We start from the raw sequence: 288,358 nt of genomic DNA, 5'->3' as shown, positions 1-288,358 counted from the left end.
GTAAACTCAATTCATTTTTAGATAATGATTAAAAAAATGAAAAAAAATTGACTGGATTTGTATTCAGCAAAGTATAAAAAAACTGGCAACACCGCGTTTATGTATAACGTTCGACCTGTGAAACAGCTGATTAAATCTGAACGATTTATCTCCCCGCTCCATGTTGCCGTATATTTTATTCGAATTGAGTAAACGTGTATTTTCAATTTTATTATTGATAATAATATTTCAGGTGAAAATAATTCATTTATATTAAATAACCTTCATATACATTTAATTATTTTCATATAAAACCGGTTCAATGACCTCTAATTTTTTATATCGACTGATACCTGACGAATATATATTTTTGCACATATTAATATTTTCCATTTATATGTAAATTTGAAATATGTAAAATATTTAATAAATTATTTATTCAAATCTAATTTCATCCACATTTTTTCATATTTTCATCCATTATACCTGTTTTCGGACTTCTATCTTAACATGAGAAATTTTCGTGGGGCATTGGCAACATCGCGTTTAGCGAAACGTCAAGTGAAGTGGCCTATTTAAGAATAAATGAATTTATGAAATGGAAATAAAATTAGTAAAATGGAATCAAACATCGAAATGAAACGGATACGTTGTAAAAATATTTTTATTGTTACCAAAGTTTACAAAAAAACGTTTCAAAATTTTACCCACTACCATAATCGAGTGAAACAATCAAAAAGTAATTAAATTCACTTTAAATATACATTTTAAAATTCACCCGGAAGTAGCAGTAGTTCAAAATTTTATTTAATACGTACAGGGTTTCCCAAAACTATCGAGACGAAATCAAAGCTACAAAAGGCGTACCTTGAGGAATACGAAAACTTAATTTCACTTAATTTACACTACGAGGTTTTTTAGAGGTAGGATAACCTCAAAAATTTCAAACCCCTTCAGAAACCACGAAAAAATCGAGTTGTATAAAATCAGGAGATCGTGGTGGCTACCAAGGCAGTGAACGTGTTGAAATATTAAAATTTATCAAAAATAACTTCCCATGATGTAGTTTTTATCCCCCTTTACCATCCGTAATTATTTTCATATTCCCCTGTACGAAATTTTTTTTTTAGAAAGCCCTGTACATATTTTCTTTTTCAAAATAATCTTAAATGTGGATAATGATAAGCGTAGTCCTGGAAGTAAGGATGATAATAAGGATATTCCAATAAAATATTATTCGCTGGGATTAATCTGTAACCAGAAATTATTTCGTATTTGTTTTCATGTTTCAAATTCGATTCTTTCAAATCATCGGTGATTTTATTCGATTTCAACTTCTCCTCATCTATTTTGGACTGATCCGGTTCCATCAATTTCGTATTTTCTTTATCTAAAAATTATCGTGAACCTTAAATTTCATTTCCCCTGTATATTTCTATCGATTGACGTAATATCGATTCTACAAGCGCGTTTTTTTTCCGATACATAGATAAATGAATAACATAGAATTCCATATTTATAACATTGTCAAAAATAGTTCACTGATTCGATAGTTATAGTTCTATGACAGCTGTCAATTTATACACATACAAACCTTGAATTATTTCGTTTTTTTCTTGGATATCTTCCTTTTTAAGCGCGGTTATAAGTATTGGCTGTCCAGGTTTGCCGTTTAAATCTACAGATTCTATTATTGGGATGATATGCAGTGGCTCGAGACCAAGTGCTTTACCATCTTTTATTGTATAAGAATATTCGTTGCCATTTTGATTAACTTTTACCGAAGATAAAGAAGAATTGTCATCGAGCGGAATAGAGGCGGATAATACTACTACTAGCGAAGAAAAGAAAACAAAAATTTGCTGGAAAAATAAATGATATTTATTATATATAACAATTTACGAGAATTCTTTAAACGTTGTATTAGTTTTAAAGTTTGGCAACATTGCTAGAATATGATCTCATACTTGTTTCTAACCAGTTAGTAATAAACGATAGACGTACAACATTGTTGCCAAATGTAAATGTTAACCATCTAATATAACTATAATACTTACTATTAAATATTGACGTATCATAAAACGTAGAAAATCGAGTAAACTTATTTTATTTTCTGGTTATTTGATAACGATCAGATTGAATTCAATAATATGAATATAATTATATTTTAAACGTATACGCTAGTTGTATACATAGGCAACGCTGTAAAGTAACACGAATAGCTTGAACATCGACTAAATGACATTTAAATAGGTGAATAGCCCTGGCAGCCGAGGCCTTTTCTAACCGTAATTAGAAGAAATCTGAATAACTAGAAAAACAAAAGGCCATATTGTTTTTAATACAAGTAAACAAAAGTTTATTAATTGAAGATGTTGTGAAAAAAATAGTTTTTAGTGTACAAGGGGCGTAGAAAAACTTTAATAAACTATTATATTAAAAACTTACCGTTTTCATTGTACGTTTCGTGGTAATTGCAAACTGATATTTGCTCAAGCGAGTTTATACTTTTATAGAAGGTGAAAACAAAAAATAAAACTTCTCAAGACTTCAATGCGCATCTCGAACTACGTCTAGAGTATATAAAAATTACCGTAGACATTTTCCTTTTAAACGAATCTTGTACTTTAGCTACATAAAAACAAATCGATGTAAAACTGCATGTATCCAAAGAATATTTGTTAATTCCACCGCGGTAGCGTCTGTATACCACAAAACCACGTACGTAAAATTATCATTATCAATTTTTTTAATGATTTAATGAAAATTTTTTGATGCAAGTTTAATTGAATCGATAGATATAAATAAAATATATGTGTAGAAATAAATATTTTCTTGTTTTCTTTTTGTTTTTGGTGGAAAGAACGGTCGAAGAAACAGGTTATTGTATTTTTATATGGAAAACTAGTAGAACCAGACTACTGTGAGGAATTCTTGTGATATTTCGAAAAAAAAAAAAAACTATTGATGTACAAAATTTTAATTTCATATATATACAGATTCTAATCTGTTTCAATTTTAATTTTATTTGGGTGATTTCTTGAACGTTTATCTCGATCTTCCGGTCGTTGACTCGGAATGTCAAGGTCTCTTGCATACGGCTATTCTTCTAGTCGTTTATCTGCACTTACTGCTGATACAGTGACGTACACGAAATTATCCACAGCAGAAATATATACAGATATATAATTATTACATATAATATTGCACAAATATGTCATTTATATGAAATTTATACAAAAAATAGCAATGAATTATTATCATAACCTAATTTCGTCAACTACAAGTAATAGTTACAGTTAAATGGATAAAAAAGAAGATTTTGACGTAGTCGTATATCAAATCACATTCGAACAACGTTGCCAAACATTTCAAATAATACAGAAATCGAAGAAAATTGTGAAAGGAATACAAATTAATTTAAATAATTTTGTAAACGTCTGCTTCCTATATATTCTCATCACGGTTTTAAACGAAAGTGATATTTTACGAAATTAGGTTGACGCTTTTGATCCTCGTAATTTTTTAGTGTCTACTCATTATTCATATTAGGTAAATGTTTTTATGTGGCAATAATTGTTATTTCGTAAAATTAGTTTAAAAAAAGAAACGAAATATGCCCTGATTATTTAAAAAACGTACTCAAAGTAAACGATATTTATTAGATGTATAAAGCAAGCTATGGACAATCCGACAAACGCGCTAAATCGAGTCGTGGCTACTGTTACTTTACCGTGTACATAAATAATCACGGTTTTTTTGATAAATCGTCGTTTTATTAGGAAATTAGTTTAAAAAACTTGACGTTTTGATTTATTTCCATGTATACTAATGAAAAAATGAAAATTGTCAACGTCAAAATATATTTTGATGAAGATCGAAATGCGTCAATTCTTTTGAAAATAATTTTCTATCAAAATAAACCTAAAATGAAGTCAATTTAACGAGAAAAATTTTAAAAAGTTAGCTATTGATTCAATTTCATTTTTTTTTTAATAAAATGAAGAGTTTTGTTAAGTTACAGTAATTCTAATATTTATTAAATTTAATTTTGTATCTGCTGTTAATTAAAAATCATAAATATCTTGCCATTTTCCAAAAAAAACAAAAAAATTCAAAATTTGTTTGTAGAATAAATAATATTCCCGTTGTTTGGAATCTTAGACACACCCAATATGAACGTAAACAAACTAAGGTTATATCGGCAACATTTCATATTTTATAAACACGATAAATAAGAAATAATACGTAAAAATAGTAGATTGGAGATTTTAAAAAACTATTATATCGAATATTCCCGAAAAAAAGTGATGAAACATTTTAAAAACTATTCGATTGTTATAAATGTCAACTGTCGAAATATGTGCTGATTATTTAAAAAACGTACTCAAAGTAAACGATATTTATTAGATGTATAAAGTAAGCTATGGAAATGACGTCATATCCGACAAACGCGGTAAATCGAGTCGTGGCTACTGTTACTTTACCGTGTACATAAATAATCACGTTTTTTTTTGATAAATCGTCGTTTTATTAGGAAATTAGTTTAAAAAACTTGACGTTTTGATTTATTTCCATGTATACTAATGAAAAAATGAAAATTGTCAACGTCAAAATATATTTTGATGAAGATCGAAATGCGTCAATTCTTTTGAAAATAATTTTCTATCAAAATAAACCTAAAATGAAGTCAATTTAACGAGAAAAATTTTAAAAAGTTAGCTATTGATTCAATTTCATTTTTTTTTTAATAAAATGAAGAGTTTTGTTAAGTTACAGTAATTCTAATATTTATTAAATTTAATTTTGTATCTGCTGTTAATTAAAAATCATAAATATCTTGCCATTTTCCAAAAAAAACAAAAAAATTCAAAATTTGTTTGTAGAATAAATAATATTCCCGTTGTTTGGAATCTTAGACACACCCAATATGAACGTAAACAAACTAAGGTTATATCGGCAACATTTCATATTTTATAAACACGATAAATAAGAAATAATACGTAAAAATAGTAGATTGGAGATTTTAAAAAACTATTATATCGAATATTCCCGAAAAAAAGTGATGAAACATTTTAAAAACTATTCGATTGTTATAAATGTCAACTGTCGAAATATGTGCTGATTATTTAAAAAACGTACTCAAAGTAAACGATATTTATTAGATGTATAAAGTAAGCTATGGAAATGACGTCATATCCGACAAACGCGGTAAATCGAGTCGTGGCTACTGTTACTTTACCGTGTACATAAATAATCACGTTTTTTTTTGATAAATCGTCGTTTTATTAGGAAATTAATTTAAAAAACTTGACGATTTGATTTATTTCCATGTATACTAATGAAAAAATGAAAATTGTCAAGGTCAAAATATATTTTGATGAAGATCGAAATGCGTCAATTCTTTTGAAAATAATTTTCTATCAAAATAAACCTAAAATGAAGTCAATTTAACGAGAAAAATTTTAAAAAGTTAGCTATTGATTCAATTTCATTTTTTTTTTAATAAAATGAAGAGTTTTGTTAAGTTACAGTAATTCTAATATTTATTAAATTTAATTTTGTATCTGCTGTTAATTAAAAATCATAAATATCTTGCCATTTTCCAAAAAAAACAAAAAAATTCAAAATTTGTTTGTAGAATAAATAATATTCCCGTTGTTTGGAATCTTAGACACACCCAATATGAACGTAAACAAACTAAGGTTATATCGGCAACATTTCATATTTTATAAACACGATAAATAAGAAATAATACGTAAAAATAGTGGATTGGAGATTTTAAAAAACTATTATATCGAATATTCCCGAAAAAAAGTGATGAAACATTTTAAAAACTATTCGATTGTTATAAATGTCAACTGTCGAAATATGTGCTGATTATTTAAAAAACGTACTCAAAGTAAACGATATTTATTAGATGTATAAAGTAAGCTATGGAAATGACGTCATATCCGACAAACGCGGTAAATCGAGTCGTGGCTACTGTTACTTTACCGTGTACATAAATAATCACGTTTTTTTTGATAAATCGTCGTTTTATTAGGAAATTAATTTAAAAAACTTGACGATTTGATTTATTTCCATGTATACTAATGAAAAAATGAAAATTGTCAAGGTCAAAATATATTTTGATGAAGATCGAAATACGTCAATTCTTTTGAAAATAATTTTCTATCAAAATAAACCTAAAATGAAGTCAATTTAACGAGAAAAATTTTAAAAAGTTAGCTATTGATTCAATTTCATTTTTTTTTTTTAATAAAATGAAGAGTTTTGTTAAGTTACAGTAATTCTAATATTTATTAAATTCAATTTTGTATCTGTTGTTAATTAAAAATCATAAATATCCTGCCATTTTCCAAAAAAAAAAAAACAAAAAAATTCAAAATTTGTTTGTAGAATAAATAATATTCCCGTTGTTTGGAATCTTAGACACAACCAATATGAACGTAAACAAACTAAGGTTATATCGGCAACATTTCATATTTTATAAACACGATAAATAAGAAATAATACGTAAAAATAGTAGATTGGAGATTTTAAAAAACTATTATATCGAATATTCCCGAAAAAAAGTGATGAAACATTTTAAAAACTATTCGATTGTTATAAATGTCAACTGTCGAAATATGTGCTGATTATTTAAAAAACGTACTCAAAGTAAACGATATTTATTAGATGTATAAAGTAAGCTATGGAAATGACGTCATATCCGACAAACGCGGTAAATCGAGTCGTGGCTACTGTTACTTTACCGTGTACATAAATAATCACGTTTTTTTTGATAAATCGTCGTTTTATTAGGAAATTAATTTAAAAAACTTGACGATTTGATTTATTTCCATGTATACTAATGAAAAAATGAAAATTGTCAAGGTCAAAATATATTTTGATGAAGATCGAAATACGTCAATTCTTTTGAAAATAATTTTCTATCAAAATAAACCTAAAATGAAGTCAATTTAACGAGAAAAATTTTAAAAAGTTAGCTATTGATTCAATTTCATTTTTTTTTTTTAATAAAATGAAGAGTTTTGTTAAGTTACAGTAATTCTAATATTTATTAAATTCAATTTTGTATCTGCTGTTAATTAAAAATCATAAATATCCTGCCATTTTCCAAAAAAAAAAACAAAAAAATTCAAAATTTGTTTGTAGAATAAATAATATTCCCGTTGTTTGGAATCTTAGACACAACCAATATGAACGTAAACAAACTAAGGTTATATCGGCAACATTTCATATTTTATAAACACGATAAATAAGAAATAATACGTAAAAATAGTAGATTGGAGATTTTAAAAAACTATTATATCGAATATTCCCGAAAAAAAGTGATGAAACATTTTAAAAACTATTCGATTGTTATAAATGTCAACTGTCGAAATATGTGCTGATTATTTAAAAAACGTACTCAAAGTAAACGATATTTATTAGATGTATAAAGCAAGCTATGGAAATGACGTCATATCCGACAAACGCGCTAAATCGAGTCGTGGCTACTGTTACTTTACCGTGTACATAAATAATCACGTTTTTTTTGATAAATCGTCGTTTTATTAGGAAATTAATTTAAAAAACTTGACGATTTGATTTATTTCCATGTATACTAATGAAAAAATGAAAATTGTCAAGGTCAAAATATATTTTGATGAAGATCGAAATACGTCAATTCTTTTGAAAATAATTTTCTATCAAAATAAACCTAAAATGAAGTCAATTTAACGAGAAAAATTTTAAAAAGTTAGCTATTGATTCAATTTCATTTTTTTTTTTTAATAAAATGAAGAGTTTTGTTAAGTTACAGTAATTCTAATATTTATTAAATTCAATTTTGTATCTGCTGTTAATTAAAAATCATAAATATCCTGCCATTTTCCAAAAAAAAAAACAAAAAAATTCAAAATTTGTTTGTAGAATAAATAATATTCCCGTTGTTTGGAATCTTAGACACAACCAATATGAACGTAAACAAACTAAGGTTATATCGGCAACATTTCATATTTTATAAACACGATAAATAAGAAATAATACGTAAAAATAGTAGATTGGAGATTTTAAAAAACTATTATATCGAATATTCCCGAAAAAAAGTGATGAAACATTTTAAAAACTATTCGATTGTTATAAATGTCAACTGTCGAAATATGTGCTGATTATTTAAAAAACGTACTCAAAGTAAACGATATTTATTAGATGTATAAAGTAAGCTATGGAAATGACGTCATATCCGACAAACGCGGTAAATCGAGTCGTGGCTACTGTTACTTTACCGTGTACATAAATAATCACGTTTTTTTTGATAAATCGTCGTTTTATTAGGAAATTAGTTTAAAAAACTTGACGTTTTGATTTATTTCCATGTATACTAATGAAAAAATGAAAATTGTCAATGTCAAAATATATTTTGATGAAGATCGAAATACGTCAATTCTTTTGAAAATAATTTTCTATCAAAATAAACCTAAAATGAAGTCAATTTAACGAGAAAAATTTTAAAAAGTTAGCTATTGATTCAATTTCATTTTTTTTTTTTAATAAAATGAAGAGTTTTGTTAAGTTACAGTAATTCTAATATTTATTAAATTTAATTTTGTATCTGCTGTTAATTAAAAATCATAAATATCCTGCCATTTTCCAAAAAAAACAAAAAAATTCAAAATTTGTTTGTAGAATAAATAATATTCCCGTTCTTTGGAATCTTAGACACAACCAATATGAACGTAAACAAACTAAGGTTATATCGGCAACATTTCATATTTTATAAACACGATAAATAAGAAATAATACGTAAAAATAGTAGATTGGAGATTTTAAAAAACTATTACATCGAATATTCCTGAAAAAAAGTGATGAAACATTTTAAAAACTATTCGATTGTTATAAATGTCAACTGTCGGATTAAAACCTTATGTCTAATGCTTTATATAGCTATCTCTTTTCAACATAACGAAGTAATAATAAGACATGAATATAACGTATGTCTTTACTTAAGTTCACGTAACGTAAATCTCAGTAGATATATTAGGGCACAAATAAATTTTATTTTTGTTTATATTTAGTAGATTTTATGTATAAAATCTGGTTAATTTCGTTTCTGAATGTACCTAACGGCGTTCGACGCCTCGTATTTCCGTATCGTGGTCTTTGACACTTCCCACAACAAACGGACCGTTGACCACCGCCGGAGAAGGTCCGAAATCGTCTTCTCCGAAGGATGAAGAGTTAAAAAGGCAGCACGGACGTCGCCGTTACACACAGTCACCTCGGCGTAATCGGCAGCTACTTCAGCGATTAATGTAGTCGGTGAATTGGTCGACAGAAGTCAATTCATCAACTTGCTACGATGGTTTTCGACGGAAAGTGTTTTTTTATTTTGGTAAGACTATTTTTTCGACTAACACTGTATTAAAAATTGTTTTTGTTTTCATAATTTATACGAATCGAGTGAAAATTGCGAAATTTTTAATAATTTAATGCTTTAATTCGTTTTTATTTAACGATATTTCAATTTTTTTCCAGTTTTGAAAAAAAATCTGAAGAATAACAGAATTTTCTAATCGTTTTTAATAAAATTATTGTTATAATAATTGAATAATGGAAAAATTTTAACGATATTTCGAAATTTTCGATTTACGTTATCACATATTTTTTAATAGTCCCTGTATACTAAATATTATGAGTGCTTCCTTATAAATTTGTAGGTGAATCTATTCGGAAGTCAGTTTTGGTTCATATAAAAATTGAACATCATTTTTTCAAGGTCAAGATAGTACAGTTACATTACGAAAATATTAAAACGGGTTACTTGTTTTCTAACTGTCTTTTCATTATCGTTTTTACTTATTTACGAAGGAATTCATAGTAATTTGTTATATTTTCTCTCAAAAAAATATTTAGAAACACTTATTTTTATATTTGTTTGCAATTGGACATTCCCATCTCTACAGTATTAAATAGTATACAATTTCGTATTATTATTTCTGAAATGTTATTTAAAACTTGAAAAAAAACGACAAAATTTGGAAAATTTCGTGTTTCTTTACAGTTATAACCGTTATTTTTTAATTGGGACAGCCGAAATTAGACTTTCCCATCTCTACATCAGTAAATATTACATAAATACGTAAAATCTTTTTTAAAACGTTATTAAAAACAAATATTTTACGCATTTAGGTATTCCCATCTCTACTGTATTAAATATTATACAATTTCGTATTATTATTTCTGAAATGTTATTTAAAACTTGAAAAAAAACGACAAAATTTGGAAAATTTCTTGTTTGTTTACAGTTATAACCGTTATTTTTTAATTGGGACAGCCGAAATTAGACTTTCCCATCTCTACATCAGTAAATATTACATAAATACGTAAAATCTTTTTTAAAACGTTATTAAAAACAAATATTTTACGCATTTAGGTATTCCCATCTCTACAGTGTTAAATATTATACAATTTCGTATTATTATTTCTGAAATGTTATTTAAAACTTGAAAAAAAACGACAAAATTTTGAAAATTTCGTGTTTGTTTACAGTTATAACTGTTATTTTTTAATTGGGACAGCCGAAATTAGACTTTCCCATCTCTACATCAGTAAATATTACATAAATACGTAAAATCTTTTTTAAAACGTTATTAAAAACAAATATTTTACGCATTTAGGTATTCCCATCTCTACAGTGTTAAATATTATACAATTTCGTATTATTATTTCTGAAATGTTATTTAAAACTTGAAAAAAAACGACAAAATTTGGAAAATTTCGTGTTTGTTTACAGATATAACCGTTATTTTTTAATTGGGACAGCCGAAATTAGACTTTCCCATCTCTACATCATTAAATATTACATAAATACGTAAAATCTTCTTTAAAACGTTATTAAAAACAAATATTTTACGCATTTAGGTATTCCCATCTCTACAATATTAAATAGTATACAATTTCGTATTATTATTTCTGAAATGTTATTTAAAACTTGAAAAAAAACGACAAAATTTTGAAAATTTCGTGTTTGTTTACAGATATAACCGTTATTTTTTAATTGGGACAGCCGAAATTAGACTTTCCCATCTCTACATCAGTAAATATTACATAAATACGTAAAATCTTCTTTAAAACGTTATTAAAAACAAATATTACTCGCAAATGGGTATTCCCATCTCTACAATATTAAATAGTATACAATTTCGTATTATTATTTCTGAAATGTTATTTAAAACTTGAAAAAAATCGACAAAATTTGGAAAATTTCGTGTTTGTTTACAGATATAACCGTTATTTTTTAATTGGGACAGCCGAAATTAGACTTTCCCATCTCTACATCAGTAAATATTACATAAATACGTAAAATCTTTTTTAAAACGTTATTAAAAACAAATATTTTACGCATTTAGGTATTCCCATCTCTACAGTGTTAAATATTATACAATTTCGTATTATTATTTCTGAAATGTTATTTAAAACTTGAAAAAAAACGACAAAATTTTGAAAATTTCGTGTTTGTTTACAGATATAACCGTTATTTTTTAATTGGGACAGCCGAAATTAGACTTTCCCATCTCTACATCAGTAAATATTACATAAATACGTAAAATCTTCTTTAAAACGTTATTAAAAACAAATATTACTCGCAAATGGGTATTCCCATCTCTACAATATTAAATAGTATACAATTTCGTATTATTATTTCTGAAATGTTATTTAAAACTTGAAAAAAATCGACAAAATTTGGAAAATTTCGTGTTTGTTTACAGATATAACCGTTATTTTTTAATTGGGACAGCCGAAATTAGACTTTCCCATCTCTACATCAGTAAATATTACATAAATACGTAAAATCTTTTTTAAAACGTTATTAAAAACAAATATTTTACGCATTTAGGTATTCCCATCTCTACTGTATTAAATATTATACAATTTCGTATTATTATTTCTGAAATGTTATTTAAAACTTGAAAAAAAACGACAAAATTTGGAAAATTTCGTGTTTGTTTACAGATATAACCGTTATTTTTTAATTGGGACAGCCGAAATTAGACTTTCCCATCTCTACATCAGTAAATATTACATAAATACGTAAAATCTTTTTTAAAACGTTATTAAAAACAAATATTTTACGCATTTAGGTATTCCCATCTCTACAGTATTAAATATTATACAATTTCGTATTATTATTTCTGAAATGTTATTTAAAACTTGAAAAAAATCGACAAAATTTTGAAAATTTCGTGTTTGTTTACAGATATAACCGTTATTTTTTAATTGGGACAGCCGAAATTAGACTTTCCCATCTCTACATCAGTAAATATTACATAAATACGTAAAATCTTCTTTAAAACGTTATTAAAAACAAATATTACTCGCAAATGGGTATTCCCATCTCTACAATATTAAATAGTATACAATTTCGTATTATTATTTCTGAAATGTTATTTAAAACTTGAAAAAAATCGACAAAATTTGGAAAATTTCGTGTTTGTTTACAGATATAACCGTTATTTTTTAATTGGGACAGCCGAAATTAGACTTTCCCATCTCTACATCAGTAAATATTACATAAATACGTAAAATCTTTTTTAAAACGTTATTAAAAACAAATATTTTACGCATTTAGGTATTCCCATCTCTACAGTATTAAATATTATACAATTTCGTATTATTATTTCTGAAATGTTATTTAAAACTTGAAAAAAATCGACAAAATTTGGAAAATTTCGTGTTTGTTTACAGATATAACCGTTATTTTTTAATTGGGACAGCCGAAATTAGACTTTCCCATCTCTACAGCATTAAATATTACGCAAATACATAAAATCTTTTTTAAAACGTTATTAAAAAGTCAAAATTTCAAAAACGAAACCCCGTAAATGAAATTAATACTTTCCTTCATTATTAAGCACTAAATTTTGTGTTAATTTATGTTACTGTTATTTTTTAATCGGGACACCCCTAAGTGAACATTCCCATCTCTACAGCACTTAATATTTCGCAGTTTACTACGATACGATAATTTCGAAGTTTGTAATTACAAAACGAGATGGCTCAACTATCGATTTTATAACTCGATCTAGTTTCATCTTTCTCTATGAGTAAACAGAAAATCTTTAAAGATCAAATAACTGTTTAGTCAGTTATATAAGTGCCGTTTTAATCTTTCGTATTTTTTTTTTTTTTATAAATTCTTGTACCTCCCATTTATGTAAATACTTAACGGTAAACCGGTAGATGTAGTAAATTTTTTACTGTTTGCATTTTCAACAAATTCGCGTGGTAAATATTTAATTTTATGCTAACCATTCGTCGGAAGAATGACTGTACATAATTATGATTCCGTGAAAATAAATGACATTCGTATTTGTTCTATGCAATAAGTCGAAACAAATGATTGACAGATTATTCTAACCTAACTTTAATTAGGTATTATAAATCATCGATATCCAAACTTTGTTTTATTTTTCCAGTTATTTCTTTCCGCTTCAGTAATCTGCAGGCCACAAAATGTCGATAAACCTGATGAATCTAAAGAGTGAGTATTTTCAAAAGTTCGTATTGCTTGCTATAGTCCTATAGTGTTAATGTTTACTAATATTATAACTATTCGTGTTTATAGAAAAAAAATTCCCGACGAAGTGTTAATTTATTTTAAAAACAGAATTACCGGAATCGCTCGGGAATATAAAACGTTAAATAAACCGCCATTGAAGTTTGAATAAAATCCGATTACGCGTAATATGTTATGTATACGAGGGTTGTATTAAAAATTTTTCAAACTGAACCTAATGCAGAATTTAGGCGTATGGTAGCGTATTTATTGAAATAATATCATTAAATATTTGTTTACTGAAGGTAATACATACATGGGTATCATGAAAATGATATACCTGTAAAGGCAAATAAAAATTTGAAGTTTGTAAATTCGAAAAAACTCAAAATTTCCGTAGTTTTGACCGAAATTGTTTAGAAATAAACACATTTAGAAACGTTAGATACAGTGTATTTGAGGTTTAAATGAATTTTGGATAATTAAAATATATATATATATATATACGAGGGTTGTCTTAAAATTTTTCGATTTAAACGTAACAAGGCGGAATTAAGGAAAATGTTGGCTTATTTTGAAAAAATTATCATTAAATATTAGGAATTATATCCATTGAGATCTAAAATGAATTTCGCAAAGGTCAATATGAATCGTAAGGTATAAAAATCATAAAATTTTGATAATTTTTGTAAATATCTCGAAAACGAAGCCCAGTACAGGAAATTTTATACTTTTGTGTTTTGAAGAGCATTAAATTCTACGTTAATTGAACTTTATAATGTTAAAATCGGTTTAGGTGTTTACCAGGTATGTTAAAAATAACAAGTCATCTAAATACTGAAGACGTAACTGATAAGGTAGAAACAGAAATTGTGAAAAATAAAACAAAAAAAAACGTGTCCGTTTACTTTTTATTCATTTATCACCATAATATCACGAATTTTATTTTGAATTTGTATATATTGGAGTTGCTACTTAAATTTTGAGATATGGCAACACTGTCGAGAAATATAATCACGAATCACCGCGTTTCGCTGATTTTCCGAATTAAATCCTCGTCGTATTTCGCCAAAGGACGAATTTCGTCAAGGTCCTTCGAAATCCAAAAAACATCGATACTGCGTTGCCAAAAATTTTCGAAAAAATCACAAAAATATCGAATTGAACGGTACAGGTTTTGTTTGGTTAGGTTAAAATTTCTTCTCATTCAAAAATAAATTACGAGGTTAACGTTTTTCCATTTGTCTATCTCGAAATTTATGTAGCGACCCTCGTATCATCCGGATATGATCCATTGTGATTTTTTTGTGAAATAACTCGAGTAGATCGATATTTAGTAGGGAATTAATAACAGATTTCATTTTTGGGACGAATTATTTAGTTTAATCGTTTTGAATAGAATTTTTTCGACAACCCTCGTATAAGTGATAAAATTTTTATAATTTTTTTTGTGTTTGCGTTTACCGTAGGTACCAAATCGACGTTTTTTTTTTCGCTAAAGGACGAATTTCGTCAAGGTCCTTCGAAATCCAAAAAACATCGATACTGTACGTTGTCAAAAATTTTCGAAAAAATCACAAAAATATCGAATTGAACGGTACAGGTTTTGTTTGGTTAGGTTAAAATTTCTTCTTATTCAAAAATAAATTACGAGGTTAACGTTTTTTCATTTATCTATTTCGAAATTTATGTAGCGACCCTCGTATCATCCGGATATGATCCATTGTAATTTTTTTGTGAAATAACTCGAGTAGATCGATATTTAGTAGGGAATTAATAATAGATTTTATTTTTGGGACGAATTATTTAGTTTAATCGTTTTGAATAGAATTTTGTCGACATCCCTCGTATAAGTGATAAAATTTTCATAATTTTTTTTGTGTTTGCGTTTACCGTAGGTACCAAATCGACGGTTTTTTTTCGCTAAAGGACGAATTTCGTCAAGGTCCTTCGAAATCCAAAAAACATCGATACTGCTTTGTCAAAAATTTTCGAAAAAATCACAAAAATATCGAATTGAACGGTACAGGTTTTGTTTGGTTAGGTTAAAATTTCTTCTTATTCAAAAATAAATTACGAGGTTAACGTTTTTTCATTTATCTATTTCGAAATTTATGTAGCGACCCTCGTATCATCCGGATAAGATCCATTGTGATTTTTTTGTGAAATAACTCGAGTAGATCGATATTTAGTAGGGAATTAATAATAGATTTCATTTTTGGGACGAATTATTTAGTTTAATCGTTTTGAATAGAATTTTGTCGACATCCCTCGTATAAGTGATAAAATTTTCATAATTTTTTTTGTGTTTGCGTTTACCGTAGGTACCAAATCGACGGTTTTTTTTCGCTAAAGGACGAATTTCGTCAAGGTCCTTCGAAATCCAAAAAACATCGATACTGTACGTTGTCAAAAATTTTCGAAAAAATCACAAAAATATCGAATTGAACGGTACAGGTTTTGTTTGGTTAGGTTAAAATTTCTTCTTATTCAAAAATAAATTACGAGGTTAACGTTTTTTCATTTATCTATTTCGAAATTTATGTAGCGACCCTCGTATCATCCGGATAAGATCCATTGTGATTTTTTTGTGAAATAACTCGAGTAGATCGATATTTAGTAGGGAATTAATAATAGATTTCATTTTTGGGACGAATTATTTAGTTTAATCGTTTTGAATGGAATTTTTTCGACAACCCTCGTATAAGTGATAAAATTTTTATAATTTTTTTTGTGTTTGCGTTTACCGTAGGTACCAAATCGACGGTTTTTCTTCTAAAAATAGTTTTTTCTTTTCTAATTTTCCATATTAGATTAGTTGGAATGGATCGGTTCTTTTTTTTTGTTTTCGGTTTCTTCTTCTTGGTTTAAAGTAGTGACAATAGTAACGATAGTGTAGTTAGAGAAGATTTAGACACTTTTTTTTTTGGTAAGTTCTACTAATATAATTAATATTATTAACAAATCGATTTTTTTGAAAAAAAAAAAAATTGCGATGTACGAAATTACATAAAATATTTTTGTAGGTCGTTTAAACTCGACGAAAATAAGAAAATACAAGAAAAAACGACAGATATTTTAGAAAAAATAGCCGAAGTTAATAAAAAATTAGATAGTAGATTACAAAAATCCGAAGTGTCCGTCAAATCGCATCCACGATATTGGCAAGACGCGGCACGCAGCGATTTCAAATTCCCCTTCCCGAACCCGATACTAGAACTATTAGAAAAAGAAAAAGTTTCGCAAAATTCCTTAATAAAAACAAAACAAACTTCTACCATCGAAGGTTACGAGGTCCATACGACAAATAACAACGCAGAAATAACCGAAGAAGATAAAATACCAGGACAAGTCGTAAAACGAAAAATCATCCATCAACAAACAATTTTCGTACCCAACTACGGCATACAAAACCCCACCCCCTACCAATATCCAGCTCAATACCCCGTTGGCACGGGGGACGAAAAATATTTGGAAAAACAAACGATTTCCAACATCAAAAATATAATCGGCAATTCCCAAACTTACCCGTACTACCCCCCGGAAACGAACCAACGAATTTACGGCCCCGGCGATTACGGTTTATTCGAAACAGGTAGACAAAACTGGAATTGGCCGGGAGCCCCCTTTTTCCCCGTTTATATAAGAGATCCCTTCCTCCAAATGTACAACGCGATCACTACGATGATAGAATACGGTCCGAACGCCGGTAATCAGAATCCCTGCAAATCATCGAACGCCAAAACCGAAACTAGAGAAGCGAAAACGTCGACGGACGACACGAAAATAACAGTGAAACTCGATACGTCCCCTCAAATATCGATAAACGGCGATAATTACAACAACACTTACTTGGATATCGAAAATATCGATGTCGGAGCCAGCGGCGATAGCAGTTTGAAGTTTACGTTGAATTTGCGTCAAGAAGAAAGGGACGTCAAGGCGGACGATGACGTTGGTACCGGCAGAAAGGTTTGGGATAAAATAAAATCCGACGGAAAATCGAATACTTTGATATTGAACGGTAATTCGTCTAACGCTAGATACAGCAGTAAATTCCCGTCGAATTTTCAACAAGATTCCAAACCGTTGACGGTTGTAAGGAACCCGTTACCTAAATCCACCACGTCACCTCCCGCCCACGAAAGCGACGAATTAGTCGACGAAAGCGAAGAGGATAAAAGCGAAGAAATAATATCGAACGATAATAATAAAAAGTTGTTTAGTAGGGATAATACCGGTAGCGGTGTTTTTATACATAAACTCAAAGTGAGGAAAGGGGGGGTGGCTATAGCGGGACCTGGTGGTATCGCGACGGCCGGAAGTGGTGGAACCGCCATCGTTGGACCGGGTGGTGTAGCTTATACTCAACCGGATAGTCTCGCTATCGCGGGATCTGGAACTAAAGTCATTGCGGTTGATCCTAAAGTTAATTTGGGGGATTTGGTTAATAATTCCACTAATAAAACCGGTTTTCCAAACTCCAGGATCGGGAAAGTCGTAGCTGTAGGACCTGTAGTTTATTATAACAAAGGTTGATTCTTATACTTATTTTCGAGACATCCCGTATATACTACACTATATTCAATAAACATTCACTCTGACGTCATAATCGAAAAACGTACAAAGTTAATTCGTATGCTTATTTTCGAGACATCCCGTATATACTACACTATATTCAATAAACATTCACTCTGACGTCATAATCGAAAAACGTACAAAATTGATTCGTATACTTATTTTCGAGACATCCCGTATATACTACAGTATATTCAATAAACATTCACTCTGACGTCATAATCGAAAAACGTACAGAGTTGATTCGTATGCTTATTTTCGAGACATCCGGTATATACTACACTATATTCAATAAACATTCACTCTGACGTCATAATCGAAAAACGTACAAAGTTAATTCGTATGCTTATTTTCGAGACATCCCGTATATACTACACTATATTCAATAAACATTCACTCTGACGTCATAATCGAAAAACGTACAGAGTTGATTCGTATGCTTATTTTCGAGACATCCCGTATATACTACACTATATTCAATAAACATTCACTCTGACGTCATAATCGAAAAACGTACAAAGTTAATTCGTATGCTTATTTTCGAGACATCCCGTATATACTACACTATATTCAATAAACATTCACTCTGACGTCATAATCGAAAAACGTACAAAATTGATTCGTATACTTATTTTCGAGACATCCCGTATATACTACACTATATTCAATAAACATTCACTCTGACGTCATAATCGAAAAACGTACAAAGTTAATTCGTATGCTTATTTTCGAGACATCCCGTATATACTACACTATATTCAATAAACATTCACTCTGACGTCATAATCGAAAAACGTACAAAATTGATTCGTATACTTATTTTCGAGACATCCCGTATATACTACAGTATATTCAATAAACATTCACTCTGACGTCATAATCGAAAAACGTACAGAGTTGATTCGTATGCTTATTTTCGAGACATCCGGTATATACTACACTATATTCAATAAACATTCACTCTGACGTCATAATCGAAAAACGTACAAAGTTAATTCGTATGCTTATTTTCGAGACATCCCGTATATACTACACTATATTCAATAAACATTCACTCTGACGTCATAATCGAAAAACGTACAGAGTTGATTCGTATGCTTATTTTCGAGACATCCCGTATATACTACACTATATTCAATAAACATTCACTCTGACGTCATAATCGAAAAACGTACAAAGTTGATTCGTATGCTTATTTTCGAGACATCCCGTATATACTACACTATATTCAATAAACATTCACTCTGACGTCATAATCGAAAAACGTACAAAGTTGATTCGTATGCTTATTTTCGAGACATCCCGTATATACTACAGTATATTCAATAAACATTCACTCTGACGTCATAATCGAAAAACGTACAGAGTTGATTCGTATGCTTATTTTCGAGACATCCGGTATATACTACACTATATTCAATAAACATTCACTCTGACGTCATAATCGAAAAACGTACAAAGTTAATTCGTATGCTTATTTTCGAGACATCCCGTATATACTACACTATATTCAATAAACATTCACTCTGACGTCATAATCGAAAAACGTACAGAGTTGATTCGTATGCTTATTTTCGAGACATCCCGTATATACTACACTATATTCAATAAACATTCACTCTGACGTCATAATCGAAAAACGTACAAAGTTAATTCGTATGCTTATTTTCGAGACATCCCGTATATACTACACTATATTCAATAAACATTCACTCTGACGTCATAATCGAAAAACGTACAAAATTGATTCGTATACTTATTTTCGAGACATCCCGTATATACTACACTATATTCAATAAACATTCACTCTGACGTCATAATCGAAAAACGTACAAAGTTAATTCGTATGCTTATTTTCGAGACATCCCGTATATACTACACTATATTCAATAAACATTCACTCTGACGTCATAATCGAAAAACGTACAAAATTGATTCGTATACTTATTTTCGAGACATCCCGTATATACTACAGTATATTCAATAAACATTCACTCTGACGTCATAATCGAAAAACGTACAGAGTTGATTCGTATGCTTATTTTCGAGACATCCGGTATATACTACACTATATTCAATAAACATTCACTCTGACGTCATAATCGAAAAACGTACAAAGTTAATTCGTATGCTTATTTTCGAGACATCCCGTATATACTACACTATATTCAATCGACCTTCACTCTGACGTCATAATCGAGAAACGTACAAAAAATCAAATGAACCAATATGTTCAGTAAATGTCAACAAATTCCATATTTCGTGTCCTAATTTTATTTCAATAGCAAAATATTGAAAAATGTCTTTTTTTGATCCCAAAATTAATTTGGGAAATTTAGTTGATTCCATTCTTGCTAATAAAACTGGTTTTCCATCGTTGATTCGTATGCTTATTTTCGAGACATGCGGTATATACTGCACTATATTGAATTGACATTTACCCTGACGTCATATTCGAGAAACGTACAAAAAAACTTTTTTTTTTAATAATTTGTTTTGTTATCATAATTTTACTTTATTTGAACGTCCCGTTTCGAATATAATAATTATCTTTTGACTTTTTTTAGTAATTTCAGCAATTAATCATCATTTTTGTTTTACATAATTTCACTTTTAATATAATGAAAAAATTAGCAAACATTTGTCGATAAATCCGTCAATTTAAAAGTAAAAACTCACCTTTAATATTCACAAAAAGTTTTGAACAAATCACTAAGCTATGAAACTAGTTTTAAATAACAAAAAACTCGTGAAACACAGAAAAAGCCGTCGAAATAACAACAACGAACTTAAAGTAATGCACTTATTCTGTTGAAAATATAACTTTCCGTATATATTGCACATTTTTGTTAATTAATTCTTATAATACTTAAGGTTTTTTTAAATATAATATTCCTCACTGTGAAATAACAAACCGATTTTATCGAATAAATTTAAATTATAAATAACTTCGTAACACAGCGTACAAAATGGTTGAAACTGACAGTATTAAGATTTATTCTCGCTATCTCTTTTTTATCAACAAATATAGAAAAAGATAGACTATAAAGTGTGTTAGTTAGTGACGTCAGGGTAAATCATTGATTGTATGTTATTTGTAAAATGTATTTAATGATCTTAATACAATATTTCTATAACACATTTTAATTTAAACGAAAAAAAAAAAAAATAAATATGTATTATAACACGTGATCATGTTAGAGTATTATGAAAAATTTCATTAGACGATTTAATGATGTAGAGGTGGAAGGTACAAGTTACAGGAACGACACATTTTACAAATAACACATTGTATAATAATTTAACAGGGTTTTGACTTTTTAAGGATACACTAAATCATTTTTAGTAAATATTTATATAAACAAAATGTAAAGTCTTCTTATTAAGTCAATGTTAATGGTTTTTGGGTAAATATCGTAAATAATGTATTTTTTTATTAAATAAAACAGTTTAAATCACTCTATATTTTTTTTTAAATACCTTTTGTAACTAATCCATATTAACATTCTTTAAATCTCGAGTTTATTTTTAACTAATACGTCCTTATTTCTCTAGATATTCAATTTTTCCAGTACAACTACTTCTCCCAAGATGGTTACCTCATCCAATTGGATTTAATCAGATATATCCTCCAAACGACATCCTCCACCCATTTCCAAACGATATAAAGGATAAAATATCGAAACAAACAAATAACACCCAATCGTTACAACAAATTAAATCAAATATACAAAAACCTCCATCTTTAGCGCCTTATAGATTCCATCCGCTTTTAAATTACGTCAAAACCGGAAATACCATCCGAACTGATAGAATCGTACGTCTTCGTGATATCGATAAAATGAACGATGACGTCACCACTTTAATTTTGAAACCAGTAGCGAGATCAGTAGCGGGAGTTGGGGGTAGGGCAATGGCCACACCTGTCTCCAAAGCTATATTACGTAAAGGACTTAACGTGGATATACTATTTGAACCAGACGCTATTGCTATAGCTGGGCCGGGTGGTGTCGCGCATGCTCAAAGTGATTTAGAAATTAGTTACGAAGATTTTTGACCATCCTCGTTAATTTGACAGATAGGTACAAGATTTTATTGTACAACATCCTTTTGAAAGCAGTTATTCACTAAATTAGCGGTTTTTGTTGAAATAAATTATCGACACTAACTTATATACCTGTATATTTCAGTATTAAACTCTGATATGTGTATAAATATTTTGTAGATATCATATATTTACAATATAAATATTTTTTTAAAATATTTTGTTTTATTTCTCGATTTTTTACAGTGTACTTACGCCAGATTATTACATAAGTTCGTCTAAAAAAGAAGATTCAACCTGATTTTAATGTACGTTTTATTATTTGATGTGTTATAGTTATGACATTAGTTCTATAAAAAAGAAGAAATACTCTAAACTGTCACGGAATAGAATTGAATATATGCAACGCAAAATACTATACATTCTTCACACGTTTCAATACCTACCTATTTAATAAAAGCACCATTACGCATATTAATAGTTTCTATATTATTTTCGTGAAATATTTTCTAGACATGTATGAAAATGAAAACAGGGTTAAATCGTATTCTATAACAAAACAATTTGACATAATAATATCGATAAAGTAGGTAGCTGTATTATCAACAAAAAAAACACGTAGCACGTAAAGCTTCTTAAACTTTTTTATCTCGTAGTAGACAGGGCCGCAATCAGGATCACTCGTAATAAAAATTTAAATAATTATTTATAAACCGAATTTAATATTATTTTTGTTTATAGTCAAAAGAATAAGATAACCATACTTCCTTTTTATGGAGGTGGAAAAGGACAGTCACTACAAATAATCGAAAAACCCGATGGTTCAGTAGAAACGACGATAATAAAAACCCTCGAAATCCAAAACGAAGAAAATGAAGATTTAGAAAACGCAATTAATCCAACTGATCTCGAAAACCCTCCGCTTCCTACAAAATCCGATTTGGAAGAATTCAGCGAGAACATAAAAAAAATTCAAAATTTAGCCGAAAAAGTGATAACGTTGCAAGAGATACTGAAACATCCGGGAAAAGCGAAACCATCAGATGAAATCGCTTATAAGGAAACCATGGAAGCTCTAAACGAATCAGCTTCGAAATTGGCCGATATACAAGAGAAAACGAATCCCGCTAACCTAGAAAATAGAGAAGGTATAAGCGCCTGGTTCGAAAATAAGAAGAATCCCCACAACAAACCTAAATCTAAAAAAAAAGAAGAAGAACAAAAAAGAAAAGAAGAAGAAAAGAAACGGAAAACGGAAGAAGATAAAAGAAAACAAGAGAAAATCGAATTAGAAAAAATTAAACAAGATGGCGATGGGGATACCGTAGATATCGGCCTGCCTCCAGATGACGCTTCTGTTGCTGAAGCTAAACCGGTTGGATTAGCAGTTGCAGGTTATTTATAACAATTAATATTTATTGTTTAATGAAATTTATGCGTTCTTAGGTGAAGGAGGAGTAGCGGCTAGTAAACCTATAGCTACGGCCGTAGTAGGTCCTGGAGGTCTAGCTATAGCTCGACCCATAGGCACCGCTATAGCTGGTGTAGATCCTTCACAAGCTCTAATACCTTTATACGGCGAAAATTCCATAATGGGATCTAAACCCCCTAAGTCCGGACGTCCAGAAACGGCCAACGAATATCTAAATAGATTAATTTCCAAATTTCATCAAACTTAATTTGATCGGTGGCCATTTTCGTCGAATTTTTGCTTAAACGTTCGCCATATTTAATAATATTTATTGTTAATTTATTTTTGTATAATTTATGTTGAATAAAATTTTTCGCTTTTCTATTTTTCTATGTTTATTCATATTTTCACTGACCAAAACCAACTAAGCAGCAGCTGATAAGCATTAAAATGGATATTTCAGAAAAATAAATACAACATAACCTCAAACAATACTACAAAAATAAAAAATTTTAAGAACTTTATATAGTAACATTTAACAGACCCCCTGTATAACAAAACGTCATTGCTTGTGCAAAGATGGCGGGTTCTAACTCTGTGCATAAATCTACTTTAAAATAATTTTTTTTATTTTCGTGACGTACTACGAGATATTTTTAACGATACCTGTATATTTTATTTAAAACCTGATTCAATATTATTATTAAACAAGGGGAAAACGAGAAATCTCCACATACATGGAGGACTCACATTACATTCAAATTAAACGCAATTACGTTTAATCCATAGAGAAAATAGTAAAGATAGAGGGATTGGCATATGAGTGGAATTGCACTATTAGACGATTAAAAAAAAGCATCCGTCCACCACTATCTATCTATCTCTACTCGTCAATAAATTCAAAATTTGTTATTCTCCTCTTTTGTCATTTCTATCACATAAAAATTCTCTTTTCTCCAACCGTTCGGACTTCCATACTACGATCTCTCTATCTTTTATACTTTCTCTATGGTTTAATCATAATACATTTTAACTGTGCACGGCAACACACAATACACGCAAGACATGTTGGTTCTATAATAATAGTTATTATATTAAATTCATTCATTGACACTACAGTTGTTGTAATTAAATATAGAACTAACGATTTACGACATCATAAAAATAAAAACCGAAAATAATAATATGAAGAGTTCGATGTAAAAAAACAACACTTTGATCTGATAAATAATGAAACTGAAGGAAAGAAAAAGAAAAAAATTAGGTCACGTTCGAATATGTATCATTTGGTTTTTCCACGTATAAAAATTTAGCGTCTGTTACATTTTAAATAAAAATAATGAATCACGAAACCGGTATATTAAGTAATACTCGACGGAGTACCACGAAATTGAAACATCAAAGAAACTCCATAATATTTTGTTTTCTCAGAATTGTTTTTTTTTTATAATTTATGCGTTTTACGAATGAAGAAATTGGAATTTTTTTAGTACATTCCAGTTTTATTACAAAAAAAATTAGGGTACCGGATATTTTTTATTGAGCCGTATCTGTACTCCTATTCTAGACAAATCTATACCCCATGATTGTTATTGACCAATCTGATCAGAAGCGGGTGTTGTCATGACAACGCAGTGAAATAGGTCCGAAATGAAAAAAGATAGAAAGTGTTAGTAAAAAGTAGCTGGTTATAGCTTTATTTGAATGATTATTATAATTGTATTAATTGTTTTAAAGTGAATTAATTATTAAAATTTTTCATCGAAATTGCGAGTGAAAGGAATAACATATTTAAGTGAAAGATAACTAGATATGTAAGTAATTATTTATTTCAATTCTCTCGTTTATTTGAACCAAAATGGCCGACAATCAGAAACGAATTATTAATAAATCTAGTTGTATAAATATCACTCTGTATAACTAAAATATTCACATTTACATTTCCTCTATGAAAACTTTATGAATGCAAAACGGATCAGTTTCATTTCTATTTCTTCTTTTTTTTAATTTAGGGATTAGATGGTTGTGACTTACGAACCAATTTGTAATCCGCTTATTGTATACATTAAAGAATTTCCACGCCTTGAATACCACAAAAAAAGTTTGTCGTAACAGCCAAAGTATTTGAGAATTAAAATTTTTACATGTTTTTGTACTCTGAGTATGCACAAACAAAATTTATTCGGACGAGTCCATTATTAATTAAGGGTTATCTGTTTTCGATGGACGAGACCACTTGAAATGTCAAATTCTTCTTGTAAATTCCATTATTATTCATTCTTAAGGGTTTCCAAAGTGTATTTAAAAAATTAGTCGTTTATTAACTTTTGCTCATTGACCTTGTAAAAAATGTTAACAGAATTATAATTGGATGGATCGATTTAATATTCTACTAATGTACTTTATTCAAAGTAAACATTTACTTCATTTTGTTTTTATAAGTAAAAAATACGTTTAAAAAAATTTTATATACAAGATCAATGAGAGTTTGTGAATTATTATGAAAATCATCCAAACATCGTCAAAACAAAGATCTCTATATACAGGGTGTGTGTATATTAATGCTCGTCTCTGTTCCACGTGTGTTTTTACTTTTCATTTTAGTTTTTGTAGTTTTTTCTTTTTGTAGTAATCAACGGTATTTAAAAACGCCTATTCTTAAGGGATACAATGAATTTACCGCTTTCATTATGAGGTTATTCCTCTTGAATGAAATAAAAAAATTTCGACCGCATGCTGTTGGATTTTTTTTCCAATTGAATATTTAAATATCAAACAACAAAAGTGCACTGTCAATATTAACCCGAATATTATGATTCGTCAAATTTTTTATAACTCCTCCCCTCCTTTTGAACATTTATAAGAGGTCGATGGTACGATGCGGTCCTTCAGTACATCGAAGAACTCGGTTAGGTTCCATTTTATTATTACGGTGTTCTTATTTTTGACCAGTGGTAATATACCGGTAAAAAATAATTGATTAGTAAGTATGTCGATTAATTTTTTTATCAATTTAACGATTTAAAAACGAAAATTATAAATCAAATCAGTTGTATTTTTCACATAACCTCAAAATTTAAAAAAAATCATCGATTTCTATAAAATAAGTGGATATATAGTTTCAATTTTGAAAAATACTGATTCGTTTCCGTACATATACTCCTTACAACCGTTTTTAATATACAGGGTGGTTCGTAAGTTCATACTACAAATTTATAAAGTAAAAATTCTGATGAATTGTTTTCGTAAAGCCTTACAGTCGTTTTTTTTTCTTAAAATTCCTGTTATTGTACAAGGGGGTGTAATTAGCAACCCTTATCTTATTTATCGTGAATTTTGACATCTATTTTCATAAAAACAGTCTCAAAATGAAATTAATCGAATGGAACTAAATGCCACATCATCTGTTACAAATAATTTACTAATTCTCATTGTGAAAATTCGTAATTATATGGATTTCAGACTAGTTACGATATTTGTTATGATTGCTAAACAAATTTCTCTATCGTCACCGAATAGTCAAACCTTATATATATACAGTATGTCCGAAAAAAATCAAGTCACAGAGAAAAATAAACAGTTTTTCGCAATTATCTTTGTTAATATTCTTCCAATGAAGTTAATGCCTATTAGGAAAAATTTAGAGCATGAAATTTACTACTAATTTTATTTGAAAATATTTTTCATGCCATCAACCGTTTTCGAGATAAAAGACGGTAAATTCGCAATGTTCAGATATACGTATTATACAATTTATTAAAATATTCAAGAGGGTGGATATCAAAAAAAAAACAAGCGATAAATGATGCTATTATCTAAAAAAAGTGTCCAAACGAAACATTTATAAGATTTATACGAGGGTTGCTACTCAAGTTTTGAGATATGGCAACGTTGAAGTGAATCTAACAGTGACATCATAAATATTATATATTATGAAGTTCAGAAATCGTCAGGGTAGGACTTAGGACTCTAGAAATAAATTTGTTTACTCCCAAGGGAGTTACAAATACCGATATCCCCACAGCGTATCATTATTTATCAAATTTATCGTAACGTATAATAATTTATACCATGTAGTTCGAAAATTACGACATAATTAGTAAATTTTGATATTTTTTATACGGTAATTAGTAATCGTAAGTTGGCTTATACAGGATGTTTATAATTTACAGTTAGACAAATATATGAACCTCTAGAATGATTTACGTGAAACCGAGTTTGAATTATAGGTTTATCTATATATAAACACATCAATTATACATTTTTTTCGAACAACACGTTATCAATGACGAAAAAAAGGAAATAAACATAAGAGACACTCTTATTGTTTGTCGTGTAATTGGATAATTTGATCGGGTATGTTCTTGAAAGTAATGTCACAGGATATGGGTGACTAACGATGGGAAAAATGAAAGTTGTCAATGCAAATTACCATATGTGGATATAATAATTGAAAAATCATCGTGGAAAATTAAGGTTCCGGTCAATAATTTGAAAAATTCTACATTGTTTTATTCGATACTTGAATAAATTATAAATAAATCGCGTTTTCTACGATTTCCCCGTATTATTTTAAAAAAATTCGATACGAAACTTAGCCTAGTAAACCACATTCGAATCACTGGGTTTAAAACCGAAGCCCTACGGCTCCTAGAAAATGCAATCCAATATAAACAGTCCTTCATTTCATATCTACCAAAAAAACCCAAACAACCAAACCAAAGAATCAGTTGGTAAACTTTCTGAAGTTATCTGAATTAATTATCTACAACTCGCCTTAGTCCGGCCCTGTCTGTTCCTGGATTCTATGGTAATATTGTGACGATGTGTCTGTAGCAAGTTTCTAACCTAAATTATTTCGAAAACCGTTTTTACTTTAATCAAATTATGATTTTCGAAGTCTAGTCGTGTCGAGAGTCGATATTTATCGTTGTTTATAACCTATTTTTAATTGTCGTGTTAATAAATATACGTCTTTTTATTTTTCGGCGCAACCCAAATCTACAATTCATTTAAGAAATCAAAGGAATTTATTTTTTTATTTTTCGACGCCCCCTGCACCTTATTCCGACCCTGTTTGTGTCAAATATCTGTGGTAATATTGTGACGATGTGTCTGTAGCAAGTTTCTAACCTCAGTTATTTCGAAAACCGTTTTTACTTTAATCAAATTATGATTTTCGAAGTCTAGTCGTGTCGTGAGTCGATATTTATCGTTGTTTATAACCTATTTTTAATTGTCGTGTTAATAAATATACGTCTTTTTATTTTTCGGCGCAACCCAAATCTACAATTCATTTAAGAAATCAAAGGAATTTATTTTTTTATTTTTCGACGCCCCCTGCACCTTATTCCGACCCTGTTTGTGTCAAATATCTGTGGTAATATTGTGACGATGTGTCTGTAGCAAGTTTCTAACCTCAGTTATTTCGAAAACCGTTTTTACTTTAATCAAATTATGATTTTCGAAGTCTAGTCGTGTCGTGAGTCGATATTTATCGTTGTTTATAACCTATTTTTAATTGTCGTGTTAATCAATATACGTCTTTTTATTTTTCGGCGCCACCAAAATCTACAATTCATTTAAGAAAACAAAAAAATTTATTTTTTTATTTTTCGACGCCCCCTGCACCTTATTCCGACCCTGTTTGTGTCAAATATCTGTGGTAATATTGTGACGATGTGTCTGTAGCAAGTTTCTAACCTCAGTTATTTCGAAAACCGTTTTTACTTTAATCAAATTATGATTTTCGAAGCCTAGTCGTGTCGAGAGTCGATATTTATCGTTGTTTATAACCTATTTTTAATTGTCGTGTTAATAAATATACGTCTTTTTATTTTTCGGCGCCACCCAAATCTACAATTCATTTAAGAAAACAAAAAAATTTATTTTTTCATTTTTCGACGTTCTCTACACCTTATTCCGACCCTGTGTGTCAAATATCTATGGTAATATTGTGACGATGTGTCTGTAGCAAGTTTCTAACCTCAGTTATTTCGAAAACCGTTTTTACTTTAATGAAATTATGAGTTTTGAAGTCTAGTCGTGTCGAGAGTCGATATTTATCGTTGTTTATAACCTATTTTTAATTGTCGTGTTAATAAATATACGTCTTTTTATTTTTCGGCGCCACCAAAATCTACAATTCATTTAAGAAAACAAAGGAATTTATTTTTTTATTTTTCGACGCCCCCTGCACCTTATTCCGACCCTGTTTGTGTCAAATATCTATGGTAATATTGTGACGATGTGTCTGTAGCAAGTTTCTAACCTCAGTTATTTCGAAAACCGTTTTTACTTTAATCAAATTATGGGTTTTAAAGTCTAGTCTGTATTAAAATGATATATACATTGTTGTCAGATCTTATATTTTAATTTAACTGCTTTGTTATTTCAATAAAATCATTCCGATTTCTGTTTTTTTCTAAAATAAAACAATATATTCAATGAGATGGGCTTCCAGGTCACAAAACGCGTTTCGTGAGTGTAACATAACCTAAAAACATTTGACACGTAAAACAGTATTCAGTTTAGGAAAAAATCTCCTAAAACATAAAATATTCCTTTCAGCGAAATGTTGTTCAAAATCATTCTCCTATTTTTCTCGGCGCCGTTCGTAGCGGCGTATCCAAGGGACACGAGTCAGCTCAATAACCTAGATTTCGATCAGCGACCTCTATTGTTTTATTTAGAACAACAATCACAGGAGAAAACGAATTTACCACGACGAGATCCGCAATCAGAACAGCCACAATCGCAGCAGCAACAAGTTTACCAACCTGGTGGTTACCAATACGTCAATCCGCAATATCAGTATACAGGGTATAATCAACAAACTTTCCCTAGGTACGTTGTTTGAAATATTAGATAATATTGAGTGTCTGTATTTATTTACATATAAATTCGTTTTATGATTACTAAAGTCGTAAAAATATATGGAATTTTAAGGAATTTGGTGTTGGGAAATTTAATTTATTCATTATGTGTATCCACGTGCTATTAGTAACTTGGTCAATGACAAAAACAATGCGAAGAACGTTTCGTGTATTTTAATAATTTCCAGCATTCGTATTTTAACGAAAACCGGCAACGCTGTAATTTATTCCAACGATTTGAAGGAAGTCGTGATCGCAGCGTCGGCGGTTAACTGAATGCTGTGTTGCCACGTGTAAATCTACTTTTAAATAAGAAAGTATAAATACGTTTTTCATATTTTAGACTTATATGGGAAAATAATTAATTACACGGTTTCATAGATATTTTAATATATTTACAAATTACGTAAAACGTTTACAATTTGATTAAATAACGTTTTAAAGTGAATGTGAACTTTTTATACCTTAAACAAGTAAATATATTTATTAAATTCATTTTTTTTTTCAATAATAATCTGTATAATTTATTTTATTCGATTTCTATGTAATTTTTTGTTGACAAATATTAACAGCTGACGAGTTAAACATCGATTTGCTGTAACATATGTTTTTGAATTGATACAAAATTGTGAAATATCTTCATAAATCTCAATGTCAACTGTCAAATGTTCGATTTGACTTAATAACAAACAATTTATAGTCCATTCGTTCAGCACTTCTTCTTTTTTTATAACTTAGCCTTGTTTCTTCTACTCCCCAGCCACCTGAGCAGTAGGTGTACATTTTTCGTGCTGTCTCTTTAGAATTCTACCGGGAGGTTTCCTTAAAGTTAGTTTTTCACCCTTTGCCCATTTAGTCCATCGATTTTCCATCATCCTGTCTTCAAATAAGATGTAAGGGACCTTGTTATGAAAAAATATCTTGAGTCCGGTTCTGTATCATTGAATTTTATATTGATTTATTGTCCACCCGGTACATTTTTGGTTATAAGCGACGGAAAATTTTCAAATTTTCATTCAACATGTTATTTATTTTTGAAAAAATCATTTTTTATGGAAGAAATATTAATTTCTCATAGAATCCAACCTTCTATATTAATTTACGGAGCCGGAGGTCAAGGTCAGCCTATTCTTATCAATCCAGGATCACCACCGGGAAACTTTTTGATTCCCCAACAACCCGGCGTTATTTATGGGAACAATCCCCAAAATCCGGTTTTCGTAGGTGGATATCCGAACCCGAAACCGGCGCATATTCCTCCAATAGAAAAAGACGCCGAAGAAATCCCGACGAATCCGGCGAATATTCCACCTTTTCCCACCAAATCCACCGGTAAGTTGAAATTTTTTTTTTCTTACTTAAATTTACTTAAAACATAATGCATTTGGCAACCCCGCTTTTATAGGTTAATATTTCCAATTGAGCAATTAGTTTTTACTCACACGTGGATATTTACTGTGTGTGTGTATATTATACTGTGATTTTTTTCGAAAACGTAACAAAAAATAAACATTTTTTTTAATCACACAATATTTGCGAGGTTATTTGATTATTTATAAACAAATTTAAATCAATTATGACGTGGCGTAGCGTCCATCTTGTACAATCGAATACAGGCCAACATCGTTGCCGCGTTTAATAGAATAAATAAAAGTTTAAGACACGTACATTCACGATAAAAATGTTTGTGTGCCCTTCAATAACATCATACACATTTAGACTATTATTTTTTTTTTATAAATCAATGTTACACTACTTTTTATACCATGTTTTAACCTTGTAAATTGTTCGAACGAACAGTATTCTGAAATAACACATTTCGACAACACTGTACGTGCATATTTCGTATTGGTATTTCGATTTAAACTTATATTTGATAGAATCAAATCTACTTTGTACGAATTATCGTATTTCTATCAATTTTCTATGAAAAATGCAATTGAATCGAATAAAATAATTGAATGCAATTCACATATTTGTAGTACAACGCCACCTAGCGAAGTATTTATACAACATATCGCCATTACCCACATTTCATGGATAGTGTGATTATCAATGTACATTCACGTGATTAATGACGCTTTCTATTCCAAATTGCAATATGCAATGTATGCAATAATTTTTTTATTGTTTTCGGCCTTATTTGAAGGCGATTAAACTTAAAATGATTGATTTACCGCAATTAATAGACCATTTTAATACGTAATCATAATATATATTGTTTGATATTTTATTTCGAGACTTTATACAGGGTGTAACGATAAGATAGATTATTTTATATTGAAAAAAATCGCATAGTCACGACGTTTCGCAATTGAAGTGGGGAAATAAAAATTATTATATCGAATTTATAATTATTTTGTGCGGAAAAATTTTGAAAAATAATTATTTACGTTCAAAATAAAAAATGGACGATTCGAAAGTGGATTTTTGTGTATTGAACGCGGAATAATATTTTTCGTTGTCATTTAAATTTCAATCTACATTCTAAAAGCAATCAATTGTGAATATTAAGTCGTTCTAGGAACGTATACGGGGGCAGTAATTTAACCTTCCAAAATTAGTCACGACGTGAACGACACATGCCAAATGAAAAAAAATAAAAACAAGTTTTTATTTTAAAAGTCACGGCCTACTTCTTATTTGTAATTCCGTATGGATTGTTTAGGAATGTGAAATATGAACCCTGATATGATAAGAAACTTTAATTAAAAATAGGCCGGTTCGTCGTGTTTTAATTGTTTTTTAATTAAATGTTTTTTTTTTCATTTTGAGTTTTTTAATTTATTTTGACATTAGTTAGAATCGATTGACAGCAAATTTGACGTCGATTTCTTTTGACATGGAATTTGACATTGATTTTAATATCAGTTGACATCGATTGACATCAGTTAGAATCGATTGACAGCAAATTTGACGTCGATTTCTGTTGACATTTATTTTGACATCGTTTGACATCAGTTAGAATCGATTGACAGCAAATTTGACGTCGATTTCTGTTGACATGTATTTTGACATCGTTTGACATTAGTTAGAATCGATTGACAGCAAATTTGACGTCGATTTCTTTTGACATGGAATTTGACATTGATTTTAATATCAGTTGACATCGATTGACATCAGTTGAAATCTATTGACAGCAAATTTGACGTCAATTTATTTTGACATTTATTTTGACATCGTTTGACATCAGTTAGAATCGATTGACAGCAAATTTGACGTCGATTTCTGTTGACATTTATTTTGACATCGTTTGACATTAGTTAGAATCGATTGACAGCAAATTTGACGTCGATTTATTTTGACATCGAGTTTTTTCATTCGTTTTGACATCAGTTGACATCGATTGACATCAGTTAGAATCGATTGACAGCAAATTTGACGTCGATTTCTGTTGACATTTATTTTCACATCGTTTGACATTAGTTAGAATCGATTGACAGCAAATTTGACGTCGATTTCTGTTGACATTGATTTTGACATTAGTTAGAATCGATTGACAGCAAATTTGACGTCGATTTCTGTTGACATGTATTTTGACATCGTTTGACATCAGTTAGAATCGATTGACAGCAAATTTGACGTCAATTTCTGTTGACATTGATTTTGACATCAGTTAGAATCGATTGACAGCAAATTTGACGTCGATTTCTGTTGACATGTATTTTGACATCGTTTGACATTAGTTAGAATCGATTGACAGCAAATTTGACGTCGATTTCTGTTGACATTTATTTTGACATCGTTTGACATTAGTTAGAATCGATTGACAGCAAATTTGACGTCGATTTCTGTTGACATTGATTTTGACATTAGTTAGAATCGATTGACAGCAAATTTGACGTCGATTTCTGTTGACATGTATTTTGACATCGTTTGACATCAGTTAGAATCGATTGACAGCAAATTTGACGTCAATTTCTGTTGACATTGATTTTGACATCAGTTAGAATCGATTGACAGCAAATTTGACGTCGATTTCTGTTGACATGTATTTTGACATCGTTTGACATTAGTTAGAATCGATTGACAGCAAATTTGACGTCGATTTCTGTTGACATTTATTTTGACATCGTTTGACATTAGTTAGAATCGATTGACAGCAAATTTGACGTCGATTTCTGTTGACATGTATTTTGACATCGTTTGACATTAGTTAGAATCGATTGACAGCAAATTTGACGTCGATTTCTGTTGACATGTATTTTGACATCGTTTGACATTAGTTAGAATCGATTGACAGCAAATTTGACGTCGATTTCTGTTGACATGTATTTTGACATCGTTTGACATTAGTTAGAATCGATTGACAGCAAATTTGACGTCGATTTCTGTTGACATGGAATTTGACATTGTTTTGATATCAGTTGACATCGATTGACATCAGTTGAAGTCTATTGACAGCAAATTTGACTTCAATCTATTTTGACATAGAATTCGATATGAATTTCGACACAAATTATGAAATGAATGTTGACATTAACTTGAACATCAAATTTGACATCGAATTTAACATAAATTTCGACATTAATTTTAACATTGATGTTGACATCTGTTAAAATCGAGAGACAGCAAATTTGACATCGAATTTAACAAAAAAAAAACTGACATCGATTGATATCAGGTTGAATCGATTGATATCGATTTATTTTGACATAAACTCGAACATCGATTACTACATCGATTTTCGACGCAAATTTTGTGTGTATACGAATCAAAATTTCAATTTCAATTTACAAAAATGATAAAAGCGATTGAAAATGTCGAAAAACTGCCCTAACAAGTCGTCAAACGATAAAAAACGAAATTTTTGTCCCAGAAAACAAACCTGAAAAATTGGAAACTTTCAATGAAGACAGATTCGACCCGATACCAAAATCAGCAGGCGGGGAAGGGGAGGTTTTCGAACAATCAGACAGAAAACCGTATCCACAATCGCCCAACAGGGATAACTTGAAACCGGGTCAGAGATTTTTCATCCTCAACGGACAACCCCTTTACCAAAACTACCCCCCCAATTACCCCGAACTACCGGCGTTCGCTTACCAACAACTTCAAGATAAACCCCAAGAATTCGGTTACAATTTTCCGGTCCAAACTGTTTTGCTAAAAACCGCGGGAGATTTAAATCAACAACCGAAAGCTGGTAAGTACCGAGTACGATCGGTTGCCTAACTAACTTTCAATGTACTACTGGTTGTCTATAATCGTTTTTTAGCCGAAACTGCGTTCGCCGATCAATTTCCCCACAACTTTATATCCTTAAATCAACCGATTATCCCCCAAGGAGCATCCCTGTTTACGACAGGCGTCGACTTAGATAATCGCAATGTTGGGCCTATAGGGCAATTTAGGTTCACCCCTCCCAACAATGCCTTTTTTCCCGGTCAAGAAGACATCGAAAACGATTCCGTTGTCGTGAACGCGAACTTCGAAGACGACAAAGACAATACAGGATCGTCCTCGTTGACAAAAGGTGAAAAATAGTGTGTAACGTTAATTTGCACTCATCCTGTATGATTTTAGATGCGTCGCAATCGACGGAAAAAACAACCGAGCCCGGTACTGCGCAAGCGGCTCCTAGTGCAGTGGCTTTGGCGGGGACTGGAGGTGTTGCGGGGGCCGCTCCACGAGCAACAGCGTTGGTGGGTAAGGGTGGTTTGGCTGTATCGAGTCCGCAAGCCACGGCTATTTCCGGTACCAAAAAAGACGACAACGATAATAAAGATAAGCAAGAAAAGAAACCTGGCGATCAATCTCGAAATTAATTTTTTTCCTAATGTGTCGAATGTCGATCGTAAATTTTCAGAGGTGGTCTTAAAAGTTAATCTGCACTGTAGCCAGGGACGAGTACAAAACTAAAACGCATATATTTATTTTTTAAAATTGTTTTTATATAAAAAAAATATTTTAAAGGTGAAATTTCGAAAAATTCAAAGTAGATGAAACAATAAATGTAAATATAGACGTAGATTTTACTTAAATAAAAATATAAAAACTATTCTGTCTTTTTAATCTTTTCCTTCGCACCCCGTATAATATAAAACTATTCTGTCATAATTGTTTCCCATCGCACCCCGTATAATATGGGAATTACTCTTTCTTATGATTTTTTTCCTTCGCACCCCGTATAATATCAAAATTATTCTGTCTTTTTATTTCTTCCTTCGTACCCCGTATAATATAAAAACTATTCTGTCTTATGATTCTTTTCCTTCGCACCCTGTATAATATAAAAATTATTCTGTATTTCTATTTCTTTCCTTCGTACCCCGTATAAAAAAGTTATTCTGTCTTTTCTTTTTATTTTTTCCTTCGCACCCCGTATAATATAAAAACTATTCTGTCTTGTGGTTATTTTCCTTCGTACCCCGTATAATATAAAAATTATTCTGTATTTCTATTCCTTTCCTTCGCACCCCGTATAAAAAAGTTATTCTGTCTTTTTATTCTTTTCCTTCGCACCCCGTATAATATAAAAACTATTCTGTCTTATGATTGTTTTCCATCGCACCACGTATAATATTGGAAATAATCCGGCTTATGATTTTTTTCCTTCGCACCCCGTATAATATAAAAACTATTCTGTCTTATGATTGATTTCCATCACACCCCGTATAATATGGGAATTATTCTGTCTTATGATTTTTTACCTTCGCACCCCGTATAATATAAAAACTATTCTGTCTTATGATTGATTTCCATCACACCCCGTATAATATGGGAATTATTCTGTCTTATGATTTTTTTCCTTCGCACCCCGTATAATATAAAAACTATTCTGTCTTATGATTGTTTTCCATCGCACCCCGTATAATATGGGAATTATTCTGTCTTATGATTTTTTTCCTTCGCACTCTGTATAACATATATTGTTGATGTATGCACATACTTTTAAATTTTAAAAACATCTTACTATATAAACTAAATGTTTAAAATTTTTTCCAATTATTAAAAATAATAATAAATATAATTTGAATAAACCCATTACATTGATCGATAAAAAATTCTGCCAAACGCGCGTCTAGTTATCACGAAACTAAAATTTTAAATTTGGAATTTGTAGTGGTAACGGAATCTAATCAGAAGTGTGAAATCAATACGCGTGTATTACGGGAAATAACATTTCTAATAGTTGGCAGCCTTGTGAGATTTATTGCTGTCAAAATCAGACGCTGTACTTTATATTTAGAAGTTTGTTATATTGTTTTTAAATGCATTTTATAAGAAATTAATTAATTCAAAAGATATAATTTGAAATTTAGTATTAAATAATATATCTTAATGTTTAATAACTTCAGATATAACGAGATTAAAATGAACCTCAAATTCCAATTACGTTTGTGAAAAAATGTAAGTAGTACTATTTAAAATATATAATTATAATGTTATGTATTCAAAATTTTAATTTTTTCCCATTAATTTTCTCTCGTTAAATGTAAAACTACTTCAAATCGATCCATTTACATAATAACAGATATTGTACATCGTTGCCACGTTGTATTTTTTTTCTGTACATGAAAATAAAGTTTTAGTATTTAGTAGTCAATTAGAATGAGTAAACTTTGGTCAAATATATTATTTGGGATATTACTACTTGATAAACCTTTAAAAATAGTAACTCTAAAGTTTAATATTCTTGATAAATGTCTTTGAAATTTATCCAATTTGACATTATACTATAGTGGTTTACAATGATAAATCTCACAACACTGTAAATTGATACGACACAGCTGCCAACCGTTAGATTTTAATTTTCCCTATCGAAATTACTAACCAAAAGGTATTGATTCGGAATGAGTAGGTTATTGATGATTGTAAGTAATAAATTTTATGTTATAAATAAAAGATAATTGTAGAAAAATGTAAATTTATTTCAACAAATTCTTAACAACGTAAATTTATTATTAGGATCAAGTTCGACTTCGTTATCAGATTCAATATTTAAATGTTCCATTTCCTCGCATATTTCCTTGACAGTTTTCTTTTTTCTTCTCTTTCTACCCATTGGTTGCATAGCCACTTCCGTTATCGTAAATTCCTTCACTTTATTAATAATTAAACAAAAACTATCTAAAATACTTGGCGAGTCTTTGAGTAATAATTCAACGTACTCATCCAAATTACTCCTCTTGTTCAAATTTTTCGTAAAATTATAAACAAACGTACAATTAAGACACTCCGCTATAGAAATACTTCGTAACGGAAAACCTAACAACGTATTCAGATAATCTACGTGTAGTAAGCAACTTTGGAACTCGGAAATTGAATGTACTAACGCCCTATCGAAAATCTTAGGATTTCTAATCATTTTATCATCCATCTCGAAGTAATAAATCAATTTTTTTAAACAATTAACGCAATCATCTTTGTTGATATATTCCAAAGCGGATTTAACGTTATCGGGTTTATGGTAAGTTAATTTTGAGGTTATGCGAGACTGCGAGTGTTTTTTTAAAAAAATTTTACTAGATCGATAAAAAAACCCAATTTTTTCATCGACGTAGCTCAAAATTAACTTCGATAATATTATAGAATATACAATACACCAATTAGTATTAGATTTATTTAAATAATAGTTAATCGTTATTAATAATAAATGCCACGATTCCGGGAAGTTATTTAAACATTTTTTATAATTTTTATCGATTTTTAACACGTTTTCAAAGTATTCGTATTTATTTTCTTTATTTAAAGTTTTAATTTCTTCGTATTTCGGTAAATTCACTTCACAGGGTGGTATTTTTACTTTACCTACTTGATATGCGGTTATTCTACAGATACATATCAAACTATTGGTTTTCCCTGTAAGAATTTTGTATATTGCGCTTAATATATCGAAACTAATGTTATGGGAGTGATTTGATGTGTTATTTTCAACTTGGGGTATACAATAATATTGATTATATACGAGGATATCCATAAAACAGGGAGGGTAAATACAAGTTCGAAAATTTTGTAAAAATTCCATTGGTAGATTTAAGTCCGGTTCGTTTGGTGTTATAAATATTTCTTCTTCTGAAGACGAATCTTCTTCATATGGAATTTCTTCGTCTTCATCGTCAATTTCAATGCTATTATTAACTTTATCTAAATCAATTTCTATTTTAACCTTATTTTTTATATTCAAATCAATCCCTAAATACTTCATATATTTACTATTAAAACAATTATATCCTTTTATCGCCTTTTCTATTTTATACAAAATTATCGTCCTTTTTGTTTTTTTGTACCTACTAAGGACTTTTTGTAAAGCACTTTCTATTGTTTCATTTTGAAGCCAAATTAACAGCGATTTTATCCTTTTTTGTTGGTCGCTTTGGTTCCCATGGCATTTTTGGATTTTTAAATTCTTATAAAACATTGTAAACACCCCTCTTTTTACATAATCGTTCCCTACAAATCATTATAAATAGCAAAAAAATCGTATCAAAACTAAATTAACTCACCTAAAAGAACAGCAAGTATTGGTAAACTCGTTTTTTGTAAACCCTCAAACGATTTAAGAAAATTCTCAACTTTATAAATCTTACAACAAATATATTTATAGACGTTTTTATTCGCAGTTTTCCCTCTTTTGATTGTCATATCGAAAGTTGAAAAAGGTATATATAAAGTATCAAAAATGAAATAATCCGAATCGAAACTGAGAACGGGACAGTTTAAAGCTGAAGCTATATTAGCAATATCGGTATCCCCTTCGAAATCGCATCGAACTTTATTTACCTTTCTTTCCCTCGTAACATCCTCGAAAACGATTCTTATGAATAGAGGAAATACTGATATGGAAGTTTCCGTGACGCTGTTTAGTAGATTGGAAGATTTGATTTTGTTTTTCATTCTACTAATAACTGTGTTTACTTTCCTTTTTTCATAACCACCGTCGAAAATAACGTGAGGAGTTATATTGCACTGTGCTAGTAGGTCGTAAAAATCGTTCACTGTTTTAGAAAATTTATCGTAATCGCCTCCAAAACAATCGTGTGTCGATGTATGCCATTTATATAATTGGCAAGCAATCGAATTTCCATCTACAACTAGATTTGTATCGTGTAATTCGTAATTTTCTAAATATAAATGAGATCTGTTTTGTATAAACGTTGTCAGACCCCTGATACCCATTTTAATACGTAAAACTTTGAAATTTTAGTCACGTTGACATTTTGATAACATTGTGGTTATGTTTGACATTTTTACATAGACAAAATATAAATTTAGAGTATACTTTTGGCTTTCGGTAACTATGATTCCGGATCAAATAGATCACTAGTCAGTTGATTGCTGATACTAATCAAAAACGAGATCATAGTTTTTGAAAGTCGAGTGGCAATTTCGTTATTACTTCCTTCCATGATATTTATTCAAATTCATAATAGATTGTTAACGTTTAATATTAGTTAGCGGTTATTAACAATTTTCCCTTCACTTGGAACTTACAACAGTGAACATGATTCGATTACCGATCCGTATATTTAGATCGTGATCTGGTTAACCCGATTTTCCGAAAGTCCTTTATGTCTGTGATGACAATAAAACTTCAAATTTCCAATATATATTATTATGTCAAGTGTAAATTTTTAGCTGATTTTGTATGTATAAAAAATTCATATCGTATATCGTATATAACATTTTACAAATTTCATGTACAATACACGCAAATTTTTATCGCTAAAAAGTGCCTAGCATCTTCATATGAAGTTGACAGTTGACATAACCTATATAAATAAAAAACTGTTTTGATTAGCCAAATTATTGAGTTTAAAAATGTTTTTGAATAAATGATTTCCAGTTATAGACGTATATTATGTAACGATACATATTTATATTCGAATAAATAAAATTCGAAATCGTAAAATTCGTCAAAATGGGTATAAAAGGTTTAACAACTTTCGTAAGAAACAAATCTGAACTTTGTATGGATTCTTACGAATTACACGACACAAACGTTGTAATAGATGGAGATGCGGTACTATGTCAGTTATACTTGAACCATACCATCCCAAGAAACGGCTGTTTCGGCGGCGATTATGATAAATACGGTAATACAATATACAAGTTCTTCCATATGTTATTCCAGTGTAAAATAACTCCTTATATTATCCTCGACGGAGGATACGAGAGCCGTAAAATGGATCGAATATTAGAAAGGTTTAAAGGGAGGATAGATCAAGTGGAAAATCTGAATTCCAGAACCCAATCGAGGAATGATACAACACCTCTGTTAATGAGAGAAGCATTCGAAGATATCGTATTAAAACTCGGAATTAAACTGATAAGATGCGATTTTGAGGGTGATAGAGAAACTGCCAACATCGCAAAATCATTAAAATGTCCTGTAATTAGTAATGATTCTGATTTTTATATATTTGATGTTCCTTATATACCATTTCCAACCGTTAGAATGACAGTTAGAACTGGATCTTCATTAAATCCAGATACCAAACAAACTGTTAGTTATAGATACATCCCGTGTCAAGTTTATAGAATCGATAAATTTTTACAGTGTACAGGGGGTTTGAGTAAAGATAAACTACCCCTTTTAGCAGCTTTAGTTGGAAATGATTTCGTAGACGGAATCGATGTTACGAAACTCGGTATTAGAGTAGCTAATAAACATTTTTTAATCAGAATCGAGGCTATAATAGATTGGTTAATATCAGAAACCAAAGAAACTGCGTTAAGTAAAGTATTAGATTTATATGAAGGGAAAGAACGGGAAGAAATGATTAAAAAACTTGATGACGCGATGAACGGTTATGATTTCAAAGAAAGTAAATATTTGAAGTATTTAATCGACAATTATGATGAAAGTACAAAATCCGATTTCAATATGGATCAGTATAATAGTTATGAAAAACTAGTGGAAACTTTTCCTAAATTATTCATCGATAATTTTCGGAAATCCTTGTACCCGACTCGATTTATGGATATTTTGACGCAAAATAAATATTACAATTTCAAACCGCAAGTTGAGGTTATGGACGACGAACACGCTCATACGATTAGCAACGACATTATGGCCGCTATACACAAAATATTAACTGGTTCTTCTGAAAATCTAGTTTGTCTTATAAGATTAAAAAATGAAGTAAGCGAGGACGCTTTACCTTTATGCGACATGGATCTACCTACGTTCAACGAGATTCAAACAATGGATATCGAAGATAGAAGAAGAGTTATTTTAAAAATATTAAATATCAATGAACGTTTTGTAATGAAATCGTTAACATGTTTTCCCGATAATTGGTATTTGCTGATACTAACTTTGAAATATATGATTGATAAATTCGTGATACCTTGGCCTGTAGTTTATTCGATTCTCTTTTGTAAATTAGTAATCGACGTTATAGATCCTAAAATAGGTTTCTTTCGATCGGGGGAATCTTTTAATAAACAATTTCACAATAAAATCAAAGAGATCACTGCAAATAGGAAGCAAATTATCGCGAATACTAAAACTTTAAAAAGTTCTTTAGACAGCATTACTTTTGAAGATACTCTAATCGGCATGAGTCGAGTGATTCTTTACTTTGAATTCGATAGGAGGTTGAAAAAAAACGTTGGTTTATACGACAGGAAATTGATGCATTCGTTGTCGCAATTTCAAAGTTGTCTTTTACACATTAAAAGTCTTAATCAATTACTTAACATGCCATATCACGATTTTTTTATAACCGAATGTTTTAATGGCACTTTTGTTTATAATTTTACTTGTAGTTTAAGAAAAAGGGATGAATTGGATGGTTACGTTACGTATTTATTTCACAGGGCTCCTTTAGTATTGAATAGCTTCGAAATTATCATTAAATTGATTAAAGGAATTGATAATGACGAAGATAAACACACTGTAAACAGCAAATAACTTTTATAAATATGTATTATTTGTATATGTTTTTATATTGATTTTAGTACCAAATATATATTATTTTTTTATAAATAATTTTATTTTTTCCTATTATTATCACAATAAAACTGAATTATGGTGTTTTTACGTACCCTTATTCTATTTGCTACTTAGTTAAAGAGTGAATCCGCAATCACGCTACATATTTTTTGATAATTAAATACCTTAAATTATTTTCAAACTTAAAACACTCACTGAAATATATTCTGTTTTGATAAAAAAAAAATTAAATTGATAATAATTAATTAAACCAAACACTATAATTTCCACGTAAAAATTGCATACTTTCAATACAATATATATGTTTACTTTTGAAGCGAATATATTTCACTCACGTATTAAAAGAAAATTAAAATTTTCATTTTTATATAGTTTTTTTTAATATACCTAGTTGTTAGGTTAACCGTCGTATTCATGTGAAGTTTTAAATTATGGCGAACATATGAATGCCAATATGGCTACCGCGAAATTTCGAATTTGACGAATGAGGATTATTTTAAAAATCACGGACTGTATGGAAACCAACCAAAGTTCCTGTCTGATATACACATGATCTTAAAAACTCTTTTCATTGGTCAGGTGTGAAAGTCTACAATCTATGAACATATGAATATCGTCGAATGCTTTAGTATTAGTCGAACTATTATAAGTTGTTGTTCGGTTTTATATAATTAATATTTTCAGACATTCAGTGAAATGTGAAATAAATCACCGATGGTAGAGAATCACTTTTTTTTATAAAATTCTCGGTAATAAAATTTACGTTTAATTATGTGACAAATAGCTTTAGAATTTATAAATAATGCAATGTGATGGTTTCTTCTATATGGTCTTCTGGAAAATGGGTAATTTGTGAGTGAATAAAGTGTTTATTGAATTTTGTTGTGTGTTTTGTGAAATCGACGATGTTTATGGAAAAAACCAAAACCGGTTCGAACCTGTTTGATGCTGGTTTTTCATTTGAGAATTCGGAAGGTAAGGAAATAAATTTTATATGTTATAAAATCTTTATTCATATAAATATGTTAGAGAACAACGTTATATTAAAAAAAAATTAATATAAATATAATATTGGCAAGACAATAAAAAAAAAACACAACCAGTAAATATTACACAAGAAATGTTGGTCAAGATCGAAAATCGTTTAATATATTGTTGCCAGATTTGTAATAATAGTGGGAAAAATATGATTATTGCAGATTATAAAAATTGCAAAATACAGGGGGCGATCGGAATGTTGGAAACTATATAAGGAATAAGTTATTTTAAAAATTTTAGATTTAGGTTTAAAAAAAAACTCAAATTTCATTCTGAAAGCTATAAATACTTATTTTTAATAAAAATTAACGTGATATTTCAACTTTTTTGTTTTTATTAGTCCCCCAGTAACATTCGCAAGATATTTGATATTCGAGATTGTGGTATTAAACATAATTTTATGATTTTTTAAAACGCCCCTTTTAGAAAAATGTAAAAACTGGCCTCGATAAATTGACTTAACCTTATCACAACTAATAATATGTATGTGGTTCGATTCGAAAAGGCATCATTATCATGTTCGTGATTCAATTTACGAAAGTTGTACTTAATGTGGAATTAAATACGATGTAAAATCGAAAAAAAAAATTTTTTTGGTCCTTCCAGCAGGTTTTTCGATCTATATTTCTATATAAGTAACGAAAGCTCACTCCTTAATATGTAAATGATTCCGAAAGTCTCTTCTTGTATCACCGCGGAAAATTTTGTGTGTCGTGAATATTTTAGACCAAAAAGTTGATAGATCAGGGTAGAAACTTTTCAAAACGATAAACAATGAAAAAAAAAAAATAATAGTAGGATGAATTGGGGTGAAAATTTATTTATTTTGTCAATGTATTTTAGCTTGATATCGAAGAAGCACCCCAATTTCCAATCGAAAATTCTCCCGTTAAAAAATCAGATTTTTTTGGAAAATTTGGCACCGCTTCTTCGAACGAGCGATTTAAGGTGGAGGGGGAACGGGGTGAGTTTTTAAGGGTAAAAAACGGTTTATTTCGATTTCCGGTGAAACTACAAGTCCTATGGAAAAAAGTGGATTAGAAAAATTGTGGGTAATAAAAAGATCTACAACTTTTGTTTTCACACTTTTTTCACATAACCTCAAAATTTATGTGAAAAATTGAAATAATTAAAATTTTGTTTTTTTTTCACGAATTTTTCATGTCCCAAATATACTGTGATTTATTTCATTTGAAATATTTATTTTTTGACCGTATTTTGGCATTATATCGAATTTTCAATCGAAAATTCTTAAAAAAACGGTTTTTTTTTTGAAAAAAACCCGTGATATTTTTGATATCTCTACTTAACGACCCCCACCCCCCCAAGAAGTTAGAAACATTTTGACGGTTGTTCTAGGTTTGTCCTAAAACGGCATCAAGCTGAGACCAAAACTCGAAAAAAATCCTATTTTTCAACTGATATCGCGATTTCGAAATCTGTTCTGTATTGTACTAGGTTTGTTCTACGCTACCCCTAAAAATGAAGTTCGAGAAAAATAAAATTTTCGGAAAATGATTCTTTTTATTGGTTGTTCTAAAATGTTTCGAAGAATTGCATTCGATTATCAGTTTTTTCCCATTTTTTTGAGGCCTTATCAATCAAATACGGATTCCTTTTAATGATACTAAGATTCCAGAAAAGTAAACTGTCATTAGAACAACTCGACGATAGCTCGAAATTCGGTACCTGCCAAAAAACTATTTCCCGCATATTTCGCGAAAAATTATTTTTTTCTCGAACTTCATTTTTAGTGGTAGCGTAGAACAAACCTAGTACAATACAGAACAAATTTCGAAATTGCCGTATCAGCTGAAAAATAGGATTTTTTTCGAGTTTTAATCTCATCTTTATGCCGTTTTAGGACAAACCTAGAATAACCGTCAAAATGTTTCTAAATTGAAATGGCGGTGCCAACTTTTTGGGGGGGCGGGGGTCGGAAAGTAGAGGTATCAAAAATATCACAGGGTTTTTGAAAAAAACCGATTTTTTGAGAATTTTCGATTGAAAATGTCAAAATACGGTGAAAAAAATAAATATTTCAAATCAAATAAATCGCAGTATATTTGGGACATGAAAAATTCGTGAAAAAAATTGTTTTTTGTAAAAAATAAAAAACCAAAATTTTAATTTTCTCATACATTTTGAGGTTACGTAAAAAAAGTGCAAAAACAAAAGTTGTAGATCTTTTCATTATCTACAATTTCGCAATTCAACTTTTTTCTCTAGGACTTGTAGTTTCACTGGAAATCGACTCAGATCGTCCGTAAATAATTTTTCCTTTCATTTTTATAATATTTTCCTCCTTTTCAAATGGGTTTCATCCTGCTATTACCATTTTTTTTTATTTTTGATCAAAAATTATCCAATTCGGTCGGTAATATCTCGTATACAGTGTGAGTTATCTACATTCCAGGCCCGAGAGTTGCAAATAACTAAACTTGAGTCACTTCTCCGTCTTGTTGTAGAATCCATTGCGCGGCTTTTGTTATATCCCACGAAGAATGTTCCAAACCGTCGAAACACGTCGTTAAATCGGCGTTAACGACGTTTTGTAATTTGAGAATTTTAATGGCTTTCATAACGTCCCAATCCGATTGATCGAGAGCCTGTAGACACTTTTCAGTCGTAACCTATCGATAAAAAACATTTTTTTTTCCCGAAAACTTGTGTTTAATTGTATCAGGTACTTACGTCTTTGCCTAAAACTTTCGACATGATCCTAACTTCGTCCGAATCGTTCCCCCTGGTTCTCGACTGTGGTTTCGAATTGGCGAACTTCAATAAATCCTCGCAGCTAACGTGGTGGCTGTGGATTTTTTCTTTATCGTTTTTCGCATCTCCTGCAATCTCTTCGCCGTCCACGACGTCTTGTTCGGCCGGTATTTCGTCCAAAGCGTTCAAATTCGATTCGATTTGTTCTTCGAAATGTTGAGATTCCGTATTTTTTCCAACGATTACCGAATTATTCGTGTAAACCGGTTCGGTTTTGTGGAAGGGGTTGGCGGCGTCGGAGGTCGGTGGCGGTGAAACGGTGTTGACTTTGTCGAGGGTACGTTGTAAACTAGTCGGCGGTATGATGAGGGGATGTTTGCGCGTGTGACGAGGTTTCGCTGCTAATAGAGCTTTACTTTTATCTCTCGGCGGCAGGGGGATTGGGTTTTCGTCTTTTTGGTAAACTGGTTTCGATCGGGGTGCCGCTGAATGGGTAGGTTGCGTTTGTCGCGGCAAAGTTGCGTGGGAAAATTCTGAAAATTTTGATAATTCGACAAATTTCGATTGATTAATAGGTACGTTCGGCGGTTTACCTTGTTGTCCGTTGAGGTTATCTGGAATTGAACTTACGGTTCTACCCATTTTCGGAGGGAGAGTGCTCGCTAGACTGCTCGATCTAGTTCTGGTGTTAATAACCGGATGTCCGGATCTCAAAATACGCAATGGATTCGTTACCATCAACTTGAAAAAAAATAATCGACAGTTTTAAATAATGTGGGTCGTGTGGTCTACATTCCAGGCCCAAAAGTTGTTAATAATTTGAAGCGTGTGGTCTATATTCCAGGCCCAGGAGTGGTTAATAATTTATGCCGTCTAAATTCTATTTCTGATAGTTGTAAATCATTTATGTCGATAACAATCTAGGCCCAAGATTTGTTAATATTAATTTGGATCGTGTGGTTTACATTCCAGGCTCGAGGGTTGTAAATAATGTGAGTCGAGTGGTCTACATTCCAGGCCCAAAAGTTGTTAATCATTTGAATCGTGTTGCCTACATTCCAGGCCCGAGAGTTGTAAATAATGTGGGTCGAGTGGTCTACATTCCAGGCCCAAAAGTTGTTAATAATTTGAAGCGTGTGGTCTATATTCCAGGCCCAGGTGTGGTTAATAATTTATGCCGTCTAAATTCCATTTCTGATAGTTGTAAATCATTTATGTCGATAACAATCCAGGCCCAAGATTTGTTAATATTAATTTGGATCGTGTGGTTTACATTCCAGGCTCGAGGGTTGTAAATAATGTGAGTCGAGTGGTCAACATTCCAGGCCCAAAAGTTGTTAATCATTTGAATCGTGTTGCCTACATTCCAGGCCCGAGAGTTGTAAATAATGTGGGTCGTGTGGTCTACATTCCAGGCCCAAAAGTTGTTAATCATTTGAATCGTGTTGCCTACATTCCAGGCCCGAGAGTTGTAAATAATGTGGGTCGTGTGGTCTACATTCCAGGCCCAAAAGTTGTTAATCATTTGAATCGTGTTGCCTACATTCCAGGCCCGAGAGTTGTAAATAATGTGGGTCGAGTGGTCTACATTCCAGGCCCAAAAGTTGTTAATCATTTGAATCGTGTTGCCTACATTCCAGGCCCGAGAGTTGTAAATAATGTGGGTCGTGTGGTCTACATTCCAGGCCCAAAAGTTGTTAATCATTTGAATCGTGTTGCCTACATTCCAGGCCCGAGAGTTGTAAATAATGTGGGTCGTGTGGTCTACATTCCAGGCCCAAAAGTTGTTAATCATTTGAATCGTGTTGCCTACATTCCAGGCCCGAGAGTTGTAAATAATGTGGGTCGTGTGGTCTACATTCCAGGCCCAAAAGTTGTTAATCATTTGAATCGTGTTGCCTACATTCCAGGCCCGAGAGTTGTAAATAATGTGGGTCGTGTGGTCTACATTCCAGGCCCAAGATTTGTTTGAATTTGGATCGTGTGGTCGACATTCCAGGCCCAGGAGTTGTTTGTAAAGCGTGCCACGTGTATTTCAGGATTTTGAGTAATGAAAAAAAAGTATATATATATATATGCCTACCTGGGTTACGTCACTCGATGGACTCTCGACCAATCCCTGATACGCCATTTGCGCCTCTTGCGTAACTTTAGACTAAAGGGAAAAACAACCAATAAAGAAAAACTAAACGGAAAGAACGAAAAAGTAAAAAAAAATGAAGGCGAAAGTAAAAAAAACAGGATACGGTGTATGGACTGAATGATTGGTTGTTTAATCTACTATCTACCGAGTATAGGAGGGAATTGCGATTATTTTTTATTAAATTAATGTTTTTTTTTTGTATAAATTCTAATTTTTATCTAACGTAATTAGGAATGAAGTTCGAAGCTCGCGTTTTTTGTAGTTTTTTTTTCCATTAGAACATCGATTAGGCAAAAAAATCGTTTACAGAATGATCAAATAAAACAAATCGATAAAAATGTATCAGCTTCGAAAGTTCGCGTCGAATTTTATTTAAAGACTAGAGTCCGAACTGCTGGAATTTGACGTTCGTTGACATCTAGCGACCGAAGTCGGCGACAAACCGCTTAATACGCTATTACTAGGAGGCGGCGATCGTCCCGTCATCTTAATATTGAAACCCGGTTTTAAAAACGGGTTCGTAGATCTTTTGGGTATTTCCGATCTTATACTGGCGTTAGATCCGGTTAATTTAGACAATCTCCTACGTCTGCGCCAATCGAAATCGGCCGATCCGACGCTGATGCAATCGCTACCGCTCGAACTCGATTCGTACGCTTTCGGATTATACGATTGTCGTCTGCGATTGCGATCTTTGATGCTGCGGCCGTTTCGTTTTTTAATCGGTTCTTGGCAATCGCTGAAACTCAACGTACGCGGCCGTTGTTGGTATTCCTTGTCGTTTTCCAAATTTTCAGTCTTGTAATAAACGTAAGAAGTTTCGTAATATCGGGAAGTGGGTTCTTGGTAAAAGTTCCGGTTGGTTTCCAATCGGTATACGGGGTCGTTATAAGTTTTTCTAGTCATGCTTTCCGATTTGGTTAGAGTGCGATCTCTGTATTGGGCGTTTGGACGGTAATAAGTGTCTTCGAACGAAGCGTTTTGACATCTGTCGCCGAAACCGAATTCTCGTATCGAATAACTGGCGTTCAAGTTACGACACGAGTTGTGCGGCGGTCTGGCCGACGGAAACGGCCGAGTGAGTAGTTCGCGCGATTTCGCGAAATAAAATTCCGCCGAAGCTTTGTCCCACAACGGGAGGCGGAGCGTTTGATTGGCGATTTCGTCGAGGGATGAAGGGGAACTCGTGAATTTCTGGATGAGCGAATAAAATTGTTTGAAAAAAAAAAGTGGGGATACGGGGAGGAGGGGAAGGAGAAAAAAAACATTTGTTAGTGTTAGTGATATTTTTGTGTAGATTGAGATTAAAATCAATGTATTCATTTTTTTTAGAAAATTTCGTTAAAAAAATAAAAATATGAATAAATTTGATATTTTTTTATATATATTATGAAGACTGTCATTATTAGGTGTCATTAAAACTATCTTAGTGAATTGGCAATTTGATGTTTACGAAAAAAAAATTTATGTTCGTTCCAAATTTTCGACTTCCCACTGTATTTTCAGTTCCAAAATTTGAGAACAATTTGATGTAATCTTCATTCCAGGCCCGAGAGTTTATGAATAAAGTTCGTAAATTTCCATTACAGTCTCTAGTATTAAAAATAATATAGTGAGAGCTTCGTTCCAGGCCCGAGTGTTGTAAATATTGTTAGAAAATTTTGTAAAAGTTCCAAAATTCGATGTAATCTTCATTCCAGGCCCGAGAGTTTATGAATAAAGTTCGTAATTTCCATTACAGTCTCTAGTATTAAAAATAATATAGTGAGAGCTTCGTTCCAAGTCCGAGTGTTGTAAATATTGTTAGAAAATTTTGTAAAAGTTCCAAAATTTGAGAACAATTCGATGTAATCTTCGTTCCAGGCCCGAGAGTTTATGAATAAAGTTCGTAATTTCCATTACAGTCTCTAGTATTGAAAATAATATGGCGTGAGCTTCGTTCCAGGCCCGAGTGTTGTAAATATTGTTGGAAAATTTTATAAAAGTTCCAAAATTTGAGAACAATTCGATGTAATCTTCGTTCCAGGCCCGAGAGTTTATGAATAAAGTTCGTAATTTTCATTACAGTCTCTAGTATTGAGAATAATATGGCGTGAGCTTCGTTCCAGGCCCGAGTGTTGTGAATATTGTTAGAAAATTTTGTAAAAGTTCCAAAATTTGAGAACAATTCGATGTAATCTTCGTTCCAGGCCCGAGAGTTTATAAATAAAGTTCGTAATTTTCATTACAGTCTCTAGTATTGAGAATAATATGGCGTGAGCTTCGTTCCAGGCCCGAGTGTTGTAAATATTGTTGAAAAATTTTATAAAAGTTCCAAAATTTGAGATCAATTCGATGTAATCTTCATTCCAGGCCCGAGAGTTTATGAATAAAGTTCGTAATTTTCATTACAGTCTCTAGTATTGAGAATAATATGGCGTGAGCTTCGTTCCAGGCCCGAGTGTTGTAAATATTGTTAGAAAATTTTGTAAAAGTTCCAAAATTTGAGAACAATTCGATGTAATCTTCGTTCCAGGCCCGAGAGTTTATAAATAAAGTTCGTAATTTTCATTACAGTCTCTAGTATTGAGAATAATATGGCGTGAGCTTCGTTCCAGGCCCGAGTGTTGTGAATATTGTTAGAAAATTTTGTAAAAGTTACAAAATTCGATGTAATCATCATTCCAGGACCGAGAGTTTATGAATAAAGTTCGTAATTTCCATTACAGTCTCTAGTATTAAAAATAATATAGTGAGAGCTTCGTTCCAGGCCCGAGTGTTGTAAATATTGTTAGAAAATTTTATAAAAGTTCCAAAATTTGAGAACAATTCGATGTAATCTTCATTCCAGGCCCGAGAGTTTATGAATAAAGTTCGTAATTTTCATTACAGTCTCTAGTATTGAGAATAATATGGCGTGAGCTTCGTTCCAGGCCCGAGTGTTGTAAATATTGTTAGAAAATTTTGTAAAAGTTCCAAAATTTGAGAACAATTCGATGTAATCTTCGTTCCAGGCCCGAGAGTTTATAAATAAAGTTCGTAATTTTCATTACAGTCTCTAGTATTGAGAATAATATGGCGTGAGCTTCGTTCCAGGCCCGAGTGTTGTAAATATTGTTGAAAAATTTTATAAAAGTTCCAAAATTTGAGATCAATTCGATGTAATCTTCATTCCAGGCCCGAGAGTTTATGAATAAAGTTCGTAATTTTCATTACAGTCTCTAGTATTGAGAATAATATGGCGTGAGCTTCGTTCCAGGCCCGAGTGTTGTAAATATTGTTAGAAAATTTTGTAAAAGTTCCAAAATTTGAGAACAATTCGATGTAATCTTCGTTCCAGGCCCGAGAGTTTATAAATAAAGTTCGTAATTTTCATTACAGTCTCTAGTATTGAGAATAATATGGCGTGAGCTTCGTTCCAGGCCCGAGTGTTGTAAATATTGTTGAAAAATTTTATAAAAGTTCCAAAATTTGAGATCAATTCGATGTAATCTTCATTCCAGGCCCGAGAGTTTATGAATAAAGTTCGTAATTTTCATTACAGTCTCTAGTATTGAGAATAATATGGCGTGAGCTTCGTTCCAGGCCCGAGTGTTGTAAATATTGTTAGAAAATTTTGTAAAAGTTCCAAAATTTGAGAACAATTCGATGTAATCTTCGTTCCAGGCCCGAGAGTTTATAAATAAAGTTCGTAATTTTCATTACAGTCTCTAGTATTGAGAATAATATGGCGTGAGCTTCGTTCCAGGCCCGAGTGTTGTAAATATTGTTGAAAAATTTTATAAAAGTTCCAAAATTTGAGATCAATTCGATGTAATCTTCATTCCAGGCCCGAGAGTTTATGAATAAAGTTCGTAATTTTCATTACAGTCTCTAGTATTGAGAATAATATGGCGTGAGCTTCGTTCCAGGCCCGAGTGTTGTAAATATTGTTGGAAAATTTTATAAAAGTTCCAAAATTTGAGAACAATTCGATGTAATCTTCATTCCAGGCCCGAGAGTTTATGAATAAAGTTCGTAATTTTCATTACAGTCTCTAGTATTGAGAATAATATGGCGTGAGCTTCGTTCCAGGCCCGAGTGTTGTGAATATTGTTAGAAAATTTTGTAAAAGTTCCAAAATTTGAGAACAATTCGATGTAATCTTCGTTCCAGGCCCGAGAGTTTATGAATAAAGTTCGTAATTTCCATTACAGTCTCTAGTATTGAAAATAATATGGCGTGAGCTTCGTTCCAGGCCCGAGTGTTGTAAATATTGTTGGAAAATTTTATAAAAGTTCCAAAATTTGAGAACAATTCGATGTAATCTTCGTTCCAGGCCCGAGAGTTTATGAATAAAGTTCGTAATTTTCATTACAGTCTCTAGTATTGAGAATAATATGGCGTGAGCTTCGTTCCAGGCCCGAGTGTTGTGAATATTGTTAGAAAATTTTGTAAAAGTTACAAAATTCGATGTAATCATCATTCCAGGACCGAGAGTTTATGAATAAAGTTCGTAATTTCCATTACAGTCTCTAGTATTGAGAATAATATGGCGTGAGCTTCGTTCCAGGCCCGAGTGTTGTAAATATTGTTAGAAAATTTTGTAAAAGTTCCAAAATTTGAGAACAATTCGATGTAATCTTCGTTCCAGGCCCGAGAGTTTATAAATAAAGTTCGTAATTTTCATTACAGTCTCTAGTATTGAGAATAATATGGCGTGAGCTTCGTTCCAGGCCCGAGTGTTGTAAATATTGTTAGAAAATTTTGTAAAAGTTCTATCATAAATAATTTCTTACTACATTTGAACGACGTTGCCAAACTTTGAAAATAGTATAAGAAATGGGGAAACATAAAAAAATGTGATATTCAAAATCGAAATTATTAATTTGCGTATTAAAAAGACAGTCTTCTCGGTGTATATTATCAATTTTTCGAAAAATTTCGACATGAATGATTTACTCACTTGTAAATCTGAAGTGGAAAGCGCTTCTTCCGAAAAGTTTCTTCTTTCATTATGTTTATCGTGATCGTGAACCGAAGGAAATTTGAAACTAAATTTCTTTTTATTCGGCGAAGCCGGCGTAGTGGGCGCGGGAGCAGACATCGATCTTAAATAATTGATAAATCACGTGATATACTTCAACGAAAAAAAAAATTTTTTTTCTAATTATAATGAACTTGAATACAGTGTTGCCAGTGTTTTACTGTAATTTGCAATCAAAACCATTTTCGCCCTGTAAATACTACGACACTTTAGGGCAATGAAAAAATAGTTTTTCGAATTTTCTTCCGAAATTTTGAGGTTACGTCAAAAAATAAATTATGGAAATTGAAGATTTTTGAATTGTCTACAACTTTTATTCGCGACATTTTTTATTAAAAAATCTCGTTTCGCTGTAATACAAAAAAATCAAAATTTTTGTTTCTCCGTACAATTTATCCCTCCAATTCAAAAATTTTCTTCCCAAATCGATCTTTTTATGTCCAACGAACACCCCCAAAAACCACAAATATCTTTCGAAAAATAAAAAAAATCAAAACACTTTAGGGCAATGAAAAAATGAAAAAAAAAATAGTTTTTCGAATTTTTTTCCAAAATTTAGATGTTACGTTAAAAAATAAATTATGGAAATTGAAGATTTTTGAATTGTCTACAACTTTTATTCGCGACATTTTTTATTAAAAAATCTCGTTTCGCTGTAATACAAAAAAAATCAAAATTTTTGTTTCTCCTTACAATTTATCCCTCCAATTCAAAAATTTTCTTCCCAAATCGATCTTTTTATGTCCAACGAACACCCCCAAAAACCACAAATATCTTTCGAAAAATAAAAAAAATCAAAACACTTTAGGGCAATGAAAAAATGAAAAAAAAAATAGTTTTTCGAATTTTTTTCCAAAATTTAGAGGTTACGTCAAAAAATAAATTATGGAAATTGAAGATTTTTGAATTGTCTACAACTTTTATTCGCGACATTTTTTATTAAAAAATCTCGTTTCGCTGTAATACAAAAAAAATCAAAATTTTTGTTTCTCCTTACAATTTATCCCTCCAATTCAAAAATTTTCTTCCCAAATCGATCTTTTTATGTCCAACGAACACCCCCAAAAACCACAAATATCTTTCGAAAAATAAAAAAAATCAAAACACTTTAGGGCAATGAAAAAATGAAAAAAAAAATAGTTTTTCGAATTTTTTTCCAAAATTTAGAGGTTACGTCAAAAAATAAATTATGGAAATTGAAGATTTTTGAATTGTCTACAACTTTTATTCGCGACATTTTTTATTAAAAAATCTCGTTTCGCTGTAATACAAAAAAAATCAAAATTTTTGTTTCTCCGTACAATTTATCCCTCCAATTCAAAAATTTTCTTCCCAAATCGATCTTTTTATGTCCAACGAACACCCCCAAAAACCACAAATATCTTTCGAAAAATAAAAAAAATCAAAACACTTTAGGGCAATGAAAAAATGAAAAAAAAAATAGTTTTTCGAATTTTTTTCCAAAATTTAGAGGTTACGTCAAAAAATAAATTATGGAAATTGAAGATTTTTGAATTGTCTACAACTTTTATTCGCGACATTTTTTATTAAAAAATCTCGTTTCGCTGTAATACAAAAAAATCAAAATTTTTGTTTCTCCGTACAATTTATCCCTCCAATTCAAAAATTTTCTTCCCAAATCGATCTTTTTATGTCCAACGAACACCCCCAAAAACCACAAATATCTTTCGAAAAATAAAAAAAATCAAAACACTTTAGGGCAATGAAAAAATGAAAAAAAAAATAGTTTTTCGAATTTTTTTCCAAAATTTAGATGTTACGTTAAAAAATAAATTATGGAAATTGAAGATTTTTGAATTGTCTACAACTTTTATTCGCGACATTTTTTATTAAAAAATCTCGTTTCGCTGTAATAAAAAACCAAAAATTTTTCCGCCCTTAACGATCTTTTCCTATCCAACGAACACCTCCAAAAAATCGCTAGAAAATCACAATAAAAACAAAATAAAACAAAAAATACCAACCTCGAAGTAATTTCATTAGCTATAGCTATAGCTGTATCCAAAGTTTTCTGATCGTGCGCCGAAATAGGTTTAACTGTCGCCTGTTTTCTCGTTTTCGCGTTCAATTTCTCCCTCAATTCGTTACTGCGATTAGAACCTTCGTGATCGATCGAAGAATTACTCCTCGTACCCAAAGAACTGAACATCATCTCCATTTCGGCCATCAGAGACGGGCCCAAATCCAAATTTGGACTCGGCGTATTCTCCTCGTCGCTTATCTCGTGGTATTCGTGATCTTGAAGCAGATCCGCCGGTACCGGAACCGAATCGCTTTCGAGCAACGGCGCCGCTTCCAGATCCTTGTGCGGCCGATAGGGGGCTACCACTTGAGTCGGAACGGTGCCGTACTAAACAAAAAAACCAAAAAAAAATTAATTATATTCGATTTAAATTTGTCGATAAAGTCGAATTTACGTTTCCTTTCGATCCGTCCATCCAACTGAGATCGCCGAAATAGGCGCCGTCCAATCCGACGTGTCCCGTATGTTTGAAATCGCCTTGCGGCGCGCTGATCATTTCGCTGCGCAATTTCCTGCGCGCCGACGATCTCGTACTATCCGATCTTAAAAAAGACGAACCGGGGAGATCGCTACCGAGGTAAGCCACAACGTTTACTGGATCGAATAAACCGGTTTTACCACTAGCCGATGCTCCTTTCCACAAAGGGTGATTGCTCCTAATCAAAAAATTAGAATGAAAACAAAAAAAATATTCGCGCGAAATCGTTTTTAATGAATTACTTTTTATCTAATACCGTTATCACGTCTCCTACCCTGTATGTCAACATGTGGGGTCCTTCGTTCGATGAAATTTTCGCTTGGACTTGTTCGGGTCGAGAATCGGCCAAAATCGGGCCGATGTCCGCGAAACGCGGTCTACCAGCCGCTTCGTGCCTCCAACAATCCAACATCAGATTATAATGATCCAAAGGGCAACAATCCGGTTGTTCTAATCTGCAGTAGGAAAATTTTAAAAAATTAAAAACTAATTTTCCATATACCCTCGTAGGTATACCTTTGAAAATTCGGTTCGTCTATCGCCTCCAGGATCTGTTGGCCGGTTAAAGCGGCCCACGGTTGGAATCCGTACGAAAACATCTCCCATAACGTCACGCCGAACGCCCAAACGTCGCTGGCGGTGGTGAATCTCAAATAACTTATGGATTCGGGGGCGCACCACGCTATGGGTAATTTTAAATTCACGTTGAAATTGGTTTGGTAGTAGTCTTTACCTTGTCCCAATGCCCGACTCAGACCGAAATCGGATATTTTCACTTTGTTTTTGGAAAAAACGAGAATATTACGCGCCGCCAAATCTCTAAAAAAAAATGTCACTTCGATACGACCAGGACGAATATAGACAACAATCGTATGATACACAAATCTCAAAACTTAAGTAACGACCCTCGTATTATCCGATTTTTCTATTATTACGAATTCGTCCACGACGCGGACCGTCAAGCCGGTCCTATTCGATACAATTGAATATTCGGTGGACGCGACGAATATCAATTTCTTAAAAATAAAACGTAAAACTTTGATTTTGTTTATTTACAATAAACATTCACATTCTAAAACGGAATTATCGAGAAATTCATTTTGTATAAATAGTCGTGTGTTTAAATAAAACACGAAAATATCAAAAACATAACCTCCAAATGCAAACGCAAACATTTAAGTTGATTATACTCTTGTTATCGGAAATATAACCTCAAATTTTTCGATTTAACCCATTCCCTAAATAAAATAATCAAAAAATCGATTCATAAAATGATTCACAATTATATGATAAACGTAATTTATAAATTGCATTCTTCTCCGATAAATAAAATACATGATTCGATATATTTATTTTTAAAACCGCATTCCGAGGAAATAATCGATGAAAAACAATTTTATCGATATTAAATTGAAAATGTTTGGACTTACCTGTGAATCAACCTGTTTGCTTCCAAATACTGCATCCCGTCGCAAATTTGATAAGCAAAATCGCACAGAGTTAGAACCGGGAAACTAGATCTCAACGACGGTTCTTTCAGACACTCCAACAACGACCTCAAAGGCGCTAGTTCGGTAACTAACATTAAACTACCCTCGATATTCGGTAGAACCACCCCGAAGAAACGAACTATATTGGGATGATCGATATTGTGCATTATGGAAGCCTCTTTTAAAAATTCGACCATGTTACTTTGCATTCGGTCCCTTGATAAACACTTTATTGCAACCTAAGATAAATTCAATATATATATAGTGGGAACGCGAAAAATAAAAGCGTATTCGTGCTTAAAATTGAATTAATTCTAATTTATACGTCAATTTGAATATTTACATGACCTTCACGGTTCGATACACCCTTTCGCCATGGAGATATAGATTTCGACGACGACTTTCTTCACAAATCTCGTCGAAACGGCTCTAATTTTTTGTTATATTATCATAAATATTTTGTGCCACCTGTTCACATCTCCAAAGACCACCAGAAAGAAACGTGCACTAATCTAAGCGTCCTGTCAATCCTGGAAAGATTCAACGAGGATATCCTCCACAAACTTAGTCGTAACGGCTCTAATGTACTTTTGGCGATCTCTTCAAAGAATCCTTGATCTCCAACTGACACATTTGATTCATTATTTTAATCTTGAACGTAAACGTGACTGTTCGACTGAGATTTTAAGATACAATCATCTCCAAAGACCACCAGAAAGAAACCTGGACTAATCCGAGCGTCCTATCCTTTGAGGGTATGATCCTGATCCCGATTTTTGTTAAATAGACAGTCAAGTGGTGTAACTTCCAAGAATCCGTGATATCCGAGTTGACGTGATTGATCCATTCTTTCAATCTTGGGTTGTCTGAGATTTTGCGAAATAATAAACCCCAAAGATCTAGTGAAACCTCGCGAGATTCTCTGCTGTCTGCTGCATTGCAAAGTATTCCCTCGATCTAACTGTATATCCGAACATGTACTATGACTTAAAATCGCTTGGGAAAAAAATATTTTTTGGATATACCCCGTAGTATTATTACAATAGAAGAAATTGAATTTATTCTTCTCCAATTTAGGAGAAATCTTAATTTAAATATGCATAAATAATTAAACAGTTTAAACAAAAAAGAAAGCGAAATATTTTTATGCAAATATCACTTTCTAAATAATATTCTGAATCATCAGCTTACTGATATAATTTATTTAAAGGGTCATTGAACTTTCCTATGTTATCGAATATAGGATATAATACTAAATAAATGATAATAAAAAAAACTTACTTGTATTCTTTCTCCTTCATTGCACCAAACTCCTTGTTGCACTACTCCAAATTCCCCCATCCCCAATTCTTTATTAATAGTTATACTAGACGAGGGTATAATATGTTTACTAGAAACCCTGGGTGCTTTAGATAATGTTAAAGAATCGTGACTACCCAAAAGGGAGGCGTCGTTAATAGCATTTTCCTGTTTTCTATGGCTTAACAATTTTTTAAATTTAGATAAATAATTATGGGGATAATGTTTTTCGTAGTATTTTCTAAGCCTACGCATTTCCGGTTTGGACATACCAATTTCGATGAGATCACTTTCTGTAGTAAATTTCAGTTGAGAAGGATGAGTTATTTTGAGATTATTCCTAACAAAAAAATGACCGAATACTAAATTAAACATCTCAAAATGAACATTTTTACTTACTTAAAACTATTGAAATATTGTTGTAATTCGGCTTCAATAAGAAATTCGTAAAGACCAGGGCCTTTTTTAAACGAGGCATTAACCCCTTCTGTAAATAAATTATCCATATTTAAACTATTCTAACTAATTATCTAACATATCTAACTGTAAATTAAATTAATAAATAATATATTATTACCCATTTTTCCTATTCTAAAAGTAAGTACAATCAACAGTTAAGGAAGAGGGGTTTGAATAATACATCGAAACGTGCAGTTTCTCACACACAAATCAAATAATACCTGGGAGAATATCCATCGTAACTGTGTTATTTACATTAACTTACTAATAAAATTAAACAAATAAATTCCTAACGATTGCTCAATATTTATTACATTCCCATTTTGGTTGACACAGCGGTGACATTTCGCAAATGTCATGTGTCTTTTTATAGGCAATTTTTAACGACTATTTTATATAATATCGTTTACATTAATACATACGTTTACTATGTTTATGATCCAATACAAATAATTTAGAACAAATTGTATTGATATTTATGAAGGAATGATTTAAAAGTTGATGCATATTAAAAATAAATTGTTATGCCTGAAAAGTTGCGTTTAGTAATGTTCGCGAAATACAGCAAGTGATTCGCATCATTTGATCATAGATTGTACAAATCGAACAATGAAGTTTTAAATTTATTTTCAATTATATTTTAAACAAATTTACTAATTGTTAGCTTGGTGAGAAATCATTTAACTTCGAATGTCTAGATTGAATGGACTAATAACCGAATGCGAAACGAGCTGTAACATCGATATAAAGTGTATTACCGAACGATACTGAACAATCAGAATCATGGGATTTAGATAATCGAACGCAGTAATAATTTGTGGTTGTCATATGTCAAAAGTCAAACTAAATGATAATCAGTTTCTTGTAAGGTTACGTGCCTTGGTGTTCTTTGTAGAGTTTGTAGCTGAAAAAAAAAAACAATAATTTTGTTTCTTCCTATCTAAATTTTTAATCATGACCGTGATTAATAAGGTATTACTATTACGTATTAGAATTATACGTGTTAAATGTTACTTAGTCTTTTGTTATTTTCAAATGTCATATTTTTTTCAACAAATTTTCGGTAAATAATGGGTCAAGCTGCATCTTTTCCAAAAATTCACTTGAAAAAGAAGAAAGCTCTTTTCATTTCACCAAAAGCGTATGTGGAATGTATTTCAGATACGAAGGAACCGGCCGATACCCATGACTATTATAATGTTGTTGTACTAACTTATGAAATACGTCAGTATCGTATAATTTATTTATTTTAGATGGAAGTAGATGGTGGTCCGAAAGGGGAAGGTTTTCGATCGTATTATATCACGAAAATAGAGGAATTACAACTCATTGTAGCGGAAAAGAGTCAAAATCTCAGACGACTGCAAGCTCAGAGAAACGAACTAAACGCAAAAGGTAAATTATTCTATAATATCTACCGATTATTAGTGAACGTTTTGTATGTTTTATTAGTTCGCATGCTCAGAGAAGAGCTCATGTTACTACAAGAACAAGGAAGTTATGTGGGAGAAGTCGTAAAACCCATGGATAAAAAAAAAGTTTTAGTAAAAGTGCACCCAGAAGGAAAATTCGTCGTCGATATTGATAAGAATATTGATATTAACGATGTTACACCAAACTGTCGCGTGGCTTTAAGAAACGAATCCTACACCTTACACAAAATTCTCCCCAATAAAGTTGATCCTTTAGTTTCACTTATGATGGTTGAAAAAGTACCGGATTCGACCTACGAAATGGTTGGAGGTTTGGATAAGCAAATCAAAGAGATAAAAGAAGTCATAGAACTTCCTGTGAAACATCCGGAGTTATTTGACGCTCTAGGTATAGCTCAACCTAAAGGAGTGCTACTTTACGGCCCCCCAGGTACCGGGAAGACCCTATTAGCCCGCGCAGTAGCTCATCACACGGAATGTACGTTTATAAGAGTATCCGGATCAGAATTAGTGCAAAAGTTCATCGGCGAAGGATCCCGTATGGTTAGAGAACTTTTTGTAATGGCCAGAGAACACGCTCCTTCCATTATATTTATGGACGAAATCGATTCTATTGGATCTTCCCGTATCGAATCGGGTTCGGGCGGCGATTCCGAGGTGCAAAGAACCATGTTGGAACTGTTGAATCAATTGGACGGTTTCGAAGCAACTAAAAACATTAAAGTTATAATGGCCACGAATAGAATTGATATTTTAGATCCGGCTCTACTCAGACCCGGTAGAATCGACAGGAAAATCGAGTTTCCGCCACCGAACGAAGAAGCCAGATTGGATATCCTGAAGATCCATTCCAGGAAAATGAACCTTACCAGGGGCATCAACCTCAGGAAAATCGCCGAATTGATGCCGGGTGCTAGCGGAGCTGAAGTTAAGGTAACTTGTATCATTGTTTGTTAGTTTCCATTGGTATGTTTTTGATTTTTTTTTGTCAGGGAGTTTGTACCGAAGCCGGAATGTACGCTTTGAGGGAGAGGAGAGTCCACGTTACGCAGGAAGATTTCGAAATGGCCGTGGCTAAAGTTATGCAAAAAGACTCCGAGAAGAATATGTCCATCAAAAAATTATGGAAATGAGTTTTTTATTTTTTTTTTTTCTATTTGTAATTGTATAATTTAAGTAATTAAACTTATCTAGTAACTTGTTTTTATTTATTTTTATTTACAGTGTGATCCATTTGGAAGAGATAATTAGAATGAATAAAGTACGATATTTGTGTTAATGATATTTACTTAGAATTAAGACAAGTTCAAAATTTGGCAACGTTGTTTTTATGTTATTACGTTCGCGAGAAAACGCCTAATCTTTTTTGATATCAAAACTTGTACGTATTTCAAACCTAACAAGAACTCTAAATTGAATTACAATAGAAAGTTTCTCTAATTCTTGGAAATTACAATTTTTTATTTTCCATAGATAAATATCGTGTTGAATTTTTACTAATATCGAAATAAATTCAAATATCTTGAGTGTTAGTCAAATGAATACTCGTGTATCAGTGGCCACGTGGACCTGTCATCGCTAGTTATTCGTTATTAAAAACAGGTAATTATGTTTCATAGAATTACACTTTATTAACTATAATTTCTATTAAAAAATATTAATTATTCATTTAGAATGTGCAATTTGACTGAATTTTCTGAAAAAAATTGATTTACGTTCAAAAAACATCGGATAACAACACTCGTAACTCGTTATGTTCGCGTGAAAACGCCTAATCTTTTTTTGACATTAAAACGTGTACGTTATTTCAAATCTAACAAGAACTGTCAACCATTATATGTAAATTATAATATAATGACTATTTCAAAATTAATTTATAAAAATTATGAATTTTCAATCTTTGAAAATGAACAGATAAATGTTACATAAAGTGTTATAATTAGTAGTACTATCATATTAAATTTACATATATAAAGTGTAAGTGAAATCAATATTCACAACACTCGTAACTCGTTATGTTCGCGTGAAAACGCCTCATCTTTTTACATTAAAACGTGTACGTTATTTCAAATCTAACAAGAACTGTCAATCATTATATATAAATTATAATAAATATTTATATGAAGTATAGGATCCATAATTTAAATATTGAAGATTAACAATTTTTTTTTATATATTCAGATATATAAACCCGAATTTATAAAACTTTTCTATATTTTGTTCACGCCGTATCAATAGATAAATTAATTTCAGCTATTATTTCCAAATACAAACTTCATCGGTCACTAAAAAATAAATAAAACACAAATTATAGTGTTTATAAAGTAAATTTAGAATCTACTAATTTATTTTCATTATATTTGTAATTTAATAATGAATTAAATCGAAAAATTACTCATATTTTTAAATTTCGTTCGTTATGTAACTTTCGATAAACACTGTATATCAAATTTCATTATTTCTTCTTCTTTTTTATTATTATATATCAGAACTACCAAATTTTATCCCGACAACTTTCAGACTATTTACCCATGTTTGGTTACGCGACTCATTAGTCTACTAGCGAAATTTTCTTCTTTTCTTTTTAGCTTTGGCGCGTAAATTTAAATTTAACGAATTTCTATGTAATCGTTTGATACTTTATTCGATTATTACGATGAAAAAACCTTTTTGTAGTTACAGGGTGATAAATAAAACACGTTTTTAGCAAGAATAACTCTAATCAACAAAATTATAAATATGTAAAAATTTCTTAAATGCCCAGTTAATGTAAAATACTGCAAAATTCAATTTTTTTTACTAAAATACATCTGTCGTATATTAAATAACAAAAAAAAACATTTTACTACAATCAACAATAAAAACATTCGTTAAATTGGCAATTGAAAACTTCACATCACACCTACAGGGTGTCCAAAACAATTGGATTGATAATTAGTTGTTTATTCTCGATATACACGGTGATTCATAAAAAAAATGTAAAAGTTTAATGATGTATCAATCACAATAATCGTTTTTTTTTATTCTCAATTGCCAATTTATTACGTCTTATATAAATTGAACACTATTTCGAGAACGCTTTAGGTACACTTTCCTTTGTCTTGGACATAGTACTAGTGCCGAGGAGGAGCGGACAGTACTTTCGACCGAACTGAATGTCTTTGATATTCTTCAAAAGATCGAAGTTTATTAATTCAGTTACTACGGAATCCTGCCTGTCAAATAAATAGAAAAAACGAAATTTCAACGATTTGATTTTGATCGAAATGAAGTTGATCAAATCAGAATACTAATTGTACGATTTTTTTAACTAAATTAACGTAAAAAGCGAATTAAATCAACAAATAATGAGAAAAATGCGAATTATTTAAGAAGAAAAACGACTCACTTGTAATCCGGATGTTCTGTGACAAATTTTCTAATCCACGACGCTGTCGTCAGTATTTCACCCGAAGCCCGCCTCTGTATGAACTTCATATATTGTTGAATAGTACAATGAGTATCGGCATCGACGTCCATACTACTCAAATATTTATTTATCAAAGGTATGAGCCCGGGAAATTCCCCTTCCTGAAAGAGATTAACCTTTTCTCACACCCTTAACGAAAAAAAAAACAACTTATTACGTCCCTGTTCAAAAAGAACCAATAACGCAACTAAGGATCCTTTTTTGCAGCGCTAGGAACGAATTATAGAAGAAGATGAAGAAATTCCATAAAAGAAATGTTTAATTTAATAAAAAACATGAAGAAATATCAAAATTATGTTAAATGTTAAAATTTGAGGTTATAATAAAAAAAATAGGAGAATCAATACTAAAAAAAGAAGATTTATTGACAGTTGACGCCCGAGAAATTCCCTTTTCTGGAAGAATTCAAATTTTTTATGCACCCTTTAGGATGGATACGTCCCTGTTTAAAAAATATTAAATTTTACAATTTACGGTCCATTTCCGCAACTCGAGGAATTAATTTTAAAAGAGAACAAAAAAATTTCATGAAAGAAACGTACAATTTAATACAAAACATGGAAAAATATGAAAAATCTCAAAAATATGTTAAAAATTGAGGTTATGATGAAAAAAATCGATACTGAAAAAATTTTATTGACAGTTGACGCCCGAGAAATTGCCTTTTCTGGAAGAAATCAAATTTTTTATACACCCATTTAGGTAAAAACAAAATGGATACGGCCCTGTGCAAAAACCCGAAGAATTAATTGTAAAAGAAAAAGAAGAAACTCTACAAAAGAAACGTGAAATTTGGAAAAAAAATAAAAAATATGAAAAATATATTAAAAAGTGAGGTTATGATAAAAAAATTGATAAATCGATTCTAAAAAAAGAAGATTTATGACAGTTGAAGTCCGGGAAATTCCCCTCTTTGAAAAAGATCAAATTTTTTATGCAACCCTTTAGGTAAAAACAAAATGGATACGGCCCTGTGCAAAAACCCGAAGAATTCATTGTAAAAGAAAAAGAAGAAACTCTACAAAAGAAACGTGAAATTTGGAAAAAAAATAAAAAATATGAAAAATATATTAAAAAGTGAGGTTATGATAAAAAAATTGATAAATCGATTCTAAAAAAAGAAGATTTATGACAAGTTGAAGTCCGGGAAATTCCCCTCTTTGAAAAAGATCAAATTTTTTATGCAACCCTTTAGGTAAAAACAAAATGGATACGGCCCTGTGCAAAAACCCGAAGAATTCATTGTAAAAGAAAAAGAAGAAACTCTACAAAAGAAACGTGAAATTTGGAAAAAAAATAAAAAATATGAAAAATATATTAAAAAGTGAGGTTATGATAAAAAAATTGATAAATCGATTCTAAAAAAAGAAGATTTATGACAGTTGAAGTCCGGGAAATTCCCCTCTTTGAAAAAGATCAAATTTTTTATGCAACCCTTTAGGTAAAAACAAAATGGATACGGCCCTGTGCAAAAACCCGAAGAATTCATTGTAAAAGAAAAAGAAGAAACTCTACAAAAGAAACGTGAAATTTGGAAAAAAAATAAAAAATATGAAAAATATATTAAAAAGTGAGGTTATGATAAAAAAATTGATAAATCGATTCTAAAAAAAGAAGATTTATGACAGTTGAAGTCCGGGAAATTCCCCTCTTTGAAAAAGATCAAATTTTTTATGCAACCCTTTAGGTAAAAACAAAATGGATACGGCCCTGTGCAAAAACCCGAAGAATTCATTGTAAAAGAAAAAGAAGAAACTCTACAAAATAAACGTAAAATTTGAAAAAAAAACAAAAAATATGAAAAATATATTAAAAAGTGAGGTTATGATAAAAAAATTGACAAATCGATACTAAAAAAAGAAGATTTATTACAGTTGAAGTCCGGGAAATTCCCCTCTTTGAAAAAGATCAAATTTTTTATGCATCCTTTAGATAAAAACAAAATGGATACGTCCCTGTTCAAAAACAACAAATTTCACAACTTATTTTTTTAACCCAAGGAATTAATTGTTAAAGAAAAAGAAGAAATTCCACAAAAGAAATGTAAAATTTGAAATAAAATATGAAAAATATATTAAAAAGTGAGGTTATGATAAAAAAATTGATAAATCGATTCTAAAAAAAGAAGATTTATGACAGTTGAAGTCCGGGAAATTCCCCTCTTTGAAAAAGATCAAATTTTTTATGCAACCCTTTAGGTAAAAACAAAATGGATACGGCCCTGTGCAAAAACCCGAAGAATTCATTGTAAAAGAAAAAGAAGAAACTCTACAAAATAAACGTAAAATTTGAAAAAAAAACAAAAAATATGAAAAATATATTAAAAAGTGAGGTTATGATAAAAAAATTGATAAATCGATTCTAAAAAAAGAAGATTTATGACAGTTGAAGTCCGGGAAATTCCCCTCTTTGAAAAAGATCAAATTTTTTATGCAACCCTTTAGGTAAAAACAAAATGGATACGGCCCTGTGCAAAAACCCGAAGAATTCATTGTAAAAGAAAAAGAAGAAACTCTACAAAATAAACGTAAAATTTGAAAAAAAAACAAAAAATATGAAAAATATATTAAAAAGTGAGGTTATGATAAAAAAATTGATAAATCGATTCTAAAAAAAGAAGATTTATGACAGTTGAAGTCCGGGAAATTCCCCTCTTTGAAAAAGATCAAATTTTTTATGCAACCCTTTAGGTAAAAACAAAATGGATACGGCCCTGTGCAAAAACCCGAAGAATTCATTGTAAAAGAAAAAGAAGAAACTCTACAAAATAAACGTAAAATTTGAAAAAAAAACAAAAAATATGAAAAATATATTAAAAAGTGAGGTTATGATAAAAAAATTGATAAATCGATTCTAAAAAAAGAAGATTTATGACAGTTGAAGTCCGGGAAATTCCCCTCTTTGAAAAAGATCAAATTTTTTATGCAACCCTTTAGGTAAAAACAAAATGGATACGGCCCTGTGCAAAAACCCGAAGAATTCATTGTAAAAGAAAAAGAAGAAACTCTACAAAATAAACGTAAAATTTGAAAAAAAAACAAAAAATATGAAAAATATATTAAAAAGTGAGGTTATGATAAAAAAATTGATAAATCGATTCTAAAAAAAGAAGATTTATGACAGTTGAAGTCCGGGAAATTCCCCTCTTTGAAAAAGATCAAATTTTTTATGCAACCCTTTAGGTAAAAACAAAATGGATACGGCCCTGTGCAAAAACCCGAAGAATTCATTGTAAAAGAAAAAGAAGAAACTCTACAAAATAAACGTGAAATTTGGAAAAAAAATAAAAAATATGAAAAATATATTAAAAAGTGAGGTTATGATAAAAAAATTGATAAATCGATTCTAAAAAAAGAAGATTTATGACAGTTGAAGTCCGGGAAATTCCCCTCTTTGAAAAAGATCAAATTTTTTATGCAACCCTTTAGGTAAAAACAAAATGGATACGGCCCTGTGCAAAAACCCGAAGAATTAATTGTAAAAGAAAAAGAAGAAACTCTACAAAAGAAACGTGAAATTTGGAAAAAAAATAAAAAATATGAAAAATATATTAAAAAGTGAGGTTATGATAAAAAAATTGATAAATCGATTCTAAAAAAAGAAGATTTATGACAGTTGAAGTCCGGGAAATTCCCCTCTTTGAAAAAGATCAAATTTTTTATGCAACCCTTTAGGTAAAAACAAAATGGATACGGCCCTGTGCAAAAACCCGAAGAATTCATTGTAAAAGAAAAAGAAGAAACTCTACAAAAGAAACGTGAAATTTGGAAAAAAAATAAAAAATATGAAAAATATATTAAAAAGTGAGGTTATGATAAAAAAATTGATAAATCGATTCTAAAAAAAGAAGATTTATGACAAGTTGAAGTCCGGGAAATTCCCCTCTTTGAAAAAGATCAAATTTTTTATGCAACCCTTTAGGTAAAAACAAAATGGATACGGCCCTGTGCAAAAACCCGAAGAATTCATTGTAAAAGAAAAAGAAGAAACTCTACAAAAGAAACGTGAAATTTGGAAAAAAAATAAAAAATATGAAAAATATATTAAAAAGTGAGGTTATGATAAAAAAATTGATAAATCGATTCTAAAAAAAGAAGATTTATGACAGTTGAAGTCCGGGAAATTCCCCTCTTTGAAAAAGATCAAATTTTTTATGCAACCCTTTAGGTAAAAACAAAATGGATACGGCCCTGTGCAAAAACCCGAAGAATTCATTGTAAAAGAAAAAGAAGAAACTCTACAAAAGAAACGTGAAATTTGGAAAAAAAATAAAAAATATGAAAAATATATTAAAAAGTGAGGTTATGATAAAAAAATTGATAAATCGATTCTAAAAAAAGAAGATTTATGACAGTTGAAGTCCGGGAAATTCCCCTCTTTGAAAAAGATCAAATTTTTTATGCAACCCTTTAGGTAAAAACAAAATGGATACGGCCCTGTGCAAAAACCCGAAGAATTCATTGTAAAAGAAAAAGAAGAAACTCTACAAAATAAACGTAAAATTTGAAAAAAAAACAAAAAATATGAAAAATATATTAAAAAGTGAGGTTATGATAAAAAAATTGACAAATCGATACTAAAAAAAGAAGATTTATTACAGTTGAAGTCCGGGAAATTCCCCTCTTTGAAAAAGATCAAATTTTTTATGCATCCTTTAGATAAAAACAAAATGGATACGTCCCTGTTCAAAAACAACAAATTTCACAACTTATTTTTTTAACCCAAGGAATTAATTGTTAAAGAAAAAGAAGAAATTCCACAAAAGAAATGTAAAATTTGAAATAAAATATGAAAAATATATTAAAAAGTGAGGTTATGATAAAAAAATTGATAAATCGATTCTAAAAAAAGAAGATTTATGACAGTTGAAGTCCGGGAAATTCCCCTCTTTGAAAAAGATCAAATTTTTTATGCAACCCTTTAGGTAAAAACAAAATGGATACGGCCCTGTGCAAAAACCCGAAGAATTCATTGTAAAAGAAAAAGAAGAAACTCTACAAAATAAACGTAAAATTTGAAAAAAAAACAAAAAATATGAAAAATATATTAAAAAGTGAGGTTATGATAAAAAAATTGATAAATCGATTCTAAAAAAAGAAGATTTATGACAGTTGAAGTCCGGGAAATTCCCCTCTTTGAAAAAGATCAAATTTTTTATGCAACCCTTTAGGTAAAAACAAAATGGATACGGCCCTGTGCAAAAACCCGAAGAATTCATTGTAAAAGAAAAAGAAGAAACTCTACAAAATAAACGTAAAATTTGAAAAAAAAACAAAAAATATGAAAAATATATTAAAAAGTGAGGTTATGATAAAAAAATTGATAAATCGATTCTAAAAAAAGAAGATTTATGACAGTTGAAGTCCGGGAAATTCCCCTCTTTGAAAAAGATCAAATTTTTTATGCAACCCTTTAGGTAAAAACAAAATGGATACGGCCCTGTGCAAAAACCCGAAGAATTCATTGTAAAAGAAAAAGAAGAAACTCTACAAAATAAACGTAAAATTTGAAAAAAAAACAAAAAATATGAAAAATATATTAAAAAGTGAGGTTATGATAAAAAAATTGATAAATCGATTCTAAAAAAAGAAGATTTATGACAGTTGAAGTCCGGGAAATTCCCCTCTTTGAAAAAGATCAAATTTTTTATGCAACCCTTTAGGTAAAAACAAAATGGATACGGCCCTGTGCAAAAACCCGAAGAATTCATTGTAAAAGAAAAAGAAGAAACTCTACAAAATAAACGTAAAATTTGAAAAAAAAACAAAAAATATGAAAAATATATTAAAAAGTGAGGTTATGATAAAAAAATTGATAAATCGATTCTAAAAAAAGAAGATTTATGACAGTTGAAGTCCGGGAAATTCCCCTCTTTGAAAAAGATCAAATTTTTTATGCAACCCTTTAGGTAAAAACAAAATGGATACGGCCCTGTGCAAAAACCCGAAGAATTCATTGTAAAAGAAAAAGAAGAAACTCTACAAAATAAACGTAAAATTTGAAAAAAAAACAAAAAATATGAAAAATATATTAAAAAGTGAGGTTATGATAAAAAAATTGATAAATCGATTCTAAAAAAAGAAGATTTATGACAGTTGAAGTCCGGGAAATTCCCCTCTTTGAAAAAGATCAAATTTTTTATGCAACCCTTTAGGTAAAAACAAAATGGATACGGCCCTGTGCAAAAACCCGAAGAATTCATTGTAAAAGAAAAAGAAGAAACTCTACAAAATAAACGTAAAATTTGAAAAAAAAACAAAAAATATGAAAAATATATTAAAAAGTGAGGTTATGATAAAAAAATTGATAAATCGATTCTAAAAAAAGAAGATTTATGACAGTTGAAGTCCGGGAAATTCCCCTCTTTGAAAAAGATCAAATTTTTTATGCAACCCTTTAGGTAAAAACAAAATGGATACGGCCCTGTGCAAAAACCCGAAGAATTCATTGTAAAAGAAAAAGAAGAAACTCTACAAAATAAACGTAAAATTTGAAAAAAAAACAAAAAATATGAAAAATATATTAAAAAGTGAGGTTATGATAAAAAAATTGATAAATCGATTCTAAAAAAAGAAGATTTATGACAGTTGAAGTCCGGGAAATTCCCCTCTTTGAAAAAGATCAAATTTTTTATGCAACCCTTTAGGTAAAAACAAAATGGATACGGCCCTGTGCAAAAACCCGAAGAATTCATTGTAAAAGAAAAAGAAGAAACTCTACAAAATAAACGTAAAATTTGAAAAAAAAACAAAAAATATGAAAAATATATTAAAAAGTGAGGTTATGATAAAAAAATTGATAAATCGATTCTAAAAAAAGAAGATTTATGACAGTTGAAGTCCGGGAAATTCCCCTCTTTGAAAAAGATCAAATTTTTTATGCAACCCTTTAGGTAAAAACAAAATGGATACGGCCCTGTGCAAAAACCCGAAGAATTCATTGTAAAAGAAAAAGAAGAAACTCTACAAAATAAACGTAAAATTTGAAAAAAAAACAAAAAATATGAAAAATATATTAAAAAGTGAGGTTATGATAAAAAAATTGATAAATCGATTCTAAAAAAAGAAGATTTATGACAGTTGAAGTCCGGGAAATTCCCCTCTTTGAAAAAGATCAAATTTTTTATGCAACCCTTTAGGTAAAAACAAAATGGATACGGCCCTGTGCAAAAACCCGAAGAATTCATTGTAAAAGAAAAAGAAGAAACTCTACAAAAGAAACGTGAAATTTGGAAAAAAATAAAAAATATGAAAAATATATTAAAAAGTGAGGTTATGATAAAAAAATTGATAAATCGATACTAAAAAAAGAAGATTTATGACAGTTGAAGTCCGGGAAATTCCCCTCTTTGAAAAAGATCAAATTTTTTATGCAACCCTTTAGGTAAAAACAAAATGGATACGGCCCTGTGCAAAAACCCGAAGAATTCATTGTAAAAGAAAAAGAAGAAACTCTACAAAAGAAACGTGAAATTTGGAAAAAAAATAAAAAATATGAAAAATATATTAAAAAGTGAGGTTATGATAAAAAAATTGATAAATCGATTCTAAAAAAAGAAGATTTATGACAAGTTGAAGTCCGGGAAATTCCCCTCTTTGAAAAAGATCAAATTTTTTATGCAACCCTTTAGGTAAAAACAAAATGGATACGGCCCTGTGCAAAAACCCAAAGAATTAATTTTAAAAGAAAAAGAAGAAACTCTACAAAAGAAACGTGAAATTTGGAAAAAAAATAAAAAATATGAAAAATATATTAAAAAGTGAGGTTATGATAAAAAAATTGATATATCGATACTAAAAAAAGAAGATTTATGACAGTTGAAGTCCGGGAAATTCCCCTCTTTGAAAAAGATCAAATTTTTTATGCAACCCTTTAGGTAAAAACAAAATGGATACGGCCCTGTGCAAAAACCCGAAGAATTCATTGTAAAAGAAAAAGAAGAAACTCTACAAAAGAAACGTAAAACTTGAAAAAAAAAAACAAAAAATATGAAAAATATATTAAAAAGTGAGGTTATGATAAAAAAATTGACAAATCGATACTAAAAAAAGAAGATTTATTACAGTTGAAGTCCGGGAAATTCCCCTCTTTGAAAAAGATCAAATTTTTTATGCATCCTTTAGATAAAAACAAAATGGATACGTCCCTGTTCAAAAACAACAAATTTCACAACTTATTTTTTTAACCCAAGGAATTAATTGTTAAAGAAAAAGAAGAAATTCCACAAAAGAAATGTAAAATTTGAAATAAAATATGAAAAATATATTAAAAAGTGAGGTTATAATGGAAAAATTGATAAACCGATACTAAAAAAAGAAGATTTATTGACAGTTGACGTCCGAGAAATTCCCTTTTTTTGGAGAAATCAAATATTTTATGCACCCATTTAGGAAGAAACAAAATGGATACGGACCTGTTCAAAAACCCGAAAAACGTAACATTTGAAAAAAAAACTTGAAAAAAAATCAAAAATATGTTAAAAAGTGAAGTTAAAACAAAAAAAATTAAATAATCGATATAAAAAAATGAAAATTTATGATTAGGGTCTATTTTTGAATAATTTTCTGGTGAAAACTCGACAAAATACAAAATTACGACACTAAAAAAACTTAAAAAGTGTTAAAATAGTTTGTCAAAATCCAAAAACATGAAAAAAATCAATTTAACCATCAATAACTTTTCTATAACACCAATTTATATATATATATAAAAAAAATCACTCACTTTTCCATTAAAAATTTCATTAATAGTCATCTGAACAAACATATCACAGTCAGTATTCGTTCCCGATTTACAACACTCGTTCGCCTCCGGTGGACTCACGTGCGTCGTAATATCTCTCCTAAACCAAAATTTTTCTTCCCTAGCAGCGTTCCTCTTCTGAGCATTTTGCATATTTTCATCCACCTAAATACGTAACATCTCAATAACAACACCTGCCGTTCCCGAAATAAACACTTACCTTGCTAATAGGTATCAAGAAATTCAATTGATACGATAAAATAACTCTTGTTAGCAACACGACGAAACACACGATCGCCGCATTTTCAAAATCGGTAATTTGAGCTTCACACGGCCTAAATTCGACCCTCCATCCGATCGTTGAATTCGGTGGTGGCGGTTTAAATCTCATCGTTTGCCAATTCGTAGATTGAATATTCTAACAAAAAGAATATTAACCTCCAAAAAAATCCACTTCATTTCAACGAACAAAAACGAACAAAAACACTAATCACGATTTACAACAAGTATAAAAATATAAACAAAAACCAAACTAACCTCAAAATGATCAGTATCTTCGTCATCGTTCTGATAAATCTTCTCGGAGAATAACGATACCGTATCTCTAATAAAGAGATGGGCGATATGACCAGCCAATAACGGATCTATACCGTTATCGATTAACTTTTTATAATCATCCTCATTGTACAAAAGCGGTATGTCGTTGTATTTTTCACCTTGAGGTGATAAATAACTATCGATCGAATCGTATCGAGATTTTTTTATAACGAATTTATTTTCTTTCAACGGTTTCAATCCCCTTTCTTCTTCCGTTCGACAATCGACCGAGCCCGATATAACGTTCCAACGACAATCGATGTCTGTTATGAAACCTCGATGTAACGGCGACGCCGCCGTGAAAGCCAACTGGAAATTCGAAATTTATTTCGAATAAATTGATTATTTTTCGAAATACAGGGTATAAAAAATATATTAAATTCGTTTAAACTGATTAAACACACTATTTACACTAGATCAACACTTAAATAATTAAAACGTCAAATTGGTTATCGATACACGCGTTCTATAGTGTAAACAATGCGTTCGTTATGATTACCACAAGCAGTTTTATTTTAATCCAATAAACCACGGGAGTGCTGACGTCACTCACCGCCATTGTTAGCTTGTATAAAACAATATGGCGGCCGTAACGTCACGCTCCGGTTGTCTATTCAATATTGTATACAAGGTGATTTGACAATGATTTTAAAAATTCAAATCAATTACCATAATGGGACATAACGGTGTTAACTGGTCGTATAAAGTTCTGGCTTCGGTGATATTACAAGCTTGGAAAGTTAATTGTAAACAACAGCATCCCATTCCGAATCCCATAGCGTCTAAATAGACGTGATCCGGCAAAGCCGCTTTACTACGTTTGTAAGAATCGTCTATTGGAATTTTTGTATTTTTATCTCTGTAAACTGAAAGAACTAACCTCAGTCAGCAGTTAACAACGTTATAATCAGCCAGAGAAAAAAAATATTTTTTAATGTGTGATGATTCATAATATTTCCAATAGGATCAATATGTTGAGAGGAATTTATGTATACGCCACGTTGCCAAGCTTAATGTCACTTCCGAAATATATTGGAAATGAATTAAACGAAATTTGTTGTAATGTTAATTAGTATTTTTAATAAATTTCCAGATTAATATTATTTATCAAAAACGTGTTATAATCGATCAGAATTTCCTTCGTTATCAACATTTTATACTGATAACTGATTTAGAAAAAAAAAATCATTTCTCGTAGATTAGAAACTTTTGTTGCAATTAATTATGATGATAAATCAACTTTATACTGTACATTAATCATTTAAAATAATATAGTTTCATTAAATTCCACAAAAAATAATAATAAACACTTTGTGTATACAAAATAAATCTGGCAACAACGCAAACAGTTAAAATGATAGACGGTAAAATCAGCTGGTTACTCTTAATCGAATTTAACGAAGGAAAAAGGTTGCGCATTATTAAACTAACAAGTGACAGGAAGATGTTGTCATATTTCTTTTTTTTACGGCTGTAAACTATAAAATTTCAAATCATATCATATTTTCTATAAAAATTTTCACATAAAATAATTAAATGATATTTCTAATATAAATTATTCATACATTAAATCAACAATTACATTTAGATATACTTACTTGGTAGATTTATCGCTACATTTTCCCCCCTTCTCATCCTTATATTTCTGGATAAATTTATAAACCTCGGATGACCGGGATAAATGGCTTCGTCTGGGAAAAATAGCGATCTAGTGGCTCCCCTATCGGGAGTCGGTGTTGTGGAGGGATAAGTAAAATCATCGCAACCTAATCTGGGAAAAATGCAGTTACATTTCAAAAAATAAAAATTTGATTATGACATGATATAACTACAACAAATCCCATAGAATTAAATGAATTCGAAATAGTTAGAGAGAGAGAGAGAGAGCGTTCACTTAATCGCCATGGTCATAAACTTTCGATTAACTCAACAACGTTGTCAGATTTTCTTGGAAAAAATCCGTAAAGATAATTTATAAATAACTTCTAATATTTTCGATTCGTGTCGGAAAAATGATTAGAAAAAAATGAAAGAAGTTTCTGGAAGTAGAAATTTATTATTAGTGGAATTATTTACAAAAAAAATTTCTTGCGTGGACTCTACAGGTTCAAATGACACTAATATAACCTAACCTACAAATACTCAAAGATAAATATTTATTACGTATTACAGTTATCTATTTGTTGCAATATAAACTCGCACGAACCGTAATTATTCGAATTTTTCACAAAACTACAAATTAAAAATCCATGTTGTCATGTTTGCAAATATTCAAAATTGATTGATTGAAAATCGCAAATAAACTCTCATTTTCATAATATTGGCAACGTTGCGATAATCGCGTTCCCAAGCTGTGTTCCGAGGGTCACAAATATCTCATAGCAACGATGCTTATACGACATATAATGAGATTGTAACGTTGCCATGTTTATAAATTCAATATTGATATATTAGAAAATTTTAACTTTCTTTGCATACGTAAAAAAATGTTTCGATTAAAAAAAAATTCATATTTACATAATAAGAAATAACTATCATTGTGGAATTTAAAGTATAACTGTGGAATTTAGATATCCAAATCAGATAGTAGAACTGGCAATGACGCTTTAATCTAAATAGGCGGGAATCTTTAGTAATGGAACTGAATATCTGGTATAAACCAATTTTTTATAACTAAACCGCGATCAATATTATTACGTAAAGGACATATTATTAAATTGTATTGTAATAAAGTTTTTTTTTTTAATGAAGATGATTCAGCATTTCCTCCAAACTTTGTACATTGTAAATAATTGTTGGTTACGTGAACAACTAACCTATAAAAGTGTCTAGTCATGATGTTAATCTGTGATAACTAACGTTTATACAGGGATTAGTTTTAAAATTATTTCACTTTCACGGTAAGTAAAAATAAGAAATTATCTCAACAGATTCCTATTGGAGGTATTATATTTAGATTTCTTGACGTAATTACTTTTTAATTATTTCAAAATGAATATAAAAGAATTTATATATATATTTTTGTAGCCTAATTACTAATCTATAACTGGAACCTATTAAAAAACATGTAGTTTACGATAATAATGATTTGCTTATTCTCGATACAGACTAGCGTTGTTTTTAATTCGTTTATCTGACTTCTATTATGTTTGATATTGATTTAATTTTATATTATTACCACGAATTCATGATCAAATTATCTATTTTTATCAATATTAATGATTATATATATATAAAAAAAAAGATTAATGGAATATATTTATACTTGAAAATTATGCAACTATATTCAAATTTTCCCGCTTCAAATCAGTCTTACAAAGACAGTTCTAATTGAAAATGCATTATATCGAATTTAGTGGTTGAATAATTTGTAAGCTGAGGCCATTAAAAATACAATATGGTTTCGAGTGAATTGTCAATAATAAAGGTTTTAAGAAATTATTATCGGGTTAATAGAAAAACTATATAGGTATAATGAATTTAAAATAATGATAATAGTTTTTACATGTACAATTTTTAACAAAAAAAAAAAACGGAGTTGTTAAGAGAATCTGACAAAATCATCAGTAACGATCAGCTGATAAGTGATTTATCTGATCTGATTATCTTTCAGACATATAAGAGCTACAATCTTGAATTCGATCATGAAAAACGCATGTCTTTGCTTGATTCGGTTTCAAATATTTTGACGTGATTTCACTAAGGCTGATGATAAAATGGTTTATTTATTTTCTAATTAAAAAAAATATATCTTAATACTAATTGGTAAACAAATATTATTAAATTTAAATTACACAGTGTATGATTATTTATTAATATGAAAGCAAATATTTCAAGTGAATCAAGCTAAGACATGCAGTTGGTTATGGTGATAATCAAAATGGTGGCAGGCATGCTTGAATCATAAAAATTGCATAAATCGACTTTCCCTGTATCGATTTAAAAAGTGGAGCAGTTGTAAACATGTATATATAGCATACATAGATGAAATACATATATACAAGGTGTTTTTTAACTATGTTAATTTATTATAGAAATAGCAAATTTTGTTTCCATTTTAAATAAAAATTTACACACAATTGAAGCCAAAGAACAAGTCAAGGTAAATCGAATTTTGATTTTAACTTTTCCAAAGATATAATTAAATATTATACGCCATAGATTAAAACCAAGATGGCGATAAAACACAATTTGAATGAAAAATAAAGTCCTATTACCATATTTGTTGATCTAATTAGGGTATTTGATACGGTTGATAACAATTTTAATAATAATTATCAATAATATCGACTGAGAGTCAGTTTTATAAGATATATCACAAGATAACCAACAATGATCGAAATTCATGATAAATATAATGATTTAATTAGAAAGGTTATCACTAATAATATTTTCAAAACACGATTTAATTTAATTTTAGACGATCATTTTATTATTAAAAAAATTTTGTCATTGACTCATTGACACCAGATAAGTTCTCGCTGGAGATCGTGATCATGTTCTGTCATTAGATTCATACTCAGTTTGAAATCATGCTTCGGGATTAAAAATTCTTCGTTCTTGGAGTACACTTTCTAATTCTGAACTCATTCTGAATGTATCATCGTGCGTGTGCGGGAATTTTCATTATACAAAACATTTTTATGATGTTTACTTTGAACTAACCTCCAATCAATGGGGTTTTTTATGTACTCGTAATTGAAATGGCATTATGTAGGGCACAGAACATAAGAATGTCAAACTGGTGATTCATAAAACGTTCGAACATATTCGAACAAAACTTTTTTCCCTAGCGTTTTGAAACTTGACGATTTAAGATGGCGCTCCCGTCGAAATTATACCACGTGACTCCATTTGACGCTGAACAAAACATGCGCATTTGAAACATTCAAAATATATTCAGAATTATTAGAATATCCAATAGACAAATTACTTAACAAATTTTACATGGTTATACATTTAAATTTGCTTGTTTTTTTTTTATATCAGAGTAGATTTATTGGGTTTTGACATTTCATAATGATATTTTGTACAAAAACATGTTTTATCGAGTGATAAATTACTGTTAGAATGCGTAAATTTTTGTAATCCAACAGTCGGATTAAAAGTTTTTTATTATTAGATCCTTAATACAGGAAAATTGTAATACAAAGAAATATTACAGGGAAAACCAATTTTTTTGAAGCATATGTACGATTTTTTCAATTAAATATTTTTGAGCATAGGTGTAACTTACTTTGTTGTATAAAATCACTAAAACTTGCATTTAATAGCTTAAAAACGTAATAAAAAAATTAATATTAAGTACTAATTAAATAATATCTACAAGAATTTAAACATATGCAATATTATATAATTTATCAAAAAATACTTCTACTATTATTATTTATTAAAAAAATATAAAGTACTAACCTTGGAAAGCTTGTTATACTCATAATAGTTTCATCAGGATTTAGTAATTCTGTAACTTCCTTTCTTCTATTTCTCATATTGGCTTCTACAATGTTAAAATGTGCTAATAGACCCCCATAAGGTTGTCCTGGAGTACCTTCTATCATGTAAGCACCGAATTCAGGCCTCCATAGGGATTTAACACCAGTAGGATCATCAATTTCTTTTTGATTAAGTATTGTAAGTAATTCAGTACTTCGTAAACAAACTTTCGCCTGTTTTTTATCGTCGAAAAATTTAACTATAATATATTCTACTTCATCGCCCCATTTAAGTACGTCACCTTCGCGATCTCTCAAACGTTTATATAAATTTATAAATTGAATTATACCATGTTCGCGTACGTGTTGAGCATATTTTTTTGTTTCTTCCCATGAAAGCGGACTACCTTCAGTCAAAAGACCCATGTTTTATTTACGCGAACACAACCACGACACTCGACTATAACTGTTACACGAATGTGTTTTTTAAACGAGATAATCTTTGATTTTGCGCAAATTAAATGATTATTCAACTAATGTCCAGTACATTGATATTTTCCAAACTGAAGGTCAGGTTATGAGTTGAATGGAATGTTTTGAAAGCATTGAACCGTCGGCTACATCATCAAATATTTAAGAAACTTAACATATATTCACGAGAATTATTCAATCAATCAAAAACTTAACCTTAATTAAAAGCTGCGTTAACGTGCCATTGCCGACTGTCAAATAAGAACAGTGCCGGAGGTAGGAAATATTTCCCAAGCTACACAAATAAAGATTTTTATAAATTTTTTTATCAAATAGGCAGTCACATAATACGGAAAATTATTTGATATTTACAAGTGATTTTCAATATACTTTGTATTTCAAGTTTCAACAACCATCATCGGCTATTTTTTCATTATATATATATATATATATATATATATATATATATATATATATATATATATATTTTGTCTATGGCACTAACCTTCTAGGTAGGCAATATTTTATTGTAATAAGTGTTGCATACCTCGAGATAAATTTCTTAACTTATCACTTCTTATACCTTTTTAGGCATCTTCTAATTTTTTTTAAGAATTTGTGAAATATAATCTAAATATCATAACAGTAGTGATTGTTGCCCGAATTGTACATATTTATATATTTATTTTATTTGTTGTATATACGAGGGGTTATAGATATATTGGAAAGGTAATATGAAATGAAACAAAATGAAATTTTTTTTGTATAATTGAAATTTTCCTCATCGTAAGTCCATACATACGCACATTTATGTTGATTTTACATACATACAGACATACAGGAATTTCTTATATCTAAAAACTTGGAACTTAGAAAACTTATCGTGATGTGAACGAAAATCAAGTATGGTTAGATAATTTCCACAATATTCACATAAATTCGTCAAAATCTATTACTTATTCCAAAATGTAAACAATAGAAATTATTTATATAAAAATATTTCAACAAAATATTAATAAAAAAGGAAAAAAAAACCGAAAAAGTATATGAAAAATTGGAATTTGTTGAATACATTCAATCTAATAACCTAACCATACTGAATTTCGTATACTAATTTGCAATAATAATTTTTTATACCAAAATATGCACTATATTGTTGAAAAAATTCGAACTTAATTACTAATTATAAGTAATCGATACAACGTAAGTGAGTCTAAAACGAAATTTACAACTGACAAGGTCACCATTGTTAACGTGTTTATTACCCTTTCATATTCTAAATTGAAAAAAAAACGAAAAGAGAAAATAATAACCAGAATATGTTTTTCTGGTTGCCGAACTGTAAGGATACAATGAAATACAAACAACGAAACATATTTTACCGATAACCAAATAGTAAAAGGCCAAACGGTTAATAAAGAAGATTTATGCAGGTCAGGGATAACAATATGGTAGAAAACATTAACGTAGTTCTAATAATTATAAGGAATGTGATTTAAATGATTAATATTTTGTGACAATGGTGATACAAAGACGAAACACACGAGACAATAGGAAATATACTTAAAAATATATATATATATATAAACAACTAGGATATATTGAGCAACTTGGCATATTAAAATAGAAATTCGCCAAGTCAAAATAAAATCGTGTCAGATTTTTAAAACTGAATTGTGCGATGTAATAATATCCATTTTTTTTCTCTCCTTGGATTCGGATATTATTTTTGTTTTGTAAAATATCTATATTTTATAAACGATTGATAAAATATGTTAATTGTTTTTTTAACAAATCTATTAAACGTGTACCGGGTGAAACATTGGTTTCCACCTTCACTACAAGATGGCGTACTATCAAAACTTTCCATTTTGGCTTAAAATATTTATCTTCAAACTTTTCTCAAATAAAACAACAAAGAAATTTATTATGAATAACATCTCATTTAAATAAATTATAATTATAACATCTTATTTAAATAAATATTCAATTTAAATCAATAGCTTTTAAAGAATTAGATGCAGATTCCATGTACAATAGATTTATTAAGTTTTGGTTCTCGTTGCTAGATGGCGCTGATTAAATATGAAATTATTTCTACTTGACATTTTATATATTTATAAATATGAAATTACGTAAGATGATTTGTAAATTAAATAGGTATTAGAAATATCTCCAATTTTGATACATTTTCGAAATAATGATGTTATAGGGAAACATATTTAAAGAAACAATGCTTAGTAAACGACTGTGTTATTATAAAGGTTAGTATTTATTAATTTTGACAGAATCATTATATTGGTATATCAAATTATAATACCGGGTGAATCAAAATTATGTTATAAGTAATTTTGGTAAATAAATATATTAAATAAAGTATGATAATCAATTAATATATTTTATCAATTATAAATACAGTTTCTATGACATAATTATTTTATTATTAAACTATCAAGTATTTTTTTTTCTTATCTATTTCATTAAAACTACTTACCGTTCAACTATTACTAAATTTTATATATTCAATAATAATATAATAAGTATAACGTTTACAAAAGAAATAAAAGTATTTTATTTTTATACTCTAGCAATTTTTCTGTCCTTTTTCGATTAATATTTAGATTTGAAATGATGGAATTTGAAAAGAAACTGTCTTTAAACATTCTAAGGTCTAAAATAAGATTCAAAACACCATCAGACATAACCTAACCTAACCTAACTTAACCATCAGAGGGCTACTATCCATATAGAGATGGAAATCAATTGATTTGTAATATTTTTAATAACGAAATACATCGAGGAAAGTTATTTATACGTTTATTCCAGTAAAATTTATAGTTTTAGAACCAGGGAATATAAAAAACCTAATTTTGAAAAAGAAAATGTGAAAATCGAATATTTGACGAAAAACAATCATTTTGTAGGGCGAATTTAATTTTTTTTATATATATAATGAAAAATTGATGAGTATTGCTTCGAAAAAAAAAAAGAAGAAAAAATCGTCTTACCTCTTTTGTAAACATTTTTTTAACTACTGATTCGTTTGATTGCATCAATAGGGTTTTGTAAAAGTTAAACGTTTCGAATGGCAAATAAATTATTTTCAAATATCAACAGATCGGGTGTCCCAATAAAAATGCACGATTCGAATCATTTTCTTTTCCATAAACGGAATTTTCGTTATTTACCTCGTAAAATAAATCGTACAACTCATATTAGGACACCCTGTATCATAGGAATATGTAGTTGAGTTATAAAATGAAAAAATACCGATTCAAGAGAAATTTTTATTTCAAATTCAACATGAAACGTATTTTCATAATAGAATTTTGTTTTATATTGCTTTAAAAATGATAAATGATTTTTTAACTACGTAAATTTTGATTCTCTTTAGTATTCGTAGCATATTACATCTCCTAGCGCAGCTCATCTCGATAAACTCAGAAACTCATTCAAATCTTACTTTTTGAATAGCCCTCGTATTACCAATACCCGCGATATGGGTAAATCATGTGATAAAAATTTATGTACGTCATCAGTAAACGACGATGCCTGCCAACAGGTTACAGTTTTCTCCCACAAATATATTTAAATATACCAACGTAAACGATACATCTCTGAAGGATAAAAAATTGATGAAATTTATGAAATTTTGATTTTTGATAATATAAAATCTATAAATAATTATCTATTACTTTTTGTACGACTTTAAATATCTTTGTTATAAGCTACGTTTCTCGAAACTCCATATTACTTTCGAAGTTTGGCAACGTTGTCGAAATCCTAGTTTCCACTCGATCGATGACTTACATAAATGTTATTAAAGTTAAAGGTTTCTACAGAATATTTTATACAAAAATTGTATTTATATAATTTCTCTTGAAGGTTTTTTATTTATAAACTTTTATCAATTATCAACAAAATTGTATCTATGTACGCAATAAAAATTGTCCTATTAAAGTTTGCATATATTATATCTAAATCCCCTGTATTTACTGTGTATTTTTTGGTTCAACAACTTCAGTTGGAATAGATTTGGAATATTAAAAAGACGAAAAAAGTTGCTTAAAACCCTTACATTATATAAAAAACGTAAATGAAAATACGTCAATATTAAAAAAAAATTATGTTTTGTCAAATTTCAGTCGGAGAGACACATATATTTAACAATTAGTTAACCGTGTAGGTACATATTTAACAATTCGTTAATTCTTACTTTTAAACAGTCCTTTTTCTTAAGTTTTAAGCACATTAGGGATTTTTACAACAACATATATCAAGTATTGTGGGTACTATACTCAGTAAATGTATAAAATAATTTTTAAAATAACGACTTTTTGCTTTTTTTTCATCACAATTTTACCACAAAATTATAAAATAAATTCTGGCAACCAACATTACATCAATGTATTGAGGTTAGTAGTATTACAAATTTGTAGTAAAAGAGATCAAAACAGTAATACAATATATAATTTATGAATTTATTTATATATTTTGAATTTGCTTTAATAATTAATTTCATTATAAGTAATTGCGTTTTTATGTTCGTTTATATTCGAGTCCTAGAAGTGATTTGAGCTGGCAATTCTGTAGATTTCTGATTGGTTAGATCACAGCCAGTTCTACGTCACCACTTTTGACATATGATTGTGTAAATTATAAACAAACTATGTAAAGTTTGCATTCGTTGTATATTAATGTTTTATTTAAATATAAAAGCAGTTTTAATTAATTTTTGTTTATTATTAAATCAATATTTGGTGTGTGGTTCTTATTTTGTGTATATTAAAACATAGTGTCTTTGTTAGTGGCTTCTACCTAGTTTAAGAGATCATACATAATTTCTTGTGCATAACTTCTTTCTAAATTAACAATATGTGATAATAAAAAGTAAGTGATTTTAGTATAAGTACCCTAATACTCAATTATGCTATACATAGCACTAGATTTTTGAAGAAACACAGTTTCCTACAAACAGACCAGTTTATTTTTTGGAAATGGGCATTTACCGCTAGCCCTTTTGCTCCGCTTAAAAAAATTTATAGATATGGTGTTGTCTATTTGAGGATATTTCTAAAAAAACTCCAATTTTTGGTCATTTCAAATTCATAACTTGATAAAAAAATATACTCTTGTTATTTTTTCATTGAATTAATTTTTTGTGTGAGGAAAATGTGACGCGAGATGACGGAAAAAAGTAAACGCGGTTATTTATTTAAAGCTACATCAAATCCATAAATTTTCTTCGAAATATAAACGGGGTTTTTTAAAAAATTTTTCGGCCTTATTGCTGATTGTAAGTATTGTGTATTTCCAAGCCAGTGCTTGTATCTATCAAAGACTTACGGGAAGCACTTAGGGTCGTCATATTGTGATCTCTGGCCTTGCGCGGGAGAGTGGTAGAGGTCGCCTCTATACTACTGTCTCTTGGCTTCCATACGGGCGACCCTACAAAATAATAATAAAATTTGGTCAATTTTTTGAGGTTATTATGCTCAGGTATCGTACATTTGCTTTGCTTAACGATTTTTTAACGAAATGAACAAAAAAGGGATCATTCATTTTCAAATTTTAACGAAATTTAAGAAGACAAATACCAAAACACCTCAGAGATTCAATTATTTTTACAAGAAATCGAGGTTTATAAATTTATATTTCTCAATACTGCACTGTTTTTATAGCTAAATCACAGCTCTTTAAGAGCAGTTTCAAAACACCAGAACTATAACTTTGTAATCGTATAGACAAAGGCCAAGTAACGGGTGAAAGAAGAATAGCTCGCAATGTCAGTTATTTGTTGACAATTGACAGAACTTTGAAGGATTTAAATTGAGTAATAGGAAATTTTAGCTAAAAGAAAAGTTTTTAATGTATTTCAGAAGGAAAAAACCGATATATTCAAGACTCAAGATATTCGAAATATGTGATAGTGATTTAAAATTTGTCTATATTACGAGGTACATGGTTTTATTTCTAACTTATATTGATATTTAAATATATAACAATAATTGAGGTAGTTATAAGTTAATTTTTTCTATTAATTGCCAATTGAAACAAAAAGTATTGCGTTCTGATATCTATTTTTATAATATAATTATTTTCTAATCAAATTTTGTGGAAATAGCAAAGCAATGTACTCATATACCCTTGTGAATTTAGAAATAAAAAAATAGGGTCGTTCGAAGTCCAATAGACATTAAGCTACTACTGGTACCACTTTCTTTTTATGCCAAAAGTCACTTATCAAACCATCAATATTTCAAATTTGAAAAAAAAACGATACAAAATTTAAAAATTTTCGTATTTTGAAGCAAATTAGATTAGCATTTTCATTAAACTTGATGGAAAGTTTGTTGGTTTCAATAAATCGACTTTTAAAAATTTATGAGATATTGTTCACTCAATAATAGGCCAGTCATTGATCGTATTATTAATATATGACACAAAGTTGACCTTTCCAATACATGAGAGTGAATTTTCATCAAATAATTTAATTTAATTTAATTATTTACGGTAAAATAAGTTACAGGGTTGTCGAGTTTCATAAAATATATTTAAATTATTGTAATTTAGAAAGTTTCCGATAACTTAGAACTTATCATCGTTAGTATTTTCTAATTAATTGATTAATTTCGGTTTCTAGTGAACAATATTTTTAAAATTTTTGTCAAGACATCAGGAAGTGGTATTTGAACTACAGTAAAGCGGGGTTTGCTACGAAAATCAAGATAAAAATAAACAAAAACGTTTTTATCTTAAAGCTCCGTTCAGCACTTGATTTCTTCTTTACTATCGTTAGTGAATCGGGTGAAAACGAAACTGTTGCTTCTCTTAGGTATCGCGTTGTGAGCGTGCTATCCGGATTTTTCCGATTTTCCCGATAAATAACACTCGACGCACGTCGGGGTCTCGATACTTAAAGATTTAGTAGGCTGTTTTAAGGAAGATTTTATTTTCTTAGGGCTGTTATCCTTCGATTTTCTAGGAGTTTTAGGACTCGCGACGTCCGATCTTTTAGCCAACCGATTCGGACTACACTTTCTAGATTGATTAGGACTCGATTTTCGGGATTGATTGGGAGTAGTTTTACGGGAATGATTAGGACTCGGATCTTTTTTCATAATCCCGCTTTTGTTGATATCCCTGATATCGTTTTTGTTCGTTTGCATATTTTTCTTACCTAAATCTTCTGTTTGCATGGGTTGGAAGTTTTCCGGCGCGTGTGAGGATTGTATCAGACGCGCCTGACTACCGGTACTACCAGCAGATAGCGTCGATGTAGTACTGAAATACAAAATATACAATTGTGAGAAAAAAATCGCTCGATCGCCATCAAAAGTCTCTAGCAAAAAATCTGTAGCTTCCTTCTTGTTTTTGAAGTTAAATTTCTTTTATATCCATCGCCAATTTCAATAAAAATCAACTCGGTTTCTCCAGGTCTTTCTCTGCTTTCTTCTGAGAAGACAACGGAGCCCCATGATTCGTTTTGGGGGCAGTACGTACAGTTAAGTACAGTAACGATGGTAAATTCTGACTGATTCATGGATATTTCTTTGATTTTGTCTCAATAGGGTGACGGATGGACACTTTTCGGGTAGAATTCTTATTCGTGGTGTGTATCGGTTGACGTTTGATGGCTAATTGAAAGTGGTGGATCGTTTTGAAGCTCAGTTTTTTTGCCAGTGACTTGCGATTGTAGTATGAACTTTTTTTGATACCTTAGAGTTAAATGATTCGGAGTTTTTCCTAGAGAAGCTTTCGGTTTGACGGTACCCGTTTGGGAATCTTCTTCCCCTTCCGATTTCGCTCCGGATTCTAATCTGTCTTGCGGAAGAAGATCGGGTCGTTTCGAAGTTCCTATATTTGAAAAAAAATATTTTATATATATTATATCGATACGGTAGAATGATTTATAGTTGTGTTAATATTAATGAAACGTTACCTGCTTGATCCCCGACTGTTTTACTTCTACCTCTGAAGTTAGGTCCCGAAGTGTCGCCCGTTTCCGTACCGATATTATCGTAATCTATATTACCGGCCGAATGTCGCTGCGATTGTTTAACTTTTTTCACTTTTCCCAACGTATGCGAGCCTTGAACTATAATTGTTCGTACTCTATCGGGTCGTTCCAACGTTTGACTATTTACGTGACTGCTGCCTTTATGTCCAGTGACTAATATCATTCCGGGACCTCCGCCGGGCTTAGTTTGTGGTATCGACATGTTTCTAACCGATTCTCTGATGATTTGTCGTATGGTTCTTAGGAACGCGTTACGAAACTCGGCGGTGCTGTTATGGAAATGAAAATTTCAATATATAATAGAGAAAAAAATTGATTTTTGATTTACCTATTGGATAAAACGTAAACTTTTTCCGCCCTCCTTTGTAATTGACTTCTCAAATGTATTAATTCCCAAAGGAAATGGGAATCCATGTCCCTGGCGGATGATGCTCGTACTTGAACTTCTTCTACCGGAATTAGAACTTGATATCTGATTATTTCTACTTCGGGGGCTAAATTTCTAGTTGACACCCCCTAGAAATAGAAAATAATTATTGAGATATTGGAGGGGACGGAATTTTTATATTACCATCAGTCTTTTCTTTTGTCTTAATCGTTCTTTACAAAGGAAGACGACGGCGGTTTTGAAAACGAAACACATCGCGTGTAGTTCGAGTCCTTTTTTAATTTTCCCCAGAAAATCGGATATATTCAGCCATTCCACTCCCCCGTAGTATAAAAGATCCCCTGGACCTAAATCTATGGTCTGAAAGCAAAAATTTCATTTGGAATTGATTATAAATGATAGATCTAGTAGAAAATACTTTTGGAAGCGATAAAAACACGTTAAAGTTCAGGAAAACGTTTATTTGGACATGACAACGTAGAAAATACTTTTGGAAGCGATAAAAACACGTTAAAGTTCAGGAAAACGTTTATTTGGATATGAAAACGTAGAAAATACTTTTGGAAGCGATAAAAACACGTTAAAGTTCAGGAAAACGTTTATTTGGACATGACAACGTAGAAAATACTTTTGGAAGCGATAAAAACACGTTAAAGTTCGGGAAAACGTTTATTTGGATATGAAAACGTAGAAAATACTTTTGGAAGCGATAAAAACACGTTAAAGTTCGGGAAAACGTTTATTTGGATATGACAACGTAGAAAATACTTTTGGAAGCGATAAAAACACGTTAAAGTTCAGGAAAACGTTTATTTGGACATGACAACGTAGAAAATACTTTTGGAAGCGATAAAAACACGTTAAAGTTCGGGAAAACGTTTATTTGGATATGAAAACGTAGAAAATACTTTTGGAAGCGATAAAAACACGTTAAAGTTCAGGAAAACGTTTATTTGGACATGACAACGTAGAAAATACTTTTGGAAGCGATAAAAACACGTTAAAGTTCGGGAAAACGTTTATTTGGATATGACAACGTAGAAAATACTTTTGGAAGCGATAAAAACACGTTAAAGTTCAGGAAAACGTTTATTTGGACACGACAACGTAGAAAATACTTTTGGAAGCGATAAAAACACGTTAAAGTTCGGGAAAACGTTTATTTGGATATGACAACGTAGAAAATACTTTTGGAAGCGATAAAAACACGTTAAAGTTCAGGAAAACGTTTATTTGGACATGACAACGTAGAAAATACTTTTGGAAGCGATAAAAACACGTTAAAGTTCGGGAAAACGTTTATTTGGATATGAAAACGTAGAAAATACTTTTGGAAGCGATAAAAACACGTTAAAGTTCGGGAAAACGTTTATTTGGACATGAAAACGTAGAAAATACTTTTGAAAGCGATAAAAACACGTTAAAGTTCAGGAAAACGTTTATTTGGACATGACAACGTAGAAAATACTTTTGGAAGCGATAAAAACACGTTAAAGTTCGGGAAAACGTTTATTTGGACATGAAAACGTAGAAAATACTTTTGGAGGCGATAAAAACACGTTAAAGTTCGGGAAAACGTTTATTTGGACATGACAACGTAGAAAATACTTTTGGAAGCGATAAAAACACGTTAAAGTTCGGGAAAACGTTTATTTGGATATGAAAACGTAGAAAATACTTTTGGAAGCGATAAAAACACGTTAAAGTTCAGGAAAACGTTTATTTGGACATGACAACGTAGAAAATACTTTTGGAAGCGATAAAAACACGTTAAAGTTCGGGAAAACGTTTATTTGGATATGAAAACGTAGAAAATACTTTTGGAAGCGATAAAAACACGTTAAAGTTCAGGAAAACGTTTATTTGGACATGACAACGTAGAAAATACTTTTGGAAGCGATAAAAACACGTTAAAGTTCGGGAAAACGTTTATTTGGATATGACAACGTAGAAAATACTTTTGGAAGCGATAAAAACACGTTAAAGTTCAGGAAAACGTTTATTTGGACATGACAACGTAGAAAATACTTTTGGAAGCGATAAAAACACGTTAAAGTTCGGGAAAACGTTTATTTGGATATGACAACGTAGAAAATACTTTTGGAAGCGATAAAAACACGTTAAAGTTCAGGAAAACGTTTATTTGGACATGACAACGTAGAAAATACTTTTGGAAGCGATAAAAACACGTTAAAGTTCGGGAAAACGTTTATTTGGATATGAAAACGTAGAAAATACTTTTGGAAGCGATAAAAACACGTTAAAGTTCGGGAAAACGTTTATTTGGACATGAAAACGTAGAAAATACTTTTGAAAGCGATAAAAACACGTTAAAGTTCAGGAAAACGTTTATTTGGACATGACAACGTAGAAAATACTTTTGGAAGCGATAAAAACACGTTAAAGTTCGGGAAAACGTTTATTTGGACATGAAAACGTAGAAAATACTTTTGGAGGCGATAAAAACACGTTAAAGTTCGGGAAAACGTTTATTTGGACATGACAACGTAGAAAATACTTTTGGAAGCGATAAAAACACGTTAAAGTTCAGGAAAACGTTTATTTGGACATGACAACGTAGAAAATACTTTTGGAAGCGATAAAAACACGTTAAAGTTCGGGAAAACGTTTATTTGGACAAGAAAACGTAGAAAATACTTTTGGAAGCGATAAAAACACGTTAAAGTTCAGGAAAACGTTTATTTGGACATGACAACGTAGAAAATACTTTTGGAAGCGATAAAAACACGTTAAAGTTCAGGAAAACGTTTATTTGGACATGACAACGTAGAAAATACTTTTGGAAGCGATAAAAACACGTTAAAGTTCGGGAAAACGTTTATTTGGATATGAAAACGTAGAAAATACTTTTGGAAGCGATAAAAACACGTTAAAGTTCGGGAAAACGTTTATTTGGACATGAAAACGTAGAAAATACTTTTGGAGGCGATAAAAACACGTTAAAGTTCAGGAAAACGTTTATTTGGACATGACAACGTAGAAAATACTTTTGGAAGCGATAAAAACACGTTAAAGTTCGGGAAAACGTTTATTTGGACATGAAAACGTAGAAAATACTTTTGGAGGCGATAAAAACACGTTAAAGTTCGGGAAAACGTTTATTTGGACATGAAAACGTAGAAAATACTTTTGGAGGCGATAAAAACACGTTAAAGTTCGGGAAAACGTTTATTTGGACATGAAAACGTAGAAAATACTTTTGAAAGCGATAAAAACACGTTAAAGTTCAGGAAAACGTTTATTTGGACATGACAACGTAGAAAATACTTTTGGAAGCGATAAAAACACGTTAAAGTTCGGGAAAACGTTTATTTGGACATGACAACGTAGAAAATACTTTTGGAAGCGATAAAAACACGTTAAAGTTCAGGAAAACGTTTATTTGGACATGACAACGTAGAAAATACTTTTGGAAGCGATAAAAACACGTTAAAGTTCGGGAAAACGTTTATTTGGATATGAAAACGTAGAAAATACTTTTGGAAGCGATAAAAACACGTTAAAGTTCGGGAAAACGTTTATTTGGACATGAAAACGTAGAAAATACTTTTGGAGGCGATAAAAACACGTTAAAGTTCGGGAAAACGTTTATTTGGACATGAAAACGTAGAAAATACTTTTGAAAGCGATAAAAACACGTTAAAGTTCAGGAAAACGTTTATTTGGACATGACAACGTAGAAAATACTTTTGGAAGCGATAAAAACACGTTAAAGTTCGGGAAAACGTTTATTTGGACATGAAAACGTAGAAAATACTTTTGGAGGCGATAAAAACACGTTAAAGTTCGGGAAAACGTTTATTTGGACATGACAACGTAGAAAATACTTTTGGAAGCGATAAAAACACGTTAAAGTTCAGGAAAACGTTTATTTGGACATGACAACGTAGAAAATACTTTTGGAAGCGATAAAAACACGTTAAAGTTCGGGAAAACGTTTATTTGGACATGAAAACGTAGAAAATACTTTTGGAAGCGATAAAAACACGTTAAAGTTCGGGAAAACGTTTATTTGGACATGAAAACGTAGAAAATACTTTTGGAGGCGATAAAAACACGTTAAAGTTCAGGAAAACGTTTATTTGGACATGACAACGTAGAAAATACTTTTGGAAGCGATAAAAACACGTTAAAGTTCGGGAAAACGTTTATTTGGATATGACAACGTAGAAAATACTTTTGGAAGCGATAAAAACACGTTAAAGTTCAGGAAAACGTTTATTTGGACATGACAACGTAGAAAATACTTTTGGAAGCGATAAAAACACGTTAAAGTTCGGGAAAACGTTTATTTGGATATGAAAACGTAGAAAATACTTTTGGAAGCGATAAAAACACGTTAAAGTTCAGGAAAACGTTTATTTGGACATGACAACGTAGAAAATACTTTTGGAAGCGATAAAAACACGTTAAAGTTCGGGAAAACGTTTATTTGGACAAGAAAACGTAGAAAATACTTTTGGAAGCGATAAAAACACGTTAATGTTTTGGAAAACGTTTATTTGGACATGAAAACGTAGAAAATACTTTTGGAGGCGATAAAAACACGTTAAAGTTCGGGAAAACGTTTATTTGGACAAGAAAACGTAGAAAATACTTTTGGAAGCGATAAAAACACGTTAATGTTTTGGAAAACGTTTATTTGGACATGAAAACGTAGAAAATACTTTTGGAGGCGATAAAAACACGTTAAAGTTCGGGAAAACGTTTATTTGGACAAGAAAACGTAGAAAATACTTTTGGAAGCGATAAAAACACGTTAATGTTTTGGAAAACGTTTATTTGGACATGAAAACGTAGAAAATACTTTTGGAAGCGATAAAAACACGTTAAAGTTCGGGAAAATGTTGTGTACTTACTTGTTTCCACGACTTTTGATGTTGTCTAAAGAGGTGATCGAATATAGCGCCGTATTCCTCATGGATCCTTTGCATTTCGTTAATGTGCTCTGCTACTTTTTCCATTCCGGTTAGAGCCTCTAAAAATCATAATAAAAACGTTCATAACATTACATTACATCTAAAAAATAGAAATTTCGACCCTCAGAAACTCAGAATGTGAAAGAGAAAACTAAAGCGAGAATGGCAACAATGTAGAGCCCTTATTGCCAACACAATTTCAAATTACGCTTAAAAATAGAAACCAAAAGACAATTTCCTTAGAAATCGACGAAGAAAGGACATAACAAAAGGCGGGGATTCAGCTCACATATGAAGACATTAAAAAAGAGATTAAAGAAAATAAAAAAGCCCCTGGATTTGATTTCAATGCTGGTTACGTACTAAGAGCAGATGTAATCAATAAAATTGCTGTTTAAATGGATAAAACCCATTAAAAAGAAAGCAACCATTTTATCCATCGAATCAGAAATATCATGGAAAGGTCACTAGAAGAAAAATAAAGTAAATAACAAGCTTAATGCATCTGGCTGCAAGGTAATCAATTATTACACACTTGTAGTCAAATCTGTAGTCAAATTTGTCAATATTGTTGATATAATCCAGCTCCTTGACCGTCCAGGAATAACGAGAAGACTTGAAATGATTAAACCTTTTGAGTTTGTGATCTGAATTCGTTAAAATCATAGTTGGAGCGTAGAAAATCTGATAGAAAATTAAGAAGGAGCTTTTGATCAGCATTAAGCTCAACACCTAACTTACACTAGCAAATGTGAAGATCAATTGACAAACGAGTATTTTCAGAATAATATTTACGTAACTTTTCCCGTTTTCACTCACCTAATAAATGTTGATGTTCATCGCTATCAGGATCCGTCAAATTCCTGAGTTGTTGTAAAAGCAAAGGATATTTTAATATCCTTTGAATCGGTTTGATTAAGTACGATTCTAATGTTGAAGAATGTTGTTGTTTCGGGTTCCTGGCTATCAAAAATTCCTGAAGAGCTTGATTACCTTCATCTGGAAAAGAAAAACTTTGACTATTTTACGATTTTTACGAACTAATTACCGTACGTACTAGGATGTAGAACTTTTTGCGCTTTGCTGTGACTCGCGCAGAACGAACTGTATAGTTTGAAGTGGTTCACGTAGTAGAGGAAGGAACTGGCAATCGAAAATAAAACATTCTGTACATAGAAAAAAACTGGATTAGCGTTAAATTTAGGAAAAAAAAAACCATCGATAAAGTTACCTTGAATTGGCTACTCTGTTCGAATCGATGAAAGTCGTTTTCCAGCGCGACGGCTTCTTCCAGATTATTCAAAAATTGTCTTTGGAACGTGACGATTTCCTGTATATTTCCAAAAAGGGCGTTAATTTCTGCGTTAGAAAGGAACGTCTCCTTTTTCAACGGTTCCAAATAGTATTCTAAAAGGTTATTGAGATGCTGGAAATAAAAAAAAATGCAACTTCACCATCCTTATTCACATCTTTTAGTTCGACACGAATATTATTCAAAAGAAATCCCCTCTTCAAGCAGCTATTGGACTTTGACGAGGTCCAGCAACAGGGAAAGGTTCATTTTTATTGTCTCAATCCCATGCGGGATGCTGTAAGGGCAAGGATCATGGCATATAATCCTTTTCCCTCCGAAGGTTCAGGAACCACAGAACCCACTACCCTAAAAACATCACTTTTGGCTCAAACGCAACATGAGGAGTGCGGAGAAAATAAAGAAGGATGGCCAAAGCTACTGAGTAGATTCAGAATTCAACAAATCCGAATCCTAAGATTGCCTCGACCTCCAATCCTCCTTCACCCATGGCTTTAAACCCGTAGGTCCAGGTAAAGCCTTCCTAGGGGTTAAAACCCCCTGGTTCTACGTCCAGTGAACAACGTTTTGGCACGTAGGTCCCGGTGGACGGAGGAACGATCAAATCTGCAGCTGGTCATAGATGGAGCGCGACAACGGCTATTGGGACGCAGTTTCCATGCAGCAGCACAACCAAGCTTTGGTATTTTATCTCTTGGCTGGTTAGGAATCATATACCAGTTCGTTAAAAGGTTCAAGCCCGAGCGTCTGATCGCGCCCTATCAGAAATCCTTTGTGCTCAACAGCCCTTGATCTCCCACTATTCCATGAGCGTTTCGTTCGTCTTATCCTTGTGTCCTTTAATCAACAAGTTGCTTAAAACGACGTAATCATACCATGATGGAAGGACCAGTTTCCTGCGTACCGCAAACTTGGCATGAACTAAGCTCTTGGTTGGAGTTACGATGACTTTAATTATGCAGATCACTTCGAAGCTGTTCTTTCAGAGGAAGACATGTTTAAATTCGATTTTCTCCAAGAAAAAACTTCGCAGCGACCATTTTGATCCCCGAAATTGTCTCCGATATAACCTAATGTTATTATTGGAAGCCAAGGAGAAAAGTTCGATTAGGTATTTACCTTTACGTAAGCCTTTTCGGTATCCACCAACTCCAAAATAACTTTCCTCATTTTTTCCGCATCAGAAAGTTGTCGAGAAGGCGTCAGACCCGCCAGCGACGTATTACTGACTATGCTTCCCGTAGGACTATTAGTTTTCCTAGATTCTACGGGAGATCGACAGAATCCCGTGACTTGTTCGGCGCTCTTTAATAAGTTTTCAATTTCGAAAGAATTCGTTCTCGATGTGACTTTCATCCCCGATTCCGTTAAAGACGAAGCCGGGTTCTCGGAATCGGTCAAGTATCTGTCTTTACCTGAAAAATATAAGACAAACTCGATAAAGTTCGTGTTTACGAACGCGCGCACATCATAAACGAAACTATCTAGACTCACTCCGACCTGGTGCTGGTACGATGAGTCCGGAAATCATTTCCTCGCTGATAACGGGCGGTTCAGAAGGCGGCGGCGGACATACTAAACTGTCGATTATATCATCCGTAGCACGAAGGATGCCGGCGAGATCTGGCGGTTCGGTTCTCGACGACCTCATCATCATACATAAAGATAATTCTTCTTGTAGGACACTTTCTAGATACATCATGTCTAAATCGGAAACTATGGCCCCGTTGATTACCATTATCTCGTCACTTTTAATGATACCTGGAATAATGATAATAATTTTTTTTGTATCTGTGATATTTTTGATGGTACTTACCGTTTTGCATGGCGACGCTTTTGTCTTCGACTCTGCTTACGTAACAACAAAGTTCATCTTGTCGATCTGCGTTTTCGACCAGCTCGGCTTCGACGCTGAAGCCCCACATTTGTTCCAAGGTGTTTCTGGATAGCTCCACTTGGTATAGTATCTTGGCGCAGACCTCGACTACTTCATGAGTTTGCAACTAGAAAAAAAGCCAAAAAGTGAACCTGAGATACACGTGGACGTCGAACACTACCAAGATGCTCTGAGATTTAACCAACAGCCGTTGTTAATTGCCTACCGGATACAGTTGATGCAACGTCAGCCGTTTTGGAATACAAAACAATGATTTTCAAAACCCTTACGTAATCACGACATAATTAAAAAAAAAACGTCCTTATTATAATCTGTTCCTGATCAAACTTATCCTTTCCGTATCCTATATTGAGAAACAAATCCGGCTTTAAGTCACATCGTCCTTATAGAGCGTATTATATGATTACACTGACTTCCCGTAGGAATTTCCCAAGTTCCCATTTAGTGAAACCGTTTGAAAATAATCTCAAATCCCCGAAAAGTTAGAGGCTGACAGTCGCTCGTGTTCAGCTTCAAACGAGACATTTTCAAAAGGTCGATGTTGAAACTTTTCAGGATTTGTATTTGGTTTTCAATTCAACGTTTTCGTAGAATAACGTAGAGGTTAATTAATAGCGACGTACGAGAGTTGCCGGACAAATTATCCTGATTGAAAGTGAAAAAACCATCAACGCAGATCGTTATTATTATAGAAGCTATCGACTTGAATAGATGTATATGTTGAACGGGAAGGTTTCTTCCTTTTACTCGACGATGTTTACTGTTGAAGCAACACTTCAAGTATTAACTTGAAAAAACTGGAGTTGCGCAGTTCAAATTGAGCAATCAGTAACAACATACAATCTAATAGGGTTTCTGTATATTATACTGCTTCATATTCGAAATTCAATCACTTGGAAGGGATAAAATCATTATCGTTTCGACTGAAAGGATGTGCTCTAGACTTGTGCTGTAGTGCTACAAGATCTGGTGATCGGACAAAGTCATATAAGTTGCTATAATCACATTATAAGCAACTGCTCCACTTAAATATTCGATTGGTGACTGAACAAGGTCATATAAGTTGCTATAATCACGTTATAAGCAACTGCTCCACTTTAATATTCGATTGGTGACTGAACAAGGTCATATAAGTTGTTATAATCACGTTATAAGCAACTGCTCCACTTTAATATTCGATTGGTGACTGAACAAGGTCATATAAGTAGCTATAATCACATTATAAGCAACTGCTTCACTTAAATATTCGATTGGTGACTGAACAAGGTCATATAAGTAGCTATAATCACATTATAAGCAACTGCTCCACTTAAATATTCGATTGGTGACTGAACAAGGTCATATAAGTTGCTATAATCACGTTATAAGCAACTGCTCCACTTTAATATTCGATTGGTGACTGAACAAGGTCATATAAGTGGCTATAATCACATTATAAGCAACTGCTCCACTTAAATATTCGATTGGTGACTGAACAAGGTCATATAAGTGGCTATAATCACATTATAAGCAACTGCTCCACTTAAATATTCGATTGGTGACTGAACAAGGTCATATAAGTTGCTATAATCACGTTATAAGCAACTGCTCCACTTATATATTCGATTGGTGACTGAACAAGGTCATATAAGTAGCTATAATCACATTATAAGCAACTACTCCACTTAAATATTCGATTGGTGACTGAACAAGGTCATATAAGTGGCTATAATCACATTATAAGCAACTGCTCCACTTAAATATTCGATTGGTGACTGAACAAGGTCATATAAGTTGCTATAATCACGTTATAAGCAACTGCTCCACTTATATATTCGATTGGTGACTGAACAAGGTCATATAAGTAGCTATAATCACATTATAAGCAACTACTCCACTTAAATATTCGATTGGTGACTGAACAAGGTCATATAAGTGGCTATAATCACATTATAAGCAACTGCTCCACTTAAATATTCGATTGGTGACTGAACAAGGTCATATAAGTTGCTATAATCACGTTATAAGCAACTGCTCTACTTAAATATTCGATTGGTGACTGAATAAGGTCATATAAGTTGCTATAATCACGTTATAAGCAACTGCTCCACTTAAATATTCGATTGGTGACTGAACAAGGTCATATAAGTTGCTATAATCACGTTATAAGCAACTGCTCCACTTAAATATTCGATTGGTGACTGAACAAGGTCATATAAGTAGCTATAATCACGTTATAAGCAACTGCTCCACTTAAATATTCGATTGGTGACTGAACAAGGTCATATAAGTTGCTATAATCACGTTATAAGCAACTGCTCCACTTAAATATTCGATTGGTGACTGAACAAGGTCATATAAGTAGCTATAATCACGTTATAAGCAACTGCTCCACTTAAATATTCGATTGGTGACTGAACAAGGTCATATAAGTTGCTATAATCACGTTATAAGCAACTGCTCCACTTAAATATTCGATTGGTGACTGAACAAGGTCATATAAGTAGCTATAATCACGTTATAAGCAACTGCTCCACTTAAATATTCGATTGGTGACTGAACAAGGTCATATAAGTTGCTATAATCACGTTATAAGCAACTGCTCCACTTAAATATTCGATTGGTGACTGAACAAGGTCATATAAGTTGCTATAATCACGTTATAAGCAACTGCTCCACTTAAATATTCGATTGGTGACTGAACAAGGTCATATAAGTAGCTATAATCACGTTATAAGCAACTGCTCCACTTAAATATTCGATTGGTGACTGAACAAGGTCATATAAGTTGCTATAATCACGTTATAAGCAACTGCTCCACTTAAATATTCGATTGGTGACTGAACAAGGTCATATAAGTTGCTATAATCACGTTATAAGCAACTGCTCCACTTAAATATTCGATTGGTGACTGAACAAGGTCATATAAGTAGCTATAATCACATTATAAGCAACTGCTCCACTTAAATATTCGATTGGTGACTGAACAAGGTCATATAAGTTGCTATAATCACGTTATAAGCAACTGCTCCACTTAAATATTCGATTGGTGACTGAACAAGGTCATATAAGTAGCTATAATCACGTTATAAGCAACTGCTCCACTTAAATATTCGATTGGTGACTGAACAAGGTCATATAAGTTGCTATAATCACGTTATAAGCAACTGCTCCACTTTAATATTCGATTGGTGACTGAACAAGGTCATATAAGTTGCTATAATCACGTTATAAGCAACTGCTCCACTTAAATATTCGATTGGTGACTGAACAAGGTCATATAAGTTGCTATAATCACGTTATAAGCAACTGCTCCACTTAAATATTCGATTGGTGACTGAACAAGGTCATATAAGTTGCTATAATCACGTTATAAGCAACTGCTCCACTTAAATATTCGATTGGTGACTGAACAATGTCATATAAGTTGCTATAATCACGTTATAAGCAACTGCTCCACTTAAATATTCGATTGGTGACTGAACAAGGTCATATAAGTTGCTATAATCACGTTATAAGCAACTGCTCCACTTTAATATTCGATTGGTGACTGAACAAGGTCATATAAGTTGTTATAATCACGTTATAAGCAACTGCTTCACTTTAATATTCGATTGGTGACTGAACAAGGTCATATAAGTAGCTATAATCACATTATAAGCAACTGCTCCACTTAAATATTCGATTGGTGACTGAACAAGGTCATATAAGTAGCTATAATCACATTATAAGCAACTACTCCACTTAAATATTCGATTGGTGACTGAACAAGGTCATATAAGTTGTTATAATCACGTTATAAGCAACTGCTTCACTTTAATATTCGATTGGTGACTGAACAAGGTCATATAAGTAGCTATAATCACATTATAAGCAACTGCTCCACTTAAATATTCGATTGGTGACTGAACAAGGTCATATAAGTAGCTATAATCACATTATAAGCAACTGCTCCACTTAAATATTCGATTGGTGACTGAACAAGGTCATATAAGTTGCTATAATCACGTTATAAGCAACTGCTCCACTTAAATATTCGATTGGTGACTGAACAAGGTCATATAAGTTGCTATAATCACGTTATAAGCAACTGCTCCACTTAAATATTCGATTGGTGACTGAACAAGGTCATATAAGTTGCTATAATCACGTTATAAGCAACTGCTCCACTTAAATATTCGATTGGTGACTGAACAAGGTCATATAAGTAGCTATAATCACATTATAAGCAACTGCTCCACTTAAATATTCGATTGGTGACTGAACAAGGTCATATAAGTAGCTATAATCACATTATAAGCAACTGCTCCACTTAAATATTCGATTGGTGACTGAACAAGGTCATATAAGTTGCTATAATCACGTTATAAGCAACTGCTCCACTTAAATATTCGATTGGTGACTGAACAAGGTCATATAAGTAGCTATAATCACATTATAAGCAACTGCTCCACTTAAATATTCGATTGGTGACTGAACAAGGTCATATAAGTAGCTATAATCACATTATAAGCAACTGCTCCACTTAAATATTCGATTGGTGACTGAACAAGGTCATATAAGTTGCTATAATCACATTATAAGCAACTGCTCCACTTAAATATTCGATTGGTGACTGAACAAGGTCATATAAGTAGCTATAATCACATTATAAGCAACTGCTCCACTTAAATATTCGATTGGTGACTGAACAAGGTCATATACGTTGCTATAATCACGTTATAAGCAACTGCTCCACTTAAATATTCGATTGGTGACTGAACAAGGTCATATAAGTAGCTATAATCACATTATAAGCAACTGCTCCACTTAAATATTCGATTGGTGACTGAACAAGGTCATATAAGTTGCTATAATCACGTTATAAGCAACTGCTCCACTTAAATATTCGATTGGTGACTGAACAAGGTCATATAAGTAGCTATAATCACATTATAAGCAACTGCTCCACTTAAATATTCGATTGGTGACTGAACAAGGTCATATAAGTAGCTATAATCACATTATAAGCAACTGCTCCACTTAAATATTCGATTGGTGACTGAACAAGGTCATATAAGTTGCTATAATCACGTTATAAGCAACTGCTCCACTTAAATATTCGATTGGTGACTGAACAAGGTCATATAAGTAGCTATAATCACATTATAAGCAACTGCTCCACTTAAATATTCGATTGGTGACTGAACAAGGTCATATAAGTAGCTATAATCACATTATAAGCAACTACTCCACTTAAATATTCGATTGGTGACTGAACGTTTAATTTTATCTTATTTTGAATTTTATTTTCTTTAGAAACGATTCACGATCGGTATAATTTTGAGAAACGCCAAAATATTTGATTGTAGATGTTGTCAATAAACTTTTTTTTCATGTAATTTTGTTTTATTTCCAATTCCTAATTGTACCTTAATTACCGAAAAACAGTTTTAACTAACGAAAACATCAAAAAACGAAAGTGAAATTGTGATTAAGAATTTTGTATTTTGTGACAAAAAAACCGTAGCCAGACAAACAATTGACGATAAATGTCGGCGTGTTGAAACAGGTTTTTCGATGAAAAGAACAGAGTACTTTTGGTTGAAGCGATTCCAGGAAAACTGGGAATTAGTTTGCTCAAATTGGACAGTAAATCGGCACCCAAATAATCTGATAAGCAACAAAATATATGGAAACGAACGTGTTAGATCCAGTTCAGTGTTTTCTCTAGACTTCTCATTATGAAAAAAACGTTGTGGGAGCTTCCGCCTCCTAATGTGCCTCTGCTGAAACCAATCGAACGTTTTTTGGTGGAATTTGAATCGAAACTGAAGGATGGAAAGCAATTAAACACGAAAAATTCAAAAAGAAAATTCGGAACAAACAAATTACTTATTTAAACGTTGAAAAGTCGCCTCGAATCATACACAGACAAACTGAAAATCGCAATTTCCTCAAACACGCGTTTCCGATAACTTGGAAAACTACTTATTTCCAAACCACAAAGCAATTACACCAATAGTCGATCGTCAAACAAGAAATTTTTCATTTCCAAATCGAGCGTAACGAGAAACATCGAAATCGAAATCGAAAAGTTTTTCAAATAACTTATAATGGAACGGAAGTGAGTGCAGTGGGAAGTGAGTTTTTGTTTCCGATGGAAAATCGAATTGCGTCGAGGAAATTGATTTCAACGCAAGTTTTACGACATTTTATAAAAGAAAAATATTTAACTGTAACTTGTGTTCACTATATACTTATAATGATAAGTCATTCACTCGCCAAGTGACAGAAAAATGGTTTTTCACCCTAATTAATCGTACTATAAACCACTCCTATCCGAATTATCCACCTCCCCGTTCAGTCGCTACAGTCTATTAGCGATTCGATCCAATCCAAAAGTCCCATATTAAATTTCACCTGCGTTACATCGCGGACACGTCCACCAAACGCCGCCCTAAATTAACCATCCCAATACCAAGAAAAATCACCCCAAACCTTCACAGGAAAATGCACTGCGTGGTCCTGTTGCAAAAACGCGGTCCTTAAGAAGACCCCACGCGAAGAAATCAAAGAGTAACATCTGTTTATCCATACTCTCGCATACAAAACCCGTAGTGCGGCGACGCACCATCATACTGAATGATATAACGGATTTTCGCGAAAGATATGTCTTGATTCTCAAAAAAGGACCTACGAGATCTCTCGCACGAATACCTGCGACGCGGACGGTATATATGAAGTTTCCCCTGCAAGTTTATTCGACTAGTTCCATATTTTCACATATACCGTTCGTCCAGAATGCAGCGCGTCGGCAACAGAGCCCGATTTTGAGAATTTCTGGTACCACTTCCGTACTGTTGAACAAATTAGTAGCTACAAGTTTGAAAATTCGGTAAACAATTTCATTGTATCGGTTATTAATTCAGAAAACACATCCGTTCGATTAGTACGTGTTGTAGACAGCGTTGCCGGACTTATACCCGATCTTTTTTCATCTAACCTACCGACTGTTCTATTTTAAACTAAACTAGAGACCTACTTTCTGTGAAGAATCGCCTTGTATAAAGTTAAGATTAGACTGTTTGGATTCGTAAAACCAGAAGTTTAATTTCCGTTTTCTGGCGTAGACATAAGATAAAACTGTTCAAGATGTTTGCTATAATTATACTTGGAATAATAGCTTGAAGGCTATAAATATGAACAAACATCTGTTGTTAGACATTAATGTACAATCTAGTTTTTCAATATGATAATAATTTGGTTGCGAGAGACATCTGTCGATTTTTCGGTGAAACAAACATCTAATGGACTTGAAAAGTCGAGATTTATTTCTAAACAAGTAGCGGTTAATCACGACACGACAAAACCAGCCTCAGAACACCGTCCAAAGTACTGAGGGACAGTTTGATCATCGAATACCTTCAATTGGTTCGAGGTTAAGTACCTTACGACGTTGGGCTTCGCGCAAGATGCTCTCTGTCCAATTTACAAAGATAAAGAGGAAACTACGCTAAGGATTACTGAGGAATCGCGTCTTTTGATTGGTAGATAGGTTTCACAGTGATTTTTTACGAGGTTATGTCTCAAAACACGCTACAAAACACCTTTTCCGAGCTTTTGATCAGCATTAAACGATGCCGCAAGTGAATCATAGTGAATACCGACTTAATAAACGACTCTTACATACATTTATCTATCTTTAGAACCGGTATATTCGTAATGAATCACCCTATATAGAGAGAAAAGTTGGTTTTACTTTCTTAGAAACACGTTCTACGGACGAAATTCATTCTTTCGATTGTATTTTTACTTTTGGTGTGCCTATATTTCATTTACCGAGACGTATCGACTCGGATTACGATATTAATTGAATTTTTTGGGCGACCGAGCTTTTGATCAGCATTAAACGATGCCGCAAGTGAATCATAGTGAATATCGACTTAATAAACGACTCTTATATACATTTATCTATCTTTAGAACTGGTATATTCGTAATGAATCACCCTATATAGAGAGAAAAGTTGGTTTTACTTTCTTAGAAACACGTTTCTACCGACGAAATTCATTCTTTCGATTGTATTTTTACTTTTAGTGTGTCTATATTTCATTTACCGAGACGTATCGACTTGAATTACGATATTAATTGAATTTTTTGGGCGACCGAGCTTTTGATCAGCATTAAACGATGCCGCAAGTGAATCATAGTGAATACCGACTTAATAAACGACTCTTACATACATTTATCTATCTTTAGAACCGGTATATTCGTAATGAATCCCCCTATATAGAGAGAAAAGTTGGTTTTACTTTCTTAGAAACACGTTCTACGGACGAAATTCATTCTTTCGATTGTATTTTTACTTTTAGTGTGCCTATATTTCATTTACTGAGACGTATCAACTTGGACGACGATGTTAATTGAATTTTTTGGGCAACCGAGCTTTTGATCAGCATTAAACGATGCCGCAAGTGAATCATAGTGAATACCGACTTAATAAACGACTCTTACATACATTTATCTATCTTTAGAACCGGTATATTCGTAATGAATCACCCTATATAGAGAGAAAAGTTGGTTTTACTTTCTTAGAAACACGTTCTACGGACGAAATTCATTCTTTCGATTGTATTTTTACTTTTAGTGTGTCTATATTTCATTTACCGAGACGTATCGACTTGGATGACGATATTAATTGAATTTTTTGGGCAACCGAGCTTTTGATCAGCATTAAACGATGCCGCAAGTGAATCATAGTGAATACCGACTTAATAAACGACTCTTACATACATTTATCTATCTTTAGAACCGGTATATTCGTAATGAATCACCCTATATAGAGAGAAAAGTTGGTTTTACTTTCTTAGAAACACGTTCTACGGACGAAATTCATTCTTTCGATTGTATTTTTACTTTTAGTGTGTCTATATTTCATTTACCGAGACGTATCGACTTGGATGACGATATTAATTGAATTTTTTGGGCAACCGAGCTTTTGATCAGCATTAAACGATGCCGCAAGTGAATCATAGTGAATACCGACTTAATAAACGACTCTTACATACATTTATCTATCTTTAGAACCGGTATATTCGTAATGAATCACCCTATATAGAGAGAAAAGTTGGTTTTACTTTCTTAGAAACATGTTCTACGGACGAAATTCATTCTTTCGATTGTATTTTTATTGTTGGTATGTCTATATTTCATTTACTGAGACGTATCGACTTGAATTACGATATTAATTGAATTTTTTGGGCGACCGAGCTTTTGATCAGCATTAAACGATGCCGCAAGTGAATCATAGTGAATACCGACTTAATAAACGACTCTTACATACATTTATCTATCTTTAGAATCGGTATATTCGTAATGAATCACCCTATATAGAGAGAAAAGTTGGTTTTACTTTCTTAGAAACACGTTCTACGGACGAAATTCATTCTTCCGATTGTATTTTTACTTTTGGTGTGCCTATATTTCATTTACCGAGACGTATCGACTCGGATTACGATATTAATTGAATTTTTTGGGCGACCGAGCTTTTGATCAGCATTAAACGATGCCGCAAGTGAATCATAGTGAATACCGACTTAATAAACGACTCTTACATACATTTATCTATCTTTAGAACCGGTATATTCGTAATGAATCACCCTATATAGAGAGAAAAGTTGGTTTTACTTTCTTAGAAACACGTTCTACGGACGAAATTCATTCTTCCGATTGTATTTTTACTTTTGGTGTGCCTATATTTCATTTACCGAGACGTATCGACTCGGATTACGATATTAATTGAATTTTTTGGGCGACCGAGCTTTTGATCAGCATTAAACGATGCCGCAAGTGAATCATAGTGAATACCGACTTAATAAACGACTCTTACATACATTTATCTATCTTTAGAACCGGTATATTCGTAATGAATCACCCTATATAGAGAGAAAAGTTGGTTTTACTTTCTTAGAAACACGTTCTACGGACGAAATTCATTCTTCCGATTGTATTTTTACTTTTGGTGTGCCTATATTTCATTTACCGAGACGTATCGACTCGGATTACGATATTAATTGAATTTTTTGGGCGACCGAGCTTTTGATCAGCATTAAACGATGCCGCAATTGAATCATAGTGAATACCGACTTAATAAACGACTCTTACATACATTTATCTATCTTTAGAACCGGTATATTCGTAATGAATCACCCTAAATAGAGAGAAAAGTTGGTTTTACTTTCTTAGAAACACGTTCTACGGACGAAATTCATTCTTCCGATTGTATTTTTACTTTTGGTGTGCCTATATTTCATTTACCGAGACGTATCGACTCGGATTACGATATTAATTGAATTTTTTGGGCGACCGAGCTTTTGATCAGCATTAAACGATGCCGCAAGTGAATCATAGTGAATACCGACTTAATAAACGACTCTTACATACATTTATCTATCTTTAGAACCGGTATATTCGTAATGAATCACCCTATATAGAGAGAAAAGTTGGTTTTACTTTCTTAGAAACACGTTCTACGGACGAAATTCATTCTTTCGATTGTATTTTTACTTTTAGTGTGTCTATATTTCATTTACTGAGACGTATCGACTCGGATTACGATATTAATTGAATTTTTTGGGCAACCGAGCTTTTGATCAGCATTAAACGATGCCGCAAGTGAATCATAGTGAATACCGACTTAATAAACGACTCTTACATACATTTATCTATCTTTAGAACCGGTATATTCGTAATGAATCACCCTATATAGAGAGAAAAGTTGGTTTTACTTTCTTAGAAACACGTTCTACGGACGAAATTCATTCTTTCGATTGTATTTTTACTTTTAGTGTGTCTATATTTCATTTACCGAGACGTATCGACTTGGATGACGATATTAATTGAATTTTTTGGGCAACCGAGCTTTTGATCAGCATTAAACGATGCCGCAAGTGAATCATAGTGAATACCGACTTAATAAACGACTCTTACATACATTTATCTATCTTTAGAACCGGTATATTCGTAATGAATCACCCTATATAGAGAGAAAAGTTGGTTTTACTTTCTTAGAAACATGTTCTACGGACGAAATTCATTCTTTCGATTGTATTTTTATTGTTGGTATGTCTATATTTCATTTACTGAGACGTATCGACTTGAATTACGATATTAATTGAATTTTTTGGGCGACCGAGCTTTTGATCAGCATTAAACGATGCCGCAAGTGAATCATAGTGAATACCGACTTAATAAACGACTCTTACATACATTTATCTATCTTTAGAACCGGTATATTCGTAATGAATCACCCTATATAGAGAGAAAAGTTGGTTTTACTTTCTTAGAAACACGTTCTACGGACGAAATTCATTCTTCCGATTGTATTTTTACTTTTGGTGTGCCTATATTTCATTTACCGAGACGTATCGACTCGGATTACGATATTAATTGAATTTTTTGGGCGACCGAGCTTTTGATCAGCATTAAACGATGCCGCAAGTGAATCATAGTGAATACCGACTTAATAAACGACTCTTACATACATTTATCTATCTTTAGAACCGGTATATTCGTAATGAATCACCCTATATAGAGAGAAAAGTTGGTTTTACTTTCTTAGAAACACGTTCTACGGACGAAATTCATTCTTCCGATTGTATTTTTACTTTTGGTGTGCCTATATTTCATTTACCGAGACGTATCGACTCGGATTACGATATTAATTGAATTTTTTGGGCGACCGAGCTTTTGATCAGCATTAAACGATGCCGCAAGTGAATCATAGTGAATACCGACTTAATAAACGACTCTTACATACATTTATCTATCTTTAGAACCGGTATATTCGTAATGAATCACCCTATATAGAGAGAAAAGTTGGTTTTACTTTCTTAGAAACACGTTCTACGGACGAAATTCATTCTTTCGATTGTATTTTTACTTTTAGTGTGTCTATATTTCATTTACTGAGACGTATCGACTTGAATTACGATATTAATTGAATTTTTTGGGCGACCGAGCTTTTGATCAGCATTAAACGATGCCGCAAGTGAATCATAGTGAATACCGACTTAATAAACGACTCTTATATACATTTATCTATCTTTAGAACCGGTATATTCGTAATGAATCACCCTATATAGAGAGAAAAGTTGGTTTTACTTTCTTAGAAACACGTTCTACGGACGAAATTCATTCTTCCGATTGTATTTTTACTTTTGGTGTGCCTATATTTCATTTACCGAGACGTATCGACTCGGATTACGATATTAATTGAATTTTTTGGGCGACCGAGCTTTTGATCAGCATTAAACGATGCCGCAATTGAATCATAGTGAATACCGACTTAATAAACGACTCTTACATACATTTATCTATCTTTAGAACCGGTATATTCGTAATGAATCACCCTAAATAGAGAGAAAAGTTGGTTTTACTTTCTTAGAAACACGTTCTACGGACGAAATTCATTCTTTCGATTGTATTTTTATTTTTGGTGAGCCTATATTTCATTTACTGAGACGTATCGACTCGGATTACGATATTAATTGAATTTTTTGGGCAACCGAGCTTTTGATCAGCATTAAACGATGCCGCAAGTGAATCATAGTGAATACCGACTTAATAAACGACTCTTACATACATTTATCTATCTTTAGCACCGGTATATTCGTAATGAATCACCCTATATAGAGAGAAAAGTTGGTTTTACTTTCTTAGAAACACGTTCTACGGACGAAATTCATTCTTTCGATTGTATTTTTATTTTTGGTGAGCCTATATTTCATTTACTGAGACGTATCGACTCGGATTACGATATTAATTGAATTTTTTGGGCAACCGAGCTTTTGATCAGCATTAAACGATGCCGCAAGTGAATCATAGTGAATACCGACTTAATAAACGACTCTTACATACATTTATCTATCTTTGGCACCGGTATATTCGTAATGAATCACCCTATATAGAGAGAAAAGTTGGTTTTACTTTCTTAGAAACACGTTCTACGGACGAAATTCATTCTTTCGATTGTATTTTTATTTTTGGTGTGCCTATATTTCATTTACTGAGACGTATCGACTCGGATTACGATATTAATTGAATTTTTTGGGCGACCGAGCTTTTGATCAGCATTAAACGATGCCGCAATTGAATCATAGTGAATACCGACTTAATAAACGACTCTTACATACATTTATCTATCTTTAGAACCGGTATATTCGTAATGAATCACCCTAAATAGAGAGAAAAGTTGGTTTTACTTTCTTAGAAACACGTTCTACGGACGAAATTCATTCTTTCGATTGTATTTTTATTTTTGGTGAGCCTATATTTCATTTACTGAGACGTATCGACTCGGATTACGATATTAATTGAATTTTTTGGGCAACCGAGCTTTTGATCAGCATTAAACGATGCCGCAAGTGAATCATAGTGAATACCGACTTAATAAACGACTCTTACATACATTTATCTATCTTTAGCACCGGTATATTCGTAATGAATCACCCTATATAGAGAGAAAAGTTGGTTTTACTTTCTTAGAAACACGTTCTACGGACGAAATTCATTCTTTCGATTGTATTTTTATTTTTGGTGAGCCTATATTTCATTTACTGAGACGTATCGACTCGGATTACGATATTAATTGAATTTTTTGGGCAACCGAGCTTTTGATCAGCATTAAACGATGCCGCAAGTGAATCATAGTGAATACCGACTTAATAAACGACTCTTACATACATTTATCTATCTTTGGCACCGGTATATTCGTAATGAATCACCCTATATAGAGAGAAAAGTTGGTTTTACTTTCTTAGAAACACGTTCTACGGACGAAATTCATTCTTTCGATTGTATTTTTATTTTTGGTGTGCCTATATTTCATTTACTGAGACGTATCGACTCGGATTACGATATTAATTGAATTTTTTGGGCGACCGAGCTTTTGATCAGCATTAAACGATGCCGCAATTGAATCATAGTGAATACCGACTTAATAAACGACTCTTACATACATTTATCTATCTTTAGAACCGGTATATTCGTAATGAATCACCCTAAATAGAGAGAAAAGTTGGTTTTACTTTCTTAGAAACACGTTCTACGGACGAAATTCATTCTTTCGATTGTATTTTTACTTTTAGTGTGTCTATATTTCATTTACCGAGACGTATCGACTTGAATTACGATATTAATTGAATTTTTTGGGCGACCGAGCTTTTGATCAGCATTAAACGATACCGCAATTGAATTATAGTGAATATCAACCTAATAAACGACTCGGTATATTCGTAATGAATCACCCTTCGTAGAGAGAAGACTTGTTGCTTTATAGTTTGATAAAAAATACCGAATTTTTTTAAGGAAAAACCGGAAAATAAACGATAGATATTCTATTGTCCCCACATTCAATACATAGCCTTAAATGAGTACGAAAAACGACGGGAAAACCCTATTTCGACCCTATTACATTTGATAAAGAATCCGAATTCAAAAAGGGGATGATGTCAAGGTATGGGTGCGACCTTGGGGACCCTTCCAAATTCCGTATCGCAAAGTTTGAAGTGGGTTTATAACAAAATAAATTCCTCCCTTCCTTGATTGGCAAAACGATTTTTGTAAGGTATAAATGGGGTGAATCACGAATTAAATTATATAGGGTGTTCTAAAAATTTACAGATAGTTTTTGGTGTTGATCTTGAGTACTTGGTCTTAACCTTCAACTCTTGGTTGAGTTTATTCAAAAACTTGGGTTAGAGGATTGATAAATTCATCAGCAATCATTCTGATACCAATCCCATGATTATTTTTCGATAAAATGGCGTGTTCGTGCTGGTCGAAGGGCATCCAGAGCGGTTATCGAGTCTTACCTTCTCGGAACAGCTTAAGCGACATCTTAGACCTCTTGAATCATGATCCTTGATACTTAGTGACGAGGTTTTTCGACCAAGGATCACAATACAAAGCCTTGGAGCTAACCGTCGTTCCAAACCAGATGTACTACTTTCAGAACAGACCCCGTATATAGTCTGACGTTTTGTTAATCAACTTATCGTCGTCAGAGACTGAACGATAATTCGAAAATGTGCTGTTCGAGTTTATTGGTAAAAAAATTCGTTGGCGAATATTGAAATGAGGGAAAATAGAATAGTCCTTAAAAGGAAATTTATTTTTTTCCCAATTAAGCATCCGTAATCCCGAAAAAACTAATTGATAGTCAATTCAAAATTGCGGGATAATTACTTCCTATTGAATATTAATCAGTTTTAAGCGATGAGATTCCTTAAATGGAGAATCTTTTTTTTTAATTTATAACAAAAAGGCCTAAGTGATTTATTAGGTTTTTTTTTCGTGATTTAATCACTTTTTTCTATGAAAATCAGTCTAAAATAATACGTAAAAATTGAAGTTTGGATCTAATCCGATTTTTGAATTCACTAACGTTTATATGATGTTTAAAACGCCATCTCTAGGTAATTTACTCGAACTATAGTTAATACTAAAGTACTTACGTATGTTTCTATTAAATCGCTGCGATGCGGTACGAAGTAATTGTGATCCTCCATCTCTTTTCTTTTTTTAACGCGTATAAAATGTTCGGTCGGGTTTAAATTTTTTCTCGCGCAAGCGCTAGCCAGAAATTCTTCCACCGACATTGATTCGCGTACGTAGACGGTCGCCATTGAAGCATCAGGTAATGAAACTTTGACACTTTTCTCGGATTCTTCCCGGGAATTGATCTGCAACACGTAAAACTCGTTATTTCCGCGAGGACAATCTGTATAAAGGATTTTTCTGTTTTGAGGCCCTTCATGAACATGTGAAAAACTAAAGCCTCATTTTGTCCCGTGTTTGAGATCGCAACGAGCTCAAGTTATGGACAGTAGAAGCACCTGATCTTACCCCCTGTATTTTTTAGAAGATTCATAATCGTGGGAGGGGATGAAGAAGAAACGAAACAAAAATCGAAAAAATGTTAAAATTCAACTTCGGTCGTGCTGAATATTTATTATTATGATATTTAAATATTCCTTATAACATAATAACCTTATTTTATTATGAAAAAGTGAAGAATTTAGTATATAGGGTGTTGAAAAATTTTATAAACCCAACTGTAACCAATGAAAACTTCTTAGTTGGTTCCAGTGAGTTTATATCGCCATTATTTCGTATTCCGAAACACCCTATGAAAACAAATTAAGTCTATATACAGTTCATCATTAATATTAACATTCTGACCATCTTCATCGGCTTCATCGATTTTTTCTTAAAAGAAATAGTCTATAAGGTCAAATAAAGGTTGGATTCTAACAAAGACTAGGTCCTAAAAGATAAATGACGAATTCCTTCGGAAAAACAAAGACCTGAGGAACAATTGATGTTTTATTTTTATAGAAGATGGCCTCTAATGACAAAAGACAGTTTATTTTTGCGAAACCCAATCTCTAATAGCATATGAGGGTCGGTTTTTGAAAAAGGACGTCCTGAGAGACAACTTACGTTTTAATTTTGTATAAAACAGTGTCTAGAAACATAGTTTGCTTTTGTATCAGATAGTTTTTAAAGACAAATGACACTTTATTTTTGAAAACTACAGTCTCTAAACATAAATGACAATTTTTTTTGCGAAAAACAGTCTCTAAACACAAATGACAGTTTATTTTTACGAAAAACTGTCTCTAAACACAAATGACAGTTTATTTTTGCGAAAAACAATCTCTAATGACAAATGACACTTTATTTTTGTAGAAGACAGTCTCTAAACACAAATGACAGTTTATTTTTGTAGAAGACAGTCTCTAAACACAAATGACAGTTTATTTTTACGAAAAACTGTCTCTAAACACAAATGACAGTTTATTTTTGTAGAAGACAGTCTCTAAACACAAATGACAGTTTATTTTTACGAAAAACTGTCTCTAAACACAAATGACAGTTTATTTTTGCGAAAAAAAGTCTCTAATGACAAATGACAGTTTATTTTTACGAAAAACAGTCTCTAATGACAAATGACAGTTTATTTTTGTAGAAGACAGTCTCTAAACACAAATGACAGTTTATTTTTACGAAAAACTGTCTCTAAACACAAATGACAGTTTATTTTTGTAGAAGACAGTCTCTAAACACAAATGACAGTTTATTTTTACGAAAAACTGTCTCTAAACACAAATGACAGTTTATTTTTGCGAAAAAAAATCTCTAATGACAAATGACAGTTTATTTTTACGAAAAACAGTCTCTAATGACAAATGACAGTTTATTTTTGTAGAAGACAGTCTCTAAACACAAATGACAGTTTATTTTTACGAAAAACTGTCTCTAAACACAAATGACAGTTTATTTTTGTAGAAGACAGTCTCTAAACACAAATGACAGTTTATTTTTACGAAAAACTGTCTCTAAACACAAATGACAGTTTATTTTTGTAGAAGACAGTCTCTAAACACAAATGACAGTTTATTTTTACGAAAAACTGTCTCTAAACACAAATGACAGTTTATTTTTGCGAAAAAAAATCTCTAATGACAAATGACAGTTTATTTTTACGAAAAACAGTCTCTAATGACAAATGACAGTTTATTTTTGTAGAAGACAGTCTCTAAACACAAATGACAGTTTATTTTTACGAAAAACTGTCTCTAAACACAAATGACAGTTTATTTTTGCGAAAAACAATCTCTAATGACAAATGACACTTTATTTTTGTAGAAGACAGTCTCTAAACACAAATGACAGTTTATTTTTACGAAAAACTGTCTGTAAACACAAATGACAGTTTATTTTTGCGAAAAACAATCTCTAATGACAAATGACACTTTATTTTTGTAGAAGACAGTCTCTAAACACAAATGACAGTTTATTTTTACGAAAAACTGTCTCTAAACACAAATGACACTTTATTTTTGCGAAAAACAATCTCTAATGACAAATGACACTTTATTTTTGTAGAAGACAGTCTCTAAACACAAATGACAGTTTATTTTTACGAAAAACTGTCTCTAAACACAAATGACAGTTTATTTTTGCGAAAAACAATCTCTAATGACAAATGACAGTTTCTTTTTGAGAAAAACAGTCTCTAATGACAAATGACAGTTTATTTTTGTAGAAGACAGTCTCTAAACACAAATGACAGTTTATTTTTACGAAAAACTGTCTCTAAACACAAATGACAGTTTATTTTTGCGAAAAACAATCTCTAATGACAAATGACACTTTATTTTTGTAGAAGACAGTCTCTAAACACAAATGACAGTTTATTTTTACGAAAAACTGTCTGTAAACACAAATGACAGTTTATTTTTGCGAAAAACAATCTCTAATGACAAATGACACTTTATTTTTGTAGAAGACAGTCTCTAAACACAAATGACAGTTTATTTTTACGAAAAACTGTCTCTAAACACAAATGACACTTTATTTTTGCGAAAAACAATCTCTAATGACAAATGACACTTTATTTTTGTAGAAGACAGTCTCTAAACACAAATGACAGTTTATTTTTACGAAAAACTGTCTCTAAACACAAATGACAGTTTATTTTTGCGAAAAACAATCTCTAATGACAAATGACAGTTTCTTTTTGAGAAAAACAGTCTCTAATGACAAATGACAGTTTATTTTTGTAGAAGACAGTCTCTAAACACAAATGACAGTTTATTTTTACGAAAAACTGTCTCTAAACACAAATGACAGTTTATTTTTGCGAAAAAAAATCTCTAATGACAAATGACAGTTTATTTCTACGAAAAACAGTCTCTAAACACAAATAACAGTTTATTTTTGCGAAAAAAAATCTCTAATGACAAATGACAGTTTATTTTTACGAAAAACAGTCTCTAATGACAAATGACAGTTTATTTTTGTAGAAGACAGTCTCTAAACACAAATGACAGTTTATTTTTACGAAAAACTGTCTCTAAACACAAATGACAGTTTATTTTTGCGAAAAAAAATCTCTAATGACAAATGACAGTTTATTTTTACGAAAAACAGTCTCTAATGACAAATGACAGTTTATTTTTGTAGAAGACAGTCTCTAAACACAAATGACAGTTTATTTTTACGAAAAACTGTCTCTAAACACAAATGACAGTTTATTTTTGCGAAAAACAATCTCTAATGACATGTAAGGGTCGGTTTTTGAAAAAAAAACTCCTGGCAGACAAGTGACGTTTTGATTTTATAAGAAACAGTATCTAAAGATAATTGATGGTCTGCGTTGGTAGCAGATAGTTTTTAGAGACAAAAGACAGTTTATTTTTGTTGAAGACAATCTCAAACACAAATGACAGTTAATGTTTACGAAAAACTGTCTCTAAACACAAATGAATGTATATTTTTGCGAAAAACAGTCTCTAACGACAAATGACAGTTTATTTTTGTAGAAGACAGTCTCTAAACACAAATGACAGTTTATTTTTACGAAAAACTGTCTCTAAACACAAATGACAGTTTATTTTTGCGAAAAAAAATCTCTAATGACAAATGACAGTTTATTTTTACGAAAAACAGTCTCTAATGACAAATGACAGTTTATTTTTGTAGAAGACAGTCTCTAAACACAAATGACAGTTTATTTTTACGAAAAACTGTCTCTAAACACAAATGACAGTTTCCTGTTGAAAGATAAATTCTCTAATGACAAATGACGATTTGATTTTTTGTAAAAGACAGTATATTTTGAAAAAAACAGTCTCTAAACACAAATGATAATATAATTTTGCGAGAAACAGTCTCTAAATACAAATGACACTTTATTTTTGTAGAAGACAGTCTCTAAACACAAATGACAGTTTGTTTTTGCGAAAAACAGTCTCTAATGACAAATGACAGTTTATTTTTGTAGAAGACAGGCTCTAAACACAAATGACAGTTTGTTTTTGCAAAAAACAGTCACTAATGACAAATAAAGATCCGTTTTTGAAAAAAAAAGCTCCTGGCAGACAAGTGATGTTTTGATTTTATAAGAAACAGTGTCTAAAGATAATTGAAGGTCTGCGTTCGTAGCAGATAGTTTTTAGAGACAAATCACAGTTTATTTTTATAGAAGACAATCTCCAAACACAAATGACAGTTTATTTTTACGAAAAACAGTCACTAATGACAAATAAAGATCCGTTTTTGAAAAAAAAAGCTCCTGGCAGACAAGTGATGTTTTGATTTTATAAGAAACAGTGTCTAAAGATAATTGAAGGTCTGCGTTAGTAGCAGATAGTTTTTAGAGACAAAAGACAGTTTATTTTTGAAGAAGACAATCTCTAAAAACAAATGACAGTTTATTTTTACGATGAACAGTCTCTAATAACAGATGACAGTTTCTTTTTTCGAAAAACAGTCTCTAATGACAAATGACAGTTGGTTACAGAAAAAGACAGTCCAAAAAGACAAACGATGGTTTGCTGTTGAAAGATAAATTCTCTAATGACAAATGACGGTTCGGTTTTTTGTAACATACAGTATCTTGAGTTGATATTTTGGAAAAAAATAGTCTCTAGAGACAAATGGTTACGCGTTTTTCATTTTTCTTTTCGCAATTATACATTTCGAAACCCTTGGTATTTCTACTTCACTATAACCATTCATCGCAATTTTCATTCAATCCACTTCTCGATGGCAAATGAATCCCCAAATTGCTCCAGTGCATTAACGAAAGTAGTAAATTCCGATAATACCAGTGACTAAATCACGTTTCGTTCAATTTTTCGACATGTAGCGGCACATTCTCGAATATAAGAAGATAAAACTTTTTATTCGGCTTAATTTATTCGAAATTGAGATCCAAGACAGAGAGAAGCTTGTTCTGAATGGATAAGAGACATTTATTAGGAAAGTTTCTCATTCGGTTGATTCATCATGTTTCGTTCAAGAATATATGAATAATTAATTAATTCAAAATTACCCGCTCGATACTAAAGATGCGTCTCAATCTAACAGTATATTATTTTCAAAATTCATCTTCGTACCGTCGTTAAAATAGTAAAATTTCGTTTCTACATCGTCCAATCCGTCCATCTGATAACTACCATTGATACTTACTTGTAACGATTTTCTACTAGATCCACTGTTAGATCTGCTCAACATCGGAGGTCTTCTCTTGGTGGCGCCTCTTCCTGCTAGCAGGTTGTTGAGAAGAGACGGACTCCTGGCGCAAATGAAGGCGTGGAATGACGAAACGGTGAAGACGCCGAGTTTGTTAAGCGTATTCTTTGTTGCTCTAGATACGTGCGTCAATAGAGACTGTAATCAAAACAAAATTTATCTAATTACGTAATCGAACGTGACACTTGACATTAGGAAACGTCACCTTCATATTTCAATTACGTAAAGTACTTATGCAAATAATGACAACAGCTATTCAAATCGAGTCCAATTTCTGGTTGTGTCAATTTCATTTGAAGCTGTTATATCTACAAGACTTGGTCCAAAAACATCCAAGTATTGAATCCAAGTATTGAGCAATCTTTGATGGCAATTGTGCCGGACGATTTTAGAAAGCTCAGAATCGGATAAAAACGGCGTCGTGAAGATGTTTCCATCAGAAATCCGTGATTGAATCGGATTATATTCTGTTCTCAAACTTGGTGGTCGAAAATTTTCCAACAATGAAGAGGTGACGTCGCAAATCTATGGCGACCATTCCATACCTTTCGAAAGGTATCGAACGTCGTCGGGAAAAGTTTATGGAGCTGAAAATTTTTGTGTTTTCTCGCAAACCAACTTTTCCTTAGGTGTTCAATGATTGACAAGGTTCCGTGCGGATCCGATTCTTGTTTTTCGAATTGATAAAACTAAATTGATATATTTAAAGTCCCGACACAAGATGTTGGAATAAAGACGCCGTCAACTCAATGTTTTTGTCGTTTATAACCGGCCGAGGGTAAAGAAGATTGATGACAACATTAAAAGAATATGCGTACTTTGGGATTGGGTAATTCCCCGCTTTGTAAACTCGCCATGTAACATCTGAGTCTGAATTGTTCGCAATGCAATTTCTCCAAATTTTCCTCCCATTGTACGACCTGGTTAGCTATTTGTTGACGTGTCTCGCCGTCGTTAAACACCGTCTGTTGCATCTCCGCCATATGTTTCAATTTATAATCCTGAAACAAGAAAAATATTCAAAATTAGTAACGGGGAACGCCCGTTTCCGGATCCCCTTAAAAAAGAGACGATGTACCTAAATTAGAATAAGATTGGTAAAGCAGAACGACACCCCCGCAACGTCCAAGTCAATCCGTTTACAAACCGCGGATTTCCATCAAAAAAAGTTTAGCGATATTTGATTCTACTCTGGAGGGGTTCACCCCATAGCGGAAAGGCAGGTGTCGGACAGTACCTTGATCAGTTTACCAAGAGACCGGTAACTCTCGTAGAAGAGGTCGAGTCTACAGAAGACCTGGAGAAAGATTCCTGGATGATTTGTGCGAGAAATTCAAGTGAACCACACACTAAATTGGTTTTAGTTTAAACTAGAAACGAAGCGAGGGGATTTGTATATTTATCGTGATGCAGGACAACGCCCGTCGTCCCAGACGGACCCCGAAACGGCGCCTCGACTGGAGAAAGATTCCTGGATGATTTGTGCGAGAAATTCAAATGAACCACAAGCTAAATTGGTTTTAATTTAAACTAGAAACGCAGCGAGGGGATTTGTATATTTATCGTGATGCAGGACAACGCCCGTCGTCCCAGACGGACCCCGAAACGGCGCCTCGACTGGAGAAAGATTCCTGGATGATTTGTGCGAGAAATTCAAGTGAACCACACACTAAATTGGTTTTAATTTAAACTAGAAACGCAGCGAGGGGATTTGTATATTTATCGTGATGCAGGACAACGCCCGTCGTTCCGGAAGGACCCCAAAACGGCGCCTCGACTGGAGAAAGATTCCTGGATGTTTTGTGCGAGATTTTCAAGTGAACCACAAGCTAAATTGGTTTTAATTTAAACTAGAAACGCAGCGAGGGGATTTGTATATTTATCGTGATGCAGGACAACGCCCGTCGTCCCAGACGGACCCCGAAACGGCGCCTCGACTGGAGAAAGATTCCTGGATGTTTTGTGCGAGATTTTCAAGTGAACCACAAGCTAAATTGGTTTTAATTTAAACTAGAAACGCAGCGAGGGGATTTGTATATTTATCGTGATGCAGGACAACGCCCGTCGTCCCAGACGGACCCCGAAACGGCGCCTCGACTGGAGAAAGATTCCTGGATGTTTTGTGCGAGATTTTCAAGTGAACCACAAGCTAAATTGGTTTTAATTTAAACTAGAACCGCAGCGAGGGGATTTGTATATTTATCGTGATGCAGGACAACCCCCGTCGTCCCAGATGGACCCCGAAACGGCGCCTCGACTGGAGAAAGATTCCTGGATGATTTGTGCGAGATTTTCAAGTGAACCACAAGCTAAATTGGTTTTAATTTAAACTAGAAACGAAGCGAGGGGATTTGTATATTTATCGTGATGCAGGACAACGCCCGTCGTCCCAGACGGACCTCGAAACGGCGCCTCGACTGGAGAAAGATTCCTGGATGATTTGTGCGAGATTTTCAAGTGAACCACAAACTAAATTGGTTTTAGTTTAAACTAGAAACGAAGCGGGGGGATTTATATATTTATCGTGATGCAGGACAACGCCCGTCGTCCCAGACGGACCCCGAAACGGCGCCTCGACTGGAGAAAGATTCCTGGATGTTTTGTGCGAGATTTTCAAGTGAACCACAAGCTAAATTGGTTTTAATTTAAACTAGAAACGAAGCGAGGGGATTTGTATATTTATCGTGATGCAGGACAACGCCCGTCGTCCCGGAAGGACCCCAAAACGGCGCCTCGACTGGAGAAAGATTCCTGGATGTTTTGTGCGAGATTTTCAAGTGAACCACAAGCTAAATTGGTTTTAATTTAAACTAGAACCGCAGCGAGGGGATTTGTATATTTATCGTGATGCAGGACAACCCCCGTCGTCCCAGATGGACCCCGAAACGGCGCCTCGACTGGAGAAAGATTCCTGGATGATTTGTGCGAGATTTTCAAGTGAACCACAAGCTAAATTGGTTTTAATTTAAACTAGAAACGAAGCGAGGGGATTTGTATATTTATCGTGATGCAGGACAACGCCCGTCGTCCCAGACGGACCTCGAAACGGCGCCTCGACTGGAGAAAGATTCCTGGATGATTTGTGCGAGATTTTCAAGTGAACCACAAACTAAATTGGTTTTAGTTTAAACTAGAAACGAAGCGGGGGGATTTATATATTTATCGTGATGCAGGACAATGCCCGTCGTCCCAGACGGACCTCGAAACGGCGCCTCGACTGGAGAAAGATTCCTGGATGATTTGTGCGGACATTCAAGTGAACCACACACTAAATTGGTTTTAATTTAAACTAGAAACGAAGCGAGGGGATTTGTATATTTATCGTGATGCAGGACAATGCCCGTCGTCCCGGACGGACCCCAAAACGGCGCCTCGACTGGAGAAAGATTCCTGGATGTTTTGTGCGAGAATTTCAAATGAACCACAAGCTAAATTGGTTTTAATTTAAACTAGAAACGCAGCGAGGGGATTTGTATATTTATCGTGATGCAGGACAACGCCCGTCGTCCCGGACGGACCCCAAGACGGCGCCTCGACTGGAGAAAGATTCCTGGATGATTTGTGCGAGAAATTCAAATGAACCACAAACTAAATTGGTTTTAATTTAAACTAGAAACGCAGCGAGGGGATTTGTATATTTATCGTGATGCAGGACAACGCCCGTCGTCCCAGATGGACCCCGAAACGGCGCCTCGACTGGAGAAAGATTCCTGGATGATTTGTTCGAGATTTTCAAGTGAACCACAAGCTAAATTGGTTTTAATTTAAACTAGAAACGAAACGAGGGGATTTGTATATTTATCGTGATGCAGGACAACGCCCGTCGTCCCGGACGGACCCCGAAACGGCGCCTCGACTGGAGAAAGATTCCTGGATGATTTGTGCGAGAATTTCAAATGAACCACAAGCTAAATTGGTTTTAATTTAAACTAGAAACGCAGCGAGGGGATTTGTATATTTATCGTGATGCAGGACAACGCCCGTCGTCCCAGATGGACCCCGAAACGGCGCCTCGACTGGAGAAAGATTCCTGGATGATTTGTTCGAGATTTTCAAGTGAACCACAAGCTAAATTGGTTTTAATTTAAACTAGAAACGAAACGAGGGGATTTGTATATTTATCGTGATGCAGGACAACGCCCGTCGTCCCGGACGGACCCCAAAACGGCGCCTCGACTGGAGAAAGATTCCTGGATGATTTGTTCGAGATTTTCAAGTGAACCACAAGCTAAATTGGTTTTAATTTAAACTAGAAACGCAGCGAGGGGATTTGTATATTTATCGTGATGCAGGACAACGCCCGTCGTCCCAGATGGACCCCGAAACGGCGCCTCGACTGGAGAAAGATTCCTGGATGATTTGTTCGAGATTTTCAAGTGAACCACAAGCTAAATTGGTTTTAATTTAAACTAGAAACGAAACGAGGGGATTTGTATATTTATCGTGATGCAGGACAACGCCCGTCGTCCCGGACGGACCCCAAAACGGCGCCTCGACTGGAGAAAGATTCCTGGATGATTTGTGCGAGAAATTCAAGTGAACCACAAACTAAATTGGTTTTAATTTAAACTAGAAACGCAGCGAGGGGATTTGTATATTTATCGTGATGCAGGACAATGCCCGTCGTCCCGGACGGACCCCGAAACGGCGCCTCGACTGGAGAAAGATTCCTGGATGATTTGTGCGAGAATTTCAAATGAACCACAAGCTAAATTGGTTTTAATTTAAACTAGAAACGCAGCGAGGGGATTTGTATATTTATCGTGATGCAGGACAACGCCCGTCGTCCCGGACGGACCCCGAAACGGCGCCTCGACTGGAGAAAGATTCCTGGATGATTTGTGCGAGAATTTCAAATGAACCACAAGCTAAATTGGTTTTAATTTAAACTAGAAACGCAGCGAGGGGATTTGTATATTTATCGTGATGCAGGACAACGCCCGTCGTCCCAGATGGACCCCGAAACGGCGCCTCGACTGGAGAAAGATTCCTGGATGATTTGTTCGAGATTTTCAAGTGAACCACAAGCTAAATTGGTTTTAATTTAAACTAGAAACGAAACGAGGGGATTTGTATATTTATCGTGATGCAGGACAACGCCCGTCGTCCCGGACGGACCCCAAAACGGCGCCTCGACTGGAGAAAGATTCCTGGATGATTTGTGCGAGAAATTCAAGTGAACCACAAACTAAATTGGTTTTAATTTAAACTAGAAACGCAGCGAGGGGATTTGTATATTTATCGTGATGCAGGACAATGCCCGTCGTCCCGGACGGACCCCAAAACGGCGCCTCGACTGGAGAAAGATTCCTGGATGTTTTGTGCGAGAATTTCAAATGAACCACAAGCTAAATTGGTTTTAATTTAAACTAGAAACGCAGCGAGGGGATTTGTATATTTATCGTGATGCAGGACAATGCCCGTCGTCCCAGACGGACCTCGAAACGGCGCCTCGACTGGAGAAAGATTCCTGGATGATTTGTGCGAGAAATTCAAGTGAACCACAAACTAAATTGGTTTTAATTTAAACTAGAAACGCAGCGAGGGGATTTGTATATTTATCGTGATGCAGGACAACGCCCGTCGTCCCGGACGGACCCCAAGACGGCGCCTCGACTGGAGAAAGATTCCTGGATGTTTTGTGCGAGAATTTCAAATGAACCACAAGCTAAATTGGTTTTAATTTAAACTAGAAACGCAGCGAGGGGATTTGTATATTTATCGTGATGCAGGACAACGCCCGTCGTCCCGGACGGACCCCAAAACGGCGCCTCGACTGGAGAAAGATTCCTGGATGTTTTGTGCGAGAATTTCAAATGAACCACAAACTAAATTGGTTTTAATTTAAACTAGAAACGCAGCGAGGGGATTTGTATATTTATCGTGATGCAGGACAACGCCCGTCGTCCCGGACGGACCCCAAAACGGCGCCTCGACTGGAGAAAGATTCCTGGATGTTTTGTGCGAGAATTTCAAATGAACCACAAGCTAAATTGGTTTTAATTTAAACTAGAAACGCAGCGAGGGGATTTGTATATTTATCGTGATGCAGGACAACGCCCGTCGTCCCGGACGGACCCCAAGACGGCGCCTCGACTGGAGAAAGATTCCTGGATGATTTGTGCGAGATTTTCAAGTGAACCACAAGCTAAATTGGTTTTAATTTAAACTAGAAACGCAGCGAGGGGATTTGTATATTTATCGTGATGCAGGACAACGCCCGTCGTCCCAGACGGACCCCGAAACGGCGCCTCGACTGGAGAAAGATTCCTGGATGATTTGTGCGAGATTTTCAAGTGAACCACAAGCTAAATTGGTTTTAATTTAAACTAGAAACGAAGCGAGGGGATTTGTATATTTATCGTGATGCAGGACAACGCCCGTCGTTCCGGAAGGACCCCAAAACGGCGCCTCGACTGGAGAAAGATTCCTGGATGATTTGTGCGAGATTTTCAAGTGAACCACAAGCTAAATTGGTTTTAATTTAAACTAGAAACGAAGCGAGGGGATTTGTATATTTATCGTGATGCAGGACAACGCCCGTCGTCCCGGACGGACCCCAAGACGGCGCCTCGACTGGAGAAAGATTCCTGGATGATTTGTGCGAGATTTTCAAGTGAACCACAAGCTAAATTGGTTTTAATGTAAACTAGAAACGAAACGAGGGGATTTGTATATTTATCGTGATGCAGGACAACGCCCGTCGTCCCGGACGGACCCCAAAACGGCGCCTCGACTGGAGAAAGATTCCTGGATGATTTGTGCGAGAAATTCAAATGAACCACAAACTAAATTGGTTTTAATTTAAACTAGAAACGCAGCGAGGGGATTTGTATATTTATCGTGATGCAGGACAATGCCCGTCGTCCCGGACGGACCCCAAAACGGCGCCTCGACTGGAGAAAGATTCCTGGATGATTTGTGCGAGAAATTCAAGTGAACCACAAACTAAATTGGTTTTAATTTAAACTAGAAACGCAGCGAGGGGATTTGTATATTTATCGTGATGCAGGACAACGCCCGTCGTCCCGGACGGACCCCAAAACGGCGCCTCGACTGGAGAAAGATTCCTGGATGATTTGTGCGAGAAATTCAAGTGAACCACAAACTAAATTGGTTTTAATTTAAACTAGAAACGCAGCGAGGGGATTTGTATATTTATCGTGATGCAGGACAATGCCCGTCGTCCCGGACGGACCCCAAAACGGCGCCTCGACTGGAGAAAGATTCCTGGATGTTTTGTGCGAGAATTTCAAATGAACCACAAGCTAAATTGGTTTTAATTTAAACTAGAAACGCAGCGAGGGGATTTGTATATTTATCGTGATGCAGGACAACGCCCGTCGTCCCGGACGGACCCCAAGACGGCGCCTCGACTGGAGAAAGATTCCTGGATGATTTGTGCGAGATTTTCAAGTGAACCACAAGCTAAATTGGTTTTAATTTAAACTAGAAACGAAGCGAGGGGATTTGTATATTTATCGTGATGCAGGACAACGCCCGTCGTTCCGGAAGGACCCCAAAACGGCGCCTCGACTGGAGAAAGATTCCTGGATGATTTGTGCGAGATTTTCAAGTGAACCACAAGCTAAATTGGTTTTAATTTAAACTAGAAACGAAGCGAGGGGATTTGTATATTTATCGTGATGCAGGACAACGCCCGTCGTCCCGGACGGACCCCAAGACGGCGCCTCGACTGGAGAAAGATTCCTGGATGATTTGTGCGAGATTTTCAAGTGAACCACAAGCTAAATTGGTTTTAATTTAAACTAGAAACGCAGCGAGGGGATTTGTATATTTATCGTGATGCAGGACAACGCCCGTCGTTCCGGAAGGACCCCAAAACGGCGCCTCGACTGGAGAAAGATTCCTGGATGATTTGTGCGAGATTTTCAAGTGAACCACAAGCTAAATTGGTTTTAATTTAAACTAGAAACGAAGCGAGGGGATTTGTATATTTATCGTGATGCAGGACAACGCCCGTCGTTCCGGAAGGACCCCAAAACGGCGCCTCGACTGGAGAAAGATTCCTGGATGATTTGTGCGAGATTTTCAAGTGAACCACAAGCTAAATTGGTTTTAATTTAAACTAGAAACGAAGCGAGGGGATTTGTATATTTATCGTGATGCAGGACAACGCCCGTCGTCCCGGACGGACCCCAAGACGGCGCCTCGACTGGAGAAAGATTCCTGGATGATTTGTGCGAGATTTTCAAGTGAACCACAAGCTAAATTGGTTTTAATGTAAACTAGAAACGAAACGAGGGGATTTGTATATTTATCGTGATGCAGGACAACGCCCGTCGTCCCGGACGGACCCCAAAACGGCGCCTCGACTGGAGAAAGATTCCTGGATGATTTGTGCGAGAAATTCAAATGAACCACAAACTAAATTGGTTTTAATTTAAACTAGAAACGCAGCGAGGGGATTTGTATATTTATCGTGATGCAGGACAATGCCCGTCGTCCCGGACGGACCCCAAAACGGCGCCTCGACTGGAGAAAGATTCCTGGATGATTTGTGCGAGAAATTCAAGTGAACCACAAACTAAATTGGTTTTAATTTAAACTAGAAACGCAGCGAGGGGATTTGTATATTTATCGTGATGCAGGACAACGCCCGTCGTCCCGGACGGACCCCAAAACGGCGCCTCGACTGGAGAAAGATTCCTGGATGATTTGTGCGAGAAATTCAAGTGAACCACAAACTAAATTGGTTTTAATTTAAACTAGAAACGCAGCGAGGGGATTTGTATATTTATCGTGATGCAGGACAATGCCCGTCGTCCCGGACGGACCCCAAAACGGCGCCTCGACTGGAGAAAGATTCCTGGATGTTTTGTGCGAGAATTTCAAATGAACCACAAGCTAAATTGGTTTTAATTTAAACTAGAAACGCAGCGAGGGGATTTGTATATTTATCGTGATGCAGGACAACGCCCGTCGTCCCAGACGGACCCCGAAACGGCGCCTCGACTGGAGAAAGATTCCTGGATGATTTGTGCGAGATTTTCAAGTGAACCACAAGCTAAATTGGTTTTAATTTAAACTAGAAACGAAGCGAGGGGATTTGTATATTTATCGTGATGCAGGACAACGCCCGTCGTCCCGGAAGGACCCCAAAACGGCGCCTCGACTGGAGAAAGATTCCTGGATGGTTTGTGCGAGATTTTCAAGTGAACCACAAGCTAAATTGGTTTTAATTTAAACTAGAAACGCAGCGAGGGGATTTGTATATTTATCGTGATGCAGGACAACGCCCGTCGTCCCAGATGGACCCCGAAACGGCGCCTCGACTGGAGAAAGATTCCTGGATGATTTGTGCGAGATTTTCAAGTGAACCACAAGCTAAATTGGTTTTAATTTAAACTAGAAACGCAGCGAGGGGATTTGTATATTTATCGTGATGCAGGACAACGCCCGTCGTCCCAGACGGACCCCGAAACGGCGCCTCGACTGGAGAAAGATTCCTGGATGATTTGTGCGAGATTTTCAAGTGAACCACAAGCTAAATTGGTTTTAATTTAAACTAGAAACGAAGCGAGGGGATTTGTATATTTATCGTGATGCAGGACAACGCCCGTCGTCCCGGAAGGACCCCAAAACGGCGCCTCGACTGGAGAAAGATTCCTGGATGGTTTGTGCGAGATTTTCAAGTGAACCACAAGCTAAATTGGTTTTAATTTAAACTAGAAACGCAGCGAGGGGATTTGTATATTTATCGTGATGCAGGACAACGCCCGTCGTCCCAGATGGACCCCGAAACGGCGCCTCGACTGGAGAAAGATTCCTGGATGATTTGTGCGAGAAATTCAAGTGAACCACAAACTAAATTGGTTTTAATTTAAACTAGAAACGCAGCGAGGGGATTTGTATATTTATCGTGATGCAGGACAATGCCCGTCGTCCCGGACGGACCCCAAAACGGCGCCTCGACTGGAGAAAGATTCCTGGATGTTTTGTGCGAGAATTTCAAATGAACCACAAGCTAAATTGGTTTTAATTTAAACTAGAAACGAAGCGAGGGGATTTGTATATTTATCGTGATGCAGGACAACGCCCGTCGTCCCGGACGGACCCCGAAACGGCGCCTCGACTGGAGAAAGATTCCTGGATGATTTGTGCGAGAATTTCCAGTGAACCACAAACTAAATTGGTTTTAGTTTAAACTAGAAACGAAGCGGGGGGATTTATATATTTATCGTGATGCAGGACAATGCCCGTCGTCCCAGACGGACCTCGAAACGGCGCCTCGACTGGAGAAAGATTCCTGGATGATTTGTGCGAGAATTTCCAGTGAACCACACACTAAATTGGTTTTAATTTAAACTAGAAACGAAGCGAGGGGATTTGTATATTTATCGTGATGCAGGACAACGCCCGTCGTCCCAGACGGACCTCGAAACGGCGCCTCGACTGGAGAAAGATTCCTGGATGATTTGTGCGGACATTCAAGTGAACCACATACTAAATTGGTTTTAATTTAAACTAGAAACGCAGCGAGGGGATTTGTATATTTATCGTGATGCAGGACAACGCCCGTCGTCCCAGATGGACCCCGAAACGGCGCCTCGACTGGAGAAAGATTCCTGGATGATTTGTGCGGACATTCAAGTGAACCACATACTAAATTGGTTTTAATTTAAACTAGAAACGAAGCGAGGGGATTTGTATATTTATCGTGATGCAGGACAACGCCCGTCGTCCCGGACGGACCCCGAAACGGCGCCGCGAATAATTCGATCCACGGAAAATCGATCGGAAGCTAGGAAAAGCGTACACTGAATAGATTAAAGATTTCGAGATGATAAAATCAAAAAATTTTCATTATATTGATTTCCCCTTAAATTTTTGGGGAGCTGTATTAGTTTGTGTTGTCGTACACTGTCGAATGCCTTCTTGTAGTCAATGTAACATAGATATAAATCATTTATTCGACTGATAATTGTTTTTTGTAAACCAAATTTTCGTGTGCACCCCACAGTCAGCCCTTTATGTAATATTGGATTTAATATTCCCATTTTTCAAGCATTCATTTGGCGCTACCTAATTATTCTTTTTTCCAATTTGAAAAGTAACGATGTTAAGAACAATCATTAAGCTAAAAACAAAAGCGGAATTTTTGTTCTAAATATAGAAATTTTCTTATTTCATCCAGTTGTTTGCGACGTCCTACGTCACCGTTTCCTTTTAGTTCGAAATACGAGTATTTAGTCGTTTCCAGAAAGGGTAATATTACATATACGAGGGTGAATTTGAAGTATATCCACTAAGTATGTTTCGATTTTTATACAACTTCAGTTTACACATTTTTACTTATAAATCACACAATAATTTGAGTGGTTAACTGTCAATTGTCAAATCTATATGACGTTTATCAGTAGTACCAACTTTCAAAAGACTATGTGTCAAATTTCTTGACATTTCGATTAATTAGAAAAAAATGACAGTTGTTTAAGTGAAACTATTTTTGTTGTCTTTAAGACCATTTATAATTGCTTCTCGATGACAAAAAAATATTGTGCAAGCTCAGCAATGGCCTCAAAAGTATAATCCGGACATACCTTTACTGGTATGGTGAATTTAAACATGGTTGTAGAGGCACCGATGATGTTAAATGTCGTGGTGGTGGTGGTTACTCCAGAAAACATCAAAAAAGTCCACGAATTGGTCATGTCTAATCGTAAATTGAAATAGCGTGAGACAGCTGATGCCCTGGAGATAGCAGAAGGCGGTTTTTTTACGATTATGCATGAGCATTTGACTATGAGGAAGCTTTTTTCAAAATGGGTCCCGCGTTTATTCACAGTCGAACAAAAATAACGTGTTGATGATTCAGAGCAGTAATAAATCGAATTTTTTTGGCTCAATATGTGACAATGGATGAAACATGGATCCATAACTTCACTCTTAAATCAAAACGATCATCGTTTTAGTGGACTACAGTCGGTGAACCGGGTTCGAAGCGACCAAAGGCCCAGAATCAGTTGGAAAGGTTATGGCTTCAGTATTTTGGGATGCACATGGATTATTGGAGAGAAAATCAATACGGAATACCATATAGAGTTGTTGGATGCGAAAATCGACCTTATATGTCGAAGAAAAAACCTCTGCGTCACCAAGACAATGTACCGATTCACAAGTCGATAAATCGAACGAATTTCACTTTGAATTGCTTCTTAATCCACCATATAGTCCAGATCTGATGGACTATTGACTATTACCACAATTTTTCAATAAATATGTTCATTGATAAATGTTTGACCTGGCGGAAAGACGTCAGTTACTAAAATGTCATAAAAAACGACGCGCAGAAGTTTTCGAGGTGTCGATATTTGCTTAGGCCTAACTTTCAAGGTTGTTTTTTACGTTGTTTGAGAAAATTTTGGTTCCCAAAAGGGGTTGTTCCAATTTTATTACGAAATTATGAATTAAAACCCCGCCTCGTATATGAAAATCGAAGCAATGCCTTCAAATAACAACCAGTTCTCTTTATAACCCCAGATTTTCAATAAATGTTGGCTGGTGGCTTTCCAGAAAGCAGTCTAAATAACAGGATCTATATAAAAGAAAAGTCGGTCTCGGGAAAATTACGATTTTCATGTGAAATGGAGCATGGTTTTAAGTGTCCTACGAAACGCATTTATTTTTTGTGATAATTGTTATACTGCGAGAGCTTCTACTCTAAAAAGAATTAGGACGCCGTGCTTGAACGTTCTTTCCCATATTTTCACATATTTCTACAGAAAATTCCGGGATACATCTTGTTAAAAGCCTTTATTATATCAATAAATACTGTGCTATATATTAATGATTATAAATTCTGTGTAGATGTTGGATAGGAAATTTCGTTAACTAATATTTTAGCCAATAACTCGATTTTCGGTTGTGCGAAGAAAAAACGGTCGAACGGGGACAAATCAGGGCTGTATGGTGGGCGTTCGATCTATTTGAAGCTAGATTCGTTAACTTGTAAGGCTTTTAATTGTGTTAATTAGACGGGATCACCTTTTTTTTAGAACGCTCTGTATTTCCAATTCACTCCCTCGATTCTTTTTTTATCTACGGTTGGATATAAAAGTGTTAATTTCCTTTGAAAAGTTGTTCGACCTCAAAGAAACACCTGCGATCCTTCACGTTTTCTTCTCGATTCGGATGAACGAATTTAATAAACATGTTTTATTCCACTCGCAAACAAACTATTTGTTTAGCACATGTTCATTCCGCTGCCGTAGAAAACGAATATGGGAAAATTTATAGAGCCTCATTCTGTTGTTTCCATAAATTTACTCCTGTGTGCATTTGAACGGTTCACTGTTTTTCGGGGGCGAAATGAGTTTTACCCAGAAATAATTATACCACGATGTGGTTTATGAAAATGAAACTCTGGAAGTTATTCATCTTCTTTACACTTTCTCATTTTTTTTTTAATTTGTTAAGCTCTCAACTTCGATAAATAAGAAATTTACTTCGTATAAATTTTCAAGGAAAATGAGTTCGGAAATCTACGTTTTAGAGGGTTTATTTTACACCGTCACGCAATATATGACTTACTGAAATGTTTAAACTACCTACAAAATGTTTGAAGTGTTTAAACTACCTACTAAATTTTTGAATTTTTAATGATTTCTTTTTCTTTAAATATTGATAAAAAAATTAAAAAAAAAATATAATGAAACTTTGAAAGTTATTCATCTTCTTTATGATTTTTCATTTTTTTTTAATTTGTCATGCTCTCAACTTCAATAAATAAGAAATTTACTTCATATAACTTTTTCAAAGGAAATGAGTTTTTGAATAGGTTTATTTTACACCGTCACGCAATATCTGATTTACTGAAATGTTTAAACTACCTAGAAAATGTTTGAAATGTTTAAACTACCTACAAAATGTTTGAAATGTTTCAACTACCTACAAAATTTTTTAATTTTTAACATTTTTGCTTTTAATATTGATAAAAAAATTAAAAAAAAAATATAATGAAACTTTGAAAGTTATTCATCTTCTTTATGATTTTTCATTTTTTTTTAATTTGTCATGCTCTCAACTTCAATAAATAAGAAATTTACTTCATATAACTTTTTCAAAGGAAATGAGTTTTTGAATAGGTTTATTTTACACCGTCACGCAATATCTGACTTATTGAAATGTTTAAACTACCTACAAAATGTTTGAAATGTTTAAACTACCTACAAAATTTTTTAATTTTTTAATATTTTTTCTTTTAATATTGATAAAAAATTAAAAAAAAATATAATGAAACTTTGAAAGTTATTCATCTTCTTTATGATTTTTCATTTTTTTTTAATTTGTCATGCTCTCAGCTTCAATAAATAAGAAATTTACTTCATATAACTTTTTCAAAGGAAATGAGTTTTTGAATAGGTTTATTTTACACCGTCACGCAATATCTGATTTACTGAAATGTTTAAACTACCTAGAAAATGTTTGAAATGTTTAAACTACCTACAAAATGTTTGAAATGTTTCAACTACCTACAAAATTTTTTAATTTTTAACATTTTTGCTTTTAATATTGATAAAAAAATTAAAAAAAAAATATAATGAAACTTTGAAAGTTATTCATCTTCTTTATGATTTTTCATTTTTTTTTAATTTGTCATGCTCTCAACTTTAATAAATAAGAAATTTACTTCACATAACTTTTTCAAAGGAAATGAGTTTTTGAGTAGGTTTATTTTACACCGTCACGCAATATCTGACTTACTGAAATGTTTAAACTACCTAGAAAATGTTTGAAATGTTTAAACTACCTACAAAATTTTTTAATTTTTAACATTTTTGCTTTTAATATTGATCAAAAAATTAAAAAAATTATAATGAAACTTTGAAAGTTATTCATCTTCTTTATAATTTCTCATTTTTTAAAAAATTTTTCACGCTTTCAACTTCAATAAATAAGAAATTTACTTCATATAACTTTTTCAAAGGAAATGAGTTTTTGAATAGGTTTATTTTACACCGTCACGCAATATCTGACTTACTGAAATGTTTAAACTACCTACAAAATGTTTGAAATGTTTAAACTACCTACAAAATGTTTGAAATGTTTAAACTACCTATAAAATTTTTTAATTTTTAATATTTTTTCTTTTAATATTGATAAAAAATTAAAAAAAAATATAATGAAACTTTGAAAGTTATTCATCTTCTTTATGATTTTTCATTTTTTTATTAATTTTTCACGCTTTCAACTTCAATAAATAAGAAATTTAGTAGATTTCGTATTAACTCAATTCACAAATATAAAACCTAAACTTCTGTATACAAAAAACTCAAAATAAACTCAAAATAAACAGAAGGAATCCTTTTTTCATTACACATACATAGAGGATGGATCGAAATATTAGTTGGTAGCCAAATCAGTTTAGCCGTTATCGGGTTTTTGCGATTTTGCGAGACTATCGATCAGTAATTCATTCGGAACCCACGAAAAATGCTTTTTTCTAACTGACTAGAATGCAGTAATAATTTTAGAAACTAAAGCCAAAAGGCGTCAATAATATTATTCCCTCGGGAAACTACTTATTCGTATTTGCTATAAAAATCCGATTCTCTAGAAACTTTCCGCAAATTTTCCGAACATCCAGTAACTTTTAAAAACTTTGGGAAATATCCAAGAAAATAGTCCTTCGAGTCCTTGGAAGTTTGAATTATGACTCAAGGAGAGCGATCGGTTGATTCTGCCTTAGAAAATTTTCGTATAATTCAATTTATTTAGAAAAAACATTTTTTTTTATAGAAAAATTTATTTATTCAATTAACGAATTATCAAATGATTTAAAAATCGACGTAATTGAGTGAAAAACGATTTATTACGATACGCAATTGAAAGCGAAGCTCAAACACGATAATAAAATTTGTTATTCGATGTACGGATGTATATACGAGGACCATCTTAAAAGTTCGATGAACATTTCTCGATTCTAAACGAAATTTTGAGGTTATGAAACAGAAAAGTGTCTTTAAATGACTTTTTAACGGTTCGTTGAACTATAAACGAGAAACTCACCGTTTCTATGGATTTTTCTAGTCGAAATATTTCTTCTTGTAGAAGATGCAGCGTTCCTGTTTTACCTCGATGTCTTGCGAAAGCCGCAGCGCAAGCACTGTGGATGCTATTCACCCAATTCTCTAGTTCTACCTGGAATAATAAAAAAACGCAATAAAAAAATGTTTATTTTCTTGAAATTAGTTGGCGAAGTCATTTTTTTACGTTAATTGTATAAAAAATGTCATAGAAAGGATCCTGTTTGATTGATCAAACTGAAAACTACATTAGTGCGTCTTTTCAGCTGATATAAGGATCATAGAAAAAAAAACAGGATGATATAAGAGAAAATTTAAACCCTTGTTCGAAGGGTTTATTTATATTTGACTTACTGAAATGTTTAAACTACCTACAAAATTTTTTAATTTTTAATAATTTTTTTTTCTATAAATATTGATGAAAAAATTAACAGAAAATTATAATGAAACTTTATAGGACAAGTTAGTAGCTTTCAATACCTAAGATTTATGCTGGAATGAACTGGATTTACGAGAATAGTTCCAGACGTAACTGTTAAATCGAAAAAATTTATTATTAATGTCTGCCAAATAAATATTAAACAACGTGGAATCTTCAATTTTGAAATATATTTTGTATAGATTGTATACTTTCTAATTCAATGGTATTTTCCAAGAAACTACCGCCATCTCTAGGTTAGACCGGGTACCTCGTAAGATTGAGGTTATGTCAACAATTAGTGGCTATTTTGAAGAGTTTGACGATTCTTATTTTATAAAAAAGGGTATCGAACTTATTGAACACCGCTGGGGAAATAAAAGGAGATTACGTAAATAATAAAAGTACTGAATTTTGTAAATTATTGTATGATGCTTTCAGATGCATGAAATAAATTATTTATAACAAAATTTCTCGATTCTGTTAAGTTAAAACTTTTTTTTTTCACTTTTGATTTGGGTAATTTTATACTTTTCGCAGTCCCCTCGTTTTTTGTCTTTTGAAAATCGAAAAATCATCCGATTTTGACAAATTTTTTTTAAATCTTCGTTTTTACGTCGAATTTATGAAAAAAAATATGGGAAATATATCATCTGGAGATTTCATATAGTTTTATGATTTTTAATAAACGTTCTTCCTCGTATATAATCGTTCATAACTTGTTTACGAAACATCAAACGCAATTCATATATTTTTTTTGTTATTCTACATAAACAAACGAACATTTTGGAACAGAAAAAACTCGAAAAATGTTTGTTTATTCATTTTTTAACTCACTTCAAAGATTTTATATAGTTTTATGATTTTGAATGTGATTATAAACGTTCTTCCTCGTATATAATCGTTCATAACTCTTTTCCAAAGCATCAAACGCCTTTCGTATATTATTTTTCTCAATCTACACAGAAAAACAAACATTTTGGGACAGAAAAAACTCGAAAAAAGTTTGTTTATTCATTTTTTAACTCGCTTCAAAGATTTCTCATAGTTTTATGATTTTAGATGTGATTATAAACGTTCTTCCTCGTATATAATCGTTCATAACTTTTTTACGAAACATCAAACGCAATTCATATTTTTTTTTTGTTAATCTACAAAAAAATGAACATTTTGGAACAGAAAAAGTTCGAAAAATGTTTGTTTATTCATTTTTTAACTCGCTTCAAAGATTTCTCATAGTTTTATGATTTTAGATGTGATTATAAACGTTCTTCCTCGTATATAATCGTTCATAACTTTTTTACGAAACATCAAACGCAATTCATATTTTTTTTTTGTTAATCTACAAAAAAATGAACATTTTGGAACAGAAAAAGTTCGAAAAATGTTTGTTTATTCATTTTTTAACTCGCTTCAAAGATTTCTCATAGTTTTATGATTTTAGATGTGATTATAAACGTTCTTCCTCGTATATAATCGTTCATAACTTGTTTACGAAACATCAAACGCAATTCATATATTTTTTTTGTTATTCTACATAAACAAACGAACATTTTGGAACAGAAAAAACTCGAAAAATGTTTGTTTATTCATTTTTTAACTCACTTCAAAGATTTTATATAGTTTTATGAATTTAAATGTGATTATAAACGTTCTTCCTCGTATATAATCGTTTATAACTTTTTTAAGAAACATCAAACGCAATTCATATATTTTTTTTGTTAATCTACATAAAAAAATGAACATTTTGGAACAGAAAAAACTCGGAAAATGTTTGTTTATCCATTTTTATTTCACTTCAAATATTTCATATAGTTTTATGATTTTGAATGTGATTATAAACGTTCTTCCTCGTATATAATCGTTCATAACTCTTTTCCAAAGCATCAAACGCCTTTCGTATATTATTTTTCTCAATCTACACAGAAAAACAAACATTTTGGGACAGAAAAAACTCGAAAAATGTTTGTTTATTCATTTTTTATCTCACTTCAAATATTTCAGATAGTTCTATGATTTTGAATGTGATTATAAACGTTCTTCCTCGTATATAATCGTTCATAACTCTTTTTAAAAGCATCAAACGCTTTTCATAGATTATTTTTCTCAATCTACACAGAAAAACGAACATTTAGGAACAGAAAAAACTCGAAAAATGTTTGTTTATTCATTTTTATCTCACTTCAAATATTTCATATAGTTTTATGATTTTAGATGTGATTATAAACGTTCTTCCTCGTATATAATCGTTCATAACTCTTTTCCAAAGCATCAAACGCTTTTCATAGATTATTTTTCTCAATCTACACAGAAAAACGAACATTTTGGAACAGAAAAAACTCGAAAAATGTTTGTTTATTCATTTTTATCTCACTTCAAATATTTCATATAGTTTTATGATTTTAGATGTGATTATAAACGTTCTTCCTCGTATATAATCGTTCATAACTCTTTTCCAAAGCATCAAACGCTTTTCATAGATTATTTTTCTCAATCTACACAGAAAAACGAACATTTTGGAACAGAAAAAACTCGAAAAATGTTTGTTTATTCATTTTTATCTCACTTCAAATATTTCATATAGTTTTATGATTTTAGATGTGATTATAAACGTTCTTCCTCGTATATAATCGTTCATAACTCTTTTCCAAAGCATCAAACGCTTTTCATAGATTATTTTTCTCAATCTACACAGAAAAACGAACATTTAGGAACAGAAAAAACTCGAAAAATGTTTGTTTATTCATTTTTATCTCACTTCAAATATTTCATATAGTTTTATGATTTTAGATGTGATTATAAACGTTCTTCCTCGTATATAATCGTTCATAACTCTTTTCCAAAGCATCAAACGCTTTTCATAGATTATTTTTCTCAATCTACACAGAAAAACGAACATTTTGGAACAGAAAAAACTCGAAAAATGTTTGTTTATTCATTTTTATCTCACTTCAAATATTTCATATAGTTTTATGATTTTAGATGTGATTATAAACGTTCTTCCTCGTATATAATCGTTCATAACTCTTTTCCAAAGCATCAAACGCTTTTCATAGATTATTTTTCTCAATCTACACAGAAAAACGAACATTTAGGAACAGAAAAAACTCGAAAAATGTTTGTTTATTCATTTTTATCTCACTTCAAATATTTCATATAGTTTTATGATTTTAGATGTGATTATAAACGTTCTTCCTCGTATATAATCGTTCATAACTCTTTTCCAAAGCATCAAACGCTTTTCATAGATTATTTTTCTCAATCTACACAGAAAAACGAACATTTAGGAACAGAAAAAACTCGAAAAATGTTTGTTTATTCATTTTTATCTCACTTCAAATATTTCATATAGTTTTATGATTTTAGATGTGATTATAAACGTTCTTCCTCGTATATAATCGTTCATAACTCTTTTCCAAAGCATCAAACGCTTTTCATAGATTATTTTTCTCAATCTACACAGAAAAACGAACATTTTGGAACAGAAAAAACTCGAAAAATGTTTGTTTATTCATTTTTATCTCACTTCAAATATTTCATATAGTTTTATGATTTTAGATGTGATTATAAACGTTCTTCCTCGTATATAATCGTTCATAACTCTTTTCCAAAGCATCAAACGCTTTTCATAGATTATTTTTCTCAATCTACACAGAAAAACGAACATTTTGGAACAGAAAAAACTCGAAAAATGTTTGTTTATTCATTTTTATCTCACTTCAAATATTTCATATAGTTTTATGATTTTAGATGTGATTATAAACGTTCTTCCTCGTATATAATCGTTCATAACTCTTTTCCAAAGCATCAAATGCTTTTCATATATTATTTTTCTCAATCTACACAGAAAAACGAACATTTTGGAACAGAAAAAACTCGAAAAATGTTTGTTTATTCATTTTTATCTCACTTCAAATATTTCATATAGTTTTATGATTTTAGATGTGATTATAAACGTTCTTCCTCGTATATAATCGTTCATAACTCTTTTCCAAAGCATCAAACGCTTTTCATAGATTATTTTTCTCAATCTACACAGAAAAACGAACATTTAGGAACAGAAAAAACTCGAAAAATGTTTGTTTATTCATTTTTATCTCACTTCAAATATTTCATATAGTTTTATGATTTTAGATGTGATTATAAACGTTCTTCCTCGTATATAATCGTTCATAACTCTTTTCCAAAGCATCAAACGCTTTTCATATATTATTTTTCTCAATCTACACAGAAAAACGAACATTTTGGAACAGAAAAAACTCGAAAAATGTTTGTTTATTCATTTTTATCTCACTTCAAATATTTCATATAGTTTTATGATTTTAGATGTGATTATAAACGTTCTTCCTCGTATATAATCGTTCATAACTCTTTTCCAAAGCATCAAACGCTTTTCATATATTATTTTTCTCAATCTACACAGAAAAACGAACATTTTGGAACAGAAAAAACTCGAAAAATGTTTGTTTATTCATTTTTTATCTCACTTCAAATATTTCAGATAGTTCTATGATTTTGAATGTGATTATAAACGTTCTTCCTCGTATATAATCGTTCATAACTCTTTTTAAAAGCATCAAACGCTTTTCATAGATTATTTTTCTCAATCTACACAGAAAAACGAACATTTAGGAACAGAAAAAACTCGAAAAATGTTTGTTTATTCATTTTTTATCTCACTTCAAATATTTCATATAGTTTTATGATTTTAGATGTGATTATAAACGTTCTTCCTCGTATATAATCGTTCATAACTCTTTTTCAAAGCATCAAACGCTTTTCATAGATTATTTTTCTCAATCTACACAGAAAAACGAACATTTTGGAACAGAAAAAACTCGAAAAATGTTTGTTTATTCATTTTTTATCTCACTTCAAATATTTCAGATAGTTCTATGATTTTGAATGTGATTATAAACGTTCTTCCTCGTATATAATCGTTCATAACTCTTCTTAAAAGCATCAAACGCTTTTCATAGATTATTTTTCTCAATCTATACAGAAAAACGAACATTTTGGAACAGAAAAAACTCGGAAAATGTTTGTTTATCCATTTTTATTTCACTTCAAATATTTCATATAGTTTTATGATTTTGAATGTGATTATGAATGTACTTCTTCGCAAATAATCGTTCATAACTTTCTTACGAAACATCAAATAAGTGATTTTAAGAATATTTTTGTTCACATAATTTCAATTATTATTCAATAAAAAATCAAAATATGTGGGAAAATCAATTTTAAGAGAAATTCTAATTACTTTTAATTATAAAAATATAATAAATCAAAATTTTTGTATAAAATTTTTTTCCAATTTGTTCGTTTTTCTATGTGGATTATGAAAAAAAATATAACAACTTCATTTGATAATTTGAAAAAAAGTTATCAACAATTATACGTGAAAGAGTGAATTTTCGGGAACATTTAAAGCCCTGAAACCAATAAAAGTTTAAATTTTTTTTTATTCCCATAATTTTCCTCGTAAATCCGTTTTAAAAACGAATATTTTAAAAAAAAAATCATCGAAATCGGATGATTTTTCGATTTTCTGTAGCCAAAAAACGAGTGGATTTTGTTTTATCACAAAAACAAAAAATAGCATTGAAATCCTGTATTATTAATGCATAATTACAGCTGGGAAAATGGCGAAATTTCACTTTTTGGAAAGCTAGAGAGGGAAAGTACACGATTAAATTTCTGGTTAATATTCCAGTCTGTCAAACGAAGTAATTATTCCACGGAATTTATGCGAATTTCTGGAAGTTTCACGATAAATCGATACTGCAACAATATTCCAATAAAACAACGAATTACAATCAAATTTCAAATAATCATAAACCACAAATAAATCAAACGAATTTATTAACCCAAAAAAAAACCACACAAACAATTATCGTCTACCTAAAATCAACAAAAGATAATTAAATATCATCAATATATCAACATACAAAGTTAGCGCCCCCAGTATGTATTCTTCGGGCGACAACGCCACTCTGCCCCCCCCAAGAATCTGTTGCGTATCGTACAACAGATAAACGGTAAACAACAAGACGCACAAAAACGCGTAAACCAAATACATAGTTTCCGATCCCGTTATCAAATAAACAATCAAAGCTATAACGCCGAAAACCGCCATCACAACACCGGCCATACACAAAATGAACCCGCAATTAGTTATATCGAATATATTCGAATAGGCAATGAGGGTAATCAGGGCGGTTATGATGGCGGTACCCCCGACGGCGTACAACACCGTCTCTTCCGAATAGAAACAAGCCGCCGTGGCTGTAGTGTAGCTAAAACATAAACTAAACAGAAACAACAAGAAGAAATTCAAAGGGAACTTCCTGCGCAGCGGTACGAAGCACGCCATCGACATCAGTAGTACCAACATCAATATGCTGCTTATTAAATACAGTACGAAATTCGTCAGGATGAAATACTTGATGGGATTGACGTAAACGGCCGTTAATACGAAAGCGAACGTTAACAGTAATTGTACACTGAGAATCGAGTAGACTTTCGATACGAAGTTGTTTCTAATCGATACGGAATCGAATGATGCTTGCATACCTAATTCGAAAGTCGGATCGTCTCTCATTCGATTATCTCGATTCATGTAAATTAGTTGGGTGTGCGTGCGACGATTGTCGTGGTAAGAAAACGGCGCTGGTGGGTTGTTAGAATCGATATCGTTGATATATATCAAATCCTTCATCAACGTCTTGTTTCTTATTACGTTTTCCGTTTCGGTTTCGTCCGTTTTCGCTTTCGATTCGGCGACAAAATCATTTTTATTGTCCTTCACTTGTTGTGTTAATTTTTCCAATGATTGTATCAAAGTATCTTCTTTCATTAGTTGTATCAAAGGTACGGGATCTTCAATATCGTCGACGTTGGTAACTGTTTCTGTAGCTTGTTCAATTTCTTTGATGTCCGTTTTAATTGAATTTTCGTCTGCGTCCTTATCGTATCCTGTTGGTCGTTGATTCTTTCGATAAAATCGACTTTTCTTGTACGGTTTTTCATTTCCATTCATTTTATTTAGTTTCAACTGAATCTTCAATATTTATAACGGTATCTGAAGTTGTCATGTTTATTATTGACATTCAATTCTGTCAGTTTCAATCCGAACTTTCGATACGAAGTTGTTTCTAATCGATACGGAATCGAATGATGCTTGTAAAACTTAATTCGATTATCTCGATTCATGTAAACTAGTTGGGTATGCATTAGAATCGATATCGTTGATTATATCAAATCTTTCATCGACCTCTTTGTTTCTTATTACATTTTCTGTATCAATTTCGTCAGTTTTTGTCGTCATTCAGTTGTTGTGTCAACTTTTGTAATGATTGTATCAAAGGTATGGGATCTTCAATATCGTCGACGTTGGTAACTGTTTCTGTAGCTTGTTCAATTTCTTTGATGTCCGTTTTAATTGAATTTTCGTCTGCGTCCTTATCGTATCCTGTTGGTCGTTGATTCTTTCGATAAAATCGACTTTTCTTGTACGGTTTTTCATTTCCATTCATTTTATTTAGTTTCAACTGAATCTTCAATATTTATAACGGTATCTGAAGTTGTCATGTTTATTGATGACATTCATTTCTGTCATTTTCTATCCAATTTTGGAAAAATTTGAGGTTAAAGTGGAGAAAACATTTTTTAATTTTATGAAAAATTATCTTTTATCAAAAATAAAATATGGAAAACACGTTAAAACTGTCAGGGAACAAAAAGTTAAATTTATTTTTAATAAAAATTTTGTTTTTTCTATTTTTTCCTCAACAAATGAAGAGTTTAATGTTTTCCAAACCTTTTTAGCTCAATAGAGTTTGAATTTATCTATAAGATGGTTTTCTAATCGACTAGCTAGCTCAAAAATTTAGGGAGCTGTACCTAAAATAAACCAACACTCAAAAATAACTCGTTGATGATTCAGATCAGAGTTTGATCATATTTACACGTTACTAATCAAATTGTGTCTCTCTGGAATCAAAACGATCATCATCTAAGTGGACTGCAGCTGGTGAACCAGGTTTGAAGCGTCCAAAGTCACAACAATCAGCTGGGGAGGTTATGGCTCCAGTATTTTGGGACACAAATGGATTATTGGAGAGAAAATCAATACGGAATACCACATAGAGTTGTTGGATGCGAAAATCAAGGAAAAACGGCCTTATATGTCGAAGAAGAAACCACTGTTTCACCAAGACATTGTACCGAATCACAAGTCGATGGCAACGATGTATAAATCGAACGAATTGCTTCCTCATCCACCGTATAGACCAGATCTGGCTGTTGATCTCAAAAAAGTACTCGCTGGTAAGACATTTAGTTCAAATGAAGAAGCAATTTGGTGAAATTGAAGCCTATTCCGAAGCAAAAGACAAGTACGGACTCCATATTTACTTAATATGCAACGCTAGCGACCGATTCAAAGAAATGCAACATCTTGGTCGCCATCGGAAATTTTCTTTCCTCCAGATCCAATCTTTGGGCGCGCCTTGATCCCATCGCTTCTTCACCCTAGCTCAGACGTTAAGACTTGATGAGTTGCTAGTCTTCAATTCGGCGATAACGACGCGGATCAGCTGTCTAATTGACACGTGTCAAAAACCAGTCCGAGCAACATGATCTATGATTTATTTCATTGCAAACTACGTATCCAAACAAACTTGTCAAGAAAACGTCATAAAATACCGAATGATGTCTTCGGAAACGTCTCTAGATCACCCAACAGTTCAAATCGATTCTATAACCGACGAAGAACATGCAAGTCGACCGGGCACGTCTTTGGAATCGGGAGGCGAAGATCAACAGAACTTGTCGTCGGTATTACCAAACACCGAAAACATATTAGAATCGTTGGAGAATTTGAGTCAACAACTGAAGAAAGAACAAGAGGATCTTCTGAAGCAATTCAGCACGACGCCCATACAGATCGCGGTATCTAAACACGAAATCGGCGTCGGATCCAACCACGTTCTATTCGAGATACCGGAAGAACCGCCTCCTCCGTATTCCTTGCACGGTAACGCCGAACAACGAGTTTACGTCCAACACGGAATCAGATACCGGGATCCAGCTCCAAATTACTTCGAAACCTACGAGGACGATTTCCAATCGGCGAGATTGAGAAGCAGATTCGTAGCTAAGGTGTACGGGATTTTGACTTCGCAGTTTTTTCTAACTTTCGGATTTGTGATGATGTGCGTTTATATAGTGCCGGTGAAGAATTTCGTCAAAACGAGACCCGTCTTGTACACTTTATCTACCGTGGGGTTGGTGGTTTTACTAATATTGTTAGCTTGTTTTATTCATTTGCGACGGTCTTTTCCGATTAATTTCATATTATTACTTATTTTCACGATCGCTTTCGCTTATTCCATGGGTACGGCCGCGAGTTTTTATTCCGAGAAAGCGGTCATGGTAGCTACCGGTTCGACGGCTCTAATCGTAGCTATAGTGACTTTTTTAGCTTGGTTGAATTTGTTCGACGTCACCTCTTGGGGGTTCATACTTTACGTGGGGGTGGCTCTCGTTTTGTTGTTCGGTCTAGTGGGTTCGATTATTTTTTGGGTGTTCGGCGGTAGCGAGATGTTCAAAATGATATTTGCCTCGGTGATCGTCACGTTTTTTACTATTTATTTATTATACGATACGCAAAAGTTGATAGGAGGTGGCAGGATTGCCTTATCGCCCGAAGAATATATCTTGGGAGCTCTATCTTTGTACGTTGACATCATGTTAATATTTAATTATGTTTTGTTGTTATGCGGTAGGGGCTAAAATTAAAAAAAAATATATAATCAACCGGAATTGGTTTTTTTTTGTCCTCTTCTTATTTAACCCTTCGATTACGACTGTTGCTGTTTCGTAATCGAAGGGTCCACATCAGCACAGACCTGTATTATCACCCCTACTGTTTAACCTCTATTCTGCAACCGCAAGCATAAAAATCAACGGAAACATTATAAACAATCTTCGTGGTATTGGCCAGTAGCCTACCAGAACTTCGATATTTTATACACGCTATTGGTATTTCCAAAAATACAAAAAAACTCCACCCGAAGACTCCATGGAGAGATCCCAGTGCCTTCTGATATCTTTACCGCTCAATTAACTCTATTTACGGCTAGATATAATTAATTTGTGGATTTTTTTAGTAACCACCTCACTATCATCGGTGTTTTCACGAAATTTCACTCATAGTCTTTCGAAAGTTGGTACTTCATAAACGTCATATAAATTTGACAATGACAGCGTCATCTGTCAATCACCTGACGTATCGATTGACGTTATAGAAAATGTGTTTTATGCTGTTTGCATGCAACGAACTTAAACATTCATAAAATCGATGTTTGTGACAAAATAACTTGTTTTTACAGGGGAATTTAAGTTTTTTAATGCACAACGAACAAACCCAGCTCCGTTTTAATCGATAAATCATTCATCTGTCGTTAAAATAACTACACCGGATGCTTCCAAACACAATCGGCGCTGATGACGTATCTATTTGTCCGATGTAAACAATATTGAGACTTTAACCGTGGCCAGCGAATAGTCCTGATATAAATCCCATTGAAAATTCACGGGGGTGGTTGGTAGAATAATTTACAAAACGAATTTTCGTCCTAGGAATCAAGAATTGATTGAAATAGTATAGGAATTCTGTATTTTCATGTTTCATGATGGATTCTTTTGAAAATGACTCACGCTGATAACATCTTCAAGTTTAACACGATCAAACGCTTTTGTAGGATCAATGAACTATAGTAAGGCCGATTTTTTTGTATTTTTTTCTTGTTGCTATACAACTGCAAGTACTACAAATAATCTAAAATTATAACCTCGAATAGTACGAACCTGACAGGGAGCTTGGAATAGATAAGCGTCACCGAAGGCGGTACTCAAACAAAATATGTAATCCCGTTTGGGGTGTTCCGGTATCGGTTGCATGATGGCGCCGTCTACGATGATAAGATGCTTGGGAGCGGCTTCTACGGATCGTCCTTCTCGTGAATCGCAAGGGTAAAACAATAATGTGGTACCTTTGAGGCACACCCAATATCCTTTCCAGCCTCGCTTCCTGGCTAGCTCTATCTGGTGTTTTTTCCGCAACAACCATTTTTTCACGCTTAGGAATCTGCAACAAGACACCGATCTGTATAATACAACAAATTAATTGTGAATAAATAATGTAGAATTTGTAAAAGGGTCGGGCGCGATCGAGTTTCCTTTGAAGTGCCTTCGGACCTTTATACTACGGTTTATATACAAATTTCAAAAACGGGAAAAACTGAAATCAATTTTGAATTTTTTTTCTATATTTGGTTGTTAAGTATCAACACGTGGATATAATTTTGAGTCCCCCACTAGAGGGAGCATTCGAAAATGTAAAATTAAAAAAGGTTTTTGAAATGTACTCTAGTAGATGGTACTTTTTATACGATAATAGATTTCTAATGGAACGATCCTGAGGAATGAACAATGAACCAAAACCAGAAGATGTTGAAATCAGGTCTGTTTCCCCAAAATAGCTTTGATTTGATTACACTAGCCGATTGTAGTACAATCTTATCATCGTATCATTCAAATTAAAGTGTGTTCTTGAGATTTGGAAAGTTGGGGAGGTCATTATAATGTCCAAACCTGGAAAGCATCTTCATGAAGCTTCTCCCTGCAGACCTCTAAGAAAAACTAACTTTAAGTACTTGAAAAAACTGATTCCCGCTAATCAATTCGGTTCTGGAGGAACCACTCGATCATAGATCAAGTTTTGGAGTATTGGGGAATCATTGGAGGAAAAAAAATGGTCTGATCCACTGTCTTCTTAGATGTGGGACAGGTTTTTGGTGAAGTATGTCGCGAAAGATTACTCCACAAATCGAAAGTGGTTCCACCAAGACAATAACCATTAGAAACGAAGGTTTTTTGATTTATACACGTTTGTTACTGCTTATTTAGAAAAATTGATTAATTGTGTCTTTCTATGACAGATATTTTGCGAGATTCATGCGAGATTTCAGTCTCGAATCGCAAAGAGACTTGGAAAGTTGCAGAGGTCATTAAGATGTTCAAACCTGGAAAGCGTCTTCATGAAGCTTCTCCCTACAGATCGCTTTCATTACTGACTGTCATCTCGAAGTTTTATGGAAAACTGACCTTGAGAAACTGAAAAAACTGATTCCCGCTAATCAATTTGGTTCTGGGGGAACCACTCGATCATAGATCGAATATTAGAGTATTGAGGAATCGTTGGAGGAGAAAAAATGGTCTGATCCACTGTCTTCTTAGATGTGGGACAGGTTTTTGGTGAAGTATGTCGCGAAGGATTACTCCATGAATCGAAAGGGGTTCCACCAAGACATTAACCATTAGAAACGAAGGTTTTTTGATTTAAAGACGTTTGTTATAATATTTTTGATCAGAAGCTTCGTTTATGAAATTTTTGTGTTGTTATAATTTACAAATTTCTACGTATCTGTATTTACAGATTGTTGTTCATTAATATTTATTACATCGATCGATAATAAATATAAATAATTGACTAATAACCGATAATAATAAATTTCCACGAAAATATGGGGATTTTTATTGCGTTTATTCAACGATTGAGAACGAATATCCATCATAAAAGAATTTATGGCGTGTATATTCTTCCGAGAACTTTGTTGGAGAAGAATTTGCTAATGGAAAAAGTTATTTGATATCGTAGCGAAAAACAGATTGGAAATTATTACAAAATCGTAGTTGTTTAAAGATACAAAGAATTTTTAATAAATGAGGAACATTTCCAAGTATTTCTGTATCGTATATTGTCGTTAATTCACCCTTAAAAAAGTTTATCTACCCAACCCACTACTATTGATAAAGTTGCGATCACTCTAATGCAAAAACTGTCTCTGAGGACGGTAATTTGGTTAACGAAACGAAACATTCGATTGCTCTTTGTCCTTCCCTCGCCACACACGCGAAAAAGACACAAAAAAATACAAAATTTATCTCCAAACTGGAAAAAAACTGTTTTTTAAACTGGAACTTTAATTTTTCTTCTTGAAACCACGTTTTTCATTTTTATTTTTTCAAAGCTGAAGCAACGCAATTACAAACTTATCACCATTGCAGAGGAACAGCTCCTATATCAGAGCCAACTCCAAAGAAACCTTTCTTTCTATGAAAAGTTTCCTTATCCAACCAAAAAAACGAGGTCCGGCTATTAAATAACTAAACTGGTTACGAAAAGGGGTTCAAACTACCCTTTTCCCCCTCGCCACACACTTTTCCATAAGTTTTTTCTATTAATCGAAGCAGTGCTGGAAGTCTTCTTCGGTGAGGGTCTTCAGAAGATGTCTCGCAGATAAGTTGATGCAAAAGCTTTAGGTCAGGGTCAGATGTGTTATACCTCGTGTTAAATTATTCTAACCGTTTCTTTATCGGCGTTTATAACCTCGGTAATCATCCGGATGGTCATTGGACGATCCGCACGGACAATTTAGTTGATTTTGGTCACTGTTACCAGAGTTGGAATAGTCACAGGGCGACCTGGGCGCTGGGCATCTTCAGTACCTTCACCAAAGCGTTTCCATCGCTCAAAAACACGCGCACCAGGTGGATAATCATCCCCGAAGGCCTTTTGCAACAATTTATAGCACTCAGTCGTAGTTTTTTTTTCAATTTAACGAGAAATTTGAGATAGATAAAAAATTCCATATAAAAACAACGTGTTATCAACCTGTATATTGATGATTCCAGTGAACGATCTAATTCGATCATCACATCGAATTAGGGTTGAACGAATTCCATCATCTTTCCTCCCTTAACTAATATTGCCGGTTTCCGCTCCACCGGGTTCTCCAAGACGACGTAGACAGATAATTATATAAATCAATTTGTAATCTCTCAATTAAAAAACAGATTTCAATAATAATAATTGAGAAAAATAAATTATTCCGATACTTTATAGACAGAGAAAAGATCTACTACTTTCCCGAACACCCCGGCGAAGATCGCAATGGATAAATACGTGGGTTAAGGCTTCATTTTGGCCTTTGCATCTCGAACATTGAAGGTCATATCATTTTGAGGTTCTTGGTGTCGCCCCAGCGATTAGATTTAGGAAATGCCTTCCAGTACTTTGGATTTCTTTGTTAAAAGGTGGTTTCGATGTTTCTCACGTCATATCTGCTCCAAAGGCTCTGCTTGGAAGACCGGAGCTTCTCCACGTCTTAGATGTATCTGTGTACCAAAAGGTCCCTTCTGAATCTAGCGCATCAACGAAGATGCTCCCAAAATTGACACGTGCTCCTTTGGTACTGCAGCTTCAAGTTTAGGATGATTCCCCGTGGTAATTCCAAGCAATGACCTTGATTTTGTTTGTCTAAAAACTCTTTTGGAATATAGAATAAATTACAAATTAATCCAGCTCCGGTCCGCGTTTTTTCTTTTCGTCAATAAGCTATCTAAAGGTTTCTAAAGGTCAATTATTCATGAAGAGCTTGCGCTCGAATGTTTTGAGCGGTTTGTTTGGGAAAACCGAGCTGGGAAATTATCTTTAACCGAATACTGAGAGGGTGAAATATCCGTAATTTTCGGTTCAATCTGTGAGATTGCTCAGGTGAATTAGCTTACACGTTTCAACCACTGGGGTGGTTAAATGTATTTGGCGTTCTAGCCCTACGAATATAATTACAAATATACGAGGAGGCACAGCGTGTTTAAAAGAATAAATAGTCCAAAAAGATCGAAACGTTTCGTGATTTTCCAGCATTATATCTAGGAAAATGTATTCGGTTTTTTAATAATAACTCGGCTTCCCTTTGAGTTTTTTGTATTCATTCATACATCATTTTGTAGGGAATTCCATAAGCTATAAAACCATGAGAGTTGCAACCCTTTTCTTCAGAGAATTTTGATGTTAAAGGGTAACAAAGACTCAGCATTGAAATCAATACTTTAAACGCTTATATCTCGTTTAATTTTCCAGCTTCGTGAGTTTAAAAAAAAGCAAAATGTTCAGAAAAATGGAAGCTAAATTTTGGTTACAAAAAATTTTTTAGTTGATCCAATAGTTTTTGAGATATTTTGAAAAAATAACGTTTCTCTTGAAAAAATCGAAAAAAAAAAAATTCACATTAAACAACTTTTTTCAAAATATACGTGTCCCAAACCATTCAAACTTTTGGAACGTGTTGTTAGGGCCTAAACAAAGATAATTTTACATGGGCTACGATTAATTTTAATTTTGCCGCAAATGGTGTCAAATTTACCGACATTTTCTTTTTCTTAAATTCGAGTTACTTAACTTATTTTCGTCATAACTCGCTTAATTTTCGAGCTAAACGATTTTATAAAAACTAGTTTTAAAGGTCTGAAAAAGTACTTCAAAAATGTTTATCACAATTTTTTTCGAAAAATTGATCGTTTTTCCGTTATTCGAGCTCAAACCTCTGCATAAATTTACGAAATAGAAAAAATTGGCTTTCGATGACTCAGAATTTGCTTAATATTATTCAAAAAATTCAATTTAATCTGATCATTTTCTTTATTTTTTTATAAGCTTCAATTTTGATAAGAATAATTTTTTCCAAAAAATGCGCAATTTTCGAGTTTTTCGTGAAAAAATGTTGAAAAAGGTGTTTTTTTTTAATTTTCAATCGCGAATAACTCAGAAATTATCGAGTTAAATAAAAAAATTCATTCCGCATTTTCTTCATAAAATTCAATTTTCTATCGATTCCCGTTGTTATTTTGAAATTTTAAGTTTCCACTCTAAGTAACTTCAAAAATCGGGGGTCAAAAGTCAAAAAAATCGATATCTTGCATATTTTTTATAAATAACTCGTTTCCTATGGGTTTTACGCTAATTATAGTTATTATCAATATTGTAGAGCATTAAATTCTCTACAACTTTAGTTCGAAAAATTTTTTTATACGGTCACTCGTTTCCGAGATAGAGGGCGGTTAAAATTCCGTTTGATATCAACTGGTAAGTCTCGATCAAAATAAACTCTTATAAATTATTGCTAAATATAATTATAATTAATTTTCGTTTTTTATCAATAAATATATCAAATTTAAAATTTTTTTGCTTATTATCATATTTTCTTCTTTAACTCCTGCTACAAGTTCATCCAAATTCGGAACTACCAATTAATTTCAAACGGGATTCTAACCGCGCGCTTTTCACCCTATATCTCAGAAACGATTCACCGTATGAAAAAATGTTTCAAACAAAAGTTGTAGAGAATTTAATGCTCTACAATATTGATAATAACTATAATTAGCGTAAACCCCATAGGAAACGAGAAAATGTACAAATGAACGACTTTATAGCTGGGTATCTGTAATTTTCTAGGTGAACTACCTAAAATGACTGGACTAACAGTACGAGGATGATCCTAAAAGTACCCGGCTTGACCCAGAGATGGTAAATGATCGTCGACTGAAAATGCGCGAGTTTGCAGACATTTTAAAAGGTGCAGTACGTCGCATATTAACTCAAAAAGTTGGACTTGAAATAGCTGTGAGCAAGATGGGATGGATTTCCATGGAATTTTTGGCAATTTTCCACAGAAATTGGTAACCATGGATGGAACGTGGGTCCATCACTTCACAGCAGGAGCAAAAAAATGAAGAACCAGCACCAAAGAAGACAAAATCGTTCCAACTGCAAACAATGTCATAGAGTTGGTTATTTGGAACGCGCGTGGGATAATTTCCATTATTTATCTTGAATAATGAATAACCATGAACGGCGAGTATTATACGAACCAATTGCAACGTTTGAGCGCAAAAATAAAGCAAAAACGGCCAAGAAGAAAGTGGTGTTTAACCAGCTCAAACATCCGTTATTGCAATCACCAAAATCAACGAATTAAAACTTGAATCGCCACCTCGCGCACCCTATTGACCAGATTCAGTCTCTTCGGATTATTTTCTGTACCCGGACTTGAAAAAATTGCTCCTGGGTCAAAGATTTTCCAACAATAAAGGGGCGACGTCGGTAATTTTGACTATCCCTTTGACTTCTTGGACGATCCTCGTAGAAACATCGACAGTTAGCTGTTCCGCTTATTGTCGGGTGCCTGTAGTATGAAACTAGCTATTTATGTTGAAGATAACGATCCTGCGACGATTTCCATCGATCCACTCGGCGTTTTTTGTTAACTTTACCGTCGCAAATATTTTCTTCTATAACAAAAATGATAAAACGCCCCAATAAAAATCACCAGGGGCGAAATTTAATACGCCGACACGATACAATAACGTCGTATATTTATAAAGATATATACCTTGAGTTTGAGAAGTTGTTCGAACCGATTCTCTGTCTGTTCTCTTTAGTTTTCGGAGAGAACATGAACAGAAACAATATTTTATTCTGGACATTGAAATTGCTGTAGCGTTAAGTGCTTCTCGTACTTTTTGGGGCGGTCACCGGACTCGAAATCGTATTTTTCTTAGTATCCCTTCCTTTTTAGCCTCCTTGTGATGATGATAATCGAGGAAAACAGCGCCCTCTGGAGGTATGCGGAAGGACCGGAAGGAAAATTAACGGTGCGACTGGACAGAGTCCAGCGCTAAACGCGTCTGAGTATCGCAAGGTCCGTGTAAACTAGAACCGTCACTGAGTGGGCTCAAAGGATCGGTGAGTCCAATCCTGCTGTACTGAATAATGGATCCATCTGGTAATCGGACGCTTCCAGGGTTTCTGATCTGCCATACAAGCCACAACGTGTTCTAGGCTAGTGCTGGAGTGCGAGAAAGTGCAAAATCTGGTGTTGGTGCACATACTGCAGGTTCCTTACGTATTTGTAGTATACAGGGTGTCCAACGACGAATTAAAACTATCTGTATATGGCAAAAAATAATGGAAATTACAACGTTTGGATTTTTGGATACGATCTTTTTAACTAAAATATTTTCAAACATAGTTCTACAGGAATTCGACTGTAATTTTGTTATTTTGAATAGAACACCCTGTATACTAATACATTTTTGAAATCTACGTTAAATTTTAGTATACTTTTGTCTGAAAACTTTTTTCGAAAAATGGATACTTTTTGAGTTATTAATTTTTTTGTACGTTTCAGTTTTCGACTGTAACTTTGTTATTTTGAATAGAACACCCTGTATACCAATACATTTTTGAAATCTACGTAAAATTTTAGTATACTTTTGTCTGAAAACTTTTTTCGAAAAATGGATACTTTTTGAGTTATTAATTTTTTTGTACGTTTCAGTTTTCGACTGTAACTTTGTTATTTTGAATAGAACACCCTGTATACTTACATTTTTGAAATCTACGTTAAATTTGAGTATACTTTTGTCTGAAAACTTTTTTCGAAAAATGGATACTTTTTGAGTTATTAATTTTTTTGTACGTTTCGGTTTTCGACTGTAACTTTGTTATTTTGAATAGAACACCCTGTATACCAATACATTTTTGAAATCTACGTAAAATTTTAGTATACTTTTGTCTGAAAACTTTTTTCGAAAAATGGATACTTTTTGAGTTATTAATTTTTTTGTACGTTTCAGTTTTCGACTGTAACTTTGTTATTTTGAATAGAACACCCTGTATACTAATACATTTTTGAAATCTACGTTAAATTTTAGTATACTTTTGTCTGAAAACTTTTTTCGAAAAATGGATACTTTTTGAGTTATTAATTTTTTTGTACGTTTCAGTTTTCGACTGTAACTTTGTTATTTTGAATATAACACCCTGTATACTTACATTTTTGAAATCTACGTTAAATTTGAGTATACTTTTGTCTGAAAACTTTTTTCGAAAAATGGATACTTTTTGAGTTATTAATTTTTTTTGTAAGTTTCGGTTTTGGACTGTAACTTTGTTATTTTAAATAAAACGCCCTGTATATTAATACATTTTTGAAATCTACGTAAAATTTTAGTATAATTTTGTCTGAAAACTTTTTTCGAAAAATGGATACTTTTTGAGTTATTAATTTTTTTGTACGTTTCAGTTTTCGACTGTAACTTTGTTATTTTGAATAGAACACCCTGTATACCAATACATTTTTGAAATCTACGTAAAATTTTAGTATACTTTTGTCTGAAAACTTTTTTCGAAAAATGGATACTTTTTGAGTTATTAATTTTTTTTGTAAGTTTCGGTTTTGGACTGTAACTTTGTTATTTTAAATAAAACGCCCTGTATATTAATACATTTTTGAAATCTACGTAAAATTTTAGTATAATTTTGTCTGAAAACTTTTTTCGAAAAATGGATACTTTTTGAGTTATTAATTTTTTTGTACGTTTCGGTTTTCGACTGTAACTTCGTTATTTTGAATAGAACACCCTGTATATTAATACATTTTTGAAATCTATGTTAAATTTTAATATACTTTTGTCTGAAAACTTTTTTCGAAAAATGGATACTTTTTGAGTTATTATTTTTTTTGTAAGAAATTTTACATTTGCAGACCCTTATAAATTATTTTTTTATGAGAATACCTTTAAAAATATGGAGATGATTTCTGTTCTGATGCTTTTAACAAAATCAACGTATTTGAATGTATGTTGAAAAATTTTTCATTTTATACAGGGCGTGTATAAAAAGTATTCAAAGTTTAACTTTATAAATATCAAATTTTTTAAATAGAACCACCCGGTTTTTTCTATTTTAATGCATTCAAATTCAAAGATATTCAATATGATTTGATTTTTTTCACAGACCTTGACAAGATAAAGAAAAAAACTATTTTATTTCTTAGTGTACCAACATGTCAAAATAAAATTTACACCAGACCTGCATCTCTAAAAATTTACAGAAAACATTTAATATCTCAATAACGGTTAGATTTAGGTTATAGGAAAATATACATGAATTTGACTTATTTTTTATCCCTGAATGCATTCAAATAAAAAAAACCGGGTGGTTCTATTTAAAAAAAATAAAAAAATTTTATATTTATGAAGTGAAACTTTGAACACTTTTTATACACGCCCTGTATAAAATAAAAAGTTTTTCAAAATAAATTCAAATACGTCTAAATTTGTTAAAAGTGACCGAACAGGAATAATTTTCATATCTTTAAGGGTATCCTCGTAAAAAAATAATTCATAAGGGTCTGCAACGATCAAATTTTTTACAAAAAAATTAATAACTCAAAAAGTATCCATTTTTCGAAAAAAGTTTTCAGACAAAAGTATACTCAAATTTTACGTAAATTTCAAAAATGTATTAATATACAGGGTGTTCTATTGAAAATAACAAAGTTCTAGACGACTTCCGGTTCTACCGGTTCTACCGGAAGTCGTCCATCTTTTAAAATATTTTAATTTCAAAGATCGTATCCGAAAACCCAAACGTAGAAATTTTCATGATTTTACTATAAATATTTTGCCATATATAGAGAGTTTTAACTCGTCGTGGGACACCCCGTATACAGGATGTCGAAATGGTCGAAGCGATGCTATAAAATTAATATTAAAGCACCTTAAAGTGTATACTGAATAGAAAGAACCAAAAAAATTATCTTTCAAACATGGAATTCATTCTATCTCATCTCGTCTAAAATCGAAAAGCGAAAAAATTCAAAAAATTCAATTTCCATTGTTATTTACAAATCGTAACCCTTTTTAGCTATGGAAACTAGTAACCATTCTCTGTTTGATATTTACAAGATTCATTGGAGATCCGTCTTGTTAAATATTCTTCGCATGGCCCGATTTTCCAATCAAAAGGAAAAAAATGGGGCCTGCATCGATCGATGGATATAAGAAAAGTCCAAGGTAACGATGCGGAAAATTGAATTAAGATTTCTTGGTGGACATCTATTGTTCGATGATGATATCAATTGGCAATGATTGGTGTTTCAATATAAAACTTAAATTATCGGACATTCAGTGTCCTTTCAGTCACATAAAATATACTACAAGTAGAAACAGCACCAATGAAAATAAAATTTATTATATTATGATACGAATACTTTATATAATTTTTACCTGTTTTTTTAATTATATAATAGTTTTTCTGTTAGCTTTATCAAACATACAAATTTAATTTTTCTCTATACTGTATATTACTTATCTTCAAATGGAAAAGCCGCGAGTATTCGCCATCTTGAAAGTTCTGTCACAGTTGTCATTTGTCTCAACATCCATCTTGTGTGTCATCTGTCAAATATTCAATGATTCCTCCTATATATAATTGAATTAAAATTTTTCTGATGGAAGAATCGTGGCCCAGATCTATCGTACAGTTTTCACACAAAACTGACATTTTGGTTTCGTATAAAAGATACAATGGACAGTTTTTTTGTGGAAAGACAGTCTCTAAAAACACATGACGGTATATTTTTGGAAAAAATAGTCCCAAGAAACAAATTACGGTTTGATTGTGTAGAAGACAGACAATCAAGACAAATGACAGTTGATTTTTGAGGAAAACAGTCCTAAAAGGCCATTGACGGTTTGTTTTTGTAGAAGACAGTCTCAAAAAACACATAACGGTATATTTTTGGAAAAAATAGTCCCAAGAAACAAATTACGGTTTGATCGTGTAGAAGACAGACAATTAAGACAAATGACAGTTGATTCTTGAGGAAAACAGTCCTAAAAGGCCATTGACGGTTTGTTTTTGTAGAAGACAGTCTCTAAAAACACATAACGGTATATTTTTGGAAAAAATAGTCCCAAGAAACAAATTACGGTTTGATCGTGTAGAAGACAGACAATCAAGACAAATGACAGTTGATTTCTGAAGAAAACAGTCCTAAAAGGCCATTGACGGTTTGTTTTTGTAGAAGACAGTCTCTAAAAACACATGACGGTATATTTTTGGAAAAAATAGTCCTAAATAATAAATTACGGTTTGTGTTCCTAAAAGACAGTGTCTAAAAACAAATGATAGTTTGTTCTTACAGAAAACATTCTATGAATACAACAGTTTTTTTGAAAAAGAAAGTCTCTAGAGACAAATAACAGATTATTTTTATGACAAAAGTCTTTATCCAAAAATTAACGGTTTCTGAAGACAATTGAGAGCTTAGTTTTGAAAAATAAATTCTCTATAAACAATTGTTTTTATCGAAAACAATCTCTGAAGACAAATAACGGTTTTTTTTTCTGTGGAAGATGGTCTCTAATGGTCTAATGACAGTTTGGTTTTGTCAAAGACTGTCCCAATAAACAAATGGCGGTGTGTTTTCTGAAGATAAATGACAGTTTGTTCATTTAGAAGACAGTTTATAAAGATGAATGACAGTTGTTTTTCAATTCCTAAAAGACAAATGACAATTTGTTTTTGAGAAAGACTGTCTTAAAAGACAAATGACAGTTTAAATTTGAGAAAGACTGTCGTAAAAGACAAATGACAGTTTAATTTTGAGAAAGACTGTCGTAAAAGACAAATGACAGTTTAAATTTGAGAAAGGCTGTCTTAAAGAACAAATGACAGTTTAATTTTGAGAAAGGCTGTCTTAAAAAACAAATGACAGTTTAATTTTGAGAAAGACTGTCTTAAAAAACAAATGAGAGTTTAATTTTGAGAAAGACTGTCTTAAAGAACAAATGACAGTTTAATTTTGAGAAAGACTGTCTTAAAAGACAAATGACAGTTTATTTATCTTAAAGGCAGTCTATTAAGACACATAAGAGTTGTTTTTCAATTCCTAAAAGACAAATGACTGTTTATTCATGCAGAAGACAGTCTATTAGACAAATAACAGTTTAATCATGAGAAAGACTGTCTTAAAAGACAAATGACAGTTTAATTTTGAGAAAACAGTCCTAGAAGACAAAGGAAGGTTTGTTCATATATAGAACAGTGTATAATAACTGTTTATTCATGTTAAAGACAGTCTATATAGACAAATTACAGTTTATTTATCTCAAAGACAGTCTATAAAGACACATGACAGTTGTTTTTAAATTCCTAAAAGACAAATGACAGTTTGTTTTCGAGAAAACAGTCCTAGAAGACAAATGACTGTTTATTCATGCAGAAGACAGTCTATTAGACAAATGACAGTTTAATCATGAGACAGACTGTCTTAAAAGACAAATGACAGTTTAATTTTGAGAAAGAATGACTTAAAAAACAAATGACACTTTAATTTTGAAAAAGATTGTCGTAAAAGACAAATGACTGTTTATTCATCTTAAAAACAGTCTATAAAGACACATAAGAGTTGTTTTTCAATTCCTAAAAGACAAATGACTGTTTATTCATGCAGAAGACAGTCTATTAGACAAATGACAGTTTAATCATGAGACAGACTGTCTTAAAAGACAAATGACAGTTTAATTTTGAGAAAGAATGACTTAAAAAACAAATGACACTTTAATTTTGAAAAAGATTGTCGTAAAAGACAAATGACTGTTTATTCATCTTAAAAACAGTCTATAAAGACACATAAGAGTTGTTTTTCAATTCCTAAAAGACAAATGACTGTTTATTCATGCAGAAGACAGTCTATTAGACAAATGACAGTTTAATCATGAGACAGACTGTCTTAAAAGACAAATGACAGTTTATTTATCTCAAAGACAGTCTATAAAGACACATGACAGTTGTTTTTCAATTCCTAATAGACAAATGACAGTTTGTTTTCGAGAAAACAGTCCTAGAAGACAAAGGAAGGTTTGTTCATATAGAAAACAGTCTCCGAAGACAAATGACTGTTTATTCATGTAGAAGACAGTCTATTAGACAAATGACAGTTTAATTTTGAGATAGACTGTCTTAAAAGACAAATGACAGTTTATTTATCTTAAAGACAGTCTATAAAGACACGTGACAGTTGTTTTTCAATTCCTAAAAGACAAATGACAGTTTGTTTTTGAAAAAATATCTGTATAAACAATTGACGGTTTATTTTCACAAAAGACAATCGACATTTTAGTTTTCTAAGAGAATTGACGGTTTGGTTTCGAAAAAAAAAGTTAATAAACAGATATATCACGTAAAAAAGGCGAATTGTGAGAGAAGTGGATCAAACTGTCATTTACACAACCACGAATTCGAGTATTTAAAAAGACGTGAACGTTGTATGGCATCAATCAGATTATAGTGGAAAAAACTTACAGACAGATTGACAGATTCTAACTGACAGATAACACTTCTGATAATTGTCATCATTGATCACAAACATCCTCGATAAATAATGAGGTTATTTCGTCTCCAGTAGTGTCGTTGCTTGTATACTATCACACGAATATACCAGGTGTTTATAAAAGTCTTTTTATTTAAACATTCTGTAGCTTTGAGTCAGATTTTTTGGCGGTTTTGGTAAAATCAATCCGTTATGGGGTAGCTCTCGTCTTATTTCTCTAAATTACAAAAAAAAATTATTGATATATTCTCACATAAATATCGGACTCTTCTAGACATTAAGGAGATAAGGGAGGTCTGAAAGGACATTCAAGATGGCGACTATGAGGACGATAACAAGATTCTCTTGAATTATGTGCATTTTATATCAACGGCTTGGAATAATTTCGTCGGTTATCAATACCATTATTGAAATGGTCGACATATATTCCCAGTAGATAACAGCTTGCGACTAGGTCGAATTTATGGTAATATCCATGCGGATACCTCATGAATTAAAAACGTAGTTTGAATATTCCACTATGGAAAATTACGATCGATTAAAAACAGAAATTGACTCCGTTCCTTATGTTTCTATTTTTCCTTTTTACCGCTTTTGCAACACTGCAAAAGCTCTACCATGAATTGAAATGAAAAATTTCCAAATTATATGTGAAAATAAAGCGAATTGAAATATGGAAAGTCGATAAGACGATGGGGAATGTTAGAAACTTGACATATGGAATCGCCGAATCAAAAATTTTATCCCTAACGTTAGTCCAATGTAATGTGACTGTTGGAGTCATTACAAAATAGTTTTGGGCCACATAGTTTTCTTTAAAGGGATTTTTCCAGACGACTTATCAATTCTGGAAGCATTTGACTTTACCTTGTTGTTTGCCTTTTCCTCTATCGATTCGAAATGCGTTCTTTTTACGACACTTTTGATTTTAAAGAAAAAAGAGTGCTGTGACTTTTCCATAACCTGTACAAATCAAGTATAACCACAAGAACTCTATTAACCACTTAATTCAAACAAGAATTCAGAGAACAACCAGAAAGCACAATCTTATTTTTATTTTCGTCGGTTTTCGTTTCTAAAGACAAATGACAGTTTGGTTTTGATAAAAACTGTCCCAAAAGACAAAAAAACAGTTCCAAAAGACAAATCAAGGTTCGTTTTTGAAGCAGACAGTCTCTAAAGACAAATGACAGATTTATTTCTGACAAAAACAGTCCCAAAAGACAAACGATGGTTCATTTTTGAAGCAGACAGTCTCTAAAGACAAATGACAGTTTTATTTCTGAAAAAAGCAGTCCCAAAAGACAAATGATTGTTCATTTTTGAAACAGATAGTCTCTAAACACAAATGACAGATTTATTTCTATAAAAAACAGTCCCAAAAGACAAATGATGGCTCATTTTTGAAACAGACAGTCTCTATAGACAAATGACAGATTTATTTCTGAAAAAAACAGTCCCAAAAGACAAATGATTGTTTATTTTTGAAACAGACAGTCTCTTAAGACAAATGACAGATTTATTTCTAAAAAAAAACAGTCCCAAAAGACAAATGATGGCTCATTTTTGAAGCAGACATTCTCTAAAGAAAAATGACAGATTTATTTTTGAAAAAACAGTCTCAAAACACAAACGATGGTTCATTTTTGAAGCAGACAGTCTCTAAAGACAAATGACAGATTTATTTCTAAAAAAAACAGTCCCAAAAGACAAATGTATGTTTATTTTTGAAACAGACAGTCTCTAAACACAAATGACAGATTTATTTCTCTAAAAAACAGTCCCAAAAGACAAATGATGGCTCATTTTTGAAACAGACAGTCTCTAAAGACAAATGACAGATCTATTTCTAAAAAAAAACATTCCCAAAAGACAAATGATTGTTCATTTTTGAAACAGACAGTCTCTATAGACAAATGACAGATTTATTTCTGAAAAAAACAGTCCCAAAAGACAAATGATGGCTCATTTTTGAAGCAGACAGTCTCTAAAGACAAATGACAGATTTATTTTTAAAAAAAACAGTCCCAAAAGACAAATGATGGCTCATTTTTGAAGCAGACAGTCTCAAAAGACAAATGACAGATTTATTTCTAAAAACAAACAGTCCCAAAAGACAAACGATGGTTCATTTTTGAAACAGACAGTCTCTAAAGACAAATGACAGTTTTATTTCTATAAAAAACAGTCCCAAAAGACAAATGATTGTTCATTTTTGAAACAGACAGTCTCTAAACACAAATGACAGATTTATTTCTCTAAAAAACAGTCCCAAAAGACAAATGATGGCTCATTTTTGAAACAGACAGTCTCTAAAGACAAATGACAGATCTATTTCTAAAAAAAACATTTCCAAAAGACAAATGATTGTTAATTTTTGAAACAGACAGTCTCTAAAGACAAATGACAGATCTATTTCTAAAAAAAAACATTCCCAAAAGACAAATGATTGTTCATTTTTGAAACAGACAGTCTCTATAGACAAATGACAGATTTATTTCTGAAAAAAACATCCCAAAAGACAAATGATGGCTCATTTTTGAAACAGACAGTCTCTAAAGACAAATGACAGATCTATTTCTAAAAAAAAACATTTCCAAAAGACAAATGATTGTTAATTTTTGAAACAGACAGTCTCTAAAGACAAATGACAGATTTATTTCTAAAAAAAACAGTCCCAAAAGACAAATGATTGTTCATTTTTGAAACAGACAGTCTCTAAACACAAATGACAGATTTATTTCTCTAAAAAACAGTCCCAAAAGACAAATGATGGCTCATTTTTGAAACAGACAGTCTCTAAAGACAAATGACAGATCTATTTCTAAAAAAAAACATTCCCAAAAGACAAATGATTGTTCATTTTTGAAACAGACAGTCTCTAAAGACAAATGACAGATTTATTTCTGAATAAAACAGTCCCAAAAGTTAAATGACAGATTGTTAGCGTAGAAGACAGTCTGTAAAGACAAATGACAGATTTATTTCTAAAAAAAACAGTCCCAAAAGACAAATGATTGTTTATTTTTGAAACAGACAGTCTCTATAGACAAATGACAGATTTATTTCTAAAAAAAACAGTCCCAAAAGACAAATGATTGTTTATTTTTGAAACAGACAGTCTCTAAAGACAAATGACAGATTTATTTCTCTAAAAAACATTTCCAAAAGACAAATGATTGTTAATTTTTGAAACAGACAGTCTCTAAAGACAAATGACAGATTTATTTCTGAAAAAAACATCCCAAAAGACAAATGATTGTTCATTTTTGAAACAGACAGTCTCTATAGACAAATGACAGATTTATTTCTGAAAAAAACATCCCAAAAGACAAATGATTGTTCATTTTTGAAACAGACAGTCTCTAAAGACAAATGACAGATCTATTTCTAAAAAAAAACATTTCCAAAAGACAAATGATTGTTTATTTTTGAAACAGACAGTCTCTTAAGACAAATGACAGATTTATTTCTGAATAAAACAGTCCCAAAAGTCAAATGACAGATTGTTAGCGTAGAAGACAGTCTCTAAAGACAAATGACAGTTTACTTATGCGAAAGACAGTGTCCAAAAACAAACTGATGATTTGTATAAACAATTGATAGTCGAATGATCAAGGAATCATCCTGGAAATATGAAATATCATGAACACTTGCTGAATTGTTTGATAATGTTACATCGGTTCTATTTTCAGTAACCGAAAACACAATTTTTTCTCTATTCCCATCTTCGTTTTACAACTTCCTCTAGTTCTCTTCTTCTCGTCAATCAATACAATGTTCAAATCAGTATGAAACAGAAGATATTGAAACAGCAGTTAATGCAGAAACTTACAGAAGAGACTTAGAGAAATAATTGTTGTTGGCGGTTAATCAACTTCAATTTGAATGATAAAATCAATGATTCTAATAAAACTATTAATAAAAAAAAAATAAAATTCTCTGTGACGTTTTTTTCACTAAATAAACATTAGAGGTTAGGTTTTTGTTTTGATTTGTGTATCTGTCAAATTAGATCAAGTTATTTCAAAAAACTACGCGGCTATTTCAAAAAAAAATCAGTACATTTGTATCATTTACATTCGTGAAGTAATCATCATCATTTCGTTAGTTTTTTTTCTGTTTTATAATGTTTAAATTATTAGAAATTAAATTTTTGTAATATCCGCAAAGAAAATTTGTCTAAGAAAACCGAGCTTCCATAGTAACATTTCGAATCCGAAAAGTTTCTTATTCTAAAAAGTATAATTTGAATTTTCTCCAGGCCATAGAAAATTTGTTATAAATTTGCATGTAATTAGATATTCAAATGTAATGAAACGTCAGTCGGAATTACTTCGTTGCGCTTTAAAAAAAATCATATAATATACGAGGGTGATTAAAAATCAACGAAAACAAAGCAAAAGTAATAAACAACGAAGAGATTAATGATAAAGGGTGAAAAATATCATCACAAACAAAAAAACAGAAAGAAAATGAAAGGATTTTGGAAGAAAAAAACTGAATATCCGAAACTTTTTCGACATTTTTAAAGCTAAATGCTGTGACCTTTCCATAAGCTGTACAAATCAAGTATAACCACAAGATTTTGGTTTCTAAACCCTATTAACCACTTAAATCGAACAAGAATTCAGAAAATAACCAGAAAGCATAATCTTATTTTTATTTTCGTCGGTTTCTGAAAGAAAATCTCTAAAGACAAATGACAGTTTGGTTTTGATACAAATTGTCCCAAAAGACAAATGATTGTTTATTTTTGTAACAGACAGTCTTTAAAGACAAATGACAGTTTATTCTTATAAACAACAGTCTCTAAAGACAAATGACAGATTTATTTCTGAAAAAAACAGTCCCAAAAGAAAAATGGCTGTTCATTTTTGAAGCAGACATTATTTAAAGACAAATGACAGATTTATTGTTGAAACAGACAGTCTCTAAAGACAAATGACAGATTTGTTTCTGAAAAAAACAGTCTCAAAAGACAAATGGTTATTCATTTTTGAAGCAGACAGTATTTAAAGACAAATGACAGATTTATTTCTGAAAAAAACAGTCCCAAAAGACAATTGCTTGTTCATTTTTCGAACAGACAGTCTCTAAAGACAAATGACAGATTTATTTCTAGAAAAAACAGTCCCAAAAGACATATGATGGTTCATTTTTGAAACAGACAGTCTCTAAAGACAAATGGTTGTTCATTTTTGAAGCAGACAGTATTTAAAGACAAATGACAGATTTATTTCTGAAAAAAACAGTCCCAAAAGACAAATGTATGTTTATTTTTGAAGAAGACAGTATTTAAAGACAATTGACAGATTTATTTTTGAAACAAACAGTCCCAAAAGAAAAATGGCTGTTCATTTTTGAAGCAGACATTATTTAAAGACAAATGACAGATTTATTTTTGAAACAGACAGTCCCAAAAGACAAATGCTTGTTCATTTTTCGAACAGACAGTCTTTAAAGACAAATGACAGATTTATTTTTGGAACAAACAGTCTCGAAAGACAAATGGTTGTTCATTTTTGAAACAGACAGTCTCTAAAGACAAATGACAGATTTATTTCTAGAAAAAACAGTCCCAAAAGACATATGATGGTTCTTTTTTGAAACAGACAGTATTTAAAGACAATTGACAGATTTATTTTTGAAACAAACAGTCCCAAAAGAAAAATGGCTGTTCATTTTTGAAGCAGACATTATTTAAAGACAAATGACAGATTTATTTTTGAAACAGACAGTCTCTAAAGACAAATGACAGATTTATTTCTGAAAAAAACAGTCTCAAAAGACAAATGGTTATTCATTTTTGAAGCAGACAGTATTTAAAGACAAATGACAGATTTATTTCTGGAAAAAACAGTCCCAAAAGACAAATGCTTGTTCATTTTTCGAACAGACAGTCTCTAAAGACAAATGACAGATTTATTTCTAGAAAAAACAGTCCCAAAAGACATATGATGGTTCATTTTTGAAACAGACAGTCTCTAAAGACAAATGGTTGTTCATTTTTGAAGCAGACAGTATTTAAAGACAATTGACAGATTTATTTTTGAAACAAACAGTCCCAAAAGAAAAATGGCTGTTCATTTTTGAAGCAGACATTATTTAAAGACAAATGACAGATTTATTGTTGAAACAGACAGTCTCTAAAGACAAATGACAGATTTATTTCTGAAAAAAACAGTCTCAAAAGACAAATGGTTATTCATTTTTGAAGCAGACAGTATTTAAAGACAAATGACAGATTTATTTCTGAAAAAAACAGTCCCAAAAGACAAATGCTTGTTCATTTTTCGAACAGACAGTCTCTAAAGACAAATGACAGATTTATTTCTAGAAAAAACAGTCCCAAAAGACATATGATGGTTCATTTTTGAAACAGACAGTCTCTAAAGACAAATGGTTGTTCATTTTTGAAGCAGACAGTATTTAAAGACAAATGACAGATTTATTTCTGAAAAAAACAGTCCCAAAAGACAAATGTATGTTTATTTTTGAAGAAGACAGTATTTAAAGACAATTGACAGATTTATTTTTGAAACAAACAGTCCCAAAAGAAAAATGGCTGTTCATTTTCGAAGCAGACATTATTTAAAGACAAATGACAGATTTATTTTTGAAACAGACAGTCTCTAAAGACAAATGACAGATTTATTTCTGAAAAAAACAGTCTCAAAAGACAAATGGTTATTCATTTTTGAAACAGACAGTCTCTAAAGACAAATGACAGATTTATTTCTGAAAAAAACAGTCCCAAAAGACAAATGGTTGTTCATTTTTCGAACAGACAGTCTCTAAAAACAAATGACAGATTTATTTCTGAAAAAAACAGTCCCAAAAGACAAATGGTTGTTCATTTTTCGAACAGACAGTCTCTAAAAACAAATGACAGATTTATTTCTGAAAAAAACAGTCCCAAAAGACAAATGGTTGTTCATTTTTCGAACAGACAGTCTCTAAAAACAAATGACAGATTTATTTCTAGAAAAAACAGTCCCAAAAGACAAATGGTTGTTCATTTTTCGAACAGACAGTCTCTAAAACAAATGACAGATTTATTTCTGAAAAAAACAGTCCCAAAAGACAAATGTATGTTTATTTTTGAAGAAGACAGTATTTAAAGACAAATGACAGATTTATTTCTGAAAAAAACAGTCCCAAAAGACAAATGTATGTTTATTTTTGAAGCAGACAGTATTTAAAGACAAATGACAGATTTATTTCTGAAAAAAACAGTCCCAAAAGAAAAATGGTTGTTCATTTTTCGAACAGACAGTCTCTAAAAACAAATGACAGATTTATTTCTGAAAAAAACAGTCTCAAAAGACAAATGGTTATTCATTTTTGAAACAGACAGTCTCTAAAGACAAATGACAGATTTATTTCTGAAAAAAACAGTCCCAAAAGAGAAATGGTTGTTCATTTTTCGAACAGACAGTCTCTAAAAACAAATGACAGATTTATTTCTAGAAAAAACAGTCCCAAAAGACAAATGGTTGTTCATTTTTCGAACAGACAGTCTTTAAAACAAATGACAGATTTATTTCTGAAAAAAACAGTCCCAAAAGAAAAATGGCTGTTCATTTTTGAAGCAGACATTATTTAAAGACAAATGACAGATTTATTGTTGAAACAGACAGTCTCTAAAGACAAATGACAGATTTATTTCTGAAAAAAACAGTCTCAAAAGACAAATGGTTATTCATTTTTGAAGCAGACAGTATTTGAAGACAAATGACAGATTTATTTCTGAAAAAAACAGTCCCAAAAGACAAATGCTTGTTCATTTTTCGAACAGACAGTCTCTAAAGACAAATGACAGATTTATTTCTAGAAAAAACAGTCCCAAAAGACATATGATGGTTCATTTTTGAAACAGACAGTCTCTAAAGACAAATGGCTGTTCATTTTCGAAGCAGACATTATTTAAAGACAAATGACAGATTTATTTTTGAAACAGACAGTCTCTAAAGACAAATGACAGATTTATTTCTGAAAAAAACAGTCTCAAAAGACAAATGGTTATTCATTTTTGAAACAGACAGTCTCTAAAGACAAATGACAGATTTATTTCTGAAAAAAACAGTCCCAAAAGACAAATGGTTGTTCATTTTTCGAACAGACAGTCTCTAAAAACAAATGACAGATTTATTTCTGAAAAAAACAGTCCCAAAAGACAAATGTATGTTTATTTTTGAAGAAGACAGTATTTAAAGACAAATGACAGATTTATTTCTGAAAAAAACAGTCCCAAAAGACAAATGGTTGTTCATTTTTCGAACAGACAGTCTCTAAAGACAAATGACAGATTTATTTCTGAAAAAAACAGTCCCAAAAGACAAATGGTTGTTCATTTTTCGAACAGACAGTCTCTAAAAACAAATGACAGATTTATTTCTGAAAAAAACAGTCCCAAAAGACAAATGTATGTTTATTTTTGAAGAAGACAGTATTTAAAGACAAATGACAGATTTATTTCTGAAAAAAACAGTCCCAAAAGACAAATGGTTGTTCATTTTTCGAACAGACAGTCTCTAAAAACAAATGACAGATTTATTTCTAGAAAAAACAGTCCCAAAAGACAAATGGTTGTTCATTTTTCGAACAGACAGTCTTTAAAACAAATGACAGATTTATTTCTGAAAAAAACAGTCCCAAAAGACAAATGGTTGTTCATTTTTCGAACAGACAGTCTCTAAAAACAAATGACAGATTTATTTCTGAAAAAAACAGTCCCAAAAGACAAATGGTTGTTCATTTTTCGAACAGACAGTCTCTAAAAACAAATGACAGATTTATTTCTAGAAAAAACAGTCCCAAAAGACAAATGGTTGTTCATTTTTCGAACAGACAGTCTCTAAAACAAATGACAGATTTATTTCTGAAAAAAACAGTCCCAAAAGACAAATGTATGTTTATTTTTGAAGAAGACAGTATTTAAAGACAAATGACAGATTTATTTCTGAAAAAAACAGTCCCAAAAGACAAATGTATGTTTATTTTTGAAGCAGACAGTATTTAAAGACAAATGACAGATTTATTTCTGAAAAAAACAGTCCCAAAAGAAAAATGGTTGTTCATTTTTCGAACAGACAGTCTCTAAAAACAAATGACAGATTTATTTCTGAAAAAAACAGTCTCAAAAGACAAATGGTTATTCATTTTTGAAACAGACAGTCTCTAAAGACAAATGACAGATTTATTTCTGAAAAAAACAGTCCCAAAAGACAAATGGTTGTTCATTTTTCGAACAGACAGTCTCTAAAAACAAATGACAGATTTATTTCTGAAAAAAACAGTCCCAAAAGGCAAATGGTTGTTCATTTTTCGAACAGACAGTCTCTAAAAACAAATGACAGATTTATTTCTAGAAAAAACAGTCCCAAAAGACAAATGGTTGTTCATTTTTCGAACAGACAGTCTCTAAAACAAATGACAGATTTATTTCTGAAAAAAACAGTCCCAAAAGACAAATGTATGTTTATTTTTGAAGAAGACAGTATTTAAAGAAAAATGACAGATTTATTTCTGAAAAAAACAGTCCCAAAAGACAAATGTATGTTTATTTTTGAAGAAGACAGTATTTAAAGACAATTGACAGATTTATTTTTGAAACAAACAGTCCCAAAAGAAAAATGGCTGTTCATTTTTGAAGCAGACATTATTTAAAGACAAATGACAGATTTATTGTTGAAACAGACAGTCTCTAAAGACAAATGACAGATTTGTTTCTGAAAAAAACAGTCTCAAAAGACAAATGGTTATTCATTTTTGAAGCAGACAGTATTTAAAGACAAATGACAGATTTATTTCTGAAAAAAACAGTCCCAAAAGACAAATGCTTGTTCATTTTTCGAACAGACAGTCTCTAAAGACAAATGACAGATTTATTTCTAGAAAAAACAGTCCCAAAAGACATATGATGGTTCATTTTTGAAACAGACAGTCTCTAAAGACAAATGGTTGTTCATTTTTGAAGCAGACAGTATTTAAAGACAAATGACAGATTTATTTCTGAAAAAAACAGTCCCAAAAGACAAATGTATGTTTATTTTTGAAGAAGACAGTATTTAAAGACAAATGACAGATTTATTTCTGAAAAAAACAGTCCCAAAAGGCAAATGGTTGTTCATTTTTCGAACAGACAGTCTCTAAAAACAAATGACAGATTTATTTCTAGAAAAAACAGTCCCAAAAGACAAATGGTTGTTCATTTTTCGAACAGACAGTCTCTAAAACAAATGACAGATTTATTTCTGAAAAAAACAGTCCCAAAAGACAAATGTATGTTTATTTTTGAAGAAGACAGTATTTAAAGAAAAATGACAGATTTATTTCTGAAAAAAACAGTCCCAAAAGACAAATGTATGTTTATTTTTGAAGAAGACAGTATTTAAAGACAATTGACAGATTTATTTTTGAAACAAACAGTCCCAAAAGAAAAATGGCTGTTCATTTTTGAAGCAGACATTATTTAAAGACAAATGACAGATTTATTGTTGAAACAGACAGTCTCTAAAGACAAATGACAGATTTGTTTCTGAAAAAAACAGTCTCAAAAGACAAATGGTTATTCATTTTTGAAGCAGACAGTATTTAAAGACAAATGACAGATTTATTTCTGAAAAAAACAGTCCCAAAAGACAAATGCTTGTTCATTTTTCGAACAGACAGTCTCTAAAGACAAATGACAGATTTATTTCTAGAAAAAACAGTCCCAAAAGACATATGATGGTTCATTTTTGAAACAGACAGTCTCTAAAGACAAATGGTTGTTCATTTTTGAAGCAGACAGTATTTAAAGACAAATGACAGATTTATTTCTGAAAAAAACAGTCCCAAAAGACAAATGTATGTTTATTTTTGAAGAAGACAGTATTTAAAGACAATTGACAGATTTATTTTTGAAACAAACAGTCCCAAAAGAAAAATGGCTGTTCATTTTTGAAGCAGACATTATTTAAAGACAAATGACAGATTTATTTTTGAAACAGACAGTCCCAAAAGACAAATGCTTGTTCATTTTTCGAACAGACAGTCTCTAAAGACAAATGACAGATTTATTTCTGAAAAAAACAGTCCCAAAAGACAAATGGTTGTTCATTTTTCGAACAGACAGTCTCTAAAAACAAATGACAGATTTATTTCTGAAAAAAACAGTCCCAAAAGACAAATGTATGTTTATTTTTGAAGAAGACAGTATTTAAAGACAAATGACAGATTTATTTCTGAAAAAAACAGTCCCAAAAGACAAATGGTTGTTCATTTTTCGAACAGACAGTCTCTAAAAACAAATGACAGATTTATTTCTAGAAAAAACAGTCCCAAAAGACAAATGTTTGTTCATTTTTCGAACAGACAGTCTTTAAAACAAATGACAGATTTATTTCTGAAAAAAACAGTCCCAAAAGACAAATGTATGTTTATTTTTGAAGAAGACAGTATTTAAAGACAATTGACAGATTTATTTTTGAAACAAACAGTCCCAAAAGAAAAATGGCTGTTCATTTTTCGAACAGACAGTCTCTAAAAACAAATGACAGATTTATTTCTGAAAAAAACAGTCTCAAAAGACAAATGGTTATTCATTTTTGAAACAGACAGTCTCTAAAGACAAATGACAGATTTATTTCTAGAAAAAACAGTCCCAAAAGACAAATGGTTGTTCATTTTTCGAACAGACAGTCTCTAAAAACAAATGACAGATTTATTTCTAGAAAAAACAGTCCCAAAAGACAAATGTTTGTTCATTTTTCGAACAGACAGTCTTTAAAACAAATGACAGATTTATTTCTGAAAAAAACAGTCCCAAAAGACAAATGTATGTTTATTTTTGAAGAAGACAGTATTTAAAGACAATTGACAGATTTATTTTTGAAACAAACAGTCCCAAAAGAAAAATGGCTGTTCATTTTTCGAACAGACAGTCTCTAAAAACAAATGACAGATTTATTTCTGAAAAAAACAGTCCCAAAAGACAAATGGTTGTTCATTTTTCGAACAGACAGTCTCTAAAAACAAATGACAGATTTATTTCTAGAAAAAACAGTCCCAAAAGACAAATGGTTGTTCATTTTTCGAACAGACAGTCTCTAAAACAAATGACAGATTTATTTCTGAAAAAAACAGTCCCAAAAGACAAATGTATGTTTATTTTTGAAGAAGACAGTATTTAAAGACAAATGACAGATTTATTTCTGAAAAAAACAGTCCCAAAAGACAAATGTATGTTTATTTTTGAAGCAGACAGTATTTAAAGACAAATGACAGATTTATTTCTGAAAAAAACAGTCCCAAAAGAAAAATGGTTGTTCATTTTTCGAACAGACAGTCTCTAAAAACAAATGACAGATTTATTTCTGAAAAAAACAGTCTCAAAAGACAAATGGTTATTCATTTTTGAAACAGACAGTCTCTAAAGACAAATGACAGATTTATTTCTGAAAAAAACAGTCCCAAAAGACAAATGGTTGTTCATTTTTCGAACAGACAGTCTCTAAAAACAAATGACAGATTTATTTCTGAAAAAAACAGTCCCAAAAGACAAATGTATGTTTATTTTTGAAGAAGACAGTATTTAAAGACAAATGACAGATTTATTTCTGAAAAAAACAGTCCCAAAAGACAAATGTATGTTTATTTTTGAAGAAGACAGTATTTAAAGACAATTGACAGATTTATTTATGAAACAAACAGTCCCAAAAGAAAAATGGCTGTTCATTTTTGAAGCAGACATTATTTAAAGACAAATGACAGATTTATTGTTGAAACAGACAGTCTCTAAAGACAAATGACAGATTTGTTTCTGAAAAAAACAGTCTCAAAAGACAAATGGTTATTCATTTTTGAAGCAGACAGTATTTAAAGACAAATGACAGATTTATTTCTGAAAAAAACAGTCCCAAAAGACAAATGCTTGTTCATTTTTCGAACAGACAGTCTCTAAAGACAAATGACAGATTTATTTCTAGAAAAAACAGTCCCAAAAGACATATGATGGTTCATTTTTGAAACAGACAGTCTCTAAAGACAAATGGTTGTTCATTTTTGAAGCAGACAGTATTTAAAGACAAATGACAGATTTATTTCTGAAAAAAACAGTCCCAAAAGACAAATGTATGTTTATTTTTGAAGAAGACAGTATTTAAAGACAAATGACAGATTTATTTTTGAAACAGACAGTCCCAAAAGACAAATGCTTGTTCATTTTTCGAACAGACAGTCTCTAAAGACAAATGACAGATTTATTTCTAGAAAAAACAGTCCCAAAAGACAAATGTATGTTTATTTTTGAAGAAGACAGTATTTAAAGACAATTGACAGATTTATTTTTGAAACAAACAGTCCCAAAAGAAAAATGGCTGTTCATTTTTGAAGCAGACATTATTTAAAGACAAATGACAGATTTATTGTTGAAACAGACAGTCTCTAAAGACAAATGACAGATTTGTTTCTGAAAAAAACAGTCTCAAAAGACAAATGGTTATTCATTTTTGAAGCAGACAGTATTTAAAGACAAATGACAGATTTGTTTCTGGAAAAAACAGTCCCAAAAGACAAATGCTTGTTCATTTTTCGAACAGACAGTCTCTAAAGACAAATGACAGATTTATTTCTAGAAAAAACAGTCCCAAAAGACATATGATGGTTCATTTTTGAAACAGACAGTCTCTAAAGACAAATGGTTGTTCATTTTTGAAGCAGACAGTATTTAAAGACAAATGACAGATTTATTTCTGAAAAAAACAGTCCCAAAAGACAAATGTATGTTTATTTTTGAAGAAGACAGTATTTAAAGACAAATGACAGATTTATTTCTGAAAAAAACAGTCCCAAAAGACAAATGTATGTTTATTTTTGAAGCAGACAGTATTTAAAGACAAATGACAGATTTATTTCTGAAAAAAACAGTCCCAAAAGAAAAATGGTTGTTCATTTTTCGAACAGACAGTCTCTAAAAACAAATGACAGATTTATTTCTGAAAAAAACAGTCTCAAAAGACAAATGGTTATTCATTTTTGAAACAGACAGTCTCTAAAGACAAATGACAGATTTATTTCTGAAAAAAACAGTCCCAAAAGACAAATGGTTGTTCATTTTTCGAACAGACAGTCTCTAAAAACAAATGACAGATTTATTTCTGAAAAAAACAGTCCCAAAAGACAAATGTATGTTTATTTTTGAAGAAGACAGTATTTAAAGACAAATGACAGATTTATTTCTGAAAAAAACAGTCCCAAAAGACAAATGTATGTTTATTTTTGAAGAAGACAGTATTTAAAGACAATTGACAGATTTATTTTTGAAACAAACAGTCCCAAAAGAAAAATGGCTGTTCATTTTTGAAGCAGACATTATTTAAAGACAAATGACAGATTTATTGTTGAAACAGACAGTCTCTAAAGACAAATGACAGATTTGTTTCTGAAAAAAACAGTCTCAAAAGACAAATGGTTATTCATTTTTGAAGCAGACAGTATTTAAAGACAAATGACAGATTTATTTCTGAAAAAAACAGTCCCAAAAGACAAATGCTTGTTCATTTTTCGAACAGACAGTCTCTAAAGACAAATGACAGATTTATTTCTAGAAAAAACAGTCCCAAAAGACATATGATGGTTCATTTTTGAAACAGACAGTCTCTAAAGACAAATGGTTGTTCATTTTTGAAGCAGACAGTATTTAAAGACAAATGACAGATTTATTTCTGAAAAAAACAGTCCCAAAAGACAAATGTATGTTTATTTTTGAAGAAGACAGTATTTAAAGACAAATGACAGATTTATTTTTGAAACAGACAGTCCCAAAAGACAAATGCTTGTTCATTTTTCGAACAGACAGTCTCTAAAGACAAATGACAGATTTATTTCTAGAAAAAACAGTCCCAAAAGACAAATGTATGTTTATTTTTGAAGAAGACAGTATTTAAAGACAATTGACAGATTTATTTTTGAAACAAACAGTCCCAAAAGAAAAATGGCTGTTCATTTTTGAAGCAGACATTATTTAAAGACAAATGACAGATTTATTGTTGAAACAGACAGTCTCTAAAGACAAATGACAGATTTGTTTCTGAAAAAAACAGTCTCAAAAGACAAATGGTTATTCATTTTTGAAGCAGACAGTATTTAAAGACAAATGACAGATTTATTTCTGAAAAAAACAGTCCCAAAAGACAAATGCTTGTTCATTTTTCGAACAGACAGTCTCTAAAGACAAATGACAGATTTATTTCTAGAAAAAACAGTCCCAAAAGACATATGATGGTTCATTTTTGAAACAGACAGTCTCTAAAGACAAATGGTTGTTCATTTTTGAAGCAGACAGTATTTAAAGACAAATGACAGATTTATTTCTGAAAAAAACAGTCCCAAAAGACAAATGTATGTTTATTTTTGAAGAAGACAGTATTTAAAGACAAATGACAGATTTATTTTTGAAACAGACAGTCCCAAAAGACAAATGCTTGTTCATTTTTCGAACAGACAGTCTCTAAAACAAATGACAGATTTATTTCTGAAAAAAACAGTCCCAAAAGACAAATGTATGTTTATTTTTGAAGAAGACAGTATTTAAAGACAAATGACAGATTTATTTCTGAAAAAAACAGTCCCAAAAGACAAATGTATGTTTATTTTTGAAGCAGACAGTATTTAAAGACAAATGACAGATTTATTTCTGAAAAAAACAGTCCCAAAAGACAAATGGTTGTTCATTTTTCGAACAGACAGTCTCTAAAACAAATGACAGATTTATTTCTGAAAAAAACAGTCCCAAAAGACAAATGTATGTTTATTTTTGAAGAAGACAGTATTTAAAGAAAAATGACAGATTTATTTCTGAAAAAAACAGTCCCAAAAGACAAATGTATGTTTATTTTTGAAGAAGACAGTATTTAAAGGCAATTGACAGATTTATTTTTGAAACAAACAGTCCCAAAAGAAAAATGGCTGTTCATTTTTGAAGCAGACATTATTTAAAGACAAATGACAGATTTATTGTTGAAACAGACAGTCTCTAAAGACAAATGACAGATTTGTTTCTGAAAAAAACAGTCTCAAAAGACAAATGGTTATTCATTTTTGAAGCAGACAGTATTTAAAGACAAATGACAGATTTATTTCTGAAAAAAACAGTCCCAAAAGACAAATGCTTGTTCATTTTTCGAACAGACAGTCTCTAAAGACAAATGACAGATTTATTTCTAGAAAAAACAGTCCCAAAAGACATATGATGGTTCATTTTTGAAACAGACAGTCTCTAAAGACAAATGGTTGTTCATTTTTGAAGCAGACAGTATTTAAAGACAAATGACAGATTTATTTCTGAAAAAAACAGTCCCAAAAGACAAATGTATGTTTATTTTTGAAGAAGACAGTATTTAAAGACAATTGACAGATTTATTTTTGAAACAAACAGTCCCAAAAGAAAAATGGCTGTTCATTTTTGAAGCAGACATTATTTAAAGACAAATGACAGATTTATTTTTGAAACAGACAGTCCCAAAAGACAAATGCTTGTTCATTTTTCGAACAGACAGTCTCTAAAGACAAATGACAGATTTATTTCTAGAAAAAACAGTCCCAAAAGACAAATGGTTGTTAATTTTTGAAGCAGACAGTCCCAAAAGACAAATGACAGATTTATTTCTGAAAAAAACAGTCCCAAAAGACAAATGTATGTTTATTTTTGAAGAAGACAGTATTTAAAGACAATTGACAGATTTATTTTTGAAACAAACAGTCCCAAAAGAAAAATGGCTGTTCATTTTTGAAGCAGACATTATTTAAAGACAAATGACAGATTTATTTTTGAAACAGACAGTCTCTAAAGACAAATGACAGATTTATTTCTGAAAAAAACAGTCTCAAAAGACAAATGGTTATTCATTTTTGAAGCAGACAGTATTTAAAGACAAATGACAGATTTATTTCTGGAAAAAACAGTCTCAAAAGACAAATGGCTGTTCATTTTTGAAGCAGACATTATTTAAAGACAAATGACAGATTTATTTTTGAAACAGACAGTCTCTAAAGACAAATGACAGATTTATTTCTGAAAAAAACAGTCTCAAAAGACAAATGGCTGTTCATTTTTGAAGCAGACATTATTTAAAGACAAATGACAGATTTATTTTTGAAACAGACAGTCTCTAAAGACAAATGACAGATTTATTTCTGAAAAAAACAGTCTCAAAAGACAAATGGTTATTCATTTTTGAAGCAGACAGTATTTAAAGACAAATGACAGATTTATTTCTGGAAAAAACAGTCCCAAAAGACAAATGCTTGTTCATTTTTCGAACAGACAGTCTCTAAAGACAAATGACAGATTTATTTCTAGAAAAAACAGTCCCAAAAGACAAATGGTTGTTAATTTTTGAAGCAGACAGTCCCAAAAGACAAATGACAGTTTGTTAGCGTAGAAGACAAATGACAGTTTGATTTTGGCAAAAACAGATTTTGAGGGAAAAAAACTGAATATCCGAAACTTTTTCGACTTTTTAAAGCTAAATAAACATAAATTCATGTTGTTCTATGTACGTTAATACCAATTTATCCATCTCTTTATTAAATCCCATAAATTAACCATAATTTCAGTAATAAAAGTAGTTCACCCAGATAAATTTAGAACGTCCGGTATTTACCTTATTATTTGTTCTCTCACCAATCTACACACAGTCTAACTGAAGTAGTTCGTTAAAATGTTCGTCCTCAACCTCTTGTCGTTTTTCCTACCCCTAATTACCGCGATCAAATTCGATTTTTCCCTAAATTATCGTCTCGAAGACGATCCGCGTCCCCGTCGATTCCTCGCCGGCTCGATAATACCTGAAGATTTAGAGAACGCGACGGAGATAAGTTTAGATCAAAAAGTGCCTATTGTTTTGAGGAGTTTCGATTTGAGTTTCGTTAAAAATTTGAGGAAGCTTTCGATGGACGATTCGGGTATAAACGAGATCGAAATCGGTAGTTTTAAACACTTGGACGGTCTGCAGTACTTGAATATCACCAACAACCCTCTCAAAGTAATCAAAGAAGGTATTTTTAACAATATGACAGTGGAAGTGTTGAATTTATCACGAAATAAATTGACTACTATCAATCCCGGGGCGTTCGATGATATGGAAAACTTACGGCGCGTAATTCTCGATTACAACGAACTAACTTCGTATTCTATTCGATTCAAAAGTTGTCCGAAATTAGTCGAAGTGTCGGTTCAATATAATTTCATCCAGTACCTTCCTCAAGGCGTTTTCCAGTATTTGAAACATCGAAAACTGAAAGCTAGATTCAGTTTTAATAAAATCAATACGATTCACGAAGATTTATTCGACGTCGAAGAATACGATGAATTAGATATTGATCATAACGATTTAACGAATTTCGATAAAGAAATTAGTAAAGTTGGTATATTAAATTTGCAACATAATCATATCGAATGTTTACCGGAAGATTACGCGAAGAAGGAATTCAAGAAAGTGAAGACGGTTCGTTTAGAAGATAATCCGATGGATTGCAGTTGTCTCGGTTATCTTGAAGCGATGGCAAACGTGGTTGCTTCCGGATGCGTTGAAAACGAAGATACATCTCTTTAATACTCTGTATAATTCTTGTAATTCAATAAAATCTAAGTCCATTGTGTTTTATTTTGAGAATAACCGATATAAATATATATAATGTCAAAATATTTTACAATAAATGTTAGCAAATATGAACTGGAGATTCGTAGGTTTCACGCCCAACGCGTTGGGTGCTATACCATCAGCGCTATAGTGAAACTCGTTGCAATATACCCGGAATTGGAAAATTCAGAAGAATATACCGGGGAAGAGTTAAAACTTTCTTAGATAACCATCAGGAAAATCGAAACATTTACGAAACGTCTGCTTCAACATCTTTAAACGATTTGGTGTGACGGTCCACTTCTGGGAATCTTCGGTGCTAGATCGGGACTGTATGGTGGATATTCGAAAATGTTCCATTGAAATTGCTCGTTGAGTTACAAGTGTCGTAACAAATGACAGTTTGGTTTTGATAAAAACTGTCCCAAAAGACAAATGACGCTGTATTCTCCAAAAGACAGTCTTTAAAGACAAATGAAAGGTTATTCAGGTAGAAAACAGTCTATATAGACAAAGGACAGTTTAATTTCCAGAAATACCAATTTGTATTTCTGAAAGACAGTCTATAAAGTCAAGTGACACTTTGTTAGTATAGAAGACAGTCTAGAAAGTCAAATGTCAATTTGTTAGTGTAGAAGACAGTCTAGAAAGTCAAATGACAGTTTGTTGGTGTAGAAGACAGTCTATAGAGACAAATGACAGTTTGGCTTTGGTAAAAACTGCCCCAAAAGAAAAATAACGCTGTGTTTTCCAAAAGACAGTCTCTAAAGACAGATGACAGTTTGTTCACGTAGAAGATAGTCTATATAGACAAAGGACAGTTTAATTTCCAGAAAGACCAATTTGTACTTCTAAAAGACAGTCTATAAAGTCAAATGACAGTGTGTTAGTGTAGAAGACAGTTTATAAAGTCAAATGACAGTGTGTTAGTGTAGAAGATGGTCTATAAAGTCAAATGACACTTTGGTTTTGATAAAAACTGTCCCAAAAGACAAATGTCGGTTTGTTGGTGTAGAAGACAGTCTATAAAGTCAAATGACAGTTTGTTAGTGTAGAAGACAGTCTCTAAAGACAAATAACAGTTTATTCACGTAGAAAACAGTCTATATAGACAAAGGACAGTTTAATTTCCAGAAAGACCGATTTGTACTTTTGAAAGACTGTCCCTAAAGACGAATGACAGTTTGTTAGTGTAGAAGACAGTTTATAAAGTCAAATGACAGTGTGTTAGTGTAGAAGATAGTCTATGAAGTCAAATGACAGTTTGTTAGTGTAGAAGACAGTCTATAAAGTCAAATGACAGTTTGTTAGTGTAGAAGACAGTCTCTAAAGACAAATAACAGTTTATTCACGTAGAAAACAGTCTATATAGACAAAGGACAGTTTAATTTCCAGAAATACCAATTTGTATTTCTGAAAGACAGTCTATAAAGTCAAGTGACACTTTGTTAGTATAGAAGACAGTCTAGAAAGTCAAATGTCAATTTGTTAGTGTAGAAGACAGTCTAGAAAGTCAAATGACAGTTTGTTGGTGTAGAAGACAGTCTATAGAGACAAATGACAGTTTGGCTTTGGTAAAAACTGCCCCAAAAGAAAAATAACGCTGTGTTTTCCAAAAGACAGTCTCTAAAGACAGATGACAGTTTGTTCACGTAGAAGATAGTCTATATAGACAAAGGACAGTTTAATTTCCAGAAAGACCGATTTGTACTTTTGAAAGACTGTCCCTAAAGACGAATGACAGTTTGTTAGTGTAGAAGACAGTTTATAAAGTCAAATGACAGTGTGTTAGTGTAGAAGATAGTCTATGAAGTCAAATGACAGTTTGTTAGTGTAGAAGACAGTCTATAAAGTCAAATGACAGTTTGTTAGTGTAGAAGACAGTCTCTAAAGACAAATAACAGTTTATTCACGTAGAAAACAGTCTATATAGACAAAGGACAGTTTAATTTCCAGAAATACCAATTTGTATTTCTGAAAGACAGTCTATAAAGTCAAGTGACACTTTGTTAGTATAGAAGACAGTCTAGAAAGTCAAATGTCAATTTGTTAGTGTAGAAGACAGTCTAGAAAGTCAAATGACAGTTTGTTGGTGTAGAAGACAGTCTATAGAGACAAATGACAGTTTGGCTTTGGTAAAAACTGCCCCAAAAGAAAAATAACGCTGTGTTTTCCAAAAGACAGTCTCTAAAGACAGATGACAGTTTGTTCACGTAGAAGATAGTCTATATAGACAAAGGACAGTTTAATTTCCAGAAAGACCAATTTGTACTTCTAAAAGACAGTCTATAAAGTCAAATGACAGTGTGTTAGTGTAGAAGATGGTCTATAAAGTCAAATGACACTTTGGTTTTGATAAAAACTGTCCCAAAAGACAAATGTCGGTTTGTTGGTGTAGAAGACAGTCTATAAAGTCAAATGACAGTTTGTTAGTGTAGAAGACAGTCTCTAAAGACAAATAACAGTTTATTCACGTAGAAAACAGTCTATATAGACAAAGGACAGTTTAATTTCCAGAAAGACCGATTTGTACTTTTGAAAGACTGTCCCTAAAGACGAATGACAGTTTGTTAGTGTAGAAGACAGTTTATAAAGTCAAATGACAGTGTGTTAGTGTAGAAGATAGTCTATGAAGTCAAATGACAGTTTGTTAGTGTAGAAGACAGTCTATAAAGTCAAATGACAGTTTGTTAGTGTAGAAGACAGTCTCTAAAGACAAATAACAGTTTATTCACGTAGAAAACAGTCTATATAGACAAAGGACAGTTTAATTTCCAGAAATACCAATTTGTACTTTTGAAAGACTGTCCCTAAAGACAAATGACAGTTTGTTAGTGTAGAAGACAGTTTATAAAGTCAAATGACAGTGTGTTAGTGTAGAATATGGTCTATAAAGTCAAATGACACTTTGGTTTTGATAAAAACTGTCCCAAAAGACAAATTTCGGTTTGTTGGTGTAGAAGACAGTCTATAAAGTCAAATAACTAACAATGTGTTGGTGTAGAAGATAGTCTATGAAGTCTAATGACAGTTTTTTAGTGTAGATGACAGTCTCTAAAGACAAATAACAGTTTATTCACGTAGAAGACAGTCTATATAGACAAAGAACAGTTTAATTCTCAGAAAGACCGATTTGTACTTTTGAAAGACTGTCCCTAAAAACAAATGACAGTTTATTCACGTAGAAGACAGTCTATATAGACAAAGAACAGTTTAGTTTCCAGAAAGACCGATTTGTACTTTTGAAAGACTGTCCCTAAGGACAAATGACAGTTTGTTAGTGTAGAAGACAGTTTATAAAGTCAAATGACAGTGTGTTAGTGTAGAAGATGGTCTATAAAGTCAAATGACACTTTGGTTTTGATAAAAACTGTCCCAAAAGACAAATGTCGGTTTGTTGGTGTAGAAAACAGTCTATAAAGTCAAATAACTAACAATGTGTTGGTGTAGAAGATAGTCTATGAAGTCTAATGACAGTTTTTTAGTGTAGATGACAGTCTCTAAAGACAAATAACAGTTTATTCACGTAGAAGACATTCTATATAGACAAAGGACAGTTTAGTTTCCAGAAAGACCGATTTGTACTTTTGAAAGACTGTCCCTAAAGACAAATGACAGTTTGTTAGTGTAGAAGACAGTTTATAAAGTCAAATGACAGTGTGTTAGTGTAGAAGGTAGTCTATGAAGTCAAATGACAGTTTGTTAGTGTAGAAGACAGTCTATAAAGTCAAATGACAGTTTATTCACGTAGAAGACAGTCTATATAGACAAAGAACAGTTTAGTTTCCAGAAAGATCGATTTGTACTTTTGAAAGACTGTCCCTAAAGACAAATGACAGTTTGTTAGTGTAGAAGACAGTTTATAAAGTCAAATGACAGTTTGTTAGTGTGGAAGACAGTCTCTAAAGACAAATAACAGTTTATTCACGTAGAAGACAGTCTATATAGACAAAGAACAGTTTAGTTTCCAGAAAAACCGATTTGTACTTTTGAAAGACTGTCCCTAAGGACAAATGACAGTTTGTTAGTGTAGAAGACAGTTTATAAAGTCAAATGACAGTGTGTTAGTGTAGAAGATGGTCTATAAAGTCAAATGACACTTTGGTTTTGATAAAAACTGTCCCAAAAGACAAATGTCGGTTTGTTGGTGTAGAAAACAGTCTATAAAGTCAAATAACTAACAATGTGTTGGTGTAGAAGATAGTCTATGAAGTCTAATGACAGTTTTTTAGTGTAGATGACAGTCTCTAAAGACAAATAACAGTTTATTCACGTAGAAGACATTCTATATAGACAAAGGACAGTTTAGTTTCCAGAAAGACCGATTTGTACTTTTGAAAGACTGTCCCTAAAGACAAATGACAGTTTGTTAGTGTAGAAGACAGTTTATAAAGTCAAATGACAGTGTGTTAGTGTAGAAGGTAGTCTATGAAGTCAAATGACAGTTTGTTAGTGTAGAAGACAGTCTATAAAGTCAAATGACAGTTTATTCACGTAGAAGACAGTCTATATAGACAAAGAACAGTTTAGTTTCCAGAAAGATCGATTTGTACTTTTGAAAGACTGTCCCTAAAGACAAATGACAGTTTGTTAGTGTAGAGGACAGTTTATAAAGTCAAATGACAGTTTGTTAGTGTGGAAGACAGTCTCTAAAGACAAATAACAGTTTATTCACGTAGAAGACAGTCTATATAGACAAAGGACAGTTTAATTTCCAGAAAGATCGATTTGTACTTTTGAAAGACTGTCCCTAAAGACAAATGACAGTTTGTTAGTGTAGAAGACAGTTTATAAAGTCAAATGACAGTTTGTTAGTGTGGAAGACAGTCTCTAAAGACAAATAATAGTTTATTCACGTAGAAGACAGTCTATATAGACAAAGGACAGTTTAGTTTCCAGAAAGACCGATTTGTACTTTTGAAAGACTGTCCCTAAAGACAAATGACAGTTTGTTGGTGTAGAAGACAGTCTATAAAGTCAAATGACAGTTTGTTAGTGTAGAAGACAGTCTATAAAGTCAAATGACAGTTTGTTAGTGTAGAAGACAGTCTCTAAAGACAAATAACAGTTTATTCACGTAGAAGACAGTCTATATAGACAAAGAACAGTTTAGTTTCCAGAAAAACCGATTTGTACTTTTGAAAGACTGTCCCTAAGGACAAATGACAGTTTGTTAGTGTAGAAGACAGTTTATAAAGTCAAATGACAGTGTGTTAGTGTAGAAGATGGTCTATAAAGTCAAATGACACTTTGGTTTTGATAAAAACTGTCCCAAAAGACAAATGTCGGTTTGTTGGTGTAGAAAACAGTCTATAAAGTCAAATAACTAACAATGTGTTGGTGTAGAAGATAGTCTATGAAGTCTAATGACAGTTTTTTAGTGTAGATGACAGTCTCTAAAGACAAATAACAGTTTATTCACGTAGAAGACATTCTATATAGACAAAGGACAGTTTAGTTTCCAGAAAGACCGATTTGTACTTTTGAAAGACTGTCCCTAAAGACAAATGACAGTTTGTTAGTGTAGAAGACAGTTTATAAAGTCAAATGACAGTGTGTTAGTGTAGAAGGTAGTCTATGAAGTCAAATGACAGTTTGTTAGTGTAGAAGACAGTCTATAAAGTCAAATGACAGTTTATTCACGTAGAAGACAGTCTATATAGACAAAGAACAGTTTAGTTTCCAGAAAGATCGATTTGTACTTTTGAAAGACTGTCCCTAAAGACAAATGACAGTTTGTTAGTGTAGAAGACAGTTTATAAAGTCAAATGACAGTTTGTTAGTGTGGAAGACAGTCTCTAAAGACAAATAACAGTTTATTCACGTAGAAGACAGTCTATATAGACAAAGAACAGTTTAGTTTCCAGAAAAACCGATTTGTACTTTTGAAAGACTGTCCCTAAGGACAAATGACAGTTTGTTAGTGTAGAAGACAGTTTATAAAGTCAAATGACAGTGTGTTAGTGTAGAAGATGGTCTATAAAGTCAAATGACACTTTGGTTTTGATAAAAACTGTCCCAAAAGACAAATGTCGGTTTGTTGGTGTAGAAAACAGTCTATAAAGTCAAATAACTAACAATGTGTTGGTGTAGAAGATAGTCTATGAAGTCTAATGACAGTTTTTTAGTGTAGATGACAGTCTCTAAAGACAAATAACAGTTTATTCACGTAGAAGACATTCTATATAGACAAAGGACAGTTTAGTTTCCAGAAAGACCGATTTGTACTTTTGAAAGACTGTCCCTAAAGACAAATGACAGTTTGTTAGTGTAGAAGACAGTTTATAAAGTCAAATGACAGTGTGTTAGTGTAGAAGGTAGTCTATGAAGTCAAATGACAGTTTGTTAGTGTAGAAGACAGTCTATAAAGTCAAATGACAGTTTATTCACGTAGAAGACAGTCTATATAGACAAAGAACAGTTTAGTTTCCAGAAAGATCGATTTGTACTTTTGAAAGACTGTCCCTAAAGACAAATGACAGTTTGTTAGTGTAGAAGACAGTTTATAAAGTCAAATGACAGTTTGTTAGTGTGGAAGACAGTCTCTAAAGACAAATAACAGTTTATTCACGTAGAAGACAGTCTATATAGACAAAGGACAGTTTAATTTCCAGAAAGATCGATTTGTACTTTTGAAAGACTGTCCCTAAAGACAAATGACAGTTTGTTAGTGTAGAAGACAGTTTATAAAGTCAAATGACAGTTTGTTAGTGTGGAAGACAGTCTCTAAAGACAAATAACAGTTTATTCACGTAGAAGACAGTCTATATAGACAAAGGACAGTTTAATTTCCAGAAAGATCGATTTGTACTTTTGAAAGACTGTCCCTAAAGACAAATGACAGTTTGTTAGTGTAGAAGACAGTTTATAAAGTCAAATGACAGTTTGTTAGTGTGGAAGATGGTCTATAAAGTCAAATGACACTTTGGTTTTGATAAAAACTGTCCCAAAAGACAAATGTCGGTTTGTTGGTGTAGAAAACAGTCTATAAAGTCAAATAACTAACAATGTGTTGGTGTAGAAGATAGTCTATGAAGTCTAATGACAGTTTTTTAGTGTAGATGACAGTCTCTAAAGACAAATAACAGTTTATTCACGTAGAAGACATTCTATATAGACAAAGGACAGTTTAGTTTCCAGAAAGACCGATTTGTACTTTTGAAAGACTGTCCCTAAAGACAAATGACAGTTTGTTAGTGTAGAAGACAGTTTATAAAGTCAAATGACAGTGTGTTAGTGTAGAAGGTAGTCTATGAAGTCAAATGACAGTTTGTTAGTGTAGAAGACAGTCTATAAAGTCAAATGACAGTTTATTCACGTAGAAGACAGTCTATATAGACAAAGAACAGTTTAGTTTCCAGAAAGATCGATTTGTACTTTTGAAAGACTGTCCCTAAAGACAAATGACAGTTTGTTAGTGTAGAAGACAGTTTATAAAGTCAAATGACAGTTTGTTAGTGTGGAAGACAGTCTCTAAAGACAAATAACAGTTTATTCACGTAGAAGACAGTCTATATAGACAAAGAACAGTTTAGTTTCCAGAAAAACCGATTTGTACTTTTGAAAGACTGTCCCTAAGGACAAATGACAGTTTGTTAGTGTAGAAGACAGTTTATAAAGTCAAATGACAGTGTGTTAGTGTAGAAGATGGTCTATAAAGTCAAATGACACTTTGGTTTTGATAAAAACTGTCCCAAAAGACAAATGTCGGTTTGTTGGTGTAGAAAACAGTCTATAAAGTCAAATAACTAACAATGTGTTGGTGTAGAAGATAGTCTATGAAGTCTAATGACAGTTTTTTAGTGTAGATGACAGTCTCTAAAGACAAATAACAGTTTATTCACGTAGAAGACATTCTATATAGACAAAGGACAGTTTAGTTTCCAGAAAGACCGATTTGTACTTTTGAAAGACTGTCCCTAAAGACAAATGACAGTTTGTTAGTGTAGAAGACAGTTTATAAAGTCAAATGACAGTGTGTTAGTGTAGAAGGTAGTCTATGAAGTCAAATGACAGTTTGTTAGTGTAGAAGACAGTCTATAAAGTCAAATGACAGTTTATTCACGTAGAAGACAGTCTATATAGACAAAGAACAGTTTAGTTTCCAGAAAGATCGATTTGTACTTTTGAAAGACTGTCCCTAAAGACAAATGACAGTTTGTTAGTGTAGAAGACAGTTTATAAAGTCAAATGACAGTTTGTTAGTGTGGAAGACAGTCTCTAAAGACAAATAACAGTTTATTCACGTAGAAGACAGTCTATATAGACAAAGGACAGTTTAATTTCCAGAAAGATCGATTTGTACTTTTGAAAGACTGTCCCTAAAGACAAATGACAGTTTGTTAGTGTAGAAGACAGTTTATAAAGTCAAATGACAGTTTGTTAGTGTGGAAGACAGTCTCTAAAGACAAATAACAGTTTATTCACGTAGAAGACAGTCTATATAGACAAAGGACAGTTTAATTTCCAGAAAGATCGATTTGTACTTTTGAAAGACTGTCCCTAAAGACAAATGACAGTTTGTTAGTGTAGAAGACAGTTTATAAAGTCAAATGACAGTTTGTTAGTGTGGAAGACAGTCTGTAAAGACAAATAACAGTTTATTCACGTAGAAGACAGTCTATATAGACAAAGGACAGTTTAATTTCCAGAAAGATCGATTTGTACTTTTGAAAGACTGTCCCTAAAGACAAATGACAGTTTGTTAGTGTAGAAGACAGTTTATAAAGTCAAATGACAGTTTGTTAGTGTGGAAGACAGTCTGTAAAGACAAATAACAGTTTATTCACGTAGAAGACAGTCTATATAGACAAAGGACAGTTTAATTTCCAGAAAGATCGATTTGTACTTTTGAAAGACTGTCCCTAAAGACAAATGACAGTTTGTTAGTGTAGAAGACAGTTTATAAAGTCAAATGACAGTTTGTTAGTGTGGAAGACAGTCTCTAAAGACAAATAACAGTTTATTCACGTAGAAGACAGTCTATATAGACAAAGGACAGTTTAATTTCCAGAAAGATCGATTTGTACTTTTGAAAGACTGTCCCTAAAGACAAATGACAGTTTGTTAGTGTAGAAGACAGTTTATAAAGTCAAATGACAGTTTGTTAGTGTGGAAGACAGTCTGTAAAGACAAATAACAGTTTGTTAGTGTAGAAAAAATCTGTAAAGTCAAATGACAAATGACAAATGTTCAGAAGACAGTCTCTAAAGATAAATGACAGCTGGTTAGTGCAGAAGACAATCTATGGTCTCAAAAAATAGTTACCTCAACTTCACGACTGTTAAAGGCGAATTTTCTTGACAATGAAAGTAATGTATAGTAATCCAAATAACAAAGCAATTCATCTGTATTATTAAAAGGATTCCCACTTTATCCTTTCATTTCCCATTTCACTCAAACTCCTCGCAGTTTCCGGTAAAGGAATGTCAAATATCACGTTGAATGAAATGCTGAGAATTTCAGATACGACCAGGGATTCTTCAACGAAATACTATTCAATACTATCCAATCGATCGTAAAGACCGTAAATTGTTTTATATTTTCGCGTAAACTGTTTCTGAATAAGGAAAAAATTGATTTTTGTCGACTTACCCCGCTTTTCGTACCGCGCCCGTGCAGTTGAAAGAAGCAGCAGCTGTGCCAGTTTGTTTTGCTTTGTAGGGAGAGTTCATAACGCTCTCTCCGTCATCTTCATCGGAGACGGCTGTCGTTAAGGACATGCGGTCATCGTCCGAAATCTGAAATCAAAAAAACAATAAACACAAAAGTAGTACGTCCAGTTTTTGACTAGAAAGCAATGTGCAGCTTCATAAATCTTCTTATCCTGAAGTAATACTGAAACAGAAAGTCTTGTCTAGCATCTAATAAGAAAATGAAGAATTTTCTTGGGACACCCGGTATAGAGTATAGAGGTTCAATACTTTTCTTAGTTACATTCACAGTTTGGCACGCGGATTTTCTTATTTGTCGTAAAAATTTATCATAAAAACAGATAATAACCTTAAAAAAAGATTTTTGGATAAACGAGACCTTGCAGAACTCCATTTTAGTTCTAATTGACCTTGAAAATTTCATTTTGAACCAAATTTTCCTTGTAAAAATTCACGTTAAACTAAATTGACTTCGAAAACTCATTTTAAAGCAAATTGACTTTGAAAATCTAATTTTTGATGAACAGGACCTTGAAAAAATTCATTTTAGACTAAATTGACCTTGTAAAACTCCATATTACTCCAAATTGACTCTCGAAAACCCCTTTGAGATCGAGTTGACTCGTAAAAACCTTGAAAATCTCAATTTTGGTGGACAGCAATATTTTTACATTCTAAAACCCCATATTGACTTTTCGAAACCCATTTTAAATCGATTTGACTTCACTTAACCCCATTTAAGACCAAATTGATACTGCAAACTCCTTTCAGACTTAAAATGACATTGAGAACACTCATTTTAGAAGAAGTTTTATTTGTAAAAACCCATTTTTTTAGACGGAAAATCACTTTGAAAAAAATCCATATTAGTCCGAATTAACTTCTCGAAACTGGAAAACTAGACTTAATTAACTTTGTATAATCCATATTAGTCCAAAATGATTTTTTGAAAACTAAAATTAAATCTGAATGAACTTGAAAATCTCGTTTTTGATGAATAGGACCTTAATAAACCTATTTTAGACCTAATTGACCTTGTAAAATCCATTGTGGACCAAATTGACCTTGAAAAACCCCATTTTAGACCTTATAAAACCTAATTTTAGTACAAATTGGTCTTGTATAAACCGAATTTACCTCATGAAACTCATTTTAGAACAAATTGACCTTTAAACAACTCGTCTTAGATCGAATTGAACTGGAGAACATCCATTATAAACAAAATTGTTTTGAAAATCAATATTAGTCCAAATTGACTTTTTAGAAACCCAAATTAGACCAAATTGACCTTGAAAAGATCATTTTTGATAAAAAAGATCTCAACAAACCTATTTTAGTCCTAATTGCTCTTATAAATATCCATTGTGAACCAAAATGTATCCCGTAAAACCCATTTTAGATCAAATTGACTTTCAAAATTCCTCATATACAAAATTGAACTTGAAAATCCCATTTTAGACAAAATTATAGTACAAATTCATATTATTCCAAATTGACAATAAACATTTGTCCAAATTGACTTTCTTGAAACCCAAAATAAACCAAATTGACCTTGAAAATCTCATTTTTGATGAACAGAACCTTATCAAACCTATTTTAAATTTAATTGACCTCATAAAATCTATTGTGGACCAAATTGACCTCCAAAAACCCATTTTAGACCTTATAAAACCTAATTTCAGTTCTAATTTGCCTTGTAGAAACCGAATGTACTTCGTAAAACCCATTTTAGACCAAATTGATCTCAAAAAACTCGTTTTAGATCAAATATTAGTTCAAATTGACTTTTTTGAAACCCAAAGTGAACCCAAAAAATCTCATTTTCGATGAACATGACCTTAAAAAGCCTATTGACCTTATAAAATCAATTGTGGACCAAATTGACATAGAAAAAACCCAGTTTAGACCTTATAAAACCTAATTTCAGTTCTAATTTGCCTTGTAGAAATCGAATGTACCTCGTTAAACCCATTTTAGACCAAATTGATCTGAAAAAACTCGTTTTAGATCAAATATTAGTTCAAATTGACTTTTTTGAAACCCAAAGTGAACCAAATTGACATTAAAAATCTCATTTTCGATGAACATGACCTTAAAAAGCCTTTTGACCTTATAAAATCAATTGTGGACCAAATTGACATAGAAAAAACCCAGTTTAGACCTTATAAAACCTAATTTCAGTTCTAATTTGCCTTGTAGAAATCGAATGTACTTCGTAAAATCCATTTTAGACCAAATTGATCTCAAAAAACTCGTTTTAGATCAAATATTAGTTCAAATTGACTTTTTTGAAACCCAAAGTGAACCCAAAAAATCTCATTTTCGATGAACATGACCTTAAAAAGCCTATTGACCTTATAAAATCAATTGTGGACCAAATTGACATAGAAAAAACCCAGTTTAGACCTTATAAAACCTAATTTCTGTTCTAATTTGCCTTGTAGGAACCGAATGTACCTCGTAAAACCCATTTTAGACCAAATTAACCTCAAAAAAACTTGTTTTATATCAAATATTAGTTCAAATTGACTCTTTTGAAACCAAAAGTAAACCAAATTGACCTTGAAAATCTCATTTTTGATGAACAGAACCTTAACAAACCTATTATTTTAAACATAATTGACCTTATAAAATCTATTGTGGACCAAATTGACCTTCAAAAACCTAATTTAGACCTCATAAAACCTAATTTCAGTACTAATTTGCCGTGTAGAAACCGAATGTACTTCGTAAAACCCATTTTAGACCAAATTAACCTCAAAAAAACTCGTTTTAGATCAAATATTAGTTCAAATTGACTCTTTTGAAACCAAAAGTAAACCAAATTGACCTTGAAAATCTCATTTTTGATGAATAGAACCTTAACAAACCTATTATTTTAAACATAATTGACCTTATAAAATCTATTGTGGACCAAATTGACCTTCAAAAACCCATTTTAGACCTTATAAAACCTAATTTCAGTTCTAATTTGCCGTGTAGAAACCGAATGTACCTCGTAAAACCCATTTTAGACCGAATTAACCTCAAAAAAACTCGTTTTATATCAAATATTAGTTCAAATTGTTTCTTTTGAAACCAAAAGTAAACCAAATTGACATTAAAAATCACATTTTCGATGAACAGGACCTTAACAAACCTATTTTAAACCTAATTGACCTTATAAAATGAATTGTGGACCAAATTGACCTTCAAAAACCCATTTTAGACCTTATAAAACCTAATTTCAGTTCTAATTTGCCTTGTAGAAACCGAATGTACCTCGTTAAACCCATTTTAGACCAAATTGATCTGAAAAAACTCGTTTTAGATCAAATATTAGTTCAAATTGACTCTTTTGAAACCAAAAGTAAACCAAATTGACCTTGAAAATCTCATTTTTGATGAACAGAACCTTAACAAACCTATTATTTTAAACATAATTGACCTTATAAAATCTATTGTGGACCAAATTGACCTTCAAAAACCTAATTTAGACCTCATAAAACCTAATTTCAGTACTAATTTGCCGTGTAGAAACCGAATGTACTTCGTAAAACCCATTTTAGACCAAATTAACCTCAAAAAAACTCGTTTTAGATCAAATATTAGTTCAAATTGACTCTTTTGAAACCAAAAGTAAACCAAATTGACCTTGAAAATCTCATTTTTGATGAATAGAACCTTAACAAACCTATTATTTTAAACATAATTGACCTTATAAAATCTATTGTGGACCAAATTGACCTTCAAAAACCCATTTTAGACCTTATAAAACCTAATTTCAGTTCTAATTTGCCGTGTAGAAACCGAATGTACCTCGTAAAACCCATTTTAGACCGAATTAACCTCAAAAAAACTCGTTTTATATCAAATATTAGTTCAAATTGTTTCTTTTGAAACCAAAAGTAAACCAAATTGACATTAAAAATCACATTTTCGATGAACAGGACCTTAACAAACCTATTTTAAACCTAATTGACCTTATAAAATGAATTGTGGACCAAATTGACCTTCAAAAACCCATTTTAGACCTTATAAAACCTAATTTCAGTTCTAATTTGCCTTGTAGAAACCGAATGTACCTCGTTAAACCCATTTTAGACCAAATTGATCTGAAAAAACTCGTTTTAGATCAAATATTAGTTCAAATTGACTTTTTTGAAACCCAAAGTAAACCAAATTGACATTAAAAATCACATTTTCGATGAACATGACCTTAAAAAGCCTATTGACCTTATAAAATCAATTGTGGACCAAATTGACATAGAAAAAACCCAGTTTAGACCTTATAAAACCTAATTTCAGTTCTAATTTGCCTTGTAGGAACCGAATGTACCTCGTAAAACCCATTTTAGACCAAATTAACCTCAAAAAAACTCATTTTAGATCAAATATTAGTTCAAATTGACTCTTTTGAAACCCAAAGTAAACCAAATTGACATTAAAAATCACATTTTCGATTAGCAGGATCTTAAAAAGCCTATTTTAAAACTAATCGACGTCATAAAATCTATTGTGGACCAAATTGACCTTCAGAAACCCATTTTAGACCTTTTAAAACCTAATTTCAGTTCTAATTTGCCTTGTAGAAACCGAATGTACCTCGTAAAACCCATTTTAGACCAAATTAACCACAAAAAAACTCGTTTTAGATCAAATATTAGTTCAAATTGACTCTTTTGAAACCAAAAGTAAACCAAATTGACCTTGAAAATCTCATTTTTGATGAACAGAACCTTAACAAACCTATTATTTTAAACATAATTGACCTTATAAAATCTATTGTGGACCAAATTGACCTTCAAAAACCTAATTTAGACCTCATAAAACCTAATTTCAGTACTAATTTGCCGTGTAGAAACCGAATGTACTTCGTAAAACCCATTTTAGACCAAATTAACCTCAAAAAAACTCGTTTTAGATCAAATATTAGTTCAAATTGTTTCTTTTGAATCCAAAAGTAAACCAAATTGACATTAAAAATCACATTTTCGATGAACAGGACCTTAACAAACCTATTTTAAACCTAATTGACCTTATAAAATGAATTGTGGACCAAATTGACCATGAAAAAACCCATTTTAGACCAACTTAACCTCAAACAAACTCATTTTAGATCAAATTGACTTTGCAAGACCAAATTAAACTTGAAAAAAAACCATTTTAGACTAAACTAACTTCACAAAAACCCGTTTTAGACTATATAGATCATACAAAACCTATACCTTTCATACCTCAGCATTCTAAGGTAGGAAAGATAACAAAACGATTTGGAAATAACTTACGAAATACAAGCAATTAATTATGAACTTAATTAAAACAGTTCTGAGAGGAATTACGTACAATTAAAATGTGTTCGTTGGACTTAAATCGAAACAGTAGTCGAGTTATACCTTTAAATTACTACAGGTTGTCCCAAATATTTATTTTATCCCTTTTGATATCAAAATTTGATAAAAAACAATCTGGGAATTCAAATGGAGCTTCTAACTGAAACGAATCGCCACGATATATCGACGGATATACGTCTGACGTTGATATAAATGTCAATTTAGACTTTGTTCATGTTCGCAAAACGTTTCGCTTCAAGTTCACATCGGGAAATTCTTGTGGTTGTAGCAATTACATTTAGCGAGATGGGGATGGCGAATTGATAATGGAAAGCATCGAGGAATTTGAGGAAAATGCAGTTGCCGTGCTCAATTCATTAATAATTCATATCCGGCAACTGACAATTGCACTTGAACGCAATAGCGAATTCCAAGAAGGGAACGTGAAGTTTCGATCGGAAGTTATGGGGATTCGATATTTTTCGATACCCTGTATAATGAAATGTAATAGGATGGAGTCGGCGTATCGAACCGAATGTAGAAAATTCGATTTATTGCGAAATTAGGCTTGGAAAAGCTGATCGAATTTGGAAAAAGGGATTTTCGACAACTTCGAATGAGAAATGTGAATTTTCGACATAAATAAGTAATTTCTGAACTTATTCAACTTGGAATAGAATATACAAGAGCCCAAAAAGTATTAATTTGGATATGTGTAATTAAATTTTTATCAAATGAAACGAAAACCGAATTAAATTTGGTAGAACTGATTTTCATTCCTACAGAAGTCTATAGACTTTGTGAATACGCTTTTTGATTCAAATAGACATTGTTAAAACCCCGTTAGACTGAATTAACCTCGTAAAAAACCATTTTAAACCGAACTGATCTTGTAAAACCCATTTTAGATTAACGAAACCTTGAAAAAACCTATTTCGGACAAAAGTAACCTTGTAAAAACACATTTTAGGTCAAATTAATCCTGTAAAAATCTATGTCAGACCAAATTGTTAACGTGGAAACCCATTTTGAACCAAAGCGACCTCGTAAAGATACATTTTAGAAGCAATTTACTTTGTAGAGACCCCATTTTAGTTCGAAATAACCTTGAAAAACCCTTTTTATGAACATGTACCTGCAAAAAGCATATTCTAGACAAAATTGAGTTTGTGAAATCACTTTAATACTAAAATAACCTTGAAAAAATCATTATGGATCAAACTGTCCTTGCACAACCGATTATATCCCAGTTGACCTTGTAAAAACCGATTGTAGAACAAATTGGCCTTGTAAAAACTGATTTTAGACCAAATTGATCTTGCAAAAACACATTTCAAGCAAAATGATGTTGAAGAAACCAATTTTATCCCAGTTGACCTTGTAAAAACCAATTGTGGAACAAATTGACCTTGCAAAAAGACATTTTAGGCAAAATGACATTGAAATAACCGATTTTATCCCAGTTGACCTTGTAAAAACTGATTGTAGGACAAATTAACCTTGCAAAAAGACATTTTAGGCAAAATGACGTTGAAAAAACCGATTTTATCCCAGTTGGCCTTGTAAAAACCGATAAAACCGATTGTAGAACAAATTGACCTAGCAAAAACACATTTTAGGCAAGATGACGTTGAAGAAACCGATTTTATCCCAGTTGGCCTTGTAAAAACCGAATGTAGACCAAATTGACCTTGCAAAAAGACATTTTAGACAAAATGACATTGAAAAAACCATTGTAGATCAAACTGATCTTGCAAAAACCGGTTGTAGACCAAATTGACCTTGTAAAATATGATTATAGACCAAATTGATCTTGCAAAAACACATTTTAGGCAAAATGACGTTGAAAAAACCGATTTTATCCCAGTTGACCTTGTAAAAACCGATTGTAGAACAAATTGACCTTGCAAAAAGACATTTTAGAAAAAATGACATTGAAAAAACCATTGTAGATCAAACTGACCTTGAAAAAACCGGTTGTAGACCAAATTGACCTTGTAAAATATGATTATAGACCAAATTGATCTTGCAAAAACACATTTTAGGCAAAATGACGTTGAAAAAACCGATTTTATCCCAGTTGACCTTGTAAAAACCGATTGTAGAACAAATTGACCTTGCAAAAAGACATTTTAGAAAAAATGACATTGAAAAAACCATTGTAGATCAAACTGACCTTGAAAAAACCGGTTGTAGACCAAATTGACCTTGTAAAATATGATTATAGACCAAATTGATCTTGCAAAAACACATTCTAGGCAAAATGACGTTGAAAAAACCGATATTAGATCTAATTGATATAGCTAAAAGTTATTTTGGACAATATGGAGTTTGAAAAAACCATTGTGGATAAAACCTTGCAAAATCGATTCTAGACGCAAGTTGACCTTAAAAAAACAATTTTAGACCAAATTGACCTTGATAAAACACATTTTAAACAATATCGACATTGAAAAACCATTGTAAATCAAACTAACTTTGCAACAACCTATTTTGGATCCAGTTGACCTTGAAAAAATCGATTTTATATGAAATTGATCTCGCAAAAACTTATTTTTGACAATATTAACATTGAAAAATAATTGTAAATCGAACTGACCTTGCGCCAACCGATTTTGGACACAGATTACCTTGAAAAAACCGATTTTAGATCGAATTGATCTTGCAAAAACTTATTTTGGACAATATCCAGTTTGAAAAAACCATTTGTAGATCAAACTGACTTTGCAAAACCGATTTTAGATGCAAGTTGACCTTAAAAAAACAATTTTAGACCAAATTGACCTTGATAAAACACATTTTGAACAATATTGACCTTGAAAAAACCATTTTAAATCAAATTGACATTGCACCAACTGATTTTGGACAGAGGTGACCTTGTAAAAACCGATTTTATATCAAATTAACGTCGCAAAAACTTATTTTTGTACAATATTAACCTTAAAAAACCATTGTAAATCAGAATTAAAAAAAAACTCGAGCCCAATTTTTTAATATTATAGTTGAAAATTAAAATGCTCATTTCTGACCAAGTTCAATTGAAAAAGCACTTAGACAAGGAAAGCTAATTATCAATAAATTCAACTGGAAACATCCAATTTTCGATAGAAATAAACTAAGAAAAGCTCATTTTTAACCCAATAAGACTAAGCAAGCCCAATTTTTACCAAATAACCTTAAGAAAGCTCATTTTTGAACTAATACCCTTTTGATTCAATAAAACATGAAAAAACTAAGAAACGGAAAAAATATATTCATAAATTTAACTTCGAAAAACGGTTTCTAGTCTTGAAACCCCCAAATTTGAATATAATGAAACCCAAAAGTATTCAGACGGTAAATTTACGTCGAACTATATTCTATTTACGAAAAAACTGAACTTGAAATCAACTTTCTATCTGAGAAACTTCGATATTGAACAAATTAAATATTCCGAAACAAATTTGTGATTAAATCGGACAAATTTTAGTGAGAGTATCCTTAGAGAAACAACTTCCCACCATTTCATTTTATTATTCAAGATACCCTGTATAATAAATTGCAATTGTATGAAATAAAAGTCGTAATACGAACGCGCGAAGAATTTTATCAATTCGTGTTTCCCTTATTTCCATATTTAATGAGAACTAAACATGCCGTACACAAATTTAATGTCATTCAATTTCTTTTTCATCCCTCAACCAACTACTAGTTACATTTCGCAGTCATTTATATAATTTCGCACGTATTTTCCCCGCAAAGTCCGTCATAAAATGGATGAAGTCTAGATACACGTCATCCATTTTAATGTAGCGCTGCGTCAAAAGAAGTTATTCAATAAAAAATTTCAAAGGACAAGGATACAGATTGAATCCAGGTAGGAACTTGAAAAGATTAATTATAGTATAACATAGAAAAATTGAATAAATGGGGTTATTTGGGGACCGAATTTGAGACAAGATTATATATATCTTAGGCTGAAACGTATTTTGGATCGAATTGACCTTGCAAAAACATGTTTTGGACTATATTGACCTTTAAAAAATCATTGTGTGTCAAACTGACCTAGCAAAAACCGATTTTATCTTAGTTGACATTGTAAAAACCGATTTTAGACCAAACTGATCTTGTAAAAACACATTTTAGGCAAAATGACATTGAAAATACCATTGTAGATCAAACTGACCTTGAAAAAACCGATTTTATCTCAGTTGACATTGCAAAAACCAGTTGTAGACAAAATTGACCTTGCAAAAACACATTTTAGGCAAAATGACATTGAAAAAACCATTGTAGATCAAACTGACCTTGAAAAAACCGATTTTATCTCAGTTGTAGACAAAATTGACCTTGCAAAAACACATTTTAGGCAAAATGACATTGAAAAAACCATTGTAGATCAAACTGACCTTGAAAAAACCGATTTTATCTCAGTTGTAGACAAAATTGACCTTGCAAAAACACATTTTAGGCAAAATGACATTGAAAAACCATTGTAGATCAAACTGACTTTGCAAAACCGATTTTATCTCAGTTGACATTGTAAAAACCGATTTTAGACCAAAATGATCTTGCAAAAACACATTTTAGGCAAAATGACATTGAAAAAACCATTGTAGATCAAACTGACCTTGAAAAAACGGATTTTATCTCAGTTGACATTGTAAAAACCGATTTTAGACCAAATTGATCTTGTAAAAACAGATTGTAGACGAAATTGTCTTGTAAAAACACATTTTAGGCAAAATGACATTGAAAATACCATTGTAGATCAAACTGACATTGCAAAAACCGGTTGTATACCAAATTGATCTTACAAAAACCGATTGTAGTCCAAATTGATTTTACAAAAACATATTTTAGGCAAAATGACGTTGAAAAAACCGTTTTCATTCCAGTTGACATTGCAAAAACCGGTTGTAGACCAAATTGATCTTACAAAAACCGATTGTAGTCCAAATTGATTTTACAAAAACATATTTTAGGCAAAATGACGTTGAAAAAACCGTTTTCATTCCAGTTGACATTGCAAAAACCGGTTGTAGACCAAATTGACCTTGTAAAAACCGATTGTAGACCAAATTGATTTTACAAAAACATATTTTAGGCAAAATGACGTTGAAAAAACCGTTTTCATTCCAGTTGACATTGCAAAAACCGGTTGTAGACCAAATTGATCTTACAAAAACATATTTTAGACAAAATGACGTTGAAAAAACCGTTTTCATCCCAGTTGACAATGCAAAAATCGGTTGTATACCAAATTGACCTTGTAAAAACCGATTGTAGATCGAATTGACCTTGTAAAAACCGATTGTAGACCAAATTGATCTTACAAAAACATATTTTAGGCAAAATGACGTTGAAAAAACCGTTTTCATCCCAGTTGACATTGCAAAAACCGGTTGTAGACCAAATTGACCTTATAAAAACCGATTGTAGACCAAATTGATTTTACAAAAACATATTTTAGGCAAAATGACGTTGAAAAAACCGTTTTCATCCCAGTTGACATTGCAAAAACCGATTGTAGATCGAATTGACCTTGTAAAAACCGATTGTAGACCAAATTGATCTTACAAAAACATATTTTAGGCAAAATGACGTTGAAAAAACCGTTTTCATCCCAGTTGACATTGCAAAAACCGGTTGTAGACCAAATTGACCTTATAAAAACCGATTGTAGACCAAATTGATTTTACAAAAACATATTTTAGGCAAAATGACGTTGAAAAAACCGTTTTCATCCCAGTTGACATTGCAAAAACCGGTTGTAGACCAAATTGACCTTATAAAAACCGATTGTAGACCAAATTGATTTTACAAAAACATATTTTAGGCAAAATGACGTTGAAAAACCCGTTTTCATTCCAGTTGACATTGCAAAAACCGGTTGTAGACCAAATTGACCTTGTAAAAACCGATTGTAGAGCAAACTGACCTTGAAAAAAAAACGATTTTAAACCCAGACAAGATGAATATTTCTTAAACTATTAGACTGTTCTCCCAAATAACTATTGACATAACTCTTCCAATATCAATTTCAGAAGACAGTTAAGCGAAGTACAATCAATATTTCATAAATACCACTGTACTCATACCAAATTATTATACTCCTCGTATAAAATTCGGTAAACGAATAACAAACCGTCAGTCCACGTGGACTCATCATCACCACTGTTTAACAATAAAAACATCGAATCGTAAACATAAAGTGCATTTCTATTGGACGATGCTGTCGGTAGGCGTATGTACACGATTTCTTCGAGATATTCCTGCCAGACAGTCCGCGATAAGCAGTGGCGTTACTTGGTGACATTAATTCAATTAATAAATCTCTTTAAATAAATAGAAATTGCTTTTTTCGTGTTCGATTTAATAAAAAATTACTTTCTCAAGAGTAATTTGGTTGAAATTCTGATCTGCTATTTTAACTATGGTCTTAACTTTGTTTAGTCGAAAATTTCTTCTGATTTGGTCTAAATTTGTCTTTTCTACTTGTCGATTGGTCAAGAATTGGCTCCTCTATGTTAAATCTGCTCAAAATTTGGCTTTTTCATATTTAAAATGATCAAAACTTTGAATTCTAATACTAATAAGGTCAAAATTTGGTTTTTTCGTGTTGAATTTAGATACAATGAAAAGTTTTGTTCTTAATTTGGACAGTAATCACGACAAATAGAGTCGTAAATTGTTTTTTTTTCCAATTTTTGCCATCAGAAGGCTACTTTTTTGTATCAAATTTTGTTTTTCTAATCTCAATTAGATCAAAAATCTCTTGGGTCCACCACAAGGTTTTTTTTGTTACAAATGCCAGCTTTATCAATTCAACCGCATCCAACTGTAAGTAGAATGTATAAGAAAAAACATTTATGTATCGGCTTATATATCTAAAGTCTGTTCAAATCCCAGCCACTCGTCATCGTTCAAAGTTGGCGGTTGCATGAATTCCCGAGTGCCCTTGAATGTAATTTACGCGAAGCTGCATTTCTGATTTATCCTATTAGAATTTACATTTACAGGTACAATTACTGTTTACTGCAACCCTCCAACGTATACCAACTTTGAGATATTTGCATAAAATTTTTCTTCCCAAACCTACAACTCCATCGACGTCAATGAATAATTAATGAATTTACTTAGAAATTCAATACGTCAGCTCGATTTATTTTCATGGTATTATCCGAAGTAATAAAAAAATTGAAATAATTGGAGGAAAGTCATGGATTTAGCAAATTTAAAAGTTGAAAACGATGATTAAGAACGTGAATTCCAACGAAAATTGAAGCAAATCTGGTAATAATGGATGAAATCATTCTATAATTTCCTGTCGATTGAAATTTTCATTTCAAACGACGTTAAAACAAGTATTCCTTAATATAAAGTATAATTACAAAAATAAACGCGAGACAGACCACGTCAAAAACGTCCGAAAGAAATAGAATTTCAGTGGAACCAAGCAAATACGCGAAGTCTGAATCAAATACGCGGGGTCTAAAGCAAATTCGCGAAGTCTAAAGCAAGTACGTGATGTCCAAAGCAAATACGCGAAGTCCAAATCAAATACGCGAAGTCTGAAGCAAATACGCGGGGTCTAAAGCAAATTCGCCAAGTCTAAAGCAAGTACGTGAAGTCCAAAGCAAATACGCGAGGTCTAAAGCAAATAAGCGAAGTCTAAAGCAAGTACCTGAAGTCCAAAGCAAATAAGTGAAGTCTAAAGCGTGTACGTGAAGTCGAAAGAAATTTACGCGAAGTTTAAAACAAATATGCGAAGTCTAAAGCAAGTACGTGAAGTCTAAAGCAAATAAGCGAAGTCTAAAGCAAGTACGTGAAGTCCAAAGCAAATACGCGAGGTCTAAAGCAAATAAGCGAAGTCTAAAGTAAGTACCTAAAGTCCAAAGCAAGTACGTGAAGTCTAAAGCAAATAAGCGAAGTCTAAAGCAAGTACCTGAAGTCCAAAGCAAATAAGTGAAGTCTAAAGCAAGTACGCGAAGTCCAAAGCAAATACGTGAAGTCTAAAACAAGTACGCGAAGTCTAAAGCAAGTTCGCGAAGTCTAAAGTAAGTACGCGAATTCCAGCTTAGGTAAATAAGAATTTGGACGAACTCAGTATAACAAGAAAACCAATCAACGTGATTGTCGTAATATTTTTGAAAATTCAGTATCCTCAAGAAAGCTTCGATCAAAACCAATCCAAATTGATTGACTTCCTCAAACTATATCAACAAAATATGATTTTAAGTCCATAGAAGATGTGGTAACATTATTTTTTTATAAACACGTGCCATTTAGTCGATTGGTGATGATCTTGTTCGAGTTGGGCTACGAATTTTCCTCCAGTTCAGTCACCATCATAAGTTGGAACAATTTGAGTATTCCTAGACTTCTAGAAGACTGTAAATCAATTTTTCAGTTCATAAAACCACCTGCGAATATTGGAATAGAAAGAACTTCAATTAAACTGCCATCAATGCGTTCTGCGCGCAAATTGTACCAAGGATATCGTGCAGGAATTGTCAGAATCCATTAGATTCATTCTAGATGTCCTTTTGCATGGTTTCGATCACCAGGAAGCTCTGCACGTAAATTCGCGTTCGCTCTTCGACGTTCCGATGGTTTTCTAAGGAAAATTCACTTCTTTGTACCAAGGATATCGTGCAGGAATTGTCAGAATCCATTAGATTCATTCTAGATGTCCTTTTGCATGGTTTCGATCACCAGGAAGCTCTGCACGCAAATCGCGTTCGTTCTTCGACGTTCCGATGGTTTTACAAGGAAAATTCTTTTATTTGTACCATGGATATCGTGTAGGAATTGTCAGATTCCATTAGATTCATTCTAGATGTCCTTTTGTATGGTTTCGATCACCAGGAAGTTCTGCACGTAAATTCGCGTTCGCTCTTCGACGTTCCGATGGTTTTACAAGGAAAATTCACTTCTTTGTACCAAGGGTATCGTGCAGGAATTGTCAGAATCCATTAGATTCATTCTAGATGTCCTTTTGCATGGTTTCGATCACCAGGAAGCTCTGCACGCAAATCGCGTTCGTTCTTCGACGTTCCGATGGTTTTACAAGGAAAATTCTTTTATTTGTACCATGGATATCGTGTAGGAATTGTCAGATTCCATTAGATTCATTCTAGATGTCCTTTTGTATGGTTTCGATCACCAGGAAGTTCTGCACGTAAATTCGCGTTCGCTCTTCGACGTTCCGATGGTTTTACAAGGAAAATTCACTTCTTTGTACCAAGGGTATCGTGCAGGAATTGTCAGAATCCATTAGATTCATTCTAGATGTCCTTTTGTATGGTTTCGATCACCAGGAAGTTCTGCACGCAAATCGCGTTCGCTCTTCGACGTTCCGATGGTTTTACAAGGAAAATTCTTTTATTTGTACCATGGATATCGTGCAGGAATTGTCAGATTCCATTAGATTCATAAGTAATTGGTTCTCGTAGATTCCATCGGCGTCCTTTAGGGATTAAGGACTTTGTAACTTCACTATACAAAGATAAAAGATTTACCGGCTGAAAGTAAACTTTGTAGTAAAATATCATTTGCATCTGGTATCTTTTGAAATATTCTCTTCTACTTAACAGGCGATACCGAGATAAAACACAATATTTTAGTAGATTAAAACTCAGATCTGGAGTATACTTGTCGATACGTATCCCGAAAGGAGAGCGAGCCTCTCGGGATTCGAGATGTTTGAAACAAAGCTTTTGCACTTGAGCTTCGGAGAGGTTTTTTTTTTTCTGTGCGAGCTTTCCACGAAAAAAGATTGACATTCACTTGACTCTAGCTGTAAATACAATAGATCTTTTAAAAGTATCCTAATAGAAGGATTCTCGGATATATTTTTAAAGGATCCATTTTGTGTTCCATACACGCGATAGACCATACGAGGGTTGATACTTAAGTTAGAGAAAAACCGACTACGATCGATTTCGGAATACGTTCACCATTTAAAATGTCAAACTTGTCACTGTCAGATTTGACATATCCGCATCAGTGTTGCCATATATCAAAAGTTAAGTAACAACTTTCGTATTTTGATATTTAAGAACAATTGTGAAGAATCTAGGTCGATGAAATTTTATATAAAAGAATTTTCAGAACTTGCACGTACGTTTTAACTTTTTTCCGGCTCGGCAATTTATCTAATTGCAGCTTCGTGATCATTTATATTCAAGAAGAGAAACGGCAACCGTCCAATTGCGTGTATGAAAAAATCGCGAAACGTTCTATACGGGGCTTAATCAAATTTAACTCAAATTCGTGCTTCAGAACTAATTTTAAGGTAAAAAAATATAATTTAATATAATATTTATCGCGTTTAAACATCCTAGATAACGAAATTACCCAAACAAAACGTATTTTGTAACAAAATTTGCTTAAATACCGCATTTATACGAGATATAGTTATTAAATAACGAGACTAACGGCGAATTCGCGCGGCGCTTTTCAGTCACATTTCTTATAAAAGGCGGAACTCGTTTGATGTTTATTTGTACATAATTTTATCAATAGCAGGCGGTTTATTTATAGTATTTCTTTTAAATTTAGAGACAGTTGTCTACTGCAATGTCTACCGTATCTGTAGACAAATCAGTATAACCGTTGTCATAGTTTGTATAGGGGTTGTTTTTTTAAAAGATTTGAGTCTATGGAAAGTGTTTTGAACTGACAAAAAAAGACTGTTATTCACTAAAATTGTCATTTTTGGGGTTGAAAGAACCCACAAGTGATTGAAGAAAAACAAATGCATCAACGACACGTCACTGTTTTGGTCTAGGGGCATAATTCGACTATATTTTTATTGAAGAAGTCCTGCGCGATATAACGACCTTATAAAACAGTTTTTTTTATCGAAATTGGATGATTTTTATGTGGACTATATGTGGTTTCGACGAAACGTTGCCATTTCCAGACATTTCCGATCCGTGCAATTCGGCCTCCCAGTAAGCGTGATTTAACACCGTTAGATTTAGTTTCATGCAGCATAAATCCGATATTTTTCAGTCATTTCTCATTTTTTTTTTGTTTGTAATATCAAAATCTATCATCATTCCTTGCAGGAAAATAAAAAAACAAACAATAAAATTACCGATGTCGGTTTGTGATCCCAGAAAACCGACGATTCGGAACGTTTACATGAAAAAAAAAGAAGAAGAGAATAGAGAAGACGTAAAATGTTTACATTCCGTTCTCGATTCAACTATTCATCATTCTAAAACCGAAAATATCGATAATTTATATTATATCGCATAGTAAAAAATAGATACGAGGGTTGCTACTAAAGTTTCGAGATATGACAACAATGATTATGTCAAATCTGACAGTGACATCATAAGTTTGACATTTGTAATGGTGGAAGTATTCGAAACGTGTGCTAATTGATCTAACGCATAAAAAAACGTCTCACATTAGATAAATAAGGGTTAAATCTTCCCTTTGAACCGTTTGGTGTCTACCAACGCATATTAGTCTTGGTCTAGAGAAAATGGAAGGATTCGAGACCCAGTAGATCCTTTCAGGATGTTTACTATTTGTGTAGTTGGTTCTAGATGATTTTTATTATGAATTTACGATCCACAATCCACTTTTAGATTTAGACACGTTTTTTTTTGTCACTTTTGTTGCATAAAACGTGACGTTCCGGTTAAATTTTCGTGTCATTTACTGGAACGTGTTAATTCTAGCATCGTTTCCCACCGCAATGATCCTTCATCCGATTACGAATAACGGACGACATTTCCAATGGAAAATTGAGGATTGGGGTCGGTGGTAGGTTTACAAGCGTTCGTAATCAGTTTATGGGAGATTTGATCAATAGAAATGACACGTTTTTGTGAATCAATAAGCGATTTCCAATTTAATTTAAGATAAAATCGAATTAAAACTACGGTTGTGGGTAATTCCACTATTCAACAGTTTTAACATCCATATACGTGAGTTGTAGAAATGGAAACAATTTAGCTCCGAAAATATGGAAAAATTTGTTCGAAATTATGATGAGTTTTCGTAGAAAACCGATTTTTATATGAGTAGTTCTAGAAAAATTAATTTTGAATCCACTCTCATTAAAACAATGAAAATTGGCCTCTAATAGTGTCGAAAAAATTCGCTGGTGTTTCCCATGTCAAATAATCTGTAAATTAGTAAAACTAGCTCCGAAAATATGAAAAAATTTGTTCGAAATTATGATGAGTTTTCGTAGAAAACCGATTTTCATATGAGTAGTTCTAAAAATATTGATTTTAAATCCACCCTCATTAAAACAATGAAAATTGGCCTCTAATAGTGTCGAGAAACCCCGCTGGTTGTTCTCATGTCAAATAATCTGGAAATTAGAAAAACCAGCTCCGAAAATATGGAAAAATTTGTTCGAAATTATGATGAGTTTTCGTAGAAAACCGATTTTTATATGAGTAGTTCTAAAAAAATTAATTTTGAATCCACTCTCATTAAAACAATGAAAATTGGCCTCTAATAGTGTCGAGAAAATTCGCTGGTGTTTCCCATGTCAAATAATCTGTAAATTAGTAAAACTAGCTCAAAAAATATGGAAAAATTTGTTCGAAATTATGATGAGTTTTCGTAGAAAACCGATTTTTATATGAGTAGTTCTAAAAAAATTAATTTTGAATCCACTCTCATTAAAACAATGAAGATTGGCCTCTAATAGTGTCGAAAAAATTCGCTGGTGTTTTCCATGTCAAATAATCTGGAAATTAGAAAAACCAGCTCCGAAAATATGAAAAAATTTGTTCGAAATTATGATGAGTTTTCGTAGAAAACCGATTTTCATATGAGTAGTTCTAAAAATATTGATTTTAAATCCACCCTCATTAAAACAATGAAAATTGGCCTCTAATAGTGTCGAGAAACCCCGCTGGTTGTTCTCATGTCAAATAATCTGGAAATTAGAAAAACCAGCTCCGAAAATATGAAAAAATTTGTTCGAAATTATGATGAGTTTTCGTAGAAAACCGATTTTTATATGAGTAGTTCTAGAAAAATTAATTTTGAATCCACTCTCATTAAAACAATGAAAATTGGCCTCTAATAGTGTCGAAATAATTCGCTGGTGTTTCCCATGTCAAATAATTTGGAAATTAGAAAAATCAGCTCCGAAAATATGGAAAAATTTGTTCTAAATTATGATTAGTTTTCGTAGAAAACCGATTTTTATATGAGTAGTTCTAAAAAAATTAATTTTGAATCCACTCTCATTAAAACAATGAAGATTGGCCTCTAATAGTGTCGAAAAAATTCGCTGGTGTTTTCCATGTCAAATAATCTGGAAATTAGAAAAACCAGCTCCGAAAATATGAAAAAATTTGTTCGAAATTATGATGAGTTTTCGTAGAAAACCGATTTTCATATGAGTAGTTCTAAAAATATTGATTTTAAATCCACCCTCATTAAAACAATGAAAATTGGCCTCTAATAGTGTCGAGAAAATTCGCTGGTGTTTCCCATGTCAAATAATTTGGAAATTAGAAAAACCAGCTCCGAAAATATGAAAAAATTTGTTCGAAATTATGATGAGTTTTCGTAGAAAACCGATTTTTATATGAGTAGTTCTAAAAAAATTAATTTTGAATCCACTCTCATTAAAACAATGAAAATTGGCCTCTAATAGTGTCGAGAAACCCCGCTGGTTGTTCCCATGTCAAATAGTCTGGAAATTAGAAAAACCAGCTCCGAAAATATGGAAAAATTTGTTCGAAATTATGATGAGTTTTCGTAGAAAACCGATTTTTATATGAGTAGTTCTAAAAAAATTAATTTTGAATCCACTCTCATTAAAACAATGAAAATTGGCCTCTAATAGTGTCGAGAAAATTCGCTGGTGTTTCCCATGTCAAATAATCTGTAAATTAGTAAAACTAGCTCAAAAAATATGGAAAAATTTGTTCGAAATTATGATGAGTTTTCGTAGAAAACCGATTTTTATATGAGTAGTTCTAAAAAAATTAATTTTGAATCCACTCTCATTAAAACAATGAAGATTGGCCTCTAATAGTGTCGAAAAAATTCGCTGGTGTTTTCCATGTCAAATAATCTGGAAATTAGAAAAACCAGCTCCGAAAATATGAAAAAATTTGTTCGAAATTATGATGAGTTTTCGTAGAAAACCGATTTTCATATGAGTAGTTCTAAAAATATTGATTTTAAATCCACCCTCATTAAAACAATGAAAATTGGCCTCTAATAGTGTCGAGAAAATTCGCTGGTGTTTCCCATGTCAAATAATTTGGAAATTAGAAAAACCAGCTCCGAAAATATGAAAAAATTTGTTCGAAATTATGATGAGTTTTCGTAGAAAACCGATTTTTATATGAGTAGTTCTAAAAAAATTAATTTTGAATCCACTCTCATTAAAACAATGAAAATTGGCCTCTAATAGTGTCGAGAAAATTCGCTGGTGTTTCCCATGTCAAATAATCTGTAAATTAGTAAAACTAGCTCAAAAAATATGGAAAAATTTGTTCGAAATTATGATTAGTTTTCGTAGAAAACCGATTTTTATATGAGTAGTTCTAAAAAAATTAATTTTGAATCCACTCTCATTAAAACAATGAAGATTGGCCTCTAATAGTGTCGAAAAAATTCGCTGGTGTTTTCCATGTCAAATAATCTGGAAATTAGAAAAACCAGCTCCGAAAATATGAAAAAATTTGTTCGAAATTATGATGAGTTTTCGTAGAAAACCGATTTTCATATGAGTAGTTCTAAAAATATTGATTTTAAATCCACCCTCATTAAAACAATGAAAATTGGCCTCTAATAGTGTCGAGAAAATTCGCTGGTGTTTCCCATGTCAAATAATTTGGAAATTAGAAAAACCAGCTCCGAAAATATGAAAAAATTTGTTCGAAATTATGATGAGTTTTCGTAGAAAACCGATTTTTATATGAGTAGTTCTAAAAAAATTAATTTTGAATCCACTCTCATTAAAACAATGAAAATTGGCCTCTAATAGTGTCGAGAAACCCCGCTGGTTGTTCCCATGTCAAATAGTCTGGAAATTAGAAAAACCAGCTCCGAAAATATGGAAAAATTTGTTCGAAATTATGATGAGTTTTCGTAGAAAACCGATTTTTATATGAGTAGTTCTAAAAAAATTAATTTTGAATCCACTCTCATTAAAACAATGAAAATTGGCCTCTAATAGTGTCGAGAAAATTCGCTGGTGTTTCCCATGTCAAATAATCTGTAAATTAGTAAAACTAGCTCAAAAAATATGGAAAAATTTGTTCGAAATTATGATGAGTTTTCGTAGAAAACCGATTTTTATATGAGTAGTTCTAAAAAAATTAATTTTGAATCCACTCTCATTAAAACAATGAAGATTGGCCTCTAATAGTGTCGAAAAAATTCGCTGGTGTTTTCCATGTCAAATAATCTGGAAATTAGAAAAACCAGCTCCGAAAATATGAAAAAATTTGTTCGAAATTATGATGAGTTTTCGTAGAAAACCGATTTTCATATGAGTAGTTCTAAAAATATTGATTTTAAATCCACCCTCATTAAAACAATGAAAATTGGCCTCTAATAGTGTCGAGAAACCCCGCTGGTTGTTCTCATGTCAAATAATCTGGAAATTAGAAAAACCAGCTCCGAAAATATGGAAAAATTTGTTCGAAATTATGATGAGTTTTCGTAGAAAACCGATTTTTATATGAGTAGTTCTAGAAAAATTAATTTTGAATCCACTCTCATTAAAACAATGAAAATTGGCCTCTAATAGTGTCGAGAAAATTCGCTGGTGTTTCCCATGTCAAATAATTTGGAAATTAGAAAAACCAGCTCCGAAAATATGGAAAAATTTGTTCTAAATTATGATTAGTTTTCGTAGAAAACCGATTTTTATATGAGTAGTTCTAAAAAAATTAATTTTGAATCCACTCTCATTAAAACAATGAAAATTGGCCTCTAATATTGTCGAAAAAATTCGCTGGTGTTTCCCATGTCAAATAATTTGGAAATTAGAAAAATCAGCTCCGAAAATTCGTTCGAAATTATGATGAGTTTTCGTAGAAAACCGATTTTCATATGAGTAGTTCTAAAAAAATTAATTTTAAATCCACTCTCATTAAAACAATGAAAATTGGCCTCTAATAGTGTCGAGAAAATTCGCTGGTGTTTCCCATGTCAAATAATCTGTAAATTAGTAAAACTAGCTCAAAAAATATGGAAAAATTTGTTCGAAATTGTGATGAGTTTTCGTAGAAAACCGATTTTTATATGAGTAGTTCTAAAAAAATTAATTTTGAATCCACTCTCATTAAAACAATGAAGATTGGCCTCTAATAGTGTCGAAAAAATTCGCTGGTGTTTTCCATGTCAAATAATCTGGAAATTAGAAAAACCAGCTCCGAAAATATGGAAAAATTTGTTCGAAATTATGATGAGTTTTCGTAGAAAACCGATTTTCATATGAGTAGTTCTAGAAAAATTAATTTTGAATCCACTCTCATTAAAACAATGAAGATTGGCCTCTAATAGTGTCGAGAAAATTCGCTGGTGTTTTCCATGTCAAATAATCTGGAAATTAGAAAAACTAGCTCAAAAAATATGGAAAAATTTGTTCGAAATTGTGATGAGTTTTCGTAGAAAACCGATTTTTATATGAGTAGTTCTAAAAAAATTAATTTTGAATCCACTCTCATTAAAACAATGAAGATTGGCCTCTAATAGTGTCGAAAAAATTCGCTGGTGTTTCCCATGTCAAATAATCTGTAAATTAGTAAAACTAGCTCAAAAAATATGGAAAAATTTGTTCGAAATTATGATGAGTTTTCGTAGAAAACCGATTTTCATATGAGTAGCTCTAAAAAGATTAATTTTGAATCCACCCTCATTAAAACAATGGAATTAGACCTCTAATAGTGTCGAGAAAGTTTCTAGGGGTGAATTAGGGTTTTAGCTAATAGATTTTGCTTAAATTTATATGACTAATCTTCATTTATGGGGCAGTACAAAAAACTAGTTTCGGCATTAAGAATCAATCTTCCGAAAGTACAAAGATTTACTGTTTATGTCCATCTGGGGTGATTCTAAATCATCATACCATTGTAAAACTTTGGAGGAAACACCTCCCTTCGAATGTTCAGATAAAGGGAACACAAAGGATAAAGTACAAACATCAGGTTGTAAAAATAAATGGGATCAATACCCTACAGTACAGGGATGGTTTACAAACATCCAAAAAAAAATTTTATGCAACAAATTAATCGCTTTTCAAGGACCTGAATCTTCCAGTGGATGAAGGGGTGGGAAATTCTACAGGAGTCACTACAGAAAACTACAACCACGTGTGTATCAACATCGATTTTGGGTTAATTCCAATTCGAGCTGATTTTTCGGTTTTAATCAGACTACGCTGTACACGGATCCCTTCCTAGGTCCCATTATCTTAGTTTCAAAACCGGGGGGTGACTCGCAACCCCGAAAAGAATGGATAACGATGTGCGGCCTTGTAGGAAAACTTTCACCATTCACGAAATTTGTCGCAGTTTTCTAATTTATTTACGGATTTCCAAAGCCCAAAATCGATAACCGATAAAGCTTAACGAATATGATGAATCATTCGGCGATGACGGAAAAATTTTGTATAGCGATCGAAAATTATTTTCAGCATTCTAGTGATCTCACGAACCGGAAATTTAAAGCTGATTAATACGGGGACGACATTACTTGATTGGATTTTCCTAAATGGTGGAAATCAAATTTAAGAAAGAAATTTTAGGGGATTATCGGGGGGGTTTTCGAACATTTCAATATGTATTATCATAATTTGTATATTTTAATATATGTCAGAATCTACCCTCTATCAATATGCGGGAATTATTGTGGTGAAAACCACCCTTCATTGTCAAAATTCAATAAAATAAAAATTAAAGCATTTAAATATTTAAAAAAAACATTTTTAGGATTAAAATAAAGATCGCATGATTTTTTTATGATACTATTTATGTTTCTCAAACCTTAATAAATGTATTTCAACCCTTAAAAACCAAATATCTCGTATGATAAATTTGAAAAACAAAAACAATTTTAGTATTTTATTTTACTTAACGTATATTAAGTTTATTTATTGTATTCAATTCAAATATTTATTTATCACAAATAATCCACCCTAAAAAAATCATCCCTTATTGCAGAAAAAACATTTATATTATTTTTTATAGAATTAAAAATATTTCTTATGTTAAATCGATATTTTTTGTAGTGCTATTGGGCTAAAAAGGTTTGAACCCTTATTTTTGAAAAGAAAACCTTCAAAGGGCTTTCAAACGATATCTGTCACATTCTATTGTGTATTTTTGAAGGTTATATTTCGGTTAATTCAGAAGAAAAACAAAATTTTCCACTTACATTTTTCAATTTTTCAAAATTTTCTGATCAGTACAAAAGTTCCACATTTAATAAATCATAACTCGGTTATTATTAGGTCTATAACCAAAAAAAAAAAACATTTTTGTTCAATTTTTTTTAAGTTAAATCCAATCTCGTCACAGATTTTTCAATAAAATCTGAGATTTTGGATCGGGACCGCGTAACCTCGCTTTGGTATGAAAAAAGAAAAAAAAATTGTCTGTGTTTCCGATGAAATTATTTCACATAAAGTGATTTTTTGATATAAGGATTCCAAAAAAAATTGAAAACAAGAAGAATTTACAAAATTGGTATCATTTTCGAAGTATACATCACATGACATTATATAATTTTTCAAATCCATTAGCAATATAGTCATATTTAGAAAACTGAAAAATTTTCAAAAATTTTCTGACATGTTTGTATACAAAATTGAATATATTCAAAACTTTGAGAGATATCGAAGTTTTTGTCACATGATTCAAAAACCAAAACGTGTACCTCACTTAATAAGTCCATTTCATTTCTTGAATTCCATTCTCGAAGGAAATATACAGGGTGAATCTTCAAGTAAAATTTTTTCATCGAAAATAACACACGTAAAATAAAAAAATTCATAACAACTACAGTTTTCGAATTAAAACGTTGTAATATAGAAAAATCGAATAAAAATCATAGATACTATCCTTAAAAAAATATACCCGCTTTTTCGTAATTATACAAGGCGAGTTATAAAACATCAAATTTGAATTTTTTAACCAAAAACACTTGTAGAGTTATCGATGTTTTTGTTAAATTATTTAATAAACAAAAACGTGTTTGTCAGTTAAAATGCCCGTTTCATATCTTAAATTCCAATCTCGAAGGAAATATACAGGGTGAAACTACAAACAGAATTTTTTCATCGAAAATAACAGACGCAAAATAAAAAAGTTCATAACAACTACAGTTTTCGAATTAAAACGTTGTAATATAGAAAAATCGAATAAAAAACATAGATACTATCATAAAAAAAATATTTCCGCTTTTTCGGAATTATACAAGGCGAGTTATAAAGCATCAAATTTGAATTTTTTAACCAAAAACACTTGTAGAGTTATCGATGTTTTTGTTAAATTATTTAATAAACAAAAACGTGTATGTCAGTTAAAATGCCCGTTTCATACCCTAAATTCCATTCTAGAAAGAAATATACAGGGTGAAACTACAAACAGAATTTTTTCATCGAAAATAACAGACGCAAAATAAAAAAATCCATAATAACTACAGTTTTCGAATTAAAACGTTGTAATATAGAAAAATCGAATAAAAAACATAGATACTATCATAAAAAAAATATACCTGCTTTCACGTAATTATACAAGGCGAGTTATAAAACATCAAATTTGAATTTTTTAACCAAAAACACTTGTAGAGTTATCGATGTTTTTGTTAAATTATTTAATAAACAAAAACGTGTATGTCAGTTAAAATGCCCGTTTCATACCCTAAATTCCATTCTAGAAAGAAATATACAGGGTGAAACTTCAAGTAAAATTTTTTCATCGAAAATAAACACGCAAAATAAAAAAATCCATAATAACTACAGTTTTCGAATTAAAACGTTGTAATATAGAAAAATCGAATAAAAAACATAGATACTATCATAAAAAAAATATACCTGCTTTCACGTAATTATCCAAGGCGAGTTATAAAACATCAAATTTGAATTTTTTAACCAAAAACACTTGTAGAGTTATCGATGTTTTTGTTAAATTATTTAATAAACAAAAACGTGTATGTCAGTTAAAATGCCCGTTTCATACCCTAAATTCCATTCTAGAAAGAAATATACAGGGTGAAACTTCAAGTAAAATTTTTTCATCGAAAATAAACACGCAAAATAAAAAAATCCATAATAACTACAGTTTTCGAATTAAAACGTTGTAATATAGAAAAATCGAATAAAAAACATAGATACTATCATTAAAAAAATATACCCGCTTTTTCGTAATTATACAAGGCGAGTTATAAAACCTCAAATTTGAATTTTTTAACCAAAAACACTTGTAGAGTTATCGATGTTTTTGTTAAATTATTTAATAAACAAAAACGTGTATGTCAGTTAAAATGCCCGTTTCATATCTTAAATTCCAATCTCGAAGGAAATATACAGGGTGAAACTACAAGTAAAATTTTTTCATCGAAAATAAACACGCAAAAGAAAAAAATTCATAACAACTACAGTTTTCGAATTAAAACGTTGTAATATAGAAAAATCGAATAAAAAACATAGATACTATCATAAAAAAAATATACCTGCTTTCACGTAATTATCCAAGGCGAGTTATAAAACATCAAATTTGAATTTTTTAACCAAAAACACTTGTAGAGTTATCGATGTTTTTGTTAAATTATTTAATAAACAAAAACATGTATGTCAGTTAAAATGCCCGTTTCATACCCTAAATTCCATTCTAGAAAGAAATATACAGGGTGAAACTTCAAGTAAAATTTTTTCATCGAAAATAAACACGCAAAATAAAAAAATCCATAATAACTACAGTTTTCGAATTAAAACGTTGTAATATAGAAAAATCGAATAAAAAACATAGATACTATCATTAAAAAAATATACCCGCTTTTTCGTAATTATACAAGGCGAGTTATAAAACCTCAAATTTGAATTTTTTAACCAAAAACACTTGTAGAGTTATCGATGTTTTTGTTAAATTATTTAATAAACAAAAACGTGTATGTCAGTTAAAATGCCCGTTTCATATCTTAAATTCCAATCTCGAAGGAAATATACAGGGTGAAACTACAAGTAAAATTTTTTCATCGAAAATAAACACGCAAAATAAAAAAATCCATAATAACTACAGTTTTCGAATTAAAACGTTGTAATATAGAAAAATCGAATAAAAATCATAGATACTATCCTTAAAAAAATATACCCGCTTTTTCGTAATTATACAAGGCGAGTTATAAAACCTCAAATTTGAATTTTTTAACCAAAAACACTTGTAGAGTTATCGATGTTTTTGTTAAATTATTTAATAAACAAAAACGTGTTTGTCAGTTAAAATGCCCGTTTCATATCTTAAATTCCAATCTCGAAGGAAATATACAGGGTGAAACTACAAACAGAATTTTTTCATCGAAAATAACAGACGCAAAATAAAAAAATCCATAATAACTACAGTTTTCGAATTAAAACGTTGTAATATAGAAAAATCGAATAAAAAACATAGATACTATCATAAAAAAAATATACCTGCTTTCACGTAATTATACAAGGCGAGTTATAAAACATCAAATTTGAATTTTTTAACCAAAAACACTTGTAGAGTTATCGATGTTTTTGTTAAATTATTTAATAAACAAAAACGTGTATGTCAGTTAAAATGCCCGTTTCATACCCTAAATTCCATTCTAGAAAGAAATATACAGGGTGAAACTTCAAGTAAAATTTTTTCATCGAAAATAAACACGCAAAATAAAAAAATCCATAATAACTACAGTTTTCGAATTAAAACGTTGTAATATAGAAAAATCGAATAAAAAACATAGATACTATCATAAAAAAAATATACCTGCTTTCACGTAATTATACAAGGCGAGTTATAAAACATCAAATTTGAATTTTTTAACCAAAAACACTTGTAGAGTTATCGATGTTTTTGTTAAATTATTTAATAAACAAAAACGTGTATGTCAGTTAAAATGCCCGTTTCATACCCTAAATTCCATTCTAGAAAGAAATATACAGGGTGAAACTTCAAGTAAAATTTTTTCATCGAAAATAAACACGCAAAATAAAAAAATCCATAATAACTACAGTTTTCGAATTAAAACGTTGTAATATAGAAAAATCGAATAAAAAACATAGATACTATCATAAAAAAAATATACCTGCTTTCACGTAATTATCCAAGGCGAGTTATAAAACATCAAATTTGAATTTTTTAACCAAAAACACTTGTAGAGTTATCGATGTTTTTGTTAAATTATTTAATAAACAAAAACGTGTTTGTCAGTTAAAATGCCCGTTTCATATCTTAAATTCCAATCTCGAAGGAAATATACAGGGTGAAACTACAAGTAAAATTTTTTCATCGAAAATAAACACGCAAAATAAAAAAATTCATAACAACTACAGTTTTCGAATTAAAACGTTGTAATATAGAAAAATCGAATAAAAATCATAGATACTATCCTTAAAAAAATATACCCGCTTTTTCGTAATTATACAAGGCGAGTTATAAAACATCAAATTTGAATTTTTTAACCAAAAACACTTGTAGAGTTATCGATGTTTTTGTTAAATTATTTAATAAACAAAAACGTGTTTGTCAGTTAAAATGCCCGTTTCATATCTTAAATTCCAATCTCGAAGGAAATATACAGGGTGAAACTACAAACAGAATTTTTTCATCGAAAATAAACACGCAAAATAAAAAAATTCATAACAACTACAGTTTTCGAATTAAAACGTTGTAATATAGAAAAATCGAATAAAAATCATAGATACTATCCTTAAAAAAATATACCCGCTTTTTCGTAATTATACAAGGCGAGTTATAAAACATCAAATTTGAATTTTTTAACCAAAAACACTTGTAGAGTTATCGATGTTTTTGTTAAATTATTTAATAAACAAAAACGTGTATGTCAGTTAAAATGCCCGTTTCATATCTTAAATTCCAATCTCGAAGGAAATATACAGGGTGAAACTACAAACAGAATTTTTTCATCGAAAATAACAGACGCAAAATAAAAAAATCCATAATAACTACAGTTTTCGAATTAAAACGTTGTAATATAGAAAAATCGAATAAAAAACATAGATACTATCATAAAAAAAATATACCTGCTTTCACGTAATTATACAAGGCGAGTTATAAAACATCAAATTTGAATTTTTTAACCAAAAACACTTGTAGAGTTATCGATGTTTTTGTTAAATTATTTAATAAACAAAAACGTGTATGTCAGTTAAAATGCCCGTTTCATACCCTAAATTCCATTCTAGAAAGAAATATACAGGGTGAAACTTCAAGTAAAATTTTTTCATCGAAAATAAACACGCAAAATAAAAAAATCCATAATAACTACAGTTTTCGAATTAAAACGTTGTAATATAGAAAAATCGAATAAAAAACATAGATACTATCATAAAAAAAATATTTCCGCTTTTTCGGAATTATACAAGGCGAGTTATAAAACCTCAAATTTGAATTTTTTAACCAAAAACACTTGTAGAGTTATCGATGTTTTTGTCACATCATTTAATAAACAAAAACGTATATGTCAGTTAAAATGCCCGTTTTATACCCTAAATTCCATTCTAGAAAGAAATATACAGGGTGAAACTACAAGTAAAATTTTTTCATCGAAAATAAACACGCAAAATAAAAAAATTCATAACAACTACAGTTTTCGAATTAAAACGTTGTAATATAGAAAAATCGAATAAAAATCATAGATACTATCCTTAAAAAAATATACCCGCTTTTTCGTAATTATACAAGGCGAGTTATAAAACATCAAATTTGAATTTTTTAACCAAAAACACTTGTAGAGTTATCGATGTTTTTGTTAAATTATTTAATAAACAAAAACGTGTTTGTCAGTTAAAATGCCCGTTTCATATCTTAAATTCCAATCTCGAAGGAAATATACAGGGTGAAACTACAAACAGAATTTTTTCATCGAAAATAACAGACGCAAAATAAAAAAGTTCATAACAACTACAGTTTTCGAATTAAAACGTTGTAATATAGAAAAATCGAATAAAAAACATAGATACTATCATAAAAAAAATATTTCCGCTTTTTCGGAATTATACAAGGCGAGTTATAAAACCTCAAATTTGAATTTTTTAACCAAAAACACTTGTAGAGTTATCGATGTTTTTGTCACATCATTTAATAAACAAAAACGTATATGTCAGTTAAAATGCCCGTTTTATACCCTAAATTCCATTCTAGAAAGAAATATACAGGGTGAAACTACAAGTAAAATTTTTTCATCGAAAATAAACACGCAAAATAAAAAAATTCATAACAACTACAGTTTTCGAATTAAAACGTTGTAATATAGAAAAATCGAATAAAAATCATAGATACTATCCTTAAAAAAATATACCCGCTTTTTCGTAATTATACAAGGCGAGTTATAAAACATCAAATTTGAATTTTTTAACCAAAAACACTTGTAGAGTTATCGATGTTTTTGTTAAATTATTTAATAAACAAAAACGTGTTTGTCAGTTAAAATGCCCGTTTCATATCTTAAATTCCAATCTCGAAGGAAATATACAGGGTGAAACTACAAACAGAATTTTTTCATCGAAAATAACAGACGCAAAATAAAAAAGTTCATAACAACTACAGTTTTCGAATTAAAACGTTGTAATATAGAAAAATCGAATAAAAAACATAGATACTATCATAAAAAAAATATTTCCGCTTTTTCGGAATTATACAAGGCGAGTTATAAAACCTCAAATTTGAATTTTTTAACCAAAAACACTTGTAGAGTTATCGATGTTTTTGTCACATCATTTAATAAACAAAAACGTATATGTCAGTTAAAATGCCCGTTTTATACCCTAAATTCCATTCTAGAAAGAAATATACAGGGTGAAACTACAAGTAAAATTTTTTCATCGAAAATAAACACGCAAAATAAAAAAGTTCATAACAACTACAGTTTTCGAATTAAAACGTTGTAATATAGAAAAATCGAATAAAAAACATAGATACTATCATAAAAAAAATATTTCCGCTTTTTCGGAATTATACAAGGCGAGTTATAAAACCTCAAATTTGAATTTTTTAACCAAAAACACTTGTAGAGTTATCGATGTTTTTGTCACATCATTTAATAAACAAAAACGTATATGTCAGTTGAAATGCCCATTTTATATCTTAAATTCCAATCTCGAAGGAAATATACAGGGTGAAACTACAAGTAAAATTTTTTCATCGAAAATAAACACGCAAAATAAAAAAATTCATAACAACTACAGTTTTGGAATTAAAACGTTGTAATATAGAAAAATCGAATAAAAAACATTAATACTATCATAAAAAAAATATACCTGCTTTTTCGGAATTATACAAGGCGAGTTATAAAGCATCAAATTTGAATTTTTTAACCAAAAATACTTCAAGAGACATCGATGACTTGCCCCAATCTTTAACATCTCAATCTAGCTGTACGTTGTCCCCTGGTAAGTTAACGAGCTCTAACTCTCATAATTTGTGGAGCTATACCCACATTTCGACCATTTCCTCTTAAAGACAAATATTCAAATGCCTCTCGATATCTCGCAAATACTCGGAACACAATTGACTGATTAATTTCCTGTATTCTTTATTAAAAAATTCAAAATTCCAGTTCACACGCTATTTCATGGTCGATAATTATTTCAAAATACCAATTAAAACCTCATCTTTATGTAATATCTCTTTGGTGGACAGTGTTGAACAAATTTACATCGTGCAAACCGAGTATTTGAATATAAACAACAGAGGGAGCTGAAAGCGCAGGGATTCAAACAAAGTTTAACCAAACTGGATAAAATTTTAAGGTAGCCACAAAGCCAAGTCGTGGGTTCAACTAAATAGTTGAGGCAAACGACTCCAAAACAAGGAATTCAACGTACTGCATTGTTTATATCTTTTGTAATGAATTCTGAGGTAAATTTCGACAATACCCAGTAGGTTATTGTTGTATATTTAATTTCAACATCGAAAATTGTATTCCAATCAGTCATTTTACATTTTGGGCTCATTTTTTCAAGTTTTCCAGTCCCAGTTTTATCATTTTTTAATCGTTTATTTGTAAATTTTCGGTATAAAGATGTTGTGTACACCTGTACACCTCCGCGGGGTACTTTGTCTTCTTCTTTTCGGATTTCTGAATCTTTGTTTCTCCTTGAAATAACCTTTCAGGTGTTTTATCACTCGTTTCGTATATTCCATCACAAAATTAATCAACAGCTCCGATTATACGAGGGAAAACCACCCCTACCTTGCTCACTTTCACTCACCCCGGTATCAATTCGATTTTTATCCGATTAAAAAGTATTTTAATTGTCCAGAACTTCGTTCCCGATGTCCCTGGAAGTGAAAACGACGAAAATCGAAAAGTCATCAACTGGCTAATTCAATTAGGCGACGTATTTCGATTCTTGTTCAAATTGGCGAAAACTAATTTCAGCGATGATAGAGCTCGAATTTATCCAGTGGCGTGCGCACAAAAAAATTACAAATTAAATAGGGAACGGCCATTATAAAATCATGTAAGATGTGACTCTTAGAATCGCTATATCTCAGAAATGGTGAGTCTTAGAAAAAAAATCGTAACGATCATTTTTATAGAGAATTTTAAAATCTACAACTTTTATCTAAAGTTTTTTTTCATAAAACTCACCGTTTTCGAGAAAAATCCAAAAAACTTCAAATTTTGACGTTTCACCCCGAATAACTTTTGTATATACGCTTTTCCTTCATTATTTGATCACTATTTTTATGTCTATATTGACCGTACTATTTAAATGTTATAATGACTATGGTAAAACCGTCCTAAGGGGTGTATAAATCGTTTTAACCCTTACAAAAATCGTTTTTCGTATCCAGGGAAACATACTTTAAACTTTATCACACCCTGTATTATGTGATTTTTCGATTTAATGCCCGTCTAGCACGAAAAATATCAATTTTTCCAAAATCCAAAATCTTCAAATTCACTTTCCTATTGAAAACGATTTGAAAATAACGTTGAGTCCAAACGTTAAAAAAATTAAACTGTCAAACTTTATTCGAGGGTTGTTTGTTATTATTTCGACCCTTATTCATCTTTCTGATAACGTCAGATAAATAAAAATGTCCTTTAACCCAAATCACAGCGATTTATGTGCTCCGCGAGATAAAATTTCTGTTTTACCTTCATTAGGATTAAAAAAATATCACGAACGCTACTTAAATTTTGAGATATGGCAACACTGATGCGAATATGTCAAATCTGTCAATCGATTGGTGCAAAAAACGTCAGTTCAAACTGTCAAAACATCGATGAATCATCCTCCGTATAATGATTATTCGAAATATCATCCCTACATTGAAATTTTTAAAATTTCTCCAGATTCCCTTGACATTTTCGATATTATTGATAATGACGAACATAGCCAAGAGACTTTTTGATCCCAAATTCAAATAGATGAATACGGTATATTGAAATGAAGTATTCCATACAATTTTCATCCTACGCCCGATCCTCCAGAATGTGCCCCAAGGTAGTTCTAAAGGGAATTGAGTTTTTTTTATATATATATATATATATATCTAAACTCCTCGGAGATTTCTATATATAGAAATTCAAATTTGAATTTATTACATACGAGGATTATTGTAAAAAAAGTCCACTGGGTAGTTTCACCACTCCTGTGTCATAATTTAATCAATTAAACATAATCCAAATCATTCGCGGATCTTCGGATGAATTCGGCGGATGTGGACGTTACGAAAAGTCTTCTGTACGTCAAATTAACGACAGATGACAGATGACAATTGAAGACGTCATGCGAATGCTATTTTTTGAAATGTTTACGATTAAATAAACCATGAAAACCTATCATTCATGGCGGATAAATATGTTTTCCATCTTTCCGTCTCGAACGAAATTGATGGGAAACGTCTAGATCGCTCCATCGACATAACCTAATTTAAAATTAGAATATAGGTTACATAGATATAAGGATGACGTATGAAATTCGAATCTACAATCCTATGATGATAATTTGATAAGAAAAATTTGATATTGAATTAAAAACGATGGAAAAAATTTATAAATTCATTTATTATACATTGCAATTATACCTGGCAAAACAACGAGATAAAAATCGTCAGGTTCCTCGAATATAATCATTAACCACATTATAATCGAGTCCGCGACAAGACAAATAATCAGAAGTAGCTAAATCTGGCGAATAGGGTGCTTGGGGTATTTTTTTCAAACAACTACCGCCATCTACGCATTAGTCCAGGTATTTCAGGGACAATTCTTGTAAACGTCATTTATTTAATCGAGCACTAAAATTGGTTATAACTGAGCAGGTTTTATAGTACAGTTATTCGAGTTTAAAATCTTCAGAAACCTCGTAATTTCAAAGACCTTCTTCGATCTTCTTGAAAATTTGGAATTGAATTCGTTTCAACCTCATCTTCAAACCTGACTTTGTTGCAAAGTATGTTTTTTATTTTTAAGGGGTGAAAATCACCCCTTACTCCAATAAATTGAAAACTAATTAATTAAAGCGGTGATGGACTATAGTTATGTTCAAATATAATAAATTTTGATTGTTTTGTATCATGACTTTGATATTTTGATATTTTACGGCTCACTTACCCTTAAAAACAACCCCTTATACAAAGATTGTTTAAAAAATGTGGTAAAAACCATGAAATTTTTTTTATTTTGGATTGTAATGGGAGAATTTTTTTGCTTCGAGTATAAGAAATCTTACCCTCGATATTTTTAACAATGCAACCACCAAAAACCACCCTTCAGAATGGAAAAAAATGCATATTACCAAATATAGGGCTCACTATGGTCAAAAATGTGAAATTATTGTTGTTTTTTTACAATGTAAGTAATATTTCGATTTTTCATATGTAATTACCCTTAAAAACTACCCTAATACAGGGTAGTTTTTAGTATGAAAGTATGAAATCATTTTATTTTCGATTTTGAGTAGTAAAAATGTATATAATTTGAATATACCAAACCTGATACATAAATTTTTAATTTAATTCAACCCCTTATCACAAAAATTAGGGAAAAATCTTTTTGAAAGCTTAAGCTTAAGAAATAAGGATAAATAAAAGCTTAATTTTAGTTACAGAAAAATTATTTCGTTGATCCAATAGAGATATTTTGAAAAAATAACGTTTTTTTTAAAAAATTCACATTAAACAACTTTTTTCAAAATATACGTGTTCCAAACCATTCAAACTTTCCAAAAGTGTTGTTAGGGCTTAAACAATTATTATTTTACATGGGTTACAATTAATTTTAATTTTTCCGCAAATTTACCGACATTTTTTTTTCAAATTCGAGTTACTTAACTTATTTTCATCATAACTCGCTTAATTTTCAAGCTAGATGATTTCATAAAAACTCATTTTAAAGGTCTGAAAAAGTACTTTAAAAATGTTTATTACAATTTTTTTCGAAAAATGGATCGTTTTTCCGTTATTCGAGCTCAAACCTCTGCATAAATTTAAAAACAAGAAAAAATTGGTTTTCAGTGACTCATAAATTGCTGAATAATCAATTTAAACTATCTAATTTGTTTGTTTTTTTATAAGCTTCAATTTTGATAAGAATAATTTTTTCCAAAAAATGCATAATTTTCGAGTTTTTCGTAAAAATAACTTAATTTCTTATTTAATTTTCAATCGCGAATAACTCAGAAATTATCGAGTTAAATAAAAAACTTCATTCCACATTTTCTTCATAAAATTCAATTCCCTATCGATTCCGGGAGTTATTTTGAAATTTTAAATTTCCACCCTCGAGTAAGGGTGGCATTCACCGCTGGGGTAGAAATATACATCGGCACCAAATCAGGTTTGTTATTCGCATCATTTTTTAGCTTCTGTCGAAATTTCAAACTAATCCATGAAGGTATTTAAAATTTTCCTCGGTTCACTGTACTATTAGATCAAATTTGACACAACTCCACAGAAAAAACTCCATAGATATCAAAAGAGGATTGCGTGGACGACGTCAACAATAATTTTTAACGCTGACTAATCACTTTAGGTGTTCAAGTTTTTGGATTAAACTCCAATGAAGAAAATTTCCCTTGTTGACGGGTCTATTAAGTTGTAAACGATCTTAATTCGAAAGCAAAACGTTGATAAACGTCGAAAAACGATTAATCGTTAATTTTACGTAACGGAACCTCTCCTAATATTTCGATTCTTGTACCAACTGCACATCTTGTATGGGTGCAATCCGAAATCTTTCATTTTCCATGCGGCGCAGTCGTCGCTCTATAGTTTTTGTCAATTAGGTACCCCAATAAACATTTTTCACACAAAACAAAGACTTACCTTCCTTAGAAAGAGTTCATTGCATCCTTCTGAATCGGGATTACCTTTCCAATGCATGTGTCTGTACCTCAAATTACCAAGGAATTTCGAACCGTCCAATTTAGTCACTTCCCTAACCAAACGTCTTATGTCCAACTTTTTCACTTTGGCGCAATGTTTTTTATGCCGTCTCCTCTTCATTTCCTTTTCGTCCATTTCGCTAACTTCGCCTTGAGACGTTAATCCCTCTTCGGCCACCCAAGCGCTCAAAACTGTTTCTATAAAGCTGAATAACTGTTGGACGTTGGGCTCCATTTTGTTGTAGGAAACGTGTGAGGTTAGGTTCGCGTTCGCGCACACTTGCAACAGAAGATTATCGCCGAAATGAACAGTCTTGTGACGTCTACGTTTCGACATTAGAGTTTTTTCGGTCGTTTCGCCATTGCAAACTGAATTTCTACCGCACTTGCTACTGCACGCGTTCGATTCGACCATTTTATTCGCGTTAAGATAATTCAGCCCAAAGTGGATGGAAAAGGCACTCTGTTTGTTATTTTCTTATATTTTACACTCAATTTTTAAGGCAAAATACAGTTTTAGCAGATATCACAGCTATTGACGATGATTCAGATAAAATTATAGATGTTGTAGATGAAGATTGAGATTTTTCTGGAAATAATTGAATCAGTGACGTTTATTTCGATCGGTAATAACGTTTTCTATCCTTTTTTACAATTAGAAGTGACCCACCGCCATCAAACAACGACTCTAATTAAAAAATTAGCACAACAAGTGATAAAACTGTTAATGAAGTCTCATGGATCGTGGAAGACGCCATTTTGAAATAAGAGAAACGCTACAAGATGGTGGACAGTCAGACGCAACCTTGGGCTAAGTACTGACCCCAAATCAACCCTTGAACAGCTTAAGATTCACCAGAAAATACGTCAATTGTGTTGACGAATCTTTTCAGAGGAAAGCGGAAAATTTGGGGAAAGATTCGTGCAGTGTTTGAGGAAATTCTCGGATAGTTTGGACAGGAAACAAAGATCGAGTTGGTTTTTATATAAACTGACGTTCTTGATTGACAATCGGCAATTTTAATTTGAAAATTTGGCGAAATTTTCGATTTGAAACACTATGAATGAAATTTGTTAATTATTAACTAGTGGTTGTAGAAGGATTTAATTAAAAAAATGTTTTTGTCGAAAAATCAGAGTCCGGATAACAGTTTTATAGAATTTTTTCAACAGTAAATTAACACGCGAATTTGTTTTGGAAATTTTGAAAATGAAGGAATGAACTTCACTTAAACGTCTGTCACTTTTTGTGAACTAATCGAAAGTTGGTACTACTGATAAACGTCATACGACAACGCCATCTAATTATTCGATACAAAAGTTAATCCAAGATGAATTCTTTCACTGAAAACCTTTTTTTAGTTTGTTTCGAAGTTATTTCAACGTAATTTTCCTCAATCTCTTTATAGTATACTATTTTTTTTGTTACCAATCCGCGAATACTTCGGGACTAATTATTTTCTTTCATTAATATTCACTTTTTATTAAAATCGATAACAAAGCGAGAGACGCGGCTCAAAATTTACAAGAGAAAATATTTTTTCTCGGATTTATTTGTGTCTAAATGTTTGAAACCGTACAACCATGTATGACATTTTCATTTTGATATATCCGCGTGCAGTTTCCCGTTCGAAAAGCGTCAATTTGTACACGAACCTCTGCAGTATCGCACGTTGTAAAATATTTAATATACGACGTGCGAGAGGTCCAAGAGAGGTTCAAGAGGCCGTTGATTATAGAATTTGCGAAATTCACTACAAAAAAGAAACTGTTACTTATATGAATATCATACAAAACAGAAACTATGATAAAAACATTAAAAAACTTCAAATAACTGCAAGGAATACCAGGAATACCAATAATAAAAAACTCGAAATTTGGTGGAGGAACGGGCCTCAACGTTGCATCCACCAGATATTAGAAACTCGGGAACTTCGCCCCGTAGTTCAAATTTTGGCGAAGGGATCTGCCTTAAAGTTTCGTCCGCCAAATATTGAAAAACTCGAAAATTCAACTCAAATTTCAAAATTTGGTGAAGGAGCGGGCCTCAAATTTGCGTCCACTGAATATTAAAAACTCGGAAACTTCGACTTGTGTTTGGAATTTTGGCGAAGGGATCTGCCTTAAAGTTGCGTCCGCCAAATATTGAAAAACTCGAAAATCCAACTCAAATTTCAAAATTTGGTCAACGAACGGGCCTCAACGTTGCATCCACTGAATATTAAAAACTCGGAAACTTCGACTTGTGGTTGGAATTTTGGCGAAGGGATCTGCCTTAAAGTTGCGTCCGCCAAATATTGAAAAACTCGAAAATTCAACTCAAACTCAAATTTCAAAATTTGGTCAACGAACGGGCCTCAACGTTGCATCCACTAAATATTAAAAACTCGGAAACTTCGACTTGTGTTTGGAATTTTGGCGAAGGGATCTGCCTTAAAGTTGCGTCCGCCAAATATTGAAAAACTCGAAAATTCAACTCAATTTTCAAAATTTGGTCAACGAACGGGCCTCAACGTTGCATCCACTAAATATTAAAAACTCGGAAACTTCGACTTGTGTTTGGAATTTTGGCGAAGGGATCTGCCTTAAAGTTGCGTCCGCCAAATATTGAAAAACTCGAAAATTCAACTCAATTTTCAAAATTTGGTCAACGAACGGGCCTCAACGTTGCATCCACTGAATATTAAAAACTCGGAAACTTCGACTTGTGTTTGGAATTTTGGCGAAGGGATCTGCCTTAAAGTTGCGTCCGCCAAATATTGAAAAACTCGAAAATTCAACTCAATTTTCAAAATTTGGTCAACGAACGGGCCTCAACGTTGCATCCACTGAATATTAAAAACTCGGAAACTTCGACTTGTGGTTGGAATTTTGGCGAAGGGATCTGCCTTAAAGTTGCGTCCGCCAAATATTGAAAAACTCGAAAATTCAACTCAAATTTCAAAATTTGGTCAACGAACGGGCCTCAACGTTGCATCCACTGAATATTAAAAACTCGGAAACTTCGACTTGTGTTTGGAATTTTGGCGAAGGGATCTGCCTTAAAGTTGCGTCCGCCAAATATTGAAAAACTCGAAAATCCAACTCAAATTTCAAAATTTGGTCAACGAACGGGCCTCAACGTTGCATCCACTGAATATTAAAAACTCGGAAACTTCGACTTGTGTTTGGAATTTTGGCGAAGGTATCTGCCTTAAAGTTGCGTCCGCCAAATATTGAAAAACTCGAAAATTCAACTCAAATTTCAAAATTTGGTCAACGAACGGGCCTCAACGTTGCATCCACTGAATATTAAAAACTCGGAAACTTCGACTTGTGGTTGGAATTTTGGCGAAGGGATCTGCCTTAAAGTTGCGTCCGCCAAATATTGAAAAACTCGAAAATTCAACTCAAATTTCAAAATTTGGTCAACGAACGGGCCTCAACGTTGCATCCACTGAATATTAAAAACTCGGAAACTTCGACTTGTGTTTGGAATTTTGGCGAAGGGATCTGCCTTAAAGTTGCGTCCGCCAAATATTGAAAAACTCGAAAATCCAACTCAAATTTCAAAATTTGGTCAACGAACGGGCCTCAACGTTGCATCCACTGAATATTAAAAACTCGGAAACTTCGACTTGTGTTTGGAATTTTGGCGAAGGTATCTGCCTTAAAGTTGCGTCCGCCAAATATTGAAAAACTCGAAAATCCAACTCAAATTTCAAAATTTGGTCAACGAACGGGCCTCAACGTTGCATCCACTGAATATTAAAAACTCGGAAACTTCGACTTGTGGTTGGAATTTTGGCGAAGGGATCTGCCTTAAAGTTGCGTCCGCCAAATATTGAAAAACTCGAAAATTCAACTCAAACTCAAATTTCAAAATTTGGTCAACGAACGGGCCTCAACGTTGCATCCACTAAATATTAAAAACTCGGAAACTTCGACTTGTGTTTGGAATTTTGGCGAAGGGATCTGCCTTAAAGTTGCGTCCGCCAAATATTGAAAAACTCGAAAATTCAACTCAATTTTCAAAATTTGGTCAACGAACGGGCCTCAACGTTGCATCCACTAAATATTAAAAACTCGGAAACTTCGACTTGTGGTTGGAATTTTGGCGAAGAGATCTGCCTTAAAGTTGCGTCCGCCAAATATTAAAAAACTCGAAAATTCAACTCAAATTTCAAAATTTGGTCAACGAACGGGCCTCAACGTTGCATCCACTGAATATTAAAAACTCGGAAACTTCGACTTGTGTTTGGAATTTTGGCGAAGGGATCTGCCTTAAAGTTGCGTCCGCCAAATATTGAAAAACTCGAAAATTCAACTCAAACTCAAATTTCAAAATTTGGTCAACGAACGGGCCTCAACGTTGCATCCACTAAATATTAAAAACTCGGAAACTTCGACTTGTGTTTGGAATTTTGGCGAAGGGATCTGCCTTAAAGTTGCGTCCGCCAAATATTGAAAAACTCGAAAATTCAACTCAATTTTCAAAATTTGGTCAACGAACGGGCCTCAACGTTGCATCCACTAAATATTAAAAACTCGGAAACTTCGACTTGTGTTTGGAATTTTGGCGAAGGGATCTGCCTTAAAGTTGCGTCCGCCAAATATTGAAAAACTCGAAAATTCAACTCAAATTTCAAAATTTGGTGGAGGAACGGGCCTCAACGTTGCATCCACTAAATATTAAAAACTCGGAAACTTCGACTTGTGGTTGGAATTTTGGCGAAGGGACCTGCCTTAAAGTTGCGTCCGCCAAATATTGAAAAACTCCAAAAATTCAACTAAAATTTCAAAATTTGGTGAAGGAGCGGGCCTCAAATTTGCATCCACTGAATATTAAAAACTCGGAAACTTCGACTTGTGGTTGGAATTTTGGCGAAGAGATCTGCCTTAAAGTTGCGTCCGCCAAATATTAAAAAACTCGAAAATTCAACTCAAATTTCAAAATTTGGTCAACGAACGGGCCTCAACGTTGCATCCACTGAATATTAAAAACTCGGAAACTTCGACTTGTGTTTGGAATTTTGGCGAAGGGATCTGCCTTAAAGTTGCGTCCGCCAAATATTGAAAAACTCGAAAATTCAACTCAAATTTCAAAATTTGGTGAAGGAGCGGGCCTCAAATTTGCGTCCACTGAATATTAAAAACTCGGAAACTTCGACTTGTGTTTGGAATTTTGGCGAAGGGATCTGCCTTAAAGTTGCGTCCGCCAAATATTGAAAAACTCGAAAATCCAACTCAAATTTCAAAATTTGGTCAACGAACGGGCCTCAACGTTGCATCCACTGAATATTAAAAACTCGGAAACTTCGACTTGTGGTTGGAATTTTGGCGAAGGGATCTGCCTTAAAGTTGCGTCCGCCAAATATTGAAAAACTCGAAAATCCAACTCAAATTTCAAAATTTGGTCAACGAACGGGCCTCAACGTTGCATCCACTAAATATTAAAAACTCGGAAACTTCGACTTGTGTTTGGAATTTTGGCGAAGGGATCTGCCTTAAAGTTGCGTCCGCCAAATATTGAAAAACTCGAAAATTCAACTCAATTTTCAAAATTTGGTCAACGAACGGGCCTCAACGTTGCATCCACTAAATATTAAAAACTCGGAAACTTCGACTTGTGTTTGGAATTTTGGCGAAGGGATCTGCCTTAAAGTTGCGTCCGCCAAATATTGAAAAACTCGAAAATTCAACTCAATTTTCAAAATTTGGTCAACGAACGGGCCTCAACGTTGCATCCACTAAATATTAAAAACTCGGAAACTTCGACTTGTGTTTGGAATTTTGGCGAAGGGATCTGCCTTAAAGTTGCGTCCGCCAAATATTGAAAAACTCGAAAATTCAACTCAAATTTCAAAATTTGGTCAACGAACGGGCCTCAACGTTGCATCCACTGAATATTAAAAACTCGGAAACTTCGACTTGTGGTTGGAATTTTGGCGAAGGGATCTGCCTTAAAGTTGCGTCCGCCAAATATTGAAAAACTCGAAAATCCAACTCAAATTTCAAAATTTGGTGAAGGAGCGAGTCTCGACGTCGCATCCACCAAATATTGAAAACTCGGAAACTTCGCCCCGTAGTTCAAATTTTTGCGAAGGGACCTGGTTTAATGTTACGTCCGCCAAATCTTAAAAACTCGAAAAATCGAATTCTCACTCAAAATATCTAACATATAAGAATATTTTCGATATTTTTGACACTATTAGAAATAAATATCCAACGTATTATCTTAAAAAATGGATTACAACTTGAATATTCAACTGAGATTTGTTGGTACGACGTAGAATTTAATTTTTAATAACAAAGCAACGTCACGGAACCAAAATTAACTTCGTAACTACATAAAACGAATCGAATTCGACCGTCCACAGAAAAAATTGTTCATAATTTTCCACCTAACAAAAATAATTGTAGTAAATCGCAAATTTTCATCACTCAGTCACTTCATTAACTTATTCCACCGATTTTTAAGTCAACGTAAATACTATATTATCATTTCTTAACGACGATACCGTCGCCCCATGGAGAGACGTGACGTCAAACTGACTATTTCTCGCTGTTGGGTCTGTAATGCGTCGCGCAGCGCCGTCTAGCAGCTGGAGCGGCAAATAGGTTAGATCAATGGGGGTTATAAAAGGGATGCAGTCGTATCTATACTTTTCCCGATCCTAATTTTTATATCTCTCATTCTCCAAGGTAATTAACACAAATTTCATACGATAAATATCGAAAAATAACTATTTTTATAGTTACGAGGGTTGCTACAAATATTTATTATTGAATATGGCGTTATTTGTGTCCGAAAAATCCCTGGATGTTTTAATTTGGTTAATTAAATGCGGAGTATTTCAACATCACTTCAATCGCAATCTATTGAAGTAGTTCCGTATAAAATAAAACGAATTTTCGATTGAAAATCATCGTCATTTGATGAGACGAATAATTGGTGCAAGATCGGGGTTATATTGAGGACGCGGCGTCACTTCCCGGCCAAGTTTCGACAATTTCCCACGATTTACCAAAGATGTTCGAGGTCTTGACCATTCTGGTCGTTTTTCTTTGATTGCTTCATCCATAATTGATCTTTTGGAACACAAAACATCTTTACGATTCCACCAAACTGACAGCTTGAGCGTTTTTTGTTGTTTTTCGATGTGGTTTGTGCTGGTTCATCGTATTTTCGAAGCTTCTTAACTACCCCGTGACGATTTTAAGTGTTTTTTCTATTCAGTTATAACTCAAATCGGTTAAATGACGATCCTCTTCAATCATGACTTCGATTTGATCATCAACAACTTCAGCAGGTCCACCAGGAAGTCACGTATTTTCAGATCTATTCTTACACAGAAGGTATTGAGTCTTTAACGAAACTACAACGTTTTTTGGAAATATAAACTGTCCTCAAACATAATAAAAACTATCAAAACTTTGTTTATAATTTCTCTTTGACATTTTAGATCAATCCGAAACAAGATTGTCGTTTTAAACAAACTAATTAACGAAAAACTTTCGTCGCGTGCTGCAGAAAGAAATTACTACGTCACTTGATAAATCGGGTGATTGACACACAGATGGCGCTGTCCATATGACGTTTAACAGTAGTACCGACTTTCTAAAGACTATGTGTGACGTAGATCAGCAAATTTAGAGTGAAAAAGTTTTTGCCAGATCGATAGTTTTTGAGTTATTGAAACGTACGATTTTTCGTCAAAAAAACCGCGTTTTTCAATAGTTTTTCACGTATAACTCTGTAATGGTACATTTTATCGAAAAAAGTGTAATAAACAAAAATGAAGCTTATAAAAAAAATGAAGAAATTAAGGTATATTTTAAGATTTTAATGTTTTACCTAAAGCAAGTTATGAAGTTATAGATATTTGAATAGCTTTTGTTTTACGTAATTGAGCATTTAACCTCAAATAAAAGGAAAAGGGTACATTTTTCAACAAAAAGTCACGGAATACTTTTTAAAGAGCGTAAAAAGACCTTTCGAATAACTACTAATAAAAGTCGTTTCGACTGAAATTTCAGTGAGATATGATGCAAAATAGTTAAAGGTAAAAAAATTGCACTTAAACTAAATACCATTTCATTGAAAATCAAAATTAAACTTATTCCTTGTACGAAATACTTCATTCGGATATTATTTATGATATTTGATAGTTTGGTTGATTAGAAATGCATAATTTTGAAAAAAATTAGCAATAAATAAAAATTTTTTTTTATTTTTCAAAAAATTTTTTATCGCTCATGTTTTCTGCATAACTAAGAAAGATACAAAAACAAATAAAAAACCGAATTAAAGCAATTTTTATGACGATTATTTTTTTTTATTCAATTTTTTTTGTAGCATGAAAATTGACGAAGTTATAACCAAATTAATCTGTCATTATTACGAGGATTGCTTATCCACAGCCCTTTGACCCTTTATTAATAAAATCTGGAGGGTCTAAAACCTTTATAACATGCATAGACTTGTAGCCCTGAAAATTACCTTTAAAATGGTTTTTTGTAGGACGTCGTAGCTTCAAAATTAATGGAGTTATATAAAAAATAAAAACTTGCATTTTTTTTGAGTTATAGGATATGAAAAAGTTTCAAATTTTGGCGCACGGATTTTTTTTGTTGACGCAAAGTTGTCTGTGGGTACATTTGGAAGTAGCAAGAGATGTTTCACTTATAACCATGGTAAAGGGGTGGTTCTTAAGGGTATAGACAATTAAAAATTACTTCAAGTAGATACAAGAAAATTTAAAACCGAAAAGAATGCGCAAAATCGAAAAGTTGGCAGTTATAAGATTTATTTCTATTTTATTCTCTGCAAAGGGGTAGTTTTTAAGGGTTGAACGATAAAAATAAATAACCAATTGAATTTTATTATAATATTTTGAATTTTTTCCATTAAAAATCAAATTGTAATGTTTTAAAACGTCGAAAGATTTTTTTTCTATATTATTTCCAACAGAAGGGTAGTTTTTAAAGAATTTTAGGGGTCGATACTTCAAAATATACAAATTTTCTATTATACAATATGTTGAGATATTTACGCTGCATAAACGAAAAACATTTGAAACGAAAAAAAGTAGGAAAAACTATAATATTGGTATTTTTCGATAAGGGGTGGTTTTAACCCCTTAAAAACAATTTTTCCACCTTGCGACCATATAGATCTTGATGTGGAAGGTAAGATGAAATTAATTCTAAATTTTCAGGAAAATCGGAGCTGTATGAAATAATTCTATTTAAAAGAAGCTTTAAAATAATAAATTAGAATAAATCTGGAGGGATCGAGCTAAACTACCCCTTTTAATACATAGTAAATTTTCGAAACCTATCAAAATCCGTCATTAATTATTTTATCTATCTGCAATATAAGAGAAAAATGAATTTCTATTTTGAAATTTTGGTTAAATTGAATTTTAAAATTAAACTTATTAAATCATGTATTTTTTCATGTTTTAGAGCCAACCCTGTGTAATAAAACATTAAAAATGATCAAAATTTTGACGGGAGTTTATTATTCTGTAATATAATTATTTAAATATACAGGGTATCTCAATTAAAATCACACTATAAGTAGAAATAGTCATCAATTGCTTTTAAAGACCAAAAAAAGTTTCTCAAATATTTTTTTGATCGATTTTTTTTCCCATTATATCCATTTCTCATACACTTTCATCATAAAAATCATAAACTTCCCTTTTCTCTTTGAATGGCCGAATGTTTCCAATGAGTTTCCCGACAATGTCCTCCCAAAGGATAACGTAAGATTAAACTCGACGATTCTCCTTCGAGTCCCCCAGTTGGATTATGTTTACCATGAACTTCTTGGTCGACTTAGGAATTCGATATTTTTTCGAAATAATCAGCTTTTAATCTCAATTTAACCAATCATAACAAAATTTAAACTTTCCAAAATGGAAAGCCTGCATCGACGGTTGTATTGATTGGTTAGTGATTTTTGATGAAGTCAAATCATTCATTAACTAAACCAGAAAAGACTTTCAATACTAAAATAATCGTCTTCAAGGTCTTGTTCTCTAAAAACCAAATCTGGAGATATAATATGCTGTTTTAGTAGGATAATTTTTTTTGGACATCACCCGGACTAATATTTCGATAGAATTAACTTTTGATTGACATACTTATTATGAATCATCGCTTAAAAATGTTCAATAAGATATAAAAAAATTAGAATCGAAAATAATGAAACTTATCCAAATTCACAAAAGAGGGCGTTAAAAACCGCGTTGGTTTTTACGTACGGTACCCAAAGCAAAGTGAAATAATCACTCAACACTCGTAGTACACCCACAAAATGAATATAAAATGTAAATTACAAATTTAAAACGTTGCAAAATCGTTTATAATCAAATAGAAGTTGTGGTGGGGTTTTTTCTTCACCTTGTGACAAATCTACAAATTTCATTAAGTGACTGATGTCGGTAGAGCTTTATCGAAACGTCTTAGAAGTTTTATTTTAACGCACAATCAACGCGGTACTTAAAGTTTCCCGTTTCGTGAATTCCCCAACTAAAAAAAAAGCTTTTGAAATCAGATATTTATAAGAGTTTGGCAACATCGTATCTTGTATATTCGAAGCTATGTGTATTTGAAGGAATCGATGCAAAATTCGTCCTTATGTTCGGAAAACAGGAAACTAAAGTACGTAGACGTGTTTGAAATAGAACAAGAAGTTTTCAAAGTTTGGTTAGAGTTTGACCGCTAACGATTTCCATTCTTTTCGTTTTATTCCTGTATATATAGTTGTTAAAATTTACTCAAAATAACATTTTTATATCAAAATTAATAAAATATTCATCCTTGTATTCAAGATTATTAATAATATGTCCAAGTTTTTGTGACAAAATTTTACTTCGCTTGATACGTTTAAAAATTTAAAAAGCAATCGCTAAAAATACATAAATTGGAATTAAAAATTCGTAAGAGTATTAAACAGTACATAAACCTGATATAGTTTGATATTTTTTTCGAAAAAACGTCTCCAAAATATCCCTGATACTAAAAATCTAATCAGAACCTGCCGATTCCGAAACCAATTTTGGAATCGATAAGTTTTTAACTTGCCCCTGTATACCGTTTTGTTCTTATGCTTTTTTTTAACAAATTATTTTCGAAATTACATCGTCTTTTCTTTAAATAATCTTTCATTTTGTATTATTTCATAAGGAAACATCTTTTCAAATCCAAATCATTTTACATGATGATTCGTTTCGATGTCACTTTTTGACAGCTAAATGACAGCTCAAACAGCACACGTTCTGTGTACGTCCATCATTAAAAATGTCAAACTTTATAATGGAAGAGTCAAGTACATCAACCTGATATAGTTTGATATTTTTTTCGAAAAAACGTCTCCAAAATATCCCTGATACTAAAAATCTAATCAGAACCTGCCGATTCCGAAACCAGTTTTGGAATCGATAAGTTTTTAACTTGCCCCTGTATACCGTTTTGTTCTTATACGTTTTTTAACAAATTATTTTCGAAATTACATCGTCTTTTCTTTAAATAATCTTTCATTTTGTATTATTTCATAAGGAAACATCTTTTCAAATCCAAATCATTTTACATGATGATTCGTTTCGATGTCACTTTTTGACAGCTAAATGACAGCTCAAACAGCACACGTTCTGTGTACGTCCATCATTAAAAATGTCAAACTTTATAATGGAAGAGTCAAGTACATCAACCTGATATAGTTTGATATTTTTTTCGAAAAAACGTCTCCAAAATATCCCTGATACTAAAAATCTAATCAGAACCTGCCGATTCCGAAACCAATTTTGGAATCGATAAGTTTTTAACTTGCCCCTGTATACCGTTTTGTTCTTATGCTTTTTTTTAACAAATTATTTTCGAAATTACATCGTCTTTTCTTTAAATAAACTTTCATTTTGTATTATTTCATAAGGAAACATATTTTCAAATCCAAATCATTTTACATGATGATTCGATTCGATGTCACTTTTTGACAGCTAAATGACAGCTCAAACAGCACACGTTCTGTGTACGTCCGTCATTAAAAATGTCAAACTTTATAATAGAAGTGTCAAGTACATAAACCTGATATAGTTTGATATTTTTTTCGAAAAAACGTCTCCAAAATATCCCTGATACTAAAAATCTAATCAGAACCTGTCGATTCCGAAACCAATTTTGGAATCGATAAGTTTTTAACTTGCCCCTGTATACCGTTTTGTTCTTATGCTTTTTTTTAACAAATTATTTTCGAAATTACATTATTCTTTAAATAATCTTTCATTTTGTATTATTTCAAAAGGAAACATCTTTTCAAATCCAAATCATTTTACATGATGATTCGTTTCGATGTCACTTTTTGACAGCTAAATGACAGCTCAAACAGCACACGTTCTGTGTACGTCCGTCATTAAAAATGTCAAACTTTATAATAGAAGTGTCAAGTACATAAACCTGATATAGTTTGATATTTTTTTCGAAAAAACGTCTCCAAAATATCCCTGATACTAAAAATCTAATCAGAACCTGCCGATTCCGAAACCAATTTTGGAATCGATAAGTTTTTAACTTGCCCCTGTATACCGTTTTGTTCTTATGCTTTTTTTTAACAAATTATTTTCGAAATTACATCGTCTTTTCTTTAAATAATCTTTCATTTTGTATTATTTCATAAGGAAACATCTTTTCAAATCCAAATCATTTTACATGATGATTCGTTTCGATGTCACTTTTTGACAGCTAAATGACAGCTCAAACAGCACACGTTCTGTGTACGTCCATCATTAAAAATGTCAAACTTTATAATGGAAGAGTCAAGTACATCAACCTGATATAGTTTGATATTTTTTTCGAAAAAACGTCTCCAAAATATCCCTGATACTAAAAATCTAATCAGAACCTGCCGATTCCGAAACCAGTTTTGGAATCGATAAGTTTTTAACTTGCCCCTGTATACCGTTTTGTTCTTATACGTTTTTTAACAAATTATTTTCGAAATTACATCGTCTTTTCTTTAAATAATCTTTCATTTTGTATTATTTCATAAGGAAACATCTTTTCAAATCCAAATCATTTTACATGATGATTCGTTTCGATGTCACTTTTTGACAGCTAAATGACAGCTCAAACAGCACACGTTCTGTGTACGTCCATCATTAAAAATGTCAAACTTTATAATGGAAGAGTCAAGTACATCAACCTGATATAGTTTGATATTTTTTTCGAAAAAACGTCTCCAAAATATCCCTGATACTAAAAATCTAATCAGAACCTGACGATTCCGAAACCAATTTTGGAATCGATAAGTTTTTAACTTGCCCCTGTATACCGTTTTGTTCTTATGCTTTTTTTTAACAAATTATTTTCGAAATTACATCGTCTTTTCTTTAAATAAACTTTCATTTTGTATTATTTCATAAGGAAACATATTTTCAAATCCAAATCATTTTACATGATGATTCGATTCGATGTCACTTTTTGACAGCTAAATGACAGCTCAAACAGCACACGTTCTGTGTACGTCCGTCATTAAAAATGTCAAACTTTATAATAGAAGTGTCAAGTACATAAACCTGATATAGTTTGATATTTTTTTCGAAAAAACGTCTCCAAAATATCCCTGATACTAAAAATCTAATCAGAACCTGTCGATTCCGAAACCAATTTTGGAATCGATAAGTTTTTAACTTGCCCCTGTATACCGTTTTGTTCTTATGCTTTTTTTTAACAAATTATTTTCGAAATTACATTATTCTTTAAATAATCTTTCATTTTGTATTATTTCAAAAGGAAACATCTTTTCAAATCCAAATCATTTTACATGATGATTCGTTTCGATGTCACTTTTTGACAGCTAAATGACAGCTCAAACAGCACACGTTCTGTGTACGTCCGTCATTAAAAATGTCAAACTTTATAATAGAAGTGTCAAGTACATAAACCTGATATAGTTTGATATTTTTTTCGAAAAAACGTCTCCAAAATATCCCTGATACTAAAAATCTAATCAGAACCTGCCGATTCCGAAACCAATTTTGGAATCGATAAGTTTTTAACTTGCCCCTGTATACCGTTTTGTTCTTATGCTTTTTTTTAACAAAGTATTTTCGAAATTACATTATTCTTTGAATAATCTTTCATTTTGTATTATTTCAAAAGGAAACATCTTTTCAAATCCAAATCATTTTACATGATGATTCGTTTCGATGTCACTTTTTGATAGCTAAATGACAGCTCAAACAGCACACGTTCTGTGTACGTCCGTCATTAAAAATGTCAAACTTTATAATGGAAGAGTCAAGTACATCAACCTGATATAGTTTGATATTTTTTTCGAAAAAACGTCTCCAAAATATCCCTGATACTAAAAATCTAATCAGAACCTGCCGATTCCGAAACCAATTTTGGAATCGATAAGTTTTTAACTTGCCCCTGTATACCGTTTTGTTTTTATGCTTTTTTTTAACAAAGTATTTTCGAAATTACATTATTCTTTAAATAATCTTTCATTTTGTATTATTTCAAAAGGAAACATCTTTTCAAATCCAAATCATTTTACATGATGATTCGTTTCGATGTCACTTTTTGACAGCTAAATGACAGCTCAAACAGCACACGTTCTGTGTACGTCCGTCATTAAAAATGTCAAACTTTATAATAGAAGAGTCAAGTACATAAACCTGATATAGTTTGATATTTTTTCAAAAGAACGTCTCCAAAATATCCCTGATACTAAAAATCTAATCAGAACCTGCCGATTCCGCAACCAATTTTGGAATCGATAAGTTTTTAACTTGCCCCTGTATACCGTTTTGTTCTTATACGTTTTTTAACAAATTATTTTCGAAATTACATCGTCTTTTCTTTAAATAAACTTTCATTTTGTATTATTTCATAAGGAAACATATTTTCAAATCCAAATCATTTTACATGATGATTCGTTTCGATGTCACTTTTTGACAGCTAAATGACAGCTCAAACAGCACACGTTCTGTGTACGTCCGTCATTAAAAATGTCAAACTTTATAATGGAAGAGTCAAGTACATCAACCTGATATAGTTTGATATTTTTTTCAAAAGAACGTCTCCAAAATATCCCTGATACTAAAAATCTAATCAGAACCTGCCGATTCCGCAACCAATTTTGGAATCGATAAGTTTTTAACTTGCCCCTGTATACCGTTTTGTTCTTATACGTTTTTTAACAAATTATTTTCGAAATTACATCGTCTTTTCTTTAAATAATCTTTCATTTTGTATTATTTCATAAGGAAACATCTTTTCAAATCCAAATCATTTTACATGATGATTCGATTCGATGTCACTTTTTGACAGCTAAATGACAGCTCAAACAGCACACGTTCTGTGTACGTCCGTCATTAAAAATGTCAAACTTTATAATAGAAGTGTCAAGTACATAAACCTGATATAGTTTGATATTTTTTTCGAAAAAACGTCTCCAAAATATCCCTGATACTAAAAATCTAATCAGAACCTGCCGATTCCGAAACCAATTTTGGAATCGATAAGTTTTTAACTTGCCCCTGTATACCGTTTTGTTCTTATGCTTTTTTTTAACAAAGTATTTTCGAAATTACATTATTCTTTGAATAATCTTTCATTTTGTATTATTTCAAAAGGAAACATCTTTTCAAATCCAAATCATTTTACATGATGATTCGTTTCGATGTCACTTTTTGACAGCTAAATGACAGCTCAAACAGCACACGTTCTGTGTACGTCCGTCATTAAAAATGTCAAACTTTATAATAGAAGAGTCAAGTACATAAACCTGATATAGTTTGATATTTTTTCAAAAGAACGTCTCCAAAATATCCCTGATACTAAAAATCTAATCAGAACCTGCCGATTCCGCAACCAATTTTGGAATCGATAAGTTTTTAACTTGCCCCTGTATACCGTTTTGTTCTTATACGTTTTTTAACAAATTATTTTCGAAATTACATCGTCTTTTCTTTAAATAATCTTTCATTTTGTATTATTTCAAAAGGAAACATATTTTCAAATCCAAATCATTTTACATGATGATTCGTTTCGATGTCACTTTTTGACAGCTAAATGACAGCTCAAACAGCACACGTTCTGTGTACGTCCGTCATTAAAAATGTCAAACTTTATAATAGAAGTGTCAAGTACATAAACCTGATATAGTTTGATATTTTTTTCGAAAAAACGTCTCCAAAATATCCCTGATACTAAAAATCTAATCAGAACCTGCCGATTCCGAAACCAGTTTTGGAATCGATAAGTTTTTAACTTGTCCCTGTATACCGTTTTGTTCTTATGCTTTTTTTTAACAAAGTATTTTCGAAATTACATTATTCTTTAAATAATCTTTCATTTTGTATTATTTCAAAAGGAAACATCTTTTCAAATCCAAATCATTTTACATGATGATTCGTTTCGATGTCACTTTTTGACAGCTAAATGACAGCTCAAACAGCACACGTTCTGTGTACGTCCGTCATTAAAAATGTCAAACTTTATAATAGAAGAGTCAAGTACATAAACCTGATATAGTTTGATATTTTTTCAAAAGAACGTCTCCAAAATATCCCTGATACTAAAAATCTAATCAGAACCTGCCGATTCCGCAACCAATTTTGGAATCGATAAGTTTTTAACTTGCCCCTGTATACCGTTTTGTTCTTATACGTTTTTTAACAAATTATTTTCGAAATTACATCGTCTTTTCTTTAAATAAACTTTCATTTTGTATTATTTCATAAGGAAACATATTTTCAAATCCAAATCATTTTACATGATGATTCGTTTCGATGTCACTTTTTGACAGCTAAATGACAGCTCAAACAGCACACGTTCTGTGTACGTCCGTCATTAAAAATGTCAAACTTTATAATGGAAGAGTCAAGTACATCAACCTGATATAGTTTGATATTTTTTTCAAAAGAACGTCTCCAAAATATCCCTGATACTAAAAATCTAATCAGAACCTGCCGATTCCGCAACCAATTTTGGAATCGATAAGTTTTTAACTTGCCCCTGTATACCGTTTTGTTCTTATACGTTTTTTAACAAATTATTTTCGAAATTACATCGTCTTTTCTTTAAATAATCTTTCATTTTGTATTATTTCATAAGGAAACATCTTTTCAAATCCAAATCATTTTACATGATGATTCGATTCGATGTCACTTTTTGACAGCTAAATGACAGCTCAAACAGCACACGTTCTGTGTACGTCCGTCATTAAAAATGTCAAACTTTATAATAGAAGTGTCAAGTACATAAACCTGATATAGTTTGATATTTTTTTCGAAAAAACGTCTCCAAAATATCCCTGATACTAAAAATCTAATCAGAACCTGCCGATTCCGAAACCAATTTTGGAATCGATAAGTTTTTAACTTGCCCCTGTATACCGTTTTGTTCTTATGCTTTTTTTTAACAAAGTATTTTCGAAATTACATTATTCTTTGAATAATCTTTCATTTTGTATTATTTCAAAAGGAAACATCTTTTCAAATCCAAATCATTTTACATGATGATTCGTTTCGATGTCACTTTTTGACAGCTAAATGACAGCTCAAACAGCACACGTTCTGTGTACGTCCGTCATTAAAAATGTCAAACTTTATAATAGAAGAGTCAAGTACATAAACCTGATATAGTTTGATATTTTTTCAAAAGAACGTCTCCAAAATATCCCTGATACTAAAAATCTAATCAGAACCTGCCGATTCCGCAACCAATTTTGGAATCGATAAGTTTTTAACTTGCCCCTGTATACCGTTTTGTTCTTATACGTTTTTTAACAAATTATTTTCGAAATTACATCGTCTTTTCTTTAAATAATCTTTCATTTTGTATTATTTCAAAAGGAAACATATTTTCAAATCCAAATCATTTTACATGATGATTCGTTTCGATGTCACTTTTTGACAGCTAAATGACAGCTCAAACAGCACACGTTCTGTGTACGTCCGTCATTAAAAATGTCAAACTTTATAATAGAAGTGTCAAGTACATAAACCTGATATAGTTTGATATTTTTTTCGAAAAAACGTCTCCAAAATATCCCTGATACTAAAAATCTAATCAGAACCTGCCGATTCCGAAACCAGTTTTGGAATCGATAAGTTTTTAACTTGTCCCTGTATACCGTTTTGTTCTTATGCTTTTTTTTAACAAAGTATTTTCGAAATTACATTATTCTTTAAATAATCTTTCATTTTGTATTATTTCAAAAGGAAACATCTTTTCAAATCCAAATCATTTTACATGATGATTCGTTTCGATGTCACTTTTTGACAGCTAAATGACAGCTCAAACAGCACACGTTCTGTGTACGTCCGTCATTAAAAATGTCAAACTTTATAATAGAAGAGTCAAGTACATAAACCTGATATAGTTTGATATTTTTTCAAAAGAACGTCTCCAAAATATCCCTGATACTAAAAATCTAATCAGAACCTGCCGATTCCGCAACCAATTTTGGAATCGATAAGTTTTTAACTTGCCCCTGTATACCGTTTTGTTCTTATACGTTTTTTAACAAATTATTTTCGAAATTACATCGTCTTTTCTTTAAATAAACTTTCATTTTGTATTATTTCATAAGGAAACATATTTTCAAATCCAAATCATTTTACATGATGATTCGTTTCGATGTCACTTTTTGACAGCTAAATGACAGCTCAAACAGCACACGTTCTGTGTACGTCCGTCATTAAAAATGTCAAACTTTATAATAGAAGTGTCAAGTACATAAACCTGATATAGTTTGATATTTTTTTCGAAAAAACGTCTCCAAAATATCCCTGATACTAAAAATCTAATCAGAACCTGCCGATTCCGAAACCAATTTTGGAATCGATAAGTTTTTAACTTGCCCCTGTATACCGTTTTGTTCTTATGCTTTTTTTTAACAAAGTATTTTCGAAATTACATTATTCTTTGAATAATCTTTCATTTTGTATTATTTCAAAAGGAAACATCTTTTCAAATCCAAATCATTTTACATGATGATTCGTTTCGATGTCACTTTTTGACAGCTAAATGACAGCTCAAACAGCACACGTTCTGTGTACGTCCGTCATTAAAAATGTCAAACTTTATAATGGAAGAGTCAAGTACATCAACCTGATATAGTTTGATATTTTTTTCGAAAAAACGTCTCCAAAATATCCCTGATACTAAAAATCTAATCAGAACCTGCCGATTCCGAAACCAATTTTGGAATCGATAAGTTTTTAACTTGCCCCTGTATACCGTTTTGTTTTTATGCTTTTTTTTAACAAAGTATTTTCGAAATTACATTATTCTTTAAATAATCTTTCATTTTGTATTATTTCAAAAGGAAACATCTTTTCAAATCCAAATCATTTTACATGATGATTCGTTTCGATGTCACTTTTTGACAGCTAAATGACAGCTCAAACAGCACACGTTCTGTGTACGTCCGTCATTAAAAATGTCAAACTTTATAATAGAAGTGTCAAGTACATAAACCTGATATAGTTTGATATTTTTTTCGAAAAAACGTCTCCAAAATATCCCTGATACTAAAAATCTAATCAGAACCTGCCGATTCCGAAACCAGTTTTGGAATCGATAAGTTTTTAACTTGTCCCTGTATACCGTTTTGTTCTTATACGTTTTTTAACAAATTATTTTCGAAATTACATCGTCTTTTCTTTAAATAATCTTTCATTTTGTATTATTTCATAAGGAAACATCTTTTCAAATCCAAATCATTTTACATGATGATTCGTTTCGATGTCACTTTTTGACAGCTAAATGACAGCTCAAACAGCACACGTTCTGTGTACGTCCGTCATTAAAAATGTCAAACTTTATAATGGAAGAGTCAAGTACATCAACCTGATATAGTTTGATATTTTTTTCGAAAAAACGTCTCCAAAATATCCCTGATACTAAAAATCTAATCAGAACCTGCCGATTCCGAAACCAATTTTGGAATCGATAAGTTTTTAACTTGCCCCTGTATACCGTTTTGTTTTTATGCTTTTTTTTAACAAAGTATTTTCGAAATTACATTATTCTTTAAATAATCTTTCATTTTGTATTATTTCAAAAGGAAACATCTTTTCAAATCCAAATCATTTTACATGATGATTCGTTTCGATGTCACTTTTTGACAGCTAAATGACAGCTCAAACAGCACACGTTCTGTGTACGTCCGTCATTAAAAATGTCAAACTTTATAATAGAAGTGTCAAGTACATAAACCTGATATAGTTTGATATTTTTTTCGAAAAAACGTCTCCAAAATATCCCTGATACTAAAAATCTAATCAGAACCTGCCGATTCCGAAACCAGTTTTGGAATCGATAAGTTTTTAACTTGTCCCTGTATACCGTTTTGTTCTTATACGTTTTTTAACAAATTATTTTCGAAATTACATCGTCTTTTCTTTAAATAATCTTTCATTTTGTATTATTTCATAAGGAAACATCTTTTCAAATCCAAATCATTTTACATGATGATTCGATTCGATGTCACTTTTTGACAGCTAAATGACAGCTCAAACAGCACACGTTCTGTGTACGTCCGTCATTAAAAATGTCAAACTTTATAATGGAAGAGTCAAGTACATCACCCTGATATAGTTTGATATTTTTTTCAAAAGAACGTTTCCAAAATATCCCTGATACTAAAAATCTAATCAGAACCTGCCGATTCCGAAACCAATTTTGGAATCGATAAGTTTTTAACTTGCCCCTGTATACCGTTTTGTTCTTATGCTTTTTTTTAACAAAGTATTTTCGAAATTACATTATTCTTTGAATAATCTTTCATTTTGTATTATTTCAAAAGGAAACATCTTTTCAAATCCAAATCATTTTACATGATGATTCGTTTCGATGTCACTTTTTGACAGCTAAATGACAGCTCAAACAGCACACGTTCTGTGTACGTCCGTCATTAAAAATGTCAAACTTTATAATGGAAGAGTCAAGTACATCAACCTGATATAGTTTGATATTTTTTTCGAAAAAACGTCTCCAAAATATCCCTGATACTAAAAATCTAATCAGAACCTGCCGATTCCGAAACCAATTTTGGAATCGATAAGTTTTTAACTTGCCCCTGTATACCGTTTTGTTTTTATGCTTTTTTTTAACAAAGTATTTTCGAAATTACATTATTCTTTAAATAATCTTTCATTTTGTATTATTTCAAAAGGAAACATCTTTTCAAATCCAAATCATTTTACATGATGATTCGTTTCGATGTCACTTTTTGACAGCTAAATGACAGCTCAAACAGCACACGTTCTGTGTACGTCCGTCATTAAAAATGTCAAACTTTATAATGGAAGAGTCAAGTACATCACCCTGATATAGTTTGATATTTTTTTCAAAAGAACGTTTCCAAAATATCCCTGATACTAAAAATCTAATCAGAACCTGCCGATTCCGAAACCAATTTTGGAATCGATAAGTTTTTAACTTGCCCCTGTATACCGTTTTGTTCTTATGCTTTTTTTTAACAAAGTATTTTCGAAATTACATTATTCTTTGAATAATCTTTCATTTTGTATTATTTCAAAAGGAAACATCTTTTCAAATCCAAATCATTTTACATGATGATTCGTTTCGATGTCACTTTTTGACAGCTAAATGACAGCTCAAACAGCACACGTTCTGTGTACGTCCGTCATTAAAAATGTCAAACTTTATAATGGAAGAGTCAAGTACATCAACCTGATATAGTTTGATATTTTTTTCGAAAAAACGTCTCCAAAATATCCCTGATACTAAAAATCTAATCAGAACCTGCCGATTCCGAAACCAATTTTGGAATCGATAAGTTTTTAACTTGCCCCTGTATACCGTTTTGTTCTTATGCTTTTTTTTAACAAATTATTTTCAAAATTACATCGTCTTTTCTTTAAATAAACTTTCATTTTGTATTATTTCATAAGGAAACATATTTTCAAATCCAAATCATTTTACATGATGATTCGTTTCGATGTCACTTTTTGACAGCTAAATGACAGCTCAAACAGCACACGTTCTGTGTACGTCCGTCATTAAAAATGTCAAACTTCATAATGGAAATGTCAAATTTGTATATACAAGGATTTACTATGAAAACATCCAATAATTTATCGAATTAACACCTTGGGTTATTTAAGCAGTTTCTTCTTTTGAACATATCAATAAAAACAGTTCAATCAATAAAATAGAAATAACAATCGAAAACGTTCTCGTATAATAAGTCTCCCTAGATGATTGAATGGTTTTTTTTTTCCTTTCGCCAACAACAAACTTTGTAGAGTACAACTTTTCAAGCGTATTTTTTCCAGTTGGCGACCTTAGAACAAAGTATATCATCAACACAATACGTGCTCCAGAATCTCCATAATCTCGTTCCGAAGATTGATGACGTACCTACCATAACGTCAACAATACCTTGTAGGGTAAACGGGTGTATAACATATGTCATTGCTGTCTTATCCCTTCCCGTTCATTGTTGATTCCGCTTTCACCTCAAGTTCCTCAGGAAATAGACACAAAAACAAGACAGGGCTGGCATAAAGTCGAATATTCCTTTGTTCACGTATTGCGGTTCAGTATACACTGCTAGTTCAATCAATTTTCGTATTTTTGAGGACATTGATTAATTAAAACCTCGGAATGTATTCTAAATCGTCCTCTACGTGTCTATATTCTTTGTATTAGCTCGTTATATTGAAAAAAATATATACAATTTCAGTTCTTTATAAGCTAGAGGCTCCTTTTTATTCAAATCTATTCAACCTACTCGTTCTTTCCTCAGTAATTTCAGTCTGTCCCCGTTTTTATTTCATTTTATTCTTTTCTCGCACTTCTACCGTTTCATATATGTCCTAGAATGGACTAGGAGGTCGATGAACTTGAAATAGAAGTGGCTAATGAGCCACAATACGTGAACGAAGTATTATTTGGGAAAAAAACGACTTGAATGACAAAATCAAATCGTCATTTATCATTAGAGACTGTCTTTTATGAAAACAAATCGTCATTTGTTTGTTAGATAGCGTCCGTTTGAGTTTTTGTTTTGTTTTATGGTTTGTACGATCCTAGAGATGGCGCCATTTGAAATTTTTCCCACCGTACTTAACCACGAGTTTCACGATGCTGAGAGATCGGCATTTTTAAGCTTCCATCTATATTCATATTTTTATAAATTTCAAAAACATAATAGTACACCCTTATTTCATATTCATATTCTTGAGCTCGAATATTAGGGCTTTTCGCCCTTTTCCGACACTACGGGGAAATGAATGAAAAGAGTTATGTAAATATAGGAAAAGGTTCTTATATACATCGAAATATATAAAGGGAAAAATGTAAATAGAGTGAAAAGTAACCCGAAATAAATGAATATTAATTTCTTTTGAATCGTTCAAATACAAATTTAATTTAATATAATAAATCGCCCCGTTCAAATTCTCTCAAAACTCACCGAATCGTCCTGTATCCTTCCCATTACAAATATAATTCGCAAGATCCTGCAGAAGTTATTGAAGAAGACGTAGAAGTCATAATTATCATCATATTTATCAAATTTAACGTCATTTTGAGTTGTTATTACAAACTTTAGATACTAACGATGAAATTGATTGGAAAATAATTTAGAAAAACGTTTTGTAATTGTCATTTTAGGACTGAAATTCGATCTAAAACCATTGAAGATGATACCAGCAGATAATATCGAGGTCAGTTCAAATTATTTCGGAAGATCGCGGAGCTGGAGAAGATGGAAACGACGAATCCTTTGGAGAAGATTTGGCTGATGGAAAATACGAATCTAATGATCTAAGTTTAAGATAATTTCCTCAAGATCTTCCGTAGGAGTGATACAACACTTGATATGGCGATCTGAAACCATTGAAGATGATACCAGCAGATAATATCGAGGTCAGTTCAAATTATTTCGGAAGATCGCGGAGCTGGAGAAGATGGAAACGACGAATCCTTTGGAGAAGATTTGGCTGATGGAAAATACGAATCTAATGATCTAAGTTTAAGATAATTTCCTCAAGATCTTCCGTAGGAGTGATACAACACTTGATATGGCGATCTGAAACCATTGAAGATGATACCAGCAGATAATATCGAGGTCTGTTCAAATTATTTCGGAAGATTACGAGCTGGAGAAGATGGAAACGACGAATCTTTTGGAGAAGATTTGGCTGATGGAAAATACGAATCTAATGATCTAAGTTTAAGATAATTTCCTCAAGATCTTCCGTAGGAGTGATACAACACTTGATATGGCGATCTGAAACCATTGAAGATGATACCAGCAGATAATATCGAAGTCAGTTCAAATTATTTCGGAAGATCACGGAGCTGGAGAAGATGGAAACGACGAATCCTTTGGAATAGATTTGGCTGATGGAAAATTCGAATCTAATGATCTAAGTTTAAGATAATTTCCTCAAGATCTTCCGTAGGAGTGATACAACACTTGATATGGCGATCTGAAACCATTGAAGATGATACCAGCAGATAATATCGAGGTCAGTTCAAATTATTTCGGAAGATCGCGGAGCTGGAGAAGATGGAAACGACGAATCCTTTGGAGAAGATTTGGCTGATGGAAAATTCGAATCTAATGATCTAAGTTTAAGATAATTTCCTCAAGATCTTCCGTAGGAGTGATACAACACTTGATATGGCGATCTGAAACCATTGAAGATGATACCAGCAGATAATATCGAGGTCAGTTCAAATTATTTCGGAAGATCGCGGAGCTGGAGAAGATGGAAACGACGAATCCTTTGGAGAAGATTTGGCTGATGGAAAATACGAATCTAATGATCTAAGTTTAAGATAATTTCCTCAAGATCTTCCGTAGGAGTGATACAACACTTGATATGGCGATCTGAAACCATTGAAGATGATACCAGCAGATAATATCGAGGTCAGTTCAAATTATTTCGGAAGATCGCGGAGCTGGAGAAGATGGAAACGACGAATCCTTTGGAGAAGATTTGGCTGATGGAAAATACGAATCTAATGATCTAAGCTTAAGATAATTTCCTCAAGATCTTCCGTAGGAGTGATACAACACTTGATATGGCGATCTGAAACCATTGAAGATGATACCAGCAGATAATATCGAGGTCAGTTCAAATTATTTCGGAAGATCGCGGAGCTGGAGAAGATGGAAACGACGAATCCTTTGGAGAAGATTTGGCTGATGGAAAATACGAATCTAATGATCTAAGTTTAAGATAGTTTCCTCAAGATCTTCCGTAACAAGACTTGATATAGAATTTCCCGTATATAATGATTAATACATACCAATCTGATATCTTGTTGCTGTAGCTCGCGCTTGCGCATACACAAAAAACCACCACATTGTCATATGTTTACAAAATATCGGCAGCAACAATATGAATAACACTCGATTATGATCGGATTAACTGTTCGGTCGAAAAATTAACAATCGATATCAATTCCGTAAGATGTGTGGGGGAAAATTTCGTAAAAACGAATGTGGCAAGTCGAGGGATTTTTTTTCGGAATGATCGACAACATTTTCGCACTTTTCCAGCTCGAACTGTCGGTCGACATGACGGTGGAGAGTTTAGAGAGCGTGCGCCGGATACCAGGAAGATGTAGGAGAAACTGGGACAAGGCCAGGACGAGAGAGGCTTTTGCTAGGACGGCGATATTAGTGGTGGATGTAATAAAACGTTACGTTGGGGTTTGAAGGGAAACTCGATGTTAGAAAAACTTGTAGAGCAGTTTTAATGACTGAAAGTTCTTAAAAATATTCGTGAAGGATATTTATATGAAGAAAAAAATCAGGATGTTGTTAAGAATTATAGTTTTAGAATTACAAGGATTCAAACTTGTTGAAAAAATTAATGAAACACCTGTGCTTGTTTAAAAAATCACTTTGGCTGAAATAACTGAAATATTGAGCTGAAATTTCAAAGAAATGTTCCTGAAGGATATTTATATGGTGAGAGAAATCAGGATGTTGTTAAGGATTATGGTTTTAGAATTACAAGGATTCAAACTTGTTGAAAAAATTAATGAAACACCTGTGCTTGTTTAAAAAATCACTTTGGCTGAAATAATTGGTATAACGAACTGAAATTTCAAAGAAATGTTCCCGAAGGATATTTATATGGTGAAAAAAATCAGGATGTTGTTAAGGATTATGGTTTTAGAAATACAAGAATTCAAACTTGTTGGAAATGTTAAGGAAAAACCTGTGCTTGTTTAAAAAATCACTTTGGCTGAAATAACTGAAATATCGAACTGAAATTTCAAAGAAATGTTCCTGAAGGATATTTATATGGTGAGAGAAATCAGGATGTTGTTAAGGATTATGGTTTTAGAAATACAAGAATTCAAACTTGTTGAAAATGTTAAGGATAAACCTGTGCTTGTTTAAAAAATCACTGTGGCTGAAATAACTGAAATATCGAACTGAAATTTCAAAGAAATGTTCCTGAAGGATATTTATATGGTGAGAGAAATCAGGATGTTGTTAAGGATTATGGTTTTAGAAATACAAGAATTCAAACTTGTTGGAAATGTTAAGGAAAAACCTGTGCTTGTTTAAAAAATCACTTTGGCTGAAATAACTGAAATATTGAGCTGAAATTTCAAAGAAATGTTCCTGAAGGATATTTATATGGTGAGAGAAATCAGGATGTTGTTAAGGATTATGGTTTTAGAAATACAAGAATTCAAACTTGTTGAAAAAATTAATGAAACACCTGTGCTTGTTTAAAAAATCAATTTGGCTGAAATAATTGGTATAACGAACTGAAATTTCAAAGAAATGTTCCCGAAGGATATTTATATGGTGAAAAAAATCAGGATGTTGTTAAGGATTATGGTTTTAGAAATACAAGAATTCAAACTTGTTGGAAATGTTAAGGAAAAACCTGTGCTTGTTTAAAAAATCACTTTGGCTGAAATAACTGAAATATCGAACTGAAATTTCAAAGAAATGTTCCTGAAGGATATTTATATGGTGAGAGAAATCAGGATGTTGTTAAGGATTATGGTTTTAGAAATACAAGAATTCAAACTTGTTGGAAATGTTAAGGAAAAACCTGTGCTTGTTTAAAAAATCACTTTGGCTGAAATAACTGAAATATTGAGCTGAAATTTCAAAGAAATGTTCCTGAAGGATATTTATATGGTGAGAGAAATCAGGATGTTGTTAAGGATTATGGTTTTAGAAATACAAGAATTCAAACTTGTTGAAAAAATTAATGAAACACCTGTGCTTGTTTAAAAAATCAATTTGGCTGAAATAATTGGTATAACGAACTGAAATTTCAAAGAAATGTTCCCGAAGGATATTTATATGGTGAAAAAAATCAGGATGTTGTTAAGGATTATGGTTTTAGAAATACAAGAATTCAAACTTGTTGAAAATGTTAAGGATAAACCTGTGCTTGTTTAAAAAATCACTTTGGCTGAAATAACTGAAATATTGAGCTGAAATTTCAAAGAAATGTTCCTGAAGGATATTTATATGGTGAGAGAAATCAGGATGTTGTTAAGGATTATGGTTTTAGAAATACAAGAATTCAAACTTGTTGGAAATGTTAAGGAAAAACCTGTGCTTGTTTAAAAAATCACTTTGGCTGAAATAACTGAAATATCGAACTGAAATTTCAAAGAAATGTTCCTGAAGGATATTTATATGGTGAGAGAAATCAGGATGTTGTTAAGGATTATGGTTTTAGAAATACAAGAATTCAAACTTGTTGGAAATGTTAAGGAAAAACCTGTGCTTGTTTAAAAAATCACTTTGGCTGAAATAACTGAAATATTGAGCTGAAATTTCAAAGAAATGTTCCCGAAGGATATTTATATGGTGAAAAAAATCAGGATGTTGTTAAGGATTATGGTTTTAGAAATACAAGAATTCAAACTTGTTGGAAATGTTAAGGAAAAACCTGTGCTTGTTTAAAAAATCACTTTGGCTGAAATAACTGAAATATCGAACTGAAATTTCAAAGAAATGTTCCTGAAGGATATTTATATGGTGAGAGAAATCAGGATGTTGTTAAGGATTATGGTTTTAGAAATACAAGAATTCAAACTTGTTGGAAATGTTAAGGAAAAACCTGTGCTTGTTTAAAAAATCACTTTGGCTGAAATAACTGAAATATTGAGCTGAAATTTCAAAGAAATGTTCCTGAAGGATATTTATATGGTGAGAGAAATCAGGATGTTGTTAAGGATTATGGTTTTAGAAATACAAGAATTCAAACTTGTTGAAAAAATTAATGAAACACCTGTGCTTGTTTAAAAAATCAATTTGGCTGAAATAATTGGTATAACGAACTGAAATTTCAAAGAAATGTTCCCGAAGGATATTTATATGGTGAAAAAAATCAGGATGTTGTTAAGGATTATGGTTTTAGAAATACAAGAATTCAAACTTGTTGAAAATGTTAAGGATAAACCTGTGCTTGTTTAAAAAATCACTTTGGCTGAAATAACTGAAATATTGAGCTGAAATTTCAAAGAAATGTTCCTGAAGGATATTTATATGGTGAGAGAAATCAGGATGTTGTTAAGGATTATGGTTTTAGAAATACAAGAATTCAAACTTGTTGGAAATGTTAAGGAAAAACCTGTGCTTGTTTAAAAAATCACTTTGGCTGAAATAACTGAAATATCGAACTGAAATTTCAAAGAAATGTTCCTGAAGGATATTTATATGGTGAGAGAAATCAGGATGTTGTTAAGGATTATGGTTTTAGAAATACAAGAATTCAAACTTGTTGGAAATGTTAAGGAAAAACCTGTGCTTGTTTAAAAAATCACTTTGGCTGAAATAACTGAAATATTGAGCTGAAATTTCAAAGAAATGTTCCCGAAGGATATTTATATGGTGAAAAAAATCAGGATGTTGTTAAGGATTATGGTTTTAGAAATACAAGAATTCAAACTTGTTGGAAATGTTAAGGAAAAACCTGTGCTTGTTTAAAAAATCACTTTGGCTGAAATAACTGAAATATCGAACTGAAATTTCAAAGAAATGTTCCTGAAGGATATTTATATGGTGAGAGAAATCAGGATGTTGTTAAGGATTATGGTTTTAGAAATACAAGAATTCAAACTTGTTGGAAATATTAAGGAAAAACCTGTGCTTGTTTAAAAAATCACTTTGGCTGAAATAACTGAAATATGGAGTTGAAATTTCAAAGAAATGTTCCTGAAGGATATTTATATGGTGAGAGAAATCAGGATGTTGTTAAGGATTATGGTTTTAGAAATACAAGAATTCAAACTTGTTGAAAAAATTAATGAAACACCTGTGCTTGTTTAAAAAATCACTTTGGCTGAAATAACTGAAATATCGAACTGAAATTTCAAAGAAATGTTCCTGAAGGATATTTATATGGTGAGAGAAATCAAGATGTTGTTAAGGATTATGGTTTTAGAAATACAAGAATTCAAACTTGTTGAAAAAATTAATGAAACACCTGTACTTGTTTAAAAAATCACTTTGGCTGAAATAATTGGTATAACGAACTGAAATTTCAAAGAAATGTTCCTGAAGGATATTTATATGGTGAGAGAAATCAAGATGTTGTTAAGGATTATGGTTTTAGAAATACAAGAATTCAAACTTGTTGAAAAAATTAATGAAACACCTGTGCTTGTTTAAAAAATCACTTTGGCTGAAATAATTGGTATAACGAACTGAAATTTCAAAGAAATGTTCCCGAAGGATATTTATATGGTGAAAAAAATCAGGATGTTGTTAAGGATTATGGTTTTAGAAATACAAGAATTCAAACTTGTTGAAAATGTTAAGGATAAACCTGTGCTTGTTTAAAAAATCACTTTGGCTGAAATAACTAAAATATCGAGTTGAAATTTCAAAAAAATATTCTAAAAGGATCTCTCAGTATATCATCTTCAATAAATATCCTCTGTATATAATACAGGGTGGACGAAAAAGTCTCATAAGATGTAAGCCATTCCATTTTATAATATAAATATAGTCTGCAGGTATATAACTTTATGTTTTGTATAATTACAGGTAACTAATTTGAAACAGTGGTATCAAAAATGCAGAGTTGCCAGCTCTAGTCCTTTTAGTTTCGAGTTATATCAGTTTGGCTAACGAAAACTTTACAAAAAAAGCTTATTGGTTATCACTGTGGTCTTATTGATGCGATTTATATAGATTTCTACCTCAATTCATACTACAGTCCTGAAAAATTTGAGACATTGGATTCCAAAGGTAAAACCCACTTGGTAAGTGAAATTGCAAGACAAAAAACGTTTCGACGCTTTCAATTACATAACCGTGAAGTGATTAACCGTAAAAAATTCCGATTTTGTTAATAAAACTTGGCGATTATTTTACGTAACAGAATCAAGATTAAACGTCCACTTCACTCGCTAATCTTGTCATAAAAATACGGATCTATTGTCCCTTATTAATAAAAATCTGTACGAAATACAAACAACTCACCTCCGACGACGTCAAATAACACAACCTGGAGTCGGCGCTTTCTATAGAAGCCTGCTGGACTATCCCGTATCTACTTGATTCCCTATCGCTCATGTAGTCAGAACGAAGACTGTCTTGCCGATCGAACATCCCCCTGTAAAACAAAATCAACAATCACCTCGTTTTCTCAAATACATCGAAACTACACCGACGTCAATCTTCCTGCCTAAACTACAATTTCTGATCCGAAATTTGTCTTTTTCCATGCATAAATATAAATTTTGTAACTACCTTTGTTCGAAGCTATCGGTTCTAGCGCTTTTATAACCGCTATCGTTCATGCTACTATCTTGTCGCAACGAAGGTAGGGAATCCCACGGGGATCGTTTATGACCTTGCGGTACGCCCTGGGATGAACTGAACGTCGAACTACCGGATCTCCAGCCGTCCGAGTGTCTGAACCATTGAGCTCGGCTCGATTCGCCTATGCAGCTGGCACATTTCGAGCTGAAACTAAAGATTAATCAACACTTTTTGGTACTGGATCCTTTGGTTGGGTTTAAATCCTCGATATGGCGAATGGCACACGTCTGGGATCTTGTTTAATACGACATAATTGCAGGCACATACAAAATTCATGCGAACCCAGGATTTATTTTGATTCCTCACGGGAAAAACCGAAATAATCTAAATGGTTGCCACGAAAATCTGGACGGACAAAACATTAATTGTTAATTTTGTATCAAAAAAACAGTATTATTAATATCGAATGAACGAAATTAGTCCAGATTGGCCGACTCTTTGAGTCACGAGCCATTGTATGTTCCAGAACTAGCATCTAGTGACTTTTCCTGTTCCCACAAATAATAAAAAGTGATTTATCGATCTAATTTTTCATTATAAAAGTGATATTTTTCAATTTGAAGTCGTACAAACTATTTCCATTCGGAATTTTCTACTAAATATTGATGTTCCATATGTGCTGCCACCTTGTAAACAATAGTCAACATTTGATATTGATTTAAGTGTTAGAAATGGAATATTTAATATCCATATAATGATTCTACTGAATCTGAGTTGACAATTTGTAGTACAAAAGTGTTTATATATCTCAAAATCCACTATATAATCATTTCATTAAACTAATTTTGAGTCTTTCGAGTTTTTACAGATTTCTAGATACTATACGAACAGCGCTATCTAGTGAATAGTAGTCGAAGCTACTAGAAATAATTTATAGTAACCTTTTAGCAGGGTATTAAAAACGAAAAGATAATATTTTATAAACAGCATTTCTTATTTTATTTTTTAACTAAGGATGATATCGTATTGTATTAACATAGGTATATAATTCACTTTTCAATTTCTAGCGCCATCTTGTAAGCGATAATAAAGTTAAGTGTAACTAATAGATCGTATTTACACTCAACTTTTAGGTTAAAGTAGATTTATTTGAAGGACAAAGCTTGTTTATCATTATTATATATAAAGCCTATTTTATTCCTTGTAGAATCATTTAACATTTGAATTAAAAACAAATTAATTAAATATTATTCATATTTGGCGCCATCTTGTAAGCGACAGCGGAAGTGTAATGTACTAAATAGATTCAGATTGCAGTTATCTATTTTATTCACAATAGATTCTTTAATATTATAACAGTTATTCAACACTATTTTATTCCATTAAGAATTTTGAAAATTCTTTGAATTTGTAAGAATAAAAATTGAAAATTTTATGTAGGAATCTCAATAACTTGATTTCTTGAAGACTTATGTCGCCCTCTAGTAAGTGATAGTGGTAGTGTAATATAACTAATAGATTCAGATTGTAGTTATCTATTCTGTTGAACAATAGATTCCTTTAAAATTTGAAAATTGCTATTCAATACTATTTCATTCCGTTAAGAATAATTGCAATAATTGAAAACAAATATTTTATCTGAGAATCTAAACATCTTGATTTGATTATTAACATTGCGATTATTTTACTTATTTCGCCATCTAGTAAGCGATAACTGAAGTATAATCAACACAATTCATTCAGATAACTGTTTATTAATTAAACGCAATATATTTTATTTCTTTTCTAATGAAAATAAAAATATATTATGAAGATGAACCGATTGGTTACAAATATTCTACGTATAAATCTTAATATTGTCAAAATTTTCATGAAATATTCAATTCCGATTGACTGGTTACGCCCTCTACTAAGCGGTAGTTGAAGAATTATCTACTAAATTTATTCGGATTGCAGATAACTGTTTTATTAAAAATTTCTTCAAATTCAAAAGGTATATTTAATTATATTTAGATTAAAAGAAATATGTGTCAAAGAAAAATTAATTGGAAACAAATATTCTACGTATAAATCTTGATATTATTGAAAATTTCATGAGATATTCAAGTTCGTTTGACTCATATTGCCCTCTAGTACACGATAGTGAAAGTTGTGTCTACCAAATACATTTAATTTGCAGATAACTGTTTTATTGAAAATACATTCCCTCAAAATTGAACGCAATTAGTTTTATTCCATTTCATTTAGAATAAAAGAAATATGTGATGAATGAAAATTGTTTAGAAACAAATATTCCACGTATAAATCTTGATATTATTGAAAATTTCATGAGATATTCAAGTTCCTTTGACTAATTTCGCCCTCTAGTACACGATAGTGAAAGTTGTGTCTACCAAATACATTTAATTTGCAGATAACTGTTTTATTGAAAATACATTCCCTCAAAATTGAACGCAATTAGTTTTATTCCATTTCATTTAGAATAAAAGAAATATGTGATGAATGAAAATTGTTTAGAAACAAATATTCCACGTATAAATCTTGATATTATTGAAAATTTCATGAGATATTCAAGTTCGTTTGACTAATGTCGCCCTCTAGTACACGATAGTGAAAGTTGTGTCTACCTAATACATTAAATTTGCAGATAACTGTTTTATTGAAAACACATTCCTTCAAAATTGAACGCAATTAGTTTTATTTCATTTCATTTAGAATAAAAGGAATATGTGTTGAATAAAAATTTATTAGAAATAAATATTCTACGTATAAATCTTGATATTATTAAAATTTTAATGAGATATTCAAGTTCGTTTGACTAATGTCGCCCTCTAGTACACGATAGTGAAAGTTGTGTCTACCAAATACATTTAATTTGCAGATAACTGTTTTATTGAAAATACATTACTTCAAAATTGAACGCAATTAGTTTTATTTCATTTCATTTAGAATAAAAGAAATATATTGATGAATGAAAATTGTTTAGAAACAAATATTCCACGTATAAATCTTGATATTATTGAAAATTTCATGAGATATTCAAGTTCGTTTGACTAATTTCGCCCTCTAGTACACGATAGTGAAAGTTGTGTCTACCTAATACATTTAATTTGCAGATAACTGTTTTATTGAAAATACATTCCCTCAAAATTGAACGCAATTAGTTTTATTCCATTTCATTTAGAATAAAAGAAATATGTGATGAATGAAAATTGTTTAGAAACAAATATTCCACGTATAAATCTTGATATTATTGAAAATTTCATGAGATATTCAAGTTCGTTTGACTAATGTCGCCCTCTAGTACACGATAGTGAAAGTTGTGTCTACCTAATACATTAAATTTGCAGATAACTGTTTTATTGAAAACACATTCCTTCAAAATTGAACGCAATTAGTTTTATTTCATTTCATTTAGAATAAAAGGAATATGTGTTGAATAAAAATTTATTAGAAATAAATATTCTACGTATAAATCTTGATATTATTAAAATTTTAATGAGATATTCAAGTTCGTTTGACTAATGTCGCCCTCTAGTACACGATAGTGAAAGTTGTGTCTACCTAATACATTTAATTTGCAGATAACTGTTTTATTGAAAATACATTCCCTCAAAATTGAACGCAATTAGTTTTACTCCATTTCATTTAGAATAAAAGAAATATATTGATGAATGAAAATTGTTTAGAAACAAATATTCCACGTATAAATCTTGATATTATTGAAAATTTCATGAGATATTCAAGTTCGTTTGACTAATGTCGCCCTCTAGTACACGATAGTGAAAGTTGTGTCTACCTAATACATTAAATTTGCAGATAACTGTTTTATTGAAAACACATTCCTTCAAAATTGAACGCAATTAGTTTTATTCCATTTCATTTAGAATAAAAGAAATATGTGATGAATGAAAATTGTTTAGAAACAAATATTCCACGTATAAATCTTGATATTATTGAAAATTTCATGAGATATTCAAGTTCGTTTGACTAATGTCGCCCTCTAGTACACGATAGTGAAAGTTGTGTCTACCTAATACATTAAATTTGCAGATAACTGTTTTATTGAAAACACATTCCTTCAAAATTGAACGCAATTAGTTTTATTTCATTTCATTTAGAATAAAAGGAATATGTGTTGAATAAAAATTTATTAGAAATAAATATTCTACGTATAAATCTTGATATTATTAAAATTTTAATGAGATATTCAAGTTCGTTTGACTCATATTGCCCTCTAGTACACGATAGTGAAAGTTGTGTCTACCAAATACATTTAATTTGCAGATAACTGTTTTATTGAAAATACATTCCCTCAAAATTGAACGCAATTAGTTTTATTCCATTTCATTTAGAATAAAAGAAATATGTGATGAATGAAAATTGTTTAGAAACAAATATTCCACGTATAAATCTTGATATTATTGAAAATTTCATGAGATATTCAAGTTCCTTTGACTAATGTCGCCCTCTAGTACACGATAGTGAAAGTTGTGTCTACCAAATACATTTAATTTGCAGATAACTGTTTTATTGAAAATACATTACTTCAAAATTGAACGCAATTAGTTTTATTCCATTTCATTTAGAATAAAAGAAATATGTGATGAATGAAAATTGTTTAGAAACAAATATTCCACGTATAAATCTTGATATTATTGAAAATTTCATGAGATATTCAAGTTCGTTTGACTAATGTCGCCCTCTAGTACACGATAGTGAAAGTTGTGTCTACCAAATACATTTAATTTGCAGATAACTGTTTTATTGAAAATACATTCCCTCAAAATTGAACGCAATTAGTTTTATTCCATTTCATTTAGAATAAAAGAAATATGTGATGAATGAAAATTGTTTAGAAACAAATATTCCACGTATAAATCTTGATATTATTGAAAATTTCATGAGATATTCAAGTTCGTTTGACTAATGTCGCCCTCTAGTACACGATAGTGAAAGTTGTGTCTACCTAATACATTTAATTTGCAGACAACTGTTTTATTGAAAACATATTCCTTCAAAATTGAACGCAATTAGTTTTATTTCATTTCATTTAGAATAAAAGAAATATGTGTTGAATAAAAATTTATTAGAAATAAATATTCTACGTATAAATCTTGATATTATTAAAATTTTCATGAATTATTCAAGTTTGTTTGACTCATATTGCCCTCTAGTGAGCGGTAGTGGAAGTGTAATGTACTAAATATATTCAGACTGCAGTAAACTGTTTTATTAAAAATTTCTTGGAAAAGTTTGATTTAATTTTATTCAGAATAAAACAAATATGTGTTGAATAAAAATTCATTAGGAACAAATATTCTACGTATAAATTCTAATTTTATTAAAATTTTCATGAAATATTCAAGTTTGTTGACTAATGGCGCCCTCTAGTAGGCGATAGTAAAAGTTGTGTTTACCGAATGCAGTAAACTTTACTGTTAAAAATTCATGCAGATTAATATCTAATTGTAGACTTGTAGATAAGAAAATAAATCAAAACAATAAAATAAATATGATATATTGAGCTTTAAATTATATTTTAAACAAATTCTTACCTGGAATTATGATCGCTAAGGTAACCGCGTTCCCTTTCCCTCTCCTTCTCTCTCTCCCTCAGTAATTCGTTTCGATCGCTATAGTAACCGTCTCTATCTCTATCTACTCTATCTCGACTAGAGGTGTTGAGTCGGTGGGACGATGGTAACGTTGACGATTTATTCATGGAAGCACTCGATGATGGTCCTGCGATAGAAAATTTCATTTGAACGTTGATTTTATTCATTTTTTTTTATATTTAAAACACTCTGTATATCGATAGAACTACATTCAACTGAATAAAAATATTTACGTTATAAAATATCGAAACTTACTTTTTCTCGAAGGATATGGACTCCTCTGAGTAGATGCCGGTAAACTTTCCGCAAATTCTGAAATAATTTATTTATTTATAGAAAAAAATTCGTTTAACGACATTTTCTCACCTAAATTTTCCATACTTTGCGTCAATAGAGCCTCAAAAGTATGTAAACTGTAGCTTTCGGCATCCATACCTTTGGCTAAAGTATTTCGAAGATGCATTTCGTATTCCAAAAGTAATCTACTTGTTGGAGATCCTGGCGTGGGGGTGGTGTTCGCATTCTAAAATCATTTTTTAACGATAAATTGAAGAAAAAAATTCATATTTACAATTAAAATCAAATTTTTCTCTATTGACAACGATAATCGTTTGAAAATAGATCGGAATGAATAAAAAAGAAGAAGAAATTTGATAGATTAGACAAAGTTTCTAAACTGTCAAATCTCAGTTTAAAGCTTTGATGGATGCCTTAACCTCAATTATTTTCAAATTCACTTCTAGCGGATGCTTAAGAGCCCCAACTTGATTAGAAACGGATGGGGCTAAACAATTTCCATATCAATATGACCCGATTACCAAATAATATATACAGAGGGCGCTAAAAACAACCGGCAAGAAAGTCAATAATATTCGAAGCAAATCTCGATCTTTTTCAAGGTTATAAAACATGGAAAATCCTGTCTTCGACTCGCAACAGTTTTATATTTGATGTATTTCCCACGTCTATCAAAGTTTCAACTAAATAAAATATATTTTTTGCTGTGTGAAACCAAAGAAATTGTTTGTTTGAACGTTACTTCACAATCTATTAGACTGGATTCAACTCGACTGGATTGATAACTCGCGGATTGAGTCCATCATCACAGTAAAAAAGAAGATATAGGTTATAAAACTTGGAAAATTTTGTCTTCAACTCGCAACAGTTTTATATTTGATTTATTTCCCACGTTTATCAAAGTTTCATTTAAATAAAATATATTTTTTGCTGTGTGAAACCAAAGAAATTGTTTGTTTGAACGTTACTTCACAATCTATTAGAATGGATTCAACTCGACTGGATTGATAACTCGCGGATTGAGTCCATCATCACAGTAAAAAAGAAGATATAGGTTATAAAACATGGAAAATCCTTTCTTCGACTCGCAACAGTTTTATATTTGATGTATTTCCCACGTTTATCAAAGTGAAACTAAAGAAATTGTTTGTTTGAACGTTACTTACTTGCTGATGGATGTGTCGATGTCGTCCGTAATGATGCGAAGTTTGTTCTGGATCGGAATTTCCATTACTCGAACTAGGGGTCGTTGCGTAGCATTGGTTGTCGAAAATAACGTTATCCGAAGGCGGAGAGAACTCCCCACCGGCTCCACGTTCCAATTCCAAGTATAAACCACGTCCTGGATAACCACGGCCTATTTCGTGAGAAGATCTGAACGAAGATCTGGAATACAACATCAAAACTATCTCGATAATGAACACGGAACTCCGTATAACGTTTTGGTGAAGACCGAATTGCCGTTAACAAAGAAAATATGTTTCATTGACCACGGGAAGACGTTCGATTGTGTACAAACTAACGCAGATAGTCAAAATATTCGACAAGGAAGTTGAAAAGAATGTTTAGCGTACCAATTCCTATTTGGAGGTATTTCAGGAGGTTCTGGAGAACATAGAGTTGGGAGTTTAGATACTAAAACGTGTTTATAAACAACTGAAGAAAGAAGAATGTCCATGGCATCGAAAAGTGAGGTTAAATTTCGAATTTTCTTACAAGAAGACTATTTTTACGAGAATGGTCCTAGAAGTACTTGGATTGACCAAGAGGTTGTTTAAAAATTGAAGGTGGGTCCTCTAGAAACGAAAGAATTGTCAAAACACTGGACTGAAAAGGCAGAACCGGCTCCAAAGAAGACAAAGGCCGTTTCATCTGCAAGTAATGGTCATGGCGTCGGTTTTTTGGGATGCGCGTGGTATAATTTTCATTGACTATGTTAAAACTATCAACGGCGAGTTTTATTGCAAAGTTTGAGTGAAGAAATCAAACAAAAATGGCCGTATTTGGCTTGTTTAATCAAGTTACTAAACCATCTCTCAAGTCCGTGCTTGCAATGTCCAAAATTGATGAATTAAAGTTTGAATCGCTACCTCATCGCTAGATTTAGCTCCTTCTGATTATTTTTCGTTCACAGACTTGAAAAAAATGATTCTGTTGTCAAAAAAAAAGAGGCGATGTCTGTAGTTTGAAGACATCGACGTTTCTTATTATAAAAAACGTTTCGAATTTATCGAACATCGCTGGAATGGAAGCGTTTAGAGCTAAAAAGAGATTACTTTGAAAAATAAATATATTTTTCACCAAAACTTTCGTATTTTCTTTGTTGGACGAAGTACTTCTGGAACCAACCTCGTATATCAAAACCAATACGAATTTACCACTATGTATATAAAAAAACTAGCTAATATTCATTTTGTGTCGAAATTTGACCAACGACGAATTAATTCTAACAAAAATCACCGACGAAATGTTTCTGTTTATACGAGGGGGTACCCAAAAGTTACAGGAATAGCATTGCCGTGGGCGGAGCTTTTGTAGTACTGATTTCCGCCGCTAGGGCCGTTGACCTGCCACGTTCTGTTCGTCACTAGTGACCGATTTTGCTAGTGCTGTTTCACTGCTGATTCGTTTTTTTTTTACGATGGAACATTTAAGTCAACAACGTGCCGCTGGGAAATTTTCTCTTCTGCTCGGTAAAAACACTGTTTTAATGCAGAAAACTGCTTATAAAGATGACGCTATGGGGAAAACTCAAGCGTATGAGTGATTTCCTGGATTTAAAAATGGCTGTTTATACGAGGGGGTACCCAAAAGTAACAGGAATAGCATTGCCGTGGGCAGAGCTTTTGTAGTACTGATTTCCGCCGCTAGGGCCGTTGACCTGCCACGTTCTGTTCGTCACTAGTGACCGATTTTGCTAGTGCTGTTTCACTGCTGATTCGTTTTTTTTTACGATGGAACATTTAAGTCAACAACGTGCCGCTGGGAAATTTTCTCTTCTGCTCGGTAAAAACACTGTTTTAATGCAGAAAACTGCTTATAAAGATGACGCTATGGGGAAAACTCAAGCGTATGAGTGATTTCCTGGATTTAAAAATGGCTGTTTATACGAGGGGGTACCCAAAAGTAACAGGAATAGCATTGCCGTGGGCAGAGCTTTTGTAGTACTGATTTCCGCCGCTAGGGCCGTTGACCTGCCACGTTCTGTTCGTCACTAGTGACCGATTTTGCTAGTGCTGTTTCACTGCTGATTCGTTTTTTTTTACGATGGAACATTTAAGTCAACAACGTGCCGCTGGGAAATTTTCTCTTCTGCTCGGTAAAAACACTGTTTTAATGCAGAAAACTGCTTATAAAGATGACGCTATGGGGAAAACTCAAGCGTATGAGTGATTTCCTGGATTTAAAAATGGCTGTTTATACGAGGGGGTACCCAAAAGTTACAGGAATAGCATTGCCGTGGGCGGAGCTTTTGTAGTACTGATTTCCGCCGCTAGGGCCGTTGACCTGCCACGTTCTGTTCGTCACTAGTGACCGATTTTGCTAGTGCTGTTTCACTGCTGATTCGTTTTTTTTTACGATGGAACATTTAAGTCAACAACGTGCCGCTGGGAAATTTTCTCTTCTGCTCGGTAAAAACACTGTTTTAATGCAGAAAACTGCTTATAAAGATGACGCTATGGGGAAAACTCAAGCGTATGAGTGATTTCCTCGATTTAAAAATGGCTGTTTATACGAGGGGGTACCCAAAAGTTACAGGAATAGCATTGCCGTGGGCGGAGCTTTTGTAGTACTGATTTCCGCCGCTAGGGCCGTTGACCTGCCACGTTCTGTTCGTCACTAGTGACCGATTTTGCTAGTGCTGTTTCACTGCTGATTCGTTTTTTTTTACGATGGAACATTTAAGTCAACAACGTGCCGCTGGGAAATTTTCTCTTCTGCTCGGTAAAAACACTGTTTTAATGCAGAAAACTGCTTATAAAGATGACGCTATGGGGAAAACTCAAGCGTATGAGTGATTTCCTCGATTTAAAAATGGCTGTTTATACGAGGGGGTACCCAAAAGTAACAGGAATAGCATTGCCGTGGGCGGAGCTTTTGTAGTACTGATGGAAAATTCAAGTCAACAACGTTCCGCTGTGAAATTTTGTTTTCTACTCGGTGAAAACACTGTTTCAATGTTGAAAATTACTTATAAAGATGACGCTATGGGGACGTCCATCAACTGTCCGAAACCAGTGGAATATCTTGGTTCAGCAAAAACAGATTCACCTGCACAGTCAGCGATCACTGTTAGCTAGTTTTAGCCGCTTCGCGCACCTTACTCGCCTGACCTGGCGCCGTGCGACTTTTTCTTGTTTCCACGCATGAAAAGGGGCGCGAAAGGACGGCGATTTGAAAACATCGACAACCGTAACTTCCAAACAATGTTTCGAACAGTGGAATCACCTCCGGGACAAGTATTTAGAAGGGGATGAGGTTGTACCTTCGAAAATTAGAAAGGCAGGTAGAAAGTTGTTGCTTACCTAGAACCCGGTAATCTGGAATTCTGAGCCATGGCGGATCGTTGATGTAGATGATTAGTTTCGGATTCAGAATAACGTCCGTTGTTATTTGGATACCTCGTATGATGGTGATTATTATAATAATTGTAACGTTTTCTACCCATTTCCGGCGAGGTAACCGGACTTTCCGTACTAGGCATCGGTTTGAGCATCCTTTTTAATGTGTTACTGTCTAAACTCAAACCGCTTTCCCTATTCATATCCTCCGTACTTTTCGATTTGTTTTTCCTCGAAATATTATTATTGACTACGTTATGGTGATGAGCTGCTCTAAGTTCGGCGTCTCTGATCATATCTATATCGGAATAATCTACGGATTTCGTATTTGTGAGTACGTGATGGAAATTGTCCCGTAACGGAGGTCGAGTCGACGTCGAAGACGATTTCGTATTCGGACCTAGAGAACCGCCGGCTTGAGTCCCTTCAGATTTCGAAGATTCGCCCGGTTGCGTTTGGGATTGGGTTTCAGTCTGACTTATCTGAAAAACCATCAAATTTCTACCAAATTTTTTTACTATTTTATCCAATTTACTTGAGATCCGATCGAATTTTCTGTACCGACCGAAGCAGTCACAGTTTTTGGTCCAGTCGACGTATTAGTTGTAGTCATCGTACTTGTATCTAACTGCGGTTGTACTGCCCTGTCTTTCATCTGTCTAATTTGACTACCTTCCCTTTGCGACCCTTTCGTACCTACGAACGAACATTTATTAACGAATATATTCGATAGAAATAAACTAAAAACTCACCTTGATTATATTCACCTTGATTAGACGCAGTCTGATTAGCGCCGACGTTGTCGTAAAGACTCGTAGAAGATGTCGCCGCCGTCACTTTCTCTATACGCCCTTCGGAATCGTTCGTACGGGTCGTAGCACGAGGAAGCGTCGAGGATCCTTTAAAAAAAAATATTATTCATCATATTCCTCGAGATCGTTATTTTCGACGTACCCCTGTATCTAGGATCTTGCGCTTTCAGTCTCGCATACTGCTCGGAAGTCATGCAGGTGCATTGGGGTTCTCTGGAGGACGCTGCCGGTCTGCTGGGAGAAGCTGGGGTGCTGAGCGGTTTACGTTTACCGCCGACGGTTTTCAATTTTTGTTTATTGGGCGCCTCCAATTTCAAACTATAGGAAGATGAAGCCTTGCGGCTGAACTTGAATGAAGGCGACTGCAACAGATCAGACTGCGTTTAATAAGCATTTTTAGGAGAGCTAAATCGTCACGAGGAATATAAAATACATTTAGAATCGTTAAAATAGTTTATAAATTGATAAATCGGATCATATTTTAATCCCCAAGTCGTGGAGGGTGAATCGTAGGCAGTTAACGTGTTAATCAATTCGATTTTAAATTTTTGTTTTAATTAAAACTAAAATATATAAAATTTCTTCAATCGGGATGATAAAATAGTCGAAAAAACCCTCAAAAAACTATCTACAGTATCAATTTTTGGATAAATTCATCCTGTAGAAATTGATTTGACATCGGCGGCGTTGCCATATTTCGAAATTTAAATAGCAAACATAGATACTTACACAACATTCTCTGAATTGTTTAGCGTCGATGGGGGAAGTGAAATTAAGTCCCCAAGTATCGTTGGTCATTGGGTCCTTCCAATAAACGAAACAATCCGAAGCTTGACCAATACGTGTACCTGCGAAAAAAAAAAACGTTTTTTCACAGTTTTTTAGGTTTAAGAATCGAAATTATAAACTCGTTAGCAGTTTTCGGCTTGATTTTTTCGTACGTAGAAAAAAGATAAAATCACACGGATTCAAATGAGGTGAATAAAGTGCTTAATCATTCTATTTTTAACCAAAACTAGTTTTTGTACCACAAATCGTCATTTTTCTAATTCGAGAAACAACTTTTGTCATTATTCGATTCGAAATATGTTAGAAGTGATTTAAACTTACCCGGTTGTACTAATCGTACATCTAAAATTTTGTCGACTTGCGAATTGTAAGCTGTTATGTGGAAAACACATTCTGGCGAATCTTGGATACAAGTTATGTTCACTGGCACTAGATCTTCGCTGACTTGTTGCCATTTAGCTTGCCCGCTACCAGCTGCTACGTGAAAAACTTCCGCCCATAACCTAAAAACAGTCGGGCGTCAGTCGGCGTTGTGCTACAGCCACGTAAACACGTCCGCCATTATTGATGCGCGAATGGTGTCGAATATTAATAATTGATTAATTTCGTACACCAAAAGCAAACTTTGGTAATTAAACTTCGGTTATTAACATATTTAAAAGTGAAATAACAAATCGGGGTAACCCGAATCGCGTCAAACTGTTATAGAAACTTGGGATTTGATGTTTGTTACCTTAATAGATGACCGTCTCGTCTCCTGGAGGTCTGCCACGGTGAGTCCTCGTACCTGTAGGCCTTCCTCAGAATAGGAGCGCACGAACAACTCAGCTTGTTGCCCATCGAAGCTGCCGGGCACTGGCACTGCGCCGCTCCCCTCTGTCACCACATATCGCCGAATTCGCCGGTGGTTCCTCTCGTCGAGCTCCACTGGTTACCAACCGACGTACCCGAGGCGCCGCGAACGCCTCTGTTCAGTGATTGAGATCGTTGATGGTGATGATGACCGCTGCCGGGTTTACCGTGTTTATGCTGCTGGAAAAGAAAACAAACAAAAAAACGATTTCAGTACAACAAATACAATAAATCTTGGAACGGCTTCGAGGAATCCCTCATGAAGTTTAGATAAAATTCACCTTGCGACAACATATTTTGGACCTTGCAAAACCGATTTTATTTCAGCTGACCTTGTAAAAACCGATTGTAGACCAAATTGACCTTGCAAAAACACATTTTAGACGGAATAACATCGAGAAAACCTTGCAAAAACCCATTTGTAGCCAAGTTGACCTTGAAAAAACCGATTTAAGATCGATTTGACCTTGCTGAAACTTATTTTGGATAATATGGAGCTTGAAAAAACCTTGTCAGATCAAACTGATTTTGCAAAAAAACCGATTTGTAACCAAGTTGACCTTGAAAAAACCGATTTAAGATCGATTTGACCTTGCTGAAACTTATTTTGGATAATATGGAGCTTGAAAAAACCTTGTCAGATCAAACTGATTTTGCAAAAAAACCGATTTGTAACCAAGTTGACCTTGAAAAAACCGATTTAAGATCGATTTGACCTTGCTGAAACTTATTTTGGATAATATGGAGCTTGAAAAAACCTTGTCAGATCAAACTGATTTTGCAAAAAAACCGATTTGTAACCAAGTTGACCTTGAAAAAACCGATTTAAGATCGATTTGACCTTGCTGAAACTTATTTTGGATAATATGGAGCTTGAAAAAACCTTGTCAGATCAAACTGATTTTGCAAAAAAACCGATTTGTAACCAAGTTGACCTTGAAAAAACCGATTTAAGATCGATTTGACCTTGCTGAAACTTATTTTGGATAATATGGAGCTTGAAAAAACCTTGTCAGATCAAACTGATTTTGCAAAAAAACCGATTTGTAACCAAGTTGACCTTGAAAAAACCGATTTAAGATCGATTTGACCTTGCTGAAACTTATTTTGGATAATATGGAGCTTGAAAAAACCTTGTCAGATCAAACTGATTTTGCAAAAAAACCGATTTGTAACCAAGTTGACCTTGAAAAAACCGATTTAAGATCGATTTGACCTTGCTGAAACTTATTTTGGATAATATGGAGCTTGAAAAAACCTTGTCAGATCAAACTGATTTTGCAAAAAACCGATTTGTGACCAAGTTGACCTGGAAAAAACCGATTTAAGATCGATTTGACCTTGCTGAAACTTATTTTGGATAATATGGAGCTTGAAAAAACCTTGTCAGATCAAACTGATTTTGCAAAAAAACCGATTTGTAACCAAGTTGACCTTGAAAAAACCGATTTAAGATCGATTTGACCTTGCTGAAACTTATTTTGGATAATATGGAGCTTGAAAAAACCTTGTCAGATCAAACTGATTTTGCAAAAAAACCGATTTGTAACCAAGTTGACCTTGAAAAAACCGATTTAAGATCGATTTGTGACCAAGTTGACCTGGAAAAAACCGATTTAAGATCGATTTGACATTGCTAAAACTTATTTTAGACAATATGGAGCTTGAAAAAAACCTTGTCAGGTCAAACTGATCTTGCAAAAAACCGATTTGTAACCAAGCTTTACCTGGAAAAAACCGATTTAAGATCGATTTGGCCTTGCTAAAACTTATTTTGGCAAATATGGAGCTTGAAAAAACCTTGTCAGATTAAATTGATCTTGCAAAAACCGATTTTGGACCCAGTTGACTTTCTAAAACCAGTTTAAAATCAAACTAACCTTGTAAAAACTTACTACACATAAAATTGACATTGCAAAAGGCCATTTTATATACAAGTGATTAAAAAAAAAACATTAAAGACAAAATTATCCTTGAAAATCCATTATATATCAAAATAATCTGAAAAAAGCCAATTTTAGATCAAATGACCTTGCAAAAACATGTTTTGGACTATATTGACCTTGAAACAATCATTGTTTATCAAAATGACCTTACAAAAACTTATTTTGTATCCAGTTAACCTTGAAAAAACCGATTTTAGATCGAATTGATCTTGCTAAAATTTATTTTGAACAATATGGAGTTTGAAAAAACCATTGTGGATAAAATTGACCTTGCAAAATCGATTCTAGACGCAAGGTGACCTTAAAAACCAATTTTAGACCAAATTGACCTTGATAAAACACATTTTAGACAGAATGACATTGAAAAAACCGATTTTAGATCGAATTGATCTTGCTAAAACTTATTTTGAACAATATGGAGTTTGAAAAAACCATTGTGGATAAAATTGACCTTGCAAAATCGATTCTAGACGCAAGGTGGCCTTAAAAAACCAATTTTAGACCAAATTGACCTTGATAAAACACATTTTAGACAGAATGACAATGAAAAAACCGATTTTAGATCGAATTGATCTTGCTAAAACTTATTTTGAACAATATGGAGTTTGAAAAAACCATTGTGGATAAAACTGACCTTGCAAAATCGATTCTAGACGCAAGGTGACCTTAAAAACCAATTTTAGACCAAATTGACCTTGATAAAACACATTTTAGACAGAATGACATTGAAAAAACCGATTTTAGATCGAATTGATCTTGCTAAAACTTATTTTGAACAATATGGAGTTTGAAAAAACCATTGTGGATAAAATTGACCTTGCAAAATCGATTCTAGACGCAAGGTGGCCTTAAAAAACCAATTTTAGACCAAATTGACCTTGATAAAATACATTTTAGACAGAATGACATTGAAAAAACCGATTTTAGATCGAATTGATAAGGCTAAAAGTTATTTTGAACAATATGGAGTTTGAAAAAACCATTGTGGATAAAATTGACCTTGCAAAATCGATTCTAGACGCAAGGTGACCTTAAAAAACCGAATTTCAGACCAAATTGATCTTGATAAAACACATTTTAGACAGAATGACATTGAAAAAACCGATTTTAGATCGAATTGATCTTGCTAAAACTTATTTTGAACAATATGGAGTTTGAAAAAACCATTGTGGATAAAATTGACCTTGCAAAATCGATTCTAGACGCAAGGTGGCCTTAAAAAACCAATTTTAGACCAAATTGACCTTGATAAAACACATTTTAGACAAAATGACATTGAAAAAACCGATTTTAGATCGACTTGATCTTGCTAAAATTTATTTTGAATAATATGGAGTTTGAAAAAACCATTGTGGATAAAATTGACCTTGCAAAATCGATTCTAGACGCAAGGTGGCCTTAAAAAACCAATTTTAGACCAAATTGACCTTGATAAAACACATTTTAGACAGAATGACATTGAAAAAACCGATTTTAGATCGAATTGATCTTGCTAAAATTTATTTTGAACAATATGGAGTTTGAAAAAACCATTGTGGATAAAATTGACCTTGCAAAATCGATTCTAGACGCAAGGTGGCCTTAAAAAACCAATTTTAGACCAAATTGACCTTGATAAAACACATTTTAGACAGAATGACATTGAAAAAACCGATTTTAGATCGAATTGATCTTGCTAAAACTTATTTTGAACAATATGGAGTTTGAAAAAACCATTGTGGATAAAATTGACCTTGCAAAATCGATTCTAGACGCAAGGTGGCCTTAAAAAACCAATTTTAGACCAAATTGACCTTGATAAAACACATTTTAGACAGAATGACATTGAAAAAACCGATTTTAGATCAAATTGACCTTGATAAAACACATTTTAGACAGAATGACAATGAAAAAACCGATTTTAGATCGACTTGATCTTGCTAAAACTTATTTTGAACAATATGGAGTTTGAAAAAACCATTGTGGATAAAATTGGCCTTGCAAAATCGATTCTAGACGCAAGGTGACCTTAAAAAACCAATTTTAGACCAAATTGACCTTGATAAAACACATTTTAGACAGAATGACATTGAAAAAACCGATTTTAGATCGAATTGATAAGGCTAAAAGTTATTTTGAACAATATGGAGTTTGAAAAAACCATTGTGGATAAAATTGGCCTTGCAAAATCGATTCTAGACGCAAGGTGACCTTAAAAAACCAATTTTAGACCAAATTGACCTTGATAAAACACATTTTAGACAGAATGACAATGAAAAAACCGATTTTAGATCGAATTGATAAGGCTAAAAGTTATTTTGAACAATATGGAGTTTGAAAAAACCATTGTGGATAAAACTGACCTTGCAAAATCGATTCTAGACGCAAGGTGACCTTAAAAAACCGAATTTCAGACCAAATTGATCTTGCAAAAATACATTTTAAACAGAATGACATTGAAAAAACGGAATTTGAAGTTTGATTTCCTCGAAATCGAGTCGTATGATTTGACTCCTTCGTTTATTTTCATTTCTTCTGTTAGATATCTTACTTTAACTCAAAGATGACTTATCGGAAATCATTGATGATAACTTTGGGTTATTTTCATTTAGACCGCCCTATATGAATTATCCTATCAAGGAATCTCTTCAAAACTGTGTCCCATTGGTGGGATTTCTCATTGTAAGACTGTATAACCTGAAATTAGTGATGTTATTGGTTAGGTCCCTATTGGGAAGTTTGTGTTTGTAACGTGGTATCCTAGGCGATGGTAACTAGGTTTATTAATGTAAATGTTATCGGGGAGACCAATGGGAATGATTTTATTTGCCTACGTTAACAGTAGGAGGGTCAATTAGAATTTAAAACGTAAGCTCGACATACTTTCACATGATATACACACTATTAGTCCTTAGAACACATCGACACAACACGAAATTGGTCCTTCGAGCCGGAAAAAAGTTGCGATATCCCGTAAATCGTTTCTGTTCAATGTACCAATAGAAAAAAAAAACAATAAAATGTTCTAAAGTTGAAAATACATCGTAAACATTCGTGGACGGTTTATGAAATTATGTCACGGTACAAAGCGCAGGGATAGTTCGTTGCACTTGACTATTTTTACCGCCGATGCATTTTCTACATAATGACAACATATGTACAACGAAAACAATATTCAATTTAGATTTAGAAACGTCGAATTACTAGTTAAATCAGCTATTACTCCATTCTAGTTTAAATTCTTTCTCGTTTGGAAAAAAATAGCGACGACGTCTTTAGTTATAGTGAAAAATAAAAAAATATTTGTTCTACAAGTTCGATTTTCACGTGTCGACAGCAGCAATCCAATAGAAAGAACAGGAAAGGACTGAATTTATCAAAACATAAACACAAAAACGAAAATATCTTGTATCCACTCATTGGTGTAGATATTTACGTTAAGTACGTCTTCGAAAGTAATTTGTTACATGTAGTTGTAAACTAAAATCACGAAAATATATTTTTCGAAATATTCTCAATCAAAATCGCAACCGAAAACTGTCTGCTATGTAGAATTTCTTTATTTTGTCCCCTAACTCGGCCTTCGCGAACAAAAAATTCGAAACAACAAGCTGCAACTTGTCCAAAGCTTGTAGAGCTACGCACTACGCACTTCGCACTAAGCACTAGGCACTTCGCACTACGTATGTCAACAATCCCTTTACATTCGAGTTGATTCCATTCCGAGAATTTCATTTTTTGTACCGCATTGATGATCTTTCGATCTATTTTCTAAATATTGAGATGTTTGTCCTATCCAAATACTTATAGATGTCGCTAACTACAAAATTGATGAGGCATTTTAGAGCCAAACTATTGTCTTGTTTGACTTGTGTTCGAGGTTAGGTTATAAAGATTTAACATTTTGGCAATTTATTAGGACGAAAAACGAAGTTTATATTTTGAGATTTGTGGTGAACGACAAAGAACAAAAGTAGGTAGTACTTCGTAGCACCAATTTAACAAAAAAGCTTCTTCGTAAGCTGAGGTATAAGAGCATCCATCTTATAGTCATTATCTAGCACTTGGAGGGTTCTAGGATGCCCAACGATCTTTTTAATTTTTGTTTTTTATCAATTATGTCACAAAAACTCGAAGTCTTCTTTAAGACCAAAAAGATATATATTCCGCAAGAGCTTGTGAACCTCTATAAAGACCAGATTCGACCAGTATACCCTGAGGATGCTCGAATCATTACAAAATAGGGAAAATTCGACTTATGGACGATCTAGAGCTGATCAAAAACTGTCTCACCTAGAGAAGTTTTTACAACAATTACTAGACAGGCAGACGGACTTCTTTCTTTAAAGAAGTACAAGCTGGTGGAATTAGCAGCTGAGGCACTTTTTCTCAAAGATTACAACCTAGAGCAGTTCAAGATTAGTATCCACGGTATCTCTACTTGATATTGACTATTATAGACAGACAGATCGACATCAAATTCGCCTGCAAACACCCAGAAAGTCAATTAATCGTGACTGCTTTCTTTAAAGAAGTACAAGCTTGCTAAAACAGCAACCAAGGCACTTCTTTCTCAAAGATTACAACCTAGAGAAGTTCTAAATTAGTATCCACAGACAAGTCACACGATATTGATGATTATAGACAGTCAGATCGAGATCAAATTCGCCTGCAAACACCCAGAAAGTCAATTAATCGTGACTGCTTTCTTTAAAGAAGTACAAGCTTGCTAAAACGGCAACCAAGGCACTTCTTTCTCAAAGATTACAACCTAGAGGAGTTCAAGATTAGTATCCACAGACAAGTCACACGATATTGATGATTATAGACAGTCAGATCGAGATCAAATTCGCCTGCAAACACCCAGAAAGTCAATTAATCGTGACTGCTTTCTTTAAAGAAGTACAAGCTTGCTAAAACGGCAACCAAGGCACTTCTTTCTCAAAGATTACAACCTAGAGGAGTTCAAAATTGATATCCACAGACAACTCACACGATACTGATGATTATAGACAGTCAGATCGAGATCAAATTCGCCTGCAAACACCCAGAAAGTCAATTAATCGTGACTGCTTTCTTTAAAGAAGTACAAGCTTGCTAAAACGGCAACCAAGGCACTTCTTTCTCAAAGATTACAACCTAGAGAAGTTCTAAATTAGTATCCACAGACAAGTCACACGATATTGATGATTATAGACAGTCAGATTGAGATCAAATTCGCCTGCAAACACCCAGAAAGTCAATTAATCGTGACTGCTTTCTTTAAAGAAGTACAAGCTTGCTAAAACGGCAACCAAGGCACTTCTTTCTCAAAGATTACAACCTAGAGAAGTTCTAAATTAGTATCCACAGACAAGTCACACGATATTGATGATTATAGACAGTCAGATCGAGATCAAATTCGCCTGCAAACACCCAGAAAGTCAATTAATCGTGACTGCTTTCTTTAAAGAAGTACAAGCTTGCTAAAACGGCAACCAAGGCACTTCTTTCTCAAAGATTACAACCTAGAGAAGTTCTAAATTAGTATCCACAGACAAGTCACACGATATTGATGATTATAGACAGTCAGATCGAGATCAAATTCGCCTGCAAACACCCAGAAAGTCAATTAATCGTGACTGCTTTCTTTAAAGAAGTACAAGCTTGCTAAAACGGCAACCAAGGCATTTCTTTCTCAAAGATTACAACCTAGAGGAGTTCAAGATTAGTATCCACAGACAACTCACACGATACTGATGATTATAGACAGTCAGATCGACATCAAATTCGCCTGCAAACACCCAGAAAGTCAATTAATCGTGACTGCTTTCTTTAAAGAAGTACAAGCTTGCTAAAACGGCAACCAAGGCACTTCTTTCTCAAAGATTACAACCTAGAGAAGTTCTAAATTGATATCCACAGACAACTCACACGATACTGATGATTATAGACAGTCAGATCGACATCAAATTCGCCTGCAGACACCCAGAAAGTCAATTAATCGTGACTGCTTTCTTTAAAGAAGTACAAGCTTGCTGAAACGGCAACCAAGGCACTTCTTTCTCAAAGATTACAACCTAGAGAAGTTCAAGATTGGTATCCACAGACGTCTCCACATATAATTACATCATTAAAAATTTGATTTTGTGTCCAAATATGTTATTGGCAATCAGCCGGTCCGGTGCTGGATGTCTGGATACCGCGGGAGGAGTAGGAGGAACTTATCGATCGAGATGATATCCAGGCTGCCGCGACGGCAGCGTTCGATGACGTCATTTCTGACACTACGCTCTTTCTACTACAAGGTCCTTCTGGTAGAACTCATTGTACGTTGCACTGCAGCCTTTTAGTTGTTATTAAATCTGTATTAGTCACGTAATTAGAACAAAAAGTCGTGAAATTTATCACTTTTGCGTCTTATATGTAGAGACAAGGTCGAGAGACGATATCAAATTAACGTAAATTGATTTTTGAGGTTATGAATGGAATAATGAATTGCGCAACGTTTGTAAAGTGTTTGAATATTAGAAATACGATTATAGATTATTAATTCGAAGTATTTTGTTTTATAAACATTTTGGAAACTACATAAAACCTGACATCCAAATATTTCTTATATAGAATTCAGTTTGAAATAAAATATGATCGGAATAGTATGTTTTTAAGTCTTAATCATCTGTTTTAAGCTCCATACCCGCGATGTTCGATAAATTCGACTCCCATTTTATAATAAGAATCATCAAACTCTTCAAATGGAACGGTCTTTGCCTTCTAGGTCAGGTCAGGTACTGTTGGAACCCTCGTATGGCTCAAAAACCACATTACAAACTGTTTTTCTTTGCATTGTTGCATTACATGGTTCAAATAAAAGACATCATTGTATTTAGATGACTTTTTGATAAGACCCATCGACCTTAAATTCTTAACCTCAAGCTGGAGTTCAAAATTGATATCCACAAACGTCTCACACGATATTGACTATTATAGACAGACAGATCGACATCAAATTCGCCTGCAAACACCCAGAAAGTCAATTAATCGTGACTGCTTTCTTTAAAGAAGTACAAGCTTGCTGAAACGGCAACCAAGGCACTTCTTTATCAAAGATTACAACCTAGAGGAGTTCAAGATTGATATCCACAGACAAGTCACACGATATTGATGATTATAGACAGTCAGATCGAGATCAAATTCGCCTGCAAACACCCAGAAAGTCAATTAATCGTGACTGCTTTCTTTAAAGAAGTACAAGCTTGCTGAAACGGCAACCAAGGCACTTCTTTCTCAAAGATTACAACCTAGAGGAGTTCAAGATTGATATCCACAGATAACTCACACGATACTGATGATTATAGACAGTCAGATCGACATCAAATTCGCCTGCAAACACCCAGAAAGTCAATTAATCGTGACTGCTTTCTTTAAAGAAGTACAAGCTTGCTAAAACGGCAACCAAGGCACTTCTTTCTCAAAGATTACAACCTAGAGGAGTTCAAGATTGATATCCACAGATAACTCACACGATACTGATGATTATAGACAGTCAGATCGAGATCAAATTCGCCTGCAAACACCCAGAAAGTCAATTAATCGTGACTGCTTTCTTTAAAGAAGTACAAGCTTGCTGAAACGGCAACCAAGGCACTTCTTTCTCAAAGATTACAACCTAGAGGAGTTCAAGATTGATATCCACAGACAAGTCACACGATATTGATGATTATAGACAGTCAGATCGAGATCAAATTCGCCTGCAAACACCCAGAAAGTCAATTAATCGTGACTGCTTTCTTTAAAGAAGTACAAGCTTGCTGAAACGGCAACCAAGGCACTTCTTTCTCAAAGATTACAACCTAGAGGAGTTCAAGATTGATATCCACAGATAACTCACACGATACTGATGATTATAGACAGTCAGATCGACATCAAATTCGCCTGCAAACACCCAGAAAGTCAATTAATCGTGACTGCTTTCTTTAAAGAAGTACAAGCTTGCTAAAACGGCAACCAAGGCACTTCTTTCTCAAAGATTACAACCTAGAGGAGTTCAAGATTGATATCCACAGATAACTCACACGATACTGATGATTATAGACAGTCAGATCGACATCAAATTCGCCTGCAAACACCCAGAAAGTCAATTAATCGTGACTGCTTTCTTTAAAGAAGTACAAGCTTGCTGAAACGGCAACCAAGGCACTTCTTTCTCAAAGATTACAACCTAGAGGAGTTCAAGATTGATATCCACAGATAACTCACACGATACTGATGATTATAGACAGTCAGATCGACATCAAATTCGCCTGCAAACACCCAGAAAGTCAATTAATCGTGACTGCTTTCTTTAAAGAAGTACAAGCTTGCTGAAACGGCAACCAAGGCACTTCTTTCTCAAAGATTACAACCTAGAGGAGTTCAAGATTGATATCCACAGATAACTCACACGATACTGATGATTATAGACAGTCAGATCGAGATCAAATTCGCCTGCAAACACCCAGAAAGTCAATTAATCGTGACTGCTTTCTTTAAAGAAGTACAAGCTTGCTAAAACGGCAACCAAGGCACTTCTTTCTCAAAGATTACAACCTAGAGGAGTTCAAGATTGATATCCACAGATAACTCACACGATACTGATGATTATAGACAGTCAGATCGACATCAAATTCGCCTGCAAACACCCAGAAAGTCAATTAATCGTGACTGCTTTCTTTAAAGAAGTACAAGCTTGCTGAAACGGCAACCAAGGCACTTCTTTCTCAAAGATTACAACCTAGAGGAGTTCAAGATTGATATCCACAGACAACTCACACGATACTGATGATTATAGACAGTCAGATCGAGATCAAATTCGCCTGCAAACACCCAGAAAGTCAATTAATCGTGACTGCTTTCTTTAAAGAAGTACAAGCTTGCTGAAACGGCAACCAAGGCACTTCTTTCTCAAAGATTACAACCTAGAGGAGTTCAAAATTGATATCCACAGATAACTCACACGATATTGATGATTATAGACAGTCAGATCGAGATCAAATTCGCCTGCAAACACCCAGAAAGTCAATTAATCGTGACTGCTTTCTTTAAAGAAGTACAAGCTTGCTAAAACGGCAACCAAGGCACTTCTTTCTCAAAGATTACAACCTAGAGGAGTTCAAGATTGATATCCACAGATAACTCACACGATACTGATGATTATAGACAGTCAGATCGACATCAAATTCGCCTGCAAACACCCAGAAAGTCAATTAATCGTGACTGCTTTCTTTAAAGAAGTACAAGCTTGCTGAAACGGCAACCAAGGCACTTCTTTCTCAAAGATTACAACCTAGAGGAGTTCAAGATTGATATCCACAGACAACTCACACGATACTGATGATTATAGACAGTCAGATCGAGATCAAATTCGCCTGCAAACACCCAGAAAGTCAATTAATCGTGACTGCTTTCTTTAAAGAAGTACAAGCTTGCTGAAACGGCAACCAAGGCACTTCTTTCTCAAAGATTACAACCTAGAGGAGTTCAAAATTGATATCCACAGATAACTCACACGATACTGATGATTATAGACAGTCAGATCGAGATCAAATTCGCCTGCAAACACCCAGAAAGTCAATTAATCGTGACTGCTTTCTTTAAAGAAGTACAAGCTTGCTAAAACGGCAACCAAGGCACTTCTTTCTCAAAGATTACAACCTAGAGGAGTTCAAGATTGATATCCACAGATAACTCACACGATACTGATGATTATAGACAGTCAGATCGACATCAAATTCGCCTGCAAACACCCAGAAAGTCAATTAATCGTGACTGCTTTCTTTAAAGAAGTACAAGCTTGCTGAAACGGCAACCAAGGCACTTCTTTCTCAAAGATTACAACCTAGAGGAGTTCAAGATTGATATCCACAGACAACTCACACGATACTGATGATTATAGACAGTCAGATCGAGATCAAATTCGCCTGCAAACACCCAGAAAGTCAATTAATCGTGACTGCTTTCTTTAAAGAAGTACAAGCTTGCTAAAACGGCAACCAAGGCACTTCTTTCTCAAAGATTACAACCTAGAGAAGTTCTAAATTAGTATCCACAGACAAGTCACACGATATTGATGATTATAGACAGTCAGATCGAGATCAAATTCGCCTGCAAACACCCAGAAAGTCAATTAATCGTGACTGCTTTCTTTAAAGAAGTACAAGCTTGCTAAAACGGCAACCAAGGCACTTCTTTCTCAAAGATTACAACCTAGAGGAGTTCAAGATTGATATCCACAGATAACTCACACGATACTGATGATTATAGACAGTCAGATCGACATCAAATTCGCCTGCAAACACCCAGAAAGTCAATTAATCGTGACTGCTTTCTTTAAAGAAGTACAAGCTTGCTGAAACGGCAACCAAGGCACTTCTTTCTCAAAGATTACAACCTAGAGGAGTTCAAGATTGATATCCACAGACAACTCACACGATACTGATGATTATAGACAGTCAGATCGAGATCAAATTCGCCTGCAAACACCCAGAAAGTCAATTAATCGTGACTGCTTTCTTTAAAGAAGTACAAGCTTGCTGAAACGGCAACCAAGGCACTTCTTTCTCAAAGATTACAACCTAGAGGAGTTCAAGATTGATATCCACAGACAACTCACACGATACTGATGATTATAGACAGTCAGATCGAGATCAAATTCGCCTGCAAACACCCAGAAAGTCAATTAATCGTGACTGCTTTCTTTAAAGAAGTACAAGCTTGCTAAAACGGCAACCAAGGCACTTCTTTCTCAAAGATTACAACCTAGAGAAGTTCAAGATTGATATCCACAGATAACTCACACGATACTGATGATTATAGACAGTCAGATCGACATCAAATTCGCCTGCAAACACCCAGAAAGTCAATTAATCGTGACTGCTTTCTTTAAAGAAGTACAAGCTTGCTGAAACGGCAACCAAGGCACTTCTTTCTCAAAGATTACAACCTAGAGGAGTTCAAGATTGATATCCACAGACAACTCACACGATACTGATGATTATAGACAGTCAGATCGACATCAAATTCGCCTGCAAACACCCAGAAAGTCAATTAATCGTGACTGCTTTCTTTAAAGAAGTACAAGCTTGCTGAAACGGCAACCAAGGCACTTCTTTCTCAAAGATTACAACCTAGAGGAGTTCAAGATTGATATCCACAGATAACTCACACGATACTGATGATTATAGACAGTCAGATCGACATCAAATTCGCCTGCAAACACCCAGAAAGTCAATTAATCGTGACTGCTTTCTTTAAAGAAGTACAAGCTTGCTGAAACGGCAACCAAGGCACTTCTTTCTCAAAGATTACAACCTAGAGGAGTTCAAGATTGATATCCACAGATAACTCACACGATATTGATGATTATAGACAGTCAGATCGAGATCAAATTCGCCTGCAAACACCCAGAAAGTCAATTAATCGTGACTGCTTTCTTTAAAGAAGTACAAGCTTGCTAAAACGGCAACCAAGGCACTTCTTTCTCAAAGATTACAACCTAGAGGAGTTCAAGATTGATATCCACAGATAACTCACACGATACTGATGATTATAGACAGTCAGATCGACATCAAATTCGCCTGCAAACACCCAGAAAGTCAATTAATCGTGACTGCTTTCTTTAAAGAAGTACAAGCTTGCTGAAACGGCAACCAAGGCACTTCTTTCTCAAAGATTACAACCTAGAGGAGTTCAAGATTGATATCCACAGACAACTCACACGATACTGATGATTATAGACAGTCAGATCGAGATCAAATTCGCCTGCAAACACCCAGAAAGTCAATTAATCGTGACTGCTTTCTTTAAAGAAGTACAAGCTTGCTGAAACGGCAACCAAGGCACTTCTTTCTCAAAGATTACAACCTAGAGGAGTTCAAAATTGATATCCACAGATAACTCACACGATACTGATGATTATAGACAGTCAGATCGAGATCAAATTCGCCTGCAAACACCCAGAAAGTCAATTAATCGTGACTGCTTTCTTTAAAGAAGTACAAGCTTGCTAAAACGGCAACCAAGGCACTTCTTTCTCAAAGATTACAACCTAGAGGAGTTCAAGATTGATATCCACAGATAACTCACACGATACTGATGATTATAGACAGTCAGATCGACATCAAATTCGCCTGCAAACACCCAGAAAGTCAATTAATCGTGACTGCTTTCTTTAAAGAAGTACAAGCTTGCTGAAACGGCAACCAAGGCACTTCTTTCTCAAAGATTACAACCTAGAGGAGTTCAAGATTGATATCCACAGACAACTCACACGATACTGATGATTATAGACAGTCAGATCGAGATCAAATTCGCCTGCAAACACCCAGAAAGTCAATTAATCGTGACTGCTTTCTTTAAAGAAGTACAAGCTTGCTAAAACGGCAACCAAGGCACTTCTTTCTCAAAGATTACAACCTAGAGAAGTTCTAAATTAGTATCCACAGACAAGTCACACGATATTGATGATTATAGACAGTCAGATCGAGATCAAATTCGCCTGCAAACACCCAGAAAGTCAATTAATCGTGACTGCTTTCTTTAAAGAAGTACAAGCTTGCTAAAACGGCAACCAAGGCACTTCTTTCTCAAAGATTACAACCTAGAGGAGTTCAAGATTGATATCCACAGATAACTCACACGATACTGATGATTATAGACAGTCAGATCGACATCAAATTCGCCTGCAAACACCCAGAAAGTCAATTAATCGTGACTGCTTTCTTTAAAGAAGTACAAGCTTGCTAAAACGGCAACCAAGGCACTTCTTTCTCAAAGATTACAACCTAGAGAAGTTCTAAATTAGTATCCACAGACAAGTCACACGATATTGATGATTATAGACAGTCAGATCGAGATCAAATTCGCCTGCAAACACCCAGAAAGTCAATTAATCGTGACTGCTTTCTTTAAAGAAGTACAAGCTTGCTAAAACGGCAACCAAGGCACTTCTTTCTCAAAGATTACAACCTAGAGGAGTTCAAGATTGATATCCACAGATAACTCACACGATACTGATGATTATAGACAGTCAGATCGACATCAAATTCGCCTGCAAACACCCAGAAAGTCAATTAATCGTGACTGCTTTCTTTAAAGAAGTACAAGCTTGCTAAAACGGCAACCAAGGCACTTCTTTCTCAAAGATTACAACCTAGAGAAGTTCTAAATTAGTATCCACAGACAAGTCACACGATATTGATGATTATAGACAGTCAGATCGAGATCAAATTCGCCTGCAAACACCCAGAAAGTCAATTAATCGTGACTGCTTTCTTTAAAGAAGTACAAGCTTGCTAAAACGGCAACCAAGGCACTTCTTTCTCAAAGATTACAACCTAGAGGAGTTCAAGATTGATATCCACAGATAACTCACACGATACTGATGATTATAGACAGTCAGATCGACATCAAATTCGCCTGCAAACACCCAGAAAGTCAATTAATCGTGACTGTTTCCTTTAAGGAAGTACAAGCTTGCTGAAACGGCAACCAAGGCACTTCTTTCTCAAAGATTACAACCTAGAGGAGTTCAAGATTGATATCCACAGACAACTCACACGATACTGATGATTATAGACAGTCAGATCGAGATCAAATTCGCCTGCAAACACCCAGAAAGTCAATTAATCGTGACTGCTTTCTTTAAAGAAGTACAAGCTTGCTAAAACGGCAACCAAGGCACTTCTTTCTCAAAGATTACAACCTAGAGAAGTTCTAAATTAGTATCCACAGACAAGTCACACGATATTGATGATTATAGACAGTCAGATCGAGATCAAATTCGCCTGCAAACACCCAGAAAGTCAATTAATCGTGACTGCTTTCTTTAAAGAAGTACAAGCTTGCTAAAACGGCAACCAAGGCACTTCTTTCTCAAAGATTACAACCTAGAGGAGTTCAAGATTGATATCCACAGATAACTCACACGATACTGATGATTATAGACAGTCAGATCGACATCAAATTCGCCTGCAAACACCCAGAAAGTCAATTAATCGTGACTGCTTTCTTTAAAGAAGTACAAGCTGGCTGAAACGGCAACCAAGGCACTTCTTTCTCAAAGATTACAACCTAGAGGAGTTCAAGATTGATATCCACAGACAACTCACACGATACTGATGATTATAGACAGTCAGATCGAGATCAAATTCGCCTGCAAACACCCAGAAAGTCAATTAATCGTGACTGCTTTCTTTAAAGAAGTACAAGCTTGCTGAAACGGCAACCAAGGCACTTCTTTCTCAAAGATTACAACCTAGAGGAGTTCAAGATTGATATCCACAGACAACTCACACGATACTGATGATTATAGACAGTCAGATCGAGATCAAATTCGCCTGCAAACACCCAGAAAGTCAATTAATCGTGACTGCTTTCTTTAAAGAAGTACAAGCTTGCTAAAACGGCAACCAAGGCACTTCTTTCTCAAAGATTACAACCTAGAGGAGTTCAAGATTGATATCCACAGACAACTCACACGATACTGATGATTATAGACAGTCAGATCGACATCAAATTCGCCTACAAACACCCAGAAAGTCAATTAATCGTGACTGCTTTCTTTAAAGAAGTACAAGCTTGCTGAAACGGCAACCAAGGCACTTCTTTCTCAAAGATTACAACCTAGAGGAGTTCAAAATTGATATCCACAGACGTCTCACACGATATTGACTATTATAGACAGACAGATCGACATCGACCTCAAGCTGTATCTGTTCCTTATATTGAAGAAATTGAAGGAAACTATCTAAATATAAAAATATGACGTGACTTGGTGGAAAAGCGCTTTCCACGAGCGCTGCGCTTAGAGGATAGCTCGGAATTGGTTTCCAGGGATAATATCTCATCCTTTGGAACTAAGAAGCTGTATGGAAAGGAAATCGCTTCGGAAAACACGTTCAATAGAAAGACCAAGAATATATTAGAAGTCACTGCTTGTGGGAAAACTCCATACAGACCAAATTTGCAACAATCTCAGTTTTCACATGTTGATTAGCAAATTACTTTTCAAATATACCTCGTAGATTTAGTGATGCGAAAATTAGTCGTTAATATCCATTATAGATCCATGATATCTTCATCTGTTTATCGTCTATTGTTTTTAACGTGTATTATATTTTATAATGTGGAAAATTGGATTTCCGTGCCCTACCGTTGATTCTAATCGATATTTTCTTTAAAAAAACACATTTTCCTCCTTCATAACCGACAAAAACCGTTTCCCTCGGCTACTTTACCAGATAACCGTAAACATCAATTATTGAACCACCCCAATAATCAACCCCTCCCTAAATAATTTTCTACGACTAAAATCGCACGCTGTAAAAAATCTTTTGATTCGATTTTGTTTTTAAGTTAATTTGGGGTTAATTTGGATCCATTAGCTGGCACTCCGAGCTCGTGCTGGACTTGAACATCAATGAGAGTCCGATTACTCGGAGATGTATTCCTTGAATGCTTGTCCATTCATTAACTGTATCTATCTTTACAAATTGACCAATTTTCTTGACTGCTTCACATATTTCTTTTCGATAGAGTCTTAAGCAACCGCATTTCGTATTTGTTGGAATCGGAGACTGATTCCCTGAAGTACCTGGACCGAATTTGAAAGTACACAACAGATTTTTCAAGTTTGAAGACACCATGTTGTGTAGCTAAACTAGATTCTTCTTTGGACGACATTGCTTCATCGTTATCAACAATAACTTCAGGAGAATCTGGATAATAGTGGATTGGAAGTGCGTGAACTAGCGAACTTAGTAGGCGTTTCAAAATTTTGGACATGAGAAAGCTGATTGAACAAAAACAGCGTTTCCATAGAGTGTTTAGGAATGTTTAGTAACCATGGATGAAATTTGGGTCCATCACTTCACACCCAGACTAAAAGAACAACCAAAACAATGGATTGGAAAAGGGAGAATCAATTCCAAAGAAGAGAAAGATCCTTCCATTTGCAGGCAAGGTCATGGCGTCGGTTTTTTTGGGATAATTGCATAATTTGAGCGATGAAAACAAGCATTTGGTTAAGAAGAAACTGTTGTTTCATCGAGATAATGCACCAGCTCACAAATTCGTTCTTGCAATGGCCAAAATTGATGAATTTAAATTTGAATTGCTGCATATTCTCCAGATTTAGCACCCTCGGATTATTTTCTGTTTATAGATTTAAAAAAATGTTTCGGTGGTCAAAGATTTTTCAACAATAAAGGGGTGAAATCATTGAACACCGCTTGGAGAAGTGGATGGAGGTAAAACGGAGATTACCTCGATGAATAAACAAAATTTTGTTTTTTCTTTGTCTACACGTACTTCTTGGAGCTTCCTCGTAGATATCTCAACGAACCCAATCGAAATAACTTTTTGTTTCATCAAGATAATGCACCAGCTCACAAATTCGTTCTTGCCATGGCCAAAATTGATGAATTTAAGTTTGAATTGCTGCATATTCTCCAGATTTAGCACTCTCGGATTATTTTCTGTTTGTAGATTTAGAAAAATGTCTCGGTGGTCAAAGATTTTTCAACAATAAAGGGGTGAAATCATTGAACATCGTAGGGAGATTACGTCGATGAATAAACAAAATTTTTGTTAAACCACGTACTTCTTGGAGCTTCCTCGTAGATATCTCAACGAATTTAATCATAATCATTATTTTGTAGTAAATAAAATTATGTTGTTTACTTCAGAAACCTTGCCCTTTTACGTTGCAGGATGGGCCGCGAAAACCGGGCGAAATAAGCATTGTAAATAATTTTTTTCTTACCTCTAACATACCCCAATTTTGTGCATTGGTTTTGGCCGCTTCCACACTACCTTTGGCACCCATTTTATCCCGACACTTTGACAAACAACGCTAAAATCCGTATTCGAATTATGTGGAGTTATTTTTCTATAAATTTCTCTCTTATATATATATATATATATATATATATATATATATATATATATATGTATATAAAAACTTACAGACTTGGCACTAAATTTCAACGATATGCACTTCCACTAAAAGATTTCCATTAATTTATTTACTTTTTCAAAAAATGTTGATTTAGGAAAAAATTCGATAGACCTAGCCGTGGTGGTGGGCACCCCCGTGGTTCAGGTCAGACTGAAGTTTACGCGACGACCGGGAGAGGGCGCTAATGAAAAGCGCTTGCGTCGATTTTCGTCGCCTACACGGGAGTTTAAACACCTAAGGTCTCAAAATGAGGATTCGCCGCTGCCAGTTGGATCATAATTCTGACATTAAACGTATTTTCAACTTATAGCCCATTAATCAAATGAATTATCTAATAATAAGTTGTGTGAAACTTTAGATACACTTATAGTGATGGAAAAGACACGGGGAAAAAGAAGAAAAACTAAAAAACTGCTCCACGTATCGTTTAACCAGACTGAAATGATAGAAAAGATAATAGAGACGTTCTAAAAAAGTTACGAGCCTCATAACTTAAAAAATAAGCAAAGAAAGAGAAACTGTGAAGGTTCTGAAAATCTAATTATCAAAAAAAGTTTCCAGAGCTTCAAATTCGATCATTTTCTCGGTTTAGGTTGAGTTTTTTACTTACGAAGTAATCCAAAGTTCGTGAATAACTAAAAAATCAAAACATAAGTCTGACGTGACTGACACACAGATAGCGCTGTCATTGTCAAATTCAACTGACGTTTATGAAGTACCAACACAAAAAGTGACAGTCATTTTAGTAAACCTACTTTCGTTATATTCCCTACAATAGATACAAAACGTTTTCGTGTGTTAATTTATCTTCGTATTTTGATAAAAAAAAATACTGTAGAAGTTCAGCAATGATTAAAGAAGTTTTATTTGGACTCTGCTCAATCGAAAAGAACCATTTGTTAATGGTAGTCATACAGCGTACGTTTTGGTCGTCCAATCGAGTTGGTTGCTCCAGGAAACATCAAGAAAGTCCACGAATTGGCCATTTGACCACGAGGAAGCTTTTTTCAAAGTGGTTACCGCGTTCATCCACAGTTGTTCAAAAACAACAACGTGTTAATCAAGTTTACACGTGATTAATCAGGTTTTTTGCATCGATATGTAGTAATACATGAAACATTGATCCATCATTTCACTCCGGAATCAAAACGATCATCATCTGAGTGAACTGCAGCCGGTGAACCAGGTTCGAAGCGTCCAAAGGCCCAGAATCAGCTGGGAAGGTTATAGCTTCAATATTTTGGTATGTGTATGGAATATTGTACATCTAATATCTTCAAAAGGAAGAGATAATCAATATCGAATACCACATAGAGTTTTTGGATGAAAAAATCAAGGAAAAACGGCCTTATATGTCGAAGAAGAAACTTAGACAATGCACCGATTCACGAGTCGATAGCAACGATGATTGAATTGAACGGATTGGTTCCTCATCCACCGTATAGTCCAGATCTGGTTACTGGTCTCAAAAAAATACTCGATTTTTGGCAAAAAATATGTCACATGACTTGGTATCGGTATTGCCAGACTGAAATTCAAAACAAATCTTTAACCATGACAAAATCTTTTGTACAATAAATACAATGTACCAGGCGAAACAAAATTACGAAAAAACGTTTATTATATTCGGAACTAATTCGAAAAATTGTTTTTTCATTTATTAGTAGATATTTTGCCTTCTAAAGGACTAGAAAAAAAAACAAAAGCACTGACAGAAAACGGATTTTTCTCTCTCTAAACATTTTTTCTTGTTACGCACGTAATAAATCAATTTTTCAATTGGAATATGTACGATAAGTAGGTTTGAATACCTCGGAAGGAAGTTCTGATATTTTCCGATCAACTTGGTTCGTATTTTGGAAGAATTTAAATAAACTTGGCAACGCAGCTAGTCGGTTATGACCGTGGGCGCGCAGACAATTCTCTCCGGGCGAGTGAAAAGAAGTAATCAAGTTTTCAGGTGGATTTTTTAATTATTCTTTTCTTCGATGAGTTTATGAGGGTGTAGAAGTTGGTCTATTGTTTTTATGAGGCTTATAAGGACAATTTAAGGATGAATCGAACGGGAATTAGTCAATGACGTATAGTACAGACGAAGAAAATACGAAAACTATCAAGTTTTTTATATAAAAACATTCGAAATCCTCATCTTCAATTGGAAATGTCAGTTATAAACAATATCTATTGAAAGTTATTTATTGAAATCCACGTGTTTGAAATAATGGACTTTTTTACGGGGTGCTTCAAAAAAAGTACAAATTTTCAACGATTTTGTCGAACTTCCTGGCAGCATTATGATAAAATTTCATCAGAATACATGTTTTAACATCTAACTCCCATAGATGCCGCTAGTTACAGGGTTTGTATCAAGTAGATAGCATTAAACATGACTTTTTTAAGGTTAGGTTCATCGATCAATACGAAACGACCTGTATATTCGAACAATTTATGACGTTTTTCTTTCTTTAAAATCTTTTTATACAATTAATTCAAACAGAGCCACCCTGTAGAGCATTTTCGTTATAGCTTACAAGTAACAGTTAATTATAAATTTTTCATTTTTCTCCATCACCGTATTGTTGAATTCGTTTAATCTAAAACACTTGGAAAATCGACTACTTTATCATCTGTCAACGTTTGGCAAGGATTAATGATCTCGTAATCCAAATAAATGATCTAACAGTCACCTAGTCCTTAAAATGAAACGATTAGACGCAAGTCGGGTATTTAAAACCCATTTCTAATTAACTACTTGTATTACTCTGTCGTTTGAGTAAAAAATGAGGCGTTATTAAACAACTACACTATTTTTGTATAGTCCTCGTATGTTTAATTGGAAGTTTTTAACGCCATCTAAGTATTAGTGAGTCAACTGTATGAAATTGTCAGGATTTCTTTTATTAGTACGTCTTTTGACCGCTTTGTGGTGCTGGTATCGTATTGATACCATAAATGGGCGTGTCTACGTATCTTATTCAATATACTGATTATTTTAATTATAATTTTGAAACATTTTAAACATAACATTATTACCTATTTTTAACTAAACATAGGTTATGTTATTCTACATTATCATATCTTATATTTTCTGATTATTTATTGTCTGTTTTAAGTTGACTGCAAAAATCCTTATAAAAATTTGAGAAACAAACAATGTTATTATTTGAGAATTACATTTATATAAATAAAAACGATTAGGATTTACATTTACACGTCTAATTTATAATAATGAATATTTTTTGTAGAGATTAGATACATCGTCATAAAAAGTTCAAATAATGAGGTTATGTAACATAATTGATATTATAGGCTTAC

At 32.4% G+C, this 288,358-nt stretch overlaps 9 protein-coding genes across 12 annotated transcripts; 5 read left to right on the top strand and 4 right to left on the bottom strand.

Moving 5' to 3' along the window:
• The first annotated feature begins 14,149 nt into the window (after positions 1–14,149).
• Positions 14,150–23,827, top strand: LOC130444726 (uncharacterized). Its single transcript, XM_056780001.1, has 7 exons — positions 14,150–14,177; positions 16,638–18,059; positions 20,864–20,897; positions 21,659–22,143; positions 22,662–22,734; positions 22,890–23,542; positions 23,595–23,827. The coding sequence occupies exons 1-7, from the start codon at positions 14,150–14,152 to the stop codon at positions 23,825–23,827; spliced, it is 2,928 nt and encodes a 975-aa protein (XP_056635979.1).
• Positions 23,828–25,245: 1,418 nt separating this feature from the next.
• Positions 25,246–36,434, top strand: LOC130444140 (uncharacterized). Of its 2 annotated transcripts, none has more exons than XM_056779178.1 (6): positions 25,246–25,373; positions 30,130–30,405; positions 31,513–31,766; positions 35,254–35,580; positions 35,653–35,910; positions 35,961–36,434. In XM_056779178.1, exons 2-6 carry the CDS (start codon positions 30,134–30,136, stop codon positions 36,200–36,202), a joined length of 1,353 nt encoding a protein of 450 aa, XP_056635156.1. In that variant the 5' UTR covers positions 25,246–25,373; positions 30,130–30,133; the 3' UTR covers positions 36,203–36,434. The 2 variants fall into 2 exon arrangements, with proteins under 2 accessions (XP_056635156.1, XP_056635155.1); XM_056779177.1 differs by lacking the exon at positions 25,246–25,373 and adding an exon at positions 26,476–26,542 and having other exon boundaries at positions 35,961–36,432.
• A 1,853-nt stretch (positions 36,435–38,287) lies between these two features.
• LOC130444161 (protein asteroid-like) lies at positions 38,288–40,657 on the bottom strand. The gene is made up of 2 exons (XM_056779202.1): positions 39,884–40,657; positions 38,288–39,830 (listed from the first exon to the last, which is right to left on the bottom strand). Exons 1-2 carry the CDS (start codon positions 40,554–40,556, stop codon positions 38,311–38,313), a joined length of 2,193 nt encoding a protein of 730 aa, XP_056635180.1. The 5' UTR covers positions 40,557–40,657; the 3' UTR covers positions 38,288–38,310.
• Positions 40,658–41,134: 477 nt separating this feature from the next.
• On the top strand, positions 41,135–43,365 carry LOC130443904 (protein asteroid-like). The gene has a single exon (XM_056778795.1). It carries the CDS (start codon positions 41,299–41,301, stop codon positions 43,294–43,296), a length of 1,998 nt encoding a protein of 665 aa, XP_056634773.1. The 5' UTR covers positions 41,135–41,298; the 3' UTR covers positions 43,297–43,365.
• A 3,317-nt stretch (positions 43,366–46,682) lies between these two features.
• On the bottom strand, positions 46,683–60,370 carry LOC130443837 (activated Cdc42 kinase-like). 3 transcript variants are annotated; one of them, XM_056778700.1, is made up of 13 exons: positions 60,128–60,370; positions 59,950–60,037; positions 59,533–59,890; positions 58,192–58,490; positions 57,278–57,580; positions 57,004–57,216; positions 56,678–56,939; positions 56,225–56,610; positions 54,159–54,303; positions 49,175–49,246; positions 47,685–47,832; positions 47,071–47,624; positions 46,683–47,009 (listed from the first exon to the last, which is right to left on the bottom strand). In XM_056778700.1, exons 1-13 carry the CDS (start codon positions 60,129–60,131, stop codon positions 46,812–46,814), a joined length of 3,030 nt encoding a protein of 1,009 aa, XP_056634678.1. In that variant the 5' UTR covers positions 60,132–60,370; the 3' UTR covers positions 46,683–46,811. The 3 variants fall into 3 exon arrangements, with proteins under 3 accessions (XP_056634678.1, XP_056634677.1, XP_056634676.1); XM_056778699.1 differs by having other exon boundaries at positions 60,231–60,370; XM_056778698.1 differs by having other exon boundaries at positions 47,071–47,832; positions 60,231–60,353.
• A 458-nt stretch (positions 60,371–60,828) lies between these two features.
• Positions 60,829–62,649, top strand: LOC130444117 (26S proteasome regulatory subunit 8). The gene is made up of 4 exons (XM_056779135.1): positions 60,829–60,981; positions 61,263–61,404; positions 61,462–62,375; positions 62,435–62,649. Exons 1-4 carry the CDS (start codon positions 60,964–60,966, stop codon positions 62,573–62,575), a joined length of 1,215 nt encoding a protein of 404 aa, XP_056635113.1. The 5' UTR covers positions 60,829–60,963; the 3' UTR covers positions 62,576–62,649.
• Positions 62,650–64,142: 1,493 nt separating this feature from the next.
• Positions 64,143–80,413, bottom strand: LOC130443994 (glutamate--cysteine ligase). Its single transcript, XM_056778940.1, has 8 exons — positions 79,663–80,413; positions 75,849–76,021; positions 74,920–75,116; positions 74,191–74,559; positions 73,874–74,071; positions 73,636–73,818; positions 64,831–65,012; positions 64,143–64,657 (listed from the first exon to the last, which is right to left on the bottom strand). Exons 1-8 carry the CDS (start codon positions 80,106–80,108, stop codon positions 64,507–64,509), a joined length of 1,899 nt encoding a protein of 632 aa, XP_056634918.1. The 5' UTR covers positions 80,109–80,413; the 3' UTR covers positions 64,143–64,506.
• Positions 80,414–86,675: 6,262 nt separating this feature from the next.
• On the bottom strand, positions 86,676–285,168 carry LOC130444224 (protein still life, isoform SIF type 1). The gene is made up of 33 exons (XM_056779281.1): positions 285,052–285,168; positions 284,849–284,938; positions 266,025–266,323; positions 265,613–265,794; positions 265,232–265,350; positions 264,645–264,864; positions 264,443–264,589; positions 264,226–264,386; positions 263,655–264,172; positions 260,295–260,514; positions 259,198–259,354; positions 259,087–259,143; positions 258,772–258,958; positions 253,202–253,423; positions 252,932–253,064; positions 186,557–186,702; positions 145,114–145,393; positions 133,807–133,938; positions 118,593–118,775; positions 117,712–117,912; positions 112,185–112,412; positions 96,630–96,816; positions 96,308–96,574; positions 95,933–96,228; positions 94,733–94,927; positions 94,559–94,667; positions 94,321–94,500; positions 93,442–93,560; positions 88,745–88,921; positions 88,502–88,689; positions 88,096–88,442; positions 87,872–88,010; positions 86,676–87,437 (listed from the first exon to the last, which is right to left on the bottom strand). Exons 3-33 carry the CDS (start codon positions 266,129–266,131, stop codon positions 87,008–87,010), a joined length of 6,234 nt encoding a protein of 2,077 aa, XP_056635259.1. The 5' UTR covers positions 266,132–266,323; positions 284,849–284,938; positions 285,052–285,168; the 3' UTR covers positions 86,676–87,007.
• On the top strand, positions 175,974–177,054 carry LOC130444225 (chondroadherin-like). Its single transcript, XM_056779282.1, has one exon. The coding sequence runs from the start codon at positions 176,042–176,044 to the stop codon at positions 176,933–176,935; it is 894 nt and encodes a 297-aa protein (XP_056635260.1). The 5' UTR covers positions 175,974–176,041; the 3' UTR covers positions 176,936–177,054.
• Positions 285,169–288,358: the final 3,190 nt, after the last annotated feature.

The sequence above is a fragment of the Diorhabda sublineata genome, chromosome 5 (genome assembly GCF_026230105.1).
Source record: "Diorhabda sublineata isolate icDioSubl1.1 chromosome 5, icDioSubl1.1, whole genome shotgun sequence".
NCBI lineage: Eukaryota > Metazoa > Arthropoda > Insecta > Coleoptera > Chrysomelidae > Diorhabda > Diorhabda sublineata.
The sequence above is the reverse complement of the archived record's forward strand: the minus strand, read 5'-3'. Positions and strand labels throughout refer to the sequence as shown.

What these genes read in the sequence shown, in the direction of transcription:
- LOC130444726 (XM_056780001.1), top strand. Translation starts at nt 14,150, where the DNA reads ATGAATTTCGCAAAGGTCAATATGAATC. An exon ending in ATAACAACAACGAACTTAAA is followed by an intron (nt 20,898 to 21,658) that starts GTAATGCACTTA and finishes TTATTTCTCTAG; the next exon opens with ATATTCAATTTTTCCAGTAC. An exon ending in GACATAATAATATCGATAAA is followed by an intron (nt 22,735 to 22,889) that starts GTAGGTAGCTGT and finishes TTTTGTTTATAG; the next exon opens with TCAAAAGAATAAGATAACCA.
- LOC130444140 (XM_056779178.1), top strand. Translation starts at nt 30,134, where the DNA reads ATGTTGTTCAAAATCATTCTCCTATTTTTCTCGGCGCCGTTCGTAGCG. An exon ending in TTTTCCCACCAAATCCACCG is followed by an intron (nt 31,767 to 35,253) that starts GTAAGTTGAAAT and finishes TTTTTGTCCCAG; the next exon opens with AAAACAAACCTGAAAAATTG. An exon ending in AAATCAACAACCGAAAGCTG is followed by an intron (nt 35,581 to 35,652) that starts GTAAGTACCGAG and finishes ATCGTTTTTTAG; the next exon opens with CCGAAACTGCGTTCGCCGAT.
- LOC130444161 (XM_056779202.1), bottom strand. Translation starts at nt 40,556, where the DNA reads ATGGGTATCAGGGGTCTGACAACGTTTATACAAAACAGATCTCATTTA. An exon ending in AATACTTGCTGTTCTTTTAG is followed by an intron (nt 39,831 to 39,883) that starts GTGAGTTAATTT and finishes AATGATTTGTAG; the next exon opens with GGAACGATTATGTAAAAAGA.
- LOC130443904 (XM_056778795.1), top strand. Translation starts at nt 41,299, where the DNA reads ATGGGTATAAAAGGTTTAACAACTTTCGTAAGAAACAAATCTGAACTT.
- LOC130443837 (XM_056778698.1), bottom strand. An exon ending in CAATATTTCAATAGTTTTAA is followed by an intron (nt 59,891 to 59,949) that starts GTAAGTAAAAAT and finishes TTTTTTTGTTAG; the next exon opens with GAATAATCTCAAAATAACTC. An exon ending in GACGAACCGAATTTTCAAAG is followed by an intron (nt 57,217 to 57,277) that starts GTATACCTACGA and finishes TTCCTACTGCAG; the next exon opens with ATTAGAACAACCGGATTGTT.
- LOC130444117 (XM_056779135.1), top strand. An exon ending in AAACGAACTAAACGCAAAAG is followed by an intron (nt 61,405 to 61,461) that starts GTAAATTATTCT and finishes ATGTTTTATTAG; the next exon opens with TTCGCATGCTCAGAGAAGAG. An exon ending in CTAGCGGAGCTGAAGTTAAG is followed by an intron (nt 62,376 to 62,434) that starts GTAACTTGTATC and finishes TTTTTTTGTCAG; the next exon opens with GGAGTTTGTACCGAAGCCGG.
- LOC130443994 (XM_056778940.1), bottom strand. Translation starts at nt 80,108, where the DNA reads ATGGGTCTTTTGACTGAAGGTAGTCCGCTTTCATGGGAAGAAACAAAA. An exon ending in AGTATAACAAGCTTTCCAAG is followed by an intron (nt 76,022 to 79,662) that starts GTTAGTACTTTA and finishes CATTTTTCCCAG; the next exon opens with ATTAGGTTGCGATGATTTTA. An exon ending in TGTAGCGATAAATCTACCAA is followed by an intron (nt 75,117 to 75,848) that starts GTAAGTATATCT and finishes TAGTTCTTTCAG; the next exon opens with TTTACAGAGATAAAAATACA.
- LOC130444225 (XM_056779282.1), top strand. Translation starts at nt 176,042, where the DNA reads ATGTTCGTCCTCAACCTCTTGTCGTTTTTCCTACCCCTAATTACCGCG.
- LOC130444224 (XM_056779281.1), bottom strand. Translation starts at nt 266,131, where the DNA reads ATGGGCAACAAGCTGAGTTGTTCGTGCGCTCCTATTCTGAGGAAGGCC. An exon ending in GGCGCGGTACGAAAAGCGGG is followed by an intron (nt 145,394 to 186,556) that starts GTAAGTCGACAA and finishes GTCTTGTTGCAG; the next exon opens with ATTCCTAAGCGTGAAAAAAT. An exon ending in GGGAATTACCCAATCCCAAA is followed by an intron (nt 117,913 to 118,592) that starts GTACGCATATTC and finishes TTTTGATTACAG; the next exon opens with TCTCTATTGACGCACGTATC.